The following is a 284,880-nucleotide window of genomic DNA, read 5'->3' as shown; positions in this document are numbered from 1 at the left end:
GATATTGTGCCCTGTTACATCACGGCCCCTCTGGGGCCACCCCTGCTCATCACGGTGATGGGAGGGGTGGGGCCGAGGGGAATGAAGGGCCTTTATAAAGGGGACAATGGCAAATCCTCAATTTGTGCACAAGTCCCTTTCACTGGAGCCTGAAAGGCCACGGCGGGGTGGGCAGGGTGAATGGGGTAGAGGGGTGAGGACCCTCTCGCTGTGGCCCCATTGAAAGTCCATAGGCCCGGCAGCAATGAAAGGAAGTGAGTTAAAGAGGCGAGTGAGGGCTGTGCTGGGGCTTGGCAATCGCTCCCAGACACCAGGCGAGACCGGAGGGCTCAGGCCGTGTGCACAGCCAGGCAGGCAGGGCTGCCCAGCACGGCCGCGGGACAGGCAGCGGGTGGTTTGCCGGTCCTCAGTGGAGCGCTCTTCTTCCTTGATGTAAAGCCCCATTTTTTTTTATAAAATTTTTTTTCTTTATTGATTTTTAGAGAGAGAGAAGGGAGAGGGAGAGAGAAATAGAAACATCGATGAGCGAGAACATTGACTGCGGCCTCCTGCATGTCCCCCACAGGGGATCGGGCCCACAACTTGGGAATTGAACCAGTGACCTCTTGGTGCCTGGGTCAGCGCTGAACCACTGAGCCACACCGGCCGGGCTTGATGTGAAGCCCGATTTTTAACATATGTCCCCTCAAGAGGGGATTGGGGTGGGATTTACGGCTGGGACACAGGATCTTTCTGGAAAGGCCAGTGTTGGTGGTAAGGTGGAAGGGTGGGTGGGTTATCGCCTGCTTGACTGCAGGTGTCAGAGCAGACCATTCAGCCAAAATGCCCTGTCAGGACAGCCCCCAACCAACCACTCGGTCCCACAGCTGGTCACCATAGACAAACAGCCAGCCAGATCCTCCAACAATGGGTCAGTTTAGACAAACAACAGGTCAGTCCAACCAAAACAGTTCAGCTCAGTTATAAAAATGGTCAGGGGGGAAAAGAACAACAGAAAAACAACAACAATACCAGTCCAGCTTTTAAAAAATAATCATGCAACTTCCTTGGCTATTATGTAAGGAAACAACCAATCAGTTTGCCGACACAACCACTCAGCGTTGTCCCGACGCTTGATGACTTGACAGGTCTGACGTGGGGAAACTGAGCAATGTTCCTTTGGTCTGGCAAGGTTGTGACCAGGGACTTCCCACTGTCCTGCCCTGACCGAGACCCACCGGACATTCCCGAGCAGGGGGGAAATTCTGGGTCCTTCTGGAGGGCTGCCTGAGGGGACCCGAAGCCTCCATGGACATTTCCTGGTGGCTCCACTACCTTCCTGGGCCCACTCGTATTAACTGCATTAAAAACAAATATTCCAGCAAAACAAAATCAAACAAAAACTACTCAATCTATAAACAACATTTCTCAGTTAACTGGCTAGGTAGAAAAGTGGACGTGCTAACTTTCCGTCTTAGAGGAAGTAAAGAAAGAAAGGAAAAATCAAAAGGAGCACGGAGAGGGGGCCCAGTCGGGGCTCAGCTGGTCGAAGCATTGTCCCTTACACCACAATGTTGCAGGTGTGATCCCCAGTTGGGGCACATATGAGGCACAACTGATCGATATTTCTCTGTCTCGCATCAATGTTTCTCTCTTTCTCTCTCCCTCTAAAAATCAGTGAAAACATATCCTTGGGTGAGGATTAAAAATGGGGGCACAAGGGAGGAGAAGAAAGGAGGAAGGAATAGGGAAGGAATAATGGAAATAATAAATCCGCTTTACACATGTGGTATTAGAGCACTTTACAGTTAGAACATACCATACAGTGCATTTTGAATCTGTTTAATTCATAACTACCTTTTGATAATTATGCCCATTTTAGAGATGGGAAGACCAAGGTCCAGAGCAGCAAAGTAACTTTGCCCATGTTTCCACAGTCAGTGGATGGTGGAGCTGGATAAAGCGTGGGTCTCCCAACCCTTGTCGCCCTTGTCTGTCTCCCAGTTACAACATTGTTAGAACTGCTGGGAGCAGGACGTGGAAATCATGTCGTCCCATCACAGGAGTGGCAAAAGGAAGCTCAGACAGAAGAGTCCAGAGTCCTTACCAAGAGAGCACAGTACTTCAGAAGATTCTGCTTTCTCTGAGCTGAGTGTCCCTTGGTGGCAGAAAGTTCTTCTTTGTGTCTAACTACTCTCTCTCTTGCTGCTGGGCCAAGCTGGATTGATACTCCTCCTTGTGGCCAGTTTCTGGAGGTGAGCATGTGAGGTATGCGGAGTCTGAGAGTGGGCTGGAAGCCCCTCTTCCCCTGAGGTGGCAGGGGGTCTGGATGGCGGGGGCGCGCCCAGAGGGCCCTCTCTCTGTTTGGTGAATAAACACTGGAGTCCAATTTCTGGCTTGTCACTCTGCAGCCTTTCAGTGAGTGGAGGCCAGGTGGGCAGGAGGGAGTTCCCGCAGGCGGCACATGAAGAGGCCCGGCCTGGGGGTCTGGGCCCAGGCAGGCCGGCTCCGGACAGCCAGCAGAGTCAGACTTCGCAGGCCACGGAACTTCACACCTTTGAAAGGCTCCAGAGTGACCCACAGAAAAAATAAACCGTTCCTCCCATCCGTGGCAGGCCGAGCATCCTCAGGGGCTCCACATCATGCACACGGAAAGCCTGTAAAAGAGCCCAGTGTTTCCTTTCCCACTCCTGGAAGGATGTGTGCCGAGCCCCGTGAGGACGCCGGCGTGGGCGAGAGTGCTTCATCCGCAGCCAGCCAGGCCTGCTTCCAGCCCCTCTGCCCCGGGCAAGCACCCTCTCTCGGAGCCTTGGTTTACACACCTGCAAGCAGGGATCCAGATCCCTCCCCTAGAGTTTTCTCTGAGTGTTTGATGGTGCAGGAAGACGTATGTGTGAGAGCACTTAGCGTATAGTAGATACTTTATCAGCGCCTCCTCTTTTACTGTCTACGTAACCGAGAGCAAGTCTGCGTTCCTGCCAGATCCCCAGTTTCCCCCTCTGTGAAGTGGGGTTACGGCCTGCATAGTCAGGGTGAGATGAGACAAAGGTAGCACATACCGGGCACCCAGAAGGTTCTCTGGTAGTAGCTTCCTTCTCTCTGCTTTCTTCCATCCCCCCCCCCCCCCCCCCGGGTCTCGGGTCTCGGGAGCATCATGTTGCAAAGGGAATGGGAACGCTGGTGGAGAACCTGAGATAAGTGTGATGCCACAGCCCGTGGTGAGCGGTGAGCATGGCAATGGCCAGACTGCGGGGAGGCTAGATCTCAAAGGCTTTGAAAATGAGCAGGAAGAACGCAAGGACTAGAGAGTCCTAGGGTTGCTATAACAAGCCTCACACTAGGGCAAGGCTTTGGTCCCGTCCAGTGACGGTTCAAGCAGGAACACGGAGCCGGAGGAGAAAGGGAGGCACCAAGGAGGGCTTCCTGGAGAAGTGCTCTAGCCAAAGCTGTGGAGCTTAGTCTTTCCATCCAGGTTTACTTTGTTGCAAATGCTTGAAGCGCAAACTACTGCTGGCTCCCAGCAAGTTGGGAGATGCCCCAGAAGTGCCTCTGTGCTCCCACCTGGGCTTTTCAGAGCTGCAGGAGGCAGAACTAGGACTAAGAGGCGGACGAACGCAAGAGCAGAACCAGTGTGAGCTCCCAGCAACAGAGCCAGCTGCCTCCAGAGTAGTGAGCTCCCTGCCACAGCAGTGTCCAGCAGCGGGAGCCCTGGGGCAGGTTCTAGGTGAGAAGTGGGACTGTCTGAGAGACGGGCTTGGGGGTCGGACACACCTGGGCCCAGTTCCAGTTTTGCAGTTCAACCCTGAGTGACCTTGGGTTGGTCTCCTAACCTTGGTAAAGTCCCAATTTCCTCAGATGTCAATTGGCAGTAATTCCTACTTCAAAGAGTTGTTTTGGAGATTAAATGAGATGATGCGTGTAAAGCATTTAGCACAGTGTCAGAAACACGTGGGCTCCCCCTGTCGTAGCCGAGAGCCTAGGATCTGACAGGCTGAAATCTGCAGGGGTTCAGATCCTACTTTGAGGATTCTGAAATTATAGGGGAGTGTGCACTCTTATTTAACAGAACCTTTACATAATGCTTGCCCTGTGCCAAATACTTTTCTAGGGCTTTACACAGTTACTCACTTAATCTTCACAACAACCCTATGAGATAGGTACTGTGATTGCCCCTGATTTATAGATGAAGAAACTGAGCCAGAGAGAAGGTTACGTAAGCCCCCCACAGTCACACGGCTGAAGAAGTTGCTGGAGCTGAGACTGGACTCTGTGCACATGAGACTCTAAGACCACGGGATTCTAAAACTGCTCCAGGTTCCTAGGAATCCAGATAATTTAATTTTATAAAACCTTCATTAACAGATGAGAAGGTTCTAGAACAGGAGTTGGCAAACTTTTGCTGTGAAGGGCCAGACAGTAAATCGTTAAACTATACAGCCATAGGTCTCTGTCACAATTACCCAACTCTGCTGTTATGGCTAAAAGCTAAGTGAATGGGCATGACTGTGTGCCAATAAAACTTTATTCACAGGTGGATTTGGCCAGAAGGCTGTAGTTTGTTGACCGCTGTTCTCGAGACACAGCTCAGGCATCTTCTGCTCTGCGGAGCACCTGCTGGGGGCTCCCTGCGGAGCTGAGCCTTAAAGGGGCCCTGCTTTGTCCCCCTTTGGAGAGGCAGAGGGGTCTGGGGTGGCCGGGCGGCTTCCCAGGGTGCAGTGCCTCTGAGTGGGGCTCTCTCTTTCTGTCCTAGAGAGGCTGTTGAAAAGCAGCAGAGCCTCATTACTCACCGGCTGAAAACCATGTTAATTGCCCCCAAGCGGGAAGCAGCTGCACTTGTGAGCCAGGGCTCATTTTGCTGCCTGAATATTCATGGCCTGTCCCTTAATTAAGCCCAGAAATAAAACTTACCCTGCTCACAGGGCCAGGGCAGGCTGCGAGGCAGCGACAGGAACCAGCCTCTTGTGCCTGTGGAGTGGGGTTGTCAACGAAACATTTGCGTCCAGTGCCACTTGGCCAGGGCCAGTGTCCACAGGAGTGGTGGGTGGGCGTTCCCTAGAAGGCCAAGCACCCCTGGTGTGGGCACATGCTGGTGTAGGGGGGCTCCTGAGTCACCTCGCCGAGCCCTGGTAGGTGGCTCTTGTCCCAGAGGCTATTGTCTCAGGCCTGCATGGGACGGCACAGAGGTGAGCTGAGGCCCAAGCCCTAGCAATAGTTTTCCCTGTAGTCGGAATGACTCCCGTGTCTCACGGCTGGGTTGCACAGGTCCCTCTAGTGGCAATGGCTTGGAGAAGGAGAGCCCCCGGCAGGGAGCTGGGTTTGAGTTCCCTCTGACACATCTGTTTGACCTGGGCTGGCCCAGCAGCTTTCTGAGCCTCATGTCCATCCTCACAGTGGAGGAAGCGCCAGCATCCCGGGGTCGTCACTAAGAATCATGGGAGGTGACAGAAGAGAAGCTCTCAGGGAATGGCTCCTACCACAGCTCTGGGGTTTCCGTACCTCCCGGCCCTCCTTCTCTTAAGCTGGGCGCTGAGGAAAGCTGGCTGTCAGCCCGTGACCTCGAGGGCTTCGGGAAACCATAAATCTTGGCTTTCCCTTGAGGGGTCCTATCTCCAGAGACCTGGTTGGGCCCTCATATCCTCTTCCGTGGAGCCATTAAACCAAGCAAACACCATAAAGCTCCTGACCCCGGCCTGAGTCCTGATGGTGGAGTCAGACCTGCAGCGAAGAGGCCGGGGTTTCAGAGCGCAGCCGTGAAGCTGAACATGAGTCGTCCCCGTTTCCCTTCCAGAATGGAACTTGCCTTTGATGCATGTCCTTTATTTTCCTCTTTAAATTTTTCACAGCACCTGAGAGGTCCATCCTGTGTGGGGTGGGACTGGGGAAGGAGGATGCTTTCCTAAGGTGGGTCCAGGTGTGTAACTGTCCCAGGGCCTTGGAATGAGCACACCTTGTAAACTGGAAAGTCAATAAGATGTGGACCTGGGGGAGACCCCAGGCTGGCGAGGAGGAAGTGGAGGGGAGTGAGGGTGGGTCAGTCGAGGGTGGGGGCTTCAGTGCCCTCTGGCTCCCCCGAGCTGGGCTGCCCCACCCCTGGGAGGCCCAGGACTTCCTGCTGTCTCACGTCCCACCCTCCATCCTGAGCTCAGGTCTGATCGTTTCAACAGCCCGATGGTCCAGACTCCAAAGGGGCCTCAGAGACCTTCCGTCTCATGCCCTCTGGCAGCAGACGGGGAGGCTGCGGTATGAGGAGGGCCTTGGCCAGGCCAGGGTCAGGGCAGGTGTACTGTAGTGACACTGGGCTGGGAGCAAGAGGTCAGGACTTTGGTTCTTGTCTTGGCTGAGCTCAGACCCTGGTCACACACTGAGCCCTAATTGAGTCCTGGTCCCCCTCACCACTGAGCTCTGACCCCCCCCCCCCCCACTGCAGACTGTTGCCTTACCTCCTAACCCACAGGGCCCCATGGAGGAGGGGAGATCACTGTTCCCCAGGGCCCTTCTCGACTGCAGGAGTGCTGTTCACCACCGACACTGAGGACCCCATCTGCAGGGGACCAGGGCGCTGCGCGTTTCCTGGTGCAGACGTTTGATGCAGGACACCTTCGCAGAGGTGGGACTTTGGGAACAGTCACTTTGTGTCTCCAGGCATCAGTTTCCTCATCGGGAAGTGGGGAATTCTAATACAGCCCTGCACAGCCCACCCCCTTGGCTTCTTAGGAGGGTTAAACGAGATACTGATCATGAAGCTGCATTGGCAGTGGAATGTGTTACACACAAGGGAATAAGTGTTGAAATGATTCCCATTGTTTTTGCCATTATTTGATGTTTATGCTCCTTCCTGACCAGCCAGGGGACCCGGTGTCCTCCAGAGACCTAGGCCCAGGAAGAATTCTGCCCCGTCAAAGGGGCCAGGCGCTCTGCTAGGGCTCCCGCAGGGCCCGGAGGACGGGGGAGCTGCAGAGTTAGAGCACCTTTATCCTGTGTAGGTCCAAGCCTGTTGGCTGGAACTGTGGCCCCCCCATAGCTGACACCTCCTTGGTGTGCCGTTTGGTGCTAAGATAGGCTCACAAGTGACCTCAAGGCGCCTGGGTGCCCAGGCTTGGGCCCTGCCTCTCCATGGTCCCAAACACCCCTACTCTCTGCCTGAGAGGCCCCCGAAGGTTCTGGTGGGTCCTGGACCCTCAGGTGCTTACCCCTAAATGCTCTCCCTTTGATTTCTACCAGCTCCCGGGTTTGGAGGGGGAATGTAACCACATACTTTAAATTCATTTGTGTTAAAGCCATCACAGAGTTTGCAGAGCCACGCCCTTTCGTCCTGTTGAGGAATCTCGGCCATCTCGGGTGTTTCGTCCGCTCAGGGTTCAGGAGATCGTCCTGCTCCGGGACAGCCCACTGAGCCCTCCCGCCCTGCCCGCCCCCCAGCCTCCTCGCAACTGGAGAGGAGAGTCCGGGTCAGTCCCCTCGGAGCTCAGCTAGCCCTGTGCCTGGCCATAATTTGCCCTCAGCTATCTTTTACTTTAATTAAAATGTTATGTTTTAATGACAGCTCACATTCAATGTTAATTTGTATTTGTTTCAGGTGTACAGCACCATGGTTAGACAGTCCTATGCTTCACAAAATGATCCCCTTGGTACCCACCTGACATCAGACATAGCTACTGCAGTATTACTGACTCTATGCTTTATGTTACATTTTACATCCTTGTGAACTATTTTGTAACTATTAATCTGTACTTCTCAATCCCTTCACCTTTTTCACCCAGTCCCTCAACCTCCCTCCCCTCTGCCAACCATCAGCCTTTTCTCTGTATCTATGAGTGTTTCCGTTATGTTTGTTCATTTATTTTGTTCTTTAGATTCCCCATATAAGTGAAATCACATGGTATTTGTCTTTCTCTGACTGGCTTATTGCACTTAGCATAATATCCTCTAGGCCTACCCATGCTGTTGCAAATGGTAAGACTTCATTCTTTTTCATGGCCAAGGAATATTCCACTGTATATATGTACCACAGTTTTTTTTATCCACTGTCCCACGCTATCTTGATAGCAGGCTTCCCCTGCATCGTCCCAGGTGGTGCAGAACCACTTGGCTGTGATTTCCTTACAGATTCTGTTCATGCTATTCCCTCTCCCTGACTACATTTCATACTCAGTGTTCCTGAAATTTTTCCCATTCTTTGAGGCCCAGCTCCAACCCACCCTCAGCCTTCCCTTGATTATCCCAAGTGAAGGAATTTACAGCTCAGGATTTGGTCCTGAGTGACGTGAGTGAATGTTCATTGACGCAATGAATAAACGCACGAATGGATGGAATGGGACGGATGACGTGGGCTCAGATAACTTATCTCTGCATTTTATTCTTTTCTATACCCCTTCTAACATGTGCCAGGCCCAGACTGTGGTGCATGCCGACGTCTGACAAAGCCCTGAAGGAATGAATGAGTCCGCAGTGAAGGGATGGATGCGGAATTCATTACAGAGCACGCACCTCGGGCCAGCCGTGGGCCAGACGCGGCGTCTGTGAAGAAGACACGGTGTCTGTCCTCAGGCTCCTACTTTGTAGCTGCGGAGTCAGGCTCACACAGAGTTGAGCGATCCATTGCCTATTTAAGTTACTCTTGTGATAAATGCTACGAGAGAGGAAAATGAGTCAATAAAGAAGTGAATAAGTGAGGAATGAGTGAAGACAAGAATAAGCAAACAGAATGAGGGAGGGAATAAATATATAAGTGAAAATTAGGAGAATAAAGGAAGGTATGAAGGAATGATGGATGAAGATTAATCAGTTACTAGGGAAAGCATCTGTGCAACATGACACAGTGTTTATGGACACAAGGCCTGTTGCCCAAAGCCAGCCCCTTTCCTGCTTCCCTGGGGACAGGGCAGCAGGCCGGGGGAAGAGGCTCCTGAGGCCAGGGCGCCGGGCCCTCTGCTCCCAAGGTCGGCACCATTGCCACTCTCTTGGTACCTCCAGAACCGGAAGCTAGTCTTAGAAAGGGTTGAAGGCTTTAACATGCAGAATCTCAGGGCCTGCAGGGTCTGATTTTTGCTCAGTGCAAGAATGAACCTCAAAGCTCTCACAGGCCCACCCAACACCACAAGTGCCCTCCGTGAGAAATCAGGCTCAGAGGCCCCCCCCCCACCCCCCCAGGGCACACCAGCAGGGCCCTGCCTTGAAGTGCCTTAGGGAATGTTTGCTGGGACAGACCAGGCCCATTATAACCCAGCCCCCTTTTCATCTCTGACCTCCTCTCCTGACCCTCTTCCCTGTGGGGCCTCCTCCAGCCTCCAGGCCTCCTTGTTCCTGGCCCGCGGGCACTCCGCACTTCCTTCCCTCTGCTGGGTGCGCCGCCCCCCCACCCCGCCCCTCAGCAGGGCTGGTCCTGTCACTTCCTTCAGAACTTTCCCCAAAAGTTGCCCTAAGGCCCTAAGATCATGTCTATAATCTCATCCCTGACTCTTCTCTCTAAATCCCTTCCTTTGCTTTGCCTTTTCTTTAGAACACATATCTCTATCTAACAGGCGATACATATGAGATACATATTTCTTGTTTATTTTGTTTCTTTTCAGTTTCTCCCACTAGGAAGCAAACTCCAAGAGGGCAGGGATTTTGTGTTGTTTTGTTCACTACGGTATCCTAGCAGCTAGAGGAAAGCCTGCCTGCAGATATCACCGAACGGTAGCCACCCGCGAAACATGTTTGAATGGTAGGTGCCCTCAGAGTACGCATTACATGGGTACATGGAACCAACTCAAACCCGATCTCTCCTTTCCATCTAAAAGCCACTACCGTCGCCTTTTCTTGCCTGGACACTGCAACAGCCTCCTCCCTGACCCCACCTCCTCTCTGACTCCAGTCTCTTCCTGAATACTCAGCCTCCTCCCTGACTCTCAGCCTCCTCCCTGACCCCCAGCCTCCTCCCTGACCCCACCTCCTCTCTGACTCCAGTCTCTTCCTGAATACTCAGCCTCCTCCCTGACTCTCAGCCTCCTCCCTGACCCCCAGCCTCCTCCCTGACCCTCAGCCTCCTCCCTGACCCTCAGCCTCCTCCCTGACCCTCAGCCTCCTCCCTGACCCAGCCTCCTCCCTGACCCTCAGCCTCCTCCCTGACCCCCAGCCTCCTCCCTGACCCTCAGCCTCCTCCCTGACCCCCAGCCTCCTCCCTGACCCCCAGCCTCCTCCCTGACCCTCAGCCTCCTCCCTGACCCAGCCTCCTCCCTGACCCTCAGCCTCCTCCCTGACCCCCAGCCTCCTCCCTGACCCCCAGCCTCCTCCCTGACCCAATTTCCTCCCTGACCCCCAGCCTCCTCCCTGACCCAGCCTCCTCCCTGACCCCCAGCCTCCTCCCTGACCCTCAGCCTCCTCCCTGACCCCCAGCCTCCTCCCTGACCCCCAGCTCCTCCCTGACCCCTCAGCCTCCTCCCTGACCCAGCCTCCTCCCTGACCCTCAGCCTCCTCCCTGACCCCCAGCCTCCTCCCTGACCCCCAGCCTCCTCCCTGACCCTCAGCCTCCTCCCTGACCCAGCCTCCTCTCTAACCCCAGCCTCCTCCCTGACCCAGTCTCTTCCTGAACCCAGTCTCCTGTCTGACCCAGAGTGCTCTTCCTCTATGATAAATATGACTATGTCACCCCCCTTCTGGAAACTCTTTACTGTTCACCTCTTTTCTTTCTCTTGAGTCTCTTTCCTGATGCTAAGACAAAGACCTAAAATAATATGTGAGAAGTGTCAGAAACATGGCACAGTTTAAGTGGTAGTTACAGTCATTCTTGAAGACATGGCATCCAGTTGGAAGGCGCAGTGAGCAGGGAGGGGACCATTTCACAGCGTGGTGGGTGTGTGAAGCAGCGGGGACACGCATATGGGGGTGGCAGCAGTGTGTCATGATGAGCCGAGGGACCAAGGGCAGGCCAGGCATGTGCCACCCTGACTTCAGCAGGAGAGTCCTGACCACTGGGTGGCAGAAGCAGCTGGATCAGATCCCAGAGGGTATCGAGTGCCCAACTGAGGCACTCTGCCTTGTCCTGCAGGCTGGAGGGAACCCGTGAGCTCCTTCCGCGACAGCAGCACCTCTGCAAGCACGGGGCAGGCGTCAGCTGCTGCGGTGGCCCTTCCATGTGCAGGCGCCGCGGAGTCTGACAATCCTCTGAAATCTGTATCACGGTCCCCATTTCACGTGTGGGGAGACCAACACCCAGAAAGGTTGAATAACTTTTCCAGAACTTTGAACCAACCCTAGGTGACCTAAAATCTTTGTATCCTTATGTCACCCAGAGGCCTAGCACCCATCAAGCGTTTGTTGATCGAATGCAAGATCTGCCAGAGAGCAACCCCAGCAGCCCGGAGGCTGTGATGGTGAACCCCAGCTGCAGCCCCTCCCTGGGTCCCGGAGCAGCCTCCCCGCTCCAAGCTGTGAATCGAGTCCTCACACAGCATTTCGTGCGCTTGGAAGTCAAGAAGAGAATTCACAGTACTTTGGAAAACACATTTTCTTTTAAGGAAGACTTTTTTGTTTTCATTTCAAACAGCCCTGGCTGGTGACGAGTGGCGAGGAGAGGTGCCCTGTTTTCCATCCCAACACCTATTTCCAGGTGGGGGCAGGGAAGGCTCCATCCCGAAATGTTATTTCAAAACCTTTCCGGGCCTTGCAGCTCCATTTCCAGGCCACATGCCGCAAAGAAAAGCACAATTTCCCATTACGTCGTGTTGCCCTTTCTGGTCTGAGCACCTTTCAAAGTGGGAAGACCCCCTTGCTCCAACACTCCCCCTCCTGTCTCCATAAATAAAGTCTCACCGCCTGATGTGGGGCTTAAATAAATAGCCTTGCCGGGCACCTGCCGGCCACACTCCTGATAGGCGAGGTTGCCAAGAATAGCAAACTGAGGCGGCCCCTCCCAGCCCCTCAAGAGATAGAAGACGGAACTGCTGCGACCCCACGCTCCCTGCCTGCTTTCTCCCATCTGAGGCACATTCAAGAAAGAAGCCAGCCAGCGAAGTCTTGTCATCTGACGGGGTGAGGACAGAGATGGATGACACACTCCCTGCCAGGGAAGGCCACATTCAGACACTCCCAGATAGCCAGCTGCCACTTTATTAACAGCAAATATCCCCGTCTGACCCAGGCTGGGAAAGAAAATATTTATGCTCGCCTGTCAGGAGAACCTTCATTTTTCTTCTGGGGGAGCCAGCCAGGGTGCTGGGCCAGGGCTGAAGGAGTGTGACCTGTCAGGGAGGCTGCTCCAGCCGAGGTGGATGAACACTCCTGAATACCACAGGACAGCTCTGGAAGGGCAGCGGGGCTTGGGGGCTTGGGGGTGGAGGTGGGGCCAGGAGAGGCGGGTGGGGCCTGTGCAACCAGAACAGGCCCCAGATGTTAAACTGTGAATGAGCGACTCTCTTGTGGGTGTGGCATCTACAGTTCGAGACTGTCCAAATGCACCATTAATTAATGTCATTATTAATTAAAAACACGTCACTGTATTAATCCGAGAAGTGACTTTGTACTGAGAATAAAATAACCTTGCACTGCCAGGAAATGCCTACCCTGGGCCTGAGCCTGTCATTTAAGCTAGGCATAGATCAAAATCAGTTTATGTCATTACTCTTATCATGGTCATTATTTGGAACAAAAATCACAAGCCAATTCTTTTTTTTGTTTTTGTTAATCTTCACCCGAGGCCATTTTCCATTGAGTTTTAGAGAGAGTGGGAGGGAAGGAGGGAGATCGATGTGAGAGAGTCACAGCGAGAGACACATTGATTGGTTGTCTCCTGCACAACACTGACTGGGGCCAGGGATCGAACCTGCAACCCAGGTATGTGCCCTTGACCGAGAATTGAACCCAAGACCCTTTAGTCCACAGCCGATACTCTAACCGCTGAGCCAAACCAGCCGGGCACAAGCCAATTCTTAAATGATTTCAGGGGTGCTGGTAGGACTGTAGCCTGGGAAGACAAGCCTTGCTCTCTAGGTAGGCTCTGGGAGACAGCTGTCCCCACTTACAGCAATTGCGTTATAAGGTGTGAGGCTGAATAAGTCAGGTGGCCCTAGGAAATGGAGGCTTTGGCCTTGTGGGCATAGCAGGGTTGTTCTTTTCTAACCCTAGTGAGGTTCCCTTTCCTCAACTCTAAGTGCTAGATCATTTATCATCCCTACAGCCCTTGCACGTGGGAGTCAGGGGGCCTGGGTTCCAATCCTGACTCTACCACTTAGCAATTGTGCAAACAACCCTGAGCACCTCATTCCAGATGTAATGTCTCTGGTAAAATGGAGCTAATAAATGTCTCCCCCTTGGGGCTGTCTTGAGAATAAAGTAAGGTAAAGTTTGAAACACTTGGCACAGAAATTCACGAGTGATAACCGGTAGTAACGGTAGGAATGGTACACACGACCGCATTCTCTCTCTTAGGAGTTGTCAATAATTTTTATTGATATGTAAATCGCTATTTGCAAATGCGTGCAAGTATAAGTCCTAGTTCATATCTGTATTAGTCTGCTTGGGCTGCTACAACAAAACACCATAGGCTAGGTGGCTTAAACAACAGACATTTATGTTCTCCGAGCTCTGAGGGGCTGAGAAGTCCGAGATCAAGGTGCTGGTGGGTTTGGTTCCTGGTGAGGGCCCTCTTCCTGGCTCGTAAATGGCTGCCTTCTCACTGTGTCCTCACATGGCAGAAAGAGAGAGCTCTGATCTCTCTTCTTCTCATAAGGACATTCATCCCATCATGTGGACCCCACCCTCATGACCTCACCTACCTAATCACCCCCCAAAGGCCCCAACTCCTAACACCATCACATTGAGGGATAGGGTTTCAACCTATGCATTTTGGGGAGATAAGAACATTCCATCCATACCAAAATCTGTATGTGATTATTTGTTTTTTGTTTTTTTATTTTTATTTATTGATTGATTTTAGAAAGAGAGGGAGAGGGAGAGATAGAAACATCGATGAGAGAGAACACTGATTGACAGCCTCCTGCATGCCCCCACTGGGGATCGGGCCCACAGCCTGGGCATGTGCCCTGACCAGGAATGGAACCAGTGACCTCTTGGTGCATGGGTTGATGCTCAACCACTGAGCTACACTGGCTGGGCTGTATGTAATTATTTGTATAAGTTCATGTCTGTGTCTCCTTGTGAACCTGTGTGCTGTGTTAATGTCTATTTATAACTTCAAACAGAACGATGATGGCATGGGGTTTACGTACTTTTGTGTGTGCCTGAGAGCATAGTTTGCCTGGAAGGGGACATGGAGCCTGTCCATGTCGTTGTGGGGAACTTTATGAACTCATCTTCATCCAGCATGGGACCCATCTTCACCTATTCAAATGGATCATTTACCTCATTTAGAGCCTTCCAAGTTTAAGCCCAAATGACATTTGCTTAGCAGTTGGCCTGTTTGAAAAAGCTGATATATTAGAAGCAAGGCAGGCGAATGCTGTACTGTCTTTCTGAGCTGGGGGCGCAGGGAGACAGGCTCATGGGAGAGGGTGGGGGGAGGTGGGGAGCATTCAGTTGGTCAAGGATCCCACGGAAACAGGCAAACACATTATCCACTCCAACACAGGCAATTTTTTCCCCAGGGTGGCTAATTAGCAGGCAGCTGCTGGGCTGTCTACTTGACTTGCAGAATTAGAATGCTCAGCACAGAGATCTGTGTTCATGCTCAAAACCTGTCCTCCCTCTTCCCCAACCCAGAGGGGTTCTGACTGCTAGCTCTGGAGCCTGGAGATGGCTCAACTGGCATTTCAGGGGCCTGGATGGGGCTCCTTCTCCATGGAAACTTCTGCCCCAGAAGTTGTTGAAGGCCTCAGAAAATGGCAGGCTCTTTAATGTAGGTACACAAGACATGTTCACATACAAGCACAAATATCTCCCCATTAGATAAATGTGACCCCAAGGCACAGCCACACAAATTTGCCCAGAGGTGTGGGCACCCACCCTCAGAGACACACAAATGCACAGAGAGGTACAGGCCCTCACACAAATACCCAGAGATAGCCTGAGACCTACATCCTCCCTCACATACACAAGGAAACACATGCTACACATGTGCATACACAGACACGTACCTAGACTTATATGCATACGAATAGGTGCACATTCATAGACTCCCAGGAACCAGTGTGTGAGAGCTCCCTCAGAGACAGAAAAGCTGCTTAAAGAAATCTACAGAAACAGAAATTCTCGGAATACAACCTCCATGATTCTCAATGAGAATCATTTATGAGAATCAGATATGGATCATATGAGGACATCTCAGATATCAGAATTCTCTTATCAGACTCACCAGGGAGCTTTGTATAAGTACTCATATTGGCTCCCCCAGAATCTGACAAGCCATAGGTGAAGCTTGTGAGATAGTGGTAGCCAGGAGAATTTTGAAAGGCTCCCTTGTATAATGAACACAGAACACTCTTATCATTAAAAATAAAATTAAATGGCTCACTGCTGACTATTAGGAGGGAGAACAATTTGGGGGAGAACCATTAGGATTTTTTAAAGTAGTGGCTTTTTTGTTTTGTTTTGTTGTTTCAGGAACATAGAATAACTCAGAACCAACTTTTTACTGGTTGGCTTCTTTATGTTATCATTAAGCAAAGAGAAACAACGGCAACAAATGCAACTTGTCCAGATTTTTAGTCAAACACAGATGTTTCAGACACCCTGTTTAAACTGGAAGGTCCCACCCCTTCCTGCTGCAGATAGGGAAACCGAGTCCCAGGTAGGGCAAGCCACTTTTCAAAGTCATACAGCTATTAGTGATTTCTGTGGGTTACACGTGGAGAGCACACAGTAGGGGCTCGATAAATGTTAGCTGCTATGATTATTGTTACTATTGGTCTTCTGATCATAAGTCATCACCCTTAGCAGAGAAGGCTGGGAATCCAGACCTTCCTCCCATGGGGTCTATGGACTCAGGTTCCTTCCCAGTTGAGAAGACACCGAGGGGCAGGAGCAGTCTGGGCACCAGCTCAGTCCCCTTTTCTTTAATTATGACCTGATGTTCTCCAATCCTTCCACCTCCAGGGAAAGGGGCAAAGGAGGGTTTCGGAGAGTGGTAAGGGAGGTAGCAAGATGAACTCTAGGGGAGGGGAGTTTCCTCTGACCAGGGGCTTCAAGGGACAGCAGTTGACTCCTGCTGCCTCAGAGGCTGCTTTCGGAGACAGTTTCTGATGGGCGCCGGGCCGGACAGAGCAGTGCAGGTACCAGACTGGAGCGCTTTCTGCATGCAGCTAGCTCCCCGGAGGGTCTCTTCAGGCCGAGGAAAGCTTTGTTCTAACCCTTTCTCCCTGAGCCAGGGCTGCTGGGTGGTCTAGGGGCAGGAGGGCAGAATGGAGGTGGGGCAGGGCAGGGCCAGAGGAAGTATGGGGTAGAAGACTGGGGTGTGTGTGTGTGTGAGGAGGGTGAAATCTGTGTGTGGAGGTGTGGAGGGCTGGTGCAGAAGTGTTGGGGTCAGCATAGGAAGGTTTGGAGGCACTGGGGGAGTAAGAGGGACCAGCAGATGCCAGCACAGCGGAAAGGGTCCAGGGAACCAGGTGGGAGTCTGCCAGGGTGAGGGTATAGACTAAGTGCCCTCCGCAGACCCTGCCATCCCAGGTGGCTAGTGGGAGGGGTCCATTGCGAGGCACTGAGCCCCCTACACTTTGTGTCTGGGGCTCCAGAACATGTGGCCGACACGCCCCCGCCCCCTCCCACCCCTGCCGAAGGGCTGCCATTTGGAACGCATTTGCAGACACATGGATTGTTTTTAAGTTAATGCTTTTTAATTCACTCTGTTTCCCAGTTGTCGTTTTTTATTGAAAAGGCAGATTCTGCTGGTGTGTGTTCCTTTGCGGGGGCGGCGGGGAGTGTTCTTCACGGGCAGAGATCCGACAAGAGGCAGAGACAAAGACACAGCGAGACACCGGGGAATAAGTAAACAGGATCAGAGAGCGAGAAACAGGGAGAGAGATGCACAGGAGCCTGACAGAGGGACACCGAGAACCCAGGAAGGCTAAGGGAGGGACTCAAGGCCCCAGGGGCAGAGTGAGTGTGCTGAGAAATCCTGCTCCGGGACCCTGGCGGATACCCCCACCCCCACCCCAACCAAGGTCTTGGGGCTGAGCTTGCTTTCCTTAGCTCTCGATTCCCTTCAGCATAGATGAGGCTGGACCGGCGTCAGGAAGGGGGCTGGAAGGACTTGGCGCGCAACGGACCGAGTACGCAGGACCAGGGTCGCCGAGGGCTAGGGAGTCCAGATCAGACCGAGAGCAGGACCTGGGAGTCGGAGGCGTTTCCTCCCTGGTCCCCGCACACCTTCGGTTTTTGAGCGGAGCCCGAACCCCGCGCTTCGGCTCTGGAGAGTGGCGCCCCTGGCCCGCTGTGGCGCCGAGGGCAAGCGCCCTGACCTTTCTGGGCCCTGGCTATGCCACCTGCAGGAGGGTAGTGCTGGTGGCCCGTCCAAACACGAGGTGGCTGAGGGGCCGGGAGACAGAGCTCGGTCTATGACACCTCGGCCTGGGGGTTGGTTACAGCAGAAATCCCAGGGATTTTCGGCCGGGCCGCTGCCCTGGGCTCCCGATTACGCAGGATTTGCGCGGACGGAGAGTTAGTGCTTCTTTCCTTCGCCGCTGAGAACCAGTTCATCCTCCCCTGCCCCGCGACCCCTCCTCTCCTCCTTTGTGCCAGGTTCTCCTGAACCTTCCCAGCGGCGAGTGTGGACACACCGCGAGGACACACAAAGATGTCCCCATGCCAGCACGCGGTGGTCGTGTAGACAGTCGGGCAGACACCGCAAGGTCCTGTGCACGCGGACAGAGCCTTCGCGGCCCTGGCGGGCGGAGAGGGCTTTGCGGAGGGGCAGCGGCTCCTCGGGCACGTTCACCCCGGGCAGCTCGCAGGCCCGAGTCGGCGAACAGAAAGCCCGGGATAATTAGAGCTAATTACATGTGTGCAAACAGCCGCAGCAGAGGCCGCGGGCGGCCCGCCCTACCCCCGCCGGACCCCCGCGATCTCGTCCCAGCAAAGGGGTTTTGCTGGCACAGCTGGGGCTCAGCGCGCGGGGAGGGCGCGCAGGCGGGTAGTCCCGGGGACCCAAGGGTTGCGGTGAGACCTCCGCCTTCAGAGCGGTCCCCGCAATTACACACTCTAGCGTGCGCTGCGGCCTGGGAAGCCCGGGGATGACCGTCGCCGCCAGATTAGGAACCAAGACCAGAACTTGGTTCGAACACCCCTTGGCCTGTGCTGAGCGGGCCCTGGGCGGCGTGGGCCAGAGCATTTGGGTCCTTAGGTTTCTGTTATCTTGGCCTCCAGAGCATCCCCATCTCTGCCGAAGATGGGAGGCGCTCTCCTTGGATCCTGCCACCCGGGGCCGGCGATCCCAGGGAGTGCTTGCCTGGAGCTGAGGCCACCGGACGAGGAGGGGACAGAGTCTGGTGCCTGGCTTAGGGCGATCAGTTCGTCTCTCGGATGAGCCACACAACCCCGAGAAGAATGACTTTCCGAGCTTTCGTTTGTGCCCTGCATACCTCCTCTGAGATGTGCCGTCCAAGGGAAGGAGAAAGGCGCGCATTCCTCACGTATGCACGAGGCTTTACACTGCGCCCTGCTAGCCCGAATCACAGATCCAATATTGTGGTTTCAGGAACCTTTGGCCGGCTGGGTTGGAGTGGCGGCGGGGTAGGGTTTTATATTTCTATGCTTATAGGTGAAGCTCAGAGAGGTCAACGTGTCATTGAGGTCACACAGCGGGGAGAGGCCGCTGGTTTTCCGGTCTTCTGGTTTCAAGTTTAGTCTCTGTTCAACTCTCCTTTACCCGCCCGGACGCCCCCGAAATCCCAGGCACCTCCCGGCGTTCCGCGAAGCCTGGGAGCTTCGGAGCAGGAGTGCAGATCGCGGAGGGCTGTTGCTGTTTGCGGGTGTCGCGGCACCGGCTCGCTGTGGGCCCATGGCGCCCCCTTGCGCTCATGGCCAGAGGCGCACCCTGCTCCTGGCCTGCCCCCCTCCCCCCCCCCCCGAGGTCTTGCTTGATTCATCTGCCTCAATTTGCGATTGTGCAGCAGACGGTTGATTAACTGCAGAAAGGGTGACAGGAGGTGACACAGGGATGCGCTTTGTACAGCGGGGTCTCAAGGGCACCTAGTGGTGACACAGTAGAAGGGCTGAGGGCAGGACACATATTTGGGGCAGGGTAATAAGAAGGTCAAGGACGCTCTGGCCGGTTGCTCAGTGGTTAGAGCTTCGGCCTGAGGACCAGGGAGTCGCAGGTTCGATTCTGATCAGGGGCACGTTCCTCAGTTGTGGTTCAGTCCCTGGCCCTGGTCGGGGTCATGTGGGAAGCAGCCAGTCTATGTGTCTCTCTCCCCACCCCCTCTAACTGAGGATAGATGGAAAGATGTCCTAGGTGAAGGATTAAAAGAAGAAGAAGAAGAAGTAGAAGAGGGCAAGGACTGTGGAACTGTAACCCCTCCCCCTCTGCAAGACTGGGCACCCAGGGCAGAAGCCCTTCAAGGTAAACCAAAACCAATGTGCCAAGCGGAGCTTCCTGAGATCTGACTGGGAAGATGGGTGCGCGGGTGCCGGTGCAGGGAGGTACAGAAGTTTGAGCCCAGTGGTTCTCAACGTCCTGGAGCATCAGAATGACCGGGAGGGCTTGCTAAAAAACAGATTGTTGCCCTGCCCTCTGGGGTTTCTGATTTAGGACTGGGGTTCCAGTGGGCATTTCTAATAAGTTCCCAGGTGCTGCTGATGCTGCTGGTCCAGGGACCAGACTTTCAGAATCACTGCTCTGACCCTTCAGAGAACTTCCCCTGAGGACAAGGCTTAACACCTCCACATTTACAGCGCACCTGTCTGAGTAAATCTTATTCTGAGCAGTTTCATTTCCTGGCTTTGTCCTCAACATCTGAGGTGCAATGTGGCTGGGCCCAAAGCTTCTTCCTCCTGGTCCTTTCACCCCAATGGCTCAAAGAAGAATAACTTCTCCACCTGCCAGAAGGGGCAGTCAGGCAGGCTTCCTAGAAGAGGTGGACTACACCTGAAGCACTGTTAGAGGGGAGTTAGGGGAACAGCTGGCCAGAAGCGAAAAGATGGAGACTGAGACAGAGTCAGACCATCGAATGGTTGTATGCAACATGGCAGGAACTTGGGGACTTGGGATTCTGCTCTAATACTCCCTCTGAAAAACACATAGCCCAGGGCTGGGAACAGGGGCAAAGGGGACTGAAAAAAAGCACCCAAATAAATAAACGTTGGGAGCTGGTGCGGCTGGGGCTGGCCCCGGTAGCTGCAGAGTCCTTCCGATGATGGTTCCAGCGGGGTCAGGGCGGGAGTGGCCTCAGTGGCTGCCCTTCCTGCCTTGGTTTCTCCATCTGAAGAATCTGTGTCATGTGTCTGCTGTTTCCTTGACCTTCCCAAGCTGCCAGCAGGATAATATATGGAAATTGCTTTGACCTCCTCAGAAAAGAGGGTCTCCAGGAATAGAAAGTTCAGTCACTAATCCCGTCCCCCCAGACTTCCCACTAATTCCTGCTTCCGATGTCAGCCTGGCAGGTTGAGTTTAGCAAAAGAAAGAACAACTTAGAGGGATGATGGTTTTTCTAATGGCCTCAGTTCTCCAAACAGATCCACACACAACACACACACACACACACACAGCCTGGCCACAGGCCTACCCTCACGCACGGCCCTTCCCCTACTCTCGCTCACACACATGCCTCCAGCGGAGCAGTCATAATTGTGGAGAATAATTAGAACTAACATTTGCACAGTGCCCTGCCATTGACAGAGCAGTTCCACCCTGCACTTTCTTTTAATCCTCACAACAGCCCCAGAGGCAAGGATTATTGCTATTATTAACTGAGGCTCAGAGAGGTTAAGTGACTTGCCCAAGGTCACTCAGCTAGTAAATGATAGGCATGGCTCTGAGTTGGGACTCCTGGCTCCAAATGCTATCCTCTTTCTGCTGGTCTATCTATCCTCCTTGCTCCATGCATTCATGCACATTCGTCTGTTCATTTAATCATCCATTCATTCACTCAACAAACCTATATTGTGTATCAGCCATGGGCCAGACTCTGTGCAAGGTGCTAGCTGCTTTATGGCATCTTCTCATCTCACGACAGACAAGAGCTGGGCACTTTACCCATCCCCAGTGTATAGTAGAGGAAATGAGAACAGAGAGACTAAGAGGCAGAGTTGAGATTCGAGCCCACAGCGGGACTTCCAGAGCTCTGGGACCTGTGCTATCCTGCTTCCAAAGACACTCACACCCAGAGCCATGCACAGCCCTCTGCCTGTGCACAGTCTGTGTGCACTCGTCCAGGCCCTATGCCCCGAGCAGGGCCTGGAGCAGCAAGGCACCTGCCCTGGCCCTGTGTATCAGAACCCCCAGCCTGTCCCTGTCACCCAGACATTTCAGCTGAACAGGCACAAAAAATCAAGGATAGGATTTTCTCCAAAATGCCATGGGCATCTCTGGGGACAGAGTCACATTTTCCTACTGATTACACAACATCGTAGCATTTACAATAGTCACTCTGTCCATCAATATCAGTCGGAGGCGGCAAGAAATGTGTATCCCCCGCCCCCACCTGTGCTGACCCAGGCTGAGAGCAGAGGTAGGATGCAGGGAAGAGGGGGCATTGCCTTGCCCTTCACAGAGCCCAGGGTGAAGGAGAGATTTGCCACCTCAGGGGTTGCCTGGGGGTTACTGTCACTAATGCTCATGGACCTAGTGTCACAAGACTTAGATTCTGATCCAGACTTTGCGCTCACTAGCTGAGTGACCTTGGGAAGTTCAGCTACTTCCTCTCTAGAAGCCTCAGTTTCCTTGTGTGAAAAATGGGGAAAAGTGACCCCTCCGTGGAAACTTTGTGTGTACAAACTGAAGGGGGCCCTATTCTGAACAGGGTGAGCAGGAAGACTATCAGGCTGATCAACTTGAGCTGAGACATAATCTGGGACCGCATCCTGTCCTCTCTTGGAAGGGCAAGCTGACTTCCAAATGGAATTGCCTGGTGCCCCCAAAGAGAGTCTGAGTGTAGGGAGATGATGAAGGAGGTTGATGTTTGGGCCAGGCATGTCTGGAAGCCTAAGTTCAGAGGCCTCGCCTCCCTTGACGGTCAGCCAGGGGGCCGGAAGAGCTTGGATCTATGACCTGATCCGGGCAACCTCAGGGAGCAGAGATAGGGTAAGACTTCAGAGACGTGGGACAAGGGGCCCATGTCACAAGGGCCGTGAGTGCACAGGCGCATATCTTTGTGGAAAGAACATGGGATTCTGAGGCTTGGGTTTCTTTCCTCATTTATTTAGTAAATGAGTATGTATATTGAGTAAATGTATACTGAACACCTACTATGGGCTAGGACTGTTCTAGATGCTGGGGCCACAGCCATGAACAAGATGAGCAAACCTCATGGAAGCTGGGTGCTGCGAGCCAAGACAAGGAGGTAGACGATGTCACGTAACAAAAACGAAACAACATCAACAAACATCCCAAGACAAAACCATGAATCCTAGCTCTGCTGTGTGCCTTTGGGCAAGCCACATAGCCTCTCTGAGCATGAATGTCTCCATCTGGGTTATTGCATAATGACTTCTGCTTCACAGTACAGTTCTGAGAGAATGTGTATAAACTGAAAATACATTGCAAACTGGAAAGCCTTGTGCTCATGTACATGACTGGTGTGTGCTTGCCAGCGCCCGTTTTCCTTGGCTCGGTGAACATAGCACCTGTGGGACTCCGGAACTGGTCCCAAATTCCATAAAATCCACAGCTCCTCCCATTAGAAATGTAGGGAGGAAACCATATGGCTCCGATATCCTGACTTTGGGTTTGGTTTTGCCCCGAGACAACACATCTTGCAAGTTTCTCTGCTTGGAACTTGTTTCCAAAGCCTCTTGTTCGAATAGGTTTCATTTTCAGGAGAGCAGAGGAGTTTGAGCTGAACGCTGAAATGCCCTAAACCTGGGGACAGGGCTGGCTTGGGCCCATCCCCGCTCATTCCAGCCCTCCCCACCTAGCTCAGTGGTGCGAGAGACTGGGGCCGGCTTGTTCAGTCTGTTCTTCTCTCCTGTTGTGCCTTTTTGTCCCACAGAGGCTGGAAAGTTAGAAACTATTTCCCAGACTGCCCTCTAGTTAGAGTTTTGATGTGATGATGTAGGTTTCACCAAATGCCATGCACTCATGCAAGGCAATTCATTCAGAAATGAATTAAATGGACAGAAGGTCAGGAATGAGCTCTTCATTCAAAGCAATACTTAAAAACAAACATGCACCCGTAGAGAACAGTGTGGTGGACCCTTATGTTCCCAATCACCCAGCTTCAACAAGTATTAGCATTTGTCGACTCTTGTATTATCTATCCAAAGAATTTCTTCATCACCTTTTCTTCTACTGAAGCCAGAACCTGTCTGTGCTCTCAGACTGAGGTGTGCACTGAGCTGGTGTGGACAGAGGAACATGTTTCTGGAGCTGGATGTTCGGCTGGCGGCTTCCTGATTTGGCAGCTGGCTTCCCGATGGCTGCAAAGGAGCAGCCGCCTTGGTGGTCCCCGTCTGCAGCACAGCTCTGGGGCTTGGGCCTGAAGATGCAGCCTACAATCTGTTTCTTCAGCTCTCCAAATATTTCTGTAAGCCATTAAATACCCATTCATACATTTATTTCTGTTTAAACTATCCAGGGTGGATTCTGCCTCTGCAACTAATCACTGGCCATTCCCCAACCTAACCTACCCTCAGCTCAATCCAACCTGCCCCAAACCAACCCAGCCCCAAACCATTCCAGCCCATCCAAGTCTGTTCAATCTAGCTTGACCCTAATCAATGTAGACCAGCTGGACCCAGCCCCAACCAACCTCTCCCCACCTCAGCCCATCTAAACTCCATGCAGCTCATCCCAACCCAGTCTATGCCAACTCTCTTAATCCAAACAGGACAACTCCACCTGAGTGATCCCATCCAGTGACTCTTAGTCCAACCCATTCTATGTGAATTGAGCAGCACAGCCCATTCAATTCCACACATATTTTCTGAGCATCTTTTGTATGTCACCACAAGGGAGGAAAGCAAACTTGAACTTCTTTACAGATGCAAGGCTGCTTTCTTTAGTTAGCTTTTCTTTTCTGCATCCCTCTTTCCTGCTTCTCCCCTACCACCCCGGCCCCCACCATAGACCCTGCCTCCTTGTCCACATCCATTCCCTTTGGCCACCCAATGCCCCTACAGTGCTTTCTGGGTGTTCAAGGCCCCAAAGGAAGTTATTCTCTATCCCAGTCCCCACTTCCTGGAGAGCACCCCTGGAACCTCCAAAGCCTCCCCCTCCAGAGATGCCCTGTTGTGATCCTGGGACTCGTGAATATGAGACATCACTGTGATTACACTATGCTGTGTGGTCCAGTTGACAGTAAGACAGGGAGGTTACCCTGGATTCGCTGGGTTTTAAAGGCAGCTTGCTCCAGCGGGGCAGAGGGCAGTCAGGGCAATGCAGTGAAGGTAAAGCTAAAGGTGTTGGAGGCACGAGGACTTCCCTCGCAGTTGCTGGCTTAGAGAATGGGGAAGACCACGTGGAAAGGAATGTGTCTGACATTCGGGCACGGACAGTCTGCAAGGACACAGGGGCCTTGGGCCGTGGCTGCAAGGAACTGGATCTAGCCAACACCCTGAGTTAATTTGGAGGTGCATTCTTCCAGAGACTCCCTGTAAGACCTCAGCAGGCTGGCACCTTGACTTCAGCTCTGTGAGATCCTGAGCAGAGGACCCAGATGTACCCACCTAGATTTCTGGTCTACAGACTGTGAGATGATGAGTAGGTGTTGCTTTTAGTTGCTAAATGTGTGGCAATTTGTTACATAGTGAGAGAAAACTGCTATTCCCACCCTATGCCCTCTCAGAATTTTCTGGATTCCCCCCCCCCCCCCAGTCAAGCCAAGGAATTAATTATGGTAGAATGGGAAGATTAGAATATTGGACACAGTACATCTGGGTTCCAATCCTGGCTGTCACCTACTAGCCATGTGACTTCAGTCAAGTTATGTAACCCTTCTGAGAACTTTATTCATCAATAAAATATGAAGATAATAACTCTCCTGGTCAGTTTCCTTGGAAGGTTAAATATAATACCCATTTACATGCCCGATACACAGTAGGAATAGGGGCTTAGCTATTTCTTTTATTTGTTTGGGGTAGCAGTGAGCTAATATTAAGTAGTCAGTTCAGAGACGCAGAGTCGGGGAAGCTGTCATTTTTCACCACCCTCAGTAACGGTGACCAGCTGAGTAGAAGACCATCGACTTAACCCAGAGGAGGAGCTAACCGTGGAATTGAGGGCTGTGCTGGGCAGAGTTCACCAGCTCTGCCCGCGTTGGAGCCTGGGTCTCAGATTAGTCGGCTGGAAGCACTAGGGGAGCAGGCCACGGCAGAAGGAAACGAGAAGTTAATAAGTGAACAAACTGTCTGGAGAGTGCACAAGAATGAGCAGCCTTCGCTCCAGAGAAAGAGATACGTAGGCCAACGTCAAAGCTCCACTGTGCTTGTAAAGGACCGTGAGTGCCTGACTGTGTGGCGAAGAAAGACCCTGCCTAATCTCTAAGAGGTCTCCAGGGTTCCACGTTTTGCCCATCCCCCTTTCTCCCTATGCCCACAGCCCCTCCCCCACCTCCGTGGTCCCTGGGGCATATAACACGGAAAGATCTCCAGGCTTGTTGGAGGGACTGGGCTCCAGCAGTGGTCTTGGGTCCTGGGAGCTGAGCAAGTATTTCTGTCCAGTTCCCTTACCCAGTGACATCACTTTGGTAGCTTGAAATTGGCAGCCATGGCGAGACTCTTTACACCACAGAAATTGACAAATGCTACAAATCAGGCTTTGTTCCATCCAAGAGCTGGTGTTAAACATTTACCAACACACCGATGCTTCTAGCTTTGGTGGTCTGAGATGGGGGGTGGGATTTCTACCCCTTTCTGGGCCTCAGTTTCCTCCTTAGTCAGATTTGGGCTACCTTAGCTACCCTCTAAAGGAATTTTTCTTTTCCTTAAAAAAAAAAGAAAAAGCTTATTAGACACCAAGGGATGACAAAATTACCGTTTTCATAGTGATACTTAAACAATAAAATTAGTGCTCATAATAATCACATTTAGAAAGATCTTTCTCGGTGCCAAGCACCACGCTATGAACTTCATCTCAGTCCTCTGCCTTACGTAAATCATGTGCACACCTTATTCAATCAGCCAGTGAGCTACTTAGGGCAGAAAACATTTCCCCTTGGCTCCGACTGACATAAATAGATGTCATATTTAAAAATGGATATAAATTTCCATTTTTATGGGTTCTCTCACGTTCTAAGGTACTTTGAGTAAGGTACTTAATTTCTCTGTTTCTTTACTGATCTGTAAAATGAGAATAAGAATAATAGCTTCTACTTCTTAGGGTTGTTGTGTTAAGTGAGAAAATCCATGTCAAGCGTTGAGGATAGTGCTAGTCACATAATAGCACTAAATAAATGTTAAGTATTATCATCCTTGTATCTGTAGAGCCCACTCACGCCTGGTCTATGGTAGGTGCCCGATAAATGTTTGTATAGGAAAAGAAGGGAGGATGATACATAAAAGATGACAGAGTAAAATACTTTATATTAATAATAACGAATCTTTTACGTTTACTTAACCTCAGTCTTCCTTGTTTACTTTTACTTACTCATTTCACTGTCAGCCTCACAGATGTTCTAGAGAGCACCGGGAATTCATTCATTTAGTCACTCAACAAACCTTCTGGTGCCAGGCCACGGCTAGATGCTCAGGAGTGGGCTCTGCGTTTGGCGCGTGCGTCATGAAACCCTCGGGGTGCCCAGGGAGAAAGCACACTGAGGAGGCTCGAGGGCCAGCGAGGGCCAGGAGCCACGAGCTTTGTCCTTGCTGGAAGAGGGGTGGCGCCGGTAAGGCCGGGATGGCCAGCTCCTGGAACTGTGCTGCTCCCGCTGCACCCTGCTGCTGGACCCGAAGGCCAGGCGGGCTTCTGTGTGAACCTTGGCTGTGCTGCTTCGGAGCTACACTTACGCTGCTTGTCCTTGCAGGGCCTTCTGCTAAGCCTGTTTTCTCACAAGTAAACCTCGGGCCAACCACCTGCTGTGCCAGGGCTGGTGGAAGGGGTGGGGGGGCTGGCACCCAGCACATGGGGGTGCCACCAGCGCACATTTCCTTTCTCTGGACCACGTTCTGAGGTAAGAAAAGGAAGCTCACATTCACTAAGCTCCTTCTATGAGCTACGAACTTTAATTATGTGAGAAGTGAATTTTTACAGTCATCTACCGGGTAGCTGCCCCATTTTGCAGATAAACTGAGGCCCAGAGAGGTGAAGAAACTTCCCAAGTCTCCAAACTTCCCCACTGCATGTGGTGTGGGAGCAGGATTCCAGCCCAGCTCTGGAGCCCACACTCTGCCCACGGTGCAGGGCCCCTGCCCAGGCTGGAAGGGAGGCCGCTGGGGCCCTCAGGCTGGAGGAGGCCACCAGCTCTGCACCGCCCAGGCGGGCACAGAGCAGGGGGGGGCAGGCCTGGCTGAGATTCAGCTAGTCACACACAAATACACCCAGGCAAGGGGCCGGCCTGGGCTTCACTGGGGAAGGCTCAGGGTAGGGCTTGAGTTTCACTTTCCACCCAGTTCGGATGGGGAGTGACAGGGCTGGGGGCTGCCTGAAGTTCAAAGAGGGGCTGTGGCTCAGAGGTCGCAGTTCAGCGGAGAAGTCGTTCCCAGCCCCCTCAGCTAGGAAAAAATGTGTTCAAGCTGTTCCCCCTTCTGGCATGCTCTCATCAGTCCCCCTTTCCCTGCCCCTTCCCTGCCCCTCCCACTACCTGCCGAAGAGGGAACCTGGGACCCCATGGGCCTGGCTCCAGTCCCTCTTCCTGCAGGAATTCTACCCTGAACATTCCTGCCCCACCAAGCTCTTCACTCCCTTCTAATTTCAGTGAGCACTTACTAGATGCCAGGTTCTATGCCAGGCACTGTGATTCCGAAATGGATGAAACACTGTCAGGGCTGGAAAGGAGAAATAGACAAGAACAAATCACGGCGGTACACGATGAGAGCTTGTCCAAGGGGAGAGCAAGGCATGCGTTTCCCAGAGAGGGACAGACTGGGTATCTTTCCTCTCCACCCCTGTGACCCTGTCACACTCATGCTGACGGCTGCCTTCCAGAACCAGAGCTCCCTCCTGTAGGCCACACACCACAGGCAGCCAGGACCAGGCAAACAGCACACTGCTGAGCCGATCAGGGGTTTCATCTCTGCTCTGAGGCTAACTCGCTGAACGCGCTGAGGCCACTTATTTTTCCTCTCCGAGCCCCAGTTTGCTCAGCTGCGACATGAGAAATAGATAGGATTTTGAAGGAGACCAGAATATCTGACCTAAGCAGCCAGGTGAGTGCACACGGCATTTCGCTCATGTCTACCTGTGAGGATCTGGCATTTTCTGTCACTGTCCCCAGAGTTACTCCTAGCAACAGCAGCAGGGTGCAGCAGGGACAGCGCAGTTTGAATATCCGTTCCTCCACTTGCTGAGATGTATGGTTTGGGGCAAGTTGTTCCCCCTTTCCGAGCCTCAGTTTCCTCATTTGTAACAAGAAGAGAAAAGAACAGGTGTGATAACGACTGTGATACCTTTGTCGTGCTGGGCATTTCCTGACACTCATTACATATTCACGAGGACAACCGTCCTCCAAGTGAGGGTGGAGCTGACATGAAAACAGCCAGGGATCTGCTGGGAGTGGTATGAGGTGCAGGCGCCTGGGGTAGAGCTCGCCACAGGACCCAGGGGCTTCCCAGCCAAACCACGCAGACTTTCTGCTTCCAGCACCTGGACACGCGTCATAGTCACACCTTGGGCACAGCCACCCCTGTGTCCATGCACCCACAAACACAGTGAGAACCCGTCCCTGCTGTCCAGGACCACTCCCACCCGCACCCCGTCAGTTTCAGGGAGGAGCCCGAATCCGAGGCTGAGGGGGGAAAGGGACTTGCCCCAGGAACCGGGGCATTGGCAGAACCAGAACGGCACTGGGCTCCTGCTTCCCGGACTGGCTGGCTCCAGCGTACCAGGGTGCCTGCTGTGGCCCACTCGGCTGTGCCAAGGGTGTGGGTGCACACCCCGCACCCTCGCACCCGGCGAGCGGACATGCATTCCAGCGGGGCTCTGGGGAGCAAAGGCCCAGGCACGGTGCACAATACACAATCCCGCCCAAAGTGCGCAGGAGCCCAGCTGCGGCACGGGGGACGCGGAGTCTGACAAGGACGCCAGGCACCGGGCCCGAGCACCCCCGACAGCCGCCGGCGCCCAGTCTCCCGCCCAGCCGCACTCCTCCCCCGTCGCCAGGGCGGCTCTCGGCCTCGCTAACCTGGGCGCGCGGGCCGCCAGGGCCGGGGCCATTATGCGGGCGCATGGCCGGCCGCGCCGGGGCGCAGAGCAAACTTAACCTTCATTTGGGAGCGCCCAGCGGCCGGAGCTCTCGGCGCAGGCATCGATCGCCGCTAATGGCCTCGTCTAAATGCGGAGCCGCTGCCTCCGCCCCCCGGGTCAGGGCTCCCCCGCCCTCGCCCTGCGCTCGGTGCAAAATGGTGTTTACCAAAGTCAATATTGGCCCCGGCGCCCGCCCGCCCGGGGCCCCGGGAGTCCCCGCTGGCCTCCCCTGCTAGGGCCGCATCAGGGCTGCCAAGGCCTCGTCCTTGGTGTCCCAACTGCTCCTGGCCCTAAGGAGGAAGGAGCTCGCGGGCCAGACCCAGGGGGGCCACGCAAGGTCGCCCAGGGCTCCGGGCAGCCTTGCGTTGGGAAGAGAAAACGAGAGGTCTGGCCTAGGAACATCTCAGGTTGACTCCTGGCTCCGGATCTCTCTATAAATTTGGGCAGATTCATTCACCAATCTGAGCCCTCAGGGTGGCGTTTTTAACGCGGTTCCCCAAGGGTTGTTGAAAGGATCACAGTAGAAATAGTTCAGGGCAGGTGCCCAGCGCAGCAGCCCAAGGGCGTTTTGGAGAGCGACTTTAAAGTGAGGTAGGGAGGAGTCTGCCCCACCTGTGCCCCTCACCCAGTCTGTCTGCTGCCTGGTTCTCTTCTTCAGGGCACTGCTGGGTCAGCTGCTGCCGCCATCAACTTGCCAGGGACAGGCACAGATCCTGCAAGGTTCTCCATCTGAATCCTGGCGTCACCACAGAAGAACCCGGGGCCAATCCTTGACCTCTCAGATTCTGTGCTTCGTCTGTAAACATGGCAATGTGATTGATCCCTGCCCTCCCAGAGGAATGGGTGTCTGGGCTGGGGGCACTGAGGATCACAGACAGGGCTCCAGATGGCACGGCAGGCACTGAGTGACCTTCATGAGAAGTGGGGAATGTGCTGACGCCCTGGGCATAGCCTCCCTGCTCCGGCTATGCCTTCCCAGGCTGCAGTCATCAAGTGTTTACATGGCATTATAGTAAGCTCATTGGGCAATAAAACCGGCTCCCTGCTGGGGTCCCCTTTCATTCTTGCATTGTTGATCTTTGGATTGATAAGGAAAACATAGTAATTGCAATTTCTCCTCCCTCCTCCTTCACTCTCTGTTCCCGTCAGAGAAAACTTCTAAATGGGATCTGCAGAGTGGACTTGGAGGCTGATCTCATGACCGAACTCTGGTCCAGCCGGGTAACCGAGGGACCGGCAACTCGAGCCCGCCATCTGGTGGCCATGGCTATGCAGAACGCCCTACTCCTAGAACAGAATGATTGGGAGTCCTAGTCTCTGGGAATTTAGACTGAGTTGACATCTGAAGAGTCACAAACTCTTAGAATCACAAGAAAGTATGCTCTTAGGATCAGATAACTTTAGATTCCTGAGATATTGTGTGCATGTAACTTTGGAACAGTAATAATAACTAACATTCCTTGAGAGCTTTCTGTGTGTGGGGAATTATAGTGAAGCTTTTTGGGAACTGTTTCTTTAATCCTCTCTGAAGTATCAGCACATGGCTACTGTTTCACCGCACTATGTAGGTTAGAAAACAGATTCTTGGGAAGCAATTTGTTTGCAACCACGCTATGGCAAGCAATGGGTTACAATGTGAACCCCAGTCTCCAGACTCTAGACCTGTGCTGTTAACCAGCATACTTGACTATAGAATCTTAAGATAGTGTAATTTAAAACTTCAAAATTTTAGTATTATATAATTGTAGGGCATTAGAATCTTAGAATTGGAGAATCTCAAGATTTCAAAATCATGAAATAGCAAGAAGAGGACATCTAGATGTATGGACTCAGGGGACATCAGTGGTTAGGACTGGGAGGGTCCTTGGGAATTCCTCATTTTGCACTTGAGGTCAGACAAAGCAGGCACCTGGCTGGATAGTGCAGGGAAGGGTGGGAAATCTTGGCTTCCTGTCCCCTGACCCAGCCTTCTTTCCACTGTGGGTTTCTCAATCAAGGCTTTCCAATCATGTTCTTTTATAGCCACTGCAATAAAGCTGTGGACTTTTGCTCCAGAACAGCACATAAAATATCCCATTATTTGCCTCTTAACCTGAGCTTCTGTTTTACATCTTAAGTCTGATGTGTAAGCCTCATAAAAGGTAATCATCTAAGGCCTGTTCAAAGAGAAGTCATAAATTGGCCATTTAGCCCAATCAGCCTTTATTACACTCTTACCGGCACCCAACCAGTGTGAGCCTGTGCCCCGTGGAGAGGACGGGGGAGCGTAAACCTCAGTCCCGGACTGTGAGCTGCTTAACTCTCCTCTGGGGAGGCGTGCGGAGATGCTGAGTCAATCTGAGAAACCTAAATGTCACAGGGGGTGTCACTGTGCTGCTAGATGCAGACTGAGGTGGGGGATCTGGGAAAGGCCAGTGTGGGCTATGAAAGAGTGAAGACAGAGGTGAGACATTTTTTTCTGCTACTAATTATTAAGTAGTTACTATGCATTAGACACTGTGCTAAGTATGTGATGATGTACATTGTCACAGAGAATCCCCACAGTAATTGTATGAGGTTGATATACGGGTGGACTGAGGCTCAGAGAGGTGAAGTGGTTCATCCAAAGTCCTAGCTAGTAACTTCTGGAGCTATGATTTGAACCTAGATCTATCCGACTTCAAAGCCTTTGCTTTTAATCAGTGTCACAGGAGTTTGGAGTTGGGCCTTACATGGCCACAGTGGCACTTTAAGAAGGCCATGTGGGGTCTGTGGGTGTGGGGGCTGGAAGGCAGAAGAAGGTTGGCTGAGTTAGAAAACCACACCCCAAGCAGGCTGGCCCTGCTCACTCCAGTCTCATTCCTAGCTTCAGTGCCCGAAAGTGATCAGGGATACAGGCCTTCCTCGGCCTGCAACCCAGCATGAACCCCAGCCTTAGGCTGTGTGGCTTGGCTTGGGTAGCCCAGGACCCTGCAAGCCATCTCTCGGGGGACTCCCCTCGCCTGCTGCCTTCCTCCTCTCCCACCACCTCCCTACTCCCTCCAAGTCCCACAAAGGTATATGAGAGCCTAGGAAAGGGTCCTGCTGCCCCTCCAACGGGGGAATGTGCCAGGGGAGGGCTTTGTCACCATCTCTCTGACCGTGTCTGCGACAGGCTCTGCCTGTGATTGTGGGGACTTCTGTCCCTGAGGCTCTTCCTGTCTCCAGTCTCTCCTTCACACAAAAGGTCCCCAGATCTCCCCCACCTTCCTCCTTCATTATTCCTCAGTCCCTGTCCCCCTTCACGTCTCTAAACCTCAGCCCTCGCTCAGACCTCGTCATTTACTGTCCAGGCTAGGGCACCAGTCCCCTCACTGGTCTCTAGGCCTTCACTCTGCCCTGTTTTACCCTCTGCACACAAATGTGGGCACTGCTCAGCTGAGAGCCCTCCAGGCCCCTTCTAGGGCCACAGGCCCCTCCTTCTCTGTAACTATTGACCTTTCTTTTGAATACAGGGTGTAGCCTGGATTAGAATTTTAGCCTCACTACTATGGGCAGTATGATCTTGGCCAAGTTACTCAACCTGGAAATCTATAACCTAGACATAAGAATAGAACATTCTGCATAGGGTTGCCACAAAGATCTGATAACCAAAAAAAAAAAAAGTAAAATGTAAAGTACATAACATTTCCTGGCACATAGTAAGCCTCAGTGACATGCTCATGGTTAACCTCATCATCAGCGTACACTGCAGTTCTCCTAAATCAACGCACGCTATTCGAACCCACTCGGCTGTCTCAGTCTCCGGCAAAAGGCTGTTTAATACGCAAGGTAGAGTCAGATGGCTTCGTGTTCTTTGGTCCTGCTTCTTTAAAGAGATGGGGTCTGTGTCCCTTCTCCTTAAATGTGGTGTGGCCTGGGACTGCTTTGACCAATAGAGCATGGCACAAGTGACACTCTGCCAGGGGCAGACCTGCCTTTAAAGGACAGGCAGGTTCTGCCTGGTCTCTGGGAGCCTTGACCCGCCATGGAGTGGTCTGACCGTCCCACCGGAGAGATGACCCAGGGCCCTGCGACCTCATGGCAGACCCCACCAAGACATGAGCACCAGAGTGAATGTGTCTGGCTCCTCCGTCCAGCCCAGTTGCCACCTGTAAACTACTGAGTGATGCAATCAACCCTCCAGGGAGCGCAAAGACTGCCCTGCCAAGCCCTGCCTCAGTTCCTGACCCACGATGTCGAGAGAGATAAGAAAATGATTGCTGGTCAAACCACCAAGTTTGGGGATAGTTTGTACATAGCATTAGATAACTGAAACAATGATCAAGGGCCATCTGGGCTTGCAGAGGAAGACCCACTATACTGGTATTTAAAAATATTTAAAAATACACCAAATAGCTCAAATATTTAAACATTATAAGCTTAAGAGTATTGCTTTGCATAATTTAAGTTGCAATGGCAAATTTTATTATATACTTTTGAATCCTTTAGACTCAAGAAAAAAAACAGATAAAATGTACACAAAACAGAGTTATTCAAACTTTTGACCATGTTCACATTTATACTTATCCTAAAAGCATCCGTTCCATGACTTAATTTATTTCTTTATTATTTTTATACCTAATTTTATACTTCTTAACTTCTTAGATATTTATTTTGATACCTAGCCAGGGTTGCAATAACTTTCCAAACTGAAAAAAAAAAAAAAATACTGACTCAGGCTGGGATTTGAGTTACCAATCATTTGATTCTTTTTTTAAAATGTTCTTTTAAATTGATTTTTTATTTTAGAGAGAGAGGAAGGGAGAGATAGAAACATCAATCAGCTGCCTCTTGCACGCCCCCTACTGGAGATCGAGCCCGAAACCCAGGCATGTGCGGTGATTGGGAATCCAACTGGGACCTCTCAGTCCATGGGACGGCGCTCAATCCACTGAGCCACACCAGCTGGGCCATCATTTGATCCTGGATTGGGCATGGAACACGGTTGCTTCTCCCAAGGGCTTCAAACAAGAGGCCCAGTCAACAGACTGGGCTGACTCTTTTTGGCTTAATCTTCACTTGTTACATCAGTAAAATTTGTAAGTCCTAGCCTTTCTTTCACACAGTATTCAGTTTATTGCCACCTAGTGTCTCTCCCCCAATTTTTATACATTGCAAGTCTTACTCAGTCATTGTTCCATACCCATTGTTCCGCCATTGCGTGACATATGCATCTGGTCTGTGAACATTATTTAGGACTTCTAGATGCCTTTTATTATCTTATAATTAATGAGGCCATCTAGAGGTTTAATAGGAGATGAGGGCTTGGGTCTGCATGTTTCATCTCCTCCCTGAGATATTCAGCAAATCCATCTGCTTGGTTGTTGGGTCCCCCGCACCTAAGGGCTGGCTCACCGTGGGGTTTGTCTTGTTTCTTAGCAGGACCAAGCCATTTGGGTTCTCAACACAATTCCTACCTTTTCTATAGCTTCTTTGCTTACTCGTGGTTCCCTGTGCTTTTCTTCCCTGTTTATGTAGCCAGAAATAGATACACGACAATGTTTTATAAACACATATTTACTAGAAAAAATAAAATATCCGTACTTGAACGCTCTCCAGCTAAGTGAAGTAATACAAATGAATAGATCTTATAGATCTCATTACCCTCACCTTTTAATTACAACCTCTTTTTTGTATACTTTATATTCATTTAAAAAAACTCTTTGGTCCTTTTTATTTATTTTTTATTTTTATTTATTTCTTTCTATCCTCACCCAAGGATATTTTTACATTTATCTCTAGATAGAGTGGGAAGGAGAGAAGGAAGAAGAGAGAGAGAAACATCGATGTGAGAGAGACACATCGAGTGGCTGCCACCCACACGACCTCAACCGGGGCGGGGACGAACTGCAACCGAGGTACATGCCCTTAGCAGGAATCGAAGCAGCGACTCTTTGGTCCACGGGCTGGTGCTCTAACCGCTGAGCCAAACTGGCCAGGGCTATATTGACTTTTTAAAGTGTCATGAAATCACAGCCTTTCATTAAGTCACCTTGTTTTAATAAACCACATATCTTCCTCTCACTTTTTATCTTCCTTCTTTTTGATGTTCAGGTGATCACGACTTTGCCAGCTTTAAGCTGCCCCCTTGTTTTGTTTTGTTTTTTAAGCCCGAGGATATTTTTCCATTTATCTTCAGATAAAGTGGACGGGCCCGGGTGCGGGGAGGGTGGGTGGGGGTGCGGCGGCAGAGAAACATCAATGTGAGAGAGACGCATCCACTGGTTGCCTCCTGAACGACCCAACCAGGGCTGGGGATCAAACTGCAACCGAGGTACGTGCCCTTGACTGGAATCAAACCTGTGACTCTGGTCCGTGGGCCGACACTCTAACTATTGAGCCAAACTGGCCAGGGTGACCCCTTGTCTTTTTAATGCCACACTGATGTCCTTTGAGGCAGCCTTGCTCTCTGGCAGCAGGGTGCCCCGTGACCACCCGTCCTCGGAAGCACACTACTTCTTTTCGGTGGACTATAGTGTCAGAGACCAGGGTGGGGCACCGGGGGCAGATGAGTGCTGGCACTGTGACTCCAGCTCTTCTGTGTGGGTCTCAGGTGATGCCGCCACATGGGGACCCAAGGGGCTGTGTTTCCGAGCCCAGTGCCCTCCCCTCCACCACACTGCCTAACCTTCCCTTCCCGTCCCAAGCAAAGTGGAGTGTCTATAATTTTCGATCGGAAGGTTCGGGGACAATGGAGGGGCATTCAGTAGAGATAAACATAATCTCTACTACGTGTGGCTTCCCTTAGAGCCTAAATCTAAATCCATTTTCAGATCACTGTCAAAGCATCCCCTGCAGGCCGCCCAGTCCGCCTGCCGTCCCTGCCCTTAGCCGGGACCCCCCAAGGGTGCGTCTACCTCAGAACTGTGGACCAGCCACCAGAAGGCCCGATGAGAAGAGGTTTCCTTTCATTCCAAGTGTAGGGGTTGCTCCTGCCAGTATCAGGATGGACGGCCGCCTGGATGGTGGACAATAAGAATGCCCCCCTCCCTCTCCTCACTCACAAGGATGAGGCCTAGTCCTAAGTGCTCCGATGACAACCGCATGAGAAAGCAACAACTGAACAACCATCAGCACTGCCTGGGTCACGCAGCTTCGCAGCCTGGGAGGACGTCCAAGCTGAGCCGGTGTGAGCGACACCAGCCCCTGCGGCTAACGGCTCCTGCTGGTCCTGCAGGTGCCACGCCTGTGCGCCTTTCCGGCGCTCCGGGTAGGCTACCGGGGGACTGTCACTAGAGAAGACTGCGCATGCACAAGCACAGAGACGTCTAGGTCAGACCGAGTAAGAAAATATTGATCGATTTTTCTCTTTTTGTTTGTTTGTTTTTAAGGGAGCAAAATGAAATCTACAGGAACGCAGCACTTATCACAACCCTATGTGACAATTTACGTGACCAAATATCTACTTCAAGCTATTTAGACGTTCTCCCAAACGGAATCTGGGGGGATGCTTGCATTAGGTGATGTCGCTAAATGGCCAGTTCTTGTGTTTTCCCAAAGGCAGAATCATATGCAGATTTTTAAAATGTGATGCATTCCCGTGGCTCCAACTTCAGGACTTACAAAAGGGTACACCACCCCGTCTCCTTCCCATCCCTAGCTCCAGCCACCCTGCCCCCTCTGCCCAGAGGATCCGGTGCCATGTTTCTTATGCCCCTTCGCAGAGATATTTTACACATTTGCAAATGAGCGTGCATGTATGACCTTCCCCACTCCTTTTGAAAACACGAATGAGCACACACTGCGCTGTTCTGCACCTCACCTTTTGACCTAACCATGTATCCTGCAGGTCATTCCATAATATCTTATAAAAACATTTTTATTCTTTTCCATCCCAGAGGAGAGCATTAATGAATATACCCCAGTATGTTTAACCATCCCCTATTGATTAACATTCAGTTTGTTTCTAGTTCTTTACTCTTACAAATGATGCTACAATTAATTCCTGTATGTACATGCATGTGTATAATTGCACCTGGAGAATAAACTCCTCGAGGTGGAGATGCTAGGACACAGGGCATGTGCAGATGGACTCGGATGTTGCCAAACTGCTATCGAGGGAGCTGAACCAATTTACACCCATCCTTCCCCCAGTAACGTGGGCAGTTGGCTTCCATGTATCTTTGCCAACAGAGTATGTTATCAACCTTTTTAATCAAGACCAGTCTGGTAGGTGAAAAAAAGATCTTAGGGAAGTTTTAATTTCAATTTCTTTTATTATAATTGTGAGTATTTTTTCATATGTTTAAGAGCTATTGCCCTGGCCAGTTTGGCTCAGCGGTTAGAACATTGGCCCACGGACCACAGAGACCCGGGTTCAGTTCCCGCTAAGGGCATGTACCTCGGTTGCAGTTTGTCCCCAGCCCCCATTGGGGTCATGTGGGTGGCAACCAGTTGATGTGTCTCTTTCCCATCAATGTTTCTCTCTCTCTCTTCCTCCCTCTCTCCCTCCTGCTCTATCTGAAGATAAATGCAAAAATATCTTCAGGAGAGGATAAAAAAAGAGCTATTTATATATTTCCTTTTCTTGGAATTATTTGTTTTATATCCATTACTCATTTTGGAGGGTGGTAGAGTGTTGATTTCTATACATGGTTTGCCGAACTTTTATTTTAAAGGAAATATACCTCTGCCTGTGATATGAGTTGAGTTGAAAGCATTTTTCCAGTTCATTATTTGCCCTTCAATATTATATTATAAATATTTTTGCATGCTTATTTTTCCATATGAACTATAGACTTTGTGTATTTTCAAAAAAAATCCTATTGATACATCTATTGAGTATTTTTGTATAGTAAAATGTATCAATTTCCTTTACTTGTGGCTTCTCAGTTTTTTCACATTTGGAAAGGTCATTCTTGTTCTGAGATTGTAAAATTATTCTCCTTCTATGAAATAAACCAATCAGAGATAGACAAATACCATACAATTTCACTCATATGTGGAATCTAATGAACAAAATAAACTAACAAAACAGAAACAGACTCATAGATCCAGAGAACATACTGACAGCTGTCAGAGGGACTGGGCTGGGGGGCTGGGGGGCTGGGGGGCTGGGTGAGAGAGGGGAGGGATTAAGCAAAATAAAAAAACCAACAAAACACAACAACTCCTCATAGACACAGACAACAGTATGGTGATTACTAGAGGGAAAGGGGGTGGGGGGGGTAGAAGAGGGTGAGTGGGGATAAATTATGATGGAAGGAGACTTGATTCAGGGTGGTGAACACACAATACAGTACACTACACAGATGATTTATTATAGAATTATACACCTGAAATCTATACAATTTTATTTAACCAATGTCACCCCAATAAATTCAATAAAAATTAAAAAATTTATTCTCTTTCTATGCTTCTTATAATACTTTAAGTTGTTACATTCAAATCTTTGTCCCATTTGGAATTTATCCTGGGATAACAGCTTCCACCCTCTGGCCTCCTGCGTCTGCCTTGTTCCCCAGTACACTGTGCTGCTCCACCGTGGCCCGTGGTGGAGATATGTGGTGTTTCGCACTGCTGAGCACTCAGGAGATACTCGCTGAGCCCATGACAATGGGCGTACTGGCTCGTGTTTCTCCACCTCAAACCTGGTGGACCTCGGAACCCTCTGTCTGTGGGGAAGAAATAGTCCAGAAGACTCCACAGTCTCTGATGAGGACTTTTTTCTTTCTTTTTATAGAACTTTTTAAAAATTTATTTTACAGAAAGGAAGGGTGAGAGAGGGGAGAAATATCAGTGTGAGAGAGAAATAGCAATCTGTTGCCTCCCGTCCACACCCCAACAGGGGATCAAACCTGCAACCTAGGTATGTGTCCTGATTAGGAATTGAACCCACAGCCTTTTGGTGTGTGGGACTATGCTCCAGCCAGCTGAGCCACATGGCTGGGGCTGATGAACAGTTTTATAGACTATTCAGAGAACTATTTTTATTTAGGGTTATTCTTTTTTTTCTTCTATTTTTCCTTTCTCTTAGATTATTTTGGGCTTTATTCTAGTACTTTATAATTTTTTAAAAAAGGTCTTTTCAAAGATTTTAGGAAGTAAAGAAAAGAGTAAAACACACACACACAAACAGCTCTGGTTGGTTTGGCTCAGTGGTTAGAGCGTCTGCCTGTGGATCAAAGAGTCATGGGTTTGATTCCAGTCAAGGGCACATACCTCGGTTGTGGTTCATCCCTGGCCCTGGTTGGGGTCCTGTGGAGGCAGCCAATTGATGTGTCTCTCTCACATGGATGTTTCTCTCTCTCTCTCCCTCCTTACCTCCCTCCCATTCTATCTAAAAAATCAATGAAAAAGTGTCCTTGGGTGATGATTAAAAAACAACAAACAAACCCCCCCCAAGAAATCTTCTAGAACAACCACTAAGAATATGTGAATCTTCTTTCATAATCTTTCCCCACATAGATCTGTATTTTACCCAGTTGAGATGATACTTCTACACAAGTGTAACCTATTTTTCTACCCCCAAATAGCTTACACTTATGCGCTCACATTATGATAAAGCATTGCTCTGCATTATTTTTAGGGCTGCAGACTGTTCAGACAAAAGGATGTGCTATAATTTGCTTAGCTGGCCTTCCACCGTTGGGCAGAAGAGTTGTTTCTCCATATTTGTTATACACAATGGTGCACCGAGAATCCTGTGCTCAGAGCTCTGTCTACATACATGATCAAGTTACTGGAACAAATTTTAAGAAACCTGGTCCAAACTTCCAAGCTAAAGCCCGTGTTTCTAGAGAAGGAGAAAAAGGAAAAAATGGTAGCTGAGAACAAATAAAAGTCTTGCTTTCATTCACATTGTTTCCTCGGTGTTACTACAAGTTCCTCCGAGAAGAATCCCGCGTGGGCCCTTAAGTACTGTTGTTGCTCATGAGCTCTTTGCAGTATTGTAGTATCAATGGAGAGAGAGCATAGCTAGCTGAGCAGAGAGAGAGACGGCTGGAGAGAGGGAGGGAAAGACTGTGAGATCAAACGCTGGGGAAAGATACCACTTTGGACCACACCCATAGTCTTCAGCATGCTGCAGTTTTCTGTCTTCAAGTCTCCACTAGGCACTTAGGTGTTGGAGAAGTGGCGATGTCTCAAAGCCAGGAAAATGAGATGTGAGGACTCAGACATGTGCCCAGAACACAGGGTAGAGCTGGCCACGGCCGGGTTGGGCTGGGCTGGACAGCGGTCAACTGCTCTAGGGTTGGCCTATCTCGAGGATGGACTCTAGGTGGCGCTGTGGATGCAAAAGTTTTGGGCTGAGGAATTTTGGCAAAGCTGTCAGGACTCTGGGAGGGAAAGAGAGAATGAGAGGGAGAGAGAGAACCAATGACAGAGAGAAATGGGAGGAGAGGTGCTTGGTCTGGAAGAGATGAAGTAAGCTCAGGGCGTATTCACTCACTCAGCAAGCATTTACCAAGGTCTACCCTGTGCCCGTTGCTGTAACAATGGCGATTAAAAGGTGGGCCGAGCAGCTTCATTGCCAAGGTCACGTCGCATGTGAAAAGTGAGAGCGACCAATATCAATGAACCCCAATGAGTAAATGTTGGCATGCTTGAGATAGGCCCTAAAGAAAGTAAGGAGCACCCGTGGAGGCCACGATCAAGGGGGCAACTTGGTTTCAGAGGAGGGAGCACAGAGGTAATTCCCCAGTGGAAGGTACTGAAGGTGAGGCTTGAAGGCAGCCAAGAGGGAACGAAGGAGGAGAGGAGGGAGAGGCCACTGTGGTCAGAAAGAACACATCGGGAGACGTGGGGAATAGCTGAAGAGCTGAAAGGAGAGTCAAGGCCAGAGCAGAGAGCGGGAAACGGGGCTGGAGAGGAAGCCGGAGGAGACGGGTCCTGTCCGTACAGCGCCTCATTCACATGGGAGACTGTGGTCTGTACCCAAGAGCTCGGAAAGGGGCTGAGGTGTGTAATACAAGGCAGGGGACATGCATTCTGAAGACCACTCTGGTTCAAGTGTGCAAAGAGACTGAGGGGTGGAATAGTTGCTGAGAAACGACACAGTAATGGATAGAGTTGCTCGGCTAGGCAGTGACGTAGGACTGGAGGGGAATACACCTGTTCAAATGCCGAGGGGTAAAGCTGAGAAACATGGTCAATGAGAAGGATAGTCTCTCCTGCTAGACTCTGACATGGGCACCTGCAGGGATGTTGGTGCCATCGTTGGGATTGTGCCTCTAGGAAGATGACCAAGATTGGGGAGGGAAGGCATGAGTTTGATTTTGGACACAACTGTAGGGACAACCATTCTGGCTCCCTGACGCTCCTGCCTCCACGGGGATAGGCACCCGCCCTTTCAGGAGAGCTGGGGGGAGAAGCGTCCTCCTTTTCTGCCTCCTCCCTCATCGGGAAGGAAGGTGACTTGTCTTTTGGTGAGAGTAAAACCACCGGGTGTGACTCTGCCACCTTCTCGTTCTTGTTGGACTCTGCCAGCCTCCGGAAACGGGAGGTTCTACTCTGTTCTTCCATGGAGAGCACATGGGGCAGGGTCCCACCTGCTTCTCGAGGTTATCTGGAGGCCGGACTCTCTGTCCCCAATATTGCAGCTCAGCAGCTGTAAAGATAAGATTCTGCAGAATAGTGTTTGCTTAGTTGGGTGGATCACCCCGAGGACTCGTGTTGGGGTAAGTTTCAGGAAGGATTGTGGCTACATTTTCCAGCAGAGTTTTCAGTTCAGATTCGCCAGTACTAAAGCTGCACCTATTTGATTCACATGCCTCTGTCTCAGCTGGTTCAGAATGGAAGGAAGGGGATGACTTGTTGACTTGGAGACATCTGACAGATCTGAAGCATGGAGAAGGGGTCTGGGCCAGAGAGATAAAGGTGCGTCAAGAGACAGGAATGGAAGAGAGAAGAGCCCCTTACTCTGAGTGTTGAGGAACTCCAGCATTTAAAGGCTGAAAGGAGAATGATCTTGCAAAGCGACGAAACAGAAGAATAGAAGGAAAGTCAGAGGAAGGTGGTGGCCCTACAGCCTAGAGAGAGCACTAGTGTTTCAAGGAGGGAGTGCCAACAGGAGAACGTGACTGTTATTTTTAGCGAGAGGAAGGCCGCTGGTGGATTCAGCAACGAGCCATGTTTGGGAGGGTGATGGGAGCTGTGTAAGCCAGATTGCAGTGGAGGAAGAGAGTGGGAGGTGGGACAGAGGTAGCTGGTGTAGACAGCTCTTTTGAGAAGTTGTGGGAGGTGTAGGCACAGACACCTGTTATTCCTCTTGGTTGCCGGGTAACGGCCTCACCTCTCTGTTCGGGGAATTCCCTACCTATGAATCGTGCAGAGCCCTCCTCCCACCAGCTATGAGGAAGGGGCCAGATAGCTGTCTCCGCAGCTGACCTCAGCTGGGATAAGCACAGGACAAGGCATGCCAATCAGAAGCATCATTTGAAATCAGAGGTCAGTGAAGCACAAGAGGAAGGACATGGAGGAATGTTTTCTGAGAGCAGTATTGGTTGTAAGAGGAAGAGTTCTTGAGCCAGCGGGGCTGGTGATGGTGCTGTGAGGGGGGCCGACCGTGGCACCAAAGGGAAGGCTAGTATTTGTGGTGGTCACAGAAGCATACCCCAACTTACCTCTCCATCTGCCTGGCAGTGCTGTAAGCCAACCAAATATCTGTCTATTTGTCTGTCTGTCTGTCTATGTATCTATCTATGTATCTGTGAATCTATCTATCTATCTATCTATCTATCTATCTATCTATCTATCTATCTATCTATCATAATCTATCCATCATCTAGCACCCATCCAACTATATCACCTCTATCTTTCTCTATCTCTATCTTTCTATCTATCTACATATCTGTAACTTTGAAAATCAACTTTAGGTACAGTCTAGGTACTCAAAATGAACTTGAGGTACTGTTCAATGAGAAGATGTGTATGCTTCTGCAGCCACTATTCCAGTCAAGGTACAGGACATGCTAGTCACCCAGAAGGTTTCCTTGGGCCCCCTTGTGCTCCAGCACCTCTGGTCTCAAGGAACCATTTACTAGTTTCTATGTCTATAGATTAGCTTTATCTGTTCTAGAATTTTCTATCAATTCAATCAGTATTTTTGGGGTCTGGCTTCTTTCCTTCAGCTTGATATTTTTCATACGTATCCACGTTGACGAGTGTTTATCAGCAGTTCATTCCTTTTTGCTGCTGAGTAGTGTTCTACTCCACTTACTATACCACCACGTGCTCAGCCGCACACCTGCTGGGGAGTGAAAGCTGTGTCCGCTTTCTGGCTACTGTGAACATGACTACTGTGGACATTTGCATACAGGTTCTTTGTGGACATATGTTTTAATATTTGCTTAATCAGTTCCACTTTTTAGAAAATCAGCAAGACTGGTTTCTGTTACTAGCTAAGAAATCTGAATACGACAGAAGGGAAGAAGGAAAATTGGCCAGAAGGAGATGTTGGGTGAAGGCAAGGATTTCATTTTTAAGCTGCAAAAGATTCAAGCAGGCTTATGCATCCGTGCTCCTGATCTGGTTGGGAGGGCACTATCGAGAGGAAAGAAAGGTGAGTTTCTGCGAAGGCAGGAGGGAGAGGCTCTGCAGTCCAGGTGCAGGGTCAGCTTAGGTGGGGCAAGGCAGAGCTGCAAGGGGAGCGTAGGACTGAGGGGAGGATGGGAGAGGTGAACATGCAGGTGTGGGAGCAGGGAGTTGAGGGAGCTCCCATCTGAGGGCTTCAGATGGGGCCAGAAAGGAGGTACCTTTTTTTTTTTTTATCCTCACCCTAGGATTTTTTTTTTTTTTTGCATTTATCTTCATATAGAGCGAGAAGGAGAGAGGGAGGAAGAGAGACAGAGAAACATCGACATGAGAGAGACATATTGAGTGGTTACCACCCACACAACCCCAACCGGGGCCAGGGACAAACTGCAACCGAAGTACGTGCCCTTAGCGGGAACCAAACCTGGGACTCTCTGGTCTGCGGGCTGACGCTCTAACCACTGAGCAAACCAGCCAGGGCGAAAGGAGGTCCTTTACTTCAGATGCCAGCCATATTCTGAGGAGCACGTATCCTTTATCTGCAGTTCCGCAGGGCCCAGCTGGGGCTGCTGACCCTCCTCTGAGATCTGGCCCGGGGTCAGTCCTTGAGCTGGGACCTGGGGGCCAGGCCTCCAGATTGCCTGCAATTATGCACATCTTGTTAAAATATGTAACCTTAATTCACCACAAACAGTACTTTCCAACATTCACACCACGGCTGTGTTTTGCGAGTGGCAGCGGGCAGGTCAGCGACGCGCAGGGAGGTGGGCGGCGGGGAGCTGCGTCCGGGCTAGTGCCGCTGGAGAGAGCAGACCGGGCACAGGAAGAGATCTGCCATAGGCTGTCAGGGAGTCAGTAGTGAGAGGGAGAGAACCGATGTGGGGTAAAGGACAGAGAGAGTCCTGGGGCAGTATTTCATATGCGATGACCAGGGAAGGCCTCTGAAAAGGTGACATTTAAGGAGACAAGTGAAGAGGGTGCGAGGGAGTCAGTAACATCTAGGGGAAGAGCCTTCTGGGCAGAAGGAACAGAAAGTGCAAAGTCCTAATACTTAAAGACACTAGGGATGCTAGAGGCCGATATGGTGGCGTAGAGTTAGCAAGGAGAAGAGGGTAGGGAATGAGTCAGAGGCACCCGGGCAGGAGGGGAGGGCCCCGTTGGCAACGGTGGCTTCCTTCTAAGTCTGATGGGAAAGCAGGGCTGGGGGAGCATCTGAGCAGGGGACTGCGTGATCTGATTTACATTTGAAAGGATCAGGTGATCTATGGAGTACAGACTGGGTTTGTAGCAACAGGGAGGCTGGAAGATGAGGGTGGTCCAGCCCAGGGTAGGGGCAGTGGGGCTGGAGGGGTTCCTGTTTGCACAGATCCCCATGGCAGAAGTCACAGGACGGGAAGGACGCAGGAGGCGAGGGAGGACGATCGAGATCGGCTCCATGTGTCCGCCCTGAGGGACCAGGTGTTGAATGCGCTGACTCGGAAGTGCTGTCTGACATTCAAGTGCAGAGGTCCTGGGGTTCAGGTAGCAGCTGGGTGTCAGGACAGAGGCAGGGCTGGTGGAAAGCTTTGGGGCTCATCACAGAGCATTGGGAGCCATGTGACTGGCCAAGGTCACCAAGAGCGTGTGTGTGGACACAAAGAGGCCTGGACTGAGAGAGCCACTAGGAACTCTCTGGCTGCCTATCAATGAGCCTGTAGAAAGCAGGCTGAGTGAGCTGAAGTGGGCAGGAGGTGTCGTGTGATGGGGTCTCAGGAGCAGGAGGATTCTGCCTGGCAACCCTGGGGCTTCCCAGAAACCTGGAGTCAGGCTGGGCGCTGGGAGTAAGTAGATCTGGACAGGGCAGGTCCTACGCCCCAAAAGGCAGGGGCCAGGGCTGGGGCAGCCTCTGGCTTACAGTAGTTGAAAAGCACAGATTTAGTCTTATGAACCTAGTTCTTATTCTTGCATCCGCTTCCTAGCTATGAGTCCAGGAAAGGCCCCTCGCTTTCAAACCTCGTGTCTGTGTCTATAAAACAAGGCCAATCCTCTGACTTCCTGGAAATGCCAGGAAAACCAGGGTCCCGAGACAGGGGGTGCTGATGGCTGGCTGATACTGGCCTTTTCCATGTGACCACCGGGTTCTCTCCAGACTCCAGACTCTGGACCCCGATGGTCTACCCAGTTCAGGATTATCCACACAACAAAACCTTGGGCTTTCATGTTGGGAGTGTTTGAGCCAAAGCCTGGAATGAAATTATGCTCAGCTTACTGTGCTGTTAACACATCATAAATAGATTGAATGGTTCTGCAGCTCCCCGTGAGTGACTTCCGAGATGGGTCCCCCACGCCCCTACAAATGAACTGGGAAAACAATGACCAGGGCGATGGCGCAGGATCCTCGTGACGCTCTGCGCTGGCTTCTTTCTCGCCTCGTCCTGCCCGATGCCGCGTGTGTGGCCGACTCCGCTGGCCTGGCTTCCGATGTAACCTTCTGATGAATCTGGTTGGATTCAGTGGAGTGCAAAGAAGACACGACTTTTTCTCCCCCCCCCAACCACTCCGGTCAACTGACTATGTGGTCCCTCCCCATCTCTGATGACCTCTTGTGTAGATCCGATAGCTTTCCCTGTCGCTATCAGGAATTGAAGAGTCTCCTTTTCACGTATTAAAACCTCTCATCTGGGGAGGTGAGATGAGGGAAAGGAGACACCGGTGCTCTGACTGTGGCAGCTGTCCAAATGCTGCCTCTTTCTCTGGCTGAGAACTTACAAGAGTTCTTATTTTTTTCCAGAGCCATTGAGTCTGTCCCTGAGGTGGCAAAGCCCTCTGTGACGCACCTCCCCTCTCTCCCGCTGCTCCTGCTCTGAGCGTCCTCCTTGCCTCCCCTGAGGATCCTCCGGCCTCGTCCTCCCCCCGGGCCGGAGGGTTGGCGAGGGGTGGTGTGTGGGGTGCTGAGCCAGCGTAGCTATCCCTCAGCAAGTCCTGCAGGGTGGTCTGGCTTCCTTCTTCTGAATTAGGACACACTGTCTTTCGCTCTGGGGCCTCAGTTACGACTTGCAGACACCAGAAAAAGTTCCAAGTAACATTGTGTTACACTTCAGTTCCTGTGTCTCAGATGCTCAACTTTTACCTAAGTACAGAGAAGTGGGTGAGCGCGCGGGCTCTGGAGTTGGGCACCGGCTGGTGACCACGGGCCAGTGCTCTAGCGTCTCGGCACTGCGGCCTCCTCAACGGAAGGCAGGGGCGACGGTCTTCCGGCTCCAGGACGCTCGCTGTGGAGACTGCGTTGTTCTTTCTGTGTCTGGTGGCACAGAGCAACCCCTCGCGAAATGGAAGCAGCGGTCTGTGCATTTCTGAGGCAGCCTCACCTCCTCCAACCCAGACTGGAGTCCTGGTCTTGCTAACCCAGGAGTGGCTCTCTCCTGCCGCTCGCCTGGCCTACAGTGCTCTCTTTGATAGTAACACTTAGCATATCTTCTTATTATTTATTTACTTATTTATTTTTAGTATTTTTTTCTCTATTAAATTTTTAGAGAGAGAGGAAGGGAGAGGAAGAGAGAGATAGAAACATTGATGAGAGAGAACATTGATTGGCCACCCCCTGTGTGCCCCCACTGGGGATCAGGCCCACAACCCAGGCAAGTGCCCTGACTGGGAATCAAACCGGCGACCTCTTGGTGCATGGGTCCTCTTGGTGCACGGGTTGATGCTCAACCAGCGAGCCACACCAGCCAGGCTAAACACTTAGTATATCTTGAGCATCGTTACCTCATTTACAACTCACAGCAACCCTGCAGGATAGACATTGTTGTCATTCCCATTCATGGACAACAAAACTGAGACTCAGAGAAGTTGCTCTCTTGCACAGGGTCACATAAGTTGTAAATAGCAGAACTGGGATTTGACCCCATCTATCTGATGCCAAAGCCGGCACACAGCCTACCATTCGTTTTACTCCCCTAACCTGCTCTCTTTGTTCTCTCTGTTCCCTCCGTCAAGTGCTCTTCTGCACTCGGTGGACATAATAGAGCATCCCTTTGAGTGAAGTCACTTCCTGTTTGGAGTGAGCCCTGGAAATGCATCTCCCGCTGCTCTGTAGGATGACACTTCCTGAGCTGTGTCATAGCCAATCCTCATGGCAGCTGCTTAGAAATAATATGAACCCCATCCCCTCCCTGTCTACTATTATTTAAACTGTATGAAGTTTTGCATTTTTATGAAAGCATCCAGTTAGCAATGATTCAGCATCTACCTAGCATCCAGCACTGCATTAGTCATGAAGGGGAAGGTATTTTCTATCTTAAGCCTAGAATCTATATTGAGAGATAAGCTATATAGAAAAATTGCCAGCAATGCCAATATATATGTAGTAGACACCCATTGAGGGGGTCAGAAATTATACCCCAGGAGCTCAAAGGCAGAGCAGTCTGGTGGCTGGTTGGGTGGGGAGGTGTAAGGCCTGGGAGAGGAAGTCACAGAAGGCTGTCTGCAAAATCTGGGGTTGGTGCTGAGCCTGAGAGCTGGCAGAATTCGGACAGGTGAAGGCGAAGAAGGCGCGTTGGGTGTACTTGCAGCAAAGAGCAAGGCTGCGCACAGAGAGGCAGAAACCCAGCATGGGTGCAGGAATGCGTTCTTCCAGAGGAGCCTCTTTTACAACTAGGAGCCTCTTTGCTCCCTGCTTGGGGGATTTTTATGACCCCATCCATCTGTTTGCAGTCAGCCTCAGGTTTGCTTTGAAATTCAAAAGCTGAAAGGGAAACGCTATATTGGAGCCAGCGCAGCAGGCTGGGCAGCTGTCTCTGAAAGCAGCTCGCGGCCTCGTGGAGCAGAGACCACAGCAGGCAAGCCCCCCCTTCTCCTGGCCCGAGCCCTGCGAGCATGGACCAGGAGGGCTCGAGGGGCGGTGGGCCGTTAGTTCTAACTAGGATCTGAGCTGGCAACATGTGTGCCCACCAGCAGGTGGCCCATGAGGGTGTCGAGGTCCAGCATGGAGACCGGGGTCCTTCACCCAGGGCTCCATGCCCGACCTGGAGCCATCCTGCCTGTGTTTGTTGCTCTTTCCTGCTCTGGCAGACACGCCCAGGCCCGCTGTGGAGTTGGCTCGGCCCTCCGTGCCTCCTGAATTCCCTGGCCCGGCTACCATGGCCTGCATTCCTTACGAGCCTCGGTATCCCAGAGACACAAGATGCTTTTCCATCTTCTCAAGTAAAAGACTTTTAGTGACAGCCATTGATCAGATCTAAAATCCACAGTCTGGATTTCCAAGTCCTGCTCCAGACCACTTACTTCCCTCAGCCCGTGTCCCCTGAGATCACCTCCCAGTGAACGTCCTTGCCTGGCCCCAGACGCCTCCTCTAGCACGTCTCTGAGTCCTCCTTGCCTGACACTTACATCGTCTCCAGAAGTGCATGCCCACCTCTTCGGTGCGATCCTCCCGGTGTCTCCCTCTTCCCCATCCTTTCCACATCCCACACCTCCAAGGCTGCTCCTTCTGCCTCCCATTCCAAACGCCCCCCGAGCCTGTTCTCCATGCCACAACCAACCCTGGACCCCGAGGGTGCCTTTGGGCCGCTGCTTGGCGATGGGCTCTGCTTGACTGTGTTTGGGGCGCATCTACCGTGTCCCGGAGAAGTCAGCAGCCCCTCTAAAAGACAGTCAAGCTGCTGGGCTCAAGGTGCGCTTTAGCATTTGATGCAAACTAACTCCTGGGAGGGGGAAGCTGAGTTAAGAGTTTGGAGGGTAGAGAAAGAACTTGACATTCCAGCCTGTCAAAGCTAGAGGGCTCTTTAAAGATCATCTCTAATTCCCGCATTTTTTTTCTCCCCCAAATGGGAAACTGAATCTCAGAAAGGAGATGTCATTGACCTTTATTCGTAAAGTCAGTAGCAAAGCAGGACTGGAACCCAGTTTGAGGCTTGAGCTAGCCATGATGTTCCACTCACACTGTGTGGGGTCCCTGAGTGAAAGTTGGGGGATTGTGAAAATTTAAGGCACATGCTTCTTTATTCTTTCAACCACAACAATAATGTTTTGATGTTGACATCACAGATATGAAGCACGTTCTCTCTGTTGTCTCTGTTAATCTCCATTACAACCCATGAAGGAAGCATCCTTACCCGCATTTCCCGGGGGGGCAGACACGACTGAGGTTCGGTGGCATGCCCAAGGAACGGTGGCCAGTGCACAGCTGAGAGCCTCGGGCCTAGTCTATGCTCTTTGCGACATATCACATAACCTCCTGCTCCCTCGAAGTGGGCTACTCTCTTTTGCAAAATCATCCAGAAAAGGCTGGGATAGATGATAGGAAAAGGGAAAATCGTCCAGAAAAGGCTGGGATAGAAGACAGGATAAAAGGGGACTTTGCTCCAGATCATAGGGACTGGTACAACATCTCAGGACTTTTCACTTCTCATAACTGAGAGGCGTGTAGAGCAGAGACTCTCAACCTTTCTGGTCCAGGGTCCCATTGTTTACAACTGTTCACAACGCCCCTTTCTGTGCAGAGATGAAATTGATGGGTACTCTAACATACCTGCAGCCCTGGCCGGTTTGGCTCAGCAATTAGAGCTTCGGCCTGCGGTCCAGAGAGACCCGGGTTCGGTTCCCGCTAGGGGCATGTACCTCGGTTGCAGTTTGTCCCTGGCCCTGGTTGGGTCGTGCAAGTTGAAACCACTTGATGTGTCCCTTTCACGTCGATGTTTCTTTCTCTCTCTCTCCCTCCCACTCTATCTGAACAAAATATGGAAAAGTGTCCTCGGGTGAGGATAAAAAAATAATAATAATAATAAAATACCTGCATAGATGGTCTAAAAAAATTAATTTAATGCCTTGACTGCAAGGAAAAAGAGGAAGACAAGGGAAATAGTTGATAGGACGACATACGATTCTGGGTGACGGTGATGGCAAACACAGGGCAGCAGCGGGGAGCTGGCGCCTGCCTGCTGAGCCACCGCGGGCGCACCCCGAGGGTCCCGGCGCCTGCCTGCTGAGCCACCGCGGGCGCACCCCGAGGGTCCCGGCGCCTGCCTGCTGAGCCACCACGGGCGCACCCCGAGGGTCCTGGTGCGCAGTGTGGTCCGCAAGGTGGCTCCCGGAAGTGATGAATAAGCTCCTGGTCACATTTGGCACAAAACAAAGTATGTTCTTCTTTTAATGAACGTGGCGCCTGTAACATGCAGTATGTATTGAAACTCTGCAAAAATAAACAAAAAGAAAAGAAAAGAAAACAAACAAACTTGGTGTTTACATAAACTGGTTCTAGGCTCAGATAGTTACCCATTTTTCTCCCCTAATGGATGTCTGGCAAGACATGCAAAACGTGTGCAGGATGGAGGCTTATTCTTTGTGTGGGACTCTTTTTCTTTCGTCTTCAAAAGTATTTTTTCTTTATTGATTTTTAGAGACAGAGGAAGGGTGAGGGAGAGAGAGAAAAACATCGATGAGAGAGAACATCGATTGACCGCCTCCTGCATGCCCCCCACTGGGGATCAGGCCCACAACCTGGGCATGTGCCCTGGCTGGGAATCAAACCAGAGACCTCTTGGTGCATGGGTCGATGCCCAACCACTGAGCCACACCGGCCGGGCTGTGTGGGACTCCTAACATCCTTCACCCATGATTGTGCCCCCTTCCAACAAATGTATGAATGCTACCCCCCCGCCCCAGATTTCCAAGACACCCTGTGGATGGTTGCCCTACCCCTGCTGAAAAACATGGATTTGGAGGTTTTCTCTGAGAAACTATATGTACAAGAGGGAAGGCTCACACTGTGTCGTACCCAGAGGAACGAAATTTAATACTAATCTTGGACAATGTGTAGTCTTCAAACGTAAAGTTAATGAACTAGGTATCAGTCACATGACCTCTATTTAAAGACTCTGCTCACTCATGGGATGCAATGATGAGCAAGACCTGGCCTCTGCATACGTGGCCTTTTTTTGACGGTGATAAGACATACCACACCCCCGTATTCCCAATGACTACGTGTGGATGCAGAAGTTGAGCAGTGAAGAAAGCTGATAAAAAATGGATTTATTTGAAATATGGAGCTCTACAGATCCCTGGACCCCCAGGAAGATGAATGAGCGGCTCGTCGAGCACATTAAGGCTGAAGCATCACTGAAGGCGGAAAGGATAAAACTGAAGGTGTCCTGCTTCAGCCACATCATGAGAAGGCAGGGTCCCCCGGGGGAGATCGAAGGCCGCAGGGAGGGAGGGAGACCACTTACGAGGGAGCGACTGTGGGAGAAGCCACAGGAGCTGGCAGGGATGTCGAGGGCAGGACGCTGTGGACATCCCTCACCCACAGGCTCGCCAGGATTCAGAGCCAGCTCACTGCCCGGCACGCACAGGACGGACAAAGCACAGCCTCGGCTGCACACGTGGAGTGTGGCCGGGGCCGCAGGAGCCGGGCAAGGTGTGGGCTGGGCGCCAGGGCGGCTTCCGTGAGGAGTAGGATTAAACTAGGCCTCGGAGAACAGAAAGATAATTTTCAGGTGAAACAGGGAGAAGAAGCAATCGGAGGGGATAGTGGGGGCTGCTAACTGAAGTCAGTAAACTGGGGGTCTGTGTAGGGGACCCTGAGTAGCTCTCTGTGGCTGGAGCATGGGCTTTGGGGACCGAAGGGGACAGGTGGCAGGAGAGATGGCTGGGCGGACTGCAGAGGCCCTGGGCAGTAGGACTGACAGCTACTTGAGGGAGGCCCGGCCGCCGACAGGAGCCGTCACACACTGTACTGCTGCTCGGGGCCTGGCCCCCCACGGAGCAGCAGGCTGGGGACAAAGGGAGGACTCAGCTCTCTGGGTGGGAGCTCAGTGCGGGCACAGTCATTTTGTGTTGAATGAATGAATTTTTTAAACAAATCTATACATGTCCTGTTCTGAGCATAAGGCCTGGCTCCCCGCCCAGGTTTGGGGAGGGGAAGGTTTTGGAAACTGAGGTGAACTGGACTCTGGCCCTGTGCCCTGGTCCCGGTGAGCCACAGTGAGCTGAATCAGGGACCCAGGGCTCTGCCAAGATGCCTCCGGGCAGTTTGCCCTTGGTGGTCCCCTGTCTAATCCATGAGGGGCGGAGCCCCAGGCGAGTCAGGTCCCCCCCCCCCCCCCCCCCCCCCCCCGGCTCCCATGTCAAGCCTGCCTCCTTCAAGTCACCTGTTTGAAGCCTGAGGTCGCAGCCTGAGCAGCACTGCCCGCTGGGGGCAGCTGCCAGATGGCCTCCTCCAAGTCCAAACCCCTGCCGAGGTGGAGGGTGGGGGTGCTTCTGGTGCGTGTGCCTTGGGTCTGGGGCTCAGGTAGGCGCCCCACAGAGTGGGGAAGGAGAACTTTGCAATCACCTGTGGTCAGGGCCTCTCGGTGGTGCTGCCCATGCCCACCCACTCCCAACCATCGCCACGGCGAAAGTCCTGGGACCATGTGACTTCACATCACATGGCATGGCTTGGGGGTGGGGCTGGCTCCTTATTGTCTGCATTATCATCATCGCCGCTGCAAAGGACTCAGAGCACGTAGGTCTGCAAAGCACAGACATACCCTCTATCCCGTCTTCTGTGGGGTCGGGCTGTCCTCTCCCGTTTTGCCGACGGGAACACGGAGACTCAGCGGGAGGAAGAGATCGGGCTCGCACATTAGGCATTTCCACACTGTCCTGCCACTCTGCCCTGAAGCTGCCTGCGGCTCCCTCTCCCCAACCCCTGCTCAGCCTCCCCCACCCTCCCAGCGTCTCGGGGAGGAGGCGCGGTGGGAACCAGGGAAGGACCTCCTGGGAAGCCTGGGAGTCTCCAATCCTTGCCGGGGAGCTGTGTCTTCAGGTTGGAAATTTTATCATTCCTCTTTCGTGACTGATCGGGGAGCAAGTGGAAAATACAAAAAAAGAAAACACAGGAGCTGTTTTGCAAGCCCAGAACTGACGTAAAACAGGGTATTATGAATATTTTCTGAAAATGATTTCTTTTTATGATGCTGTAACAGTGGCCAGCCCCGTCTGGCTGGTTTGCTGGCTGCCGTGAGCAGTGGCTGGAGGGCCCCCACCCCCACCCCACCAGCCTGCCCCAGCCTGGATCCTGCCACTCAGCCAGGCCAGGGCGCTTCCTTTGCTGTGGCAGCCCTGGGAGGCAGTGACCGCGGGGCGGGGGGGGGGGGGGGGTCCTGCAGACTTCGTGAGCTCTGGAGGTCCCGTATCCCTTGGCTCACGGAAGCCAGCAAGAATTAGCGTATCTCTGTCCACCTGCAACTCAGATGGTCAGGACGTTCCTGCTCCAACATACCTGACTGAGGTCATCTTGGACACCCAGCTCCACGTCTGGGGTCCAAGCTCTCCCAGAGTTCGTGATCCCCTGAGGCTTACACTCATGATTTTCTTGTCTTGTCATTGAACTCGACACCTCTGCTTCACCCCATGTGAACCTGACCATGAAAATCAGTGCCTGCCACCCTGGCCAGATGGCCCAGATGGTTGGAGTGTCGTGGGGTACACCAAGAGGCTGCGGGTTTGATTCCTGGTCAGGGCACATGCCTAGTTTGTGGGTTCGATCCCCCATTGGGGTGCGTACGGGAAGCAACCGATTGCTGTTTCTCTCTCACATCAATGTTCTTGCTCTCTCTAAAAAATAATCAATAACAACATATCCTTGGGTGACGATTTAAAAAATCAGCCCCTTCCACGGTCACCCCTTGTTCCAAATTGTCACAAGCGATGGAGGCTACTGGCAACAGGGAGGGCGGGCGGGCGAGGTTTCCCCAGCACCCGGCTGATGATTGACCCAGGCCCGCAGAGCGGGGATTGTGCACCCCTCCCTCAGTGTCTCTCCATCCTCCTAGCTTCTCACTTCTTTCCTTCTCTTGATTTTTTTCTTTCTCTTGCCCTCCTTTTCAGGAACAAAATGACAAAATTCCTCCCCATGGTCATAAAGAGTATGTGCCCTCCGCCTCCTCTGAGGGAGGAGGCGGATTTCTTCTCACCTCAAGCCCGGTGCAGGTAGTCTTCCACCGCAGATGCTGCTCCTTTTCGAGGGGATTGTAATGAATGTAATTTGTCCCACCTCCTTTCAGGCAAATAAGGAGACTGAGGTCAGAGAGGGGCAGAGGGCGGAAGTGTGAGGGATCAACCAGAGAGAAGGAACCGGAGATGGCCAGCCAGCCAGCCCGCCTCTGCCCTGGGAGGGTAACCCCTTCTCCTCTAGAGCTCCTGTTACACACCTCCCATGCCGGGGAGCTCACTCCTTTCTTGGCAGTGTGTGCTGGTTCTGGGAGGCTCTTCCCCACCTCCCTGGAGCTTCCCTGAACGGCCCAGCTTAGAGGGTTGCAGCCCCACAGAGATTTGGGGCTGAGATGAGGTCCCCCTGAATCTAATGATCTAACAATGTCAGACGGGGCCTCTGGTTTCTCCACAGAAGAGCCTGTCAGAGGAGCCAGCTCAGCGCTCATGTTAGGAGGGGTCGGCCAGGGCTCCCGGGCGGGAGGGCAGACACACGAGTGGACTCGGTACAGAGGTACAAGCACCTGAGTGCCCCCCTTGCCACCCATGCTCTGAGGAGTCCCTGGTCCCCTCAGCCACCCATTCATTCCATCATGTTTGGCCCCATTCCTGGGCCACAGCTTCTCTGGGGGGCACTTGAATTGAGGACAACTTACCCCAAGAAGGACCAGGTCTCACTCTGCCACTTGCAAGTGGGAGGACGACAGAAGCCTCCTTTCCTGAGGACAGCTGGTGTGTGAGGGACGGAGAACACAGGGCTCGCCGGCCACAACAGGAGTCCTCACACCACTGCCGCCCACCCTAACGGCCATCCTGGCTGGCTCCCTGCAGCCCTTCCGTCAGGAGCTGGTGGGTATGACAATGGTCTGGAGGCTCCAGGACATGGGAGAGGCCTGCTGCCCGGACCTCAGGGGTTCCTGACCTCACCCACTGGCCTGTGAGATGGGCATGCGACGCCTCCCTGCCCACTTTACCGGCCACAGCCCACACAGAACAGCACAGGACAGCTGAGTTCGCGTTAAGAGAACAGGTGTGGCCTTGACTACCGAGAGTCCAGTGTTAGCTGCAGCATTTACAAGCTGTGTGATCTGGTCAAGTTATTTACCTCCCTGTGTCTCAGTTACTTTATCTATAAAATAGAGATAGCAAGAGTAGGTGTGAGAATGAAATGATGTAAGACATGAATGCTTAGAACACTGCTACGTAATAAATGCTCAGGAGGTGTTAGCTTCGGGTTGCACTATTACCTCTATCCGGGGGGCCCACCCGCGTAGCCCGCGCTCCTCCTAGTGGGAGCCAGCAGGACGCACGGACCAGGGCTCTGTGGTTTCAGAACGCAGACACCTGGCCCACTTCAGATTTTTCAGTGACCTGCCCCTCCCCACAAGTCCCATGGAAGGCGACCATCGCCGGGCTTCTCAGAGCTGCCTCTACCCTCTTCATTCGGGTTTTAAAAGCAAGGGAAGTATGTGGTCATTTCTGCGGTTTATGGAGCTCACTTAGGTGGCAGAGGGGAGCGTGGCCAGAGGGACATGGCTGTGGGTTCGAGAAAGGTGAGGAGGTCTGGGCGGAAGCCATGGGGATGGAGAGAGGAAATGGAGAATAGAGAAGAATCAGTAGGTCTTGGGGTGTGGGGGAGTTAGAGAAGGGAGGCCCTAAGAGTGAACCCCAGGTTTGAGATCTGCGGCTCAGGGGATCCCTTCTTTCCCGTGGGCAGCTCGCTCTGGCTGGAGAGGGCTACGCGGACCCCGCTCGGCGTGAAGCCTCTCGAGTCCTGGGACCCTTGCCCAAACCACCCTCCCAGAGCCTGCCTGAGTTTCTGCAAGGCCAGCGGGCCCGCCCCAGCCCCTCCAGCCGCGGCCGCAGGTCTTGGCCCTCCCAACAAAGGCGATTTCCCCAAACGCGCTCTGGCAGGAGGAGCGGAGTCGGCAGCACAGAGACGCCATCCTGTTGAATTCATAATGTCTTTTATTAATATATTATGCTACAAAAATATTTTTGGCAAAATAACATTAATAGCATCTTTCTTTGTCTTCTATTATATTCTTAAAGAACTCTTCATGATAATTCACAGAGGCGGGGGAAGAGGTGATTGAAAGAACAGCATCACGGATACTTTCAAATACATTAAGATCTGAAGTGTGTGTCACACAGTGAGAGTCAGGTGGGGACCTTCTGCAATCTCTGTGAGGCCCAGGAACGGGGCCGGGGCTCTGGCTTCCCCTGCTCTGGGCTAGACTCTCCCTTGGCCCAGAGTCAGGCCCTGCCACCCAGCGAGGGGGCCCAAGGTGTCCGGGAGCCCCACCAGGAACTTCTTAGACTCAGGTCCCTGCAAAGCGCACTTCCCCAGTGGGACTTGGGGTGGAGGGGCCCTTTGAAGTGTGCTACTCTGTCACCTCTCCTGCCTGCCACATGTTTGCAATCCCACGGTGACCTGTGTGTCCTGGAAGGAGGGCAGAGCGCTGGTCCCGGGGAGGGGTGGCGCCTCTCCGTCATGGAGCCCCAAGATTGCACACAGCATTTGCCTGTTCCTCCAGAACAGCCCAGGCAGGAAACTAGGTCTCCGTTTGACAGATGAGGAAATGGATGCTCAGAGAGGGGCAAGGACTTGCCCAAGGTCACCCAGCAAAGTGAAGGACTGTCCAGCGTATTTCCAGAAAGGAAGAGCCACGGTCAGAGAAAGCAGGGGGGAAGCTGAGGTGTGCTGATGCGCCAGGACAGGGCCAAGAATGGCTCAGTGGGTTCTTATGACCCCCCACTTCCCTCCCCAAGGGTCAGGGCAGGGAGGCAATGAGCTCTGGGCTGGGCCAGGGCCCTGGGGTCCAGTCCAGCTCTTCCCCACGGCCCAGAAGTCCCCCTGCCCCAGGGCAGCTGGCAAGCCTGCCAATTCCTGGCAGGCCCAGGGATGGGGGGGCCGTTGAAGAACTGTGGTGAGAGGCTGGACTGATTCCTGAACCTTATTGGTTTAGACAGCGAGCCGGGTGATTTTTTTTGGCTGCTTAAATGAATTTTTGGAAAAATAATAATGTTCAAAGAACCTGAGCATTACAGAGCCAGGAGGGACTCTCAATGTCATCCACCCCAGTCCCTTGCCAAGACTTCAATGCTCTACCATGTCTCTCCAGCCAGTGTGCCTACCACCCCTGCTCACACACCTCTCCTGACAGGGAACTCACCACCTGCAGGGGCACCTGTCCATCCTTGAATAACTTTGGCTTTGTAGCAACTATTCCACTAACAAAGCTAGCATCTGCCTCTCTCCTTCTTTCCTTCCTTCATCCCTTTCTCTCTCCTTCCGTTTCTACACAGCCATCGAGTGCCATCTTTGTGTCAGATGAAGACACAAATATGAGCTCATATGACCCTTGCCATGGAGGAGCTCACAGTTCGATAGGAGAGCAGATATGCAGTTCGACAGCCTTGGCGGGTGTTGTGATAGATGCTAAGAAAGCACCAAGAAATCACAGGGGGCTTCCTGAAGGAGTTGTCATCTGAGTTGATCTTCAAAAAATGAGCAGTTAGGGATAAGAGAAGGGAGTTTCCAGGCCTAGCCAGTGGCATGTGTGAAACATCCTATGTATTCTAGAAATGACAAATAGGTTCAGTCTGGTCAGGCCCAGAGTGAGAGATGAGAGATCGGCTGGCAAGGTCCGCAGGGACAGTTCGTGGACAGTGTGGAATGCCAGGCTGAGGGCTCTGGCTCTCATCCCATGCCACCGGAACACTATCACCCACTCCAGTTCTCTTCTCTGCACACACAGGATACCATCAAAGCTGCAATCCCAGATAGAACTTCTCTTGTCCTTCATGGTGTTTTTCATAAGTTTCCCTTTTGGCGGAAGACCTTGCCTTGGGCTCTGTTGTGACAATGGCACGAGACTGGAGACTGGGCAGGTAGGACAGGGCCTGAGCCTCCAGGTTTGCCCAAGTCTGCTGAGGCCAAGAAGTAGATGGCAGAGCGTCCAACGTGAGGAGCAAAGGCAAACTTGCTGCTCAGTACCAGTTTCCGTGTCCTGGACCCCAGCTCTGAATCTCAGAGAGGGAGGGGCCTGGTGGCCCTTTGCAGCCCCTGGCAGCCTGACCCCTGCATCTTCACACACCTTGCCTTTACCTGGCCGTGGGTGTCGGAGCCGCCTGGAGGGGACGAGAAGACACGGCCATGCTGACCAGCCCAGGAGGCTCCTTGGTCGTTGAGTCAGGTCCCCTGAGAGACAGGGCAGCTGGGGCCACCACTAACCTGTTGCCTAACCTTCGGCAGGTCACTTAACCTATCGAGTCTCAGTCCATCCATCTCTGCCTGCCTCAAGGTCAAATGTGGAAGCCCTAAGAGTGCACAATGCTCGCAGAACAACAGGGGCGTTTTATGAGGCTAAGCACATAGAACGTGCTGGAAAAATCGTCAGCAGTGGTGGGCATTTCCAAGTGTGTGATTGCCCAGGGAATGGAGGCTCTCTGGCCCAGCATGAGAGAATGCGTGTGCCCCAGCCATTCGATTTCCATAAATGTGCCTCAGGTCTTCTGGGATATAAACAAGTTCAGTTCATTTCAAACCCTGGCCAGTGGGTGGTCCTCAGAGATCAGGCACTTTGGCTGCAGATGTCTGACCCACGTCGGCTCTGGCTGTCCCGTCGGCACACGTCCACCCACTCCGTTAGGCCATCCATCTTCTTTAAACGCTTCAGTGCTTATTTGAGGGGGAGTTTGGAATCCCCCACTTTGCCCAGAGGAGGGATCTGGGGAAGACTAGGGCTGAATCTGCCGGGTCAGGGGACTGGACCGGATAACCTCTAGGAGCCTAGGACTGCGCTGTTGTCCCTCTCGGTACTGAGTTCCTGTAGGTCAGGAAAGGTGGCCAGATTCAGGCCCAACATGGAGACTGGCACTGTGTGTGCTTGATAATCACACACTGCATTGATTTACCTCTGGCCCCGTGCCTGGCACAGATCTGGGCACGCAGTCAGGTACCTGGACTGTTTACCAAATGCTTCATCTTTAATTAACCTCAAGTTCCATCTCAATACATCGCATGCCACCCTCTGCCCCGAACAGAGGGAAATCTGGCCTGTGTGTTTCTAATTCCTTTACACTTATCTCATCCACATAGTGTTCTGCACGATGTGTTTGATGTCCCCCAGCCGCGGAGCCTGCTGCGTTCGTCTGCTAAGCCCCTTCCTGCTCAGAAGCAGGAAGTCGCATTTCTGCCAAGGGTAAATCCTGGCTGGGGTCAAGTTCAGTTCACAGCACGGTGCCCATGGGGCTGGCTGGACCCCCTGAAGTAGACTCAGGGCTCCTGCCAGGTCTCAAGCTCAAACACATCCATCCGGGGCGGAGCTGAAAAGAATTCAGCTGCCTGCCAAGATGCCAGTGGGGCCTCTGGCCGTCCAATGAGCTGCCCTGAATTCTAAGGCCGAAGGGAGAGAGCTGCCCAGCCGGGCCGATGGTGCAGGGCTGGTCAGTCTGCCAGGCCTGCAGGGGAAGCACCGTGCGGTGACGCCGGACAGCACTGGCCTAGGGGCCAGCAGTCATCCAGCTGTGCATCTTGGGGAAATGCCCCCCTTTCCGGCCTTATTATTACTCTTACAGTTATTAGTATCTGTCAAACGAGGGGTTCTTTCTGCTCTCAGGTTCTAGGATCCTGTCATTGATGAGCCGATCCCCCAATGAGGGTTCGGGGCTGGAAGGCAGCCAAACTGGGTCCTCTGCCTTCTTGGCCACCACCCTGGGGGCAGAGGAGCTCGGTCTGCCTCTCCGAGTTGTAGTGGCCTGACTGCCCCCAATTTGGCTGCCTGCCTGCCTCCCCAGGCTTCCCACAGCTGCCCCCCCCCAGCCCCTAGCCTCTGATTTGGCAGAAAAGCCTCTCATTTGGCTTCAAGATAAGACAAGTCGGGGCACAGGACACGTGGCACACACAAAGAACCCTCTGGCAAGAGTGACCAACATGAGTAACTGTGGCCAAACAGTCTCTGGCAGGAGTGAGAGGCTCGTGCTGGCCCCTTGGGTGAGACCTCCATCCCTGGGGCTTCCCTGCGTAGAGAGAACATGGCAGAACATGATCCGGAGACACGCACCGCTTTGGAATCACACGGATCTGGGGCCATGTCCCGGCTGGGTGACCTTGAGAAAGTCCCTTTACCTCTGTAGGGGGCTGAGTTTCCTCATCTGTGAAATGGGAACAATTGCATCTCATAGAACTGGTGTGAGAATCAGTGATAACGTGAGTGTGCAAAGTGCCTGCCACACAGCAGGCTTTGGCCAAGTGGTGGCTCTCATTACGATTATTATGACCATGGACTCCTAGAGCCGCTGTCCCTAAAACTGCCCCTCTGTGCCCACTCCTGTCCTTCGGCCCAGCTCATTCCATTTGGCCCTGACTTTAGTAGCATCTCCCATTACCCAAGCTGAATTAATGTTATCAGGACAGAGAGGTCTGAATTCACATCCCGGATCTCCCACTTCTGTGGGACCTTGGGCAACCACCTTCCCCTCTTTGGATCTCAGTTTAACCATCAGTCACTTGGGGCTGGGAAGCCACCAGCCCCACATTCCTCCTCCACCCAGTGCTTTGGTCAGAACACTTACCAAGAGCTCCGGAGGCCCGTTCACAGACACCCAGGGTTTACAAAATAGCAGCATTCTCTTTCAGAAAGAATCCTCCCAGCCTGGGATGCACCCAGGGGAGGGAAGGACCATCAGCGTTCACATCTCTGGCTCCCAAATCCAGCTTCACAAAAGCTACACCTGTCTCCCGCCCCTCCCTCTGAGGTCCCCATGGTGAAAGAAGCCCGGAGCCCGGAGGCTTCTCGGACCCAGGAGCACGCCAGTCCAAAGCCACGTCCACACGAGGTCGCAGACGTCCTGACCACCTGGGTTCACCTCCTGGGGTGGCGCTGGGGCCAATTAAGGGGTTACTAATATAGGCCACATAAAAATAGTTTTATCGGTGGAATAAATACACTTTTCTTTTTTAATTGGACACGTATTTTACAAAAGAGCCCCATAGCACTATGGGAAATTAAGATCCTTCTACAAAAAAGAAGATGTAACTTGGGTACAATAAAGCTCTAGTGTTCTAACGGATCCCGTCTGGACTGCCCCTGAGGTGCCAGGCACCCCGGAGGAGGTGGGGTGTGGCCACAGACCCTGCTCCGGCTCCTCTGCTCTCCGCTGGGGCAGTCGCGGTCAGGAGGGCCGGAGGGCGTGCAGCAGGGCGGGGGCAGCGACGCTGACAGCCACCACGGCAGGGAGGAGGCCCCGGGCGGGCTGCGAGCGGGCAGGCGCTGAGCTGCTGGCGGACCCCAGCTCCCCCTGCTGCTGGAGCTGGTCGGAGAGCTGCGAGGGGGGCCCGGCCGTCCCGGAGCTGTGCGTGGGCTGGAGGGGCAGCGGGGCTGGCGAGGCGGTGGTGCTGGAGGAGGAAACACGAAACTGAGAGACCGCTCGGTAGCCCCGTCCTGGGCTATGGCCTTGGGGCTCAGACCTGACTTTATTGGATTATTATTTTTTTCATAAAACGGAGAAGGAAACGGAGGGCTCGGGCGGGGAAAGCGAGCAGCCCAGAAGCACACAGCAGGCCAGCCGAGCTCCCGAGGCCGCAGTCCCCGCCGCTACCGGGCTCGGGGGCCACAGGGCTCGAGTGTGACCACTCGAGGGAACGGGGTCCCAGGCAGAGAGAAATACAGTGTTCTGGAGGGAGCCATCTGGGGTCACAGCCCCCACACCTATGTACACAGACGCCCCGGCCCTCCTACTGCCTTCCCCTCCCCCATCTGAAAGAGACAGGAAATAAAACATACAAGTAACCCCGCCCCCATCTCATCATCCCAGCTGCTATTTATTGAGAGTATCTCACATCACCCCTTCACCAGGCGAGAAAACCGAGGCTCAGAGAGGCTACGAGGTGACCAGGTCCCAGAGGCAGTGGAGGAGCACCTCCATGGGGCAGGGGCCCTAGGGTCAGCATAGCCACAGGGAGTGCCGGTGACAGGTGCAGTCCTCCACGAACTTACAAAGATGGCATCCAGCCCTGGGCGGTGTTGCTCAGTGGTTAGAGCACCAGCACGAGCACCGCGGGGTCTTGGGTTTGATTCCCAGTCGAGGGTCCGTACCTGGGTTGCAGGTTCGATCCCCGGCCCCTGTTGGGGCTCATACAGGAGGCAACAAATTGATGTTCTTGCTCTCCCCCCATCCCTCCCTCTCTCTCTGAAAATCAATGAAAAAAGTATCCTTGGGTGAGTATTAAAAACAAAAGGATCCAGTTTTGGAGGTAATGGTTAAGGCCCTGGCTCAAGAAAGCATATGTGGACAAGAGGGAGGGAGAGAAATGGAGCAGAGGCAGGGAGCGAAGGAGGAAAAGTACAGAAGGGTTGTCCGGCCGAGGCCAGCACTTGGTGCTATCGGGACGCGGAGGGCAGGACGGGGCCAGGCAGGGTGCAGGACCACGACACCAGCTCAAGTCCTAGAAAGAGAGATAGGAAGCGATAACAGAGGGATGGGTGCTGAAGAGGGAGGGGACCTAGACAGAGCTTAAAGGCCACAGGCGGAGGGGGCTCCGGGATAAAGGAAAGGTCTGGGCCCTGGCGGCTATGGGCACGCTCACCCTGTGGAGCCCTGGGCAGCGGGAGGCAGAAGGACAGGCGGAGGACCCAACAAGCCCCATCACACCAGAGGGCCATGGATGGGAGGGAAAATCCAGGGGCAGGGGTCACAGAGGGGCCCCGACCAGCACGGGGCAAGACAGCCTCCCTGAAGAGCTGACCCTCCATGGAGGCATCTTGCACGTGGCTTGCACGTGGCTGAGGGTGCTTCCCTCAGGACGGACAGGCCCTGGCAGAGCAGTGCCCTCCACCCCTCATGACAACACCACGAGGCAGGTATGACTACTACCCCCATTTTACTTAGGAAGAAACCGAGGCCAAAGGGGGTAAGTAACTTGCTCCAGGACACAGGGCAGGGGGCACACAGTAGGTGCTCACTAACATTTGCAGGGTGGGCAGGAAGCTTGCTCCTCTCTGGTGTCTGCACTGTGGGTAGCCCCCTCCATGAGCCCCATTTTCCGGGACTCCCCCTCCCCCCAGACAGGCTGCTATTCCCTGGCCCGAGTTTCCACGTGCTGGGTACAAGGTCCCGACAATTAGCCATAACCACCTGAATGAGCTCTGTCATCGCCGCCACAGCCCAGCCCCACCGTCAGGTGGCTGGACGCCTCTTACACAGCCCGGTTCAGCCTCAGGCTGGGTGGGCAGGGGAGCCTGGGGTCACATGGGCCGGGACCTCTGATCTGGGGGTGGGGTCCAGACAGGTGCTCAAAGCAAAGCCCTCACTCCCTGCCTGGTCCCACCCTCTCTACTCTGCTGCTGGTCATGCTCCGAACACAAGAGCCCGCTGATCCTGCAGGAGGTTCTTCTCAACCCAGAGTCTACGCCCCTCAGTCTTTAGAAATCCCCAGAGGACCTATCAGGAGAGGGGGAGCAAACTCTGGTCAGGCACAGAGGACGGAGGGCACATGCTCCTGGATAGGGTGAGCATGGAACCAGAAGGGAGGGGCAGAGCCGGTGGCTTTGAATGCCCCTCATGACCCATAACATGCGGCCTGTTATGCCTCCCTCCCAGGCCTCAGGCCACTGGGGAGGTGTCACGGTCGGTCGGTCTGGTGCCAGCTGACCTCCCCTTTCCGGGCTCTCCCAGCACACTGACCTCCTCAGTCACATCTCGTGTCCTGTGGCCAGTTTCCCACTCACCATCCAGTGCTGTCCCAATGTCCCCTCGCCTACAGGCCCCTCTGTCCTCCACCCCCCAATCCACCTGGGGGAGTGCAGGCTTCCACAAAACCTTGCACATTGCTCACTGATGGCATCACGTCATGGGCATCCATCTTGGCACGCGAGTTTGAATGGGTTTCTGTGAAGAGCTCTGAAGGATGCCAGGCACAGGGCGCTACGCCGCGCCGGCTATTTTTATATCATTGTTAATATGTGTGCATGTGTCTCCCCACTAGTAACACCCCCTTTGTGGAGCGCTCCCTACATTCTGGCAGACACCGTGCTCGATGCCAGGATGTGCTGCTTGTTATTCCTCCCATTTCCAAGATGAGGAAACGGCTGGAGGAGTTAGGACAGATGTGTCCCGGGCAGTCTGGCTCCCCAGCGTGCCAGGGCCTGGGTGCCCACCTCACTGTGGGGGCACACGTGCGTGATGGCGGGCCCAGGGGCGGAGCCTCTGCTTCCTGCCAGGACCTCGAACACTCGCGCCCAGCAGGGTACCCACCTCGCCCCTTCCCTCCTTCCTTTTCTAATGAAAAGACCCCCACTCTTGCATACGACATGAAAGCCCATGAACGTTCCTTCTAGCTGCTGCCCCGTCCTTTTGGCCTGAGCAGCCGAAGGCTAGGAGGACTAGCCTGAGGAGGAGCCTGGGGTGCTGGGGGTGGGGGCCCCGCTGGCCACAGCCAGCCCCACGGGCCGTCAGAAGGACCACGTAGGAGTTAGGAAAACTGTGTCTCACAAGGCGCTTGAAGGCATTTGCTTTTACACTTTAAAACCGAAGATGCAACCACCCCACTTCCTGCTTGGAGCCTGAGTGGGGTTTATTGCTTGGAAGGCGTCCCAGGGAAATGGGGGGAGGTGGCAGGCGGGGGCAGAAAGCTCCCCACCCCCTTGCTCACAAAGTTTCTCCCCCAGCCCGACCCAGGCCAGGAGAAGTGTCTCATGGCAAAGCGGCCTCCAAGCCAAACCAGACGCTCGGAGTGTCCCAGGCCCGCCGACGGCTGGCGCTGAGAAGCCAGGTCTGCTGAGCCCACAGGGCCTGCAGTGGGGAAGGCCCTCGGCCGGAGGGGAAGGCAGAAGCCCAGGGCCAGCCTGCTACATGTTCCTGCTCGCTGCATGACTCTGCTCCTGTCCTCCGGCCTCAGTTTCCCCTGTGTACCGTGAAGGAGCAGGAACCGCCTGTGGATTTTAAAATATTTTCTAGCAGCAGAAGCCCAAAGCATAAAGGCAGCGTCAGCTCTCTGTCCCCGAGGCCCCTCCCAGGGCTCCCCGGAGCAGGGCCCAGTGGCTTCTGGGAGGCTCCGGGCTGTGGCTTTCCTGCCAACACAGGGCTGCTGGGCTGTGCCTGGTGGCTTCTGAGTGGGCTCCGAGGAGGAACGAGGAGCTGGAGCCGGGGGCAGCAGGGCCCGGGAGACGGCGGCCCTGTGCTGGGCTGGCGTTCTCGGTGATCCGGCTCTCGAGGAGACCCACTGTGTGCCAGCCCGGTCTCAGCCTCTCTGGGCCAGGCCGCCAGACACAGGCAGAGGTCTGGAGTGACTATAAAACTCCTAGAGGAAAACATAGGCAATACACTCTCTGACATTTCTCTTAGTAATACATACATATTTTTTCTGATATATCTCCTTGGGCAAGGGAAACAAAAGAAAGAACAAACAAATGAGACTACAAATTAAAGAGCTTTGCACAGCAAAGGAAATCATCAAAAAAAAAAAAAAAGAAAAGGCAACCCACGGAATGGGAGAATATATTTGCCAAGGATACATCTGATAAGGGGTTAATATCCAAAATTTATAAAGAACTCATAAAACTTGACACCAAAAAACCCCCAATCTAATTAAAAAACGGGCAGAGGACCTGAACAGACACTTCCCCAAAGAGGACATTCAGATGGCCAATAGACATATGAAAAGATGCTCAATGTCACTAATCGTCAGAGAAAATTAAAACCACAATGAGGTATCCCCTCACACCTGCCAGAATGGCCGTCATCATTAACTCAACAAATAACAAATGATGGCGAGGGCGTGGAGAAAAGGGAACCCAGTGCCCTGCTGGTGGGCATGCAGACTGGTGCAGCCACTGTGGAAAACAGTAGAGCTTCCTCAAAGAATTAAAAACAGAACTACCTATGACCCAACAATTCCAACTCTGGGTAATATCCGAAGACATCCAGAACCCTAGTTCTAAGAGATATACGCACCCCTGTGTCCATGCAGTGTTATTTACGACAGCCAAGGTGTGGAAGCAGCCCAAGTGGATAAAGAGGAGGTGGTGCATATATATAATGGAATTTACTCGGCCATAAAAAAGAGTGAAATCTTACCATTATGACAACATGGATGGACCTAGAGGGTATTATGTTAAGTGAAATAAGTCAGACAGAAAGAGACAAATACCATATGAGTTCACTTATATGTGAAATCTAAAGAAGAACATAAATAAACAAACAAACAGACTTGCAGATACAGAGAACAGACTGATAGTTGCCGGGGGGGCGGGGTGGATGGACTGGGTGCACAGGGTGAAGGGATTGAAAAGTACACGTTTGTAGTTACAAAACAGGCACAGGGATGTAGAGTACAGCGCAGGGGATATAGTCAGTGATATAATAACTATGCATGGTGCCAGGTGGGTACTAGAATTATCGAGGGATCACTTCGTAAATTACATAATTGTCTAACCACTGTGTGGTACACCTGAAACTAATATAAAGTCATATTGAATGTCAACTATAATCAAAAAATGAAAAAAAACCCCACAGTGATGGGTTTGCTTGCAGCTCAGCATCCTGGTATCTGAGGTCCACGGCTTTGGCAATGTGGTTTTCTCTGCTGGAAGTCCCTTCCCCCTCCCCCAGCCTCCAGGATGACCTCCGACCCCAGGGCCCTGCCCCCCAGCCCGCACACACTGAATCCCTCTGCAGACAGCCCAGGCGGACTGTGGCTTCAGGGCTCCTTCAGCTGCAACAGTGGCACTGTCCCTGCCCAGCCACGACCTGAGCCTCTTCCCACTCCGCTTCCCACCAGCACTTCGCACAGGCCTGGGCACCCGGTGTGCCAATGCGCTCCCGTTCAGTGGGGTGGAGGGAGATAGTTGGCAGCCCATGCCCGGTGGCTCCTTTAAGGCTGAGCCTGAGATGTGCTGAGGCCCACGAGCCGCTCCGGCTGTGTGTGTGGTGGGGGCACCTCAGACGGGACCCTGAGCGTCAGAGGGTCCCAGTCTGGCCACCAACCCTGAGGACAGCTGCTCCTGAGTGTCGCCAGTGGCCTGATGCTGGTGGCAGGGATCAGAATCCTCTGCTGCCTGAATTCGTCTGTGCTTCATGCACTGAGGGAGCCTGCTTCCCATTTCTCAAGGGGGCATCTTCTACCTTGAAACAGATGGGTTCCTGACCTCCCACAGACATGCCCACGCAGGGGACCCGGGGCCTGGCCCTGCTAGGAGGCAGGGGAGCTGGAGAGCCTCAGGAAAGGAAGGGTCAGCTGGCAGGGGGGGGGTGCAGAGCCGCCCAGAGCCCAGGGGCTGGAACGCTGAAGACGCGCTCGTCTTCAGTTCAGACTTCAGGGGCACTGAGGCGATGACCCCTGTCCTGCACCCCCTGCCCCTATATGGTGGCATCCACAAGACTCTGTGTCTATCACATCCCGAGGCCCCCCTCTGCGCCTTGCTTCGGGCCATGTCCAGGTCTCCCCTGCACGTGCCCCATCACGACTGTCCTTCCAATCCTGGCAGCCCAGCACGCTGCTCCCTTGTTCATCCACCCCTCCACCCCACCACGCACACTCACACACACGTGTGCACACCCTGTGGACGCGGAGAACAGAGTGGCACAACCTCCGAAGACCAGTCCAGGCCCTCACTGCACACAAAGGAGAAAATGAGGATGGCCGCAGGGCCTGCCTCACTGGGGCGGTCCCTGCCCGCTGCCCTCCTGGCCCTCAGATGTGGAGCCCTCTGCCGCCACCGTGCAGCCATCTGCGGACACAGGCCCGGCCCTTTCCGCGGGTCCCCATAAATCATCCTGCCACGGGCTGCTGCTTCTCTAAACTTCCTCCCCTGTGTTTACATTTCGGGTAATGAGGGGCAAGGGGGGCCAGGCTGCTCCAGGTGGTGTCCTGCCCAGGCGCTTGCAGCCTGCACCCCGATCTCTCCCTCCTTCTCTCAGTCCACACCCCCCGGGAGGCCTCCAGGGACCCACAGAGGTCCAGCCCAGATCTGGTCTCCAGGGGCTCGCGGCCTGAAGCACGAGAGGAACTGCAGTCGGAGAGCGATGGCAGGACAGGACGCCCAGGGGCAGCTGCATGGTGGGTGAACCACTGTGACCTTTGGCATTAGACAGACCTGAGTGAGGGTTCTGACTCCATACCTGACGTGCTGCGTGGTCTTGGGCAAGTTACTTGACCTCGCTGAGCCTCGGTTTCCTTGTTTGTCAAACAAGGGCTCCTGGTTGGACTGGGGAACAGAGCAGGAGCTCACAAAGGTCCCCTGGCACCCACCTCAGAAAGACAGAGGCAAAGACAGAAGTGGGGAGAGGGGCAGGCACGGCCTGCTGAGAGGCAGCCTGAGGCCTGGCAAGGACAGGGCCCCCATTATGCCTCGGGAGGAGGGGCGGGAGTAAGGCAGGAAAGGAGGCGACAGACACTGCACCCGGCAGAGTGGCAGAAGTTAACCTGGTGGTGGTGGGAGCGACGGGGAACCTGGAGCTGAGAGTGGGGACACCTGTTAGGGCCCTGCTCAGGACCCCGGTGGAGGAGAGCTGGCGAGGGGGCTGGGAGGAGGCGACGGCTCCAGGGGAATTTAGGGGGAAGAACAGGAGAAAACTCTGAATGGGATTAAAGCCCCAAAGATAATGCTTTAGTTGGCAGGGCTACAGATGGGCCCTAGGGTCTCCCCAGAGAGCTCTTCTCCGCCCCCTCTTGGAGAATTGGGAACTTGGGAACCTGAGGAGGGCAGAGTGAGAACCAGGAGCCACAGGCCCTATGCCGGCACCCAGGCCCCTCTGGAGCCGGGGCTGCTTCCTGAGAAGCGGTGGGGACTGTCAACAAACAGGCTCCTGTTGGTGGGAACGTCCTCCAGCCCAGCCAGATGGGAGAGCTACCCGACCTTAATTAACTGTTGGGATGGAGAAGGATTCCTTCCTGCCAAAGAAAAGCTGTTTTCTTCTCCTGAAACCAGGCTCTGTGTTTCAGAGCCATGTTGTGAAAAGGAAACTGTTTTGGAGTCATTTGCCCACATTTACCTTTCAGATATGGTTAGGGGTTGGGGTCTGTGGCTGCGGCTGACCGCCAGCCTCCTGTCACCCTGTGGGCTGGACCCGCCACCGCTGGGTCTCCCGGCCACCCGGCAGGTTGATCAGGGCCGAGTGACCTGCTGGATGGAAGCAGTTTGTGGGCGGCCGGCGCCTCGGGGCAGCCTGCGGCCCTCCCACTCCGCGCCCTCGCCCCGGGTCGGAAGGGGCGGCCACGCTGGGCACTGAGCCAAAGGCAGTGGTCAGTGTGGCTGCCGTGGTGTCTGCCTGGGGCCGGGCTGGCCGGGGCGCTGCAGACCCATTTCCCAGGAACCCAAGGCGGGCGCCCTAAGCCGGCACACAGCCGAAGGAACACGGACGGCACTTATTTGTGGGGTCTCTTTAAGGTCGCGCCCACCCTGCCCTCTGAGAGTGGACCGGAGAACCTTCTGTGGGCAACTCAGACACCGGCTGCAGGAAGGGCAAGCCCGAACACAAGGGCGGCTCCTGGCTTCTGTGCGGCCCTGACGAGCCCCCGCCGGGCCCCTCGACCTCTGTAAATGCAGAGTGGGGGCCTGCGCTTCCCAGCTCCCTGCTCACAGCACACGGCTCCGGGCCCCTGCAGGGCTGACCCAGGGGCTCTGCCCTGGCGTCTGGGAATTTGTCTAGCGAGTGCCCAGCGTGATTCTTCCTGGGGATGCTGAGGAAATCCCCGATGATCTGCAGGGCCAGATGCAGACTCTGTCTCCGAGGGCCCACTGCTGGGCTCCCACAGGGAGCCTGTCACCGAGGGTCACTTCCTGGGACATCTCAGGTGCTCTGGTGATGCTGCTCACCAAATACGGGGATTCTTGCCCCCAAGTGGAATCTAGGGAGACTGCTCTGTCCTGAGCCTGCAGCAGAGGTTTGGTGACAGCATGCTGGGTACCGCAGGAGCTTTGGTGACAGACAGGCGAGGAGGGGTGAGAGGCGCACAGGCGGAGGACAGGGAGGTATCAGCATAGTAGGGTGATGTCTGCACCTGCCCACTTTCAACAAGGTTCACCTGAACCCCCCCTCCCCTGCTGAGACCGAGCCCCCAGCATCAGGGCGTCAGGCGTCCTCTGCCACCTCTCTCCTGCCCAGCGGGGTCCCCTCTGCAGCCTCCCTGCAGGGTGTCAGCCACTCGGGCCTCCAGCACAGGGAGCGCAGCCCTTTGATGAAGCAGCCTGCTCCATCTTCCCTGCTCAGATGGCCTGCTCTGCACACCAGGTGCGTCCCAGCAAATTAAGGGCAAAGCAGACTTTTGTCCACGGCACTTGAAGGACGCTTCTATTCCCTCACCTTCAAAATGGAGAAAATTATACTTGCTCTCATTCTGAGAATAAAAATTAAAAATGAGAAGCGAGTGTGCTCTGTAAACCCTGGAAGATGAAGAGGAGGGTCCTCTGTGAATGGGGACACGCCAGCCCCGAGGTTTCTGCTGGCCACTCACCTGCCAGCTTCCTCAGAGCAGGGCTTGCAGAAGACAGAGTGCGCGTCCTGGGGGCCAAGCGAGGCGCCCGGGAGAGACGCCCGCTCCCGGAACTGCCCCCCGCCCAGCTCACCTGTCCTCGATGCGGACCCAGAGGTCATTGAACTGCCGTGGCCGCTGGTGCTTGTTCTGCCTCTTGTGCCACTTCTTCTGCCGCCCAAACTCCTCCAGCTGGCTCAGGCTGTCGGGCAGCAGGAGGTGTGGGGACAGGGCTGGGTCCTCCTCCTCGAGCGGCGTGGTGGGGGTCACCGAGGGCGCTGCGGGGATGGCAGCAGCTGGGGTCACTGGGGCTGGGCTCTCTGAGGTCCCCTTGGATGGGGGCGCGGGGCTCCTGGCGGCAGGGCTGCAAGGGTGACAGCTCGTGAGGCACACGTGTTGCAGCGTGTCAGTCATGGGCGACAGGGGTGCAATTCAGTGGGAGGGGTGTCGTGGCAAGAGAAGATGCCAGGGCGCCCCTGCTGGGTCCGGCGAGGGAAACCATTGTCTGGTGCTGATTTAGTGATTCGATAGATACTGAGCATCTCCCTTGCACCAGGCGCTGTTCTAGGAACTGGGCAGAAGCAGTGACCACAACGGAGTCCTGCCCTCTTAGGGCGCACAGTCTGAAGCAGAACATGCAGAGTAACGTACGGGATGTCAGAGGCATGACTCTGGGAGACAGGCAGAGACAGGAGAGGGCCGGGGGGTGGGGTGCTGGGCAGGAGAGTGGTCTGCTCACTGCTGCTGATGCGGGGGGCGGTCTGAGCTCAGCCGGCCGGGAGGTGAGGGAGTGAGCCCTGTCCCTGGTTCTGGGTCTCGTTCACGCAACAAGCTCTGGCTGAGGGACTTGGGATGGGTTACCAGCTTCGCTGTGCCCCTGTCTCCTGCACTGTGAAGTGGGATATTTTCAAGTGCTGTCCCTCGTAGGGGAATCATTAGGATTATGTCGGTTAACTTGGAACAGGGCCTGGCAAACAGCAAGCAGCTGAAACATTTTAGTAATTAATATTATTAATTAAATATTAACATTGCTGCTTGTGTCATTCAGCCAACTATCCATCCATGCATTTGACACACATTTACTGAGCACTCTGCAGGGAGGCGGGACAGTGTTCGGCAGACGAGGGATCGTGCTGGGCAGACGGTGCACACCTGGCTCTGCAGCCCACGGGCAGTGTGACGGAGGACAGGTGACACACCGTGCAGCAGCAGTTAGCTGTAAGACGGCAGTGATGCTCCTTCCTTCCCGCGATGGGGAGTGTCTGACACGTACAAGCCTCTCTGTAACGCTGGCCAGCAAGCAAACAGACCCGCTGTCCTGGAGCCAAAGTGCCCTTCCGGGTGTGTGTGTAATTCACCTTCCACACGGAAGTGTATGCAGACACCCCTTAGCCTGGGAACATCCTCTGCTCCTCTGCTTTTATCCTCTCCAGTCTGTGGCCCAAATGGAATTCCTTCGGGGCCATCGTCCCTGGGAGAAGGTTGGCTGTGGCTTTGGGAACACAAAGGTAAGGGGGCGCCCAAGGCAGCGCGGCCTGTACCTTCGCTGCACGCCCGCGGGCACAGGGGTGAGGGGAGAGAAGGCCATCAGCTCAGCCTATCCACCCCCAGCCCCCACGGCAGCTCCCGATTCCCAGGGTCCAGGAGATGCCGCAGATGTTGGGGAGATAATTCAAAACAGGCAGACAAAAAGATGGATCCAGGAAGCACCTGTGGCCAATGATGGCTTTTATTGTTGGGGCCTCCTCGGCATCCCTGCTCCCTCACTCCACCCGCAGGATGTCAGCCTGCACTCGGAGACTTGGGTGAGAGCCCTCGGAGCAGGGGGGGGGGGGGCTCTGGAGGAAGAGGAGCCAAGGCAGCCTCTCCAGCCTGCCTCCTCCCCACCCCACCCTGCCTGGGACAGACACAATGAGCTTCAGGTGAAGGTCCTTGGGGCTGCGCAGGGCAGCCCGAGGATGCTGTGTCCCCAAGGCCACCTTGTCCCTCCCTCAAACGCATGCAACCCCATGTGATCTGGGCGCGTTCAGACGTTCAGAGCAGCAGCCTTGTCAGGTTGGCTCAGATGAGAAGAGGGAGGAGTCTACTGAGACGGTCTCGAGTTCTCCCAGCAGGGCCACGGAGACAGGAACAAGGGCCCTGAGCGGGAGACCGAGGCTCCGCGCCCTGGGGAGCCCAGGCTCCCTCTCCCCAGAGCACAGAGCAGGCCGCGCCATCCCCCCTGGGCTCCCCCAGGCTCCCCGATCGGGCACAGGGATTGGTTAGGAGCCAAGGGAGGCCCTAGACCAACATTTACGTGAGCTGTGTGTCCTCTTGCAGGTGACGTGGCCTCTCTGGGCCTCAGGTTCCTCAATTTTAAGATGAGGGTACTCCACACGATTGTTGTGAGGGCTGCTAGTTAGAAGTGTGTGGAGCCTGGTGCACTGAGCGCTGTTACAGTATCAGTATGATGACTCGGGCTTCTTTCAGACTCTGGGTCTTGTAAGGTTAGGGACAGGGGCCCAGACCACACCGTGGTCGCCTGGTGGACTGGTGAGGACGGTTCTTCCACAAAGGCTGGGCAGAGCATGGGCTGTGGGGACCCGCCCTGAGTCCGAGGCCCCTGTGAGTGGCCCCTGGAGCTGCCGACACGCAGACACCTCTGCTGTTCCAGGCCTGGTGCTGGCACCATGGGCCACACATGGGCTCCGCTGCCCCTGCCCCCGGCAGCTCCAGGAGGGGCCCCCACAGGAGAGGCCGGCCGTCGCGTGGCTCGCTGAGCAGAGTGGGTGGCTCGAGCTGCACAGTCGAGGGGGAGAGGCCCGGCCAGGAGGCAGCAGTGGGGAAAGTGATCAGGGGAAGGTGAGGACCAGCTGTGGTGGGGCTGGGACACTGCGCAGAGGCCAGGCCACGACTCATCCTGACTTGGCCCCATCTCAGTTCAGGGCCCCAGCATCCCCCAGACCTCTAGGCAGCCACCCAGGAGTCCGCAGATCACCAGACTCTAAACCCTCATCCGCTCTCAAAACAGCTCTGCCCCCGCCCCCACCAGGGCCCGGCCACCCTCGCCTCCTGCAGCACTGTGCTCAGCCTCCCCGCCTCCAGCCTCCCTCCTCGCTTGGGGGTCTGGCCAAGGCTGGTCCCCGCGAGGCCCCAGCTCACCAGAGGCCCTTCACAGCCCTCGCCCCAGGCGTGAGCAGGAGGCCGGGCGGACCAGCCGTGCAGCCCGCGGTCAGGCCGGCCCGTCCGCAGACACCCCGGCTGCTCACCTGGGTATGGCCTGCCCTGCGGGCGTGTGTTCCACCTCCAGCCCCGCCTGCCGAAGGACGTCAATGACTGTATTGTTCCCCAGAAAGTGACCTGGAACACAAGAGACAAAGTAGGCTCAGCCACATGCCAGGACACCGGCAGCTGGGGACAGCCCCAGGCCAGCGACCTGCTCCAGAGCTGAGCCCCCAGCCGTGAGCTGCACTGGTGCCACCTGCCCGGGTCCAGGTCCTGGCTCTGCTGCTCACTGGCTGTGCCCTCCGTGCCTCAGTTTCCCCTGTCAAGTGGGAATGACTGTAACAGCCCCTCCAGAGTGGCTGTGAGGACCGCGGGAACAGGGCTGGCACGCCGCGAAGGCTCCGTGCTTCCTGTGGCGTCCTGTGCCGTGTACCACGGTGCCACCTGCCGTGAGGCCGGCCCGCCTGACCGCCCAGGGGGGACAGCCTTCGGCACTCCGTCAGTGGGGGACCTTGTGAGGCACCCGCTCTGTGGGCAGCCTGGTGTTAGACACGAAGAACACAGGCACGCAGCATGTAACCCACCGCCCCGATGCCAGCGGGAACCCTCCTCGGGGGTGCAGGCTGAGCTCAGACGCAGGGAAGGCTCCCGCAGAGGAGGTGAGAACGGGTCTTCTGGAGGCAAGTGACCGTGGAGACAGTGGCTGCTGGGAGCCACACCCTGTCGAGCCCCTCCTGCCCCCTGGGCCCAGTCTCCCCACCTGGTCGGGATGGGCAGAGTGGCGGTGGCCCCTGACACCCCCTCACCCATGTGCCTGCCCTGGGGCCCACCCCCATGGGTGGCTCCCTCCTGCTCACCAATCTCTCCAGAACCTGGGGGAAATCCCTGCAGTTATTGTAATTGTCTGTGACGGGTGGTGACAGGTGGGAAGCCGGAAGGTCAGCATGTTGACAGCCCCAGGGAGGTCTGAGCACAGGGAGTGGACAGGCTGTTGGGGAATGGAGACTCCGGCACAGGGGAAGCCCGGCTGGGGTGGAGGAGAGGGCGAAACCCACAGCCCGTCACCGGCCAGCCCTGCACACGCCCCTCTGGCTTCACCAGTCCCCTGCAGCCTGCCGCCGTCCCTGAAACCCACCTCTGGCTCACTGCATACGATCACTGGGCTGGGAGCAGGAGACAGGTTCGAGTCCTGGTCACACCACACTGGAGACCTTGGGCAAACCCATGATGCTGGAATGCCCTGCTTCTCTCGTACAAGGGTGTGGGCTGCACAATGTCCATGGGCTCTCCATGGCGGGGGCTTTGTTTGACTTCAGAGACTTTCACGGAAAGGTGTTCTCCCTCCCTATCTCCGCCCATCCAGCTGACAGACACGGAGGGAGTGCATCCCTGCGCTGGGCAGTGTGAGCAGGCAGGGCCTGTGCCAGGCACTCACAGTCTCGAGAATCAGGCTCTTTGGATCCAGGCACTACTGCTATGCTGAAGGAAGCACACAGGAGGCATCAATCCAGCCTGGGACCGGGGCAGACTTCCTGGAGGTGGCGTTACTAGCTGAAGGATGGGACAAGAGCCAGCTCGGTGAGGATGAAGCGGGGTGGCGCCGAGGAAAGGGTGCTCCAGGGAGGCGGCGGGGCACGTGCACAGACCAGTAGGTCAGCGAGGCACTTGTGGGGAGCCAGCTGCCGAATGGTGTGAGCCCTCCCGGGCTCTGGCCCTGACCAGTGCTGTTGAGGACAGAAGACCCAGGTCCCTGTCAAGGCGGGCGAGTCTCCACTCTGCAACCCTGAGCCAGTGGCTCCTCTGTCCCCAGCCTCCCCCAGCACGCCGCCCTTTGGACCACCATGAGGGCAGCTACAAAGCCCCAGGGAGGCAGGAGGAGTGAATGTTCTTCGGAAAAGCCCAGCCTGAACTCCTGACTGATGGGCCAAGCCGGCCCCTGGCTGAGGCCGCAGAGTCACCCTCAGTCTTGTGTGTCCCTGAGCGTGACTGGGCGGGAAGGGGACCGGGCATGAGCCTGCAGTGCACAGGCTGCAGCTCCTGCCAGAGCCTTGGAATCCGTTCCTGGCAGCAAAGCCCATTCCTTCCCTGCCACCATGGAGACCCGTTCAGAGACGAGGGCTTCTAGGCCCAACAGTGGTCTGCCCAGAGGATTCCCAGCGTCGCCAGGACAAACAGCGCCTCAGGCTGCACAGGGGCCGCCGTGAGCATTCACCGGGGGCCTTGTGGCCGCTCCGAAGGGCATTCCTGGGGCTGCGCAGGGAGGTTCGCAGGCTGGGTCCTACAGGGCGCCACTGGATGCTGAGCATTTCCCGGTGACGATTCAGTGGCGGGTCAGGGCCCTGTCCATTCCCTCCACCTCAGCGATCTCAGGCCCTTATGGTGCAGTTTAAGACCCTAAACAGAAGACTTCAGATATTCTGAGGTGTTGGAAGCAACCAGGAAAGATGTTTTCAAATTGCCATCCCTCCTTCTCTACGCTACCTTCACTGTCACCCGCTTCCCTCCAGGACAGGGGACAGTGCCCTTGGCCCCCCTGCCCGAGGCTGCCCCTCCCACAGCTCCAGGAGGCCCTCCCCACGCAGGCCACGCCCCAGACCGCGTGCGCAAGCCAACACTCCTGAGCCCGCGCTCCCGGCACCCGGCACCCTCTCTGGGACCACACGACACCATTCAGACCTGGTTCACGCTCCTCTCACTACCCCGTCCTCCTCCTGCTCCGTAAAGGTAGGGCCCTGGAACGCTGTCCGCAGCCCTCATTTCTCCTCACTCCACACAGCGTGTGGACAAATAAATCATCTACCACGCGGCTTCAGTTACCATACCGTGCTGACCACTCTGGAGCTGCAGCCCCGGCTCAGACCCATCTGTCAGTGGCCTGCTGGACATCTGCACCTAATGCCCCCAGCGCCCACTCGACCCAGCCCGTCTCCCCTCCTAGGATGGGCCTCATGAGCTCTGCTCCCAGTCGGATGGGCCGTGTTGACTCTTTTCTCTCCTTCCTCCTCCTCATCCATTCAGTCATCAGAATCCCCCTCATTTTACCTCCTAACCATGCACGATGCTGGCCCAGGTCACCACACCTTCTGCTAAAATCGCTGCCAATGCCATCTGCCCTTGTGCCCTGCAGGTCACCTTCCCACACCCCAGGGCTGCCTGCGCCGGAGCATGTTCCCAACAAGCCGGTCGATGGGAGACTGAGCTTCTCAAGGACTGGGGACAAGCCTGATCCCTCTTTGACCCAGGGCCGAGCCCCAGTCTGGCGCACAGTGGTGGCTTCAGGATTGTTGAATGAATGAGTGACAAAGCTACTACATATCCTCTTCATGATCTCACCCAATCCAAGGAGGCCTGAGCTTAGGCCCGCCCCCTCACCCCCACCATTCGCATTGCTCATGCAGATCCCACCGATCCCAGGAGCTGGCTCTGGACCTGCCTCTGAGCCGGCACCCAGCCATGTTGCCCGGGGGCTGGCACGTGGGGCCTGCGCTGGCCTCCGAGAGCGAGAGCGAGATGGGCAATCCTGCGACGGGGCCACACCCATCCTGGAGCCTGCAGGAAGGTGTGGGAAGTTTCCAAAGGGGCCCCAGGGTTGGGGTTCCGCCTGCGTGGCTTGCCCGGGCTCCCAGGGTCTCCTGGCCACCGCTCAGCGGCTCCTTCCAGCACTGACAGCTGCGCTCTGGCCAGCTCTCTGCAGGAAGGCACGTTCCCCTCCATCTGCTGAGGCCGCAGGGATGAGGAGAGGGGGGGAGGGCCCACCGCGGGGGGCGGGGGGGGCGCGCACAGAGAGGCAGGGCACAGGAACCTCCAGGACAGAGCATGGACAGCAGGAGAGAGGGCCAGACACCGGCAGCGAGAGACACACAGCGCACGGCGACGACAGGGAGAGGAGAGACAGAGACAGAGACGAGGGAGGGCGTGAGATACAGACAGAGAGGAAAGGAGAGAAAGGGCGAAGGAGGAGAGAGGAGGAAGAGAACTTCGAAATGGAAACCCGGGGCATGGCGGGGGGGGGGGAGACCGAGCCTTTGAGGACATCAGGGGTGGCTTCCTGGAGGAGGGGCCCATCAGCCAGGACTCCCAGGATGGGCAGGGCGCAGAGGGAGAGGTAAGGGTCAAGGGCCTGGAGGAAGAGGACGGGTCTTGAGAACGGCGGGGCTGGCATGGTGTCGCCTCCCCTGACCCTGGAAGCCGGGGTTCCACCTCCGGGCATTCCGTACCAACAGGAGGGCGTCCGCGGGGCCAGCACCCCTCCCCCAGCTTCCGTGCCGAGAACAGGGCTCCTCTTCTGGGCCCGAGCAGGGCTGTGCCAGGGCACAAGGCTCAGTGAACAGAGCCAGGCCGGGCACAGCCCCACAGCCCCGTTCAGCCTCCAGCACAGAAAGGCAGGATGGGACAGGCAGAGTCCCACCCTGGGGTTAGGCAGAAAGCCTGGCTCAGTAGCCACGGGCTGTGTGGCCTCCGGCAGCTTTCTTGCCTGCGGTGCCTCCGTTTCCCTATATGGTCCGGAGGTCCTCCCACCTCTCTGACTTTGTCACCTGATAACTGGAACACAAATTCCTATTTCGTGAGCCTTCGGGGTACAGGAGGCTTTCCCAGTGTTATTTCCCTCCGCCCTCAGCTCAGGAGGGGACGGGGCTCAGGGAGGGGACGGCACTCGCCCAGGCCACAGCCGGTGAGGGGTGAGGGCGAAGAGAAGCCTCACTCCCGCGCCCTGCACGCCCACTGGGGCTCTGGCGGCTGCGCGGGATCCTGAGCGCGTGTTCTGGGGGCAGGACATTGTCAGAAACATGTGTACCTTCCAAGGTTCACCAGATTGGAGGGAAAGCTCGGGAGTGCTTAGCAAGAACAACCTGCCAATTAACAGGGTAATTTCAAGACGGTGTTGGGGGGCCGGTGGAGGGGAGGACGGGAGGACCAGATGTTCCCACAAAAGCTCCAAAGTAGCAGGGGCTCCCCTCGGCCAGCACACGTTTCCTCTCCTGTGAGTCCTGGTTTCCAGTGTTCTCCTCCTGGAAGAGGGACCCCAAGCCCATATTTATGTTCCGTCTGAAATTAATGCAAGGGGAACTTTCAAATGCTAATCTGGCTGCCAGGAGCAGCAGCCAGATATCAAGCGACAGGGGTGTTTGTTTTCGTGAGGAAGTGTGACAGGAGGGCTGCCGGAGAGACGGAGAGACGGAGAGACGGAGGGACGGCAGATGGGGGAGGGACGGCCGATGGGGGAGGGACAGGCGTGGGGAGTTCCCAGGGAGCTTCTCATCCAGCTGGGCCCCCTGGCTCCTCCTCTGCGGGCCAGCCCGGGCGGCTGGGGGCCTGGGTGAGGGGATGCCTCCTGCACCCAGCCTTGTGCCAGGACCTGAGACACAGGTCCCCGCTGGGAGGACATCACAGGACGGAGAGGAGACAGGCAACATGAACATGCAGTGAGAGGGACGCCAGGGGCCACGTGCTACAGGGGAAGGGGCAGGACCCAGCCTGGGGGTCAGCGAGGAGGGGCCGAGGTGGGTGGAAGGAAGGGGAGAAGGAAAGGCCCAAAGGGGGCAGGGGCCCCAGCGAGGTTCTGGGCTGTTGGAACAGAAGTGAGAGGGCAGGAGGGTGATGGCCAGGTTGGGGCAGGAGCCCCGAGACTTCAGCTGGTCAGCGCAGCTCTCCCCTTCGGGGTGCAGAGATGGATACAAACACGGGCAAAGCAACCCCACCTCCATTTTCCTAGCACTTGGATTGCACCCAACGCTTTGATTCACTTGCTCACTCGATCTCACGACAGCTGCACTGAAGCCAGCAGACTGGCTCCGGGTCACGAGGGCAGACAGGGCCGAGCCGGGCTGGCCGAGGCCCGTGCACACAGAGTGTCCATTTAGAGGCACTCCTTGGAGGCCGCTGCCGAGGCCGGGGCTCCCTGGGCACAGGGTGGGCTCCCTCTCGGGGCTGGAGCTGCTTCTGGCTTTTGACACCTGACAGTTGCCCAGACTGGGGGTTCCCTTCAGGACCTCTCCAGTAGTGTACTCCCTCTTAAATGGATGCTCCCCCCAAGCCCGCCCTCCAAGCCAATACTCTTGGTTCCTCTAAAATCCTCAGGGTTTGAGCCTTTCATTGCCTTTGGACCAGGTCCTCTCCACCAGTATTGGGTGTGGAGGTGAGGACGTAGGCCCTGGGGGTTGTGACCAGCCTGTGCCCAGGGCCAGCGCTGCCTTCTCCTTTCTCCACAAGCCTTTATGGGGACCTCGATGCCAGGCACGTCCCAGGTCCCGGGAACCCTGAGATGGGTCCGGCATGGTGTCTAGGACAGCTCCAGACCTAGGCCATGACTGTGCAAAGCGATTTGAGGCAGCACGGTGCACTGGGGAGAGCCCGAGGCCGAGTCCGCGACGGGTCTGTGACCTGCAGTGGGCAGTGCCCAGCCCAGGCTCATGCTGGCCACGGCAATGCTGCGGCAGTCAGAGGCTCCCCTTCCGCAGCACCCAGGACCCCAGGAGCCCTCCCTGTGACCAACCACGTGGGCGGGGATGTCGCCTGCCCGCTCCTGCGCCTCACTCACTGGGAACTGAGACCTGGCTCATGGGCTTTCCCTGCAAGTGTCCCAGCGGAGTCCCCAGAGGACACAGCACTTGGCCTGCTCTCTCCTGTGCGGGTCTGTCCGTGCAGGAAGGTGGGCCCGGAGGGGCCAGCACCCTGAAGTAACGACAACACCAGAGCTCACACTGGCCCGGCGGGGGTTCCGCCCCAGGCCCTGAGCGCAGGGGGCCAGCCCATGCCTCCCAGGCTCGAGTTGCGGAGGGGAAATCCGCAGCCGAGAGGAGCCGGACTGGCCAGGCTACTTCCCCAAGGTGCCGGGTTTCCAACTCGGGCAGCCCGCGCTGAAGCCCACGCTTTCATCCAGGATCCTGCGTCTCCCCCTGCCTTCCCCGCACTGGCAGCGAGCACGCTGGGCCTGCAGCTGACTTACACTCATCCTGCTCTCTGAGGGGAGCCCAGGCTCCGGCCTCCTTCTAGACCCCCTGTTCCAGAGGGCAGGGCAGGCTCCCGTTAGGACAGACCAGCAGAAGGATGTTCCTCTGGCTGGCGGGATGCTCTGAAACGGGGAAGTGACTCTGGCCAAGGACTGCAGCCCAGAGCAGGCGTGCCAGCCGCCAGATGGGGGGGGGGAGGGCAGCGGGGCTCTGAAGCACGTCCGCCCCTGGCCTCGTGCTCCTGCACGGGGAACCGGGCTGGCCATGGCGTCCGCCGGGGAGAGGACAGCAGCTGGCTGTGGCCGCCTGTTCGCGGGGCCTCCTGTTTCTGTTTGAGAAGGCCCAACCTGGGCCAAGGCTGCTCTTCTGTGCCCATCATGAGCTCTGGGGGACTTTTCTGTTCCTGAAGCCACTGAGCGGAGAACGAGGCAGGGACGCGAGTGGGTGTGAGTCCTGTTCTGAGGACTGTGGGATGATGAGGGAAATCACAAGCTGCTAGACCTGCATCTGGGAAATCTCAGCTGGTCTCACCTCCTCCAGGAAGCCCTCTCTCACTCACTCTGCCTCCTTCCAGAGCCAGCACGCACACCTGTCAGCATGCACGGAGCAGTCGGAGGCTGGGGCCAGCAGGGACGTTAGCCCTCACCCTGTCTGAGCCCCTCTGCACGCAGCCGAGGGAGAAGAGTCTCTGGGCAATAAGGACAGTCACAGACTGCAACAGTGTCAACACAGCTTGCTCCCCTCCGCCCTCGGGTCCTTGGCGGCACTCTCCCCTGCCCTCCTCTCCCTCCTCGCTGACCCCTCCTGAGCAGCTTGCTGCTTCCCTGCTGACGCTCTCCCCCCGTGCAGCACCAAACACCCTCCTCCTCCTGCCTGACTGCACGGCTGGACCGACACCTGGGACTCCATTTCTAGTTAGTTCCGTCAGCCTCACCTTCCAAAGGGCAGGTGTGAAACTGCTGAGCCCCTGGGTTTCCCCCTGTGGTGGCAGATGTGGGCTCTCGTCCAGGTTTTGCGGCCGGTAACACAGGGCAGGGGCCCTTCTTCTCTTGGGCCTCAAGGTGGCGGGCTCGTTTGTTTGTTCGTTCATTCGCTCATTCATTCATTCAATAAGTGGATACTGAGGGCCTCCCCAGTGCTCAGGGAGTGGGCAGCCCGATTGGGAGATGCAAATGCGCTTGGCGTGAGCTGGGCTGTGGCGGGAATCGAGGAACTGTGGGAGCCCAGGGCGGAGGTCATGGAAGGCCCAGACAGGAGCCGGCAGGGCATTCCCAGGATATCAGCGGGCCACAGCAGCTGGATGACCCCTTTCAGGGAGGCTGGCCAGCAGGAGCAATGGCCTAGTCCGTGCTGACCATCATTCCTCTCCAGGGCAAGAATTCTTTTCCTTCCCATCTGCTCCTTGATTTACCCATCTGCCAAGTGGAATAATAAATACCGTCCCGTCTCCCTCCAGGGGGGACTGAAGACCTGGAGGTCATGTGTCCCGATGGGTCTGGGTAGGCTGAGGCAGGGCGGTGCCCACTCCCAGGCAGTGGTTGCTGCTGTCATCAATAAAAAGGCTGTGTCCCCGGCAGCGGGTCTGCTGCTCAGGCACACTGTCCTGGGGGTGCCAGTGGTGCCCCTCTGAGCCCTGCCCCAATTACAGATTCATAACAAATAAATAAAGTGGTTGTTGGTTTAAGCTTAAAAAAAATAAAAGATGTTAGAGGAGTTCGGTGTGTTGGATTCGGTCTTCACGCCAGGGGCCCGTGTCCCAGCCCTACAGGCGTGTTTCTGCTGGTGGGTCTGCGGCACTTGGGCTGGTGTAAGCGAGAGGCTGGTGCCGGCCTGCGGGCTGGCGGTGCTGGCTGAGGGGTGCTCGGGGTAACAGCTGCAGCCCCGCTGTCTCATGCTCACACAGCCTGACTTCCGTCCCGCTTTCTGCCTGGACCTCTGCTTCTTGTGGGACAGCTGGCAGCAGCCCTGCCTGAGGGCCGGAGGCAGACGGGCCAGAAGGTTTGAATGCTGTGAGGATGGCTATCGGGAGACCAGAACCACACGAGCCTAAAATAGGATGTGCGGGTCAAATGACTTTGCAACGTCAGAAGTTGGAACCATTCTCAGATAATAGCACGTGAGGGTTATAGAATGTGTGAAGCCCTGTGGTAACCCCTGGCTCTCCGGGTTTGAAATGAGTGGCCCTAGAGGTCTCTCCTTGAGTCTGGCTACGTCTCAACCCGGCGCTGCCAGTTCCTACACTACTCATTCTATTCCGGGCTGCAGGGTAGCTGAACGAGTACACATATCCCGAGAAAGCCCCAGTCCCCGGACCCAGGGACGAAACTGTCCTTTTCTCCTGGTGCCTGGGACCGAGACACCCGCCCCCACCACCTGAGGCCTGGGGTCCAGGAGATGCCCCACGACTGAATGGGAGGAACGTGATTTGGTGATTGGGTCCAGGCTGTCTTTACAGAACGTGCTGGCAGTTCCGAGGAGGTGTGTGCCTGCCCTGGGGAGTGCACACCCAGGGGATGCTCACTGAGCAGGGGGACTGGGATAAAATCAGGAAAAGGCCTGGAGGGCAGCATGTACATTTGCACCCTAGCTGTGGAGCGTTGCTGTCGGAAATCTTACAGCCCGTGTCTAGAGACCACTGCAGATTCATGGGCCTCGCTGCCAGTCAGCAAGCCTGTGCGCCCGGCAGAAGCAGGCATCGCCGGTGTGCCCTAACCTGACCCACAGCAGACGTGACTGATCAGTCGGGATCCCTGCCTGCCGAGCTGGGAGATGGTATTATCACCCTCTGCCATCCCACGGCAGGCGGCCACGACCAATCAATCACGTGATATGAAACCCCTTTAACTTCCTGTCCACGTCAGCTCCTGTGGCCAGTCTCTCTTGATTTAGGTCAAATGTTCTCTTCTCTTCACACGACAAACCTTCCCACCTTCCCCCTTGTTCTCTGCAGACAACCTCACATTCTACTTTGCAGAGTGGAGCTCTTGCTAGGACTCTCTTGCCTTCCCGCCACCAAAGTATGTGCCTGCTGGCCTCCTCCCTCCTTCCCTTGGAGGAGAAGATGCCATCCCCCACCCAAGGCCAACCCTCCACTGGCCCCTTCCTGCCTTCTCGGACGCTGGGCGAATGATCTGCCCCTCCCGTGTGGCTGTCCCTCCGCTGGAGTCTTTCCATCCTGTGTTAAGCATGCTCAGTTCTCTCCTATGGTGGGTGGAACAGTACAGTTACCAACTTTTTATTTTGCCAAGTTAAGAGCTTTAAGAGCCCCATTTGTCTTATATCACCATTATTTTTTAAAGGATATTTAACTTCAAACACAGTAGAAAGAAGATAATTTCAAACTGAAAGATAAGCCAGCACATTGCATAAAATTAGCTAATAAAAAATTCTCCACCTTGTATTTATCCTTTTTTCAGTTGTTTGTAGATCAGAGGAAATCCAAAGACCCACATAAGATTTCAGGGGCCCTTCAGGGTCAGCCTGTCCGTCTGCACGATCCTGGCTTGGGGAGTCAGGCCTCCCCTCCCCAGGGCTGGCTCGCTCCTCCACGGCAGTGCCTGGTTCCTTCCAGAACGGAGGTCTGCACACTGGCCACAGCTACCTCCCAGAGAGGCAGGGCTTCCATCCAGGCCCCCAGATGCTACCCAGGCCTGCTCAGATTTTCACACGTCCGCACCCCAACCGTCCCTGAACCTCCTGCAGGGTTCTGCGGGCCTCCAGGGAAGGCCAAACCGCCCTCCTGCAGAAACATCGCAGACACTAGGAGAGTCTTTTGTGAGATGTACCAGCTAAAAAAACAACCTCCCCACCAAACTGTCGTTTCTGGAAGTACACAGCAAGGGCACCGTGCAAGGGTCCCGGACCGAGAGGCCAGGACTCCACGGTCGGCCCGCACGGCCTGCGGAAGACAGTCACCCTCTCCAGACCTTGGTCTTCATCTGGGAAACGTGTGTTAACACTCATCTTGTGGCGTGACTGTGAAGATCAGAAGTACTGTAATCCAGAGGCTGGCACATGATAGGGTTTTTGTCTTAAGGATCCTCCCTCCACGCTGGTGGAGAGTTTTAACCCTATGACCTAAAACGAGAGTATCTAGCACAACCGATGAGGCAGGTACATTGTCCCCACTTTATGGAGGAGAGGCTGAGGCCCCTGGGGGTGAGATGGCCTTCCCAGGCTCACTTAGCCGACAGTGGTGGAGCCACACTGGTCACCAGGCATCCTGGCTCCAAAGCTGTGACCCTTTGCCCCAAGCCCCACTGCGGAGCAGAACAGAGGAGGGGCCGGTCTGCCACCAGCACTGGAAATCCCAGCCTCTGCCTGTGGGCTTCCAGGGCAGGGTTCTGGTGTCAGAGTGGGCTGGGAAGGGTCTGGATAGGCACTGAGGGGCAGGGCCAGCAGGTGGAGGCACGGACGCGCGCTCGCGCGCGCGCTCTCTCTCTCTCTCTCTCTCTCTCTCTCCTCTCCCCTTCCTTGGCTGGCACCGCCCCTCTCCAGTGCTTTAGGGACATGGAGCCTTCAGGGCCGTTGCTGGCTTCTAAGGCTGGCAGGATGGCAGGGGCTCAGCAGGGGCCCTGCTCAGACACCCGGCAAGGCTGAGCTGGGGGTGGCTGGGTGTCTTAAATTATGCTTCTGTTTCCCGAGCTATTTCCTGGGGACACCCAGTGGAACTGGGCCAGAGAGACCTCTGCGGGAGCACACACACCTGGCGGGTGGCCAGGCATATGTCCAGTGGCATAGGTCCTCCCGCCCTCCCACAGGCCTGGGGCCCTGTGCCTTCTTTGAGGACAGGACAGGGGATGGGCAACAATACACAGACTGACTCAGGTCCCCAGGGCCCAGTGGCCGGCATGGAACTGCAGGGGCACCCAGACAGAGCTCGTGGTCGAGTGGGTGTGTGTGCAGGTTGCACCCCACGGAAGTGGTTTGTCTGGCCCTGCACACAGACCCTCAGCCTGTCACGGGATGTGGGACCTGGGGTTACATGGCCAGAAGATCGCAATGAGGGGGGTGTAGCCGTCTCTTGCCATGGGCTGTGTGGACGCATGTCATGCCCACACATGGACTGCCATGGGTCTGTCCAGCTGGCTCCCTGCCTGCACAGAAGAACAAAGCCCTGGACCATCGCTCCCAGGCTGGGGTCCTGTCTTGGCTTTGTCCTTGACTCGCCATGAGCTTTGCCCATGTCCTGGCCACGGGGAGTGGGCAGGCTCACCAGGTCTGACGCTGCCGGTCGGGGGTACATGTGCACACAGTGGGCCATCTGCGGCAGGCACGGCTGAGCCAGAAGGGGCGCTGTCAGCAAGATCTGCACAGGGCCCGGGCCTGCAGCTCCTGCAGGGCAGGTGTCAGAGCCGAGGGGGTGCACACCGCCCTGGCTTTACACGGACCTATCTGTTCGCTGGCCTCACCGGGCCCAGAGGCAGGAGGGAGGGTCTGTTCATTCCCTCGCTCATTCATTCTTTCTCACACTACCAAGCTCGAAACCTATTGTACGCTGCTCTGAACACAGGGATGACAAGGTGGAGCCTGCCCTCCTGGAGCTGAAGGCGGCGGGAGGCAGACTCAGCACACGCCCAGGTCACAGTGCAGGGAGCGTGTGGAGGTGCGAGAGCACGAGGCTGGGCTGATGAAGGCCTGGCCCGGGGCAGCGGCAGTGGAGAGGGATGAGGAGGCAGACTCAGCACACGCCCAGGTCACAGTGCAGGGAGCGTGTGGAGGTGCGAGAGCACGAGGCTGGGCTGATGAAGGCCTGGCCCGGGGCAGCGGCAGTGGAGAGGGATGAGGAGGCAGACTCAGCACACGCCCAGGTCACAGTGCAGGGAGCGTGTGGAGGTGCGAGAGCACGAGGCTGGGCTGATGAAGGCCTGGCCCGGGGCAGCGGCAGTGGAGAGGGATGAGGAGGCAGACTCAGCACACGCCCAGGTCACAGTGCAGGGAGCGTGTGGAGGTGCGAGAGCACGAGGCTGGGCTGATGAAGGCCTGGCCCGGGGCAGCGGCAGTGGAGAGGGATGAGGAGGCAGACTCAGCACATGCCCAGGTCACAGTGCAGGGAGCGTGTGGAGGTGCGAGAGCGCGAGGCTGGGCTGATGAAGGCCTGGCCCGGGGCAGCGGCAGTGGAGAGGGATGAGGAGGCAGACTCAGCACACGCCCAGGTCACAGTGCAGGGAGCGTGTGGAGGTGCGAGAGCACGAGGCTGGGCTGATGAAGGCCTGGCCCGGGGCAGCGGCAGTGGAGAGGGATGAGGAGGCAGACTCAGCACACGCCCAGGTCACAGTGCAGGGAGCGTGTGGAGGTGCGAGAGCACGAGGCTGGGCTGATGAAGGCCTGGCCCGGGCAGCGGCAGTGGAGAGGGATGAGGAGGCAGACTCAGCACACGCCCAGGTCACAGTGCAGGGAGCGTGTGGAGGTGCGAGAGCACGAGGCTGGGCTGATGAAGGCCTGGCCCGGGCAGCGGCAGTGGAGAGGGATGAGGAGGCAGGTGCGAGTGTTCTTGGTGGTCTGTCAACAGCACCCACAGGGAGCAGCTGGACTGCAGAGAAGGGGAAGGGCCTGGAGTTGGACATGCTGCCTGCATGCCGGCCTGGTGCCTGAGTGGACATCTGTGACCCCGCACAAGAACCTGGGTTTCGGGAAAGGAGGCCCATGTCCAGGGCTGCCCACCCTGCTGTGACTTTAATGTCTAGGCTCTCCTCTTTCCTCGTCCACAGAAAAGGATTGGTGTCAGCTACCCCCAGGCCCTGGGCGACCCCGGTTCTGAGCCCTGGGGCAGGTGGGACAGGAAGGTCCTGCCGCTCCAGCGGGCATGTAGAATGCTGACTCGCGTACTGGCCAACTCCAATGTCTAGTTCACTGGGGGCTGTTCGTGGCCCAGGGAGGAGCCTGAAGGCTGGCTGAGGTCAGAGCAGCTCCCTGTGTGGTCAGCAGGGGGCCATTCCAGAGCAAGATGCCCGTCCAGGTGCCCATGGGCGGGAAGCTGGGGGGCAGCTGCATGGTGTGAGGGGGACTTCCCTGCAGTTCCCGAAGCTGCCCTGACTCATGCCAGGGCCCCAGCAGGTGTCCTGCAGCTGGGGAGTGGCCTCGCTTTCGCCATTTGAATGCTCATAGGTGGCCCAGGTGAGTTCTGGCTCCTTCTGCTCAGATGAGCGAGCCGAGGCTGCGAGGGGCAGGGACTTGCCGTAGGCCACAGCAGGCTGTGACCCAGCTCCCCTGACAGCCCAGAGCTCCTCTGCCCAGGGCAGGTGTGGCCTCACAGAGGTGCCCAGAGGCCCTGTGTTTCTGAGGCCACCCGCGTGCCTCCCCCGTGCGGAGGGCTGCAGAGGGAAGACAGGCACAGGCAGACGGACTCTGGCTCTTGCCCTTGGACATGTGGCTGAACGGCAGGGAGAAGGGGCAGGGAGGGTTGGGGGGTGGGAGGCAGACCTCATACAGTGACATGTCCCTTAATGAAATTAGGACACTTCCAGGTTAGACCGACTGCTCGATCTGATGTGACTCAGCCTGACCCGGCAGACTGAGCGGGAACAGGCAGGGAGGGAGGAGTGGGGGCAGAGGCCGTGAGCACCCCCAGGCTGAGCCCGTCCCCCTCGCTTAGCTCTCGGAACAGGAGGCAGATTCAGTCAACCCGCCTTGAGGTGACGTGAGAGAGAAACGTGTTTGCTGTTTGCTCTGGAGCAAAAGCTGACTAATGAAGGAGGCAAATGCAAAACCTGGTCCCAACGCGGACATCATGCCATCGGCAGTGCCAGCCACAGAGACAGGAGGAAGGAACTCCGAGGAGAAGGGGGAGGGGAAGGACAGGGAGAGACGCTCGGCGAGCCCTGCACCGGGACGCGTGGACTTCCCTTTGCACGAAGAGGCCGGAGCCCCCACGAGAGGCACCAAGGTCATGTCCACACTGGGACGTCAAAACTTGTGTTAATTGTCACGATGGTGGTAGCCACCACGGTGAGTTCTTACCAGAGGGTGGGTTATTGTCATGTTGTCACTAATCTCTACAACTCTTGTCCGAGGTAGGTATTTTCAGTTCATCAAATAGTTATTGCTATACTTCACAGAAGAGGGACTTGAGCCTTTGAGAAGGTGCCACCCAGAGGTCACGAAGCTTAGATGGGGTTGGGGCTGAGAGCTGGAGGCAGGACTGTGGGACGTCGGAGCCTCTTTGTGCCCCCTGGGTCACAGGGCCCTGGCTCTGCTGGAGGTGGGGCCCCAGGCTGGGCTGGGTAAGGCGCTGGTTCAGGTCTGGGCTCCCAACCTGGCCTCCTGGGGCAGGAAGGGGCCACAGAAGTCGTCCTGGCCTTGGCACGGGTCACTCCCTGTGCCCGTGGGGACCGCTGTGAAGGGACTCTCGATTGGACGCGGGACACCTGCTTTGGGTCCCAGTTCCAGGGGGTGCTCTGTGGCTTTGCCTGCCCCATTCTGGGCCTCAGCCTTCCCCTTTAGGAAGCAGAAGCCAGGAAAGGGTTTAGCAAACCTCCCAGCCCTTAGGAATTCTGCATATAATCCCTTCCCCACTCCGGTCCAAACCTGCTCCGAAGGCGAAGAAGCAGATCTTGTCCTCATTCTCCCGAAGAAGCGCCATGACCCTCTTCCCCATCCGCTCGTTCCTCTTGTAGATGAGCTCCTGGCGGAAGTAGCTGTCGATCTCCTGGGCCGTCACCTGCTCGTGCGGAGGGAGGGTGGTGTTGATAAAGTTGGGCAGCTGTAAGGTAAGACAGAGGCTGCCTTCAGTTCCTTCTGGAGCAAGGTGGGCTCAAGTAAACACACACAGCCCGGGGGGCGAGCCACTTACCTTTCTATGTCCCCACAGTGGCTATGTGTTTTGTACGTGTTTCTCATCAATTCCAAAACCCTTTGAGAGGAGTGTTGTTATTCCAGTTTTGTAAGTGAGAGAATGAGAGTGGAAAGGCCCAGAACCACGTGTGAAGTCACACAGCTAAGAGGCCAAGCCGGGAGGACGGCCCGGGACCGCGGCACTCCCGTGGCAGCCCTCCGTGGCCCCCGTTGCTGAGCCCCAGCGTCCAGACACCCAGGCCCTGGGAGGCGGACAGAGCAGTGGTCTGCGGCTCTCACGTCAGCAGCCTGGCACCGGCGGTACAAGGAACTCTGCTCGGCGAGCAGGTGTGGACGGTCCGCGGAGCTGCCGGGGCAGCAGGAGGCACAGGGTCTGGGCTCAGGCTGACCCGGGCTCCAGGCCCCGTTCTGACACCGTGTGACTTTGGCCAAGTCACTCAACTTTTCTGAACCTCGGTGTCCCGGTTGTAAGATGGGGCTGACATTACTGTTTAGGGAGAGTTATTGAGATGGAGGGTGGTGTCATGAGCTGCATCCAGCCCACTCCACCTACGGAGGTGAGAGCAGGGTCCTGACCCTGGGTTTTCCTGACGCCTGAGCCTGCTGGCCACCATCTGTTACCCCACTGCCTTTCCATCCCCACCTCCACCACTGCCCAGGACACAACCCAACTCCTCCATCCTTCTCAGAAATTTCAATTCCAAGACCATGGCTTCCTCCCGTGACGACGGCTGGTTCAGCAAACTGTCCAGATTTCTCAGCTCTGGGCCTTCGGTCCACTCCCGGCCCTGTGACCTGGGGCCAGCATCAGACATGCTCTTGAACCAGGCAGAGGGCAACTTGAGTCCAGGGACAGAGCCTTTCTCGGTGCCTGGAACAGAAAGGGTCCGGCGAGGGTTTCTGGAACTTTGAACATGGAGGTGGTGTCCTTCCTCACCACACTGCCTGCTCCTGGGTCCTTCCATTCACGGCACATTCCTGCCGGCCTGGCGGGCGGGTCCAGGTGGCTGGCACCATGTGGGTGTGGTCTCAGAGGAAGCCAAGGGCCTTGGAGGAGAGAGAACAGACGTTTCCCTTCCCTGCCCCGGTCAGAGTGACCCCAACCTGCCAGCTCTGGGGTGCAGGGTGTCTTCCTTCTGTGACCCTGCGCCCAGGTCTCTGTCGTCACCGACGCGGCCGAGCACCGCCACGAGGCAGCTGACTGCGGACTCCCTGGATGGAGAGTCTGCGTGTGGAGACGCCCCTGCAGGTTTCAGCCCCAGAAGTGTCCCGCGGCTCCGCCATCTGGCTCCTGGAGCCACTGACGGGCTGTCCACACTCTTTCCGAGGAAAATGAAGGCGTCCGTGGAGGCTGAGCCCCGAGGGACTTGGCGAAGGCCGGACATCTGTGTCTGATGCCTGCTGGCCGAGGACCAGTGCGCTCCCCGGGGTGAGAGGGGCGGGCTGCTCTGCCAGGAAGGCCTGACTCGCTGCTCTGGGCCGTGACCGCCTCCTCGTCCGCGCAGCGCCCTGTGCAGCTGTGCGCGCAGCCTCCAGCGCCGGCAGGGGCAGAGCCGGCGGGGCGGCTGGCAGAGGGGTGGACGAAGGGAGATCTTCTCCCTCCCCAGCCCTGCAGGGGATGGTCGCCGCCCTGACAACGCAGGCCACACTGCAATCTGGTGCAGCTTCCGAGTGCAGGGGACACAGAAAGCAAGCCGGGGCCCAGAAGGGTCACGTCTGGAAACGTGGCCCTACAGGCTCCTTTCTTTCCTTGAACATGGGAAAGAGCGTCAGACAATGTTTACCAACAAGTACATATTTGTTCAGCCCGGGACCGAGGGATGAACGCGGAGCGAGAGGCAGCGGGGTTGGCCTGTGTCCCCGACGCGGAGGGCAGCCCCGCGCTGCGCCGCCTCTTCCAGCAGCTGGGTGGTCTCCGCAGGGACCGAGTGGCTCAGGTAGACACGGGTGACGGAGGCAATGTGTTTATTTCTATACTCTGACACTTTCGAGAGTGAGAGCTGGACAATGTCCGGGGCAAACCAAGACATGTGCACCCTGTGAGGTGCCTCCTCTGGCTCCCCAGTCCCTCGGCGCCTCCTCAGAGCACGGATCCCAGTGCGGTCGTGTGCAAGTCTGACTCCCGCTGGGCTTCAGGGTCAGTCATGGCAGCAGACCCGCCTGAGGGTCTCCGTGGCCACCCCACTCGAAGCAGGGTTGGGCCAGCGGGAGTGCTCAGAGGGTGTCCGTGGGCTGGAGAAAGGGTGAGGCCACTGAGGGGGACCCGTGAGGACTAAGCACTTAACTGCCAGGCCTGACCCCGTCCTGGTCGTGACTCAGGGGAGCCCACGCTGAGGTCACAGCCCACGGAGGTCACAGTCCACGGAGGTCACAGCCCATGGAGGTCACAGTCCACGGAGATCATAGCCCACAGAGGTCATAGCCCACGGAGGTCACAGTCCACGGAGGTCACAGCCCAGGGAGGTCACAGCCCACAGCACCCTTTCAGCTGCCCAGCCTGTCTCCTTGTTGCCTCATCTCAGACCCATCGCTCCAGGGCCCTGGGGACCTGATGCGTCCTCTTTAAAATCTTATCGTGTATCCTGCCCTTAAACTTGTGACAGAAGAATTAAGGCTGCCAAAAAGTCCAGTGACATCATTAATTAGCTCCCATCCCCACCTGGGCCCAAACCCAGGCCCCGGCCCTGGCATGAAGTGAAGGCCCCTCCGCATGAACGGCAGAGAATGGCGGCCAGCCACTGGGCAGCCCAGGGACCCGAGTGTCTAGCCCAACTCCTCTGCAGCTTGGATGTTAAACTTCCTGGTTCTTGTCTTTGTTAAAATTTGTTTAGCTTCCTAAGGAATGAGCGGAGACTCATCTTCCCACAAATGCACACTCCCGGGCAGGAAGCAGAGGAGGGAGGCCTCCGCCTGCCCCGTCCGCAGAGGGGGAGGAGCAGAATGCGCCTGAGGCTCTGATGCCTGAACACCACCGCTGCCATCTCCTTCTCTGCCCGAGGCCCCTCCCCAGATGCCCTGCATCCCCGGGGCAGGGTGAGGAGCTGCTCTGGCCCCAGCCATGCACACAGCCCGCGTTCGGTTGAGAGGACTTTGTACCGCGCACTGCACTCTGCGCTCTCCCAACTGATCTCACTGAATCCCCACAGCACACCCGGTCCGCCTGCCAGGGACAGATCAGCGGTGTGGACACAGGCTCAGAGGAAGTCAGCTCGCCCTGCCCTGAGGCCACCCCACTCCTCCTAGTGTCAGCTACAGCCTGGCAGGGCCTGTCCTGCACACCCCTTCCCGCAGCCTGGCCACACCACGACGGACATCTCCAGGGCTGACCAGGCCCCTCTGCAGCTCAGCTCAGCCTCCCCCAGATGACCCAGGGCAGGGCTCTGTCGCAAAGCGCAGGGCTGGTGAAGGGCCCACAAGCCTCCTGCTGCCGGACTCCCCTGCCCCTCCCTCCAGGGAGTCAGAGCTCTCAGAATCCTGAGCGGGTGGCTGGGCCGCGGGACCCTTCCTCCTTCACTCTCTACACAACCATGCACAGTGCGCACCTGCCACATCGGCCACGCACAGCGCTCACTGCTGCGTGCTCTGTGCCGGGCCCTGTGTGGGTGCCGACACCAAGAGATGAGCACACACCCTTGCCCTGTGGGGTGGCCCGCGGACACAGCAACTTGACTCGGCCTCCAACCCCAACTCTGGCCCTCCGCCTCCTCTCGCCCCCAGCTGTTCACACGCAGTTCCTCTGCGGGAACATTCCTCCTCGCGTCTGAGGCCGTTCAGGTTCTTCCCTGACCTCTCATCTGGCAGGTGTCGTCCCTTCTTCCTCCAGCCCCAGCATCCACCCCAAGCCCGTCTAATTCCTGCTCCTGTCAAAGGCTCCCACGCGTCCTCCACGCTCCCTCAGAGCGAGGATCACACCTCGGCGCAACTGCCGGTGGAATCCCCCTCTCCCGAGCCGGCCACCCACCCGGCAGCCCTCGGGCTTCCCCACGGCCGTTCATAACTGTCCCGTCCTGCTCTGTGCCAGGCCCTGCTCTGGCCAGCTGGGATACGTCGATGAATAACACAGATCCACGCTGCCCTCAGGGAGCTGCTGCTCTCGTGGGAAGGACAGACAATAACTAACCACTAATGAGTGAGTCGAGGTGCGTAGGTGGGAGAGAAAATGATAAAGGCCACGAGGGACAGCAGAGAATGAGAAAGGGCCTGTGACATGGGAGGGAGGGGCAGGCTGCAATTCCAGGTGGGGCGCTGGGGCCCGCCTCGCTGAGGTGGTGATGTTCGAACTAAGTCCTGCAGGCAGAGCGGGGTGAGCCACAGTGACCCCGGGAAGGGCGTTCCTGGCAGAGGGGACAGCCAGTGCAGGGCGCAGCAGGCCGGCTGGGCCATGGGGCAGCGCAGTGGCAGGTGTGAGGGGCGGGAGAGGACGTGGGGTCCGGGGACACACAGGCCAGTGTAGCAGCTCTGGTTTTCCCCTGAGGAGGTTGGGGAGGGGAGCCCCTGCAGTGCCCTGGGAGAGAAGTAGCCTGTTCTGACGAATTCAACTGCTTCCCAAAGGAATGGGGACCAAGCCCCATGTCACCGAAAGCACAGCAGGCTTGGAGTTGCCCGGGAGCAGACCAAACTCCATCCAGGGGTCCGGGAGGGTTTCTCAGAGGAGGCGACACGTGACCAGGTGGGAGGAGCCGGACGTGGGCAGAGCGGTCTGGAAGGGCAAGCTGCCCTGGGGAGAGCAGCATGTGGTCCCGGCCCGGAGGACAAGCTGTGGGGTGGGGACCTGGGCTCTGGCACGGTCAGCACAGGGCAGGACACGGGGCCACAGATGCTGGGCAAGGTGGCTTGGAATTTATCCAAAGGACAATGGGAGTCCTGATGGAGCCATGCTCAGCGTCTCGGGGTCCCGCCCACTGTCTGCGCGTCTGCGAGGGTTTTTCCTCTAGGCCTCAAATCGGGGCTGAGCACCCTGGGCTCCAGCCCGAGCTCTGTGTAACTGCAGGCTTTCCCTTTCCTGCGCTCTACTTTCACCAGGTGCTGAACGGAGCCTGCCAGGGGAAGCCCTGTTCTTCCAGGCGAAGCTTCTAGAGTCTCCACACATCAGGCTCAAATACTGCTCTGGATATCTGGATAACCTAACAGCCAACGAGTGGTGTGGTTTTGGGCAAGTTTCTTCCCTCTCTGATCCTCAGTTTCCCCATCTGTAAAATGGGGATCCTAAGAGCTCCAGCTTACTATGTCTGGACAGAAGAATGCCTGTGATTGGCCCACACTGGGCGTCGAATAAATGCCAGGTGGGTTCACGTGGGCCTGGCCTGGGGAGTGAGTGACCCCGAGCCTGTCCGGGCCAGGGAGGGGCGCCTCACCTGTGACGTGTCGTGGTTGAAGATGACGGCGTTGAGGTCCCCACAGTTGTAGTGCTTGATGAGGTCCTCCGTGGTGTAGGGCGCCTGCAGGCTCCCGGCCCGCACGCTCTCGTGCTGCAGCAGGGTCTGGTTCAGGGCGAACAGTACCTGGGCAGAGGGAAGAAAGGGAAACAGGGGCTGTGCTCAGGGCTGGCGGAGATCCCTGACACCCCCAGGACTGGCCCTCCTCCCTCCGACGTCGGGGCAGCAGGCCCAGGAACGGAGGTGTGAGGGGCCGGCACCGGCTGGCGCAGTCTGAGCGTCTCACGCTGCCCGCTCCCTGCTCGCTGGCCTGACGTGTGCAGCCCGCTCATCTCCAGCCTCCGTCCGCGGGTCCCCACTCCCGCTCCGAGCATCAGCACCTCATCTAATGCTGGGCCGAAAGCAGAACCCCAGTTGTGTCTGGGTTTCGGAGGGATGGGTAAGTTTCTCTCTGGACTCCTTTCTTTCCTGTGTTTAGGAAGTTCTAGAATGAGCCCAGACTCACTTTGTCATCAACAGCACCCCCAAACAAAGCCAACAAACAAATGACCCAAACAAGCTTACACGTTAAGGCCTAGCCCAAATGCCACCGGCTCCAGAAGCCGTCCTCACACAGGCGAAGGCCAGGCGCTGGCCCTGCGGCACGCCACGCTGACATCCGGCCCGTTTCCTCAGGGCCTTGGTGCTCTGGGCCACAGCGCTGGGCCGGGGCACGGCTGTGTCCCGGGAGACCTGGCAGGCGAGGGGATCACGCCAAGTGCTACACAGAAGACCAGATGCCGGGTCCCACCCCTGGGCCCGGGATCTCTGAGGTGGAGCCCAGGGTGTGTACTTTATCAGGTCCCTGGAAACTTCGCTGCAGCCTGACCGCTTCTGCTTTGAGGTCCAGGGGTCCAGTGGAACACGTCCTGCCCGAGGCATGAGACCTTAGGGGTGATCTCAAAGGTTCCACTGTGGCTGGGAAACGGAGGCCCACGAGGGGCAGAGACTTGCTCAGTTTCACACAGCGACTGTTTCCCAGACTCCCTTGGCCAACACAGAGGAGCAGGGTGTTCCTTGAGTTATTTAGCACAGAGAGAGGGGAAACTTGCTGTGATTCCTGAGCAAAACGTTAGAAGGGGCCCCAGGCAACCTGTCCAGTCAGTCCTCAGGCCCCTTATTCTGTTTGCACACAGTCATGGATGACAGTCCCCCAGCCTCCTCTTGGTCCATCCGACTGAGGCCCAAGCCTCTCTCCCGGGCCCACTGCACGAGCCCCTCCCATGCCTTCCCTACAGAACGCCTCCCTCCCCCCATCCCGTATTCTTCCGCCATCGCCGTCTTTTAGAAGCACAATTCTAATGGTTTCTTTCTCTTTTTTGCTCAAAACTTCCTTGGGTGCCTCCTGTCCTCAGGATAAAGGCCCATCTCTTCAAGAGAGTCTGCAAGACAGTGACCTGGACCCTGCTGTGGTCAATGACCTCATTTCCTACCCAGCCCTTTGTCCCCAGATGCTCAACTATGCAGCAACTCTGTGCTTCGTACATGCTGTTCCCTGTGCTCCCCACCTCCGTTCTCCACTTGCAGGCTTGGACTTGGCCGTCCAGGCTCAGCTCAGATGTGTCCTCTGCTGAACTCCTCTGACCCTCCGTAAGACTCCCCAGGTGTCCCTGTATTCATGCCCTTGGCCACGGGCCTCGGTGGCTCCCTCCTGTTCTGATTCTGGACTCGCTTAATGGCTGATGGGATGTGAGTAACCACTTCGAATAGCGGCCTACAAAGCTCCATGTGCTGCCGCTTCTCGAACCTCCACCACGGCCTGAAGGCAGGCAGGCAGGCAGCCTGCTGGGGGGGGGGGGGACAGCTGGGACAGGGGTCCCGCCACGGCCATCCCATCCAGCCAGCAGCTTCCAGACATGCAAAGAGCCCAGCAGAGCCCACTTGCAACTGGGCCCAGACAGCTGAACAAACGCACACCTCTGTCGCCGCACAGCACAACTGGGGTGACAGGTCCCTCCATCACGGCACGGACACTCGATTGTAGCTGCTGTTGGCTACCTGTCTCTCTCTCGAGGCTCCGAGCTGCTTGAGCACAGGAGTGCCCCTTGCTCATCTTGTACTTGCAATACTCGGCATGGGAGCCTGGAACGACAGCCTGGAACCCCTTCCGTTCCTTAGCTCTTGGACACCTGCTGTGGTCACGTCATTGTTCAAGGCTGCCTGGCAATCTCTCAGACTGCCCCTAGAATTCCGCTACTCTGCATTTGGGGCACACCACCACCACCACATGGCAGAAGTTCCCACCCAGTGCTGGCAGCCACATGGTTTCAGAACACATGATCTGAACAGAAGAGCTCACACAACAGGTACACAAAATCTGGCCAAAAATACCGTCATGGGCATTGGGGCCAAGCTGTGCTTGTTAGATCAGCTCCACCCGTCTCCTCCCACTGCTGTTTCTGGCGGTCAGGAGAGCCGGATCGAGCCGGGTGCAGCAGCCCAGGCTGCTCCCCTTGATGAGCTGGCTGGAGATGAGGTCAGACCCCACCACCCCACCTCTGGGCCTTCTCCAGGCTCTGGCCACTACCCCTGAAATCCGATCTGCAGCCACCTGGTGCAGGGTGTTGATGGCAGTGTGGTGGCTGGGGATGGATCACAGGAGGCAGTGGACCTGTTGTTGAGGACATTGCTAAGGCAACAGGCACTTCCTCCCACATGGCACATGCCTTGGATGAAAGCATCCGTGTCAAGTTGGAACGCTCTGCTTCCCTCCTCGGGGGGCTGAGACGCACAGACCTCCCGTAACCACACCCTGCTGCTGCACACACCTGCCCTGATGCGTCTCAGAGTAGGCCCGGCCGAGCACCACCTGGCCTGGGATGAGGTCATCTGCCCAGGCACCCAGAAGTCACGCCTGGAGGAGAAATGGCTCCCTTGGACCTTCTTAGCCCCACAGTCATTTCCTCAGTCATGCAGCCCTCGTGGAGCGGGGACGTGTCCTGGTGAACTGAGCACTGACAATCTGTAGGGTGCGCAGAACAAGTCTGGCATGTAGCAAGTGCTGGATAAACGTTCGCTGAACAACACTTGGAAGAAAATAGTTAGACCTTTACTTTTCTCGATTGGAGCCAGAAGGGCCCCTGGAGGTCACTCGGTCCCGTGGTTTTTCAAACCCCTTTAGCCATGGAATCTTTTCTTTGTTGTTATTGTTTTCCGGAGGAATCTTATTTGGAATTCAAAACGTGGAGCAGATAAAAATGGAAACTTTCCTGATTGACATAAGGGAGGCAGGCTGGAGCCTGAAGTCCCGCTAGTTCAATGTCCCCTGCAAGAGGGGCTCCCAGAGGTTCTCCGTGGAGCTCATAGTACCCTGGAGCCCAGTTTGAGAACCACTGATCTCATCCCGTGCCCTCGACACATAGAAGAGAAGAGGAGACGGGGCTCAGAGTGAGCACGACAGGGCTCCCCCGAGGCCCCGCTGTGAGCTAGGGGTAGGGTGGGCTCACACCATATCTCCTGACACCCAGCCCGGGAAGCTGTGCGTGCCCTGGGCCTCTGGGGCTGGATTTCCGGCTGTCCACTGGCACAGTCCACGTCCATCCCACACACGGGGCCACGCCCACTTTCTTTCTGGAGCCCTGTGAAAGAGCCAGAAATGGCCAGGCAGTATTTATTATTAGCTTGTTACAGATAGAAAACTGAGGCCGCATCACTGAAGAGGCATCCCCGATGTGCACAGCAGAGTATGGTGGGCTGGCTGGCACTGAACCCCAACTGTCACCCGGAGCTCCCCTGCCTCCCACAGATCCCGGTGCTTCCCTTGGTCTTGGCTCTTAGCTCCCTGAACTGTAATTTCAGATAACTCCCTGTGTTCGTCTCTCTAGACTGGTTCTCAAACTTCCTAATGCCGCGACCCTTTAATACAGTTCCTCATGTTGTATGTGGGCAGACCCGCCTGGAGACGGACAGAGGAGCCGTGTCTCAGTTCCTAAGACCATCGGAAACATGTGTTTTCCGATGGTCTTAGGCGACCCCTGGGAAAGGGTCATTCAACCCCCAAAGGGGTTGTGAGTCACAGTTTGAGAACCGCTGCTCTAGACTGAGACTCGGCAAGGGCAGGAAGTCGGCCTCTCTGTTCACTGGTGAACCACAGACATTCAGGAACTGCGTCCAAAAGAAGGAGGCTGACCCTGAACCACGGGCCCCTCCCCCACACCTCCACCCTGAATCCATCCTCTGGAATTTAAGAAGCCGTCACCCAGTCAGTACTAGGGTCACCATGTTTATTGAGCACGTACTATGTGCCAGGAACCCTGGAAGCTCATATTAACTTAGTTAAGTTTTACTCTGGGACAGGTCTCGTATTAGCCCTATTTAATAGACTGAAAACAAATCACAGACATTAACTTCTCCAAGGTGACAAAACTAGAGGGGTTGGAATTGTACCTGAACGCCGCAGTCCAGCCGTGGAACCATCCTCGTGGTTCACCCCTGCTCCCCGGACCTTCCCTCTGCCCCCCTGGGAGACGGCAGCACAGATCATGTCCCCAGTACAAACGGGAACCAGAGAAGCAGAGGTGAGGACAGGCCCAAGACCACATGGCTGGCAAAGGACAGGGCTGGGGTTTCAATCATGTCTGTCTGGCTCCAGAACCGGTGCCCACGACCAGGACTTCAAAGTAAAATGTGCTCCGTCATGAGCATTCTTGGTGCTGCGAGCGGACATAGGGACGCTGCGCTCATTCATTCATTTGACACACATTCACCAGTGGACATAGGGACGCTGCGCTCATTCATTCATTCGACACACATTCACTTTCTGTCGACTCTCTGCAGGGATCGGGGGCTGGTGGATTAACGGGGCCTGGTTCCGTCCCCACGTGCTCATTTTAGAGGCAGGTCTGCCAGCTGGCCGTGACAGTGGACGGGTTACGTGGAGCCTCTGGGTCCTGTGCAGAAGCACCGTGCCCTGCCTGCTGCCCCCCGCCACCCCAAATTCCCAAGCCTGCACTGCTCAGACTCCGGGCCCTTGCCTCTGCTCCCGGCCTCTTCAGCACAGCACGCTCCCCGCCGACGGCCTCAGTGGCCCACTCTAGGATAATGTTTATGGTAGGGCTCTGACATGGAATAACAAACACCAGGTGAAGGCTAGAGCCGCCTCCCCCCCGGACGTCTGTGTGTGAAGGCCCTGCCACCAAGAGCCCCTGAACATCCCGGTGGCCCCCTCCCCAGAGCGCACTGGCCGGGAGCTGGCCTGCGGCGTCTGCTGAATGTAGGCCCGGAATTTAAACACATCTTCAAACGCGGGCCTAGGATGGAGCGAGGCAGGCGCCAGGCGGGTGCGGGCAGGTTTATTGTTCCAGATTAGTCTAGTAAACAGTCCTCAAAGGGCTGAGCGGTGAACACTGAGGCCTTGTGTGCGCTCGACGGCTCAGCAATGTCACCAAGAGAGGAAGGCAGCTCTGGCGGGAAGGATGCTGGGCCCCGGGCGCTGTGGACAGGCCGGGCTCTCTGGCTGGGCGCTGAGGTGGGTGCTGAGCACTCACAGGAAATCCCATCAAAGGCCCCACCCCCTCAGCGATGCTTACTGAGCACCTGCCAGGTGCCGGGCCCTGCTCTAGATGCTGGGGATTGAGTCAGGGACCAAACAGACCCAAAGCCTGTTCTCATCGAGCTTACCTGCTTGGGGGGGGGGGGGAGGGGATAGAGAATAAATGAAACAATTAGTAAAACATTAGTATTTTGAATGTTAGTGACACACAATGATGCCGTCGGGCTGGAAGTGAAGCCTGCCCCCTGGTCATCTTGGGGTCCTCACGCGTGTGTGTCACAGACAGGAAGGGAGTCACTGTGCCGGCCGGTGACGTCCTGACTATAAGGGGAGCTGCACTGCCACCCTCGATGGAGGCCAGGAAGGGAAGTGGGGGTACAGCAGACCCCTCAGGGCACCTCTTAGCATCACCACACCCTGTGCTTGACTAACGTCAGTGGAAAACTACAACTCAGTCCAGGAAGAACCTACCGATGGCCCAGAAGCTTCAGGAATGGAGGGGGGGTCACCTGCCAGGTGAAGAGCCACAGCAGCTGAGGTGGCCGCAGAGGCGGGGGGACACGGTGGCGGTGATGGCAGAAGGTAGTCACGGACACCAGCTCCCGCCAGTAGCCGGTACGGAAACAAGGACACTCGTCGGACTATTTCCTCCTTCTGTTGTCAGGAGTGTGTGTGTGTGTGTGTGTGTGTGTGTGTGTGTGCGCACACTTTTGTTTTCTTCTCTCTCTTCTTTTTCTGTTCTTCTGCCCCATCATGTAACACAGACATATTGACTTCATATCAAGTATTTAAGTACTATTAACTTTACACCGTGTATACTTAAGTGATGGGATAGCAAGGGGAAGAGGAAACATCACACAGGTGTTCCGGGGAAGGGTTAGTGCGTTTCGGTCGTGTGTAGGGTACTTACATCAGGTTAGGTAGAATTAGGACCTTGTTATTATCGTCCTTTTTGGAGATTAACTATGGTTTAAGGAAATACATACGGGTGCCAAGTTGACAAAGGTGGACTTGTGATGTTCATTTTATTTGTCAACTTGGCTAGGCCATGGTACCCAGATATCTGGTCAAACATTGTTCTAGATGTTTCTGTGAAGATACTTTTGAGATGAAATTAACATTTAAATCAGGACAGTTTGAGTAAAGCAGATTATGCTCCATAATAAGTGAACGAGGGTGGGCCTCAGCTAGTCCATCGAAGGTCTTAATAGAAAAAGACCAGCTTCCCTTGAGGAGGGAATTCTGCCTGGAGACAACTTCGGACTGGACCTGGGCAGCGACTCCTCTCCCCTGGGCTTCTAGCCTGCCCTGCAGACCTCAGAGTTTAGACTTGCCAGCTTCCGCAACGTGTGAGCCAATTCCTTAAAATAAACGCGTATTTAATATCTATCTATCTACCCCTTTCTATCCATCCACCCATCCTACTGGTTCTGCTTCTCTGGGGAACCTGACAGATATAGTGCTTATATGCCACAGAGCAAACGAGGCAGGAAAGGGGTGGGGAGCGGGGAGGGGAGGGAACGGCACGTGCAAAGGCCCCAGGCAGACTGAGGAGCAGAGGCCAGGGTGTCTGGGGTTCAGGAAATAAGGAGGTGAGTAATGGGAGATGAGGTCAGCTGATCAGCATACCAGGTTCCAGGGGCCAATGTGAGGATGTTGAAAAGAACGTCCCACCTCATAATCCTTCTGGAAAAGGGATTGTTAAATTGAGGCCCTGAGAGGGTAAAGTTACTCGCACAAGGTCTCACATTAAAGAACAAGGGCAGCGGTTCGAACACAGGTCCAGCTGACAGGCCTGGGTTCTTTTTGATCCCCCAGGCGCAACCCGCCAAGCCACCTCCACCCAACCACTGGTAGGAAGGACAGACACACAGAAAGCAGGGGCCAGTGCGTGGGGCCCAAATTCTGGGCGGTTAGCTGGGAAGAAGGGGTGCGAGAACCTCCCCCTGGGCCTGGTCAGAGCTGAGGACGAGGAGAGGAAAGAGGTCACCCTTGCCGGGGTAACCGCACCTGAAACATGGCCCCCACCGCTCTCACTCTTTGCCCTGATGGAACCTGGTTCAGACCCTCATTTGTGCCGAGCTCGTCTTCCCAGCCTCAGGACTTCCTGCTCCCCCTCTGCCTGGGGTCTCCTCCCCCCCGGTTCACACTCCATTTCCCCTGCTGCAGGCTCCTTCCTCAGGAGGCCTCCCCTGGGCCACGGACCGGGCAGATCCCTGCTCAGTGCCCCCCGAGCCCTGACATTTCCAGAGCCCCCTGCATCTCGACCGCCAGTGCTCACGCTCCGGCCCGAGGGCGACGCCGAAGGGCAGGCACATCCTGTGTCCTTGCTGCGACGTCTCCAGCAGAGAGCACGGTGCCTGACCTCCATGTAAAGGCTTTCAAACTACATTCAGAGTGAAGACATGAGTTTGATCAACGAATGAATGAAAAGCCGGATGAGTCGCCATTCCCAAATCCCATCCCAAGCGGTTCCCTAGGGAGCCGGTGCCCCTAGGGCACAAAGCTGGGAGAGCAGAGTCCCCTGGATCTTGGGTCCCACCAGTCTGTCAGCGCCCTGGGTCAGAGCGGAGGGCAGAAAGCCTTCCCCAGCTGGGGGGCATTTCCTCCAAAGTCAGAGCCCACCAGGCTCTGGCTGAGCTCTATTTATTTATTCTCTCTGTCCCATCGGCGGCACCAAAGCAGTGCTGACAACTTCTCTGCTTCCTGCTCAGCATCCTGAGTCTCTGGGGCCTGTGGCATGGAATCCTGTCTCCGGATACTGCGCTACCAAGTAGCAGGCATTCAAGTAAACACACGTTTCCTGAGCTTGGACTGGCTCTGGACTGGGAGGCAAAACCAGGATCTAGTCTGGATCTCCACTAGGAAGCCCTGGCCAGTCACTTCTTCCCCACGCCTTGCTTTACCCACAAAAGGGATCACTTCACACACCCGTGGAACAAATGTTTACGGAGCATTTGGGTAGCAGATACTGTTCCAGGCCTTGGAGGCACAGCAGTACACACAACAAATAGGGATCCCTGCCACAGGAACTTCCGTTGCAATAGCACGAAGGCGGCAATAAACAAAAACAACCAGTAAAACATCTATGTTAGAGAAGACCATTGCTAAGGAGGAAATAAGGCAAGGAGTATAGTGTGTGTGTGTGTGTGTGTGTGTGTGTGTGTGTGTTGGGGGTTGGCATTTTAGGTACGATGTCCAGGAAAGGCACAGTGAGAAGTGACATTGGAGAAGACATCCGATGAAGATGAAAGAGGTGGTCTTGTGGGTATCTGAGAGAAGAGTGTTCTGGGCGGAGGGTACAGCACATGCAAAGGCACTGAGGCCGAGCAGGCCTGCTGGGTGCGAGGAGCAGGAAGGAGGCCAGTGTGGCTGGATAGAAGCGAGCGAAGGGGAGCTGGTAGATGAGGTCTGTCTCAGGCAGGAGCCAACAGAAAACAGATGGTGCATTGCCAGTGAAGTGAGTTCCAATGAAGTAACTTCAGCTGAAAGGGTAATTGAAGCGTGTTGAATGATGGGAATATTCACAAGAGCTGTGGACAGGGGTGGGGGAGCACGAGGAGCAGCAGCAGCAGGAAGCTTTCCTGCCTCTAAGCCTTAAAGGGAAAGGGGTGGGTGGTCAGGGACCTGAACCCGACCAGAGCCACAGCCTCAGAGGCCGCAGAGCTCAGCTCCCTGGCCTGGACCCGGCCTGCCGGGGGAGGGGCGGGGCGGGGCGGGGCGGGGCGGGGCGTGGTATGTCCTAACTTCCCTGCACTCCTGCCGGTATCTCCACTGGAATCCGGACAAGGGAGCCCAGGTGATGTCACATCAGCTTGGGGGTCAGCGGGGCCATCTGGAGAGGCAAAGGGGGATTGCCGGGACACGGTCAGAAAGGCATGGGGGGTGGGCCGTGGGGCACATCCCAGAGGGCCGGTGGGCTTGAGGGCCTTTGGCTTCACCCCGAGTGAGATGGGGAGTCCGGGAGAGTGTGAGCGGGGCCTGCCGTGGTAGCTGCGTTGCCAGGAGAGAAGCAAGGAGGTCAGGCTGAAGATGAGGTGGCTCTGTCTTCCTCCCAGAGGGGGAGGAACCCAGCACGCCCCACCCCAAACTCCAGCCACAGCCCCGAGAACCACTGGCTTGGCCTCTAGCACAGATGCTCCCTGCTCCTGGATGCCCACCCGCTGGACCGGGGGTGCCGGCCACATCCTCCCTGCCCTGCAGTGCGGGCTGGCTGGGCCCTCGGTGCCCTCCTGGGCGGGCAGGGCGGCTGACTCACCCTAGCTTTCTTTCCTTCTTTTCTCTGAATGCTTAGTTTCTCCACCCAAAGACCACCCTTAAAGATCCAGCGTTCCTCTTCTGTCCTTCAAGTCATGCCAGGAAACGCTCATAAATCCTGAGCCACCCACAGGAGGAGGTTATGCTGCTGGGTAGAGAGGCTGACAGCTGGGCGGGGCGGGGTGGGAGGGGCAGGCCCAGAAGCCGGCTCTCCAGGAAAGGAGTTTATGTGGAGTCTGCCCTGTGGAGATGTCCCTTGGTTTTCAGTTCTAGGTGAAAACCAAGAACCGAGCGAGGCTGGAGACGCAGATTCTGGTGCTGCAGGCTCTGAGCCAGTCCGGTTGAGACACCCACTCTCCAGGTCACAGGATGCCCCTGAAACTTGTGGATGAGACCACGTCTCAGCTCTGGAAGTCATGCGTTATGAGCCCAACATCTGACAGTGACGTCCCACCATCTCGCGAGTTAAACAGTCTATGGGCTAGGCGCTCTTTATAAGCACAACATTCCTGGCCCGTCTGCAGACAGGGAAACCTGGCTCAGAGAAGGAAGTGACATCCCGTGGTGGTCCACTGTCGGGCTCCATGGCCCAGGGCGTTAGCTCTGCCCAGCTTAATGCTCAGAGCCCTCCCGCCCTGGTGTCAGCGACTGACACCTACATGAATCTTTTCTGCTCCCCAGTAGCCACCTCTGATCTTCTAAACTGAATACACACTGGACAGGAGGGAAAAAGGACAACATGGATCAGAATGTTCCAGAGAATCATCTAGGGTGACCTGTTCTGTTATTAAGCCTCGAGGAACTTCAGGGTGGTGGAGATGGACAGAGAAACAGGTGAGTACAAAACCAAGTGCTCTGTTACTGATGAACGGAACAAGCCAGGGGCTTTGGGCCTCAGAGCGGTTTCTGACGCAGCCTGGGGGTCGGCGACGGAATTGGGCTTTAACTGGGCTGTGCAGGCTCCGTGGGCTGAGAGGGACGCATGAAGGTAAAGGGACAGGGAAGTGGGTGTCGTGTTTAAAGAGGTGTCGGAGTCAGGCCCGGAGCAGGTCCAGTGGTGAGGGGCCTTGGATCTCAGGCCACAGGCTCTGCACTCTCCGCAGCAGGTGTGCGTGGTCATCCTCTGTCCGCTCTCCAGACAGCAGGCTAGTCACCTGTGAGGCGGCTCGAGGTGGGGACCCACAGATAAGCAGACAGGGAGACCTACAGAAAGATGCTGTCCACACAGTAGGCCATCGGTCGGCTGTGGCCCCGGTTACCAACATCCTCATTGTTATTATGAAGTGGCCGCATCCATTGGCTGAAGGTGTGTCGTTTTATTTTTCCTTCTGTCTCAGACCTGCCTGCTGACACAGCTGCCTGGACTTCAAAAGGCAAGTCTCCATTTCCATTTGCAAAATCAGTATGAAATTCCTCGAGGGCCTGTCTAATTCCTTCTGGTCTGACCACACCGCAATTACCAATTTGCAGGGTGGAGGGGGAGTCTCACAGGCCCTCCAGCAGAGTGGGGACCTCTGCTCTGCCTGGGTCCTGGGCAGCAGCCAGGGAGGATGGGACTGGAGCACACACCTCCAGGTGGCCTGGGTGGGAAGTGGGGGGCTGGCTCTGTGTCTGTGAGCAAGAGCACTCCGTGCTGCTGAGTGAAAAAGTCTGTCTGCTGAGCCACAGGCTACTGATGCCGCAGAGACGAACAACAGCAACAGAGAGGGCGGGGCGCTGAGCCAGGTGATCCGGGCCCTGCGCGCGCAGGCTGGGTGAAGTTCCCGTGTGGATCTTTTGGTGACGTGCTGCTCTGACAACACGGGACAGGCCCCTCTGAGCCTCAGTTCACCCATCTACCAAGTGGGGAGAGGAATATCTGTCTTCCCTGCCGAGTGAGCGAGCATTCTAAAAATCTGGGAAAGCAGTCCCTCCCTCAGGGGGTTTAAGAAACGTCTGTTCCCCAAGCAGCAGTGGGGTGGCTCCGCGGGGCTGGCGTGTGTGGACCGGGTTCTCCATGCACTCCTCAGTGCTCAGTACGGATCAGTTCCAGGCCTCGTGCTGGGTGCTGGGGCCACGGAACCAAATCAGCACCGTTTCTATCCTCGAGGAGTTCAAGGCCAGGGATGGAGTGGAGACAGGGAGGAGATACCCCAGGAAGGCTTGCAACAAGATGCTGACGTCACTCACGCCACTTGTCACTCACACCTGTCACACAGCAGAGGACAGGTTTGTGCTGCCAGGGGAGGACGCACGGAGCAGCCCTGGAGGGGGTGGTTCTTCCGCAGGACCCCCGGTAGGAGCATGCACGCGTCATGCCGGAGAGCAAGGAGAGGACTCCAGGGGTGTCAGCACCCGTGCGAAGGCTGGCCGGAGCTGGCAAGTTCTGGGAAATGAGGTGCCTCCCACGGGCTGGAGGGCATGAGGTGGGACTGGAGCACAGAACAGAGGCGGGATGCAGAGCTCAGACTTGACCTGAGGGGGCACAGGAAGCCACTGACGCCAGGAAGCAGAGACGGATCAGTTGGGCCTTTGGTTCAGAAGCTGCCCTCTGGCTGTACACGGAGACAGGGTCCGAGGGGCAGAGCCTGTGGGCAGGAGGCAGTGTTAGCTCTCTCCCAGCCAGGAGAGGGGAGCAGGCCCCACCGGGGCCTGGGGCTTGGGGGATGCACAGACGAAGTGAAGGCAAGCTAAAATTCCAAATCCTTCCTGGCTTGGATGTTCTAGAACCCTCTAACTCAGGGCTCCGAGTCGCTCTCCTCACACACACTGCCCCCTCTCCATGCCCTGAATTTCAGGGCTGGGCCCTTACCCTCGTTTCCTCCACTTCAGGGAGCCTTGAACCCCCTCTCCCCCAGGGGAGCAGCTGCACAGGGGAGGGGCAGGTCAGGAGCAGGAGGAAGGATGCTCTTGCTGGCACGTCAAGAGAGACAGCTGCACAGAACTTGGCCTCACCGACAAGACTGGAATGCAGTCCCAACTTCTCCCGCTCTCTGCTGGTCACAGTCAGAGGAGAGCTTCCTGGCAGCAGGACCGGAGAGTTGGAGGCTTTGCCTCTGCTAGAAGGTTCGGTGGGGGAGGGTCCTTAGAGGACAGTGAGGCCCAGAGAGGGCAGGAAGGTGCCCACCGCCACACAGCAAGCTTGGGGATGCAGACTAAGGCAGGGATGAGGCATTTGTCTACTCTACTTGGGCAGCTCGGGTCTCCTGTGCCCTCCTATCCCTTCCGTACCCCCACCACAGAAAGAGAAAATGTTTTCAGACCTGAGGTAAAAGAATGTGGAGCTGAAATCTGAGCTTGGGGTCTTGGGAAAAGAACACAGAGAAGTTAGACACATTCTGGATGAGCCAAGAGCTGCTTACAATGCAGGTGGGGAATACTCGGGGCTGTCCCGACCTCCTTGTTGTGCAGGTCTGACCCGGGAGGCAGGGCGAGCAGGAGCCCATGGGAGCAGAGAGGGATCTCCAACAGCGCTGGCTAAAGGGCCGGTCTGCTGCTGGGCTCCATCGGGGCAGAGGGAGGGCTGCTCCAGCCTCTCGCCTGCCCACGCCCTTCTCACGGAGCCTCAGGCCTACGCCGGCCTCCCACTGCCCTGCCTGGACTTGCCACCAGGGCCCTGCCAGATCGGGGGCAGTGTCCTTGCCGGCCCCCACTGGTCCACACCCACACATCCATCCTGCCCTGGCTGGAAGCTCCCCTCCCCAAGAGGGCCTCCCTCACTCCAGTCTGGGTTTGTCTCCTCGTGTGAACTTCTGCAATCCGCACAGCCGATGTTCAAAACCAGTAGGCGTGCTTTTTCACAAGCGGATGGAAGGGCCACTGTGGAAGCCCAGGTGCCAGGCACGGGGGTGGGGGGTGTGGGGGGTGTGTGTGTGCTCAGAGACTGTGCCGTCCGCAGCTTCTCCGCTGAGGCGGTTCCGCCCCAGGTCCCCTGCAGTCCAGGTCCCCCCACAGCTCCCTGGGGGCGTGCCGTGGTTCCAGGGGAGGGGCTGCTGGTGCAGCTCACCCCTGCCTGGCAGGCCGTGCCATAGTGGCATAGTGGGCCCAGATGTGGACTACGGCAAGGGACTTCTCTCCTGATGTCTGCTCCGGAAGCGCATCTCCGCTCGAAGAGCCAGCCTGTGTCTGACGCGGGCATCTGCTCCTCTGGGACGAGGGCCCAGGCCTTCACAGGACATGTGGGCGCCCCTCGCCACCTTCCCCCTCGGTCACACCCAGGCCCAAGCAGCCGGAGACTGGCCCTGGGAGGTTAGCAAGCCTGGGAGGCTCCCCCTCAACTCGTCAGCCCCCCTTTGAAGGGGATCAGGTTCCCCCACAAACATAATTGAACAAAAATATGAGAGAGAAAAGGTCTTTGTTCTCCCATTTACAGCGTCAGAAAATATGTAACAAATTAGCCGTTTATGAGGTAAGAGAACGGGGCTGTGCGCTGCGGCCGGGAGGCAGGGCTGCCCTGACAAGGGGGTCTTTCAGGCTCCGAGCGTGGGGGGCAGCCCAGCCGGCAAGGACGGGCTCTGCCCCAGGCCTGCATCCCGGCAAGGCGGCCTGGCACGGCGGGCGGAGGGAGGCCCCATCTGACCCCCTCGCTTGGACTGGGCGAAGCTTGGCCAATGGAAATATGGCACCGACCAGCCAATGAATACAGCTCTTGGAAGGGCCTGGGGGCTGGCGAGCGGGAGCAGGGACCTGAGGCCTGGCTTCCAACCCGCCTCTGACGGTTCCCTGGAGTGACCCTGAAGGGTTCCTTCTCCTCCGGGGACCTGCTTCTCCACCTCGAACAGGGGACGTTGTTCGCAGGGATCGCAGGCTCCTCGGACGCCTGTCTCACGGCAGGAAGGCCTTCCCGGGTCCCTGTGATTTTGCTGAAACTTAGGAGTGGGGAGGCGGTTCTTGGCAGTGCACAGGCTAGTCTCTCAAATACCTTTGATTTTTCTTCCAGGGTTTGACAAAAATATTCCAGCTAAAGCATCAAACACAGGATGTCGTTAAGGCCGAGGGGAGGGGGCACGTGGAACCAGGGGGGGTGGCTGGGAGCAGAAGGGAGAGCACAGGCCCTTCGACCGGCCCTGGCCTCTCCTTACTCCTCCACGTGCCCAGGAGAGCAAGGGGTGGGGCTGGGGGCGTCGAGAGATTCCCTGGTTATCCAGCTGGGTGCCTCTCAGAGCTGGGACTGAATGCCCTGACTGGACCTATGACCTTGGCCACTGACGAGTCCACCCCTTGCATTCGATGGCCTTGGCATCTCACAATTTGGAATGTCCGATGCCTGGTTAGACCCTGCCTTTCTAGGGCCTGTGCTTCTGCAGCATTAGCACAGGGCAGGCCAGTAAGGGCTGCAGACCTGCAGGGTGGGATTCTGCCCGCAGCCATGGTGTGGACTCTCCTCCCACTCAGCCGGCTCCAGCCCGGCCCGCGCTCTCCTCTCCAGCCGCACAGGGGCAGGAGGCTCCCAGCGGCCCCGCCTCCGAGAGCAGATGCTGGTGAGATCACGGCCCGTGCCAGTCTGGTGTAAGGAATCCCCGAGAAAACGGGGTGCTGGGCTTCAGCATGAATATCCTGAGTGTTTCGTCTGCAGTCACAAACACATCGCTTTCCTGGATCTGATTTTATTTATTTTGATTGGATCTTAACAGTTCTTTACAAGGCTGAAACTGAAGCCGCCTGGGGTCCCCGGGAGACTTGCTAAAACTTCAACTGCACCCAGTTTAGCAGAGCGACTTGAAAGTCAATCAGCGGCGAGGGACAATTCGCCTCATTATTTCCAGGCCTGGAATTTGGCAGCAGATGGAATTGTGGGCCTGGTGCGGACGCGGCGCTGGGCGAGGAACACAGCAGGGTCTGTCGCCCGGGTCTGTCCGCGTAGGTCTGGGGCTGGTCGGGCTGATACTCCCGGTGAGGGTCGGTGGTGCCCCGAAGAATTTCCCGCTAAGGGCGACAAGTGTGACAAGACCCTGGACCCCAGGTTCAAGGCTGCTCCTCCAGACCTGTGTGGGTCAGTCCTTTAGACACAGGGTTCCAATCACCCACGCGGTCGACCCCGGCTGGGTTCTGGGAAGCAGAGGTGAAACGGAGGGTAGTTGGCCCCCCGAGAAAGCAGACCAGGGACAGATACGTTCTCAACAGGAGGGAGCCAGGGCCTGGGAGCACACAGGAGGGAGCACCCGAGGCCGGTGCCTTCTCCATGAAGCCCACTTTCTCGGTGAGGTCCACTCCGACCCTCTGACTCAAAATGGTAACTCCCCACCCTGGGCACCCCGTCCCCATGGACTCTGCTGTACTCTTCTCCAGTCTCCACCTCCTAACACACCCTGTCGGTCACTCAGGGGTCCCATCTCCGCCCACTAGAAGGTAAGGCACTCCATAAAGGCAGTGTGGTTTGTCCCACGAATGAATGAATGAATGAATGAATGAATGAATGAATGAATGGCATTCTGTTACCAATTCCTATTCCCGGCTCCCCGAGGCCCTTCTTTCAGCAGCAGGGAGCTGGTGCTTGGGGAGAGGGGATGGTGGTACTGACCTACCGCCAGGTCAACTGCTCACTGCGCAGAGGGTGGGGGTTGCCCAAGGTCACGCAGCACAGGAGCACATGCTTGGACAGACCCCAAGGGCGTGACTGTGGCTCTGTTGCCCCCAGAGGAACACTCCACGCTCGCTGGGCACCAGGAAGCCCTGTAGGGAAGGGGGACCGGGAACTCTGAGCCCCGCGTGGTGGGCATGGCTGGGACCCTGGCTGCTGGGCCATCTCGCCCACCTTGTTCCTGCCCACCCCATCCTACCCTGCTGGCCTCATCCTCCCTCCCCACGTAGGAGTAAAAATAAGTCAATAGACGGCACTTCTTACATACTGAGAACTTTGGACATGCACACTCACTAAACCTCATGCAGTCTTCCCCAAATTCTATGGTAATTACGAGCATTTCAGTTTGACAAATGACAGAACAGGCTCAGGGAGGCTGCGTCACGAAGGGGACGTTTTGATCTCAGCGTGTTCTCCTTCCTCTGGCGTCTCCGTGCGCCCAACCCCGGGGTCTGTGCTGCGTGCTGCGTGGTGCCTGCCGGGCACGCCTCCCCTCCCCCAGCACCCCCTCTGTGCAGAGCCCCCAACGAGCACAGGGTCTCGCCCTCACACAGGTGCTACTGGAGGCAGTCAACTGTCCCCTGAAAACGGGTCCAAGGAATCCCAGCGCTGGCGTCACGGGGCCGGAGGAGCCTGCCTCAGCTCCAGCACGGCCTTCGGAGCAGGAATCACAGCTCCAGGTCTCGGGGCTGGAAGGCACCTGCCTGTTTCCCAGGGCCAGCGGTACCTGGCCATGTCCTTGCCTGGCTGGCACTCGGGGCTGTGCCACGCTCCTGAGCAGCACGCCTACCGCTCCAACGTCTAGAATGTGCTGTCACACAGAACTGGCCCGGCCGCTGCCTCAGGTCACCCACTGGCCCCAGGGTGCGTCTGTGCTCTGGGATCCTGGAAGGGCTACAGAAGTTTGGGCAGGAGCCGTCCCTGGGGGTCAGCCCTTCTTCAGGTGGACGCCGCCTCGAGAGCCAGTTGTCTCCGCACCCGCGTGGATCCCAGACCCTGGTCACTCTCTCTGCACACCCCTCAGGCTGTCATCATCCCTCTCCAAAGGCAGATGCAGACATCGGAGAAGGGGAACATTCTGAGGGGCTGGAACAAGGAGGTGCCGCTGATTAACTCTGAGCCAACAGAAAATGCAATTAGCCTCCCTGCTCAACGCCCAGCACTGGGGTGCTCTCTCAGCCCTCCCCACCAGACGCACGCTCACTCGAACACCGCTGAGGTTCCGCCGTCCCAGTAGACACACACCTACAGGGGCTCAGATCCCCAGGCGCACACACATGCACTCACACCCAGACGCAGAGTCACGCTCACTGTGACACACACCCGCGGACACACTAGCGGGCACTCACAGTCACAGGCGCGCACACGCACACCCCCCTCCAGGGGAGAGCCCAGCTACCCCGCAGGGCTCCAGGCTCCTCTGCCCCACACGGTGGGCTCGCCCTGCACCTTTCCTCTCTCGGCCTCCACAAATCCCAGCCCCAGGCGGCTGCTCAGCTTTTCAGTTCTGGTGTGAAGGGCAGACCCCATCTCAGCATCCTGGGCTCACACAGGCCCCCCTCAGCACCCCCCCAGGGAGCTCCCTCACCACAGGCGTGGGGATGGGCCCAGACGGAGAATTGGGATGTGCAACCCAGTGCTACTCACTCAGGAACCCTGGGGTCCCTGGTCTCTCCAGGCTATTTCCTCATCTGTAAAAGGGGAACATCTTTCTTGCAGGGTTACTGAGAAAGTCAGAAATAACATATGCACTATGCTTTTCATTTTTAACTCTTTTAATCCCCGTAACAACCTTACAAGAAGGTTGCTATTATTATTACCATTTTGAAGATGAAACTGAGGCAAGTAGGCGTCGAGTAGCAAACACGGCCGTGGTCATTATCGGAGTGTTGCCCCTCCCAACAGGCCTTCACAGGTTTATTCCAGACCTGAGGGTCAGGACACCAATACTAAGACACCCTCGTAAGCACAATTTATTCCTGATCCAGGTGGTCCTGTAGGAGGGGTGGGCCCCACTGAGCAGGACACACAGAGAGCACCACCTGGGCCACACCCTGGGTCCTGGAGTCAGCCCACCTGACTCCTGGTCCCCCGGTGAGCTGGTATGCGGGGCCCGTGAGGGATCAGGCTGGGTCTGGTGGTGGACAAGCAACCCCGATGTCGCCAGGGGCTGTGCCGGCAGCATCTTGTCTTGGCGGTCCCGGTGAAGCCAGCCCTGGGGCACAGGACGCCTGTGATTTCAGAGCCTGGGGCTGGGGTGCCTGGTCCTCCCTAAGCATCTCCAGGGCATCATCTGCTCCGCATCCCAGGGCTGGACTCCTCCATCTTAAAGGAACAGTGATGGAGGGGACGTGATACGGGCCAGGCTTTTAGGAGTCGAGTATGAGGGGGCTGGCTGGGCACAGCCATGGGTGTGATGAGGCCTTGTGTTGCTCGTGTGTCCCTGGGCTGCTAGGGTTCTCCTGGGACTGCTCTCTGGGGACCCGGTGCAGGCCTGGAGGGCAGGAGTACTGGACACACAGCAGACGGCAGAGCGCCGGCCCCTGGTGTAGCGTCAGTAAGCTTTGGAGCAAATGCTTTGAAAGTCCCGTCCTCCAACTTCACTTCCAAGTGGGAACTAGGGCCTCGGTGCTCCAGCAGGGTGTGCCCCGGTCACTGCCTGGGGCTGGAGGCTTGGGGTAGGGGGAGCCCTTGGGGGCCCCTCCTGAGCTCCCTGACTTGGAGCACGGGCCTCTGCTTGCACCCCGTGGTGGGGGCCCACAGACCCAAGGCTTTGGGGAAGGCCGCCCTCCGGTAGGCAGGCCTGGCTGGAGAATGGGAGTGTCTGCGGGCGCAGGGGCGCAGGGGCGCTGCTGGGCTGGGAGGAGAGAGACCAGGGCGGTAGGAGACAGGCCTTCAGCTCAGCTGGGCAGGCCGGCAGAGACTCCGCGGGAGATCGGTGTGAAGGCAGCAGAGCCCGTGAGGGTCCTTCTAGTCCAGCCCTCTGGGCCTTCACAAGGAGGGACCGAGGCCTAGACCCGAAGCCTGCGAGTCCCTGTCAGAGTTCCTTCTGCTGGAAACTTGTGAGGGGTGGTATTTGAGGGGCTCCAGGAATCCCCCCACTGGCAGGAGGGCTCCCCGGGGCTCTGACTGATGGGCACAGGGCTCCCTCTCTGAGGACTGCAGGTGTCTGCTGATTTGAGCAGCTCCCTGGGCTCCACACGCACCCCCTGGGGGGCATGTCCTGTCCTGGGGGCTAGTCCCTGCTGCTGGCCCTGGGAGGGCTGTTGGCAACTCTCCCTCCTTCCTGCGCCTGGATTTCCTGTCTGCCCCCTAGCATCACTGTAAGGGTCAGGGGCACAGGGCTTCCCCGGGCACAGGGACTGACATGCACAGGGCTCAGGCTAGGACCCCTCCCCCACCGGGCGTGGATCAAGGACTGCGAGGGAGTGTGCAGCCCCACCGGTCTGCTGCAGTGGGGAGACATGGGACTCCAGGCCCGTCAGCCCAGGGCCACACACCACTGCTTGTCCTCTCCCCTCGAGCCTCCTTTCCACCTGCCCGGCTGGCCCGCCCCTTCAGCAGCACAGCTGTGCCAGGGACAGGGCTGGGGGCGGGGGACCCTTCAGCACTGAGAGTTATCAGCTCCTCCTCCATGGTCCACAAATTCAATGCTGGACTCTGGGGACCACCTCCCGACACCCACTTTGTGGTCCTCCCCATTTCACAGATGAGGCCATGAAGGTGCAGCCACGTGCCCAGGCGCACCCACCACCCAGGAGGCGGAGCAAGTGGCACTTCATCCCGGGCCGCCCGCCATGTCCACGCCCCGTTCAGGGCCCTTCTCACGCCTGCTGGAAGCCGCGGACGCGGCAGAGCAGGCCGTGTGGGAGAGAGTCCTGACGCTAAGACAGGTGTAAGTGACAGGATGACTTACTGAGGGTCACACGAGGGCTCCTGGACCTTTAATAGTTTCTTTCCTTCCACTTTGCTCCATTGTTCCCAGGCCCCGGAGCCTGTGGAGCAGCCAATCGTGGGCAGTTACCGCAGTGGCACATCATAAACAGTCTGTAAAAGGCCCAGGGAGCTCAGCTAGCGCTGCACAGAGCCAGACAGTACCCCCCACGTACACGTGCATCTACACATGGACATGCACACACGGACACACAAACATGTGCACAACCACATGCAGGCACACGTGTACACAGTCACACAGGCACATGTGCAGACACGTGCATTCACAAGCTGCCCAGCGGAGGAAGCAGAGCCCTGCGACGGCCACGTCTTCATCCCAGTCACAAGCCCCCTGAGGGAGATGCGTGGCTGGCCCAGCTTTCCTGCTGGGGGACCACGAGCTCCGAGAAAGGGGACTTTCCCAAGGTCACAGGGCAGGCTATGGGTGGAGCAGGGGCAGGATGTCTTGGTTTCGAAGAACAACAGGAGCGGGAATGAAGGCTGACCCTGCTGTATTCCCAGAGCACTTCCAAAGCCGCGTCAGCATGGATCCTCACGGCAGCTGTCTTGGAAATGCAGAGTGAGGCTCAGAGGACAGAAAGCCACAGTCTCTCACCAGCCTCAGCGCGGCACACCAAGAATCCGTCCTACAGCCAAACCCTGTCCACTCCGCCGCTCCGAGGGCCACTGTGGCTCCCACTGCCCTTGCCCTCACGCCCGATCCCCCCTTTTTAGGTGTCCCTCTTACATTCGCTCCCACATTCAGGTTCCAAAAGTCAACAAACTATTCAGGAGTCCCCCATGCTTTGCTTAGGGGCTGCCCTTTCACTGGAAGGTGCTCCTGCCTCTCCCCCAGCTGGGTGAGCAGCCATTCCGCAGGGTTTGCACGGAGGAATCGCTGGATCTCTGGGACTGGATGCTAAGCTCGGCAGGGGCAAGAACACAGCACCCAGCACCCAGCCTGGTGCAGAGTAGGTTCCCAGAAAGACTCATTTATCTGAGCGTGATCCATCCTTGCAGGAGTCCCCCCCTGTGAACCCCGATGAGAGGGATTCCTATGGCTCAGTGAGCCGGGGGGGGGCACTAAGTGGGAGGAGGCTGCTGAGTCCCCAGCACGTAGCTTCCACCCTTCAAGGGAGCCACTCTCCCAGGCTGTAACAGTGTGTGAGGCCTTGGCTGGGAGTCAGGAGCCTGTTTCTCGTTCTGCCTCCACCATTGACTTGCTGTGTGGCACTGGGCAAGTGCCCACCCTCACTGGGTCTTGGTTTCCTCATCTGCTCAATGAGCAGAGGTTGGAGGCCAGAAGCGAACAGACCAGGTCTGCGTGCTCGTCAGCACACACGCGGTGCCCGGCAGGTGGCAGGCGCTCAGCACACACTGGTTAGCGCCCCGCAGTGGGGAATGGGGTGTCAGACCCCTGCAGGGGCGTGGCTGGAAGGCTGCCTGCACTCTGAAAATAAAGTAGCCCCCCTGGCTTGAAGCAGCCAATGGTGGGCTCCCCTGTCACACACGGGCCAGGGCTGAAGGGTGGGTGGAGCTGAGCCCACAGACTTCACTGTGGTTGAAGGAGAAATACATTTCTAATCTTACCATAGCTTTTGGTTGTGGTTTAACTCATGACATGTAATTTTCCTTAATATAAAATATATTTAAGTCATGATATCTAATGTATTTAACATATGTAATTTATTTCAAAATACATATTTATGTTGAATAAATAAAAGATGGTCTGAGATGTTCTTGTTGAGTTAGAAGGAGCCATGGTGTCCAAATACAGAGAGCGGAGAGACACCGGCCTGGGCGAAGGGGTGCTTTGAGGAAGACGTTCTAGGGGAGACGGAGTTGTTTCTGTAATGGTCCACTACATGCTAGGAGGGCCTGGGGCCCCATGTCCTGCTCTCTCATGGGTCCAAGGTCCATGCAGGATCCGGGGAGACAAGCGTGTGACTGCAGCATGAGTGAGAGGGGGAGGTGCTCAGAGTCCGCCCAGGTTGTCCCCTTAACCCCGTCTACCCCAGCAGGCTCCCAGCCTCTGCCTCCGCCCTTGAGAAGGGGAGGCATGTGGTGGAGGAGGTGGCCAGAGAATCCCTCAGCCCACTGGCTCGGGCTCCCGGGAACTCGAGTGATCAAGACGATCTGCAAGCAGGTGGTTTGGTTTCTCAAATCAACAGGTGCGTACAGAGCTTCTGCACGAGCTCTGCAGCCAGGCCTCCGGGTTCCAACGCCCATTACCTCCTCTGCCCGTGCGGCCTGTGGCAAGTCCCTGGATGCTCTGCTCTGCATGTGTGTGGCCCTCAAACTGCCGGGAAGCCTGGGGTGGACCATGCCCAGGGGCTCCCAGATTCCAGAGGCACCTGACTTGCCTGGTGGTAGTGAGGTCAAGGCCTCGCAGCCAGCGGCAAACAAAGGGCAGACTGAGAAGGGGCTCATTAGGGAAAACCATCCCAGCAGCCACTTAGCACTGCTCAGAATGGGCGCTGAGGCCGCTCTGGCTCACAGTGAGATCCCTGCATTTTAACAGGAGGCATAAACAAGTCATTTACTCCACAGGGCTGTTACCACCTGGGGACAGCCACTTCAAAGGCTGGTGCGAGAGCGAGAGCGGAATGCTGGGGCATCAGAAGGTGGGAGCCCCAGCGGGTCAGAAGGTGCAGGGACCCCAGGCCAGGGACCCCAGGCCCCGAACCCTGGCCCTCAGGCTTGCAGCTCAGGGTCACACAATGTCGGGACCCCAAATGGTAGATGCTCATCCCTCCTTTCTCCAAGCCTCAGCCCCCACCTGGGTCCCCATCCCAGTGGGGTCGCACGTTCCCCCTTGCCAGCTGGTTCCTGGGAATTCTGAAGTCTTCCAAAGTTCCCTCCTTCCTCACAAACGGACCCCTAAACTGAAAATTCCCCCACCGAGGCTGGCTGGTCTCTGAAGCTGTCCGTTGGCCCCCACATCAAGGCAGGGGCCATGCAGGCAGGAGGGTGGGCCAAATCGCTGTCCCTCCTGTCCTCTCACCCCTGTGGGGGAGGGTCACTGTGGGTGGAAGGAACAGCAGGGCCACCGGCCCGGAGCTGCTGCAGCCTTGGAGGGGACCTGTGGCCTCAGTTCACTGAACCAGTGACAAAGGACATGCACAGAATGGCTCCCTTCTGTGGACAAGCTTGCAGAGGCCAGAGACGCAAGCCTCCTTCACCAGGGCCTCTTTCTAGGTGGCCTCGTGCCAGGCTGTGGGATCCTGTCCTCAGACCTCCCAGAAGCTGCCTGTGTCTCCTGTTCCAGATGGGCTGGACGGAACCAAGGACAAAGTGAGTTTCCTCATCGAGAACTTGTGTCCTAGAAAGTGAGGACCGTACGAGTCGGGCAGTTGCGGCCCCTCGTGTGACAGGTGTGGTCTGGGTGGTCTCCCAGCACACAGGCCGCAAGGCAGGGCCAGGGCGCTGCCGCCCGCATCGCCTCGCCTCGCCGGACGGGCCGCCCTCACTCTGCCCGCTGTGCGTCTTGGCGGTGACAGGCCGTCAACATGACAGCGGTGCTGGTGGGAACTGTGGCGAAGACGATGCTCTCATCTGACGCCAACCCAGGACAGGGAGGTCATTACAGCCCAGAAATGAGGCCCGAGAGGAGAGTGACCGGGCCAAGATGACCCAGAGAGGGCCTGTGTCAGCCTGTCTCTCATGCTTAGACATCAAGGGCTGGCCGGGGCTTTTCAAATTCTTCTACAGAGCTAATTTTAAATATCCCAGGGGCAGGACACAAAGAATGCGCTGGCTTCTCAGACCTCGAGGCTGCCCACAGAACCCTGGGCATCACTCCTCATCCCCCGGGAGAGCCGCTCAGATTGGGCAACATGGAAGGGAAATGAGAAAACCCCGGAGCTTGAGGGATTGGGGTTGGAATCCAACTCCTGCACCGACTCAGCGTGTAGGGGATGCTGGCGTATCACGCCGCTGTGCCTCAGTTTCCTCAGCTGTCACATAGGGCTTACCATTCTAATTCACCCGCAGAAGTAGATGCCCTGGTCTGGGGTAGGCCTGGACTCCAGGCTCCTGGTCCTCAAGCCCCCCTCCCAGCTGGTCGACCCACCAGCTCTCCGCCCCACGCTCCTGCTCAGGCCACCTCTCTAGTCCTCCCTCCCGCATCCATGTCGCCTTCACTCCATTCTCCATCAGTCCCAAGATCCAAAGCAAAACACAAGCCCCCACGGCACATTCAGTGACTATCCCGTGGACCCTCCTGGAAAACTGACGACCAAAAGCCTTGGGGTGCGCCCAGCTGCTCTCAGGACACACTGGTGGTTACCCAGCGTCAGGGCTCCTGGCCCTCCCTTCTGGTCTCTCGCCACCGCTCATCCATGGTTATGCCCTGGCTGCTTCTCCAAAATGCCAGCCCCCTCTGGCCTCGGGGCCTTGGACCTGCTTCCCTCTCACACCCCCTCTGCCTAACTTCTGTCCATCCTCGGAAATCCCAGGTGAGTATCACTCCTGAGGCCCCTGCCTGCCGGGTCGGGGGTCTCCCTGTGCTCCTGGCACTCAGACAGGTCTTTCTAGGGTCTCTCTGCTCTGCCTGGGGCTGGCCCTCTCCCCAGGACCTCCCCAAGGGCAGCAGAACACCACCCTTATTCACCCCGGCCTCGTTCCCAGCCCTAAGGACGGGCCTGGCCCAGAGGAAGTCCTCGACACATCTCAGGTGAACAATTGAAACACAGATCAGCCCTGGCCGGTTTGGCTCAGCGGTTAGAGCGTCGGCCTGCGGTACAGAGAGACCCGGGTTCGGTTCCCGCTAAGGGCACGTACCTCGGTTGCAGTTTGTCCCCGGCCCTGGTTGGTCGTGCGGGTGGCAGCCACTCGATGTGTCCCTTCACGTCGATGTTTCTCTCTCTCTCTCCCTTCCTCTCTCTCCCTCCCACTCTATCTGTACAAAAAATGGAAAAATAGCCTCGGGTGAGGATTAAAAAAAAAAAAAAAAAAGAAACACAGATCACCTGCAGTGACATCGAACACTAGTCCCCTGGGGGACAGTCGGGACAGAGGGAGCGTTTGCTATACACCAGACGTCTACTACTGAGAACGAAGTCACTTAATACAACCACTTGAATGAGAAAATCCTCAGGCAACGAGAAGGAGCTGGGTTCCAGTCCCAGCTCGGCCTCAAAGCCATCCCACCCTTTTCCAGGGCCTCAGTTCCCCTCCTCATAAAAGGGACATGACCCCACTTTGCACGTCTTTGAGGATCAGACAAGATAACGGTGGTGAAAGGGGCTTTGAGAAGTACAAAGCTCTAGCGAGACGTATAGGATGACAGATATTATTCAGGCACAAAGAGAGGTTTCTCCGGGGCCTGTTATCTCTTCTTTATTTTCTTTCAAGGAAATGGCTCGGCCCAGCCCGCCTGCATTATTGTTGGCACCGCGCGCCAGGGGCTGAGGGAGGCAGAGAGGGAGAAGGAATCTTTAAGAGAGACTCTCTGGGGGACACTAATATTTTTAATAGTTTGTGGGTTATGAAGCAAATCTCTGTTCTCCGTATTATATATCTCGGCTGAGCCTGAAGAATGTTTCCAGAGTCTTTAATGAAACTGAAGCAGTTACCCAGCAGAGAGAGAGAAAGGAAGAAAGAGGAGATTTATTTGCAGAGATGTTTGCTCAGAGAGAGGAGAAAGCGGCCAGAGGCAGGGGGCCTGACTCAGCCACATTCCCCGGGCCATCGCGTGCCCTGATCCTGTCCTTGGTCACATGGGACCACCTGTCCTCACCTTTGAAGAGCATAGGCGTGTGCAGGGCCTCCTCTCCCCCCGGCTGGGGGATGCCTGTGCTTTCTCCTCGAATTGTCTGGAGAGGAGGGTGAACTCGCCAGCAGTGTGGGGACTGGCTTTTATAGCACGTAAGAGAGCCGGCTGCAGCCCAGAGCCTCGGTGGGAGAGCGGAATTATTAATAGGTCCTACGGAGGCCTCGGGAAAAATGCAGGACTGCGTGGAGTTTAAAAGGTCAGCGTGAATAACAAAAACAGACTTTCTGGGGAGTCAGAATGGATTTAAAATACACTCAGAGGAGCCTGGGGCTCCTTTGCTGTGGTGGGCGCAGCGTGAGCGTCTTTGTGTGCTTGTGGGCGTGTGTGCACACCTCTGGGTTCTCGGGACATTTGTCAGCTCCCAGGGAGCTTTGCTGGGGATTGCAGCCTCACAGGATGTGTGCTTGGGGCAACTTCTGAGTGCCAAGCGTGGAGCTCAGTGGCTGCACGGCCGTGTGCCAGGACAATCACTCACCCACTCTCTCTATAAAGCCAGGAGAGTGAATTAGCTGGTCTGAGAACATTTCCAAAGCTGTGGAGGATGGGAAGGACCTGGCCCCAGCATGCACCGACCTGGGTTCCAGTCCTCAGCTGGTCATGTAACAGGGTAGGCGGCTTCTGGCAAGTTGGTTCCTTCCCCTTGGCCTTGGGTGTAGCTCCCACCCTATCGGGCTGCTGTGGGGACGGAGTAAGCAGTGTCTGGGACATGCCTGGCACACGAGGTGTTCGAGACACGTGGTTCCTTTCTCCTCGTGCCAGGCGATTTCTCTCAGACACTCTTCGCTCATCCTCTACCTGCATTTTAGAAGATGCATTCGCTCAATTAGACCAATATTTATTGCACACCTACTATGTGCCAGGTGCTGTTCTAGGCTCTGGGATACAGTAAAAACAAACAAAAAAAACCAAACTCCTGACCTGCGGAGTTCACATTTTATGATCATTGGCATTGCCTGTCCTGGGGTCAGGTGAGTCAGATGCTAAAAGAAGAGGCTGGAGGTGGGAGCAGAGACTGGAAGCCCCAAATGTTGAGTCCAGTCAGACTGACATTTACCATGACCGTGGAAGAGGCACCTCATCTCTCTGAACCTTGGTTTCCCAATCTGCAAAATGGGGTAACAATAGCAATCCTTTTTTGGTGGTGGTGGGGGGAATGATTAAGTGCACAATATTAGTAGGTGTTTAATAAATATTTGCTAGTGAATGATTAGTAAGTGTAAAAACATTTGTAAACTTTAAAGGGCTGTAATCCTTCCCTCTCTCCCTGCATAGTCTTCTGCGCATATATTAAGGCTTCATGTGGATGGGGGTAGAGACTGTCAGAAACCCTAGCAAGTCCCAAGGACTTTACAGTGCGAACTATTATTTGAGCACCTGCTCTATATTGGGCTGGTGCTGGGTGCTGGAGGCATGGAGGTGAAGATTCCTTGTCCTTCTCATATTGTGTGGGTGAGGAGACACAGCTGAAAACAGGCGCCAACTATTTATGGTTATTTGTGGGGGACAGAGGGAGGCACTGGAGCTCATGGGAACCCAGAGAGAAATTTGGTCTACTTTGGGGATCTGGGAAGACATGGTGACTTCTTTAAAAAATGACCCCTGCCTAACTGTCATAGTCATAGGCTCCTAGTCTCAAAGCGTTTTTAAGCACCGCCCCTGCCCCCCCGCCCTTGTTTTACAGGTTTAGAAATTAGGACCATATATATCCGGGTCTTAGGGCATCCATATGGTAAGTGGCAGAATCTACCAGGTGTGACTTCCAGGTTAGTAACCCTTCAGAAGTTGCATTTCAGGAAATCTGAATTTATTTAAATACAAATGTCTGGATAAGGCAATGGTTTGGTGATGATGGTGGAGTTCCAGGCACTGTGGGAGATGGTGGCAGAGAGGTTCTAAGACCAGGAGTCCTGCTCTAAGTTCAGATTTACCTCTTCCTGGGCCCAGGTCGCCAGGGAAAAGGACACAGATGAGGAAGCCTGGTGCCAGGTTTTAAGATAAAGTCTCAGGCCCTACCTGGTTGAGCAGGTCAAAAGGTACAGCCTAGAAAGCCAGCAGCCTGGCAGCCACTAGAGGGTACAAAACGGCCTAGGAAGCTCCTTTAAACCCTCTCTGATAGAACTGTCCTTCTATGACCTGTCTGGTGATTCTCCGCCAGACCTTAACTTTCAAAGCTGGCTGCATTTGACCTAACGTGCGGCTCCTTAGTGCTAATAGCCTTTCCTCAGGGGTGTTTGTTGAGAAACAATCAGAGGTAATTGTTTAAACAGCCTGAGGCAGTGGATACCAGTTGGGGCAAACAATAGATCACTAGGTGACATTAAGTGAACTGAACAGAGTCTTTAGTGACCACACATGACAAAGAATACACACTTCACAGAACTGGTGCAGGAAAGTCACTAAGCAAACAGTGATGACAACAACAGGAAACAACATACCCCAACCCGAGGAGGAGGAAGAACCTGATTGCTAGAGTTGTCGTAGCGCATGGTTTTCAATACCCAGTTTTCAACAAAAAAGTGATAAGACATGCATAGAAACAAGAAATGATGGCCCATAAACAAGAAAAGCAGAGCAGTCAACAGAAAGTGTCCCAGAGGAAGTCCAGAAGCTGTACTTACTAATAGACAAAGACTTTAAATCATCTATTTTAAATATGTTCAAAGAACTAAGAGAATTGTGTCTAAAGGACTAAAGGAAACTATAAGAATGGTGTCTCATCAAATACAGACTATCAAAAAGACATAGAAAGTATTTTTTAAAAGAACCAAATAGACATTCGCATATTGTATAGATAAAAGTACAATAAATAAAATTTAAAAATTCAATGGTGTGGCTCAATGGCCCATCTGAGCAGGCCACAGAAAGAACCTGCAAACTTGAAGATAGGTCGATTGAGATTAGTCAGTCTGAAAAACAACAAGAAAGAAAAAATAAAGAAACCATGAACAGAGATCTGTGGGACACCATTACGTGTATGAACACATTCATAATGGGAGTCCCAGAAGACAAGAAGACAGAGAAATGGGCAGAGAGAATATTGAAGAAGTAATGGCTGAAAACGTCCCATATTTGATGAAAACTCATTAATTTACACATCCAAGAAGTTCAAGGAGGATAAATTAAAAATGATTAAAACTTAGACATATCATATTCAAATTGTTGAAAGCCAAAGATAGAGACCTTGAAAGAAGCAAGAAAGAAATGACTCAGTACATTTCTGAATAAGATTAATAACTGACTTCTTATTAGAAATCAGAGGCCAGAAGGCAGTTGGATAACATATTCAAAATGCTGAAGGAACAGAATGTCAATGAAGAATTCTATATGCAGTAAAACTATCCTTTAAAAATAAAGGAGAAATTAAACATTCTCAGATAAACAAAAACTAAGAGAATTTGTTGCCGGCAGACTTGCCCTACAAGAAATTCTAAAGGGAGTCCTTCAGGCTGAAATGAAAGGACACTAGACAGTAACTTGAATCCACACGACGAAATCCAGGTGAATATAAAAGACAATATAAATAATACTTTTTTGGTTTGTAACTTTTTTTCCTACTGATTTAAAAGGCAACCGTACAAAGCAATGACTATAAATCTGTGTTGATGAGCTTTACGACACCCAAGGACGTAATTTGTAAGACAACCATACAAAAGAGGAGGAGGAGAAAAGAAAGCTTTGTAAGAGCAAAGTTTTATATATTATTGTAACTGAATTCATATTAATCTAAATCAGACTATTAAAAATTAAGATGTTAATTATAATCCCCAGGGAAACAACTAAGAAAATAACTACAGATGCAAGTAGTCATAGACCTGGAGTCACATGACAGGGTTGTCATTTCACTGTGGGATGACCTCGGGCAAGCTGCGTCCAATTTTTGAGTCTTAGTTTCCTTATCAGAAAAATAGCTATAATTAATCCACAGGTTGGTCCATTCCCCAAGAAGGGGTGCCTGCGCTGTGCCTGTTGATGGGGGACACTGGTCCTTCCCACTGGACGGTGGCAGGCCAGACCGGTACCTGGCTATGGATCTTGCCTTCTTAGTTGTGTGACATTGGGCAAGTTATTCAACCTCTCAGTCTTATTTCCTTCTGTACAGTGACAAAACCATGGTCCATGTGGAACTAAACGGGGCCATGTGCCTGTCTTTGTTTGGCAGAGTATACACTGTAGGTATCCAATACATGTCGGTGATTATCCTTGACTGTGAGCAACCCAAGGACAAGGATAACCCTTAACCATTCCTGGGTCCCCAGAGCCTGGCACAGAGCAGCTGCCCAGTAGATGGAATGTTGGTTAAACTGAACTGAAATTTGCTATCCCTTTTGTCATCCAGATGAAGCCTAAGACTCTGTGAAAGTTCCCACCACAGGGGAGAAGCCTGGGGCTCAGGAGGCCAGGGCTGGAGTTAGGAGAGAAAGGTCACTGGTGGGATCTATCTCTGTCCCCTACTGGGCCTGGGAGTCCCCAGCCAGGCCCAGCCACACAGTGGGTGAACTCCTTAGAAGCAAATGTCATAACCTCAGCACCAAGAGGGGACGGGTTTGCGTGTTTCCCACATTAGGACATCTTGCTAAGAATGAGTTCCTGGCCTGGAAAGATATTTGGGGTTCAAGGGTGACCAGGCCCGTTTCAGATCTCTTAAAGGGACCACACATCCTCCCTTGGCCCTGCACCACCCTCCTCTCCGTTAAGCCTACCTTCCTGACAGTCCCCACTCCCCACCTCTGCCCCTGCCCACTCTGTCTTCCTCCACGCGATGGCTCTGGCTGGAGTCACCCAGAGCCTCCCGGAAATGAACCCAAGCCCAGCACCTGGCCGACCGCATCGCCTGTGCCATCAGCATGGCAGGGCCAGGAGCGAGGCCAGCTGGGTTTCTGGGGATGCCCCTTGCATGGCCCGGCCCCGCTGAGAGCTCTAAGAGCGATGATTTAAAAATAACCCCAGAAGGCGATCACCACCAAGACGTGCGCTGTGGGCAGACGGGCGGCAAGCGGGGACCATGCTGCTCACGGGGGCCAGGCCTTTCCCGGGCGCTGGCCATGGGTTGCTCCATTTAGTCCTCATGGCTGCCTTGAGCGGTGGACAGGATCACGACCCCCACTTCATCCCATGAGGAAACTGAGGCACAGGCGGTTACAGCATGTGCTCCGGTCACAGAGTGAGGGTGCAGCCGGGACCGGCACCCAGCGGTGAAGGGCAAGGTCCCGCTCTGCACAGAACCCTCGTAGCCTCTCGAGGTGGGACATCGGCCCGCCCAGGCAGGGAGGGAGGGCAGCAGAGCCCTGCCTTTGCTTAGATTGGGGCCGATGTCAGAACGCGGGGTTGGATTTCAGGACAACAAGCAGCATCAATGAAAGCAGCGTCAGGAGAAAGCAGAGCGAGAGAGGAGGAGAGGGTGTAATTTGTTTGCAATCAGACTTGGCCACGGTCCCCCCTTCCCACCCTGCCTCCCGCCAGGGAGGCCGGTTTCCCTTGTCAGACATCCGCGGCGGGGTTCTGAGCCAAGCTAATCTTTCTAGAAGTCATTCTCCCAGAGACCTGGAGATGCCCTAGAAAGAATGTAAACTGTCCTTGGATGATGGGCAAGTGCAGGGACGCTGCGCCTCTGAGGGCCTCACAGCATCGGGATGGGCTCTCCAAGGAGGGGCCGAGCACCCCTACGTCACAAGGCTGCAGACGACCTCTGGGGCTGCTGCTGGCTACCTGAATCTGAGTTGGCCTTCAGCTTGCTGAACGTCCCTGCCATTTCGCTCACCTTTCTGAACCTCCCGCTTCCTGTTCGCTGACGCAGGGTGCTGAATGACACGTTCTAGGGTCAGTTATGGCAGACAGGCTCAGGCATTCACCCCCGAGTCACCCCCTGCGGAAGACTGAACCCCCCTGGTGGCACTTTTAAAGAGAGGCAGGGTGAACCAGACCACGGGAGCTGCTGCAAACCACGACCGCAGACAGACGCAGGCCGGCAGGACAAGGGCCTACGTGAGGCCACGCCGCCGATTCACACGCTGGGGCCCTGAGCCAGTGGGCGAGGCGGCGGAGGAATGAGTTCTCGGTCAGGGGGCCAAGAGGACCCTCAATTATGCCCAAAGGGAAACGAGGGAGGTCTCAAACCAGGGGCTGCAGTTGGACGTGCCCGCAGCCCGCTGCCAGGGCAGGTGTGGGCCCAGTGCTCTGACGGCCTCCTGTGGGGGAGGACGGCCAAGCATGGAGACAGCGGCCCTCACCCTCCGCCCGGGGACCACCCTGGGCTTCGGCCCCACACAGCCGTCTGGGAGCGTGTGCTCACAGCCTGGTGTGGGGGTTAAGTGAGATCACAGAGGCCAAGTGCCCTAATGACAGGACGAGCTGCACAATGTCACAGGTGTTACCTGGGCGGCACGGCCCCGCCAGTCAGTTCCAGAAGGAGAGCCAGTGTAGAGAACAGGACTCCGACAGACGCAGCATGTCCCAGCTGGCAGGGGCACATGGCGTCAGCTTCCCTCCGACTCCCCACTTCCAGTGCCAGGAGCCGGTCCCTCCTGTCATCCCAGCCCTCGATCCCCTTCACACGCGGATGCACACACACTGCACTCAGGCACACACACCTGCTCATACGCACAATCACACACTCACATACCCACGGGCACACACGCTCACTCACACCTAATGTCTCCCAGTCAGGCTGAACCTGCCCCCTAAGTCTCCAAACACCGCAGCTTTCTCTTTCCCGAGCCGACGCCACCTGCCTTTGGACCTCAATGTCCTCCGCCTGGACTGGCCTCACTGGAGTCCTGCAGCCCCTGCCCAGCCAGAGGGAACTGTATGACGTGCAAGCCAGCTCTGAGGGAAGGGAAGAGAGCGAACGAGGGGCGTTCAGACAGCTCTAGACCAGGCCTGGCTCCGGACTGAAGCGCTTGGTGACGGGGTAATGCTGACAGTGTCTCCCCCGCCCACACCCCCTCGTTACCACAACTGCCAGCAACGGGACAATTTACCGAGCGGAGTCAAAGGGCCATATGCTGAACACGTGTTGCATCACTGACTCTGCGAGGCCTGCGCGGCTGGAAGCGAGCCCGTCTACCTGGCGGAGTCAAGGCGAGGACCAGCCGCACGCAGGCGCTGGAGGAGGGTCTGCTGCTCCCTCGCCGGCTGAGCGTGTTGCTGTCACTGTGGTCACCCTTGCTGTAAAGCGCGTTGGTGTGGGCACCCCGTGAGCTGAGAGCTCCTGGAGGGGTCACCTCCTCGGAGGCAGTTCTGGGCCCTGGGGTGCATGCAGCTCAGGACCTGAGCCAAGTGTCAGTTTGCTGAGTGATCGATTTGACCATCTTGTCTGAGTCTCTGTCAGCTCCTAAGAGCTTCAAGGGGCAGAAAGAGAGCAGAGCGCAGGGTTGGCAAGTCCACGCACGTCACAGCTGGTCAAAGTGAGGCTGGGATCAATGTTAGGACCAGGGTGTGCTTCGCCCAGCGGTGGATCCCGCAGGGAGGGGCTGCTTGCTTTCCTGTATCCGGGCGCTGCCTCTGTGGGGATGGGGAAGCAGGCATGCCGGCTCCAGGGCTGTCCTTTCATTCGGTCACCATGGGAATGGCACCCACCCTGAGCCCTTTCACCCAAATGGTCTCAGTCAGTCCTCAACACATCCTCTCCATTTTCGGAAGAGGAGACTGACACTCTGAGGGTTTCAGTGACATGCTCAAGGTCACACCAGTCACACTTGTAAATGGTAGAGCCCAGGCCCCGAGCCTAACATTCCTTCCTCTGCTCAGACAGACTGCAGGCCCAGCACCCTGGCTCCCTGAAGCCAGGCGAGGTCTAAAGCAGGCCCCAGACTTGGTCCCCGGCACTGCCCAGACCACTCACGTTTGAAACAGAACTTGGCAGACCCACGGGGATTAATTAATTACAGGCCTATCTTCGGGGTGGCCCCGCCGGCTATCGTGGTGGCTGCATACCTGTTGATTGCATAATCCATAAATACATTTGACATCTTTAATTGGAATCAGGCCCCCAGCCCTGCCCACAGTTGAGTTACGAGCTTCAAACTCCCTGTTGGCAGTCCTGAGCTTCTGCCTGAATCGGGGCCCAGGGAGGAGAAATGTACTTGGGGCTCAATGACATTTCTCCAGGATTATAAAAGAGGCAAAAAAAAAAATCCTTGCTCCACTGTAAGGGGGGGACCACCTCTCCATCCCACCTCCCCCAGTCTAATGACGGGAAACAGCCGTACTGGGTTCGACAAGTGAGCTTTTGGGGCTCATCCCACAGTCTGACTCTCACCCATCTCCTCTCCCAAGGTAGGCCCGGCCCCTCCCCAGCCCAGCTCACAGACCAAAGGCCGCAGCAACGAGACAAGAAGTCCACTTGCCCGGACGCTGCAGGGGCACCCGGGCCAGCGTCTGAATCCCCGAACCGCTGCCTGCTTGGCTAACCCCTTGCGCCAGCCCCACAGCCCACCTGGTCTTCGTGCCCCCGCAGGCCCCACCCACGCAGCATCCCTGGGGCAGACCGCTAGCCAGGCTCGCGGAGGTTCTGGCTGCAGGCGTGGGGGGCTGTGGCTGCCGAGGACTCCTGTGCGCCCAGAGGGAAAGTGTGGACCGAGGGGCCAAGGGAGGCACAGGCCAGGGAGCGATTTTTTTTGGCTGGTGGAGGGAAAGGTGGAGCAAGGGGGTTCTTCCGGGTCTTGGATCTGAGCTGAGCCAGTCTCCTGGACAGATCCCGCAGGGTCACCTCCCACCCCTCTCCTCTGCCTGTTTGATAGCACAGCGGGTTGTTGTAAGAATTTACACAAAAAGCCCGTAGAAAGCGCCTGGCACAAAGCAGCTCTTTGATATTAGTTCTGTTTCCAAGCCTTTCCCTTCTAGATGCGTGTGGAAAATTACAATATTGGTAGGGCACACTGGGATAAATCACAGGGGCTCCGGTCGCCGCTGACCTTGTGCGGCCACCCCTAGGGCCCGGGGGTCATAGCCTGGCCCACCTCAGGGAACTCCGCTCACACCCCGGGCGGCCTGGAGAAGCCGCTGCCCTCCCTAGGAGATCTCTCAACCTCCCGTCTCACTTCCCGACCTGCCTGGCCCCCACCGGGGCTGTGACTGTCCTGCACACCTTCCCTTCCTCCCCTCAGCACCCGTCCCTGCGGAAAGCTCCCAGGGGACACAGTTTGGGAAACAAACTCCAGGAAGGACACGTCGGCAGCCAGCTCGGCCACGTGCTTGCTGTGGACTCTGGGCAAGGGGCTTACGGGTCTGAGCTCCGTTCTCCTCTACGGCCCTTATGGAATGGTAACTGAGGGGTGCATTCACGTGACCGTGTCTGCTCCATTCAGAAGCTGCTGTAGATTCCGGGGATACGGCAGCAGCTACACCAGCTCCCCGGCACGTGGTGACTGTTCCAGGGGAAGAGACGGAGTTAACAACTGGGCACATACACTGTGTCCTGAGTGCTGGCAACCACTAGGAGAGACACAGGCTGGGTAAGGGAGATCAGAGGGTGACAGATGGGTGCTATTTTATTTAGTGAGGTCAAGGAGGGCTTCACTCAAAAGGGGACATTTGGACACAATCTGAAGGGGGTGTGAGAGCAGCCATGGGGGCTATCGAAGACCGTTTTATTTATTTATTTATTTTTTTGTTCAGGTAGAGTGGGAGGGAGAGAGAGGAACAGAGAGTGAGAGAGAAACATCGATGTGAAAGGAACACATCGAGTGGCTGCCACCGCACGACCGACCAGGGCCGGGGACAAACTGCAACCGAGGTACGCGCCCTTAGCGGGAACCGAACCCGGGTCTCTCAGGACCGCAGGTCGACGCTCTAACCGCTGAGCCAAACCGGCCAGGGCTATCGAAGACCGTTTTAGACAGGACATCTGCAACCTGAGGAGGGAGCATGTGGCCCCGTCTGAGGAACAGCAAGGGGGCCAGGGGGGCTGACGCAGTGAGAGGGTGGGGGGAAGAGAGGGTGTTGGGTGGGGATGGGTGGGGTGATCATCACCCAGGACCTTAGGCTTTTCTTCAGTGCTGGGGGAGCCACTGGAGATCCTTAGAGCCAAGGACAATGGCAGGTATTTTCGAAGCTGACCCTGGCTGCTATGTGCAAAGTGGAATGCAAGAGGACGAGGGGGGGAGCAGGGAGCCCAGAAGAGCGGCTGCCTCACTAATGGGGAGACAGGGTGGGCTTGGGCCCAGGGGATAGAGGAGAGACGGCGAAGCGTGGATGCCTCGGACCCAGCATGACACAGAGCCCACAGGATGTGGGGATGAACCGGACACAGAGATGAAGGAAAGAGAAGAGTTGAGAATACGGCCAGTCGTCTGGGCCTGAGCACCTGTTGGGGTGCAGGCTCCCTTTCCTGAGACCAGGAGTGGGTACGGCGTAGCAGGAGGCTCCAAGTATGGTTTGAGGTGTGCTAATTTTGAGGCACCCGCTAGACGCAGAGAGACGCTGGGAGACAAATGGACACAGGAGTTTGGGACTTAGGCGAGAAATTCAGGATGGAAATAGATATCTGAGAGATGACTTTAAAGATGAGTCATGATGGAGAAGAGAAGGGGCTTGTGGATGGAGCCCCAGAGCTCTACGTTTAGAAGTCAGGGCCATGAGGAGCAGCCAGCCAGGATGCTGCAAAGGAGCAGCCAGCCAGGCAAAGGGAGAGAAAGAGGCGTGGCCCGAATTCAAGCAAACATTGTTTTACGAAGAAGAATATACCAACCGAGTCAAAGGCTGTTGACAATTGGACTTCCTTGCAGGAGAAAACAGATGAGGTGTGTGTGGAACCTGAACAGGGGAGGGAGCCAAACGCAAGATCATGGGCCTCCCTCTCCCGAGATGCCACCTCCGAATGGGCCTTTTTGGAAACGGAATGGCCAGGGCTGTCGACTCTCTCTAGGTGGACTCCCCGCCGCTGGGCTGTAACCTGCGGAGAAAGCCCCAACAGGGGCCGACGCTAGCCCTAACTCCTGGAATGTCTTTGAACCCCACGAGGAAAAGTGGGAGCTCGGAAGCAGGTAATTTCAGCCAAGTGCACTATGTTTGCTTAGAGTTTGGGTGCAGCAACCAGTTAATTACTGAAGTAAATCATGTCACCGTCCCCTGTAGCCGCAGTGCAATAACACCATGCTGACCACACTTTTAAGGGTGATATAAGCCTCTGAGTGCAAGCTAAGAGGTTTTATAGGCTGCCCTTTGAATGAGCCTCTTTCTCCCAGAGCCCACAGGAGTCGTGTGTACCCACACCCGCTCAGCGGTGGGCCGGGAGGGTGGCTCTGGAGGGTCACCTTCTTAGACAAGGTCCATATGACTTGGGACCCGTCCAGGGCTGGTTGGCGCCCAGCCGGGAGGCGGGAGAAGTCCATCTTTTGTGTCTTCTGCGCATGTCATTGTGACATGTTTCACTGTCCAGACGCGGCCCAGCTCACATCCGCATCAGTTTCACACGTCTACGGGCCTGGCCCGAGCGGAGCGCTAGGACCCAGGTGTGCCGAAGGACTGCCGCCAGGCATTGAGCCGGGCGGGACTCACTCCCGGAGTGAGCAGGATGGACCGAGCGCTTCCCGGGACAAAGGCACAGTGACGTGAGCACCCAGGAAGGATGATGGATTCTGGAACATCTGTTCCTACAAGGCTTACGAGGATAATATTTCACTAGATGGGATTCAGGGATCAAGAAGGGCCAGGCAGGGAGAGAGCATAAAGAAAGGCCCAGGGACTTGCTGTAGTCCACAGCTGGACACTCGCAGGAGCTTAGACTCCTTGACTCAGGCACTTAGAGTCAGACTCTCAGGTTGCTGGGATCCTAGAATGCAAGAATTTCGGCTCATTGAGCAACACAGAGGTGCACCTGGTCAGATCTCTCCCCCCAGGGCAGAAGATCCTGCCACCAGTCACCAACAGGTGACACCTTCCAAGACGGGTGGAGACCCGGACGAGGATTCCATCCCGCGCAGGCATCCGCTCAGCATCGCTGTCCACATCCATCAACCTGCAGACACTGGCCAGGTGCGCACTGTGACCAGCTTTGTTTCACTGTGTTCGAGTGCTTCTGTCTGTCCCTTCCTCCTGAGAGCCGGGCTCCCCTCCCAGCAGGGCTGGGGCTTCTGCGCGGGGTCAGGGACAGCGTGGGGTCCATTAGTGCGCTTGTGATTGATAACAGCCTAGGTTCTTGCTTATAGGAGCTCAGACTCTGGCCTAATCCTACCCTAACATATTTTACCTCCCTAAGCCCCCGTTTCCTCCTCTTTAATATCAGGATAACATCAATGATAGTGAGCAATTATTTTGCTCTTACTAAGAGTCTGGCCTGGGTGAAGAGCTTTATAGGTATGATCTCTGCTAAACAATCTATGACACAGGCACTATTATTCTTCTCCCTCATATTGGGAGACCCAGGCACAGAGAGGTAAATTAATTTGCCCACGATCAACCAGCTGGCAAATGGGAGCTGGGACATGGACCAAGAAGTCTTACTCTAGAGCCTGCTATTAATGACGACGATGATAATAACAATAAACAACTATCTTTTCCTGGGAGTGTGTGCAGCAATTGTACTGTATCGCGGTGTTTAAAGGCTGTCTTTAGGGACTCTGGATGTCCAACGAATAAGTATATGGCCCGAGTGTGGCTGCTGAGAAATTGCGATTTTTTTATAGTGAGGAATATATTTTTATAATCTGAGCAATTTCCTTTGAATGAGTTTAGTTCTCATTTAAAACTGTGCCCTTCTTCCGGGTTATGAACATGGGTTCTTCCACTTGAAATCCCCAGAATAATGCCTAGCACACAGTAGGTGCTGGTGGGTGCTTGCCAAACGAACTGAACGTCCTCCCAGCCTCACAGTAGGCCTCCTTTCCCCAGGGCCGACCTGCAGACTGGGCACGTCAGACGTGGAGCCGTGAACCTGCCTCAGGCATCTGCAAAGGGGTCTAGGTGAGTGCCAGGCATGTGAACGCCCGTGCCTGGCTCCATGGCCATCTTAACATCTGCTGTGCAAAGACCTCTAAAGCCTCTCAAAGCAGAAGCTTCAGGAAAAAAAAAGAGAGCCAATATACAGCTAAGATGTGGTTAATACATTCAGCATGCTTCTCCCTCCAGTTAATTAGAAAACTTTATTACAGGAAAGTCAAAGTGGCTTTTCTTTCCAAGGGAAACGTACCAACTTCTGAGAAGTGGGAACGACGGATTCCAAGAGCTGCTCCCGCATCCTTCCCACCCGCTCTTTCGGGGTCTGCTGATGTCTGCCCAGTGCGGGTCCAGTCGAGCTCACCTGTGAACCGGTTCGGCCTGCACCTGGGCCGCGAGAAGCTGACGGGTAGAAATGACGTGTGCCCCCCGGAAACCAGAAGGCCCGAGTTCCGAGCCCCTTCCTCCAATTTGCTGCATGACCACAGCAGGAGACGCAATGGCTCTGGGCTTGGCTTCCTCACCTATTGAAGGACTGGTAGCTGCCCCGATCTCTGAGGCGCCTGGCAGGCTGGGTGGGTCTCAGGAACACCAGTACATCTGGTCAGTTCAGGGAAAAAAGAGAAAAAAATCCCTGTAGGGGCTCATCAGGTCCTACAGACCAAGCATCTGTGGGCTCCCTGAGATTTCTGTAGTTCAAACCACACCGAGCTGGTACACGGACCATGGGTGACCATATGGGGCCGCAATGCCTGCCGAGACCGGGAGTGATTCACATCCTGTAAGACATTCTGACTTAACATAATGCAGGCCAGGTTAGGTCAAAGCACACACACTCACTCAAAAATGAGGGCTGGCTGCCCTCTGACCCTCGGTTCAATAGCTACCTCCCGGGCAGTGATCCGAGGAGATAGGAGTGTCCACATCAAAGGACAGGGAAGCGGGAGATTTATGGGTGTGCAGGGGCTCCTCCCAGGTGTTTCTGCTCCAACCCTCCCCACTGCAGCATCTGGAGAGGAGGCATTGGCCTTGGGAAGGCAGAAAGAGCAGGGTCTTTCCTGCGGCCAGGCCCCTCCGGACTGCCTGGCGGAGGGAAGCCGCCCGCTGCCCCCGCGCCAGCTGGCCTTGCAGGGAGCGTCGCCGCAGCTGACAAAGTCCGAACCGGGTCCTTCCTGGCCAGGCAAAATGACTCCTCCTTCACGGCGCTCTTTGCAAGCGCCTTCCCCGGAAGCCTCCCCTGGTTCCCTCAGAAAGGGCTGGCCGCCTCTGTGCTCCCAAACGTGCAATGTCTTCCCTAGCTCCCCGCCCGGAGGGAGGGCCGTATGTAATTCACCCTGCAACGCCTTAACACGGGCCCGACGCAGGGCAGTTGTGCAGGAAGGAAGTGTGACATTGTCATGACGGGCATCGTTCTCGACATTATTATGTCGACGGGTCTAAACCGTGCCCTCTCATCGGGAAGATGGGGAAACTGAGGCCCAGGCGTGCCTGAGGTGGCTGCCGGGAGCCAGCAGCCCATGCAGGACGGAGTTCGGAGCCGCCCCGCCCACGGCAGCGCCCGCCGGCTGGCTCCTGCCTGCTGATCTGGGCTTCGGAAGAAAGTTCTCCCTCCCTGTCCTGCCCTAATCCACTGACGAGGCTGTGCACAGCCCAGCCAGGAGGGGGAAATAGCCACATTACAAAAATCATATGAAAGAAATTATGGATGGAAAAATCATTACCTTATAAATCGACCGAGCTGTTCAGAACTTGTAGGAAACAGGGCATATAAAATTCATATGGCACGTTGGGGCTTTGATAGCGCCTCATTATAGCTCTCAGACTCCAGTGAAAAATGTCCTCACCCAGAGAGGGCTAATTTTCCTTTATTAATGACATGGGGTGGGGCCGATACCATAAATTCCAGCTACCTGAGGGCCCTGAAGCTTGGGATAAACTCCTTTGAGTGACATATCTCTCAAGGCTGCACTGTCCCTCCCCCTTGGCTCCCCACCAACCGCTGCACCCACAGGAAGCACGACAGGGGAAGGTGAGCACCCCGGCCCCAGGCCCGGCCCACACCACGGTCATGCAGTTGGGGTGGGGTGCAGGCTGTCTTTCCTCTGAGGAGGGTCTGACCTGACACGTTTAATCAATCAACCCCATAGTGGGAGACAAAGTGCGGAGGGTAAGGGAATCATACACTGTCCCACAGTCAGGTGTCATTCTTGTCACGGGAGTGGTGTGCACTGTGCCGCTCACACCCCTCAGAGCCAGTCTGGGACCAGGACGAGGGCTCAGGTCTTCCAAGAAGGTGAGACTGGACCCTGGTCACAGGCCCGCAGAAGATCTAAGATGACAGAGGCACAGTCATACCAGAGAACAACTGGGCGAGCCTGGCCCTGGGGAGCACAGGGCTCCCAGCCTGCGGGTGGCCTTTGTCACAGCTGCAGCAGCACCGAGTTCCACCGCGTGGAGATCTGCTAGGCTGTGCTCTCCCTGTCCACGACACACGAGGACACCGACGTTCCCTGAGTGCCAGCACGGTGACCTGGAGGGCAGGGAAAGGGCCCCTGCCACCTGCCCCTCCCGAGGGTGATTTCTCAACTGCAGGATGAAATGATGGAAAATGATACTGGTCACAGCCGGCTCCTGGCTCTTCTGGACCACGTGCCCCCAAGAGAAAAGGAACAGGGAGAATCTGTCTGTCTTTCCAGAAAAGCAATGTCCCCAAACATCTCCCCGACGGCCACAGCTTCTTACAATGCCCAGCTGCCTTTGCCCCGAAGTCCCCATTAGCAGTCCTAACCTGAGGCCCCCAGCAGCCCCCAGCCAGGTTTCAGATGAGAAATGTGAGGGGCAGAGCAGCTGGGTGGTTATTATGGGCTGAACTGTGTCTCCTCGCTCCACATGTTAAAACTCGAACCCCAGTTCCTCATGACTGTACTTGGAGATAGGAGTAACTAAGTTAAAATGAGGCCTTTAGTGGGGGCCCCGATCCCACCCTACTGTTGCCTTTGTTACAAGGGGAGATCAGAGAGGCCCCGCACGCCTGTGCACAGAGACACGGCCAGGGGGACAGGCCTCGGGGGAAGCCAACCCTGCTGGCCCCCTGCTCTCGGACTTCCAGCCGCAGGACCATGCACAGATGTCTGTGGCCGAGGCCCCCGGTCTGTGAAATTTGTTATAGCAGCCGAGATAAGAAGTGGTTTACCCAAGATTTACCAAGATGAGACTTGAACCCAGGGCTTCTGACTCTCAGTTCTGATTCCTCCCTACAGACAAGTGGGCACCTCTCAAAGCCCCAGAGAGCCTGAGTGCACATCCAGACGTGACAGAAATGGCATCTCCGGTGCCTGGCACCTCTGTGAGTCCGCTGTTCCGCTGAACCGTGTGTGAGCTTAGGAGGTCAGTCTGCTGGGTGAGGGGGTGGACGGGGGACGGGAGAGAGGCTAGGGCATGCCCACCCCAAAGGCTAAGTTGGCCCCCAACGGGTGCTTTTGTCTTTGTGACAACTGAGGTCAGCACCCGGGGTTACACAACCGCTCTCGCTCTGTCCCCACGCCCTGCAGCTGAAAGTGGAATCCCCTGATGGGATATTTGGCACAACCTGGGGTTTCACAGGCCTGTTCCTTCCAGAAGAAGCTGCAGACCCGGCCAGCGCTGGCCCACAGAGTCACAAGAGAATTGCAAAACCAAGGCGTTCACCCCAGATCAAATCCCCCGCCTTGGGTCTGTGAGCTACTTGTTTATACAGAAGAAATCTATTTCCCACCCTCAGCAGGGAGGTGGCTGGACACGGACAACTGTGTCATTGGGGCACAGCACAGGAAGCGTGGCTTGGGAGGGCCTCTTCCACCAGTCGCCGGTCCCCAGAGGATGCTGCAGACTTCTCCCAGGGGCCGGCCCCGGCGCCCTCTGCCAGGGCAGCAGCAGAGGCCTGCACACGGGCGCAGGGGCACGGATGGCGGCAGAGGCCTGAATACGGGCGCAGGGGCATGAATGGCAGCAGAGGCCTGCACACGGGCGCAGGGGCACGGATGGCGGCAGGGACCTGCACACACGGGCGCAGGGGCACGGATGGCGGCAGGGGCCTGCACGGCGGCAGGGGCACGGATGGCGGCAGGGGCCTGCACACGGGCGCAGGGGCACGGATGGCGGCAGGGGCCTGCACACGGGCGCAGGGGCACGGATGGCGGCAGGGGCCTGCACACGGGCGCAGGGGCACGGATGGCGGCAGGGGCCTGCACACGGGCGCAGGGGCACGGATGGCGGCAGAGGCCTGCACACACGGGCGCAGGGGCACGGATGGCGGCAGAGGCCTGCACACATGGGCGCAGGGGCACGGATGGCGGCAGGGGCCTGCACACACGGGCGCAGGGGCACGGATGGCGGCAGAGGCCTGCACACATGGGCGCAGGGGCACGGATGGTGGCAGAGGCCTGCACACACGGGCGCAGGGGCACGGATGGCGGCAGAGGCCTGCACACATGGGCGCAGGGGCACGGATGGCGGCAGAGGCCTGCACACACGGGCGCAGGGGCATGGATGGCGGCAGAGGCCTGCACACATGGGCGCAGGGGCACAGATGGCAGCAGGGGCCTGCACACGGGCGCAGAGGCACGGATGGCGGCAAGGGCCTGCACACAGGGCGCAGAGGCACGGATGGCGGCAAGGGCCTGCACACGGGCGCAGGGGCACGGATGGCGGCAGAGGCCTGCACACGGGCGCAGAGGCACGGATGGCGGCAGAGGCCTGCACACGGGTGCAGGGGCACGGATGGCGGCAGAGGCCTGCACACGGGTGCAGGGGCACAGATGGCAGCAGGGGCCTGCACACGGGCGCAGGGGCATGGATGGCGGCAGGGGCCTGCACACGGGTGCAGGGGCACGGATGGCGGCAGAGGCCTGCACACATGGGCGCAGGGGCACAGATGGCAGCAGGGGCCTGCACACGGGCGCAGAGGCACGGATGGCGGCAAGGGCCTGCACACGGGCGCAGAGGCACGGATGGCGGCAAGGGCCTGCACACGGGCGCAGGGGCACGGATGGCGGCAGAGGCCTGCACACGGGCGCAGAGGCACGGATGGCGGCAGAGGCCTGCACACGGGTGCAGAGGCACGGATGGCGGCAGAGGCCTGCACACGGGTGCAGAGGCACAGATGGCAGCAGGGGCCTGCACACGGGCGCAGGGGCATGGATGGCGGCAGGGGCCTGCACACGGGTGCAGAGGCACAGATGGCAGCAGGGGCCTGCACACGGGCGCAGGGGCATGGATGGCGGCAGGGGCCTGCACACGGGTGCAGAGGCACGGATGGCGGCAGAGGCCTGCACACGGGTGCAGAGGCACAGATGGCAGCAGGGGCCTGCACACGGGCGCAGGGGCATGGATGGCGGCAGGGGCCTGCACACGGGTGCAGGGGCACGGATGGCGGCAGAGGCCTGCACACGGGTGCAGAGGCACAGATGGCGGCAGGGGCAGGCACACGGGCGCAGGGGCACGGATGGCGGCAGAGGCCTGCACACGGGCGCAGGGGCACGGATGGCGGCAGAGGCCTGCACACGGGTGCAGAGGCACAGATGGCGGCAGGGGCCTGCACACGGGCGCAGGGGCACGGATGGCGGCAGAGGCCTGCACACGGGCGCAGGGGCACGGATGGCGGCAGAGGCCTGCACACGGGCGCAGAGGCACAGATGGCGGCAGGGGCAGGCACACGGGCGCAGGGGCACGAATGGCGGCAGAGGCCTGCACACGGGCGCAGGGGCACGGATGGCGGCAGGGGCCTGCACACACGGGTGCAGAGGCACGGATGGCGGCAGAGGCCTGCACACACGCGCAGGGGCACGGATGGCCTTTGTCAGTCGGGGCACTCCGGACGGAGGGGCTGTCCCCAGCAGTGCTGAGCTCTCTGGCAGGAGCGGATCCGAGCTGCTGCTGGAAGTGGAGGAAAGGACCTAAGCATCGCATGGAGGGTTGGCCAAAATGACCCCCAAGGCCTCCTCCAGCCTGGGAAAGGTAGGAGTTTAGAATCCAGATTCGTCCATTCACTGAACATTCATTGAGGACTTACGAGCCCCGTGTCGTGACGAATGAGTCTCTGCCCGAAGGAGCTGGTGGGGAGAGGAGGAAAGGGACAACTCCAGCCCAGGACGTGTTCGCAGTGACAGCCGGAAGTGCAGGGTGCTCTGTGGCAGACACTGTCCATGCCCCCCCAAAGCCCCTCCCTTCCACACTCCTGGCCAATTTTCAATGAGCGGCAGCTGCGTTCCTTTGCCCGCGGCCTGCTCTGCCCACCGGGTCCCTGAGCAGGCCCGTGTCGCGGAACAGAGGCCGCCTCTGGACCCACCACGGACAGGAACGGCAGCATGGGAACCTCTGCTCCAGGCCTCAGGACGGATCATCGCCCTCATTTCCTGGTATCCGGGCCGCTCCCTCTGCCACGCCCACCTCTCACACCCTCTGGGGTCCAGGCCTCAGGACGGGATCATGGACCTCTTTTCCAGGTATCCGGGCCGCTCCCTCTGCCACGCCCACCTCTCACACCCTCTGGGCCAAGTCTCCAAAAACTACGTGTGCTTGAACACTTCACTCGGTCTACCTCTGGGGGACACAGTCTAAGGCGAATGGAGGCTATCCTGATCCCACAGAAAGTGGGGAGGGGGCTTCAACAATGGACATTTGATCCTTGGGCTCTGCACAGGGGAGAAGGGGGTTCTCCAGGTGGACTAAGGCAGCTGGCAGCAGTGTGCGGAGGACAGAAACTGCCCCGCCAGTGCGGGAGACAGGAGGGGACCCTGAGGCTGGCCAGTGTGGCCTCCCACCCAGCCAGCCTAGTGAAAGCTGCATGTCCCCAGGGGCCCACCCTCTCACCCCCCAAGGGCCCCTCCCTGTCTCTGCCTCCGGTCACACGCTCCTGCCCACAGCTACCCAGGTCTCAGCTCAGCTTCTCTTCCCTCCCTCGGGAAGCCTCCCTTGGCCACCTATCACCCTGCATTCTTCCTTTGTCCCTCCCTCGCTGTGCCCCTACACCCTGTGGGCACACCGCGTGGAAGCAGCAGAGCTGAGCTGCCATCCCAGGTCCCCCAGACCCCAGACCGAGCAGCCTTCCGCCATCTCTGTGCCCTGGTGCCTGAGCTGGAACTGAGTCAGACCAGGAGGTGAGTGGGTACAGGCTGACCCAGGGAGTAAGGAGCTGCAGGGGGGGGGGGGGGGGCGGGAGCAAAGACATCCTGCAGGCGGACCCTTGGTCCCTCTCAGTCCCTCAGTCTCCTCCAGCACATTCCATGTCCTCTGTGTGGACATCCTCCCAGGGGATGACAGAGGGGTCGGAGCACTGGGGACCCCCGGTCGGCAGATCCCGTTCTCTCGGTCTCAGGCTGCCTTGAGTCCTTTACTTCCTCTCCTTCTTCCTGCCTACAGCCTGCCGCCCCCCCCCCCCGCCCCCCGTCCTCAAGAACTGAAAAAATAATGAATCCTGGATCCTCAGCACGAGAACCTAGCCTCTGAAACACTGAGGCCTGTGGGTGATAACCGTGTCCCCAGCCTAAGCTGACTCACGGAACACCCCTGGACCCGCAGAACAGGGCCTGTGGTGGGGACCAGCGGAGGGGAACACAGGGCGAGAGAGAGGTGAGAGATACAAGAGAGAAGTTTATTTTGTACCATTATGTTCAGCAAGGAATCTAGGTTTTCTTTTGAGTTAAACTTAAGCTGAAGAAAAGTCAGACAGTTTTCTAGAGTCAGAAACTTCTGTTCAAATCCTTCTGTCACTTGCCAGAGGAGTGACTTTTAGGCTGTGGATCTCAGTATCCCCACCATGATGGCAGTGATGATCTCAACCTCACAGGGCCATGTGGGAATTAGACAGAGAGACAGAGAGAGACAGAGACAGAGACACACACACAAAGAGACACAGAGAGAGAGAGAGAGAGGCACACACACACACACAGAGACACAGAGAGAGAGACAGAGGGAGAGGTGCTGACTTACTAAGCACTAGACAAGGGCGAATCATTCCACCTACACCCTTTCTGGAATCTTCCCACTGACCCTACAAGGCAGGGCTATTGGTGTTACAATTTTACCGATAAAGGAGCTGAGGCTCAGAGAAGTCGGGTGAATATTCCCAAATAACTCAGCTAATATGTGGCAGAGGTGGGATTTGAACCCCGGCCACATGACTCCAGAATCTGTGCTCTTAATCAACACGGTTAACATAGCAGGTCCTTGAAATGACAAAGGAGCAGCCAGAAGGCAGCTCGAGCCAACGCAGGGGGGGCCGTCAAGAGCCACTCAGAGCTCTGCACTAGGGCTAAGCTGGGAAAGCAAAACATAAAGACAGAAACTGTCCAAAATACACCCCGAACCCAAACACCACAAGCCACAGTGTGGCCCCTGGCGCAGCTGGGCTCCCAAGAAACACCAGGCAGATGAGGTGCAGAGCTGCGGGGGGAGGCCTCAGGGCTCCCTGCCACGAGGATCCCCTCTCATGAGGACTCTGAGGGCTGTCTGTTGCTCTTGGAGACCAGAAATTCCAGGCCAAAGTCATCTAACCGACCATGAACACAACTGAGTTTCCGTCTGCCCCCACCTCCTGACCCAGGATTCACTTCACAATCCCCTTTGAATGGTGCCAGCTGGAGAGCCAGAGACAGGCCCCCCGTGGGCACGCAGCGCTGAGAATCCGAGCCTCCCTGCAGCCCACCAGGGCCACCGCAGCCAGACAGGTCCAGCCAGAACTTTCCGGGAATTGGTGAGCTCTCCGAGCAGCCGTGATGGCCCTGAGCTCCCACTGAGCCATCCGTTTCTGCCAACCCCGCACAGCTCGGCTCCGGACACTTGCACGTCACCTCCCTTCGTCCGGGAGGAGGAGGAGGTGTGATCGTCATGTCCACTCTGCAGAGGAGGAGATGGGCTGGGCAATGGGTCCAACTTCACTTTCCTACGCGTCTTTGACTCACAAGCTCTTAACAACCGTAATACCTGGCCCAAAGCGGAGTGACTCAAAGTGTATTTTTCTTGGCCATCTCTGAAATGGGGGTGATGGGGACTAACACCTCTCCAAAGGCCAGGCTGAGTTCTCTTTCTCTCTTTGATGTTTAAGAGTTTCACTCCCAGGGCTTCTCGAAAGCAGCCAGAACCTGGTGGGCAGGTAGGGGGAGGGGGAGAGCCCACCATACACCCTGGAAACAGGCCCCGCAGAGCAAAGCCTTCTCTAATGAATGCTGGCTAAGCAAGCGGCCCTGTGCAAACAGCCCGAACAGGCTTTGGTGCTGGGCCCCAGGGCCACTCACAGGGGAGTGGTCAAGCCGGGAAATGTCAAGCTTGGAGGATGAGCAAACAAATTCCTGTGGAGTCCGCATTCCTTGGCCGCAGCCTAGGGCCCGGACCCACCAGTGTGCCCTGGCATTGTCTGGCGGTGGCCCGATCTGGGCAAAGGGGCAGGATCAATATTTGCTGGTACATATTGGGTTCCACCTCCAGCAGCATCTGTGTTTGCACAACCCTGGCGCCTGCGACCCAGCATCTCTTTCCACTCGGAGCCCAGGGTTGGAGATGACTGGTGGGATTCCCCTGGGGTCCGACCTCTAACCTGTCACACACTTCCGAACTAGGAATCTGCGTAAGAAAGACCTCAGGGAGCCCAGCTCAGGGCCTGCTTGCTGACCAATTTAGTTAACGTGGGTAATTCTGGGAGTCATCCTGAATTCCTCGTCTCTCCTTCCAAATCCCACTGTCTGTCCGTCCGTCCACTTGTTCATCCATCCTTCCAATATTTGTTAGGCTCTAAATAGCTTTGAAAGTTTGTTTCTTCTCAGTGGTCACTGGCCTCGCCCAACCCCAAGCCCTCTTGCCTGGATAACTGACAGCTCCCTGGCCCCCTGGCCCCCTGCTGCCCACCTCTAGCCCTGCAATCTGGTTTACAGGCTGCAGCCAGAGGGGACTTTCTAAAAGACCGTCATGACCCCGTCTCTCCCGGCCTACCCCCTGCAATGGCTCCCACACCTGCAGGACCAAACCCAGCTCCTCAGACGTCTTGCAGAGACCTCAGTGATTTCATGACTGTCTCCTTCTGCCTCCGGCCTCATGCTGGCCTCTCCTCCATCTGGACTCAGAAGGACATGGCTCTCAGCTCGGCCCCTTACAGGCGATGTCCTTCCTGGCAAGTCACTTGAATGTCTGAGTCTCTGTAAAACGGAGGCGGGCTCTTGGGTATGAAACCAGGAAAACGTATTTCAAACCCTTAGCACAATGCCTACCGCCTGCAGAGTTGGCAAGATCAGTCATGTTACGACCCAGAGCACCTGCCGGGGCACCGAGGCGTGAGGGTGCCTCGGCCGGCTCTCTTCCCTCCTCTGGCGTCTCTACTCCGGAGAGTCCGGTTCGGTTTTGATTGGGGAAGGAAAGCATCGGGGATGATGCCTTGGGCGTCTGAACTAAGACTTCCTTTCTCTGAGGTCGTACAATCGAGATGCAGCCGGAGCAGCAATGTTTTATCCAGCCCGGGAAACCGAATCCTGCTCATTGCCTGGAATAAGCCCTGGTCCTCTACTGTTTGGTGGCGAGGGTCTCAGCTCTGAGTGTAAGGAGGCACTTTACCGAGTAGCACTAACCACACACAGAAGAGAGCCTCAGGCTCTGCTAAGGAGGCCACATCACAGTTTGCATTTTGCAGGGAGGGTAAGCGAAGCTCAGAGAGGGGAGTAATTCACCACAGGTCACAGCAAGAGGCAAGATTCAGGCTCTGCCCCCTCTCACCCATGAGTTGGTTTTCACTGTGGTTGGTTGTTTATATGTATGAGTTTATAATAATTTATTAAGAAAGGCAGCTGAGAGATGGAGGAGACAGCATGGCTTTGGGGTTACATACCCCAGAGTCTGAAGCTCAGATCTTCCACCTAATTAGCTGTGTGACTTTGGGCAAGTTGCTTGCCACCTCTGAGCCCATTTCCTCATTTGTGAAACAATAGTAATAACCCTCCTTCCGGAAATACTGGGAAGGTTAAATGTAAAAGGGTCTGTAGAGCACCTTGCTCAGGGCTGGGGCCTCACAGGCCCTCAGATTTGTGGTTCACGTGGGTTTTCGAGTCAGACTGTCTGGGTTTTGTTTAAACATCTTTACTTAGAGCGAACTATTTCAAACAGAAACGTACAGAGAAATCGAACAAATACCTATGTATTTTCCACTGTGATTTAACATTGATAATAGTTGCTTCACATATTTTTAAGAGAAATAAACTTATAGCATCAGAAGTCCGCTTGTCCTCTCCTCCATCTTACTTCTCTTCCCCTCTGGGGGTCACCACTTCTGATGCTGGGGTGTACCCTTGTGGTCTGCATTTTTATTCTTTTATTACACGCTTATGTGTGCATAAACAATACAGAATAGTATTCTATTTTTTAAACTTGCACATGTGGTAGAAGACTGCACACACGGTTCTATGATTTGCCTTTTTAACCCGACACTGTGTGAGGTTTACCCGTGTTGACACGTGGGTCTTTCATTCTGAGGGCCCTCTGCTCCATCACATGATGCTTTAAGCACTCACGTACGTAAGTACGTGACAAGTCCCCAGCCATGCTCGTGCTGTTCACTAAACAATCATAAAGAAGAGAGACAAGTGGGGGACCAGAAGCCACTTTCCCTGCAGGATGGACACGCTACTTTCCGTGCGGCTGGACTCAAATAAACAGAGGTCTCTGAGACGATCAACTGGGTGAGTGGTGCCAACACAGCCCAGTTTTTCCTCCCCTTGTACGCAGAGGCTGCTGCATTCTCTGCCAAGGGGAGAGAGAAGATGAGGCGGGATCCCTGCCGCTTCCACACACCCCCTCCACACACTCTCTGGAGTGCTCCCCGCCCCTGCTCTGTGGGCCTTTCCGCCTCCTTTGTTTGCCATGGACCCAGGCTCCACCCTCTGCTGCCCTGCTGCAAGCTTGGTGCTTGACACACAGTAAGTGCTCAGTTAAATGAGTGATGGATGCAGAAGAGAGAGAAGTAAAAATGAATGAGTTTGTGAATGATGAAAGGACTTAGTGGATGAATGCCGTTAGTTGTCCAGTGTCATTCTGGGCTTAGAGAGCTGCTCCCACAGCTCGGGAAGGCAGCTTGGAGCAGGCTGAGATTCCCATCCTTGGTTCTAGGCTCAGCTCTGCCGCTGACAGCCCAGGCTCCCCGTCATACACATGCTCAGAAGCTCCGGAGTCTCCCCAGAAGCCATGTCTGAGGTTCTGAGCGACGCTAAGGGCCGCCTCCCTGCTCCAGCACACCCGCCCCCGTGCCCGGGGTTGCACACTGTCCACACATGGCCTCTCATTTTTCAAGAGCACAGTCTGGGATGAATTCCTTGCTCACCACCTATGGTAAAGGAGATTTATTACCCCACGAACTCTTTTTATCCTCTTCCTTCCCAGAGACTTGGATGGATTTTATCTTGATAAACGATGAGGCCTGGCCCTGCGGCAGAGGGAGAGGTGGGCGGGGAGATGTGCGCCTGGAAAGGAGAAGGAAAAGGAAAAAACACCAGAGGCCGTGGACGAGCAGGAGGTGCTGTCACTCAGAGCTCCAAGGCTGGAGATGGCCCCTAAACAGGAGATTTGGGGCTGATTTCGGCAAAGCTCCAACAACTTGCCGGGTGACCACAGTGGTACTGCCTTCTTCATCTGTACCGTTTGGTGCTTTGGACTCAACCGTCATAAACGCACTTTCTGCATCGAATGGGTCAGTCTTGGTGCAAGGCAAGGATTTTCCTGCAGTGGCTTCTCCTTTCCTGCAGTGGCCCTTCGGAGGTGCTCCTTCATCAGGGACCTGCGTCCGGAGTCCGCCCCCTTCCGAAGCCGCTCCCAGAGGTCGCTGCCCCCGTGCCTGCCTTGGCCTGCAGACTTCGCAGGTGCCCTGCCGGGCCAGGCCCTGGGAGCTCGGGGCCAGACCAGAGCCGCAGCTTTGGCCCTGCCCAACCTGGCACCCTCCTACCAATCCTTCCACAGGGCCAAAACCCCTCCTTGGGAAAGTTTAAAGTCTCCTTCTCAGTATCTACCTCTGGGATCCCTCAAATTCCTCCAAAGACTCTGCCAGAGGCCTGACTGCTCACCTGTCTCTCTCTCCAGGTAACTTCCTGGGTCACTGGGTCTGCACATCAGTGTCCCAGGGCCCCGCGGGACCTGCACAGGGAAGGACTCCAATAATGAATAAAGGCGCTCACGGAGGGAGAGAACTCCCTGGGACCCTACCCCTACCTCGGAGGTCAGCTCCCTAGACACGGGGACTGTCCTTTACTTCTCTGAGGATTGTTTTTGCCGCACAGTAAATGCTCAATACATGGCAACTACTGTTCACAGTGTCTCTGTGCCAGGCACTGTGCCAAGCACTTTATATCCTATTTAATACATTTAATGACCTGCACAGTAAGATTTACTATCCCGAGTCAACAGTGAGGGTAGGCCTGAGAGGAGGGAAGTGACCTCAGGTTCACACAGCTTGGAAGCACGGAGTCGATCGGAACTCGCCGGGCCTGCCCCTGGAGGCCCTGTTCCCATCCGCCTCATGGCACCTGGTGGCAGCAGGCTGCGGCCTCTCGGAGCCGCCAGGCAGAAGGCTCGCCTGTGCCCCCTGGAGTGGCTACTCCTGCAGAAACCCCAAGAAGGGCTCAGGCTGGTGACCTGGAGGTGGTTGGAAGGGGGTCTGTGAGCTCCTGCCTCGGTTTGAGGACCACTGGTCAGGGCGCTGGCCCCGTGTGTTCCCTAAACCAACGCAGCCAAGCAAGCCACGCCCCCGCTCAGCGTGGAGAGGAGCAGCGCGGCTTCTGCTGGGGGCTCGCACAGCTTCGCGCAGGCGCGGCGGCTGTCGACAGCTGGCTCCGTGCTCCGTGCCAGCACGTCCTGGCTCTGCGGGCCCGACCCTTCGTTCCCCATCTTTTCTTTCTCTTCCCTCCTCCTGCCCTTTCTTCTCCATCTGGCCTGTCTCTCCCACCTCTGGATGTCCTCCGCCTGCCAATGCTGTGGTCCAGTGGTTACCCGAGCCAGCCACACAGGCCCGAGACGTGGATGTGGCTAACCAGGAGCCCGCCCGGCCAGCTGGCCCACGTGCACTCCACCGGACCCCAGCCCTGCATCCAGAACCAGCCCCTACCCCCCGCGACCCCCTCCACTTCAACAACTGTGTCTGGGCCTCGGTGCAGGAGCCCCCAGGCACTCCCCGCCTTGGTTTTGACCATGGAATTCAGAAGTCTTTCTGCAGCGACCCCTTTCTGGCTTGGCTAGGGGTCAGGGGAGGCTTCTGCACGCACCAGCAGAGCCCAGGTGGGGGCCGGCCTCAGCCGCTGCCCAGGTTGGTGAGAGAGGCAGGAATTGCGCCACCTGCCCAAATGGGGGAAGGCTCCGCCCAGCGGCCCCCTCCAGGGTGAAATCCTCAGCACCTTTCAGCCCTGGCACCTGTATCTCAGGGCTGATGTCATCCCACTTGGGATGATAACGATCGCTCCTCTCACCGGGCAACTCTCCACGGTTACCCAAACCCTCCGGCGCTCATGAGCTCACTCAGCCGTCGCCACAACCCCAGCCTGTTGACAGAGGTGGAAATGCAGCTCGGGGAGCTGAGGCCCAGATGGGGACGCCGTGGGAGGGAGATGCGCACCCTCCGGTCCGAGGACATCTCCGTGAATGCCTGCCGTGCGCCGGCTCGGTGCTGGGCCCTGACGGTGAGCAAGCCGGGCCCCGGGCCTCGACCCCTTGCCGCGTCCACGGTCCTGGAGAGCTCAGTGCTGGACCAGGCGGACGGACTCACGAAGCTGCTTCCACCCCTTCGTTCTTGCCCTTCTCTCTCCTTAAACGCTTCAAACTCCCCAAGGCCCAGCTTACATCTGCTTTCTCCCAGAAGTGTTTCCACAGAGACCCGCGCCCCACCATGGGCCAGGGAAGCTGCTCACAGCCGGCACGCAGCCGGCCCTGGGACCCACGGAGCTGAGCCTGCGGAACAGCCCTGACTCCTGCCCCAGTTTCCTAACCAGCGCCTCCCGGCAGCTGACACAGGGCAGGGCACCCAGAAAGAACGTCTTATACACTAGCCGGGGGATCAGGTCTGTGGGAAATGGGCCCAGCAGCCGAATCTTCGTTACGAAGGACACAGAACCCTGATGAGTCCTGCGTTCCTGAGTGGCAGCAGGCACCTTCCTTTTCTCCTCTGGACTCCAGAGTTTCATTAGTAAAACGACGGTCTCAGGGGCCAATGGGATCTACGCTTTGGTGAGCACCTCTTGCTGCAGGGAGGGGACAGGGTCCAGAGATGTTTGTTCGTTCCTGGCAGAACCGGGCCTGGCCTGGCCTGGCCTGGGTGACCTCAACAGTCCCTTCCAGGTTTAAATTCTTCAATCATCTGCAGCAGAGGCTCTAGGAGACACTCCGCAATGTCTGGGTGTTTCTGCTGTCACAGTGGGGAGGGGATGCTGCTGGCACCGAGTCCCTGGGGAGAGGCCAGGGGTGCTGTGAAATACCGTTCAGGGCACAGGCCAGCTCCCACAACGGGAGGACCCGGCCTAAACTGTCGACGGGCCAACCCCGAGAAGCCCTCGTCTGCACCAAGGAAAACGACATGATTTTCTCAGAAGGTTCGCGCTCTTTTCCTGCTGCCTTCACGCAGGGTCTGAAGTCGACCTCAAGAGCTTCGGGGGCAGCCGGTGTCCTCTGGGCTTTCCTCTTGGGCTGAATTTCCTGTGCCCTGGATCAGGCCTCCCAAGAGCCCCAGTCAAATCCTCACCGCAGTGTGTCCGAGGAGGGGTCTCCTGGCGATGTGCTCAGGGGACCTAGGCAGAGACACGATGGAGGGCGGGGACCCGCTGCCTGGAAATCTGGCACCAGTCTTCTGCTCCCTCCAGGGAGCCCTCAGGAAGGCAGGGGGAGCCCTGGACCTATGTTGACATCTTAGCTTTCCCTCTCCCAGCTGTGAGTCCTTGAACAAATCACCCATCTCCCCGAGCCCTGGCTTCCTCATCTGCAAGCTGGGGATGCTACCTTCGGCCACGTGGGGTTACTGTGAAGGTCAGGAGAGATGCTGGTGTGGAACGCCAGGCCAGGACTTGGCACACAGCAGTCTCCCCTGAGAGCTGTTGATCTCCGAGGCCCCCTCTGTCCTGACATCACCCCCACTCAACACCCCCAGGCTCTTCATCACCCCTTCGGTTCTCGGCCTGAATGAAGGCTTTGCAACAGGTGGGACCCAGGCATCATCGACATCTCTCCTTCCCCATCTCTGGCCAGTTCTGAGGATGTTTTTCTCAGAAAGGCTCTGTGGGGTTGGTCTCTCTGCCCACTGTCCCACCACCACTGTCCTGTCTGGGACGGATCACTGCCGCCCCGGGAGACTCTCCCTACAGATTTGATTGGCAGGTTGTCCTCCCCACCTCCGTGTAATTAGGCCACACCCGCAGGGTAGATTCATCTCTCGCAAACGGAGCCACCACCTGCTCTGTCAAGAGCCTTTGCTGGCTGGTCTCAGCGCCTGCAGGACAAAGTCCAGGGCTCTGCTTGGACCCGAGACCCTGCCCTTCTCATTTTGGTCTTGCTGGCCCTGCCCTGAGACACATGTGACGCAGCCACACTGCGTGTCCTGGCAATTCCGCCGCAGTGTGACCGGGCAGCACCCTGCCTGCCGCGCCCACCCCCTTCCCCGTGGCCAGGGGCCAGTCGGCTCACCCTCCCCTCCAGGCCCACTCAGTGCCCCATGGGCCTGGGCTGTGGGCTTCTCCAGGGCAAGGACTGTGCCCTGGCATGCTCGCAACCATCCGGAACACGGCAGAGAGCAGGCTGAGTGCCAGTTAGCGCGCGAGTGAGGAAGGGACGACGAGTTGCAGGACAAAGTGACTGGCTGTCAGCTGTCCTTCACCCTCATGAGAGTCCTGTGAGGGGTGCTGGCTCCAGAAACTGCACCGAGGGGGGGGGGGACTGGAGCCATACCCAGCGATCAGAAGTGCTGCTGTTTCTGTCTTATCAGAAGGACTCTGGAACAACGCCAGCCAGGAAGCCAAGGGGGCACCGAGGCCTGGCACCATCTAATCACAGCGACAGCCAGCGGCCCTGCTCTGAGCCAGGCACCGGCATCATCTCACAGACCCAGGGTGATCCTGGAAGGTGGGGATCACTGTCTCCATTTCACCAGGAAAGAAACTGGGCTCAGAGAGGGAGACGCGCCTGGGAGGACACAGCAAGTGGAACCGGCTCAAGGAGAACTGCCCTTCCCCTGGCCACCTGGCCACCTGCAGGCAGAGGAGGCCATGGACTTGCACCAAGGGGGCCTTTGCCGGAGTGGGGCGCGTTGCTATGGAGGAAGGTGTCTCTGCCTGGGACCCCTGCCCTCTCCTGCCTCTCCAAGGGCTGGATGGAAAAGTGAGGCCCAGGTACCCCGCAGCCTTCAGGCCTCCCCTTTCCTGTCAGATAGCCACTCCTGGACCTCACGCCAGATGTGCCGGTCTCTGACTGCCCTCTGCTCAGGCACCCCGCCTCAGGCTGGGCACCTGGCCGGGGTTCTGCGGCTCCCAGATTGCGGTGGGGCAGGCTGGGTCAGCAGGAAGGCCTGACTGCTGGTGGGAGAGGGGAGGGGTCCTGGGCACAAGCCTGGCAAACGGCTCCCTCCCAGGAAGCACCTCTCTTGAGCCACCCTCCTCGGTGCGTCCAGTCCGCCGTCAGCATCACATCTGTCCGGGCCTCCTGTCCGAGCTGCCAGCCCCTCGGGAAGCCAGACTGGGAAGGGAGGCCAGGCATCCTCCCCAGCGCCTCCGCCACTGCCTCTGCTCACGCGCTCTCCTCTATAAACCGACCGAAAGCCTTCCCGCCCTGAAGTCCAGGTTTGTGGGGACTGACCGTCCACCCAGACGTGCCAGCCAGGGCAGGCGATGGACTGTATTTACCTGGCGGAGGAATGCTCATGACAGAGACTGACCCAAGGTTTACCAGTTACATGGGATTTTGTAAGACATTTGATGGTCCACCTTTATGGAAAAGAATACAGTTTCCTGGCATGGGCAGTGTCCCCGAGAGTCCAGGAACCCTGATTGTGAAATTCAGAAGAAACGTCAAGACGCTGGTTCTCAGCCCAGCCCCGGTTCCCATCCTCTCTCTGGGCCTCATTTCTCATCTGTGAAGTAACGTTTGGACCAGTTGGTGTCTAATGACCCTTCAACCTTGCATCCCGGGCTCCTGTCACTTTCTGGGAATGGTGGTCGTAATCCTGGCCAGGCCAAAGCTTTGAGTTAAACGTGCAACTCAGTGAGAGAGGCGATGCTTCTGGGAGGCGGAAGGACACCACCGTGTGCACAGCAGATGGGCATCAGTCGGGCCTCGGGCCGAGGCTGGACTTACCCCTTTCTCACTGTCACCTGGACGGGGTCCCCGTTCCTCTGGGACATACTAAGGAGTGCTGTACAGACCACGAGTTAAAGGAAGTGTCAATGGAAAGGGCCTGGCACCGTGCACACGTTATTACTCTGATTGTTAATCATCACAGGCCAGGGGGCTCATCTGCACTGAGCTGGTGCCCGGTGCCAGCAGGAAGGTGAGCCCTGTCCCTGCGCTAGGGAGCTCCCAGTCCCGCGGGAGATCGGCCTCGGCACACAGGACATCAGGGACCAGGCAGGACTGTGCAGACTCAAGTTCTAACAGCGACATCAGTGGCGCTCTGTCCCTCAGAAGGTCCAGTCAGAGAGGTGGCCGCGGGCCAGCCCTCAGCTCGGGGCTGGGAAGACTGTCAAGAGCAAAGAGGACACATTTCTGGGTAAGTCCCAAACGGGGACCTTTAATTCTTGGGAGACGAGGGAAGTCTCAAGAGATATAATTTGACTCTGGAAGTGTTGACTGTTTTTCTACACCCCACTTCCTTCAGGGACACTAGGGAGGCAAGAGGGGGTCCATTCTGCCTGCTTCCCGAAGACAAGGGCCCACAGTCCGGGAGAGACATTGGCTCAGGCTCCTGGAGGCTTCTGAACCAGCAGTGGCCCAGCCAGGACAGCACTCCCGGCGTGCCAACCCCCCGAGCACCGGCGCAGACCGCCCACACCTGTCCTGGTCCAGGAGCCTTGGACGATTCCCAAGGCATGTGCTATGATGAAGGTGAAGGATAAGCCAGGCGGCCCCTTGGCCGTGTTCCTCCTGCGCTTTAGAACTTGGCTGTGCCCGTGATGCAATTCAATGGACCCCTCTCCACCTCACCCTTCCCGTCCAAGCCTGTTACTCCCTGACTTTCTAACAAGCGCCCAAATGAAGGCAGGCTGAAGGCCCGGGCCTCTGCGTCCAGGAATGGGCTATTAGTGCATTTCAAAGGCCCCGCTCTGCCTGCAAAGCTGCAGCCAGCTAGACCCTCATGCTCAGGCCGTCATGGCCAATCTGCCCCTCACCAGCTGGTAGGAGGTTTCCCTCCACTCGGCTCCACAGTCCAACATCAGAGCCACCTGCCCGTCTCCACAAGGAAGTCAAATGTGTAATGACAACTGCGTTTGCAGAGCTGCCCAGCTGCTCTGCAATCGTTCTTGGCTGTGCCGTGTGCAGTGGCACATCCGCTTACAAATGAGAAAACACGGTCTTTAGCAGAGAGGGAAGGCGAAGATGTCAGTCCTCCCTGGCTCGCACCCGCGCCCAGGCTTCCGGACCTGCATCCTTTTCTACACCGTGGGGGAGGTGTGGCCGCGGGGTGTGAAACGGGGCCGGTGGGGACCAGGAGCAAAGCAAGGAGCACACAGCACCAGGAAGGCAGCACCTGGGGGTACGTCCCCGCTGGGTGACCTGGGTCAAGTTCATCAGCCTGTCTGAGCTTCAGAGGGGTCTGTGAGGAGGATTAAATAAGATAATGTTTGTAAAGTCCTTAGCATTACATACGTTGGCCTCCTTCCATTTTTTCTGGGAAGAAAGAGAGAAGGAGGGAGGGAGTGAAGACAGAAAACGGTGATCTCTTCCAAGGACAGGCAAACATGCCCAGTGGACATCAGAAGTGTAAAACTGTGTTTTTGCAGGCTCCGGAATAACTTTCCTGTGACATTTTGGGTTTTAATGGATTCCAGAAACCTTACAATTTCTCTGTAGTCAGAACAGGATGTTTAACTTGCGTCCTTCGTGAAAAAAAAAACAAAAACGGTGCATTCACTAATCTCTTCATTCACTGGAAATATGTGGGAAACAATGAGAAATGGGCTAAAAAAAGCCAGTGTGAAGTATTCAGCTTTTAAATAGGAGCAACCAACAAGCGTGCAGCGAAATGTGGCTGGAATCAATAACAAAGCTTTTGGAGATGAACCACTGCAAGTGATACTTGATCGGGGGAAAGGGCTTGGGAGGCTCCAGGTTTGGAGCCTGAAGTGCCGCTTGGACTTCCTTCAGTGCCTCTGGGCGGGAGGAGGAAGTGCTTTCATCGCACGGGGAGGAGGTGAGCTGGCTCACCAAGAAACCCGCCTCCTTGCTCTCTCCTGAATTCCTTCCTCATGTGCAATGAGGAAAGGGAGCTATTTTACAGAAAACACCAATGTGGGGAAACTCTGCAGGACCCCAGCCCACGGGCGTCTGCCGTCTAGAGGGAGAGGGTATCATTCTTTAGTTTAAAACGACATGAATTCCTGAACGACCCGCTCAGTGATGCCCCGGCCTGTGGACCCTGCTTACACACGACTGTTCCCACTTCTGAGGGAAGGGAGGAGGGACAGAGGGAAGGAGAACTGCATGAGGTCATGGGTGGGACTCCGCTGCGTTCACTCGGAAGCGCGGTCCAACTTGGGGACGTTACTCTGCTCAGCTGCAGTCAGCCTGGGAACAGCTGGGGATCCTGAACTGTGAGGCCTCACCTTCCCCAGCTTGGCAGATGTCCTCAGTCATTTTTGTGAAAATAGAGATGTCTGTCCTCATTCCTTGGCAAGCAGGGGTCTCTGAATCCCAACCACGCCTCCCTGCTGAGGCCTTGCTCTGGACCCTGCCCATGAGCATCACTCACGAGTCAGGGAATGGAGCCATGCCCCTCTGAAGACTCTCCAACCGGCCCTTCTTCCTCTCCCTCCTCTCCTTCCCCCAGGGGAGCTAGGGTCCATCCTCTGTCTGTGCTTCCCCAAAAGAACCCCACAGCACGGACTGCCTCCCAAAGGGTCCATGTCTCCCACCTTGAGGACAGGAGCTGTTTTATCCACATTCATGTCTCCATTGCCTAGAATTCAGTTGGGTCTCAATAAAAGTTCACTGAATGAGTGGGCAAATATTGGTATAAGGGGCAGGAGAAAGAAAAGAAAAATGTTCCAGGCTTTTTGCACATAAAACACATCAAGATACATTCTGATTGTGAGCCACAGGCCCACTGTGCCCTGGACGGCATGCTCATCATAACCACGGGACCGTGTCCGCCTGCTGAGGCAGAAGTGCGCCACCCTGGTCTCCGGAGGAAGTGACGCTGTGAAGGTGCGCACCCTTGTCTCCATTCTGGTGTCCCCAGCCTCCCGGACTCAGATACCCAGGAAGGGGTGGCAAGAACCCTGTTGCCAAGCCTTGGGGCTGTGGAGCTGACTGGTTCTGGGTGAGGGCTGCTTCCTCTTTGTCAAGGGAGAGGCAGGTAGAGGGTGGGAAGAGAAGGCTAGAAGAACACGTTTCCGAGGCTCAAAGGCCATCAGATATCACGTTGCCTGGAGCACAGGGGAGCTGAATCAGAAGCACATGGCACACATTCCCTCCCAGTCACACATGGTTTGAAAAATCCAGGCAGACCAAAGAGCCTTTGGAGGCGGCGAGGCCACCAGAACGGGCTCCCAGAGGTCGTTCCAGGGAAGGAGGGCAGGGTGTGCGGGGGGGAGGTTCTTTTTAGACCTACTCGATCGTACCAACAAGGAACGGGGGGCGCTAGTGCATCCATCAGGATCTAATCAGTAGAGAGAAACTATGTGAATGAAAGTTTGTGTCCCCCCAAAATCATATGTTGAAACCTAATCCCTGATGTGATGCTGTTTGGAGTTGGGGCCTTTTGGAGGTAACTAGGTCGTGAGGGCAGAGCCCACATGATTGGGATTAGTGCCCTTATGAAAGAGACCCCAGAGAGCTCCCCTTTCCCTCCCCCCTACGCGAGGACTCAGAGAGGGGACTGCTGAGCACGAACCAGGAAGCAGGCCCTCAGCAGACACCGAATCTGCCAGAGCCTTGAGCTTGGACTTCCAGAACTGCGCGAAACACATTTTTGTTGATTACAGGACACCCGTCTACAGCAGTTTGTCAAAGCATCCCATCTGACTATGACAGAAGGCACAGTCATCTGAGCAGGTGACAACCGGCACACCCGTGGGGGTTCTGTACTGGTGTCTGCAGAACAATTTTCACCTTTAAGGCACTTTCATAAATAACTATCCCACAGCCTCACCTCATCTTCCTCAGATCCCACCTCTGCCCTCCCAGCCTCAAGCAGGAGGAACCCCGCTCCTGAGTACCCACTCTTCCAGTCCCCTGTGTGCTCATCGTCACCATGCACCGGCTCTGCCTGTGTCCTCCCTCTTCCAGCTTAAGGAGAGACATGAGCCCAGCTTCATCCCCTGCCCCAGGCTGTGCCTCCATCAGGGACACAGCGATAACGGACTCCCTTACGGTCCCTGGTGTCTGCCCTCAAGTAGCTCCGAGTCTAGTCGGGGAGACAGACGTGCAACGGGAGAAAGCAGCAGACAGCATGATATACACTAAGTGTGATGCAAGTGCAACAGGAAACACTATCAACTAGGCCGCTAAGGTGTCAGAGGTGACGGGTCAGCCTGAACTGGACCTTGAGATGAGCATGGGTTTTCTCGGCAGAGAACAGCCTAGGAGAGACGTGGAGGAGGCACTGAATTTCAGAGGGCACCAGGGTGTGCCTCGGGCTGGAGCACACGGCGGTCACGGGAACGACCGCGCCACACTCACCAGTTCCCACGCGCCAGGCAGGGCTCTAAGTCTTTACGTGTGTTCACTCTTTCCACCCCCCAGAGCAAGTCTACGGCGTGGCACTATTATTTCCATTTTACAGTTCAGAAAACTGAGGCACAGTTGCTTGCCCAAGGACACACCAATGGTAAGAAGCTGAGAGTCACTGGGGCTGAAGCTAGAGAGGTGGAGAGGATTGGGGGTGGGGTGGGGTGAAACTGGAAGGACCTGGGGAGCCCCTGCCCACTGGCTGGTCAGAAGGGCTCCTCCCAGCCCCCTGCCCATTCTCCCTGCTCTCACCAGGACCAGGTCAGGATCGGGTTTGAAATCTGATAAGAGGCAAGAAGGCTTGGAGTCAGCAAGGAAATGCATTCACTTCCAAGAAAACTATTGTTGTTTAAAAAGAAAAAGGAAAGAAAAACTCCCCCTACTCTCACTGAGTAACTTGGAGTCCTGGGTGGACTCGCTGGCCTCCCATGATGGGCCCTTTCACCTTGTGGCCTGGTCCCAAAGGGCTCACAGGTGCTGCTCAGACACTCGGAGGGAGACGGTCAGGATGGGTGGAAAAACGTGTCAGAGGGGCCAGTCCCACCCCCTCGCTCACTGCTCCTAGATGGGGAGAGCAAGGCCCGGGGAAGGTGGGAGCTCCCCGTGGGCCTGCGCAGGTCAGTGGCAGAGCCTGTGCAAGGGTCCTGGTCCTCCGACCTCCAGTCCATGCTGTCTCACCTCGTCCATTTCCTCCCAGCTCCCTGGAGGGCATTAGCTCTAGTCACCAGCAAGTCTTGGATCCACAAACAAATAAAGGGGAAAAGGCCTCTGCAGCGATCAGGGGCTTCTCTGAGGAGGGGAGGGACCAAGAGGGCCGACGGGTGCCGGTGCCGCTGCATGGCTCTGCTCCCAGGGACATGGGGGACATGAGGCATTCCGCCTTTGCCCCTGTGGGAACAGGCTCTCCTCTTCACCCTCTGGACTGTGGACTCCTAGAAGAGAAGGCGGCTCTGTGTTCAGGGGCGTGTTACACTGTGACACACCAGGAGGGTCAGCCCAATGCACCCTGAAGTTACAGTCACCCTGGGAGAGCAGCCCATAGAGGTCACAGTAGTGTTGTTCCATCCTGTCTGGGGAGCCCTATCTCCATCTGCTCATGTCTCTTTTGCCACAAGTTTTCTAGCTAGTTTAGTCCCTTGGACCTACATCTGGTCTCCTGGGATGACGTCCCACTCCCTTTCCAGGTGGGACGTGACTAGGGCTGCTGCAGTTCCAGAAAAGCTTGACCAGTCACTGCATCCCTTGGATTCCTAGATACGGCCTGCCACCTCCCTGCCACCGTGGGAAGATTTGGGAAGAATTACAGATGAAGGAATGGATGGGTGGGTGAGTGGATGGATGGATGCGTGGATGGATGGATGAATGGATGGGTGGATGGGTGGATGGGTGGGTGGATGGATGGATGGATGGATGGGTGGATGGATGGGTGGATGGGTGGATGGATGGGTGGATGGGTAGATGGATGGGTAGAAGGGTAGATGGATGGGTGGATGGATGGGTGGATGGGTAGATGGATGGGTAGAAGGGTGGATAGGTGGGTGGATGGGTGGGTGGATGGATGGATGGATGGATGGATGGATGGATGGATGGATGGGTGGTTGGATGGGTGGATGGGTAGATGGATGAATGAATGGATGGGTGGATGGATGAATGGGTGAATGGGTGGATAGATGGATGGATGGGTGGATGGGTGGGTGGGTGGATGGATGGGTGGATGGGTGGTTGGATGGGTGGATGGGTGGATGGATGGGTGGATGGTTAGATGGATGGGTAGAAGGGTGGATAAAAGGGTGGATGGATGGGTGGATGGGTGGATGGGTGGATGGGTGGATGGGTGGGTGGATGGGTGGATGGGTGGATGGATGGGTGGATGGGTGGATGAATGGGTGGGTGGATGGGTGGGTGGATGGGTGGATGGGTGGTTGGATGGGTGGATGGGTAGATGGATGAATGAATGGATGGGTGGATGGGTGGATGGATGAATGGGTGAATGGGTGGATAGATGGATGGATGGATGGGTGGATGGGTGGGTGGGTGGATGGATGGGTGGGTGGGTGGATGGATGGGTGGGTGGGTGGATGGGTGGGTGGGTGGGTAGATGGATGGGTGGATGGGTGGTTGGATGGGTGGATGGGTGGATGGATGGGTGGATGGTTAGATGGATGGGTAGAAGGGTGGATAGAAGGGTGGATGGGTGGGTGGATGGGTGAATGGATGGGTGGATGGGTGTATGGATGGGTGGGTGGATGGGTGGGTGGATGGGTAGATGGATGGGTAGAAGGGTGGATAGAAGGGTGGATGGGTGGGTGGATGGATGGATGGGTGGATGGGTGGATGGATGGGTGGATGGGTGGATGAATGGGTGGGTGGATGGGTGGATGGGTGGGTGGATGGGTGGATGGGTAGATGGATGGGTAGAAGGGTGGAGAGAAGGGTGGATGGGTGGGTGGATGGATGGATGGATGGATGGATGGATGGGTGGTTGGATGGGTGGATGGGTAGCTGAATGAATGAATGGATGGGTGGATGGGTGGATGGATGAATGGGTGAATGGGTGGATAGATGGATGGATGGGTAGATGGGTGGGTGGGTGGATGGGTGGATGGGTGGGTGGGTGGGTGGATGGGTGGGTGGGTGGGTGGGTGGATGGATGGACGGGTGGGTGGGTGGATGGATGGACGGGTGGATGGGTAGATGGATGGGTGGAAGGGTAGATGGATGGGTGGATGGGTGGGTGGATGGGTGGATGGGTGGATGGATGAATGGGTGAATGGGTGGGTGGGTGGATGGATGGATGGATGGATGGATGGGTGGATGGATGGATGGATAGATGGATGAATGGATGGGTGGATGGGTGGATAGATGGATGGATGGGTGGGTGGATGGATGGATGGATGGATGGATGGCTGGATGGGTGGATGGATGGGTGGATGGATGGGTGAATGGGTGGGTGGATGGTTGGATGCGTGGGTGGATGGGTAGATGGATGGGTAGAGGGTGGATGGATGGGTGGATAGGTGGGTGGATGGGTAGATGGGTGGATGGGTGGGTGGATGGATGGATGTGTAGATGGGTGGATGAATGGGTGGATGGGTGGATGGGTGGATGGGTGGATGGATGGGTGGATGGGTAGATGGATGGGTAGAAGGGTGGATGGGTGGGTGGATGGAGGGATGGGTGGGTGGATGGGTAGATGGATGGGTAGAAGGGTGGATGGATGAGTGGATAGGTGGGTGGATGGGTGGATGGATGGGTGGATGGATGGATGGATGGGTGGATGGATGGGTGGATGGGTAGATGGGTGGATGGGTGGGTGGATGGATGGATGTGTAGATGGGTGGATGAATGGGTGGATGGGTGGATGGGTGGATGGATGGGTGGATGGGTAGATGGATGGGTAGAAGGGTGGATGGGTGGGTGGATGGGTAGATGGATGGGTAGAAGGGTGGATGGATGAGTGGATAGGTGGGTGGATGGGTGGATGGATGGGTGGATGGATGGATGGATGGGTAGAGGGATGGGTAGAGGGGTAGATGGGTGGGTGGATGGGTGGGTGGATGGGTGGGTGGATGGGTGGGTGGATAGATGGGTGGATGGATGGATGGGTGGATGGGTGGATGGGTGGATGGGTGGGTGGATAAATGGGTGGATGGGTGGATGAAGAGAGGAATGGCAAGCCCAAGGTCCCAGTAGGAGCAGAGCAGACAGGACTAGAACCCAAGGATCCTGACTCCCAGCCCAGGTACTTACTTCCACCTCCATGTGCTCCAGGAGGCAGCCGAGCAGGTGGGGTGAGGGATGGACAGTGAGCTGCGGGAAAGTCAGAGAAGGGCTGCACATTCTTGGTCAAGCCATTTGGCCTGACATTAATATCTGACTCAGTAGCCAGACTGCCCAGATTCACTTACTAGCTGGTGATTTGCAAGCTACTTGAACTCTGGGTGGCTCCACTCATTTGTAAATTCACTACCTTCCATATGGGGTTTTAATGAGGTTAACTGTGTTGATACATTTTATTTTATTTTTTAAATTAATTAATTTTTTAAATCCTCACTAGAGGACATTTTTGCATTTATCTTCAGATAGAGCGGGAGAGAGAGAGGAAGGAAGAGAGAGAGAGAGAGAAACATCGATGTGAGAGAGACACATAGAGTGGTTGCCACCCACACAACCCCAAACAGGGCCAGGGACAAATTGCAACCGAGATACGTGCCCTTAGCGGGAACCGAATCCAGGACTCTGCGGTCCATGGACTGACACTAACTGCTGAGCCAAACCGGCCAGGGCACGTTGATATATTTTAAGGTACCTAAGACAGAGCTGAGCATCATGGCATAGGAGAGGCACCGAAGGGGGCGAATACAGAAGATCCCAGCCCAGAGCTGTTACTCCGATGTGCTGACCATGTCTCACCCACCACCCCAGCCTTGCCTTTCCCAGTAACCTGCCCTACGGACTGCTCTCAGAAATGACCACACCAGCTTGGTGTAGCACCCCTGGCATGCATCCCGGGAGCCCTGGCCGTGTTTAGGCTGCCCACACCCGTCTACTCTGGCATTCATGTTGCAACACTGCAGCCAGGTGCAGTCCTCACTCCACTTCCCAGCTCCATGAGGGGGCGGGACATGCGTCACTGCACAGAAGACACTGAGGCTCTGAGCGGTCAGACAGCCGGTGAGGGCAGCGGAGCCTGAGGGCCCCGTGGAGAGTGTGGGTCTTTTAGTGTGGGTTTGAGGGGCCCAGGAAGACATCACAGAAGAGGTCCCATGCAGACCCACCCTTAGAAGTTGTTTTAATACCAAAAGAAAAAGCTGAGCCTGGGGAAATCTGGCTCCTGCAGGGGACAGAGAAACCCTTGAGGAGCCTGGAGACTGGAGAGAGGAAGATCACAGGAGGGGGTGGAGGGCTGGGGGTCTGAGGCATCCAGGCTGGGAGGCTGCTCCCCGTGGGGCCCCTTAGGGGCTCCTGTACCTGCCAGACTGGGGTGCATCCCACGTGTGAACCCAGAACCCAGGAAGGGGAAGAGGGCAGTGTGTGGCTTCCCAAATGTCACCAAGGGAGCTTTCCAGAAGTGTCTGTGACGTTGTTACCAGGCCCAGTCTTTATTTGCTCCTTTTCACCAGATTTATTGAGTGGACACATTCACTTCTGGCTCACTATCTAAAGAGCTGCAAACACACACTCTTTACAACCCGAAGGGCCGGGGCGGCAGTCTGCGTGTGGCGGGGGCGCGGGGACTGCTACATGGAGCAAGCCCACGGGGCCAGAGCAATGAAGGAAGCAGAGTGTCGGCTGTGATGCGAAACACAGCATCGCCTTCCAGATGTGTCTACACCACCAGATTTTCCTGTCTAGACTCTGGGGCTGATTTCCCACTCCCAGTGGAGAACTGTGAAGAAGGCCTGAATGTGTTTCGAACAATGCGAGGCCAAAGCCCTAGAGAATGCTACACCAAACCCCTACTGTGTGCCCTGCCCTGGGGGCTGGAACACAGTCTGGCACATTGTTTTCCTCGGTCAGCAATTAACGCAAAGGGCGGAACTCTGGGCAGCGTGCTTGAGGGCCATTTTGTCACTAAACAAAGTTGGTCTTTGCATTTTTTCCTTTTAAAGGCAAAACCTGGCTGTCTACCTAAGAACATGAGCTATAAGAGGATGCTGGTGCTAAGGGGGACATGTGATAGGGGAACTGGCTGTCACATACCGCGGAGCAGGCCATGGCCACGCTGTGACCTTGTCTTGGAGAAAGAAGGCTGCCTGTCTCAGAGGTCAGGACAGTGCACCACTTGTAAAACTGGAAACTTGCCCAGGGAGCCCCAGTGTAGTGCTGGAGCAGGGGGTACTGGGTGAATTCCCACCAGGCAAAGTGGGTAATGAGTGAGCAACTCAGCAACTCATCCAGTTGAAGGAGGTCAGAGGAAGTGGACTTCTGAACCAGACTTTAAAAGAGAAGAGGAATTTGCCAGCAGATAAGGAGGTGGAGGGGGTAGGCTGTTTGCAAATCGGCATGCTCGTGGCTGAGAACCTACGGGCTTGATGCTCGGCTGGTCTGAGACAAAACCACAGAGTTTCTCAGCTGGCACCCGCCTTCTGGATGCTTCAGACGGGCACCCACGGAGGCTGGCAGAGGGCAGAGTGCAGGGATGGTCAGGAGGCCAGGCACCAAGCCCAGCTGTGTTCAAGGAGCTGCGCGGTCTAGTGCAGAACCTCGGTTTTCCCAACCACAAGTTGGAATAAAAGTTCTGTCCTTCAGCCCTCATCACTCCTACACAGTAAACACAGCTCCTAAGGGTCTTTTGCTGAAAAAGTAGGAGTAGACAGAAACACCACGGGACAATGGGAGACCATGGCACTACTTCCGCTTGCCCGGGTCAGGGAAGCATGGGGTAACGGAGAAACGGAGCTGGAAGGGACATCTGGGAGAAAGTAAGCTCCGTCCCCTTCACCCTTCCATTTTGGAGATTAGCACACTGAGGTCCAGAAGTGAGAAGTGGTTGTTCTTGGCTCCCCACTCACTGCTTCTGAACCCAGGAGCTAGCTCCTCAATCTAGCGTCTCCTCACACACCTGCTCCCTCTGACTTGCAGGTCCCGAGGGGTTCTGGTGACACCTTCAGGGCTGTTACCCAGGGCTCGGCAGGCTGCCGCGGCTCACGGACTCCAGCGGAGAGGTTTACAATGTATCTCTAGGGTGGGCTGAACCTTAGGTGTTAAATGGAGATCAGCCCCTCCCAGACAGGAAACAGCCTCTGCTCCAAGCTGTTAAAAGCATGTTAGCACTCCATGGAGACTTCTTCCCGAGCCCATGAATCCTGAGGCGTTCCTCCTACGGTGACGAGGGGGAGAGTTCCGTAGTGCTCGCTCTCGCTCTCGCACTCACACTCACACTCACGCACGCGGCTCTGAAATGCTGCCCATTACACCCAGAGTTTATAGCTAAGTTACCACCAGGTTTTTCTCTTCAGCTAAGGACAGTACAACTGATTCCGCCCCTGGGGAGGTCACTGTGCTTCCTCAGTGTCCCAGCTGAGATGTGCTCCCAGTCACAGACCAGCGGTGACTCTGGCCAGTCTTGGCCTCCATACACTCAGGTCTGTTCCTGTCTGTTTCCCATAGATCCTTCTCCCGTGCTGTGCACTCAGGACCTATCTACCCAATGAAGATCTGAGAACACTGGCACAGATCAAATTCCGGACAGACACGCTTTCTACAACTGATGGACACCCAAAGGGAACGAGGTTGCCTCCAAGGAACAGTGGCCCCTGCCTCCCAGAGGTCAGCTGGACCTCAGTCCATCCACTTCACCCCTACAGCGCAGTAATGAAGAGGGATCTGCAGGAAGACAAGCCTGTTTTGTCCCATAGTACTGTGTACCCCGAACAAGTCAGCTGCCCTCCCTGCGCCTCAAGTAGAAAGAACAGCCCTGAGATGTTCAGGCTGCTAAAAAAAAAAAAAAATCAAATAGAGTGACTCTCGGGGAGCCGTGTGAACCTGACTCAGAACAATGTGAAGTCATCATTGCCACGTACGAGCGCACAAAGCCTAGATCCAGTGAGGGGACCCCAGTCCGGCGACCTTGGAGCCATAACTATTCCCGAGTCCTGACCCACGGCACAGGCTCCTCTGTCTCGAACCACCCAGTCATCAAGCAGAGGGTCGAGAGGCCCCTGCGTGGGAGACAGGCTGACTGCACGGAGGCCGTGTGTGTGTAGGCAGCGGGCATGGGGACACCTGTATCCCCAGAATTCAGGCTCTCTGGGGAAGGAGCCACAGGCTCATGCAGCAGGAAGCCCAGTCCTGTTTCCCAGAAACCCAAGTGTGCACATGCCAGAGACACCCTGCCAGCTCCGGGCCCCAGCGTCCAGCAGGTGGGCGGTGGGGGTCAGTGAGCGCTGCCTCCCCCCCGAGATGCAGACTGCGGCAGTGGGCCATCCTTCTGCTTCCTCATCAAGTACGCACACACGAAGTGCCCACGATGTGCGGCCCTTGGCTACACACTAGGTCGTCCACTCGTCCATCCATCACTCCTTCAATAACAAGTTCTGTGCTTCAAGGACTCACAGCTGTAAACCCCTTCCCCCACCTGTATGTTACAGATTGTGGTGGTATCACAAAGGGATCAAACTGAGGACAGACACTAGTAGCGGCGGCAGGCAAGAGGCACTGACCCAGACAACCGGAAAGAACTCCGCTGAGATGTGAACTTGCAGCAAAGGCCCAAAGGCCTGGAAGAACTCGGCTCAGTGTGCGTTGTGGCAGTCGTGGTGGGGTGGGGGCGGGAGAGTTCCAACCGGAGGAAAGAAACACCGCGAAGGCGCTCAGAAGACGGCTTGGCATGCTGAGCGGAGGCCAGTGTGGCTGACAGGGAGGGCAGGGGGACCGGGCAGAGCAGGGGCAGTGGCCTGCGGTCATCGCTCCGCTCTCAGGCATGTCCAGGGCCCTTCGAAAGACACAGCTGCAAGTGTACCTCCCTCCCTTCCCACCCCCTTTCTAGTAAATGATGGTATTTGGTGTTGGCAGGCGCTGTGACAACAGGGATTACAGGAACTGTCTAGAGAGCATCTTGCCCTCCCTATCAAAGCCCTTCGAATGCGCGTGCTGCTCGGACCAGCACTTCACAGCTCCGAGCTCTGCCTGAGCAAACACCTGGGGGCACGCGGAGGGCCATCCAGGTAGCAGCCTTCCTAACGACACCTGATGACAAGTCAACGACGGAGAAGTGATACAAAGGTGCCGTCTTCCCTAAAGGGCCTCATACCGCTACTAAGGACATCTCTGGCAAATGCTTTAGGGGAGCAGGTTACAATGAAATGACCAAAGGTGCAGACGGAGGAGAAGAGGCCACACTGGTACAGCCGTACGGGGCAGCGACAGACACGGCAGCACGCAGGGGAGCCGCGTCCACAGACACGCCAGGGGGTGCTGAGAGGATTCAGTCTTAAAGGTACATGCACAGCATCTTCCCCCCGTCTTTATTCATTCCTCACCTGAGGATATTTTTCCACTGATTTCTTTTTTTTTTTTTTTTTCAGATAGAGTGAAAGAGAGGGAGGGAGAGAGAGGAAAACATCCATGTGAGAGAGACACATCTATTGACTGACTCCGGAATGACCCCGACCAGGACTCGGGACTGAACCTGAAACCGAGGTATGTGCCCTTGACCAGAAATCGAACCTGCAACTCCTTGGTCTTTGGGCTAATGCTCTAACTGCTAAGCCAAACCAGCCAGAGCACATCTTTCCCTTTTTAATGAGTTTTTAAAAAGAAAAATATCAAACAATACATAGCATATATATGATACAGATGTATTTTTTTAATTAAAGGAATGAGAAATAAAACAATTTAGGTGTGAGCTCTCCCTGGGGAGACGAGCCAGGAGAAAGGGAGCACATAGATGGATAGGAGTGACTAATAATAATTTAAGTTTTTGGGTTAAGTGGTAGGTTCACAGTTGTTTATTACGTTATTTATACATAAAACGAAAACCAGAAACAATAAGATCATGTATAGGCCAGTGATGATAGTGTGATGTATAGCAAGCATTACGATAAAAAAATAATAGTATGTGGCTGTATATCAGTCTTATTAAAAAATACACATACTTGAGAGATACACAGTTGAGCCTTGAACAACACGGGGGTCAGGGCGCCAACCCCTGTGCAGCCTCAGATCCGAGTCTAACTAGAGTCAGGCAGGCCTCCCCGTGGAGGGGACCCCTGAACAACATGGGTTTGAACTACGCAGGTCCTTGAAAAAAATCCGCATGTCAGGGGACCTGCGCAGTTCAAACCCGTATCTGTCAGGGGTGAAATGTACACCCACTGGAAATGGATGGAAAGCAATACATCACTATGGTAGTTTCAGAATAATGTTTATAGGATCTGTACTTTTCCATGTCTACAGTACACTTGTATTTTGTAACTGACTTTAAGGAGAGATGGGCAATTCAAAAGCTGGCTATCGCTTCTCAGGGAGCCCAACCCGCAGTCCAGAAGGGTGATGTGGGGTGGGGCTGTGCCTGACAGGTGGACAGAACCAGGGGAGGCACCCGGCTCCAGGCCGAGCCCCGTTCTTGCGCTCTTCACCTCCCTTTCAGGCGTCAGTGTCCGGCTGTCTCGCTCCCTCACCTCCCGAGCATCCAGACGACAAGCCTCCTTACAGATGGGAATAAAGAAATAAACGGATCTATCCCTACTGATCGATCAGGAAATTCCTTTCAAGTGAAGGTTTTCATTTTTCAGCCGGTAAGCAATAATTACACAGACACTGTGAGATGTCAGTGTTGTGTCCGGCCACAAAGGGGTGGCTGTCCTGTGACGCAGCATGGGACACCGTGCAAGGCCAGAACCGGGGCCACGGAGGGCACGGGGGCAGTGCCTGGGGAAGGGACCTGGGGAACAGCATGTACGCAAGTTCTCTGGCCTGCATGGGGGCGCCCGTCCCCTCCAGCACTGTGCGAACTGTGGTGCAGTATGGCGCATTCTGGGACCCGTCAGAAGGCCTCCTCGCCCTCCCAATCAGCTAGGAGCTGCAACGTGCGCTTTCTCAGCAATAAAGGTGCTATTTGGCCCCCACCTGCCACCACTTCCTTTCATTTCTCAGTTGCTTAGAACTTAAGAGGCACTGTTTTTTGGGAGCACCCTTGAAACACAGGGGGACGCAATGGAGGAAGAGGGAGGCAGAGAGAGTGTGGAAGTGCACGAAGTTCAGGCTCAGGAGGTTGGATCTTAGCCTGCAGATCATGGGGAACCACAGGAGGGTGTGTGTGTTAGCGGCTGGAAACCACACCTCACAGCATGTGCCTCCGCTCTGCTTGGTTTGGTCATATGCCTGCAACCAGCTTGGGTCTACACGTGGGCGGCTAGGCAGGTTTGTTTGAGAGCCCCAGTGGGTAAGGACCTGCGTTCCCTCTATGTCCCCGTGGTTGGGTCCAGGCGTGTCTGTGGGTCTGAAGATACTTGTGTCCCACACACGTGCGTCCGTGACCGGTGAGGGCGTTACAGCAAGCGAGGCCGGCTAGTGTCCAGTGACCACCAGAGCTCTGCTGAGAGCTGCACGTCCTCGAACTCGTCCCACGAGACTGGCGCGATTACCGCCCCACTCCACCGCTGAGAACACAGGCACAAAGAGGTCACGAAACAAACCTAAGGTCACACTTCTAGCAAAAGGTACCTCCAGGAGCTGGCTGAGGAGTTCTGATTCTGAAGCCACGTCCACGGGTCCCAGTGGGTCTGGGGGGGTGTGACCATGTGCCATGGGTCCTGAGTGGCACATATGCCAGGCTTCTCTGCATACATGTGACCAGACTATGCTTGTTTCTCTGTCCCACAAGCACCCACATGTCCATGTGTGCTCCTGGCATCTGTGTGTCCATGTGTGTCCGTGAACACGGTGTGTGTCCCAGTGGTCCACGTGTGTTTCTGTGTGCCCCTGGCTGTCTGAGCCCACGCGTCAGCACACCCATGGGGCGCCAGGCAGGCTCAGAGCCACATGTGACAGTGGCAGTCGCACTAATCCTGGTGGTGGGAGCACGGCACCCCTGCCCTGTGAAGCCGGGGGGGGGAGCCGACAGATGCCCGCTCCACAGCAGCAAGACAGGCAGGCGGGCACGCTGCTGGGGGCCTGGCTGGGTTTATTTTCAGCAACCGAGGAGGCCCTGCAGCATTTAATTAATTCCACTCCTATGTAAACACCAGCACACACACGGTTCCAAAGGCGGAAGCATGTCCCGCCTCGCACCCCCTGGGGCTGCTACCGCGCAGGGACGTCACTGTGGGGACCGCCCAAGTGTGCTTGCGTGCCCGCCAGAACCATCGCGTCCATTCTGCCATCGCACCTCCCGCGATCTGCTGCCAAGTCAGCCTCCTCACACCCTCCTCCACCCTACGGCATCTCCCCTGGCTCACGCCTCACCAGCTCTCTGCTGCACCCCTGCAAAAGTCTCGGGGGATAAGGGGGGCCTCTGACCTCAGCTCCCTCTAGTAGCTGACCCTCCTCACAGGGACCAAGCTTTTAGAAGGTTGGCACGTCCGATGTTTGGTTTAGACAGAGCAGTCTGTTGACAGGCAGGCACAGGGGTGTCTGCTGAGTGACAGCCACCTCGGGTGCAACACAGAGAGCACCTACAGGAGGAGAAGTGCCGAGACCCTGGGTCCCAGTGCCGGCGTCAGAGGACGAGCCCTGTGAGCACCAGCCCCTGAGCAATCAATGCAAGGAGTGTGGGGAGTCGCGCAGACCGTCACATCCGGTCATGTGGGAACAGCCACAGTGGTAGTGCCAGACGGTGGCTGCTCGGACTTCCCCAGCAGGTTTGTGACAGTCATGTAGCAGAGCTGAGAAATTAACCTTTGTTGTTTGAGGTTACTCAAGAGTTTTAGGGTTGCTCGCTGCTGCAGCAAACCCTGCCTGTCCTGACTCCAACCTCCCACAGCCTACGCACCTGCTGGCGGCCCGCAGAGGCTCCGTGTGAAGACATCTCCTCCATCCCAACCCCCTACTGGTGTCCACTCTGTCCCTGCTGTCCACGCTCCACACGGCAGCCACCGTCATCTTCTAAAGCCACAAAGCTGATCACAGCAGGGCCCTCAACCTCCAGACCACCTGAACCCCTGAACAAGACAAAGTTCAAGGACTTCATGGCCTGGCCCCAGCTCAGCTCCTGCCACCTCTTCATGCTCAAAGCCGTTCCGCTCTTTCAGAGGTGCCATGCTTTCTCTCACCCCCGGGGCTTCGCACATGCTGTTCCCTATACCTAAAGCACTCTTCTCTGTCCCCCTCATTTAACTAACTCCTACATATCCATCCTCTGGGCCTCAGCTTAGCTCTCACCTCCTCCAGGAAGGCCTCCCTGACTCCCAAGCTAGGCTAGATGTCTCCTCCACTCTTACAGTTGGTATCACTGTATATTGCCTACTTACTTGCAGACTCTCTTCGGGCTGTGGACTCATTGAAAGCAAGGGCCGTGTTTTGTGCCCATTATAGTGTCAGCCACTTGGTAGCTACTGAATGAATGGACGATTAGTCCCTCCACACAGGTCCTCTAATTGTGGGAGGTGTGAGCGGTTTAATGAAGCAGGGGGTGCTTCCATACACACCTCCCCCTGAACCTCTGGCTTCAAGGGAGAAGTCAGGGAGTCCGTGGTGATAAATGGAGACCTTCCGAGTGGCTCAGTGGCCGGGACACTTGGAGGGCAGCAGCCTGGGGCCTCCTGGGGAGTTAATGGTTTTCAGGAGCAGTTTGGAAACAAGTCCCACAACCAGCCAAAACAAAACATAACCTTTCCAGGCCCCTCTGTCCCAAGTGCTCAGCTCAGAGAGAGCTCAAAGGGGCTTAATGAATTATTATGTCCACATTTCTTGCTGATAAATGACAGTCTCATGCTCCATTACCAAGTACTGGTTGTAATATTTAATCAAAGTCTAGTTTCATGCATCAGTTGGTTTTGGAAGTAATATTTATGGGTCTGGAATGCCTTCAACCTTCAGGCATATGGCCGAAGAGAATCATTGTTTTGTAACTACTGGTCAAGAATACAGGAAACGAGATAAAGAAACGCTGAAGTTCATGGTTGCCTGCTCAACGCCAGGTCCTTTACTAGATGTCAGAGACGCCAGGATGGATGCAAACTAGTTCCTTCAAGCCCAGGACCAGTCTTCAGGTCCAAACCTTTGCTCTCTGGTGCTTCTATCTCCCAAATCCGTTTCATCATCTAACCCATCAGTTCAAGTCCCGCCTCCTCCAGAAAGCCCGCTGTGATCAACCCAGCCCCTACGGAGGTCCTGTTTGCTAAGCTCAGCTTGCTCCCTGCCCAGCACACATGCAGGTGCCATGACGGCCGAGTGGCACCTTGCAAGTGGGGCCATCCCACACCGCTGTGGCTCCCCTGGGTTTGCTTACTGTCCCTCTCCACCTCTCCTCATTGTTGGACACCTACTGGTGCTAGTGAATGTCCATTTGATGGGACAGAATTAAATTTATAGCCTTTGGTTCTTGCACACAAAGGAAGTTTAAAAGTTATCTCATTCTATTATAAATCACTCCCTGAATTTTGCTCTTTTCCCTGTGTTTCCATTCCAGTGAATATGCCAAGCCAGACGCCTGGAAGTCATTTGCAAGCCCTCCTTCTGCTTCTTTCATTCATCCATCCATCCATCCATCCATCCATCCATCCTTCTATTCCTTCAACAATTATCCCCCTACCCTTAAATGGAGGTATTATCTGCTTACAGACTGCCAGGCATGTGCTAGGAGCTGGGGCCGAACTGTGGTGAATTAGCCAGGAATGGTCTAGTGGGATTTTGCCTTCTATGTGTTCAAATGGCTTTTCTTATTTACATTCCCAAGGCTACTACCTTGATCTGAACCTCTTTATCTCTAACAGGCTTCTAACCAGTGCCCTGCCTCCAGCCTTCTGTACCTCCACAGCTGTATCACCACACCTGGTCAACAGCTCTGAGGACACGGACGTGGTGGGGCTGGGTGGACAAAGCACCGAGGGCACTCACGGGGGCTGGCTTCTAGCTCCCAGTGTGCACTTGGCTAACTCTTTCCCTCTTGAAGCTTCAGTTTAATCTCCTGGGAAGTGGGTTAATAATCCACACCTTCCGTGGGTCTACCTGGAGGCAGATCTGGAAGAAGTAACAGAAACTATGTACTGAACAGATCAGGCACATTGCACATACTAACTCAATCCTCCCAACAATCAGAGGCGGGCAGCAGTTCCCATTATTACTCTTCCCCTTTTGCAACATGGAAAATGAGGCTCAGAGAAGTGATGTAGCTTGGCCGAGGTCACACAGCTCTAAGCGGAAGAACTGGGACTCCATACACAGCACTGTTTACCCCAGAGCCCCAGATCTGAACTTGGAGATTTCGCTAGCGCTCTCCGTCTGTGAGGGTACCCTTACTATGGCTAACGGTTTTATCTGCGGCTTGGAGTAGGGTGGGCTCGTGAGTCATGACTCAGTTTCCCCTAAAGAGGGAGGGAACGAGAGTCTCCTGTCTTAGGAGACAACTACACTTAAATCTATGTTTTGTCAAAACGTTTTCAGGTGCTTCATCATCAGTGAAAGCTGTGGAAGCCCCAGGGGGGTGATTACAGGCTAAAGCCAATAAAACAGTCTTCATCTGAGCAAAGCAGGTGGATGCTGCCAAGGGCCAGAAGTGCCAGACGGTGGTGTCACTGCAGACGGGAGCTCGCGGGGGAACAGGGTCCTGCTTCATCTCAGGCTGGAGCATGGTGCAGAAAGGGTCAATCAGGAGGGAGGGGGCAGGTTCTTGTCTCCCAGAACTGCCTTCCAGTTTCTCCCCCGAAACCAGTCCTGGGTGCTCCCCACTACCCCAGAAGCTTCCCCTCTCATTAGGATTTCTCTGACAACCCCAAGGATTTACAACGTGAAATGTTTCCATTTCCCTGACATGATGTCTCGGCTTCAAAGCGCCCGCGCCTGCCCTCCAGAGCCCGGGATGGCGGTGATTTTGAGAAGGAGACAAATGAATCAAGGGGCTGACACCCATCCCTTTCTTTTCCCCCCATCATACATCTGTTTATTATTGAACGGGGGCTCGCATGGTTCTGTGATGAATTGTCTTCTCATCCGTAGCTGTGTCCCCAGACGGCTGGGCAGGCTGAAGAGCCTTCCAGGAGCATCTGCTTTTGATCTCTGGTCCTTTTAAATCTCGGGTTAAAATCTTTAGCCTGACGGGTCTGAAAGGCAGTTTCTAGCGGCAAAGCAGCCTTAAAGCTCTCGGAGAGGATCATCTGGGTTCTCTCCAGAGAGCCCCGCAGGACCCCCTTGGACAGGCTGAACCTAGAGGGGCCTTTCTGCCCAGAAGCAGCCCCTGCTTGGGGCCTGAAGGTGCCATTCTCAGCTGTAGGTATTGCACCCCCTGGGACGCTGGGAGAGTGGGACTTGGGATGTTCCCTCTACCCCCTGGGCTGGGTGCTCCCTGGACACTGGTCGAGCCGGTCCCTGGTCTCCTCTGAATGGGCACTTCTCTAGGGAAGCTGCTCTTGACTAGCTCCAAACTGGGCCACCTGCTCTCCAAACCCAGGCCCTCTCCTTCCCGGTACTGGCTACACTGCCGCTCAGCCTCCCTTACAGGTGGGCAAGGCAATGCAACCGATTGTGGCCACTTGCAGGCCTGGCCCTAACCTCGCCCCCTGTGTGATCTCTGTTGTCCCTTCCCACAAGTGCTGCCTGGTGTCCCCGTCCCAGGCAGAGCCCCTGTCCACCTGTGTCCATGCGTTTTCCCTTGGCCCCCCATGAATACTCACATCGGGGCTGTAAAACCATTGAAATATTGTCATGACCATTAGTATTGCTTTAGGTTTGGTCCCTGAGGTATTAAAATCCCCCCTAACCCCCAACCCAGCCCTTGTGCTTCTTGGTGGTGCTCAGCACCTTGATATTTCATTCTCCGGAGAACTTGTGTGATTTCTGCATCTCCCACTAGACAGTGATCGTGGAGACTTGTCTCTCCTCCTCAATGGAGATGTGGGCTCAACACAGCACCGGGCACATAGCAAGATCCCCGTGAACAGCGTAGGGTGCCGACTGACGGGGTAGGGCAATGCTTCTGAGACCCACAACACTCCTTGGTACTGAAATGGAAGTATCGGTGGAGGATGCCCAGAACATAAAGCCAGGAGCCCTTAGAGCCCAGCCCGTCATGCAGGAGCTGAGAATCTAGTCATCTCGTGCCACTGCTCTAAGCCTCAGTTTTCCTTATCTGTTAACTGGGTACAGGTGGGACAGAATAAAGGCTGGAGAGGGTGTGGAACTGCCAAGCACAATGTGTGGCTCAAATCACATCAGCAGCAGGGACCTGAGTCTTAGAATGCCAGGGGTGGGGGGGCCCAGGCCACGACAAACTGCACAGAGGGTAAGGCAGATGTTATCAGCAGGCAATCAAAATAAGACTCAGAGAGGCCTAGATAGCAGGTCAAAGGTCAGCGGCTGCTGAGCATCAGCGACCATCAGATCAGTGGGAGAATTACTACGAAGGTCTTGGGAATCCTGGACCAGGGAGCACCCTGCCACTGAGCAGCTGGCCACCTTGGCACCACCTTTACCCTCTCTGAGCCTCGGCTTCCCTGTGTTAGCCACGGGACAGATGACAGCCACATCTCAAAGCTGTTGTGTAGAGTAAGTGGGTTAGAATTTGCGAATGTGCCTGGCACCATGTCGGACCTGGAGGAAGCCCTCCAAAAATTCCCTTCTCAGCTCTCTCTGTCGCTAAGCGTTTTACACCGGGAAGGCATTGTCTAAGTTGCTGAATGTCTGCCTGAGTCTCCTTGACCTCCTCTGCACGTCGCCCTGCCAACCTCGCCCACCTGCTGCTACCACAACGCAGGCCTGGCGCCGCTCTGCGCGCCCCTACGCTGCGGTCACCCACAGCTACCGTCAGCGGTAACGACAGCAGCAGCTGTGGCCGGGCATGGTAGAAGTAACCGGAGCAGAGCGGGGTCACAGGACCGAGGTCAGGTGGCCCAGCAGCAGTGGTTGTGAGGATGGAACCACAGCACGGGGCAGAAAGAGGGGCTCGGGTCATGAGGGCCCCAGAAGTGGCAGCAGCAGTGGTTGACATGCGGCAGGTGGCTGCGCGGCCGCTGTGTCCTGGGGGTCGTGGCAGTGGTCAAGGAGGTCAGCGGTCACGCTGGAAGTGGCAGCAGTACAGGCTAGAGGCAGAAGAGGTGGCAGAGGTGTCACTGTGCTCAGCCACGCTGGCCTCCTTTCTGTTACTGGGCCCCTCAGAGCCTGCTCCCCTGGGAGATGCCTGTGTCACGTGGCTCTCCCGAGTCAGCCATCTGCAGTGTGACCAGGGAGTGACAGGCCATTTTCTTCAGGCTCCTGCTGCTGGGGGAGCCAAGTGTCCATAGGTGGCTGGGCACCAACAGGCGGCCATCTAAGTGGAGATCTATCAGCTGGTCGGTAAGTGCATTCAGGGAGTTCCTGTGAACGGCGAATTCGAGCTGAAGCTATGAACGTAGACCTCGGCGTAGAAATAAAAATGAGGGTGTGCGGATAACGTGGGGAAGACCGAGCGCTGAGGACCGAGCCCTGGGACCTCCAAAGGCAGGTCGGGAGACGAGGAGCCAGCGGACCAAGAAGGAGCATCCTGCGGGGTGGGACAGCCAAGGGGGGAATGTTCTGGAAAGCAAGTGTCTCAGGAAGGAAGGTGCGGTGCGCCGATAGGTCGAGCAAGGTAAGGGCCGAAGGGTGACCACTGTTGATCAGGGTGAGCGCGCGGCCAGGAGGCGCTCACCGCCGGGGGTACTGGCTGTGGGAGGAAGCAGAAGCCACCGTGGGAACGCGGGCCTTCTCCGCGGCTCCTGGAGGGCCAGCGCAGGGACGCCGGTACGAGCCGGGCTCCGCCTCAGGGCCTGCGAACTGCAATCCGACATGCAGAACTTTTGGAATTTTATGAGGGCCTCCAGAGGAGGAGGAAGGGGGAGAGGGTAAGCTGGTGGGGGCTGATTCACGCTCACTGTGGAACCCCCTGCACAAGCCACTGAGGCTGGCGGGGAACCCTTCCCGCGGAGCCCACAGGGAGTGCTGTCGCCGAGCCAGATGGCTCCTCGGCCAGCGGACACGTGTCATCTCCCCAGGGTTACCAAGAGGAGTGGAGACCGTGGCTGACTTCTTTGTTATTTTTTGTTTCACAATTCAATTCAGTTGATCATAGATACAATTTTCAAAGAGCTAAGCAAGATTTGTTTTCTAGGAACTGCCCTCCTCATCCCAACTCCCGGCTTCACACAGGACGGGCTGCTTTCCGAGGGCCAGGCGGAGGGGCGGCCCGCACGGAGCCAGCGTCAGGGTGCATTCCCTCTCCGCCGCTCACTGGCTGGTGGGCCCGTGACTGAGCCTTGCTGAACTCGTTTCCTGGTGTCACCTTCTCAGGCCGTGCCCCTTCCCGCCTGCTCCCATCCCTGCCGTTTGAGGACAGTTTGCCTGTAGGAGCTGGCTGACGGACGGACGTAAGCTCCTTGAGGGGGTCACTGCCTACACTGTGCACAGAAGTCACACAGCTGCTGAACGAGCGACGGCTGTGACCTTCCCAGGGTCATTCCAGGGACTGAAGGACAAGAGGTCTGAAGTCCCCGTGACAGAGCCGGGGCTTGGAAAGCGTGAGCCGCCGGGTTCATCGGGAGGGGCTCTCGGGTTCTGTGAGGCGCCACTGCTCTGGTTGCCCCAGGATCCTGGCTTTGGTGAGGGGCCCCTGAAAGGGATTTTGGCCTGGTACCATCTTCAGAGTTGAGGACAGGTCCCTCACACCCCAACCCTCCCAAAGAACCCGCTGTGGGTTCACCCTCCGAGAGTTGGTAGAGCTCCTCCTTGGAGCTGCTTCATCCTCAGCCTGTATTCGTTCGTTCGTTCATTCACACGCTCTCTTTCCTTCAGTAACTGAAACACTCCCAGTGAGTGCCAGGCAGTGCGGTGCGAGGGCTGTGGACATACACAGCAAGAACCCTCCGGACTCCACCACCCGGAAGCAAACCGCTGGGTCCGCACCCTGGCTCTGACATTCAGTAGCGCGGCCTCGGGCAAGCTCCTGAGCCTCTGTGCCTCCACTTCCACATCTGTATAGTGGACAGAGAGGGCGCTGACCTCAGTGGGCTTGGGAGGGTCAGCGCCTGACACACAGCACGTGCTCAGCGCCGCGGCCAGTGTCACAGCAGTGAACACGACGGAGTCCCTGTCCTCACGGAGCTCATTCAAAGGGGGACAGACAACGGGCACACCGCTCAGAGCCGCATAACACCCGGTAGCAACAAAGAGCGACGGGGCAGGACGAGGGAACCAAACGTCCCAGGTGTGTGCTACCGGAGAGGCGGTGGTCGGGAGGCTGCTGGAACGAGGCTTCCAGGCAGAGGAGCAGGGCGCAGAGGCCGGCATCCGGCCCGAGCCTGTCCACGGGGAGCACGCCTTTCTTTCATTTCCCTGCGCTTGCTTTCTCCAGCTGTGCAGAGCCTGGTGTGGTGGCTGGGATTTCAGAAACACCTGTTATTCCAGCTCACCTCGTCCTCGTCCTCTCGGCGCTCTGCTCCTCCCCAAGCCCAGGATCTGCCGGTGGGCAGGGCAGAGTGCTGAAGGCAGGATCCAGGCCGTGTTTATCCCACCTGTGAAGTGAGCGGGCGCTTGGTCCCGTGACCTCAGGGTGGTCCTGGGAGCAGGCACAGGAGACTCTCCAGCACAAGGAGTGGACCCCATGAAGGGCGTGTCCTCACGGTTGCCCTTCCACACAGTCCTGGCCAGGAGGAAGCAATGGAGAGGGCTTCCCAGCCCCCCTCACTGGCCACACCACCGGGCAGAGCTCACGCGGAGGGGCAGGCTCTGGGCACGCACTGCAGCACGGAGAGCCCCACAGTCAAGGAGCCTGGGGACAGCTGCTACAGGTATTCCCCGAGCACCTGACTGTGCGGGAGTGCCAGGGCTGCTGGGGCCTCTGTCGCGTCTCTGCAGGGAAGGCGGGACTGCAAGGCCCCGAGTCGAGTCGGGATCCCAGCCCCTGGTCGTGGCACCGCCCTCCCTGGGCCCGCTGGTTCCATCGGAAAAACAGGAGCAATGACAATCCCTGCTCATCCAGCCTCAAGGAGCGGAGGGCTGACCAGTCATCACGATGAGAGCGGCACTGTCTGTTCACATGGGCCGCAAACATGAAGCCCCATGCCAACCTCAAAGGACCCACCTGGACAGGTGAGCACTCTTGCATAAAACGACGCTAGGGTCAAGAACCTCGGTTCCAGAGCCAGCCCACCATCTGCTGGCTGTGTGTCCTTGGTCGTTCACATCTGAGTCTGAATTTTAGCACCTGCAACTTGGGCCTTGGGGCTGCTGGACAGAGTAACTGAGAAGTGTGTGGGAAGGGAACTAGATCACTGAGCCCCACCAGGGGCCAAAGGGGCCGCTCCCTTCGTGGGAGGCTGAGATCTGGGTGCTACCAACACAGCACAGTGCCTGTGGGGTGTGGGGAATCCCCCCTTACGAATTAGGCTCTGGCGGCACCTGGCACTGGGAATGTTTGAAGTTCGGTGTCACACTGGTTCTGCACCAGACGTGTGACTAATTCTGCGCCACAGACAAGGGGCTCCCGGGCACGCGGAAGGAGCCTGAGGCTGCTGGCCGCCGTCTCGGACACGCGGCTTCTGCAGGAAGGGACGGGAGGATGTGGCAAATTTTTTTTAAAAAGGGCAGGGCTGCCCTGGCCGGTTTGGCTCAGTGGTTAGAGCGTCGGCCTGCGGTCCTGAGAGACCCGGGTTCGGTTCCCGCTAAGGGCAAGTGCCTCGGTTGCAGTTTGTCCCCGGCCCTGGTCAGTTGTGTGGGTGGCAGCCACTCGATGTGTTCCTTTCACATCGATGTTTCTCTCTCTCTCTCTGTTCCTCTCTCTCCCTCCCACTCTACCTGAACAAAAAATGGAAAAATGTCCTCGGGTGAGGATAAAAAAAATAAAATAAAATAAAAAGGGCAGGGCTGCTGCACTGTCCTCAAGTAACCAGCTCCCATTCAGGGTCAGGGCAAGCTCAGCCTCCGTGTATTTATTATTTGGGGTGTCTCTCTTAAGTCTGTCACTTTTAAAACATTTTACTGACACAGACAATACGTAAAATTACGCCGATGTCGTAAGTTACAGCTGGATGATGACATCAAACCAGTCAGTGCCCAGATCAAGATGCAGAACAGGATCAGTCCCGCGTCTGCCCAAGCGGAACCACTACGCTGACTTCCAAAGCCATCGATCAACTTCTCCTGTCTTTAAACTTTGGAATTACGCAGTGGATATTCTTTTGTATTTGGCGTCTCTTGAAAAACACTCAATACTATGTTTGTGGTTATATTATTGCATGTAACTGTGGTTCATTCATTCTCATTGTGTCATACTCACTGTGAAAATACACCATCACTTATTTATCCATTCCACTACTGGGGGGCACTGCAGAGTTTCCATTATTAGCTGTTAAGCATAGTGGTGTTAAGAATATTCATGTATGATCTTTTGGTGAATATATATAAGTGTTTGTTTTCCACCGGGGAGTGGAGATCCCAGATTGGGGGGTACACCTAGCTCAGCTGCAGTAGATCCTGCCCAGCAGCTGCACCCACCCACAGAACCTAAGAGTTCCGGTTGCAAAGGAGGACCATTCCAGCAAGGGAAAGAACAAGCCAGGAGACAAGGATGTGGAACTGAGCACATGTCACTGTTCTGCAAAGAATTGGGGGCACTGCCTGGGCATGTGCCCTGTGATGTGTGCTAAGGGCGCAGACATGGTGGGATGTGCCCCAGGGCGGGGCGATGGCCAGGCTTGACCACACAGAACCAGAACACCGGGTAGGAAGGCCTGAGGGAGAAGAGTGGAATCAACGGGAAGACTGGAACAAGGCTCTCGACCTCCCGCCTTGCCAACCACCACCCCGCTCTAGTTCCGGTTTGCCTCGCCTTGGGAGGTTTCTAAAACTGCTTCTTAGAGGCTGGCTGATACCGAAAGAGCTCTCAGGACAAAATCAGCTCCTGTAGCCTTTGCCCCATCCCAGGATGCAGAGTGGACACTCTCCAGGGACATCTCGGGAGGGGGAGATTGGAGCGTCAATGCACAGCACTCGTTACAGCTTGAGCCCTGCACCCAGACTCGGAGGGTGAGCCTGGGGAGAGCACAGCCAGTGTCTGGTCACTCCAGGAGAGCACTGCGCTGAGCTGCGGGGGCTCTGTGGAGCAGAGGCAAGCACACACATTCTCAGGCTCAGTCACCTCGCTGCCTGGTAGGGGTGCCCTGGGGCTGCCCAGCCTGGACCCTGCCACCCCTCCCGCCACAGTCAGAGAAAGGCTCCTTGTTGAGGAGAGGGGCTGGTAAGGCTGCCTCCACGGCTCACTCCCCCAAGACCAGGTGTTTTGCTCGGCAGCAAACCAGAGCTGTCCTGGAGCCAACCCTGTTCAGACTTCGTCACCCCGTCCATCACCCTGGCGTGGTGCTGGGCCCAAGGTGCCAGGAGCCGCAGCTCGCTCCTCGTTTATTTCCAGCGTTCTCCTCTGGGAAGGCTGCAGAAAAAGTCTCTTGGAATGACAGTGCCAGGAGCCCTTGGGTGCTCTTCTTTGCGGGTGGGGACCCAGAGGGCAAAGACGTCCTCAGGTCCCACTGTGGGGAGGGTGGGCAGGGACGGAGCTGGAGAAGAGCCCGTGCTCCCCCCTCCTTCCAGCCCGCCTGATGGTACCCCATTGGCCTTTCTCCTGAGGCCGGCCCATCTCCCCGTCCCTGGGACCGGTGTAGCAGCCCAGGCGGCAGGACCGCTCCAGCCATGGCTGTGGGGCACGGTGCCCAGCGCTGGGCTGCAGAGGGGTCCGTTGTGATCTCCAGCCCCAGACCGCAGGCTGTCCCTGCCTCTGTTAAGTGTGATCGCTCCTGGGCCCCTGCCGGCCCCTCCAAACAAGCTATCTTTATGAAATGAAATGACTACCCTTCATATATTAAAATAACACCTCCCCAGGAGAGACCGCGTCAGGGCTGCCGCACAAAGGGACATTCACAGGCTGGCAGAGGGAAGCTGGTGGGAGCTTGGCCCAGGGCCTGCAGGGAAGAGAGGACGGGGAGCTTGGGGCTCTGGGGTTACAGACAGGAGGGTGGGTTCAGGGGAGGCAGAGATGGGGGCTGCGGAGGCCCCTCCGAGTGCAATCCTGGGCACAGCTGCTTCTAGCCTGGTCCTTAATGCCATGCTCTGCACTGCCCAAATGTCCCCCCTGGAATGCACGTGGGGACTGCGGTGGGGTGGTGGGGGTGGAAGACATCTCAGAGGCCAGGACCCGCTTCCCGGAGACCCTGTAGGAAGAGTGGGCATAGAAGGGCACCTGTGGGTCTGCAGAAGTCAAGCGGGCGTGGGAGCCTGGGCTGGCGGGCCCGTCTGCGTCCTGCCCGTGGGCTCAGCTCACCCTCTCTGAGGCCCTCCTCCCCTCCGCCCGGGGAATGCAGCTCTAGGTTCAGCTCGACCAGGGTTCTGATCCTGCTACCACCTCTCCTGGGGCAGGAGACCCCACCTGCCTCGGAAACGTGAGGACCACGGCCACTAGTTCAAGCGACTTGCCATGACGGTTACACAAGAGTGTGGGTCCGTGAATGCAGTGCGCGTAGCCGGCTCTCGGTGTTGGTTTCCTCCCCTCGTGCTCTACCACGTACCAGGATTTTAAAATAAGCTCTAACAGTTAACTCAGCTTCCAGAGCTCCCAGCCTGGAGCTGGGCGGCAAGCTAGTTAGCAAACGAGTTAGCAAGGTTGGAGAGAAAATGTAAAAGGTACACATCTCATTGCCAGCACAGAGGGGGGAGGCACTAAGTTTCTGAGGTGTCAGGAAAGGTATCACGTTAATTTAACAAACACACACTGAGTCTCTACCACGTGCTCTGGGTATTCATTACAAAACAGAACAAAATCCCCGCTGTCCCGCACCTACAGGCCATTGTGCGTCAGGGGTGAGACCAAGAGTGAACACGAGACGTGATGCGTAAATTACAGACCATGTTAGAAGGGGGCGTCCTGTGGAAACAGGAAAACTGGAGCAGGAATGGGGGGATCGGAGCAGAGGGGCTGCAGTTTTGAACAGAGTGGTCTCTGCGCAGGTGACATTTGCATAAAGACATGCAGGAGGTGCCGCTTTCCGAGCGCAGTGCCTTAGAAGCCCAGGGACCAGAGTGACGAGAAACAGCACGGAAGCCTGAAGGGGAGCCAGACCAGGGGGAGAGGTGGGAGACGATCAGAGGAAGAGTGGGGGCAGCTGAGCATGTCGCTGTAGGTCACCGCACAGCTGACTCTTAGGTCACCAGAGAGGAGTGACAGCCCTCAAAGGAGGAGGAGGAGTTCCCTGAGCCAGGTAGCAGGAAGCCTGAGGTGTGTCCAGAGAACACCCTCTTCCACCGTGGAAGTCCCTGGAGGGAGGCTGGCGGGACGGAGGGTTTTTGATGCTCATTTTGGTTAAGGGCAAATTGCATCTGAGGAAGAAACAGTCCTTTCTTTGCCGGCGAGGGGGGCTCGCCCTATCTCAGACCCTGCATTCACTCGCTACTTGTCTTCCCAGGTACACGCCTTCACAGGACTGTCGGTGAGGGTTAAAAGAACGCTTACAAACATGCCTTGCAAACCACAGTACCCGACACCAATGCAAGTGTTAGGTGTTGATCTAACACAAGGGAAAAGAACTGAAATTAATTTTATCCCAAGAGGATTTCCTTCCATATCTATGCTGCCCCCAATTCACTGAATAACCACAACACCGGACGTGCTGGCCCAGAGTACATGCTCAGAACGTTTTTGTTGAATGAACGAATGAACGAACGAATAGCACAGGAAGGAAAGAAAGGATCCATGTGTGAAAGCGCGCAGGCCCTACTTTGGACGGCGAGTACTGGAGAGGGATGTGGAAAGGCAAGTCCTCAGTCAGGGACTGTGACAGTGCTGGAGCCCTGAGCCCTGAGGATGGCAGGAACATAGGGGTGACCCCCCACCCCCAGAGAGGGTGGCTCCCAGTCCCTGAGTTGGGGCTGCTCTGGCTCTCCGTCTGATAAAACCCCCCCCACACACACACACCTAGCAGGTGCCATTAGAAACCAATGATGTGATCAGACCTGATCTGAGACTCCCATTTCACTGACCTCAGCACGGCAGAGGTTTGCCCTGGAGGCAGAGACAGGGAGCTAAGGCCCAGCTCAAGGCCAAGGGAGCCAGGGAGGCCTGGCAGCACGGTCACGGTGAGGCAGGTGCCCTGCATCCTCAGGGGACGGCGGCCAGAGGACCTGGCCAGTAAGACAGCCCTCACTCGCCTGCTGGCAGTTCTGGAATCCAAAGGGCTCCGGAGAACCACAGGTCTTCGGTAACTCGATCTGAACCTACACGAGGCTGGTCTTTTCTTTTGAAGCAAAATTATTGCATGTTTAATTAAATATGTACAAAGCCATAATGCTGTCACCACAGAGCTTTGATCTGTTCCTCTCTTTGTGAGTGTGCCTGTTTTATTACACCACTACTAATGTGTGTGAGCACGGGTGCCCCAGGGGAGTGTGAAATGATAGGTGGATATGCACCGTATTTTATGCTCTCAAATCTAAAAGCAAAAAAAGATCTGAAACAAATGTGGCTTCTAGGGTTTGGGTGAGGGACTGGGGATCTGCTCTGCTCAGCTGCAATTTCTTCAGTTGCTTGTCCATTCATTCGTGCATTCCTTCACCCAGCAAGTCTTCACTGACTTCCCCATGTGCTTTTGCTGTTAGAGAAGAAGGTCCTGACCATGCACTTACTCAGTGGCAAGCACCCACCGAACCGTGCTGCACGGGAGGCCCTGAGCTAGTCCTCTGCCTCCGTCTAACTCCCACTCCAGTCCAGGGTTCTTAGGTGTGCAGCGGAATCTTCCACTCTGCCCAACAGAACACGGCATGCACATGGATCTCAGCAAGCCAGGTGCCCGCACGGACCTCCTGCAGACATGGAGAAGGCCCAGGCCCTGCTCACAAAGGCACCCTGCACACCTGGAGAAGCGGGTCACCCAGAATGGGGCCTGGAGGAATCACAGACCAGGAGGGAAGAAAGGGCCAGCACTTCTGGTCCAGCCCCTTCCAGTGCTTCGGTCCCCTCAGTCATGGCTGTGCCAAGGTCACCGGGACACCCGAGCCCCACTCCATTACACACAAGGTCAGTTACAAAATACTTTGCTACTGGGTAAGAGGAAATCCTCTTTCCTGGCATTCTACCCATGAACCTCAGGGGCAGTGAGAGACGCAATCTGTTCTAATGAGGGGGAATCAAGGAAGGCTTTCCGGAGGAAGTAATACTACCAAACTTTGAAGAAGAGATTTTGATAAGCCCCACGTACTTGTGCAATGGTCCTGTGTGTGTGTCGTGCATGTCTGTGTGGTGTGTGTGTGTGTGTGTGTGTGTGGTGGGTAGATGCAGTGTTATAAGGGAGGCACTTGGGAACCATGCACGTCCTGGCTGTGGAGGACAGGGCGATGCAGCCCCCAAATGCTGCTTCAGGGAAGAACTGGTTGCCCCAGTTTCTGGAAGTGCCACTCTCAGAACACAGCCTTCAACTGTCAGCCACTCGAGCCTGTCTCTGCCGCAGGTCCAGGCCCTGCCCTTCCTGGAGCACCACACCCGGTGACGGATGGGGACAGGTGCAGAAGCCTCCGCTTCCCCACGGAAAGGCGTTCACACCTGCATCTCTTGTGCCTGTTATGATTCCTCCCCAATCCCTTTCCCAGACAAATGTATTGATCCCAAGGGCCTCTTTCATAAACTCTGGGCACACAAAACTGTCTCAGAATCTGCTTCCCAGAGACCTCAACCTGTGACACTGGGAATTTCAAAAGAAGGGGCATGCTGTTGGAACACATAGGCACATGCCCTTCAAATGATAGGACCTGGCCAGCCCCAAGGCCCCCTCTCCCAGCAGACAGGGTCCTTAGCACAGGGCCAGCTGGTGCCCGCAGAGGGTCAGGGCCCGTGCTGAAGCTGTGAGCTGGCATTAGCTGAGCACGTGCCCCTTCAGGGCCGCACACCTGTATTTAACAGGATCTTCACAACAGCTCCGCTAGCAGGTATTATAACTCCTTGTTCTTAACAGATGGAGAAACTGAACACTGGAGGGGTCCAGCAACTGCCCAAGCCGTGCAGCTCGGAAGTGGCCGCGCCGGGAACGGAACGCACTCTGCCTCCAAAGTGTTTCCCCAGCGGTGGCCTCCGCCCACCGCACCGCAAAAGCACCGCGCTCCCTGGGCCCACACCTGGCCGAGTCCGTGTTCTCCACATGGAGGAGGCGAAAGCCTAGTTTTCTTCCTGCTAAGAGCTCGGCGACGGCCAGGGTCAAGGCTGAGGCTGGGGCTGGGGTCAGGTGTGCGGGGGAGTCTGGGTTCGGTCTGAGACTCTCCGCCAGCACTTTTGTCTCTGTGAAATTAACTAACCATGACCCTACTGGAGCCATCCTGCTCTCTCAACCCAAACACCATCTTTTAAGAGAGAAAGAAAGCAGAAAGGGGTGGGAGTGGGCACCACAGAGCACAGAGACGGAGCTGAAGGGGTCCCATTCAACCTTTTATCCATCATCAAAACCCTCTGTCATTAGGATCGCTGTGCCCGTCTGTCCCATAACATTTACAGACAATCATAAAAGGGAGGGTAATGACCGCAATTACAACTGAAGGACTGCTTTAATGAATATTAAACAGCTTTGAACATCAAAGTATTGACTGAAGTGGAAACCTAATATCTCTCCTCCCAGCCCCTTCCACCGGGAGAAAGGGCAGGGCAGATGGCCTGGCCTTCTGCGGGGCTGTCAGGAACAATTTGCACGAGTCACCAAGTGGCACTTTGAACAAGCCCTTCTGCCTAGAGGCCGGCCCAAGAAATAAAGGGATCTGCCATTATGTTCTCTGCAGCAGTCAATCAGCAGGGAAGGGGAGGGGCCGTCGCACAGGGGAATCTGGAGCCCATGAGAAGCAGAGAGGGTGTCCCCTCCCAGGGCGTCTGCTCAGGTCTGACCAGAGAAGATTGTGCTGCCCCAGTGCTGCTCAGCAGCAGGGAGTGGGGGCCACCCCACCTGGCCAGCCTCCTCTCACTCCCCCGCCGTCTGGGCCCTCCCTGGCCTGTCTGCCCGCCAGCGCTCGGCCGTAGGACAGCCCATCCTTCCCGCTTCACTCATTCGTAGATACTTAGGGAGCTGGACGAGATAGCCCCTGCACTCGGGGAGTCACAGTCTAACGGTGGAGTCAGAGGTGCAAACAGGTCATTCTGATGCACAGGGAGAACCGTGTGGGCAGACTCCTGGAGAAGAGGGGACCGTGATTCAGGCCAGGGGCAGAGTGTAAGTAAGGCAGACCCGGGCCCTCAGAGCGCCCGGAGCGGAGTTAGGGAAGTGGACATGTTGGCAGTCTGCGGGACAAGAGCCATGTGAAAATCCAGGAGGAGGGGCAGTTGGGGCTCCTTGACCAATCAGGGAAGGCTTCAGAGAGGAGGTGACCTCGGAGCTGGGCATGGAAGAGGGAGACACTGATTTGTGGGGCGAGGAGGCCTAGGGCGCCTCAGGAACAGGCAGCCACTCTCCCGTGCTCAGCCTCCTCCCTGCTGATTGCCCCACCCCCTCTCCTCCCCCAGCACGCCCTTCTCTTCACCAGCTCCCTGCGTTGGCCCTGGTGCCTGTCCACAAGCTGCCAGACAACTCAGACCAAGCTTCCCACCGCTGCATCTTCCCAAGGTGGCCCTGGCCAGCCTTTAGCAAATGTCGGCTGGGGTGGGCATGGTGTGACGGAAGGCGTTATGCTCGCTGCTTTCTCAGAGGACCCTGTGATGTAGCCGTGGCATGAGCGGCATCAGAACCTTCTCCAGAGCCCAGGTCCTCAGGCGTGTGCGTCTTTGTAAACCAGGGGCAGGAGGCACAGAATGAGCGTTCCTTAGATGGCTGTGGAATGAAAGAGCTGACACCCTCCCTCCTCAGGAAGGAGCCCAGAGTCCCTCACAGGTCACTCAAGACCCTTCGCAGCCTCTCTCCTGTGACCCTGCAGGCTCTTTGCTGTGGGTCCCCATGCGCCTCCACTCTAGGTCCAGTGCTGGCAGTGCCACTTCCTCTGATGATGGAAATTCTAGAATCCATCTGCACCACTCACCACACCGACTGCACAACAGAGAAATTGAATTCTAATTCGGTCCAATTTTAACAAATTTAAATTTAAATAGGCACATGTTGCTGGTGGCCACAAATTCACCATGCTCTCTCAAACGTGCCAAATTTTTTCCATTCCTCTGGGCCTGGGTGTATATTGCTCCCTCTGCCTCAAATGTCATTTCGTTCTTCCCTGTCTAGTTTCACCACACAGCTCGCTATCACCTTGGAGAAAGTGTCCCAGGGTGAGCGACAGGCCCCTGCTACTTCCCACAGCCCCTGAGCATCCTCTGGTCACAGCACCCACTGGGTAGTGCTGCCTGTTTATCTGTCCATCTCAGCTTCTAGCCCGTGATGTCTGCGGGAGTGCCCTCCGAGGGTGTGCACGTGTGGTCGGGGCCTCTGCACACCTACACCTGGGGCGTCTGAGCTTTTTGCAGCCCTACTCCTAAGGCTTCTGCACACTCCCTATCGCGCCCTTCCCTGCGGCCTGGCTGTGCCTCCCCTCCTCCCCAGGTGAGCCTCAAGGCCCTGGTGGCCCAGCTGTGTGAAGTGCTGGGCAACAAAACAGCCGGGGATCCCGCGTCAGGGCAGGAATGTGTAATGAGGGGGCTCCGGAGAGAAGGAGCTGGGTCTGTTTCATGACAGAGCCATGCACAGCGATGGATAAAGGGTTCTGTGAGGACTGGTGAGGGGAGGGGGGACTAGGAGCTACCTGGGGTGAGTCAGGACTTGAGAGCCCAAGAAAATTATTAGAAGTCGAAGGTCCACCTCCATGGGGTTTCCCGGAGCTTCTGGGCAGAGCAGTTCGATGCTGGTGGGGGAGGGGCTCTGAAACTGGTCTGAAGGCAGGCAGAGAGAGTTACCTCCCCAAATACCCCAGGGTGGCACATGCCTCCCATTACCATAAATGAGAATGGCCGCTAAATCCCACATTAGGCTAAAAACTTAACACCCAGTAAATATTATTAATCACATGTACCTCTAATGAACCTCCACTGCCGCAGAGGTTCCAGCGGGCCAGGCTACAGGATCTGCCCGGCCCCTCGGGTTGCACTCCCTTTCCCGCGCTCGCCGCACATGCTCTCTGGGCCAGGCCCTGTGTGAGGAACCCACAACTCTGAGCTCCCGCGGGAGCTCACATGGGGAAGAAGAGAGATGGGTATATTCTTCCAAAAGCTAACTCGGGCATAAAATAGCATGAAGCATGCAGAAGCAGCTGCAAGGAGGCAGTGAAGGCAGATGGATGTTTGCCATGGGGAAAGGAGGGAAGGCTTCCTGGAGGAGGAGGATCTGAGCCTGACCTTGAAGAATGGGGAGCAGGATGCACTAATGGGTCAGGACCAGGGAAGCCATTACAAGAGGAGGGGTAGGGCGACCACGGGCTGGGGTGGGGCAAGCACAGGGCGCGAGAAGCAGCAAGGGGTTAGGAAGCCTGGGCAGCAGGGAAAGGGACAGGCGGAAACGGGGTGGTACAGTTAGCAGGGTCCCCTTTGGAGACACCTGGCAGAGGAGTTCAGATTTTATTCTGTCGGTGGAGACACTGCCTTACCGAGTCCTTTCCCATTCTGGGCCAGCTCTTATCGGAGTAATTCCCAACCTCTGTAGGAAACTGTGTTACTGTGGTTACAGCAACGGAGCAGAAAATGCTGCCGCCTCTACAGTCGTCCCGCCAAGTGCCTACAGTATGCCATCCCCTCTCTCTCCTCCACGACAGCCCAGCATAGGAGGGAGGAGGTCCCAGAAAGTCGTGTCAACCCACAGCCCACGGAGGACTCTCTCCAGCACGCAGCACTGCCCTGCCCTCCTGCCAGAATGCCGCACCCATCGCCCCACCATGAACCCGCCATGGGTGCCTTCCTCCCACCTGAGTTAGGCACTGCCCTCCCAACATTATACACTCTGTGTTCAAAATATTAATTCCTCCCTCCGCTCTCCCAATATAACTGACTCCTAATGCTGCAAATCACATAGACTGCATTTCAGTCAGCTTTCCTTCAGGTTAGATGGAATTCAATAGAATTTAGTTCAACAGAAACCAGTCAACATTCTGAAGCTGCAGTCTGGGGCTCGGAGGACACAAAGATGGGGCACGTCTTCCAGCAGCTCCCCATCAAGTGGGGGAGGGACAGGGGCACAGATAACAAGGGGCGCTTGAAAGACCAAGTTAAGTGAGGCAACACATGTATAAGTGCCTGGCTCGTGCTGGGAGGGTCGCAGTAAATGGTTGCTACTTTTAGACTCCACTCCTTCATTTTTCTCAAAGGACTGACGTCTGGGGGCCACTACGGTGGGGGAGCAAAGAGAACCAACTTCCCGGAGAAGCGGCTGGCCAGGGCGTGGGCAGCTGGGCGGGGGAAGGGGTGCTAGCTGGGTGTCTGAACAGGAAGCCGCCTTCAGTCCCATGACTCAGCCTCCCTCTCTGGGCCTGTTTCTGGTTGGTGTTCTCTGGGAGTCAGTGTGGCCACCTCCCCAGCCCAGGCAGCAGGAATGAACTGCTCCCCTGCGTCCACCTGGCCCCCCGCCCCCCCTGGCTGCGCTCCCACTGCAGCTGGAAACCTGTCCGTTCGCATCCTTCAGGGCTGAGCCCACCTCTGTTGCTTTATATAAACCCTCATCCTTTTCTCTCTCTGCATGTCTACCTCGACCTCCCTCCCTCCGTCTCCCCTTTCTCTTGTCCCTCTTCTCTTTACCTCTTTCCCCCTCCCCCCAGCCCTCCCCAGTCTCTCCGGCATGTGTGTAGGAACATGCTGACATGCATGCTGACGCACCTCTTCAACACGGAACCCGTTTCAGAGGGAAAGAGAAGGGGGCAAGGAAGGCTTGCGTTCTGGGGAAGGCCTGCCCACTGGCTGTCACACCTGCCTTGCCAGCCCGACCCCCACGCCGCTCGAGACCCGGGCACTGAGTTTTCACTGAGTTCAGAGGCCTTCAGAACTCTGTTGCCACCTCTCAATTTTCTGTGCTCAGAAATGGTTAGGGATGGCTCAGAGAGTGGTGCCGAGCTGACCACGGCCATACTATACTACAGGCCGCAGCAGAGCCGGGATCAGAAGCCAGGTCTCCCGACGCCAGCTCTGAGCGCTCCCCACTCCCTGCTCCACCTGCAGCACTGAGGCCGTGAACGAGAAATAACCGCTACCTCTGCGGCGCCGGCCATGTACCAGGCGCTGGGCTCAGTGGTTGCATGACTCATCAAAGAAACTCATAACTCATTTCATCCTGAAAACATGTCTATGAGATGGTTACTAGTATTTTCCCCATTTCCAGATGAGGGGATTGAGGCTCAGAGAGGTGAAGGAACTTGCTGAAGGTCAACAGTGGTCGAGCTGGACTGGGCCCAGGCCACCTAGCGCCAAGCTCCGTGCCTCTGGTCCCGGTGCACTAATTGCCGCTTTTATAAGGACCCAGGTGTTCTGACCGCAGTCCTGAGCGTGCCCGTTCCCTGCTCTCAGGCTGTTCTCCCGACTGGGTGTGAGCACGGCGGGGCTCCGGCAAACCTCCCGTAGACTCCAAGTCTAGACCTGCTGGGCTGCAACCGGGCTTTGGGGGCAGCCTGGCGGGGGGCTCTCAACCACCCCACAGGGAAAGCGGGATTTCTGCACAGCCGCCCCGCAGGTCAAAGGAGAAGAGGCCCAGACCTTAGCGAGGAGGGCTTATATTATGATAGGTCTGGGAACCTTAAAAGCAGAAGACTGCTTGATAATGCAGGGGGAAGAAAGCAGGTCCCTTGGCCTGGCTCTGGAGGGCAGCCAGGAGCTTAGTGGCCCTGCCAGTCCAATCCCTTGTGCTGCCTGTCCCCCTCTGGCAACAGGCACGATGTGCCCTGGAGACACACAGTGCCTGCCCGCGTTCAGCCCCTTCCATGGACAATTAGGGCCTGTCCCTGAATAGGCTTGGAAATCTCCTGCCTGCACATGACAGGCAGCCCATGTGAGCCCCGGCCGCGCTGATCTGGGGAGGAGGTGGGGCGTCTGGCTCCAATAACACACATGTTCCAGGCACCCAATGTGGCTATTCAGGCAGGGAGGCCATAACCTCCAGCAGCTGGGGCTGCAGGGCCCAGGCTGCCTTGGCAGAGACACTTTCATACTTACTGGAAACACTTTCTTCCATGATGAGGGATCTGTTCATTCGTCGTCTGGGCCGCTAACACGCCTTTTTACAAGCGAGTCTGTGGTCAGCGGGTTCTGATTGCTAAGCTCCCCTCAGCCACTGTTGAATAAAGGGGATATTTAACCTAGAACGGGTAGGCCTACCTCTCAAAGAGAAGTATGAGAATAGAAATGAATATAATTTCAAAACGTATTTGTTGACACCGTTCTGTTTGTTGTCAGATGCCCACCAGCCACCCTTCACATCCCCTGCATGCTTTCTACTCAGCGGATGAGGAAACGGGGGCTCAGATACGGATCAGGGCTTGAGGTTGCCCCGTGAGTGTGGGAGGAAGCGGGATAGGAACCTGACTTCCGGGCCTGATGCTTGTTTACTATGCTTAGGGATGAGGAAAGGGGCTGGTTGGCATTGTTGCTGCCTCTTTCACTTCAAGTTTCCTGGATTTCTTCTTGGGAAGTCACCCTGAGAAGTGCTCTCTCCCCTGTGACTATGGGAAGTCGAGAGTGACCTAAATGTGCTCTGTGACCACGAGAAATGACCCCATGACCACATCTTCCCTGCAGTGAGTGGGAAGAGGTTCACGAGCCCTTGCGAACTGAATGAAGGATGGCATGGTCAGTGATGAGCCCGTTTTTATAAATATGCATTCATCTCATGGATTCGCGTGGGGAAGTGTCTAGATGCTTCTATGTCAAATGCTAACAGCGTTGTTCTGCCAGAGGGCGGAATTTTGTAATTTTTTTGTTTATGTCTTTTGTGAAGATTGCGTACCCTATAGTAATACGTATTAGTCTGATTTTCAGAGTAGAAAGAGGACACTTTGGAATCAGATCCCTAATTGGGTGAACTCACGCAAGTCGCAAAGTTCTCTGAGCCTCAGCCTCCTCATCTGAAATGGGGTGCACACCCAGCGCCGCCAGGGTTGCTGCTATTAGACAGATAAGCTAATGGGTGCTCAGTCTGTCCTGGCTCCTGCTCTTGGGCTCCTGGCCTCTCTGTCTCCCATTTCCATTCTCTCACCGCTTACCTAGTCCCTCTTGCCCCCTCCATCCTGCCTGTAGCTCTCACTCCTCCAAACCTCTCTGGCCTTTGCTCCAACCCATGCTGGCCGTGAGCCAGGTCAGCCGCACGAAATCCACCAATTTCCCAGCTGGGCTGCAGCAGGTCCTGCGCGGTCACCGCAATCCTCCCTTCACTTACCGGGAGAGTTGGGGGGTGGGGACATTCCCAGCATTCTGGAGCACCTGCTCTTGCTGCCCTTGTCTATGCCTGCTCTGCAACAAGGCCAACCCACCGCCAGCCCCCTGATGGCTGCAGAACTCACGGGGCCCGGTGGGAATGAAGTGATGCAGAATTTCACAATGGTGAGAGCAGAGCATTAAATCAAGCATGGGGCCTGTGTGACCACGTGGCCTCTCACGGATGGAGCTGGCCTGCCCCATTCAGCGCCCAGCCCCATGCCTTGCACACAGTAGGCAGGCAGGCAGCGGGCCCAGGTTTATGGAAGTGGGTAGAATCTGTGTGGATCATGCAACCCCCAGCACTCTGGCCTCCTCATCAAAGCAGTTGGGCTGGAGGTGGTTTTGTTTTTCTTTTCTCCAGTCTCAATCCTTCACATCTCTTGGAGGAGGGGGCTGAGGGAAGCACGGGGTCAGGGGCTAGAGGCCACACAGAAAACACACTTCCCTGGATGAGTGAGTGGGCAGGAGCGAGCAACAGGCATTTCTGAGCTGTTCCCCTTCTTGTTTCTTGCCACAAGATATAAACTAATCTATTTAGTTAGAAAAACATGGTTTATTGCAATCTAAGTAATTTGTATTTCTTTTTCTACCACAAGATGTAAACTAATCTAGTTAGCTAGAGCAAGTTGGTCTAACTGAATTCAGAGTAATTACCCTCCAAAGCAAAGCGATGTGTGTGTTTTTGCTGGGCTTTTTTTTTTTTTTTCCTTTCCAGTATTCAAAGGTTGAGACGTATGTGCACTTATGATTAAATGAAACCCAGCCGTCTTTTGGTTTGCCGGGGCCTTGGCCTTTCTGGAGGGTCTCAGCCCCCATCACTACCACCTGGGATTTCCCGAAAATGTGCTGGAGGTGGCATGGAAAATCCAGTATGTGCTCTGGTGGAAAAGCAATTTGTAGCAACATTTCCTGGAGCAGTGGAGCTCCAACTCATTGGGAGGGTATTTACATATGCAGGGAGGGCTGGCAGGGCAGCCCGGGCCTGGGGAGATGGGCACGGGGCTCCTGGGGTCGCTTCAGGCTGCAGGGGCTCTGCAAGGTAGCCCCCGGTGCGCTCGGCTCTGCCAGACAGACTCCCTCCTCCCAGGCCTGCCATGTCCTGGGCGGGTCAGGATGCATTTCGCACTCCTTAGCCACGACTCTCCCCACGGGCCCGGGGAGGTCTGGGGTCTCAGAGGGAACAAGTGGCCTGTCTGCGGCCTCCACGCTAGGAAGGGCCCAGGCTGACCAGGCAGCGCGCCCGGCCCACGGACACGGCCTCTGCAGCAGGATGCTGACTGATGCCCCGAGGGGCCGGGCAGCTGGACTCTGAGAAAGTCCTGTCCACCTCAGCAGTTCTGCTCCCCCACCAGGCCTGGCTTGGTCTTCTGCGAACAGTCTTTTCCCTGTGATATTTGGGGAAGCGACTTCCACCTCCCCGAGTGCCTCCTCGCGCTGACCCCCGGTTCCTTCAGGTCCTCGTAGCCCCCCCACTTCACTCCCACCACCTCCTCCAGACACAGACCCCTCTGTCCTCAGCATCCGCGAGCACGGGGGAGCACAGCCTTTCATCCACCCGCCCTGTGGGCGGGAGACAGGACTGGCTGGAGGCAGCCAGGGTGGCTTCCCGTGGTTGTCTCACGGGGAGAGGGGCACCTCAGGGTGACCCAGACGATACCACGTGCAATGGCAGAGAGACACTCGATTCTGGCAGATCCCACTGGTGGCTCACCCGGTGTCTATTCTGCCCTTCGTCCTTAGAACAGGTGTCCACCCCTCCTCACCAGACCCGAATAGATGATACTCTGTCCCTTGTGGCCCCAGCATCCCATGAATGTGAACACCCATCCAAGGGGAGAGTCCCCACTTCCTCTCTTCCTTCCTTTTCTACCTGCCCCACCCCCTGGCATCGGGAGAAGAGCAGACACGTCATTTTGACTGGGAACATCAGAAAGGCAGTAAATAACCAAGGGACTTACGGCGAGGAGGAACGAACTCCTGTGCGCCGACACAGGCAAGTATCATCTCTTCATCTTCTCAGGAACGCTAACGGGTATTACGTGCTGCCATTTGTGGACGAGGAAACGAGGCATGGTGGTGCTCAAGTCCAGCAGCCAAGACCCCCAAAGGTAGACCCAGCCCTGCCCATCTCCACACCCCGCGTCACACCCACGCCCTGACAGCTGAGGCTGTGAGCCCCGGACCCTGCGGTGTCCCTCAAGGCCAGGCCAGAGACCACAAACACCTTCCCTCTCAGTCACCTTGGCAAAGTGACCTCCGGCTCAGCCCTCGGAGGCCAGAACCAGCCCGACGATGCGAGCGCGAGGCAGACACCAGAGCATCAGGAAGAGGGTGGGGTCTGACCTGGAACCTCTCTCACTGTTTTTCTTAGGGGATTTCTTCTCCTCGGCCCTTCCTCTCGGGTCCGTCCCGGTGACCTGCACAGATCCTGCCGAGGCTGCGATGGGGCGGGCGGGCCTCCCGGAGAGGGCGGCGGAGCTGGGCGCAGGTGAGGGACTGTTGGAATTAATGCAGGAAGGGGCCCGAGCCAGCTCGCCTGCCCACGGCAGTTCTAGCAGCAGTGTGCGACTGGGTAATTGAAATCAGGGCTGAGTGCTGGTATGCAAGGAGCCGCTTCCAACGCAAACACCGAAGACGGCTCCGGCACCCACTGGTCTCTTTGCCTCCACCATCAACCCTCCCAGAGTGTCTGGGTCCAGCCCCCCGCGGGGAGAAAGAGCCAAAGCACTGGCACCGCCGCCGACGTGCAGTCAGCAGAGTTGGGAACTGGCCATGAGCTGGAATCCCCTGCTAGCGGGTCCCGGGCTGGATGCAGAGACGCGGCCCTCTGTGCCCAGAGCTCTGGGTCCTGGCCTGGTTACGTTACCATGGCAATCAGCTAGTTGTTACTACTAGGAAAGGAGCAAAAGGAGGGCCGGACATTACAGGCATGGCCATTTGGGCAGCTTCACCGGGGAGCTTCCGTTTTACACTCCCCAGGGGACCCCGGTCCATTCCTCGCAGATCACAGGGGAAGGGACTGGATAGAGGGGAAGACGGGTGCATGCGCAGTGAGTCGGGGTGACGTCAGAAAGGTGCTTGCTGCCAGTCAAACCTGGGAACACAGATCATTGGCCGGAGGGGGTGAGGCCACTGCAAGCCCATGAAAATTTGGGAATACATAATCCCCCAAACAAAGTAGTTAGCTCTCTCTCTCTCGGCTCTCGGGTTCCTTTGGCTTTGCTCCTGTCCCTGTTCCCTCCACGTGGCCCCATGGACCCCACGCGCCATGGACGGGTGACTGCAGTGGGGACACAGACTAAGCTAGCCGGCTGCCAGGTTGGACTGTGTCCCAACACGGAATGGAAACGGCAACGGCTCTGGTCCTCGATATGCTGAAAGCACAGTGGGACTTCTCTGGAGAGACAAAGGGAAACGGGACCCTGCAAACTCAGGGGTGTAATTCCACAGAAATAAAGTTTTCTATAATATCTCATCCTCCCGTGCAAGTCTCAGAAAATTCCTTTTCTCGGGACATCGGAAGAAGCCCACTCCCACCAGCAATGTGTGGAGGCCAGGAGAGCTCCCTCCAGGAACAGTTAGACAGGTCCCTGCCCTCCGGGAGCTCAGTCATGGGGAGACAGACGCTGAAACAGCCCGCTCGAGTACAACGAGGTAAATCCACAAGCAGATTGGCAGGGAACAGGGGCACCTGGGGGCAGGAGGGGCCAACAGGGCTCGTCTACCTAGGCCGTCCGAGTACTTCCATGGTGCCTGGCACACAGTACGTGCTCAGTGAGCACGTCTGCGACCGAAAAGAGTGAGACAACTGGGGAGAGGCATTCCCGGCCGAGAACTTCGCACATCAGCGTTGGGGGGAGCAAGAGACGGGGTGACCTGTGTGGAAGATCAGAAGCAGCTCCCTAGAACGGGACCTCCGGGGGTCAGGGAGCAGGGGGAGGCTCTGGCCCCTTCCAAAAGGCCCCTGGAAGTTGAAGATATGAACTCAAGGTCGCGCAGCCCCTCGGTGATGCATTCCAGAGCCGGGGGCACGGGGGCTCACATTAATAAGTGCAGATCGTACCCCAGACCCTATGCGGGTCACTTACACACGCGCGTGTACAAGCCGCCCCACCCAGGCACATCCCACGACCCACTGAAAGAGTGTTCATGGACTCATCTTACAGATGAGCACAGTAAGACTCCAAGAGGAAACCGCACCTGAGCTCACACAGCTCTCCAGGTGCTCGCGACCCAGGGCAGAAAGTGAGTGATGGGAACACCGGCCTTCACTCCCCAGCTGAGCAACGTCCGACAGTGGGCAGGGAAGAGGGCGGCCTCTGTCCACGCCCAGCTGCTCCGAGGGCTGGCCCCAGTGAGGGCCCCGCCAGAACCAGGGAACCTGGCTCCTCTGGCCGGGGAGGGGGGTGTCCTGTCAGTTCACAGCCTCTGCAACAGGGCATGAGGTGGCTGCCGTACCCGGTTCCAGACCCTGGGAGCTGAACACTTGGGGTGAGCCCTGCTGTGCCCCCACCCCTCCCCTGCCCTGAGGTGGTGACCCCCAGCTGCCTCACAGTTGTGGCTGACAGGTCTCTGGGAGACACCTGTTTTTCATTGCAAGCCCCTGTGGCTCTCTGGCAGCGGCTGTATTTGCTTTGGGGGTGGTGCAGGGTGGGAGAGGAAGGCTGTCTCTGCAGGTCTGCTAGGACCTCGGGTTCCTGAGGCCGCAGGCAGCCCTGAAGGAAAGGAGACCCCTGCTGCAGCACCTACGCCGGCCTGGCTCCTGCCCTCACTCAAGGAGGAGCAGCGGACTTTGGGGTGTGGGGAATGTGGTAAGCGACAGAGGGAGAACAAACCACTGAGGGCAGGCCCTTAAGTAAGCCTCCCTGCTTCACTGTCTGCCCTCACAGCTGCTCATTCATTTGTTTGTGCATGCATGCGTGCATGCAATCATTCAAACAGTCACTGAGTGCTGGGGCCACAAAGATGACTCAAACAGTCCCCTTCCCCCCCGCCTCAAGAGGCTCCCCCTCTGGTGGGGGGATGACTCCCCAAACAGACCAGGCTTGTGATGAGCGCTGTGACGGAGGGCAACGGCAGGGGCTGGAGAGGCATGCAGGATGGAGGAGCTAACTCCTAGGCACAGGGTCAGTCAAGGAGGGCTTTCAGGAGGAGGGGGCACTTTACAGATCTTAAAGGTGGGAAAGGGGAAATGACATCTCACACAGGGTGAGGAGCAATGGCTGAGGGAATGGAAGTGAAGAATTTTACATGATGGCAAAAAAGTCCATATGGCTGACAAGACGTCTCGGGGGGACAGCCAGACTTGGGCTGGGGCCAGGAAGGGGGCAGGTTCAGAGGCTTTGCATCCCCTCCGTCATTGCCCTCCCATCTGTCCTCTTCTCCTCCCAGCAGAGACACTTCCCTGTCATCTTCTCTCATCCTCACTTTCAGTCCTCTCCCTGGCCGCTATCCCGGCGGTGGCCACAAGAGGCACACCTGGAAAAGGCCCTACTATGCCTCAGGTGCTGGCTATAGCGCTTTATAGTTTAATGTTTGCACTTAAAAGGTTTTATAAAGTGCACACTATGTTCCCATTTTACAGATGACGAAACAAGCTCTACCAGGTGAAGCGAGGTGATCAGATCACCTCACAGCTCCCGTGGAGAAGGGCCAGGCGTTGCTTCCGGACGCCACCGGTCAGGTGTCAGGGCCTGACTCCCGCATGCAGCAGGCCAACCCCAAAGACGGCCCTGGAAGGCTGTGGGCCACGGACGTGAGAGGAGAGCTCGACGGGCCCCGGGTCTGCTCCTGTGTCCAGCACTTTGTGGGCCACACGGGAGAAGACCCAGGGACAATGCTTCCCAAGCATGCCCACTCCCTGGAAAGGAAAAGGGGGCCCCAAACAGTGCATGGTCCAGGCAAGACGGCCAGAGCCTGAGCCCCCAGGAGGAGCTCTGAGAAGGGGTTGGGAAGGTCAGGGAGGCAGGGGCCCAGGGGCTGGCAGTCCAGATAGGGCAGGGATTCCAAAAACCACCAGACGGTGAGGCTGAGATGCTAGCTGTGTATGTCCAGGATGCTTCTGAGATTCTAGCCCATCTTTCCCGCCACAGTGAAAATCTACACTCTCCCGTCTGGGGGAGCGTGGGGAGCAGAAGGGCAATGGGGGAGAGGAACTGCTGCCTCCATCAGTACAGGACAGTCTTCCCAAGCTCTTCGGGCTGAGCCTCCTGGCCTTCTCCCGGGCAAGTCCTCCCGGATTCCTGTCGTGACCTGCGCCCTGCAGGCTGGCGTGGGCGGGTGCCGGGGGAAGCGCGGGAGTCAGGATGCCGGGCGGGGCCTCGTGTGCGGGGTGAAGAGGAGCTCTTCACCGTTACAAAGCCTGTCGCCTTGTCCTGCCGTGTCCTCACAACAGTTATCATCATGCCCGTTTTGCAGTCAGAAGAACTGAGAGTCAGAATGAGGTCTTAGCAGCCACAGGTGCTGCTTGGACACAGAAAAAACCTCCCACGTATTCAGCTTTCAAGTGCCAGTTGGAACCCCACCGTCCCTCTCCAGCTCTCTGGGGCTTCTCGGGGGCCCCAGGCGGACCTCAGACCAGGCTCTGCCGCACCAGGATCACCTGTCTCCCTGCAGCGGGCTGTCGATGCTTCATTCACCTGGGTCGCCAGCCCCTCTCGGGCAGTCTAACCCAGGAAGAGCTCGACAGGCACACAGCAAGGGGATGTGTAATAACACATCAGCCACCGTATTTCGAGAATCCATGATGTCTCAGAGTTGGTCCTGTACGTTAAATGCTGTTACACTTTATAGAGAAGCAAACAGGCCCAAAGGGACATGGCCAAGGTCACCTAGCTAGTAAGTGGCAGAATGTGAATCCAGGTCTGTCTGATTCCAGCCACAGCGGCCCTGCTATCCTGCGGGATAAAGACATTTCTGTTGACTTGACTAATCCTCTCTCCCTCCCCTCCCTTTCTTCCTCTCCTCAGAGGCAAGCAGCAGTGGCAGAGGCCACGTGGCAGCATGCACCCCAGATAATCATCTGGGAGACTGGCCAGAAGCCAAGATGGGGCTGAAAGAGATCAAGCTCTTCGCGCCCAGCCAGACTCCCTGCCTCCTGCACCCCGTGCTGCCTGGGGACAACCGGTGACCACAGCCACAGAGTCGGGGGGAGAAGCAGGTCTGAGCTTGCGTCCCCCCGCCCAGGCTGGCGGCGGCAGGGGGCTGTGGGCGCCGCAGGGCTAAGTGGCCCCGGAGAACCTCATCAGGCCCTGAGGGACATTCCGTCCTCCTCTCTCCCTGGAGAACTCCTGCTCATCCTTGCAGGTCCATTTGGATGCCACCTCTGCTGGGGCGTCTCCTTGGAGCCCACTGTTTGATTATCAGTCTCTCCAATTAGCACCCACCTAGTGCTCTGTGTTTGCGTGCTAAGTGAATGGGGGCAATAAACCAGTAAGTGGGCCAGTAAACAAGTGAGTAAATAAATGATTAAGTAAACGAGTGAAAAATGAAGTAAATGAATACACAGATGAGTGAGAGAATGAAGGAGTGTGTCGCTGGCTGGGTGAGGAAGGACGGCGTGCCCTCGGCCCACGCAGTAGCCAGCTCTCCAGGAGACGGACATCTGTCTGCTCAGGGAGCTCCAGAAATCGACGGTGACCCAGCAGCAAAGGCTCCCGAGGGCTCCTGAGGCTGCAGTCCTGCCGCCGGGCAGCAGCAGGCAGAGAGTTGGGGGGAGCGGCTGGGCTGCGTACACTCTGCCTCACCTGCCAGGTGACCTCGGGGAAACCAGTGCCTCTGCGTGGGCCTCAGGCTCCTCCTCTGTAGCCGAGAGGACTGGACTGCCCTAGACGGTTCCTCGGGGCCTGCTAGTGGGACACTGCACAAGGAAGGAACTCTAGAGAGGACTCCACCCACGGGGACAGAGCTCACACTTCCGAGTCAGCCCCTGTGCCTGCACTGGGTCACTCTCCAGGTCAGCCCCTGTGCCCGCACTGGGTCACTCCTCCAGGTCAGCCCGTGTCATTAGTCCTTCCAATAGGGCACACCAAGTGCACAGCAGGTGTCACTGTGTGCAAATGTCTCGAGAGGTGGTGGAGCTCAGAAGGGCTTCTTGCAGGAGGGGTGCTGGTGCTGGGCCAGGAAGGACAGGAGGGTTTAAAACAGGTGAAGAGGTACTGAGGAGGCTCCTAGGTGAGGTCAAGGCTGGAGGAAGAACGCTCCCCAAGAGAATGGGGATGAAGGGATGGCCAGGCACCCGGGGACAGACAGGCCTCAGCTCCTGAACAGCCCTTTCACAGAAAGCTCCCAAACCTGAGACACTGGCCTGCTATTCCTCCTTGGGTAGAGAGTTTGGTGTCTTCGCAGTAAAATGGGAATGGCCCCGGTGCCTATCTCAAAGGGTTTTCCTGAGAACAAGAGGAGATGACGCATGCCCAGGCCCGGGCACCCAGTGAGAGCTCAGCATCTCCAGGCGGCGGTGTTATTACCCTTCTGCACAGCGAAGGCTATGAGAGCCAGAGAGGGGAAGTGATGTGCCCAAGGTCACACAGCAAGTCAGCTCTAGGTATCTGGATTTTCTGCCCCTGGGGCCAATCCCCAGAAAATCAGAGGTCAAGGGTGCCATAGGTTTAAGACATCAGACCCCTCTGTCTGCAGAATGATGCATGATCTAGACCATGTGACTGAATCAGAGCATTTTTATTCCAAATGGTGCTGCCTACCAGCCCTGCCTCTTTGGAAGCCGATTTGAAAGCTGAAGGCATTCCTCACGGTTGCTCTAAAGAGGGTAAACCTTGCTTTTGTAAGTCTTATTACTGGAAGCAGCCAAGTCTCTTGTTGTCAAAGCTTGGAGAGAAATGGAATTTGGCCACACTGTGCCCTGCGCGGAGTTCCCGAGCAGTGCCTGACCCTGTCCTGGGTTGTTCTGCAGTGCTGAGCACAGGGCTGTGTGTAACAGGTGCTTCAGAATGAATGAATGAATGAACAAATGAATGAAGGAATGACATCGTGGGAGGTCTGGGGGACTTCCTAGTCCTCTCTTCTCTCTCTTTTATGATGGTCCAGCAGAGGAATGGGGCTTTCCCAGCCACCCAGAGGCAGTGGTGCACGCAGAACCGTGATGCACCCTCTCAGACTCCAAGTACAAAGCCTCTTACACGGCGGCGCTCGTCCTGACTACGGAGACTCCTCGTTTTATTACAGGATCTAGCAGCGCCTTTGAGGTCTGCACCCTCAGCACACTGCACCACATTTGGCCAGCCACACGCTCACTCAGTGTTTGTCAAACCAGACCTCCGCGTTTCCTCTGTGCTTGGAGCTTGCGAAACCTCTCCCTTGGTGGGTCTCTCCCTGTCTTCAGATCCCCCAGGTATGACAGATCAGGGTGGTCCAATGGCTGGACTGGGCTGACCTGTGACTTTCCAGAAGTGGAGGCATTTCTGGGCTGGAGATGCTGCAGACACTCACATTCCCTCTGACGCCAGGGCAGGCGGTCTAGGAAAACCAGCCAGTGGTGGGGCTGGCGTGCTGAGCAGAAGCTTCCTAAGCCCTTCCTGGACGACTCCCAGCACTCTCCAGTCTGACACACACAGCCTCATCACAAGGGAGAAAACACAGAGTCACTGTCTCCCTCCGGGCGCCCGAGGCTGACATCTCAGTGCTGGGAGCTCCATCTCCCCGGTCCACCTATAGAGCGGTATCTCTGCGCCATTTTAAACCTGACTGGATTTTTGTTGTGTGTTGCAAAGATGCTTGGAGAACCCTGACATGTGGGGCTCAGCAAAGCCAGCTGTCTCCGAAACACTCTTTGGCCCCGTGACCGTTTATTTGCAAAGCATCTACTGTGTGCAAGAAGTCTGCTAGAAATACTGATGCTGCCTGTCAGCTCTGTATCCCTAGCGTCTAATAAAGGACCTCACATCCATTTACAGAGTAGTTGCTCAATAAATGACTATGAAGAAAGTTAAAGGATCTGATATTTACTGAGTATCTACTATATGCTAGATTCTGTACAAATAATATCTCTAATCCATACCTTAACTGTGATCCCCAGGTGACAGTAAGGAAACATGTTCAGAGAGGCTAGGCAAGCTGCCCATGGCCACACAGCTAACAGATGGCAGAGCTGGAGTTCAGCATGGGCCTGTCCATCTGCAAAGCCACATGTTTTCCGCTGTCTCTGCTGCTGCAGCCCTTCGGGTCTCCATTTAGCCAGTGGGATGACGAGCATCTACATTCTTCTTGTTCTCTGGATAAGCAGCAAGATGGGCTGGCCAGAAGCTGGGCCCAGGTGCAGGTGGCCTGTGCCTAGCCTACAGCCAGGCCCAGAGCAGCTGCTGGGGGGACTCCACCGGAGGCCAGGAGCAGAACCGAGTGGGTGACCGGGTCAGGGCCTGGTCTAGGGCCAGGTGGAAATTGCTCAGTCCTTGGCTGGGGCCAGGGCTTCATCCCAGTGGGTGGCCTCCCCTGCACCAGAGCACTGTCCCTCCCGAGAGCACTTGTCCTGGGACAAGGATCAAAGCAGAATGTGGCACAGCAGTGCTTTGTGAGCTGACAGGCTCTTCACCCCAGCCGACACCCCCGTTCAGAATGTGGACTCCTGCCCTGGGCCGCTGAGGAGAAAAGAAAATCCCGTCCATCGGGACCGATGCCTCCAGCCCTTCCATCCTCCCTCCGATCCCCACCTTCATCTGCTTGACCCCCAGTTGGAGCGGGTGCTACCGGAACCCAGATGGGCTGCCGGACAAAGGGGGTCGTGTTTTCAAAGCAGTAGTGTTGCCTGCACCTAGCCAGAGAGAGGAACAGAAGAGACCAAGTACAGAATACATCAACTCCGACCCTCCGGCCCTGCGCGGGCTTCGCAGCTGCTTCCCTTGACAAGAAGGTTCTCTGGGCCGTGGCAGAGGGCCAGCGCTCCACGGCGGGGGCAGGGGGGTGGGAGCCATCCCCCCTTGTGAGTCATGCTCCCTTAGTGACTAAGAAGCTGCAGGTGTGAAAAGGGCAAGGCTCTCTGCCTGTGACCGGAGACGGCCAGTCAGTGTCAGGACGTGACCGCAGCCCACGTGATTCCCGAGAGGTCCTCCAGCCCAGAGACTAACCGAGTCATTCCCCTAAGGTTTCTAGCCAGCGGACCCTGCCTTTCTGAAACCCAGTGCGGACATTTCAGCTTCTTTACGTCGTAAGGTGGGGCAGAACCCTCTCGGGATTCCAGTGTTTTTTTTATCCTCAGCCAAGGATATTTTTTCATTTTTTGTTCAGCTAGAGTGGAAGGGAGAGAGAGGAAGAGAGAGAGAAACATCAACGTGAAAGGGACACATCGAGTGGCTGCCACCCGCATGACCAACCAGGGCTGGGGACAAACTGCAACCAAGGTACATGCCCTTGGTGGGAACCGAACGCAGGTCTCTCTGGACCGCAGGCCGATGCTCTAACCACTGAGCCAGGGCGGGATTCCAGTTTTTATGAGCCCTACCTCCAGTCCCTTCTCATCATTTTCCCTCAAAGCATCCCCGTCCCACCCTCTGGTCTCCTCACACATGTCATGAGGATGGTACTGAAAGCAGACCGTAAAGACATGTTAGCACATCACAGAGCCTTTTTTCCTTTTTAAATGATGAGGAATTGAAAAGGCACCAGAAAATTAAATTGAAAAAATAAGAATGAGAAGGAGCAGGGGTTTGATAGAAAAATGTTTCTGTTTTATATTGGGGATAACTCTGGTTACCATTTCACTCCATGAGATTTAAGTGGCAGCAGCAACTAACAGCTACTGAGCGCTAACAATGTATCCGGTTCCATTTATACCCACGCTCCTCCATTCACTCCTCACTGCACGCAGCTCAGACAGGCGTCGCTGTACCTGGTGCGCAGAGTGCTGGCGCCTCTTGCCTGGTTTGGTTTAGATGCCACCTCAGCCATTCAGTGTGCTCCATCTCTGATCTTTGCTGGGGCTGTCAGAGAGGAAGCCCACACTTCTTTGAGCATTTACAACATGCCAAGCACATGCTACGCTGTTGGCGAGCATTATTTAGTCTAATCTTGAATCTAGTTATGTGAAAAGTGTGACTGTCCTTTCTTATAGGGAGGAGAAGCAGCGTCCCCCGAACCTGAGCTTGCCAGGTACACAGATGAGGGACTGACGAGGAGCTGCGTCTCTGCCCTCGCAGCTCACCATGTTCCAGGACGAGGCACCAGGCCCAGGATGGCACTGGGGGGTAACAGTTCGGGCCACAGAGCAGCACGGTGCCGAGAGTGCCTTCGCCCCCCTCTGCGGTTCTGCCCTGTCCCAAGGCCCTGGGGCTGCTGCGTGTGAAGAGGTGTTCCTACTGGAGAGGAGCACAGGCTGCTACCAAGGGGCTCTGGCTCCCAGGAAGAGATGCTTGGCTTTGCCCCAGCTTGATCCGTCAGGGCTCTCCTGCTGCGCAGAACGGTGGGTCCCAGCAGCTCCAGGCCAGCCTGTCATTCTAGAACCCGCCCTTGGCACACCACCCAGACCATCCCGGATCCGCCACGATGCTGCTGGCTGTGCGGAGAGCTGGGTGGCAAGCCCCAGGAGTGGGCGAGCCCCAGGCCCTTTCTGGTTGAGAGGGGCAGCCACTGCGACCCAATGGCCACGTGCACAGAGGGGCTGGGAAGATGGGAGCGTGGAGGGTAGACGGATCTTCCAAACGTTTTCATCGAGGAAGGAGGCGGAGACCTCCCCGGGGCATGCAGCAGCACAGGCTGGGGCAAACCTCTCAGCCCACCCTCCCGCCCCAGCTCCTGTGCTTCAGGGCCCATCCTAACCACCTTTCCTCAGTGCCGACCGCAGATTCACCTGCGAGTGTATAAGTCCTAGTTCCAGGTTCCAGAAGGGATGGAAACCCAGATCTGCCCACGAACAAGTCCCTGCAGCCCGGCACACACTCCTGGGGATTGCATGACGCCGGCCGAGTTCACAGAATGGAGAGATGAGGTGGGGCTAAGTCCCCTCGCAGGGCCTCGGGAGGCTGGAAGAGGTGAAACTGAGAACTGCAAGAAGCTAGAAGGCATGTTTGCGAGAGGGGTCAGCATGCGCTAAGGCGAAGGCGAAGGCCTGGCGCACAGGATGGTGGCCCTGAGGGCTGGGTGGGCTCAGACTACCAGAGGTGCCGGTGTTGCCTTCCTGCTCTGAGTGACAGTCCTGGAGTCCTGCTTCCCTGACAATATGGGTAGATACGAGGCCTGCACATCCATCCACAAACATCCACTGTTCCGGCACCTTGTCCCTTCCAAGTTAACAAGCCCAAAGCCATCCTGCAGCGAGCGTGGCAGTGCCAAGCCCTGCGGAGCCAATGTGGACGCGAGGACAGGCCTCCTCCTGAGCCCTCCGTCCCGAGAGCCATGCCCTTCCAGGTCAAGGGGGCTGCAGGGGAGGAGCAGGCCAATGCGCCAGGCACCACAGAGGATGCTGCTCCTTCATCAGGAGGGGCCTCCCCATTAGGAAAAACGCGGGGCCACCCATGATGAGAGGTGCCTATTGAAGACGCTGGCCTGGCGTGCCAAGAAGGAGGCTGCTGAAGGGAGAAGACCTCCCAAACGATACTGGCGAGGCGTCGCCAGCAGTGGGCAAGCCCCAGGCCCTCTCTGAGCTTCTGGTTCTTCTCCCAGAACCGGGAGACATCCTCCTCGCCCTGACCTCTTCCCAGACGCTGAGTGAAGTGGAAAGAAATTGCAAGAAAGTTCTTGGCTTGAGTAGTGTCTCCGCTCCTCTCCCCCGCCAGAGTCTGTCTTCATGGCTAGGTGGGCGCTTGGAGGGGGTCCAGCCCTTGCGACATAAAGGTGATCCACGGACCAGAAGCTCAGCAGCACCTGGGAGCTTGTCAGAAAGGCTGACTCTCGGGCCCACCGCAGACCTTCTGAATCAGAGTCTGCATTTGAACAGGAGCCCCAGCGGAGCATGGGCACAGTAAAGCTGAGAAGCAGTGTTCTGGTCGACCGAGTCCAACCAGCCCCTGCGTAGCACAGTGAAGAAACTGAGGCTCAGGGGGGGTAAGTCATTTGCATGAGGTCACAAAGTCAATATGCGGTAGATCTGGGCCCAGTAGCAGTGGGGTGCAGAGGACGCATTACAGGCCCCAAACAGAGCAACCTGGGTTCAAGTCGGCCTCTGCTATAAAGTGCTCTGTGACCTGGGCAGAAGCTAGCTAATTCTTCTGAGCACTAGTTTTGCCATCTGTAAAGTGGATATAATACACTACCTTTTATGATTATGGTGAGGGTTCAAATGAATGACGTACCAGGGGCCCTGCACAGAGTATGCCTTATACCTGGTTCACAAGTTTCGCCTTTACACCCCACTGCCCCTGAATTCCACGCCCAGGACCCCTGGTCCCAGGAGTCTGTGCAAAGGCTGCGTTTCGACCTCCAACAATGCAGACACAGGGGCTGAACTAAGAGGGAAAGGATGGGCGGGGGCAGCAAGGGATAGGTGTAGATCATCTAACCCTTAAATTCCGAAAGGCTCCCAACTGAATCCTCTGGCAAACGTCAGTTTGCAAACGGGTGCTCCTTCGTTAGTGAGACCCAGCACACAGCACACGCTTAGTCAGTGTGACGAGAGTCTGACTGAGGGGTCTCCAGGCCCTCACTGAGCTTGGGCACCCCCACTTCCATGTGACTCTACTCACCCTTCAGGGCCCAACCCAAACATCATCTGCTCCAATAAGTCCATACTGATTCCCCGTAGAATGATCTCCATGGCAAAACCCAAACTGCTTTAGCATAACGTACAGAGCTCTGTCTAACTCTCAACTTCACATTTGACCTTCTCTGGCTACACCAGACGACTTACAGGTCCCTGAGTGCAGGTACTTCTGGCCTCAGGGCCTTTGCACATGCTGTTCCCTTTGCCAGGAATCTTCTTCCCACAAATCCCCCTCTTCATCTAATTCCTACTCAACCTTTACGACTCAGCCTACATGTTAGCACAGACACAAGGGCTAGGACTAAGGTGAGGCAAGCGAGGTCTCTACAGCACAAAGTTTATGGAGGCCCTGGCTCTCAGGAGCCGACCCTGCACCTGCATGACCCTGAGGGAATGCATCTCCCTAAATTCTGAGTCTTAGCGGCCTCCCTCACCTCATCCTAGTCCCCTCGCTGTTTGCCCCAACCCCCAGCTGTTTCCAAGCTCCCACTCTGTGCTATCCCCACCTCCCAAGCCCTTTCCTGAATAGTGTGGTCCTTGCCTGGGTGTTTATCAGCCCTCTGAACTCAAGCTCCAGAGCCAGGGCACTTTGGCTTGCTCACCACTCGATTCCCAGCGCCGGGCCCACAGTGAGCACTGAATCAGCTTGCTGAATGGATCTGGGGACCTGGTCTCCCTCCTGTCCTCTCACATCCCACCGGGGGCACCAGTGCCACCACCTCCAGCCCCTCTGCCTCCCGCTTCTCTGGCAGCACTCGGACCACTGGACAGCACTCCCTGGGGCCAGTCCTCACCTCCGTGCGCCCAGCACCCGGCACAGGGCCTGCCTGCCACACAGCGGTGCCCATGCATGCTGACAGGATGGCTGTGCTATTGCCACGACGCTTCACTGGGGCACCCGGACACTGAGCAGCTGGGGCTGCACACAGTCTGGACAACCCCAGAGTGTCCACACCTGCCTCCTCACCTCGGCTCCCTGCCCGGCTCTTCTCCAGCAGGAGGGTCCCCTGAAACACGTATCCGTCTGCAGCTCCCTGCTGCTTACAACTTTGCAACAAATTTCCAGTTGCTTGAGTGCAAACTCCTTAAAGCATCCCAGGCCCTCATGAGGCCTTCCTCTCCACACTCGCCTCCGCTACTTCCTGCCAGGCCACCTTCGCCCTGGCTTGCCAACCCTGAACTGCCTGCCCTTTCTGCTCCTTGCCCCCCCACTCCCTTCCCCTCCCCACACACCTGTGGCATTTCACACACACGTGCATTTGCCCACTTGATCCTTCCGGCTGGAAGGCCCTCTCCGCAGGCCTCCCTTTCAGACTCCCCGTGGGTACCTTCTCTCCCAGGGAGCCTTCCTGGCACTCCTCTTCTGCCTCTGCGCGTTCGCATCTGCTGTTCCCTCCACCTACATACCCTTCCTGCTGCCTTTCAAACCTGTCTCATCCTTCAGTGTCTCTGGGTCACGAGCCCTCTCGCAGGACCCCACTGCACTGGCTCCTGTATGAACACAGCTGGTGACAGCGTGGGCCTCACTCCCCACGAGACCACCTTCATCTCTCCACATCTCACTGACTGGGCACTGCAGGGTCCGGGGGACCACGCCCTCGTCTCCGCTCCCCGGCGCCCAGCCAGGCGGCGCTCAGGTGTGGCGTGGAGGCTGCTTGAACTGCTTGAACTGCATACCCTCCCCATTCCCTGGAAATCACGTCCCGACTCCCCACCCAGAAGGCAGATCCTGAGTCACGGTCAGCAGAGGTTTAGGGTTCGATTTCCTGAATGGCTTTTGGTGTCTGACAGAAGACGCTAAAGAAGAGAAAGACCAGGAGGCCGGGTGATGTACGAGGGGAGCTGGGCTCTGACGGTCTGAGCTCCGGGGATTGGGGCAGGCAGGCGCGCGGCCCTTCCTGAGGCGGGGGTTTCTCTGGGTATCTTCACCTCGATCCCCTCGGATCACCGCTGAGCTCCTGGCTGATTCCAGCAATCCCGCAGGTGCACATGTGGAGACAGAACAAGGACTGGCAGTTTGCAAAGTCACAAAGAAGGGACAGAGGGGACCCGGACCAGCTCTGTGACGGGACACGCCTATCTGCCTTTGCTTGTAAGTCGGCAGCGTACAGATGGACACGAACGTCCATTCAGCCCCTGGGCCCCTCCCAGAATCCTTTATTCTCAGAAGAAAAACAACAAAAAACAAAAAACTCACACATCTTGAGGCTTCAAGTGGTCTCTCCCTCCTAGCAGCCCTCCTCTCCAGGGCCCTAGGGGGTCAGACTGTGCTCTAGGGTCAAACTCCTCACTTTACAGATGGGAAACCTGAGGCCCCGAGTGGAAGAGGGACAACCCAGGCCCCACAGCAGCTAGGGACCAGAGCTGGGGCCAGATTTTACATCTGTGACTTGTTCCCCAAGATCACACCTTAAGGGTCTTCTCAGGACCATCCAGATGGAGGGAAGAAGAGGTGGGGTGTGGCTGCCCCTGGGGGAAGACAAAGGTCTGGCCACGCCTCCAGGGGCTGAGCCCCTCCTGCTCCAGAACACTGAGGACTCCACAGGAAGAAGGCGAGGCGAGAACCACCATCTCCCTTTCAAACGAGAGCTCAGAAACTGCACAGGAGAAGTGCCTTGCTCCACACACGCCCATTCATTCACCCACTCGCCCACCTGTCCACCCGCCAACTGTTCTGATCCCTCCTCAGTGCCGGGGGGGCACCGTTTTCGGTGCTGGGGACGCAGCAGTGAGGAAGACAGAACAGGGCTCGGCGCTCACAGAGCCGCATGGTGAGTGACAGGCTGAGTGAAACGACTCAGGTGAATACAGGCTAGACTGTCACTGCTGCACACTGAAGGTGGCCACCAAGTCTCTGACGTCCTCCCACTGACAGGTGAGGTCTGTGTCCCGCTCCCTGACTCCTGGTGGGTTCTGTGACGGTCTGACTAAGCCCTGGGTGGAAGGGATGCGGTGCCCGTCTTCTGGCCCAGGCCTCAAGGACACGCAGTTTCCACTGCGGACTCCTGGATTACTCGTTCTGGGTGTTCAGAGCCACCACGTGAGAAGTGCAACTGTACTTCCGGAGACACCACTTGGTGAGCCCGAGACTACATGGAGAGAGAGGGTGAGCGCCCCGCGGAGCCCAGGCTTCTGCTGCACCTGCCTTCTAACGGGGAACCTTCCTGAACCCTCCACACCAGCCCAGCGGCCTCTATCGCTCTGCCCAGAATGCCATCCTCCACGTTGCATCCTTCACACATCAGCTCAGGCATTCTGCCTCCAGAACACCTCCTCTGACTCTCTCTGGGCCTGGGAGGTCCCATCCTCTGGGCCTAGCATCCTGGCATTTCTCCTACTGTTTGCCCACCACCGTTGCTGGACTGCGTGCTCGGGGCAGAACGGAGTCAGTCGTCTTTGCAACCCCATGGCCTGGCCCAGGGAGTGTGTGCTGGACCAAACTCCTCCAGGTAGCAGCTGAATCGGGGGCCGGTCGGTCCAACTTCCTGCGCGATGGGCATGTTCTGGACCTGTGCTGCCCGGGATAGTGACCACTCAACACGTGTGGTTATGGAGCACTTGAAATGTGCTGGTGCAATTGAGAAACTGAAATTTTAATTTAATTGAGTTTAAATTAAATTTAAAGAGTCACAGATGGCTAATGACTCTCTATTGGACAGCACAGACAAAGGGGAGAAGCAAGGCGGGGGCAGGACTGGCGTTATGAAGCACTCGGCACATGCCAAGCTTTTCGCGGTTTAACGTGCTGGTCTTCACGACGATCCTGCGGGAGGGGAAGCACTGCCGGTCCCCTTTCCCAGGTGAGGACAGCGAGCCTTGGGGAGAGGCGGTGACTTCCTGTGGTCCTTCAGCTAGACTCCTGCACACAGGTCTCCTGGTCCTCACATCTCGGGTTCTTCCCAGCACACGAGGCTGACCCTACACCTGTCCAGGGTCTGGCCCTGCAGCTGCTTCAGTGGAGACCCTTCCCCACTCCGACACCCTCCTCCCTCAGTCCGCAGGGTGCACACGCATCAGGCGGGGCTGCTGTAGCGGCTCGGAGATGTCTGGGGACGCCGGGCCCCTGGCTGCCGGGGGGAGGGCAGGAGGCCCGAGCCTGCCAGCTTTGGATTCCCGCTTGCATGAGCAGCTTTGGGGAGTTCTCTCGTGCTGTGGTAATTTATTGTTTCTGCTCTAATGATTGCTCCATGTCTGATTATAAATGCCTTCTGGACAGGGGCCCAGATTCAGAAAATTCCCATGATCTGCTTCCAAAGTTGATGGAACCACAGACGGCACCCATGTTCCCTTTTCGTCACCGGCCACATCTGCAAGGTAGGTGGGGGTGGGGGCGTTCGCGCCGGACACAGGCCTCAGGGTGGGGCTGTCAGAAGGGACTCTGGTGGCCTGAGATCCCTGCAAGAGTTACAGCACAGTATCTCCTGCGTCCTGATGACCCTCTGAGGTGGCACCTGAAGGAGCCTGCTCCTCTCCTCTCGGAACGGAGGCAGAGGCTGAGTCAGACGCGGCAGACGGTGCAGCTCACTGTGAAAGGGGCCTCCGGACAACAGGCCTGCCTGGGCCTTCTCCTCAGCCCCGGCCCAACCCCTCCTCCGCCCTCAGCCGGTTGCTGGGCCGCCACCTCCTGCAAGAGGCCATCCCGGAAGGCGGCAGTGCCTCCGCCTGGACCCTCCTCTGACTTACGTGGGACAGTGAGAGGCAGGCCCGCTGAGCCACCCACCCCGCCTGGCCCTGCCGGGACGCACTGCCTCTGTTCAGTTCACAGACGAGGGGGCAAACGCTCGGGGAGGGTGAGTGACTTGCGTAAGGTCAGAGAGCTGTCAGATAATGGAGCTGGATGTGAAGCCAGAGGTTCGAGCTCAAAACGTAACCTCGCAGCATGCGCTTTCGTACCCGTCGGCACAGCAATGCGACGATGGGCTCCACGGCTCACTTCGCTGGGAGGGGCTTCGGGGCTGGGGGCAGGGGTGGCCCCACGGGAGAGGGGTGCTCAGAAATGGACGCTGTCAAGACCGCCCCACTGCACAAAGCAGGCAGCAGAATGAGGGTTGTCCCTCGTCACTGGCAGGGTGTGTAAGTAGCCTCAGAGCAGCAGCGAACCAACGCTGAACGAGCAAGACATGACCGCAGAGACGCTTGCTCCATCTCGACAGGCACTGCCGGCCGCGTTTTCTGGGTTAGTCCTCATTTCTAATATCACATCCCACTAGCTGCGTAGGTCATGGAACGGCCTAGAAATACCAACACTTAGCTGTCTCACCTGTGTCCCCACATGATCTCCCGTGCCCGGAAGAGGCAATCCCAAAGCTCCCACCATGTCTGTGATTTTCAGTTTGGGAAATAAAGCCACAGAAGAACATCGACTTTGCAGGCAGGCAGAGCTACGTGCAAATCCACTTTTGCCACTCATTAGCTATGCCTGGGACAAGTTACTTCCCTTCTCTGAGCCTCGAATGCAAGAACGGGGCTACGAGCCGCTGCCTTGCAGGGCTGTTAGGAGTAGTAGCCAGGAGAACGTGTGGGCAAGCACACAGGACGGTGCCTGGCACCCAGGGGGGCCACAGGAACTAGGGGTCTCTCCCTTTCTCTCAGGTGAAGTCAGGGAAGAGAGCCATTCGTAACAACAGACCCAGCCGCATGCAGAGGGCGCGGGGCTCTGGTAGACCAAGGATCGGAGAGAACACTGGCTGGCCTGGGGCTGAGATCCTGAACTGGATGCGTGGCTATTAATAGACTCACAAAGAATGGGGGTCAAACAGTCTAGTCTAAGACCAGCCTGACACGGGGCAGAGGGAGGGGCAAGGTGGGCAAAACCCCGCCCCTCCCAGCCACGAGCCCGCAGTGTGCTGGGGAGAAAACACAGAAAGAAAGGAGGGCAGGGCCCAGCAGGTAGGGGGGCAAAGGACAGAGGGACAATGTGGGGACCCAGACGAGGACCTCTGCCAGGCCCAGGGAGCCAGGGGAGGCTGGTGGAAGAGCTGTCTTAAGAATGGCGTCTCCAGTTACGGAGGGGTACCACACACAAAGGAGAAACCATGAAAACAGAGAAGAAATTCTAAAAAGTAGATTGCCACTATGTTTTAGACTTGGAAAGGAGCTCTGAGAACTCCACGGCCCTCCTTGTTGCCAGAGGTATTCTGTACCTCCCGTTGCTGAGCGGTGTGATCGCGCCGAGTTAATGACTCAACGCCTCGGTTTTCTCATCTGTAGAGAGGGGGTGATCACAGCACCTTCTACATGGAATGTTCCAAGGAGTGAGTAGGTGGAGACCATTTACAACATATTGAAGAGTAAATAAGGATAATCATTGTCATCACCATCATCATTGCCGTCACCATCATCATCACCCTTATTACAGATGAGGAAACAGGCCCAGAAGAGGGATTTGTCCAGGGTGGCTCAGACAGAGAATTGGAGGCAGGCCCCGACACCTTTATTTTTCTAAAAAGGACAGGGTTTTTTAAAACAAGCTTCCCCTGACAAGAGGGCGCTCGGAGAACCCTGATAAGGGAGGCTGAGAAGCCCGGTACTTACACACAGTCATCTTCTCTCAGGTGAGCCTTTCCACCTTCTGCCCTACTGATGCCAACTGTCCTCCAGCCGGGCTCTCGCCATCTGCAGCTGACGATGACCGAGGGCAACATCCCAAACCCAGACAGCAGGGAGAGGAAGCAAAGGCCCCAGACTCAGGGCAGGGCTAGGGTTTGGCGGGGGGCGCGCATCTGACTTCCCTGTTCCAAGAGGAAACGGGAACCCCCAGCTCCCAGCCCGTTCCCACAGCGGTCTCCAACAACATTATCATTCTCCAGCTCCACTCCTCATTATATATTTTGCCAGCCGCAAACGGGGCCTAAATTACATATCACAGCTACCCAACATCGGGCACAGGCCCACAGAGTGAGGCTAGGGGGGAACTGGTGAGACCAAAGGAACTCAGGCCTGGAAGAGGCTCGGAGCCAAACAGAAGGGGATGAGCAGCCCACTCACAGGACCTCTCTCTTTGGGGCGAGAGGGGTTCAGGCTGCAGTGGGGAGCGGGCAGGGCAGGAGGAAGAGGGTGCAGAGGGGCCGAGGGAGAGAGAACGCCGGACTAGAGACTCACACAGCCTCTGGGCTGTCCTGGTCCCAGCTCTGTCTGTCTGCAACACGGCCTTCCACAAGCCCTTCCATGTTCCCGTCTGTGTGTCTGAAAACTAGGCCCCCATCTGTCTCAAGTCCTGGGCTAAACATAAGTGGTGGGCTGGGGGGCGGGGTGCACGAAGACATGTCTTCTCTGCAACCACTGGGAACGACGTCTTTCCCTCCTGCCTTGAGTAGCGTGTTTTCTGGGGCTTTAGTTGAGAAACAGTGTGTTTTCTGCGGCTTTGGCACACTAACAGCTGGGGGGTCCCAGCGAAGGGAGCAGAGGAATCTTTTCAGTGGGACCCTGTCTCCTGCCTGGGAAATGATGGAGTTAGGCTGGATTCCATTCAACTCAAGCACAAAGCACACGGCACTCAAGACACGTAGGGTGGAGGCGACGCACACAGCCAGAGACAAGCCCTGGCTACTCCACAGAGGACTTATGCCCGACAAGCAGGCCCGGGGAGAGTGCGGGGACAAGGTCCACCCCTGGAGGCAGAGATCCGAGAGGGCTGCTGGAAGAAGTGGGTGCGAGGCTGACCTGGACGGGTCTGGAATCCCACAGAAAAGGAAGAGTGTGCACCTGTGTGTATGTGAGAGAGAGAGGGAGAGAGACAGGCAGACAGACAGGTCAGGAGGAAGAAAACGTGTAGACAAGCGCCAGGGGCAGGGAACAGCTGGGCAGCCTCAGTGCCTGGGTAACAGCGCGAGGAAGAGGACGGAGACCCCGAGATCACACTGTGAGAGCCCTGAATTCCTAATGCCCACCAGGGGTCTGTAAGCACTGTTAATTAGTTAACCGGTTCCACTTTGGACAGGGATTGGCGTGGAAAGATGGGACTGGAGGAGTCGGCAGTAATTTTTTAAAGTTTTGTAAGTCGAAGTCCAATAAAAGCCAGTGTGACAATGAAGAGAAGACATTGGGCAGCCCAGGGCACAGTGGACAGGCTGCAAGGACAGACATGGTAATTGAGCTATTTAGACATTTTGTTATGAAATAGTAAGGAAAGATTGCAAATGCTGGTGGTGATCACAATAAATAAGATAGCAACGAGCAACAACCATGAGACATTACAGTCACGTAGGGTTCCCACCTGCTAGGCGCTGTGCTGTGTTCTGTCTGGGTCTCTTCATCCTTTCAACCACCCTTTGAAGCAGGTACTCCTGTTAACCCCCGTGGGGATAAAAGTCACAGTGGCTGTGACAGGTTAACTCACCCAAAGTCACCCAACTAATGAGAAGCCGGACTGGGGGTCTAACTCTGATATTAATCACTGTGTCACTATTACAGAGAAAAAGCCAAAGCCCCCAGAGGATAAGTAAATAACTCAAGATCACACAGCAAATCTGTCACCTCTTCCCCAGTCATCCATTCGAACATCTACACAGAGCTTCCTCTGCCTCAGAGCCTGCTCAAGCCCGGGCCTTTGGGATCCGTCTTCTGGATCATTCCACAGCCTCCGCCCTGGCCGGCCTGCCTCCAGCCTCTGCTGGCGAGTCCACCCTCCACACTGCACCCAGAGTGGTCCTTCTGAGATGCAAGCAAATCAAAAACCTTGCAGGGCTTTGATGCCCCAGTAAAAGCTCTGTCACTGAAGGTCCCTCACAATCGGGCCCCGACTTGACTTTGCAGCCTGTTGTCCACACCAGCTTCATCTCGGCAGCATCAGCCTTTTCCTGGCCCCAAGCACCATGCACTTCCTCCGGGGTGACTCTGCTCCCATCTCCGCTCTTCTGCTTCCTACGCCCGCAGACCTCCTCTCTGTCTGTCAACTCTGACCCTTCAAGGAGCGAGCCTGGGGACTCTCTCCTGGCTCCCAGGTGCCTGCCAGCCCCTCGCAGACTGGTGCAGCAGGACCCCGCTCACCCTGTTTCACGAGCTGCCTCCAACAGCAGACTGTGAGCATCTCAAAGACAATGAAAAAGATGACGAACTGTGTCGAGGGTTATTATGGACAGGCACTATTATCACCCATTTGTGATCTCATTACTATTCCTGTTCCTGTTACCATCTCAGGTCCCATTCCTTGGGAAGGGCTGAGCTGGGGCTGACCGTGACGATCTGATACAGAGGCTACACGCCAGCCTGTGTCACCACCGTCTCCAGAGTGACGACACTACACATGCCCAGTGAACTGGCGAGCAGCGGCGCCAGCCCGGAAGCCTCCCACGCCCCGCTCCTCAGCTCTGCCGCCACCTCCAGGCTGGCTTCCTGGGCGGACCTGCTGCCCAGCCGTGAACCGAGTCACATCGCCCCAGTCACATGTTCCTGGCGCGCGGACACGGACAGCAACACGACCTGAGCCTGCTCCTCTGTGTGGGAGCGAGGACAGCGGCGGTGTGAGGGTACAGACAGACGGGCTTCGGTCGGAGGGAAAATGAAGTGAGCAGTGTGGGCCGGAGCTCGGGGAGGGGCACGGCGGTCCAGGAATCCGGAGGGAAAATGCCCATAATGGCATATTTTCCAGCAGTGAAAAACATTAAGACCCACTTTAAAAATGTAGTTCTCACCGCAGCTATTCCTGGACACCAGCCCAGAAGAGCAGTTGGGCGTGTGAATGACGCTCTGCCCACACGTACCCACTCAGCGCTCTGTCTCCGTCCTGAACATCTCGCTCCACACACCTCCTCTCTGCTCACTGAGGTCCCTCAGCCGCAGAACGACAGACAAGGACAGGACCTCGGACGCTCTCTTTGCCACCCCTCACCCCACTGCAGAGGCTCAGGAGACGGAAGGACCTAATCAAGGTCCTAGGACCTCAGTGGCAGAGCCATGATGCACACCCAGGTCTTTCGATTAAAACCCCTCAGAGTTTCCACCAGCCCCATAGTGTCTCAGCACCCTCCCCAACCCGCCTGACCCCTCCACACACACACACAACATGTATGCACGTACACCTGTGCACACACATGTGCGTGGATACCTGTGCGCACACATGTGCACACAGACATGCATACCTGTGAGCACACACAAACACACATGCAGATATTAGTGCACATATACATGCAAACATAGTATAGACACACATGCAGCCCAGTGTAAAATATACTAAATGACTACATTTAGAGCCAGGAAACCTGTATTCCAATTTAATCTGGCCACTGCCTTGCTGTGTGAACCTGGCCATGTCATTTCCCAGCTCTAGTTCTCTCACTTACAAACCAGGTTAATAATCCTTGCCTACCTTGCAGGGTTGCTATGAGGCTGAGACAGCAGGAGAGGTGCTAATGAACTGAGTGACCTGCCCTCATCTCTGGAGAGGCTGAGATGTGGCAGCGCCGAAGCCCAGCTGCTTGGATTTGAGTCCCTTCCTTGCTGCATCAGCTGAGTGACCCTGGGCAAGTCACTCATCTCTCTGTATCTCAGTTTCCTCATCTAAAAAACAGGCGTAATCCTAGACATGCCCACCAGGTTTTAATGTGATTAAGTGAACCAGCAGCTGTGAAGTTCTTAGAACAATGCCTGGAATTTTACGTTAGCCAACAGAATACCATGGTCAAATCAACACGCAGGTGGTTTAGCAACACGGGAGCTCAGGAAATGTTTGTCCAGTGAATGAATGAACATGCCGGGGGAGGGGACCGACGCCGTCAGAGTGAGTCCCACCTGGTGTTGAGAACTGCTCTGAAATGTCTTCTGGCCCTCTGGTTCTTAGATCCCGACTCATGGGGATGTCATTGCTGTTGTCACGTTCTCCACCTACCGGGGAGCACAAGCCTCCTGCTCTCCCAGAGAATAAGCAGAGCAGTTCCTGGGCTCATCAGCCCAGAGCACTTAAGCCTTTAAGACAGAGCAGGGCCACGGCTGGGAGCAGGTAGGGTTGGGTGAAGGGCCCAGAGCACGGCGAGTCAGTATCTCCATAGCTGGCGTGTTTGTTTACATCTGTTCAGGGTTCAGCTCCAGCAACCAGAAAGCAAGTACTCTAGGAAGCCATCATCTCCCAGGCCAAGTAGGGCTCGCGAGCTGTGTTCCTCTCCATGAGGACAGGGGCTGGATGGCAGCCTAGCAGCTACAATGACATTCCCCAAAAGGACATCCCTTGCTGCCTACCTAGTGCCCTCCACAACAGCAGAGCCTGCCAGATCCCAGGCTTGGATAAAAAGAATACACCATGACAACAATAATAATAATAATGTTAAGGAGAATCATTCCTATCACTTATTGCATATTTACTAGGTGCTGGGCGGGGACTACTTTAAGCTTTCTATGCGTATTAACTGATTCGATGTGTGTAACAACCTAGGAGGTAGGTACTATTATTATACCCATTTTATAGATGAAGAAATGGAAGCAGAGGGGGTTGAGAAACTTGCTCAAGACCGCAAGACTAGTAGGGGGCAGAGCTGGGATTTAAACTAGGCTGGCTACTTAAGAGCACATGCTTCTTACTTTCTGTGCCCAAGCCTCCACTGACTTGTCACTTCTAAATGGTTTAGAGTCTTTCGTTGCTTTTTTTTTTTATCCTCACCTGAGGACATTCTTGCACTTATCCTCAGATAGAACAGGAGGGAGAGAGAGAGGAAGGAAGAGAGGGAGAGACACATCGAGGGGTTGCCACCCACATGACCCCAACTGGGGCCCAGGACAAACTGCAACCAAGGTACGTGCCCTTAGCGGGAACCGAACCCAGGTCTCTCTGGTCCATGGGCCGACGCTTTAACCGCTGAGCCAAACAGGCCAGGGCTGTTTTTTTAAACACATCCACGTTTTTTTCTATCGGTTCTGGACCACAGCTCAGAATCGTAGTTCTGTAAGGATTATGGGATCGGAGCCTGATTGTCTATTACAGTGGGCAAAACTGAGGCCCAGGGGAAAGAAGGTCACATAACAAGGCATTGGCACAGCCGCCAGCCCAGCACTTCTGCCTCCTGACTCCGGCCTGGTGCCACCCCACGAGGCACGTGTCTCCTGTGTCCTGTGTCTAAGGAAAGAAATAACACAATGTAGAAGGTGTCACCTTCTCTCTCTTTCCCAACTGTACATGTGATGCATCAACAAAAAATTAAAATAAAAACACATGGAATCCAACAGAAGGAAACATCGGCTCCGATCTGTGAGACAGGCCCTCAAGGGGAACTTCCTGGAAATCGACTCTGAGTATTCACCATGCTCCCACCGCCTGCCCGGCCGCATGCCTGTTGCTTTACCCACATGATCTCTTCTAATCAACCCTGACAACAGTCCTGTGAAAGTCACGCAGCTTGTCGTTTCTGCACCCTGAAGCCGGCTGTGCACTGTGGTGAGCAGTCATCAAGCCAGGTGCCAGCCCCTGAGACTTGTAGAAGGCCTGAAAGGAGGAAGCTAACGAGGGAATAAAAGATGGCACTGCCAGACCCAGGAAAGCATCTGCCCGGGAATGGAGGAGCCACAGGGCGTGGAGTTCCTGTGTGTGTTGGGCAAAGACAACTAAGTCAGATCCAGCTGGGTGCAGTGAGGACAACTACTCTGACACTGAGCTGCGGATGGCGGGCACTGTGAATGGCGGGTCTGGTAAACGAATGAATAAATGCATGAATTAAGAGCCAGGGGAGGAAGAAGTGAAGACGAAGGGGAGAAAAAGGAATAACCAATGAGACGTTCTTCTTCTGGAAGCAGAAACCAGACAGAGCTGGATGCGGAAGCCCTTTGCTGGGGGCGATGCCTGAGCTAGGTCGGGGGACGGGGAGCAGAGCAGGGCAAGTTTTCAGACTGTGGTGATGGCCAGAGGTTCTGGAAACTTAAGAGGAAGTATGCAACTTGGTTGAGAAGACAGGAAAAAAGGATGCTGGCATTTTTGGAACAGGGAACAGCCCCACAAAGGCCCTGAGGTGGGACCGAGTCTGACTTCAACAGCAAATACAAAGTAGTTCAGTATTCCTGGAACGTAGGAGGGGCTGGGGAAGTCGTGGTGGGCTATGAAATGGACGCAGACCTCGTAGCACAGGCAACAGGGAGCCTTGGAAAGGGGGGGCTGTGTGCGCATTTCTGTTTCTGATCTGTGGGATGGCAGAGCAGGGGCCAGAAGGCAGGTAGGCAGAGGGAGCAATGAGGAGGCTGTTGCCATGTTTCAGGGCGATGACAGGCCTCCTGGGTAAGGCTCGGACTGGACAGGGATGAAGCAGTAGCTCCCACACTAGTCTGAGAGACTAGTCTGTAGTTTTGCCTTTTCAAGAATGTCATATAAGTGAATCATACAGTATGTGGGCTTTTGAGTCTGGTTTCTTCCACTTAGCATAATGCATTTGCAGTTCGGCTGGTGGCGTCTGTCTCTCTCTCTCTCTCTCTCTCTCTTGCTGAGCAGTATTCCATTGTACGAACATATCATAATTTATCTATTTCCCAGTTTAGGGACATTTGGGTTGTTTGCAGTGTTGGGTGATTACAAATAAAGCCACCACAAACATTTATGTACCGTGTCTGTGTGAAAATAGGCTTTTACGTCACATGGGTAAATACCTAAGAGTGGGGTTTCCGGGTATGCTGAGTGTGTGTTTAACTTTATAATAAACGGCAACACTGTTTGTGATGTACAGAGTGGCTGTCCCACTTTGCTGCACTGTGGAGGGTGGAGTTGCTCCACAATCTTGCCAACACTTGGTATTGTCAGTTTTGATTGTAGCAATTCTAATAACATAGCAGTCCCAATCATTCCCATGGAGGTCTAATTTTGCACCTTCCTAATGACTAAACATAGTAAGCAGTTTAATGTGTTTATTTGCCATCCATCTATCTTGTTTTGAGAAATGTTCAAACCTTGTGTTCTTTATAAAATTGCATTAGTTTTCTTATTATTGAGCTTTGAGGGCTCTTTATATAAAGGTGGGCAAAAGTAGGTTTACAGTTGTTCGTATGGAAAATAACACAATAATTAATAAATACTACTACAAGAATAAACTCTGCTTCACAAAGTCACCATTATAAACCTGCTTTGTCCACTCCTGTATATTCTGGGTCCAAGTCCTTTATGAAGTAGGGGATTTGTTTTGTTCTGATCTTAGGGGGACATATTTAATTTCACTATTATGTTTGATGTTAATTGCAGGTTTTTTGTAGATGTCCTTTATCAGATCAAGAAAGTTCCCTTCTAATCCTAGTTTATTGAGTTTTTTTGTTTTTTTGTTTTTTTTATGGACAGTGTTCAATTGTGGCTAAGGCTTTTTCTGTATTTTTTTTTTAATTTTTTGTTTCTACTGATTTTAGAGAGAGAGGAAGGGAGAAAGAGAGATAGAAACATCAATGTGAGAGAGACCATCGATTGGCCACCTCCTGCATGCCCCTCACTGGGGATTTGGCCCACAACCTAGGTATGTGCCATCACTGGGAATAACCTCTTGGTGCATGGGTTAATGCTCAATCCCTGAGCCACACTGGCTGAGCCTTTTTCTGTATTTAATGAGATGGTCATATGGGTGCCATCAACATAATAAATTACATTATTGATTTCTGAGCATTAAACCAGCCTTGTATTCCCATAATGGCCTTTTGGTCATGACATATTATCCTTTTCACATATTGCTGTATCTGATTGGCTAATATTTTGTTGAGAAATTTTGCATCCATCCACATTCATGACACAGGACTATTATGTGTCTGCAGTTTCTTTCCTGTAATGTCTCTTCTGGTTTCGGTGCTGGGGTAACGCTGACCTCATGAAGCTGGGAAGTGAGTTGGGGAGTGCTCCCCGCTGCAGCCTCTCAGAGTTTTCTATGACCTCTTTCACTATTTTGTAGTTTCTCCCATCAGCATTATCAGTGTTGCTAATTCTATTGACTTCACAGACTGAGTTGTGCCACATACAATAGCCCAGGGGGTGCAAAAAGATACCCAAGACTAGGTTTCATTTCACGAGGAAGTAAAGATAAATAATAATAACAAGAACCTGCTCTTTTCTGTGCATTATAGTATTATCAGCACCACACCTTCCTGTGGTCCTGTTATGCCAGTGTGAAGGGTCTTTAGGACGTGAAAGTGGAGGCCCCGGAGAGGTCGGCAGACTGCACAGTCACACAGTTCTCGTGCAGCAGAGGTGTGGTTTGAACCCACGCTCTTCCCACCTTGGTTGTCATTTCTCCTAAGTGCAAGCTACTTTGAATGCTTTAAGGCTAGTATTCTGTTCACTGTTAACCACTGCGCCTTTCTGAGGTATGTGTTACTTTCCCCGCGTTAATGGCGAGGAAATTAAGATGCAGAAAGGCCAGGGCTCCCCCAAGGTCAGTCAGTGGTGCTAGACACCACAGACTCACAGTGACAGGGCACAGGAGGGAATGAGCATTATGACATAATCAACACATTCATATGTAACCTGTATACAAAGCAGCTTTGTGGAGTGCTAGAATCGAGGCACAAACGGAGGGGTGAGGCGGGGAGGAATTCATTGTGACTCGGCACTCCTGGAAAATGCACAGGAGAGCCGGTAAACAGTGAAACCAGACGAGAGGGCTGGAGGAGCCGGGAAGTGGATTGAGTTAAAAATCTGGGCAAACAGCAAAGGGTGGACACGGCCCATGGAGCAAACGAAAGCCAAGACAAGCAGGGCACGTAGCTGGATTTTCCAGTGTCACGATGCTGACGCTGAGCAGGGCTGACAGGAATAGCTCACATCTGGGCAGCACTTTCCTTTCCAACAGCCTCTTCGCCGTCCTCACAAGCACCCTCTGGGTTGTGATCTGAATCTCAGAGGTGAGGAAACTGAGGCCCTGCCAGGCGCAGGCTGCTGGTGATCCAACCGGCCTCCCAGAAGCCCCGGACCCGGCCTCAGTCCCGGGTCCAGGACTCTGCCAGGGGCAGAGCGGACACGACAGCATGGATGTGAAGTCAGATAAGCGCCCGGAAAGGTTCTGGGACTTTGCTGACGTGGCTCTAAGACCCGAGGCAACCCAAAAATCTGGAATTTGAGGGCCATGGGCTTTGCGATCTTGAGGTAGAAAGTTCTGAAATCTTGACACAGGCTCTACAACTGTAGGGTCAAAGACTATGAAATAGTGGGATGGGCTCTGGGCGAGTGGGGACGAGGGTCCTGTGATCCTCAGCGCATCACCTGAGGTAGCAGGCAGACAGCTAAAGGCTCCTAAGAAAAATGGAATCCTCAAAGATAAAAGGGGGTACGTCCAAAATCAACCTTTCAAATCTGTCACCCCAGCCAACACCATTAATGTTTCACTTCCTGATGCCCCAGACCCCAAGGCAAAGAGACAAGAGTTGATCACAAAGGACGGCCTTCAGATTTAACCCCCAAAATGTGCTGCTCTCCACTCCTTGGATTTAAGGACAATATCTGTATTTTCAGGAGGGTGATGGAGAAGAAACCCAGCTCAAAGATCTTACCCTGATTCTTTTCCTGGCACTTGGCTTGTTGGGAAGTGGACTGTGAAATCCTTATTCGTCCACCAGGCTCCAGACCCTCCCCAGTGACAGAATAAGATGGCCTTTCTCTCTCCTCTGCTTGTTGGCACCTTACTCTGGATTTATCCCTCGAAATTCCAAGATGTTTCCAGTCTCTTCATTTATGCTCTTCATTTTTCTGCCTCTGAATCACCTGCTCTGGCTGGCCCCGCCCCACCTCCAGCCAAGCCTCCTCCCCCTGCCCCACACCCTGAGTCTCCCTCCTCTGTCCACAGGTCTTCAGCTCCCATGACTTTGCGAAGCATGTGATGTGATTTTTCAATCCCATCTGTATGGGACTAGTGTACTACCAATAGCCACAGGTGAGGAAACTGAGGTTCAGGGAGGTTACACGGCCAACATAAGAAACCTGGGTGGTAAATGTCAGAGCTGAAATAATAACTGTACTATTACTACTAATAATAGTAAAAATCATTAATAAGTAATAATACTAATAACAGTAATCATAGATAATACTAATGTAGTGCTTACTATAGGCCAGGCATTATTCTAAGTGCTTTTTATCTGTTAACTCACTTAACTCATCAAAACAATCCTTGGGGAAAATACTATTATTATTCCCATTTTATGAATGAGTAAACCAAGGCACAATGAGCTAAGAACAATGCCCACGGTCCCACAATATGCCTGACCACCCAGCTTCTCTGACTAATTCTGCCGGCGCCTTCTCATCAGAAAGCTATGACTATAACTTTCTAGGCCATGATTCTTCAGCTCTCTGTCCTCAAAGTCCCGGAAACTTACTAGAGGAAACAATTAAATATTCTGAGAAAAAGTCCCTGAAAATCAAGACATAACATTTCAGATTTCATTCGTTCAAAACCTGCACACATGTACCAAGCTCCTAGGATGTAAGGAGATTGCATCCTAGCGGAGGAGACAGAAATACAGTGCAGGAGCATATAAGCACCATGATTTCAGGAAGTGACACATGATGCAAAGCAAAAGAGAGAAGTAAGGAGCTGAAGAGAGTGAGTGAGAGGAGACATGTAAATCAAGTGGCCCCTATGGGTCAGGGACCAGCCAACGCCAGGGGAAAAGAGCCCCAGGTGGTACGCTGTAAGTGCAAAGGCCCGAGACAGAAATGAGGTTGGTGTACCACAGAAACAGCAACAGCAGAATGAGACTGGAGAAGGGGAAGGAAAGGGGCCATATTTGGTGAAGCTGGAGAGGCAGACGGGGATCACTAGGGACCCCGCTACGACGCTGATTCTACTGTGCACGTGACGAGAGGCTTGGCCAGGTTACAGGAGCACTGAGAAGAGGAGGCTGCAGGCAAGCAGGCAGGGGCCCCGACGTCACCTGCAGAGGCTGCCTTGATCACCTTCCGCTGGTCCACTACCTTCGACTCCACCCAGAGTGGTAGGAGGATAGGCCCCCAGATCTCAGCTACCAATAACTCACTGTGTGAACTTGGCAAGTGGCTCATCTCCTTAGAGCCTCCATTAGTCTGTCTGCAAAATGGCAATAACACAGCTAGCCGCAGTGGGAGGGATACAAGGGCTCACCTGAGACCCGAACCCTGGCCTCACTCCAGGAGGGAGGACAGCTTCACTTCTGTGGGCACAGCGCCTGGCACAGCGCAGGCCCTCAACACATTTCTATGGAGTCAGGCTCCAAGCAGAGAGATCTGGGGGCCACAGGGGTGGGACGGCCCCAGAAGCCCTGCAGGGCCTGGGAGGCCGGGCTGGACGGAGCAGCCAAGACCTCAGGCGTCTCCTTCTCTTCCTTCCCAGCAGCCAAGTGAAGCGGGCAGTGGCAGGCCCGTGGACCAAGGGCAGACAGGCAGGCGGGGGCGAGCCGGCGGGCACCGGGAGAAAGAAGGGCATTGTCTGCCAAAACCCAACCAAGGGGCCAGGGCCACAATGCAGGGGATTCTTTCGGGAGAAACAGACATGCCTTTCTTTCCACCAACTGCTGCTAAAACAGCCCATTGGATTTGATTCTCTCCTATTTCACCCCAAACAAATGATAAATAAATAAACCTTGGTGAGCTCAGAGTGCCGGAGCCAGGACCCTGGGCCCATAGCAGACTGGACTCGTCCGCCCCCGGCGAGCAGGCTCCAGGGCCAGGTGGGCCTGCCTGCTGCCTGCTGCCAGGTGTGTGGGTGTCCGCAGGCTCCAGGCCACGTGGCCCCAGGAAGTCCTTCCATGTGTAGGGTGGAGCTGCTCAGGCTGCGCGGTCCTCACACCCAGGGGGCAAGTGGCGGCGAGGGCGGGAGGCTTGTCGGAGACGGGCCGGGCTGCAGGAGCGAAGGCCGGCAGTCCCGCAGGCGCCCGGTCCAAAAGGTCCCAGTGTCTCCTGACCCCTCCAGGCTGTCTGGAAGTTGGCTCTGGAGTGGTGTCACCGCACATCTGCCCAGTCCCCCCACAGCTCAGTGAGGTGACAGAGCAGTGCTGCTTCACCCCCACTTCATGCACTGGGCCGTGTCTCAGAAGTGCCGGGCCTTGCTCAAGGTCACCAGGCAAGGTGATCACAGGATGCCAGAGGTCTCCTCCAACGTCCTTGTTTTCCAGGTGGTCACACTGAGGCATGAAGTGGAAAAGGATGCTGCCTGATGCCATGGGAGCCACTGACTCACACTCGGTGTCCTCAGTGACCGGACGAGGGACAGGCCACTCCTTCTGCAAGGGCCTTCTCTGGACTCAGATTCCTCCCCGGGGCTCACTGCCTCAGAGAAGAGCTATAGTCTCATCCGAAGGTGCCAGACATTGTGCCATGCACCACTGCAAGGCCCCTCAGGCTGGGGCCCCTCCATGTCAAGTTCCCATCTAGCCCCCATCTAGGGGAAGCCTTCCCTGCTTTCCTTCCTACTTGTCCTAACTCTCCTTCCTTGAGGCCACAGGTATACCTCCTCCTCCAGGAAGCCTCCCTAACTCACTCCTGCCTCCACTGACCTAGGCCACCTTATAGCTTCTGCTGGCTGTCCTGGCACCTAGGTTCTACTGAGATGCCAGGCAAAGGCATCCAGCAACCCTTAGGTAGGGTCTGGAGGGCAGCCAAGCCAACGCCCACCCCACACCAGGAGCGTGCCAGGGTGCTGCCGGCCTCTGTTCCCACCACCGGCTGTTGTTTCCTGTATCTAAGACCCTTCACTGCTCTGCTCCTTATCTCAAACTCCTCCTCCTCTTCAGCTCCTTCCCCAACACCCAAGCCCCTGGTGCAGCATGCCGTCTCGGCACCTGTCACCCAGTCCGAAACGGACATGTGTGAGCCTGTCACTCCCACTACACGGTGACCCCCGGGGCACACGCACAGTGCGGAGAGGGGAGCCGCCCCACGGCACCTGCTGGGCACCTATCTCCACTCATCCGGCATGTGCTGGGCTCCAAGTGAGGAGGAGAAATTACCCTGCTCTTACATAACTGCTCTCCCACGTGACCTGTCTCCTGCCTGGGGACACTGTGACCTTCCCAAGGGCACGTCCAGTCTTTCCCTTCTAGGCCTTTCCTACGGTCAGCTCCCGCGGGGAAGGGCTGGGTTTCCCCGCACCAGCTCATTCTGCTGCGACAGCAGGGGGACGCTGCCTGGCCCCCACGTCCTGCCCCAGGTCCCAGCTCAGTCTGCAGGCCACTCAGGTCGGGGGAATGCTTTCTTTGTTCGAATTCTCTTAGCTCTCGACAGCACGTGATTGGAAAATGCCACAGAGGACAGCCCAAATGCCCCCAAAACGGGGCCTGTGGACTTGTCCCAGTGCAGATGAGGCACAGGGGCCTGGACCAGCTCCGAGGAAGAACCCGCGGCTTTTTGAGAGAAACCGGGACAGCTGAAAATTAAACACATACGTACGTGCAAAGGCCTAATTCCTCGCTTGGAGCTTTGGAGAGACACTTTCATAGTTTTTCATGACATCATGTCAAATGTTTCCAGGCATCCCAGACAGAGTTTGGCCCTAAACACTGTGTATTCAAGTCACACGGTCCTGTGCTCTTAGAATCAGCAGGACATACGACGTCAACCTCCCTCCCGCCTCCCTGCCCCTTCTCACACAAAAGGAAACCTCTGACGTCCAAAGGCCTGCAGGCTGGGGACCGCCAGGCGTCAGAGAGGGGTGCAGCTCTGCCCTCGGGAGGGAACCATGCCATCGGCACCCTGCACCCTGCCAGCCGTCACCTGGGCTAGTCACCTCCCCTCTGAGTCGCCGACGTTCTCACATGAGACGAAGACAATGCGCCAGTCTATGAACCGGTATCCCAAGGTTGCGCTGTGGGTTCACGAGATAAGACGCTGAGAGGAAAAGCGCACACTCCACGCCTGGCGTCCAGGGCGCTGAGGAAGTGAGCTCCGCCCTCCCGCCCACAGCGGGGTCAGTGGCTGAGGCGGGAACTGCTCTGCCGCCCTCATAGGTGCTCAAACGACGTCAGAGGCCAGACACTCTGAACTCTGTTCTCCCCGAGTGGTGGTCCGTTTCTCTTCTTTCCACAGGTCTCACTTCACAGACGACTATGATTCACACAAGCATTTCCCCAGGGCCTACTATGTGCCCAGTTACAGGAGAGGTTCAGGTCACAGGGTCAAAGGGCTGCAGAAACGAGACATACCAAGTGACAAGGAAAGGCTGCTGAGGGCCACAGCCAGATCAAACTGGAGCCCAGGAGGACAGTAGGAACAGCAACTTGGAGGCGAGTGATTCCAGCCAGGTGGAACCAGGGGGGGTGTTCTCTCGACTGCGACCTTCCACACAGGCCGCAGCCTCCAAGGACCTGGCTGAACACCCAAGTGCGTTTCGAGCCTCCACGTGCCCCACCCCACTTTTCATTGAAATTCTCCCCAATCAGCTGACACCGTTCACTAAGCACTGTCCTGGGGTGCAGAATGTAGAGGGAGCCCTGCAAAGTCCAGTCTGGTGGGAGAACCTTCCGTACTACAGCTAACTGCAGTATTGCCTGATAAGTGCTGTGGAGCAGGGGGGGCGTGGGGGTGACAGGAGGGAATAACTAAAACGGTGGTTGGGGAACTGCCCAGAGTTTTCCAGAAGAGATCAAAGACTTGAGCTGAACACTGCCAAAGGTCAAGGGGTTGAGCCGTGGTGCTTGCATGCAAGGGGGACACGGATCTCAGCCGAGGGCCAGCCTGGGCAAAGACTCAGCAGCTCCTGGAGGCTGGGCGCAGCGGGCAGCTACGCTCTTCTGTTTGCTCCCCAGTCTCTGGCCACCGTGACCCCTGTAATGCTGCTAGATCTGCTCTCCCTCCTCTTGGCCCCAGGATGACTGTCCCACCTGCTATTGGTCTCCTCTCTTCTCTCTGTGCTCCATCCCTTCCCCACGCCTGGCTTCGGTCCCGCCCCAAGGCCTCCAGAATCCTCGTCTCTAGCCCAGAACCCACTCCCTGGGGCCCCACTGCCTGACAGACAGCCTGTCCACTGGGGCCCTTGAATCCATCTCCCCTCCGAAACAGGCCCCAGGCCCATACCTGTCTCCTGTATCTCATCGGCCACTAGGCCCCAGGGCTTCTTCCTTTGGATATTTATTTCTCCTGGCTCGGCTCTCCTCCCCTCCCCTTCCCACTGCTCCACCTAGGCCTCTGCACGTTCCAGGCTGCTGACTGCAACCCAGAAACTGCTCCGGCGGCCTCTGGCCATCACCTCCCTAGTCTCTCGCTCCTCTCTCCACCCCACCTGAGTCCTGCCTCTCCTCTATGACCCCACTGTGTGCCGTCACGCATACAGAACAATGCAGACTCCAGGCCACCATCTGATTCTTTTCACAGTCTCCTCAAAAAGTGGCCAGTGGTTCTGCATCCCTGGCCTGGCCTTCAAGGCTCGCTTGCCCTGGCCTTCCATCCTCGTCCAATCCAGGCTTCTCCCCGACATGCACAGGCCACATCGCTCTGCTCCAGGCACACAACTTCAGAACCTCTGGGTCTCATCATGCAAACTCCCACCTGAATCTTCCCTCGATTCTCTCCCTCCATGTCCTGACCATCCTCCCATCTCAAATCAAGGCCTCCATGAAACCCCTCTTCCCCAACTCATTAGCTTCTGATGTCTCCAGGCCCCTTGTCCACCTCCCTTCTGTCCAGGACAAGGCTCACTGCTCACGCCGCTCCTGCGGGCCTCAGGCTAAGCCCCACAGGCCAGGAGTCCACTGATCAGCAACACCAGTGGCAGGGACTTATGGTCCGCCTGTCGCAGACCCGACTTCAGTTATGCCTGCGAAGAACTCTGGGTAACCTGTACCCATTAGGCTTCTGCCTCAGTTTCCCCCTAGGCAATCAGATAAACTGCTGGCCTACTAGTTGGCTCTGGACCACCTACCTGATCTTGCCTGTTTCCTGGCTGGATGCTGTTTATTAAACTCCCTGCCATGAGTGATTGCGTGTGTGTGTAGGGGTGTGTGTGTGTGTGCATGTAGGTGTGTGCGTGTGTGTGCATGTGTGTAGGTGTGTGTGTGCCTGTAGGTGTGTGTGCGTGTGTGTGTAGGTGTGTGTGTGGGGGGGGGGGTGTCGGCTGCTCAGAACCAAGAGAAAGCCGCGGCCTCCTGATTTCACCTACGACCTCCTGCCTCTGCCCCTGTGGAAACCCTCCCACCAGGTAAGGCCTGAGGGTTACAGAGAGCTAGTTACAGTTTCAGAAACTCAACTCATACTGACCACAGCCCACCGATCAGTCTACCTCAGCTCTGCCTCCTCCCAGCCCTTCACCCCCTAGAAACGAAGTTCCCCGAACCCTCAGATCCTGATACCTGGCCCTTCCCCATAACAACAACAATGTAAAGAAGGTCTGATACGTAATTAGAACTGGCTACGTGCCAGGCACTGCTCCAAACACTTACAGAGAGTGATTCATGTCGGCCCTTTGCAGCAGGCTCCGCATTACCCACCTCATAGGTGAGCAGACGGACACGCCAGCACTAGGAACCCAAGCACTCCAGCTTCAGTGGGCTCCTCACCCGCCTTTCTCCCCATGTCTCGGCCCACCCGGCAGGGCCGCCACACGCTGGTGCACTCTGCCCCGGCCCAGGGCAGCCAGGCACCGGGCGTCTGCTTCTCCGTCACAACGGGCACCACAGTGCAGGACGGCCTGCTGCCCCGACGAGAAACAAGCTAGGCCTGGCGGCTGGTCTACCTATGAGTTGCAGACTCACTGCTATAATTCTGGTACCTATTCATTCATTCAGTACATATTGATTGTATGCCCGCCACTGCGAGGCGCTCGCTGTGTCCGTCCAGGGCAACGAGCATAAACTGACTTAAACATTCACAGGCACGGGTCTGACGGACCTGCTCCCAAATAGGAACCAGCAGGTTCCTGAGAGCAGGGACCACCTCAGACAGGTGCCCGGCCACACGCGTTCACTGGGTATTCCAGACGTGCTTGTTGAAGGTAGTGCTAAACTGTGAGCGACACCTGGACGAGGCCTGGCTGTCCTCTACCGCCCCAGGTGACAGGTGGTAAACAGACCAGAAGGATGGGGACCAGAACCCATCCCTCCTGACTCTCTGCTGCCTGGGGCTGCCTTTGGGGGAAAGGAAAGTTAACTCCCCGCCAAAGCCCTTCAGAGAAAAAGACCAGGCCGTTCTTTAAAGAGGGGCAGGAAGAGCCAGGAGAGCGACTTCGGTCGCCCGAGTGTGGGAACAACGCGGACAGTCAGAGGAATGCACAAGGTAAGTCAAGGGAAGAAGTTGCTTTTAGCAGTGGAGATAAACTGAGCCGATAACCAGCCTTTGAACACTTGGGTTATTTATTTGCATCCAGTTCTGGTGCGGTTGTTAATTCGAGCTGAAACTCCCCTCGCCCTGCTCACGTGTGGGGCACATTCTGTACCCGTCTGGCAGGAAAACAGACACCTCCCCTGGCAACTGTGCTCTGAAGTTCCAAACACACGTCCGTGTTTGCATCCCAACAACACCCGGAGTGCACGGTGCCGCTTCTCGCTGGCGGGGCCGCTAGTGAACGATGTCTTGTCTGCAGCAGGAGTTCAACAAGCAAGTGGGCTGGGGCCAGGCCCAAAGCGGGGCGCACGGAAACGCTTCGTGAAGCGAAATGGATGAGGGAGAGTCCGAGAGAGATGAGGGCCGTGGTAACCAGGAGGCTGCCGTCTGAGGTCCCCTTTGCAAGATGAAGATAATTTGTTCTGGTAATTTTTTTTCACATTCCCTCTGCTTAAACAAACCCTGCCAAAAAGAACTCCTGCTCTGATTGTCCATGGAAAGGTTCCCTGGAATGTTGGACCCAGTCTCTGGAATGTATGGATTTAACGAGCCAATTTGGAAATTAACGGAGATGAAAAGGGAGCGTTCTGGTTACATTACACACAGAATCACTACCTGAGTGAGCGAGGGGTGTGGGGTGGGTACCTGGAGCTCCCCGCGAGCAGGCTTAGCACTTCCCTGACCCGAAGCCTTGGCCACCCTGCAATTTAGGGTTGGAAACGTCGGTAAAGATCACTCATAGTCTTGTTGGGGGGAGGTCATGACCTTCATTAAGAATTCTGAAATGCTGAAAACATGGTTTCCGAACTTTTCACTGAGCAGAGACCTTCCCACCCAAGGCCTGTTGAGAGTCATGTTCAGAAATATTTTCCCTTACACACGGCATCCCTGTCCCAAATGGTTCTGTCAGAATGCCAGCCCAGGCTTCTGATCAGCGGGAGATCACAGAGCTCGAGCCTCGGATACCGATGTACTCGGGGGCTAAACACTTGCCATTTACGTTATCTTTGCAGCTTTGCTTCCAATAAACACAACAGTCCTCTTGTTGCTTGTGTGTTTAATACTGAACAGCCCTGGATTTCAACAAGTGCTTTCTACCTGGCCGCGGGCTCCTCGCACGCTGCAGATGGGGGTGGACGTGTGGGGAAGGAAGACAACACACCCAGCAGGTGCCCGCAGGCAGGCAGGGTGCTGCCCAGCATGCAGATGCCATCGCTCCTCATCCCAGGCCCCACCTCACTCTGCAGAGCCTCTTCCCTCCATTCAGGGCCCTGAGCCAGCTGACTGGGTCTCCAAAAACAAATCGTTTTTGTTTCGAGATGTAGTCGGGGACTTCAAGCATCGCATGTGATGCTTCCTCAATCGCCTTTGACTTTTCTTCCAGGACTTGATCAAGTGGGTTCAACTCCAGCATCAAGGCCAGACAGCCTGTCAGCTCCAAGTCCCTGGGAAAGGGGGTGCCCGTCCGGTGGGAGATTGGAAGGGTTTCCCACCAGGACACAATTCTGACTTTCCTGGGAACTTGACGGCTGCCCCTTCTGCATTACAAAGGGATGGGAGTATCTGGCAGGGTCCAGGACCCGGTGACAGACCCAAACTTGCAAAGAAGCATTCTCCTCCTTGTAAAAACCGATTTAGGGCCAGAGTCTAGTGAACTCCTGTGGAGGACGTCGGGGCAGAGGGAGAACCAACAAGATGTCCCCTGGCTCACCTGGGTCATATCTAACATCTGATTGCTCCCTCCCTCCTGCGTCCGGAGGATGGCCGCCCAGCTGCCCCCTCCCCAACCCAGGAAAGGACCTGACCTCTGGAGAGTCTGTTTCGGCAGGGCCTCTGCCAAGGAACCCGCGATCTAAAAATGACTTCACACCCCCTCCTACTTGAGTTCATGGGGAAAGGCACACTGTGGTCTGGGGCTGGCCTGACAGCGCGAGTCCGCCCCCTCTGACCGCTGAGCACTCTGGGTCACAGAGAGCCCAGGTGCTCCAACAGGATCTGGAAACTTGCGGCAGCCCCTGAGCCACGAATGGGCAGGCAGGAAGGACCCCCTCTCCACCCTCCCTGTCCAGCCAAGGAGACAAGAAGATGACTTTGCAGGCAGACACTCCTCACTGTTTACAGAGGGGGGAATAAACCCAAACAAATAAAAAGCCCAGGCCACACTCAGCATCCCAGCCGCACGAAGTGGTATGTGTCACGTGGACCACTGTTTGGCGCGGTTTACAGAGAGGCCTATTAAACAGCAGGGAGGTGGCAGGCCTGCACATCTGCACATCTGGAAGGACCCGCCAGGCCCTGGGAACCCAGGAGGCCGCTCCCCAGTGTGGACACGTGCAGCCCAGAGCCTGCCACATGCCTACAGCTGGGCTCTTCACTGGCCCGGCTGTCATCTGACACCGAAGGGGATGCCACCCGTTTCCAGTGGTGTCAGATGAAGGTCTCACCTTAGCCAGGGAGGGACACAAGGACACTCAGCTTTCAGTGTGAATGACAGAAGGTGGTCCCTCCTAGGCTGCCTGACGAGCACGACAGAAACCTCAGGAACGGAGACCGACCTGGAAGAGGGTGCTGTCAGAGCCTGGGCTGCCCAACAACACGTCACAGCCTGGGAGCTGGAGCCCGAGATCAGCGTGCCAGCGAGGCTGGGTTCTGGCGGGGCCCCTCTTCCCGCTTGCAGATGGCGTCCTCACAGGGCGAGGGGCCCGCACAGGCTCGCTGGTGTCCCTTGGTATAGGGACACTAATCTCATCACGAGGATTCCACCCTCGTGACCTCATCGAACCCTAATGACCTCCCACCCGCCCTTTCTCTAAACACCATCACATTGGGGATTAAGGATCTTCAACCCGTGGATTTGGGAGGACACATCCGGTCCGCCACGGTGGCTTCACCTGAACCGCTGGGTGCAGTGGGCTGCAGGCTGATATTCCGATCACATGGCTTTGCCCAATCTTCGGAACAGACTTTAAAAACCAATCAGGTCAATACTTGAAATACATACCGTTTACATCAAGTATACATCAATTATACTTTAATAATGCTGACAAAATTTCAAAAATTTAAAACCCCGGTCAATCACTTGACAGATGCTTAAATGCCCTCAAGCACGGACTTGTGGGCACCGCTGGTCACCGGCCCTCTTGAGGGGAGCTCCTGTGGGAAGTCACGGCCCCTCAAGGCAGATCCACCACTGGACCTCTCCAACTCTTAGCTGGTTCTTTCCCTACTGAGCTGAGACCGGCCTCCTGGGAGCTTTTAGCCACTAACCTGGCCCATAAAGAATGCACTGGTTCTGGTGCCGAGAGAGCGCTGTTCAGAAATGGAATTAACTGGATTACCAAACCTCACACCCCGTGGCTTATGAGTATATGTGAATAAACATGAACACACACATATACACGTGCGTGTGCACACACACACACACAGTAACACTCCACGTACCCAGAAGTCCCAAAGCTAGTAACTTCCCATGTCCAGAACACACGTCCAAACAGCAAAGTTGACGCTATACTGTAGTCCTGCCCTTGCTCCTAGAAGAATCCTCAGCGTCTTCCTCTGAAATGACTTAGTTGAGCTTTGGACTCACTTTTAGTAAACCTGGTTCTCCGGCTTCCTTGCTCACAAAGGAGTAAAAGCAGCCGACATACTGCCAGGGATACTGGCTCCATCCAGTAAGAAGCCTGAGTCTGATGGGGAGATGGAGACAGTCACCAAGACTCCCAGAAACTAGAGAATGACAGCAGGGCAGGGTCATCTGGAGAAAAGGGAACCCCTATTGCACACCTCTTCGTGCGTGTGGGGCCCTGGGAATGACCCAAGTCTCCAAGGAAAAGGCAGATAGACCAATGGAAGAGTTTGCTGTTGTGTGTGACAAACATACTTTTCAAAACTTCCCATCTGAAGTCCTATGTCAGCGAACATCGTGACACCGACGGGTTGTGATTTTATTATCTAGATAATTCACTTTTGGTGGAAGTGCTCACTCTACACGGATGTTGCCTAAATGAAGGGCTGCTGTGTGTTATCTCACAGGGAGCAATGTGCCTTTCAAACAAATCCTGCCGATGATTACAACGCACGGTGCGGTGGTGGCACGCGGTGGGCACCACCCTGGCTGACGGATTCCCATGGTTACGGGAGCAAGGCAAGAAAGTACTGCCTAGCAGAGATACTTACATTACCTGCTTTCATAGTGATAAGAACTGCTGGAATTAGCATATTAATATTTGATTCAAAACAAATAACTCCTCTGCCTTGTGATAACTAGGCGTTCCTGACCCAGATGCACATTTCCTCATGAATATTTATTTTCCATTCTAATTTGCTCAGTAAATCCTTTTCCTAGAGCCCAGGAAGGTAAACTGCAGGCTGCTCCTTCCTCTGATGATAATTGTGGATTTTCTCCCTCCACTACCCAAGGTCCCAAGCTTCCAAGTGAGTTGCCAGAAGGTCAGGACCTTGGACATGAGTGGCCCAGAGGGGACAATAACTCTTAGTTATCTGGGCAGCTGGAGGAAGTACAGCTAATGCTAAAAAATGGTTACTCCAAAGTCATTCGTCTTGGGTTCAGAAACACAGGATCACACCCAGGTGTGCACACGCACATGTGTGCACACGTGCACATACACACACACACACGTGCATGCGCGCGCGCGCGCACACACACACACACACACCAAGACAACACCACCCCCTGGAATCACCTCAACTGCTCAGCATGTATAAGCCCCGAGGGCGAGGCATCAGCAATAGTTAGGAGTCATATGCACTCTCTATTAGACAACACTCTCTCTGGAGGGCAGGACGGGGGTACTTCAGGGCCTCTGTACTCTGTCCTATTTCTGTTCTCATTGCACACATTACCTTCCAGCCCACTCTTTGATTTACTTCTTACGTTTATTATCCGCTGCCTGCGGGCCCCTGCTAAAATGTACGATACACGGAGTTGCGATCTCGGCACTCAGGACACTCCCCCATAGAGCAGTGCTCAGCAGTAATGTGTGGAATGAGGGGCGAACGCATGGGTGGCTGCTCCTGCAACCTGAAGAACACTATCGGCCCCGGCAAGCACCAGGCACAGATGTGCCACCAGCAGGTTCTCCTGTGTCCACCATTAACTCATTACAGCCTTGTGTCCCAGTCAGTCCAATGGAGCCTCAGAATCATTCTCAACCCAAGATTTGGGGGGGAGGGAGGTGACATCTCCTGACCTGGAGCAGGTTCAAATAAAGGCCCCTATGCGAGTCTGCTCACACAGGCAGGGTCTCCGTCCGGAACGCGGCTCGAGATGCCCGTCTCATCTGTGCCAGGCGGCTACTGCCGTGTTACAAACCACCGCGAGGCTTCGTGACTTAAAGCAGTAATTCACTTATTTTTACTGTGGGTCGGCTGATCTGGGTTGGCTGGGTTTAAGCTGTGTGCCCATCACAGCCTGGCTCTTCATTGTGGGCTGGGCTCCGGTCTGCGGTGTTCACTCTGGAACCGAGGCCAGAATGGCAGCCGCTCATGGGGCATCTTCTTCTCGTGGTGGTGGCAGAAGCCCACGAGGGTGAGCAAAACATTAGAGTTCTGCTCCCTGCACGTCTCATTGGTCAAAGCATGTCACGTGACAGAGCCCCAAGTCCAGGAGCCAGGAAGTAACTTTGTCCAACATAACACCAAAGTAAGTAATAACAACAAATTGATGTTTCTCTTTCTCTCTCTCCTTCCCTTCCTCTCTCTCTCCTTCCCTTCCTCTCTCTCTCTCTCTCCAAAATCAATAAACAGAAATTAAAAAAAGAAAAGCCAGCCCTGCCCAGGTGGCTCAGTTGGTTAGAGTGTCATCCCATACACCAAAAAGGCTGTGGGTTAGATTTCCGGTCAGGGCACATACCTAGGTTTCGGGTTCGATCCCAGTCAGGGCATGTGTGGGAGGCAACCAATGGCATCTCTCGCAGCTCTCTCCCCCCTCCCCCACACTTCCTCTCTCTGAAATCAATAACAAACATATCCTTGGGTGAGGATTTTAAAAAAGCCAAAGTGAGTCACACGGCCAAACCCTACCTCACTGCAGGCCCAGGGAAGGGCAGGGAGCAAATGTTTTCGAGCAGTGATCTAATCTGATACTCTGTCGCTGCCATAATGAAATTGGGTGGTACGACAGAGAAATCCGGTGTTGGAAGTGGGAGGCCTGGGTCTGTACCGTGGCTACCTATCCTACACATTTCTGAGGGCCTCCAAACACAGCATACTCCTAAAACACTCCCCGTCCTCAGTACCGGCCCTGAGCACCTGCTATGGCAGGGATGCGGCAGCCCCTGAGCGGACTGGGGAATGAATGGGGCATGGCTCTGCTCTCCGGTGGTATGAATGAACCTTTAACCCTCTGAGTGCCAGCTCTCTCACCCACAAAGTGCAGAGAAACCACCTCACAACACACGAGGAAACCACGGGAAGCTGACCGGCCTGCACGCAGTTATGTGGAGAAAGGCCTTCATCAAACACCACTTCTTCCATGGTGCCCAGGCTCGTGAATCCTGTCGGAAGCGATCTCTCACCAACCTGAATCCTAAAACAATCCGTTGTCATGTGGTGAAAGGTGCGCCTGATCAGTGAGAACTTACTGAGGTCCCGTGCGCCAGGCAGCCCTGCCCCGCCCCAGTCCCTGCCTCCCAGGCCCACGGTCCAGCGGGGAGGCCAGGTGCCGTCCCCAGCCCACTCCACGCCCGCAGTAGGTGCTCCAGAACCCCCAGACCCTCCTCAATCGCTTTTCCCACTCTTTCCTGGAAACTGACTCCATGACAGAGATTTCCACCAAAGCCTTCCCATTCACCCAGAAAGAAAAATGCAGTTAATCAAAGCAATGTGGACTTTTCTTTCCTTTCCCACCACCCCTCCACCCCCACCCCGGAGTGAAACCTCCCTCAGTGATTAAATGTTACAGTGAGGATCCGGCACATTCACCTTGTCCAAGTCTGTGCTTCTGTGGTACCTCATAGGACACAGACTGAAGAGCCGACAGTGAGACGGACTAAAGGCAGAGACCAACAGGGAAGAAAACAACAAACCTGCAGCTAAAAAGGCCCTCTGGGCCTCCGACAGTCACCTCCAGTCACACTCAGACGGGGCCGTGCCTGTGATTCACGGTGGCTTTCCAGCGAAAAGAACGCTCATTAGGTAGTTATAAAGATTGTTGTTATTATTAGCAGTGTCGTTATTACAATAAGTTAAATACTGGCTAGAAATTCAAAAGTCGTCCTTCAGATCTGGTGCCTTCAACTTTTCCCAGCCAGCGGTTCACTTGGCGGGGGCTCTTCACCGAGCACTGCCCACGGGAGACCCTGGCCTGGCATCCTCGCGTCCGAGGCCCTCCAGGCAGCGTTACCAACTTACCTTCCGATCACTCACTCTTCAGCAAATAGTTTTTGAGCACCTATCCTAACCCTGTGCCGGTCTAGGGACCATGATTTCACCTCTCCAACCCTTTCTCTAATTCCCTAAAAGAAACCCTGGCCACGTGGCCCACTGCCCTCAATACCCTTCAAGTTTACGGCTGTTTCCAGCTCCTCCAGGTGGAGGCCTCGCAGATGCGTCCAGGCATCCTGAGGGACACGAGCTCTCTCCCTTGTGGCCAACTGCGCATGTGTGAGCTTGCTACCCAGGCTCTGTCCTCACCCGCCTAGACAGAGACCATGACCCATGCCCAAGACAGCATTACACAGTAGTGGGTGCTCCGTAAATACTTGCTGACCGACTTTCCTATAGACATAACTCAACACAAGCCAATATATGCTTACTCAATGGCAACTGGGACAGAAAAAAATCCATTCCTCTGGGCTTGGCACTGGGCGACGCAGGAAGGTATCCCGCTCAGTGCCTGGCCAGGCCCCTTAATAACTGGTCTGCTCTTCACATCCGTGTCGCCTGCCATGGGCATCTGCCATGGCATCTCATACTTCAAAAGTGTGAACTACTGAGGAGCAGGTGGCATTTGAATCAACGAACAGAACACTATTCCAGTCCTTCCAGGTATGTGACGGGTCCCAAAGGGGCTGCCAAGGACGGTGCCAACAAAAGAGATTTGGGTGGTTTTGTATTGAACCTATTTTTACCTTTTAAACTTGCTCCTATCTCAGCCTCCCCTGATTTCACCCAATGGCACCACCGTGTCGGTGCTAGATCTCTCTGCAAGCGCAAGCGACTCGGCAGATGCATGGTCAGCTCTGCCTCCAAAACCCACCCACCTCCACCTGCTCCTCCCAGGCCCAAGCCACCTGATCCTTCACCTGGACTATCGCAGCAGCATCCGCACTGGTCTCCCGGTTTCCTCTGCTCTTGCCCCCAGGGAGCCCATTCTGCACACTGCAGCCAAAGCCATCTTTTATATATAAAAGCAAATCAGATCTTCCCCTGTTTAAACCAATGGCTTCCACTATTAGAGTAAAATCCAAATGCCTTCCTGTCATCTGTTGGCCTGGCAAGATCTCGCCCTACCTCCTCTCTGCTCCATCTCCGGACACTGTCCTGTGCCCGCCAGGCTCTGATCACTACATTCTTTCTGTTCCTTAAACGGGCCTCGGGGCCTTGGCATCTGCAGTTCCTCCACCCAGGTTGTGCTTTCCCGGGGTGGGGGGTGCTCACGGCCAGCCCCTCCACATTCAGCTGGAAAGGCACCTTCTCCTAAAAGCTCTCCCCGCCCCAGCGCCCTGGTCCCTCTCCAGCCTGTTGCCTTCTCTTCTTTATATCCTTTATTGTGCTTTAAAATTATGTACTTACTTATTCACGCAAAGCACATTGACTGTGGGGAACACCGCTCCCCACTTCTCACACGTGGGCCACTCACGGTGACACCTCTCCAAAAGGTACACAGCGCGGAACGATGGAAAAAGGGAACTCTCCTGCAGAGAAACCTGACAATGCTTCAGCCTGCGATCAGGGTTAATAGCAACAGCGATAAGACATGTTGGTAGCAGGTGCCGTGGACAGAGTATGAGAAGGACACTTCACCTGTAATCGTCCTCCCCCAAACACGTAATCCCAGTCTAATCATAAGAAAAATACCAGACAAATCCCAAATAAGGGACAAATATCTGATCAGGACTTAATGCCAAGGTGATCAAATCCAAGGAAAGTCAGAAAAACTGTCACAGCCAAGAGGAGTCAAAGGAGAGATGGCAAGTATATACAACATGGCATCCTGGAACATAAAAAGAACATTTCGAGGGCAATGGGGAAACCAGAACCAGGTAAGGATTTTAGTTAATAACAATGGATCAGTATCGGTTCATTCACTGTGACAAGTGCACCATATTAATATAGGTGCCAACGTAGGGGGAGTTAGGTCAAAGATAAAAATAACAAGCCCTAGCCTCTTTGAGGAAGAATCACATTTTCCCACATGCTCTTAAGTCCATCCAGCTACTAGCACTGCTGAGGACCTGCTGTGCACCCAAGCCTAAGTTGGGCTTAGCAGCTAGCCCCTGTCCTAGATGGGGGTTCGAGTCTCATCCACAGTGAAGCTAGTCCAACATAAGACCCTCTCCCAAGGGGTCAAACGGAGCAGTACAGACTACACATGGCACAGATGTTCAGAGAAGACCGATCAGAGGAGCTGGCGCAACCATGGAAGCCTTCCTGCAGGAAGGGCCAGGCTGGATCCGGGCTGGAAACAGGGTTTAGAGAAAGAAGGGGGAGGAGCTCTAGAGGTACTGCAGGCAAAGGGCACAGGAGGAGCAGAACCAGGGAGTCCGAGACTAGAGCAGCAGCATTGCCTGGGGGGCTGTGGAAGGGCAGGCTGAGCCGGGGCCAGACCAGAGCTGGCCTTGAGATCCTGCCAGAATCATGAGGCCAAGAACCAACACCTGCTCCATGGAGGCTTCCCCGAATGCCCCGGCCACAAGTGAGCCCTCCCTTCCCTGGGTCCTTCCCCAGCGCTTTGACTTAGCTCACGTCTGGCAGTTTGCATCCTTGTCCCATCTCTCTCACCAAGTGAGCCTCCCTTCCCTGGGTCCTTCCCCAGCACTTTGACTTAGCTCACGTCTGGCAGTTTGCATCCTTGTCCCATCTCTCTCACCAAGTGAGCCTCCCTTCCCTGGGTCCTTCCCCAGCACTTTGACTTAGCTCACGTCTGGCTGTTTGCATCCTTGTCCCATCTCTCTCACCCACCTGTAAGCCCCCTGGGAGCAAGATCCTTCCCCAAAAGTAACGGCTCAAAGGAACATCTGGTGAATGGGTAAAGGGAAGGGGACATTGAGCGCACTCAGACTAAGAAGCCAGGACTTCACCCCTCACACAACAGGGAGGCCTGCAAGGTTTTCAGAAAAATCTAGGCTTGCTCGAGATGATAGTATTTCCTCGCCATCACACCAACCCCTTCCCCGGCTTTGTCTTCCTTCAGCACTTACCCACCCTGACTTGTTTCTTGTCTGTCCTCTCTCAGTCATTCAACAAACATTAGCCGAAAGCTTACTGTGTGCCAGGCAGGTTCGAGGGGCTTAGGGTCCAGATAACAGAGACAAACTCTACACTCTCACGAAGCTGACATTCTAGTAATGGGGTCAAGGGCAATGAACAAAATAAGTACAGTATATGGAATGCCACTTGGTGACAGGTGCTATGGGGCAAGGGTGGAAGGGAGTGCTTGCGACTTCAGACAGGGTGGCCGTGGGGGGAGACCACCTCTGAGCAAAGCCCGGGGGGAGGCTGGGGCAGGAACGTCCTTCCCTGGCGTCCACTGAGGCGCGCTAGTGCCTCGAGCAGTGCCCGGCACGCAGCTGCACAGAAGAATGAGTGTGTTGGGAAGGTTAATTAATTTTTCTAATTAAACTTTTTATTTTGAGATAATTCTCGATTTCAATGCGGTTGTAAGAAAGAACACTCTTCCCCCAGCATCCCCCACAGGTGACCTCTTACATAACTGTAGTACAATAAAATCGAAACCAGGAAATGGACACTGGTACAGCCCACTGACGTGATGCAGAGTTCACGGTTTACACGTGCTCACCTGTGCACGTGGGCAGGGCATGTTTCGTTTTATGCCACTTTAAGGGCTAATCCGTTTCTAACTAGGAGGCCACTTAGCAGGCTGGACGTGTTCACATCTGGGAATGCCATCAGTCCTTGCCGCCACCCCAAGAAGGCAGGCCTTCGCCCCGGTTTACATTTGTGAGACGGCGGGGTCAGAGTCGGGCCTTGGGAGCCACACAGTCGACAGGCAGAGAAACCAGAACCCCGGCACTGTGGCTGTCTGCTTCCTTCCCTGGGGCTCTTTCCTGAACACAAGAATGGCCTGAAGAAAAGAAAGTAAAATAAAATAAAATAAAATAAAATAAAATAAAATAAAATAAAATAAAATAGGAGAAAGCAGGGCCCCAGAGGAAGGCCAGGCTCCAGGAGACATTGGAAGGGAGAGGAAATGAGGGAGGAGTGGATGAGAATGTCTCTGGGTTCTGAGGCGGGGAGAACAGAAGTACCATTCACCGAAAGAGGAATGAAACCTGGAGGTTCTACAGGAGAGAAGGCTCAGCCCAGATCTGACGTGTGATCTCGGTCAAAATGACTGACACCTGGGGATCCATAATCCTCATGGACAGGGGCGAGACCCATTCCACTTGCTCTAAGACCAAAGACGGATGTAAAAGTAGCCCTTTGCAAAGCAAAAGTGACGAAACCAGAAAGAAGGAACCCAACCCAGAGGCCCAGACTGCCTGTGGTCTCCCAAATAAAATGACTGGCTGGCTTTCCCAAAGATGAAAACGCAGAATTTAGGTCAGCACACACAGAGAATCTCGCTTTGTTTACAAGAGGCAGAGAGTGGGTGTTCCTCTGAAATGCCTTTGAATCCCAGCGATGATGAGAGACCCAAGGCTGTTTACCACTCCGGGTATTTACTTTTCTCATATACAAATCAGCTCCAGGGCCATCAGCACTGACGCCACCTCACAACCAGGCCCTCTGACGTCCCTGCGCTTCCCCAGTGCCCACACATGGTTTGAATTTATTGGTTTTAGCAGCTTTCATTTATATTGTGTGTGGATCACGGAATGACCAGCAAACAGAAGCTCTGATCCGTGCCCTGGAAAAAAACACAGAAGTGTGAGGAAGACGGTCCAGGAGGAGGGCTGGGACGACGCCTTCAATCCTAGGAGAAGTGGCTTCCACCCACAGTGGGGCCCAGTGGGGGCCCTTCAGGCCCCTGTGGGAGAGAACGATGAGCAGGGGACCACAGCTCCACCGGGAGGCGGTCAGAGCAGGAGGGAGGGAGGGCAGGCACTCAATGGTCTCAACCACGAAAACCAAAACCTGGGTCCTCAGTGGTCACAGCCACCAGAGCTAAACATCTGGAAACCTGGGAAGAGAGCAGAGGTGCGGTTGGGGACCTTCTGTTTCCCACCCAGATGCTCCTGTGATGATGTGTAGATACAGCCAGTCCCTGGGCAGCTGCCCCCAGCACCTGAGTGTGTGCGGGCCAGGCCCCAGGCAAGCCCAGTGCCTTAGACGAGGTTCCTGCCCTTAAGGAACGCCACGCGACCCGGAAGGCAGACACGTAAACATATACAAGACAATAAAATAAAAAATGCCCTTTTCCAGTAAGGTCAGAACCAACCGAGAGTGGTTTCGCAGCAGTGGGGTGCGGTTTCTGGTTTACCAAGCTCTCTCGCACCCGCGAAGGGGCTCAGAGATGGGAGGAACCTGCCGGGTCCATGCAGCTGACTCCAATCAGTGCATCATTTACGACCATTCCCGACCACAGGTCCTCCCGCCCCACCTCCGCCGGGGGACTGTTCAGGAACAACCGGCCCCACCCCGTTCCCACTCCGAACAGGTGGAATCCCCCAAATCTGCCATCAAATGGGCCACGTGAAATGCAGGGACATGGTCTCCTTCCTTCAGTAGCTGTTTCAGAAACGGTGATCAGGGTCTCCGGCTCCCTCACAGGAGGCCCTGTAATATATTTAACTACAGCTGTTCTCGTTCGACCAGAAGACCACTTTTATGATCTAGTTTTTAAGAGACCCCCCACCCAGCTCCTGCTCAGGAAGTGGAGCATCGTCTCCCCTGGCCCAGCAGCGCGAGCACCGTGGTCTGACGACAGGGAGACGCTCCGCAGCAGCTCCTTCCTGCAGCCCAGGCAGGCCTGGCGAGACGCTCAGCTTGATGAATGACTGTCTTACAGAACACAGGACTGGGCCCCCGATGCACCCAGGATCAAGCTCAAACTTCTTAGCATGGCTTATGAGGCTTCCTCCATGTGGCCCAATCCTACAGTCTCCCATGCCTTCTCCACTGTGGGTTAAGGACAGTCCCTCCACCTGGATCAGTATCACCATGCACCCCACCCCCATACATGGTGCTCCTCTGAACCCAGGGCAGCTCTCTATCCCTCAGTACTGAGCTCAGCTGGCATTATACTGCCAAGTATACTGGGAGTACCTACCCCAGCCAGCCACTCATAAGGAGGGGACATCTGCCTATTGTATAGGAACTGAGCACCTCCAGCAGAGAGAACTCCTGCACAGCAAGGATGCAGTCTCATCCATCCTGCCAGCTCCGTACGGCCTCCAGAGGACCGGCTGAGGCCCTGCATAGCCCCAGCCGCCGTGGGGTGGGGTCTCAGGGTCAGAGTTCAACAATGACAGGTGGGAACGATGCACTGTCCAGCTACTATGGAAAATTGAACAGAGACTCCTTGGGGCTGGTGGGCTGGGAGTGGCTCTCTGTCACCTTTCCCCACTCCTGTACCCCATAGAGAGCTCTGTGGAGAAGCACCCCAGCCATCCAGACCGGTGCTGTTCCAAACTGACAGCCTCCACCTCTGTTGGGCCCTCAGCCTGCCACCCCTGCGCCTCCAAGGTCGGCTTCAGCTCTCCATCCCCACCACAGCCTCTCTCTTCATACCCGTCCTCACCTAAGGTCAGCAATCAGACCGCCTCGGTCCTGCCTTCCCAGAGTGGCAGCCTTCCTCGGGAGGGAACGTCAGAAGCCTGGCACCTCCTGCCCTCCCGACCCTTCACACTTCGTCTCGGAAGAAGAGCTGCCCTGCTTGCCCCAACTACCAGGCCCCAGTCCCTCTTCATCAGACACAGGAGGCTGAGAGCACAGGCCCTGCAGCCGGACTTCCAGGGTCTGAATTCTAGCGCCTCCACTCCTGGCTGTGTGGCCTCAGGTGAGTGAATCGACCTCTCTGTGCCTCTGTTTTCTCGCCTGTAAAATGGGGTTGAATAATAGTATGTACCTGAGAGATTGTGGTGAGGATTAAGTGGGGGCAGGGCATATCACTCTTCAGCCCTCCTCTTTTTCTTTTTCTTTTTTATTGATTTTAAGGAAAGAGAGAGAAACATCGATTTGTTGTTCCACTTATTTATGCATTCATTGGTTGTTTCTTATATATATATACCCTGACCAGGGATAAACCCACAGCCTTATTGTATCAGGATGATGCTCTGATCTACCCCTCCAGGGCAAATCACCCCTATTCTTGGCACTCTACTGTGAAGCACCTCTCTCCGGGGTCCCTTCAACCTCTTCCTTCCTCACCGGCCCATGTTCATGACCTGGTACTAAGCCCTGCACAGTGTAGTTCCCAACACTGCTTGTTAACAAATGGAGGGATGAATGAATGAACAGCTTCATCATAACACATTCAATTCCCTAAGTATTTCCATTTGGGAGAAAAGCAAAGGAAAACCACCTGCACACCCAGCACTGAGAGCACAGAGCACCCGAGACCGAATAAAGTCCTCCCCAGGCTTCATCCTTCCCTTCTCCCCGTAACTCTGCGTCACTGCTGTTGACACCCACCCACCTGTGCAGAAGAAAAGGACCCTCATAGAGGGGTCGCACCAGGTTATGTCAGCCCTGGAAGAGCTGGGCCTCAAACCAGGTCTCCAGCCTAAATGTTGATCCCCCCTTTTGATGTGTCCTCACACCAGACAGCAGTGGGGGAGCACAGGAAAGCTGGACCAGAACGAACAGGACCCAACATTACACACTGCAGATGGTCAGAAAAAACTGACCAGGCTCCCAGTCATCAGACTACATGGTTCCCATCAGGACAACCAGCCACCGTCCCTGCTCTGGATGAGGCTCAGTGTGTGAGCCACTGAAGGGTCCAGAACTGTCTTCCCTCTGGGATGGGCTTCACCTCAAGTCACAGACAGTGTGAAAATGAGCTAACAACGATAATTAAAATAACCATGACTTAAACCCCCACAACTACCATCCGCCACCTTTACGGAGTGCCAGGCACCCAGCTCGGGGGCTTCTATGCGTTACCTCGTTCCCTGCCTACCACACACCCGGGGGCAAAGACTGCTGTGAGCCACACTCTTTGGGTGCGGACACAGGCCACGGTCACAGCCACAGTGGTGAAGCTGGAATTCCAACTCTACCCCAGTCTCTCTCCTCCGGCATCAGAAGATCCCAGGAGGAACCCTGGCTCCGTCATGTTGCACAAAGTACTCAGCCTCAATTTCCTCAAAATGGGGAAAATAATACTTACCTCTCAAGATTGTCTTAGGAATTTACTATGATAACCCTGTAGCCCAGAACAGGCACGAACCAGCAATGGCTCTCTTGGGAAAGGAAAGAACAAACCCAGTGGAAGGAGACGTGGAACACACTCTGTTCGGCACACCCTCTGCGTTTCCCCATCCGGGCACGTCTGCTGAACAGTCTCCTTTCCTCCGCGCTCGGCCCTTCCCACTGCCATCTCCGGGGCCCCGTCCTCTTCAGCCCCAAGGTCTCCATCAAGAGCCCTGCTTTCCTTTCTCAGCCCCCCTCCACAAAACTATGATGATGGAAGCAGAATAATATAAAATCACCTGCAGGCTGTGGCGTGAAGATTATGTAGTCCTGGGTCAACTAATCATCCCTGTCAAGGTCAAGCAAAGTGACCCAGTATTATTACCACCGAGGACCCAAGAGGTCTTAATTCACTCACTCCGGAACCGATCCGCTGCTCTCCAAGCTGCGTCTCAGCCCCACAGAGGGTCTGGTGCTCAAAAATGTCCCACAGTCCATAGATGCTACAGCCACTAAACTGGAGAAATCCGCGAGGACCACTGGGAATCTGAACACTCGGGGACCAGCTGTGGTGGAGGACTGGTCTCGCCCTTTCTAGGTGTCCCCACAGGGTGGAGGGGGCGGCACTGCATGTGAAAGACTGAAAATTACAAACCAAGATGCCAATGGTTGGGATCATCATTGCCAATTAGGCTTTTGTCTCTTCTCCAAGTCAGAGCTGAGCAGTTAAGAAAGGGAAGCCTTGGGAACAAAGGCTAAAGGATGAGCCAGAGAGATTTCCAAAGGCTTTTTCCTCCGGAATCTTCCTTTCTATAAAGGGCTTTCAAATGGGGCCTGAGGCTTAATCTGTGAACCGCCTAGAAGGCGCATTAAGTCCCCAGGAGATAAAACTGGCTGGAAAACTTGAAACAACCTTAACAGGAAGGAAACAGGTAAGCCCTTTAAACTGAGGAAGGGGAGAAAGGGGCCTGGCCTTTCATCTTTGCGCTGTACCTCCCCAGGTCTGGGTTGGGCCCACCTGTGAGGTCCCCGCGAGGTCCCCGGCCGAGGGGTGGGCAGGGAGGCACGCTGCTCTTTCAGGAAAGGAGCACGGGGGCCTGTGGAACCCAGTCCAATCCGGGGAGGGGGAGCCGGGCCACATGGCCTGCGCAAAGCAGAGCCAGCGGGGTAACAGGCGTGGCACATCTCCGCGCTCCGCCCGCAAGGGCGCTGGGCAGAGGCAGAGATGCGCAGACAGGCACAGGGGGCTTCAGCCTCGGCTTGCCGCAGCCCAGGCAGACGGGCCAGGCTGGACTCAGGCAGTCCGAACCACCCCGTCCCGGCTCTGCTGCAGGCACCTCTGGGTTCCTGGGCCTAGAACCCCTCAGCCTTGGTCTAAGGGTCACTCCTGCAGTTCTCGGTTCCACCTGAGCTTCCTCCAGAGGACCCCCTAGGTCTCCCCCAGCTGAGTCAGCACACACTGTGTATGCTTTTTGACTAGTTCTTGGTTCAAAGGTAGAATTGACCAGGATGTTCCTCTGAATGGAGGGCCTGGGGTGGGAGCTTTATGCAGACAACACAGGTTCAGAAGGTAAGAGCAACTGAGAAGTAGATGTTAATGCTTCTGCCCTTCCTGACCCGATGGGAAAAGGGAGAACCCAAAGAGAAAAGGTGCCGGTGTCAGCAGGGAACATTGGCACTGCCTGCCGCGGAGGACAGTGGTGGTCAGGTCCTGGTCTGAAAGCCTGCAGGGTCCCCCAAGGGACTCCAGCCTCAGGTACCCCTGCAGAGACTGCACATGTCCTGAGGCCCCAGGCTGTCGTCCAGAGATGGCCTCAAGGCTCTGACTTATAAGGACCTTGTCTGGTGACCTGGCTCTTTCCAAGGGTAGTCAGGCATTCAGGGGGACCCTGGTACAAGTCACCCACTGCTGTGGACTGAATGTTTGTGCCTCACCCACTCATATGTTGAAGCCCCAACCTCCGCTAGGATGCTATTCAGAGATGGAGACTTGCTGAGGTGATTACATTTAGAAGAGATCATGAAGGTGGGGCTCTCGTGATGGGATTAGTGCCCTTATCAGTGAGTTGACTCTCTCAATCTCAACTCATGCCTCTACACCTCTCTCTCCCTCTCTCTCTCTCCACCCTTCCCACCCCTGCCATGTATGGACACAGTGGGAAGACAGCTGTCTGCAGGCCGAGCCCTCACCAGAACCCAGCCAAGCTGGCACCGTACCGCTGTCTTCTAGCCTTCAGAACTGGGAGAAAGTCCGTGCCTGTTGTTTAAGCCACGATGGTATTTTGTCATGGCAGTCAAGCAGACTAAGACACTCACCAATCCTTTTACAACACAATGCCACCTGGCAAAATACACACATATGTAGTCATTACGTTGTACATCTGAAACTAATATGTCAATTATGCTACAATAAAAAATTTAAGAAATAAAAGGAGAAAACCCACAGTGCTAAAAGCCAATCCCATCATTGCACCTAAACCCAAACTGTAGAGTTATGATCAAGTAGCATCAGCCCTGGGGACAGTGCAATCTCGTGACCAGGAATAAAAGTCTGGCCATAAAGGGCATTTGTTGGAAGAGTCTGGACTTTTAGAGTGTACTGCCTTCGGAAACCCTGGCCGCGTCAGAGGTGTAAGAGTCGGCCAGACAACACTGGGAAGGCAGAGGGAACACAGAAGCAAACGCACGCAGGCATGACCAAGGTTTGTGTGTGAGAGGCAGGGACGGAGGGGGACTAGAACAGGTCAGCGCCACTGCAGCCCTAAAGCAAAGTAGCAATGAGTCAAGTGAAGCATTTTAGAATGAAAACAAAGTGGGAGTACGGGGGTGAGCCTAGAGAGGTTCATGTGTGCTCTGGGGAGTAAAGAGGAGAAAAAAAGAGAACTTTGTTTGCAAGTAAGAGGTGAGGAAGCGGAAACAATAAAACGTTCCAGTCTAGAGAGAGCTCAATCCAACAGGGACTTATGGATGCTACAGAGTCCTGACCAAACGGGCCAACATCAGTACAGACGCCTCTACACGGCTCAGGTGGAAGTCTCAAGGCTTTCTATGCATATGGAGGCCAAGATGCAGTCCATTTTCAGCATCTAAAACTGCCAACCCCCAACCACAGAATGCACCGCAGAGCCCCGACTCAGACCCAGAGCTCCTTCAGTCTACTTGTGTAGTCAACTGTGAGCTTGTTTTATTTTTATTATTATTTTTTAATATTTTTTCTTTATTGATTTTAGAGAGAGAGGGAGATAGAAGCATCGATGAGAGAGAACATCGATTGGCTGCCTCCTGCATGCCCCCCACTGGGGATCGGGCCCACAACCTGGGCATGTGCCCTGATTGAGAATCAAACCATCGACCTCTTAGTGCATGGGTCGACGCTCAACCACTGAGCCACACCGGCTGGGCTGTGAACATGTTTTAAACTAGATTTCGAATCTGGGTCTATTAGGAAAGAAAAGACTGCCTCAGTAATCATTATAACAGAAAGTAAAATATATAAACGCTGAAGGAATATCATAAAAAAAAAATTCCACCCAGGGGAAGAATAGATGTGGCTGGGGCATCCAGCGAAGCTTTGGATTAAGTCCTCCCAAGAAGATTGGATTTAGGAGCATTCTGGGAAGACTTCCTGGAGGAGGTACAGCTTTGTACTGAGCCTTGAAAATCTCATAGGATTCAGAAGTGGAAGAGAAAAGGAGGAAATTCCTGGAGAAGGAGGGGCCCCAGCTCAGGCAACGAACGGTGCTTCCAAGCTCGGGGCAACAGTGTTGTGTTCCAGAGGCTACACGGCACAGATTTAAAAGCCTGCGGATCCTGGAGGAGCTGCTCGGCGAGACGGCTTGGCAGCCGCCAAGCAGAGCTGAAGGCTGGGCCACCGGCTGCCTGTGGATTAAGTGGGCGGACAGAGAGCCAGTGATGGGAGATAAAAGGGAGTGAAGTGGATAATATTTAGAAGCAAACTTGAGGGGGAAAGAACGTCGGCAGCTTGGCTGGCGGGCTGGGGCGCTCGTCACATTCTTCAGTTTCCTCCCTCAGCAAGCTGCATTACCAGGCGACCTCTTCCTGGCTTTCAGAGATGTCCAAATGGGAACTATTAACAAAGGCACGCTCCCATTTTTATCTCCATCACAAAATGCTTCACCGCTCGGGCTCTCTGTCTTGGGCCTGGGATTGGCTGGCGAGTGTGTTGCGGGAAGGAGATCAATGGGTTTTCGGATGGGGCTTCTTGGAATTCTTGAGGACTGGTCCCTTCCAACTTCTAAAATTTTAGAAGTCTGTCTATGAGCTGAAAATTCTTCAAAGCGAGAGGCTAGGATTTCATAACGTGAAGATTCTTCGAGTCCAAAAATGCCTCCAAGCCTCACGTTCTACGATTTCACCATTCTTAGATTCCCCGAGCCTCCGCGTCCCAGCTTCGGATTCAGAAATTCTGTCATTCTGAAAGATGTCATCCCGTAAACGTCTAATTTTGAGATGAGGATATTTCGGGACATCTTGGTCACCTCTAGCTTTCTCGCTCTCCTTCAACAGAGAGAAGTACTCAGGAGCCATCCTCAGTATCTGTTCCTGAGTTTGTTCCCACCGCCCCACCCACAGTGTGCTAATATACTAAGGTCCGAGGGAACAGGTCAGAGAGAGAGGGCAGAGCCTGCCACGCCAGCGGGGGAGCTTTGCAAACAGCTCTCTGCACAGAAAGAACCTGAGAATACACACGCCTACAGGTAAATGCCAGCGGGTCCCCCGAGGGACTTCCGCACTGTGATGGACACTTGCTGACGGGCTCCGTGGGGAGACACGCTGGGTGTGGCCAGCTTCGGGCGTAGGGTGGAGAGGGGGCTGGAAGAAGCCTGTTTCCCAGGCCCGGCACTGGAGTTACCGACGCCCAGCAGGCCAGCCTGTGTTTTGACCCTACACTGACTGAGGGGCTCTCACTCTGTAGGTGACTGCTGGGGAGAAAAGGACTCGGCATGGTCCGAGGGGTGCCCAGCTGCCTTGGGGAGGTTCTGATCCCTCTCAGGAGGACACACAGGTCTGATGGGGAACCGCCAGCGGGGTCTAGCGCTGTGGACTCAAGGGACCTCTGGTCAGTGCTGCTCTACCTGCCATGGAGGCTCAGAGAAGACGGAGGACGCGGGAATGGCTATTCTTGGAGGACGGGAAATGAGAGACAGGTTCTGAAAGATGGGAACATGGCAGGAAGGGAAAGGGAGACGGGGTCTCTGAGGGGTAGAGAACCAGCACACGGGAGAGCCTGATGTACACAAGGACTAACGATACCCACTCTCCCTAGCCGGTTGGTGAGCTCTCTGCAGGAAAAACTAGGCTGTTCCCAGGCCTCTGCTGCCAGCACTACACGGGCCTGACACTGAGGTGCTCTGGGTGAATGGGTGGGAAGTGTCGGAGAGGAGTCCTGATGAAGGAGAAGGCTCCAAGGCTGGGCAGGTGTCCAGCAGACGGGGCTGCGACAGGCTGGGCGCCTCTGCTCTGCAGGCTGCAGGGAGACGCAGCAGGATCACCCACCAGAACCAACAGGCCGGACAAGCGTATGAGCAGCAGCCCACCAAAGACTACCAGCCCCTCCCAGCTTCGGAGAAGTCAGGCTCAATAGCTCATGGTGGCTCAGGGTCTCCAAGATACGGGGGCCAAAGATGGGCACCGCAGAAGTCAGAACTGGGCCAGCCTTGGAAATCATCTCGCCCACGCTCTCTTGGGACAGAGGGGCCCAGAAAGGGAAAGTAACTAGCCCAGACTCACAGGTAAGGTAGGAATGGGGTCTGGGCTGGAGCCTGCTTTGTATGTGAACAACCCACTTGATGATTTTCACATTTTGTGTCCTTGTAGGAAGGCATGGAACTGTTAAAGTTCAAGGAGGGGGCTCCTCACTTACAGTCTCTTCATTCATTCATTCATTCATTCATTCATTCATTCATTCTTCAGTAATGCGGACGTGGAAGGAAGGCGAGCAGGAACAGGCATGCCATGGTTTGGGACTGTTCATTCCTCCACGCTCTGAATACTTACTAAGCACCTACTAATCTGTGTTGGCCCCACCAGGTGCAGATATAGGAGCTCTGACTATAACCAAGGGGGCGCTCCTTTATTTAACCTGCCTGTTTAGCCTGTGTTAGGGATGCCATCTTCACAATGGTCCCTTGGAAAGTTGGAGATGTCTTTGAGAATTCTAATTTTAGAGTCACCTTTAGATTCAATTTGTAAGCCAGGAGAAAATCAGTATGAACACTTTTTAATTCTCCCTCTCTCTCTCTCTCTCTATATATATATATATATACACACACACACACACACACACACATATATATTTAGCAAGATACGACAACCTCCCACACTTACGTCACCAGATAGTGCCTTATGACTATTAAAAACAAAAATCACGTCAGCTCTCACATGCCTAAGAAGCACGGACTCTGGCATCAGACACACCCGAGTCTGAGCCCTGTGTCCTCTTGGCCTGGTTTGTGATCACAGCCAAATGACTTAACCTTTTTAAGCCTCAATTTATTGTCTGTGAAAGCGAGACGATATGTTTGGTCACATCTCTGTGAGGTTTAGAGATGATATACTTACAAGGTCTAATGTAGGGCCCTGTACAGAGCTAGAGCTCAATAAATGATGATTTTATGGTTTTTAACTCCCTAGCGAGGGGGCTGTGGAATTTCACAAACATTTTGGATAACCTTGGCAGCCATGCCCCTGTTTAGGCTCTGCACACACTGGATGGGGACTTCCCATGCTTGTTAAAACAAGCAAACTATAGCCCAGCAGGTGTGGCTCAGTGGATTGAGCATTGGCCCATGGACTGAGAGGTCCCCGGTTCGATTCCCAGTCAGGGCACATGCCCGGGTTGCAGGTTTGAACCCCTGTAGGGGGTGCACAGGAGACAGCTGATCAATGTATCTCTCTCACATCAATGTTTCTATCTCTCTCTCTTCCTCTCTAAAAAAATCAATAAAAACATATTTTAAAAAAAACAAGCAAAGTACAGGATAGTGGGTCCTTGTTTTCTCATTATGCCTCAGGGAACCACACGACTTATAGGTCTTCTCATCAGCTCCTCCACCTGCAGGTGGGGAAGGACTGAGGCCCCCTGGAGGGAGGAGGTCTCCTAATCAGCCCGACAAGTTAGTGGCACCTGGTACCGGTCCCTGGAGGCAGCTGACACCGCTGATTGAAATCTGCAGGTCTCAAGACTGTCACAAGATCTGGATTCAAGGTTCAGTAGCTCCAGGCCCCTGAGGGCAGTGGGCATGGCCGCTGGGAAAAAGTGCTAACAAGGCAGGAATGAGGCTTCCCTTCTCCTTCTGTCTCGGTCCTGGAGCCGACACAGACTCTTCCTCCATCTAAGCAGCCATTTTCCCTCTCAATAACCGACCTCATGTCGTGTCTTCTCATGTCTTCCCCAGGTCAGCTCCACTGTGAAAGGCCGGCCCACTGCCCCACTTGACAGGTAGGAACACTGAAGTTATACGCAAGTCATTGGCTTCAGAGCCAGAGCCGGGACTGAAATGTAGAGGCAAATCTCCTCTCTCTCACCCCACCAAGCTCAGCTGCCTGTAACACGTCAGGGAAATCTTCGGAGGACCTGCCTTCACCATCCCCACTTCAGCCCCATGGCCAAAGGCAATAATTTCTCGATAGGTATACATTTTCTAGAAAGTAAACTTTTTTTTTTATCCTCACCAGAGGACATTTTTGCATTTATCTTCAGATAGAGCAGGAGGGAGAGAGAGGGGAAGAGAGAGAGAGAAACATCGATGTGAGAGAGACACATGGACTGGTTGCCACCCACACAACCTCAACTGGAGCTGGGGACAAACTGCAACTGAGGTACATGCCCTTAGCGGGAACCGAACCCGGGACTCTGGTCTGCAGCCCGGCGCTCTAACCGCTGAGCCAAACTGGCCAGGGTAGGAAGTAAACTTTTTAATATTATTTTTTCTTTTTTTAATTGATTTCAGAGAAAGAGGAAGGGAGAGGGAGAGAGAGAGAGAGAAACATCGATGAGAGAGAACATCAACTAGCCACCTCCTGCATGCCCCCCACTGGGAATTTGGCCTACAACTTGGGCATGAACCCTGACCGGGAATTGAACTGGCAGCCTCTTGGTGCATGCGTCAACACTCAACCGCTGAGCCACACCGGCTGGGCCTTAGAAGTAAAGTTTTAAGTCCTCAAATCCTAAAGGGGGAGAAAGAAACAGAAGAAAGGACTACAGGATGGATTACAAGATGACACCAAGTACCTGATCACAGGGGTGGCAGGAAGGCGCATCCTTCATTGAGACTCAGGAGGACTGGTTCTGTTCATATTAGCCATGTGACCTTGGGCAAGTCACCCAACCTTTCTGACTGCCCACCTTAGAAAGCCACAGGGTTGTGTGAATCCAACAAAATGGAAAAGCATACAGAGCTTCCTGTAGAGTGCCAGGCACGCAGAACTGATTAGAACCGTCCCACGGAATGTCAGGGCTGGAAGGGACTTGGATGATGACCTAACCCTGGTGCCTCATTTCACAGACAGGAACTTCAAGGCCCAGAGAGGGGAACTGACTTGCCCAAGGTCACACAGCAAACTCATGGTGACTTGGGATTAGCACACTCAGTTTATATTAAAATCACAGACTCGGCCAGTGAGCCCCATCTTCCAAGCTGTGCAAAGGTGGAGGAAACTTTTTCAGTGGTCCCCCAACCCATGGAGTTCCAAAATGTAAGCTTGCTTTCTCCTTCAGCAAGAAAAAATGTGGTATTTGTGCCCAGAAGAAAATATAAAAATTTGAGAAATACTCAAATTAAAACTAAAATCCTAGGTCTTAACAAAAAGGCACTCTCTTTTAAGGCTTCTATTTCCCGCCTTCCTCTCTCATTGCCCCCCCCCCCAAATATTTTGCAATAACAGTAATGCTGAGAGGAAAGAAAAAATAAAAATCTGATGCACTTAACAGATATTTTGGTACAATAATGCATCACAGATGTTCATATCAAACTGTGCACGCGCGCACACAACTTTACTGAGAAGGCCGTTGTATTTCTGACTTTGGGGTGGGGGATCCCTAACAACTCCATCCACCCAAGCTCTGGAATCCCTTCCTTCCCAGTTAGCCCACGGCAGCCCATGGGGATTGAGGAGAGATTTCATCACCTTGCTCCAAAATGATAACAGGACAAATTGGCGAGGGTCGGACCCTCTGGCAGGTGGTGAAGGGTATGGAGATTAGGGAACCAAGAGGAGACCTGTTTTCTTTTGTTTGGGACCTGCTTCCTGCAGCCCTCTTGATGCGCTGGACCCAAGGACAATTTTAAGAGCTGGCCCAGGCTGGTGATGAGGTGGGTGCGTTTGTGAAACCAGAGATTTGAGTCTGTTTGATCTTCAGACGTGGGCTTTGGAGACTGTCAGCGGGCTCCTTGCTGGCCGATGAATGGCTCTCGGGAACTTTTCCTAAAACATAACCTCACACGCTTTCCAGCAAATGTTTTCAACCTACCAAAGCCATCATTCGGTTGAACAGCAGTCCTTCCAGACCCCGAAGAAAGATAGTTTTGTTGTTTTAAGGGAGACAGATTAAAGCCAGGGACTGTTTAGCCAGAGAGTTTGTGTGCTCCCTTCAGCTCTGTGGATTCCTCTGTGGTTGGTACAAAGAGGGTGTTGAGAGTGATGGTGGATCCCCCACCTCCCCAGCCTAAAAGAGATATCGAGGCCAGACGTGAGGCCTCTGAACAGAGAGGCCTCCCACAAGCCTGCCTCCAAAATGAGATGGGCGGTGAGCGCTGGGGAGCCCGGCACAGATAATATCAGCTCTCTGGAGGCTGGCAAGGGAAAGTCACTTCAGAGGGAGCAAGCCGGTATGTTCAGAGAAACCAGCGCTGGGCCAGAGAATGCACAGGGTTTTCCCCCGTGGAGAAGGAGTCAGGCGTAGTCAGAACCCTGCGGGGCGTGACTAACTGCCCCAATATTCCTGCCACCGGGCCCTCTGGGTAAGGACTCCACAATTATGGGAGAGCCAGCAGGAGGACCGACAAACCCGCCTTTCATTTGGCCGGCAAATCAATCTGGCTTCTTACCTCCCTGGGGACAATATTGCATTTCCCCTGGAAAACAAAGGCCAGAGATCTCTGAAGAGGGATCAGTTTCTGCTGCTGTTTCCCTGGTGAAGAGCTTGCAACATCTCGGGAGCAGCAAGCCGTTCTGGTCCCAGTGGTAGTTTCTGGCCCGGCCAATTTATGAGGCTGTCTCCATAACAGAGGAGCATGTCTCGGGGGCCATGCCTCACTCCTCACTGGGCCATCGGCCCAAGCCCCATCGGGGGGCCTCCGAGCAGGAGCCACCAGCCGTGATGTGAGCCCCCATCCCAGACAGACAGCCTGTTCTCAAGGCACAGATGTGATCTCATTGTTCCCAGGACCTCAGAGTTGAGTTTGGGGCCAGTGAGTTGCGAGTGACCTCTGCCCATGGAGACAGGGCTTTTGATGACATTTTGCTGGATCCGGTCTCTGGCAGCCAGAGACTTTAAACCTCCTAAGCAACCCCCTTCTCCCTGCCCCCACTCCTAGGTTCAGAAATCAGAACTGTCAACCTTTAAGTGAACACATTTCTCTGAAATTATTAACCCCAAAACTATCCTGGCTGGCTTTCTCCCAGCCTAGGGAGGCAGTCCGAGGGTCGTCTGGGAAATTCGACAGAGCTTAACATCAAACAGCAAGCCACAGACACCAAGTCCATTCAGTACACCTGCCCTGCCCCCAGGCCCAGGCACCGGTTCCCTCTCTGGGTCCTCTGTTCACTCGCTGCTGCTGCGTGCGCACACACGGCAGCCTCAGCACGGCCTCCTGATCTTGAGATCCAGGGCCTCGAATGCAAACTTCCAGCTCCCTTTTTGTTTTTCATTACTCTGATGTTCCCAGGGAAATTCTTTCTGCTCAAGCAAGCGCGGCAGGTGGGGAGTGTATATCCCCGACAGGTAACACCATTGAGAGGGAAGCAAACACCCAAACACCCCAATTCCAGCACAGACCAGTTTGCCCTCCTACCACCCCCAAAGCAGCTGGAGAGCCGCTCCACAGCCCAAAAGGAGGCCAGAGAAGGGAGATAATCAAAGAGGACAAAGGCGTGCAGGGGCTGCCCAGCTCAGGGGGCCGGGCGCCATGTGCCTACCTGCGAGAAGTTGAGCCCATTGAGTGGGTGGCACTGCTCCTCCACCCGCTCCACGGCCCCCGTGCTCTTCTTCATCTTCTCGGCCTGCTGGGCCAGGTAGAGGTCAAGCACGGGCACGCCCCGGGAACGCACGTCAGTCTCCGTGAGCGAGTTCACCATCAGCATCACCCACACGGGTCTCTTGCGCTCCCAGTTGCCCGCGATGGCGTTGAACAGGTAGTCCGCGTAGAGCCCCTTGCCCCGCTGCGCGGGCGTCATCCAGGAGGGCATCATCAGCTTCACGTAGTCCAGGTGGCGCTTCAGGCGCCAGTAGAGTTCTCGGGGCAGCACGTCCTGCAGGTTCTCCCCGTGGGGCAGCAGCTGGCAGCTGGCCAGCGCCGAGATGGTGTAGGGGTCTGTCAGGTCCAGCTCAAAGTAGACTCGGGCACTGGCCTGGAAGGCTGCCTTGGAGTTGTCCGGGATGAAGTCCCAGACGCGGGTGTAGGGGACGTGGATGGTGCCGAACAGGTAGGCTGGGGGGTCTCGCCGAACAGTCCACAGGAAGGAGTTGAGGTCCCTTTGCTGCAGGGGCAGAGGAGAAGGAAGGCAGTGAAGCCGATGGCCACAGAGTAAACCAAGGTTAACTCAGAGGGGACAGGAGCAGGTACGAATGGAAGGCAGATACCTACATGGGGCCACGGGGAAGAAAGAGCAAGGGCTTTGGAAGCTGAAACACCCACAAGCAAATCTTTGTTGCACACTGTCTTAGCTGTATGATCTTGAGCACATCGTTCTACTTCCACAGACTCAGTTTCCCTATCTGTAAAATGGGGGGTGAGAGCAGCTACCTCAGGGGTTAATGGGAGAATAAAAACGCACAATATATCTAAATAAACCCTAACAGCAGTGCCAGGCACAGAGGAAGGGGCGATGAAGGAAGCTCTCATTATGATTAGCTTTCGCTGTTTGTGCCAAGGTCTGCCACACCACCTGAGAACATTCATGCTTGGCCAAGCCAAACCTTCACCAGTGGTGTTTCACAGGGAGAATGGCGAGGGGGGGAGCAAGAGTACTGCTCTGGTAAGAAGGGAGGAAGTCATATAACTGAAATCCAACCATTAGATGATACTTGCCAAGAGCACTTTGAAAGCAGAACACCTATTAAAAATAGCACACCTATTTAAACAGCGACTTCCCATTCATCAGGGTGGATACAGTTTTCTTTTGGGAGGGCAGATCTGGGTGTCAGCTACTCTGCTCAACCAGCTGAAACCACAGATGAAAAAGTGCTTTAATAGCTGCAAGCTAAGTGAAGTCTCAGGCCCTGGCTTGGGAGAGGAGGATGCCATAGAATCAGTCCCAAGAAATGCGCATATTCTGGGCGCTTTCCAGGCTGCTCCCCTAAATAAGGTGCACCTGGTCTCCAACTCCGATGCTCTGTCATCTGCGACCAAGACTTTGACAAGGGTGTGTGCAGGAGTGAACACAGAGGGGCACAGAAACAGGGGTCATTTCTCCAGATCCAGTTTAAGGTCAGGAGTTAGGAGCCATGAGAAAGAAACTGTCATTTCTCACAGGCCAAATCATTTTCCATCCAGGGAAACCCTGGACTGTCTGTCCACGTAGCACCTGCAAGCTTTAGGTCAGCTCATGACATTTCTCTCCCTGATTTTAGCACAGTGAAAAGCATGTTTCAGGATGGTTGGAAGGAGTGGTACCTTACATGACTAACAACCAACAACTGTAAATCCCAGCATGCTGGAGATCAAGGCTGCCTCTGAGCGCCCAGCAGGCAAGAGTCGGACGCTGGAGGTGCACCTTGTTCAAGGTCAACAACTACCTCTCTGCTAACAAGGCAGTGAGTGCAGACCCTACAAAGTCATCTCCTGGTCTCCTCACCTCCAATTCAGGGTTACTTTCAATGTTTTAATTTACATTTTGAGGGGGTACACTGAGGGAAATCAAGAGAGTCCTTCGTTGGAAGGAGAATTAGGAGAACCTATTACTCGACCCCAAGGAAATAGTAGGGCAGCATGTATTTCCTGGCACTGCGTGTTCTCTCCTCCGGACGCTTCCCCCTTTTTGTGAAATAGGGGCATTTGGAAGAGTGGGTGCTGGGGCCTGGGTTGGAGAGGGAGAGAGAGTGGGGAACTGCACTAGGGGAAAGTTTGTCTTAGGTCAGAGTGGGAGGGCAGGGGAGCCAGGAAGCGTGGGAGGGGGCGCGTGTGAATGGGAGAAGGGTCTGGTGGAAATCAGAGAAAAGCGAGCATGGGGTAGTAGAAACTGAGTCACAGTGGGCAGAGCGAAGGCGGGAAGGCAAAGACAGGGTAACAGCAAGAAAGTGGCGTGTCATAGGGGTACAGAGAGGAGCCTCCGAGCAGGACCGAAAGTTGCAGAGCGAGAGCGGCAGCGTGTGCTGAAGGAGCAGCCAGGGAGCACCCAGACCGCTCGCTCGGACCTGGAGCCTGGGCGGCAGGAGCGAGGGAAGGCGCCCGAGGCAGCACCTGGCGGGAGGAGGTGGGTGCTGAAGGCAGGACCCCAGACCAGCATCCCCACGGGGCTGCCGTGGCCGGGCAGGCGCTCGCTCACCGATCCGGGCGGCCGGCACTGTCCTCCGTCCGGGAGCTGCGGGCGGGCGCGGGCGGTGGCGAGAAGGGCGGCGAGCAGCGGCCCCGCCAGGGCGGCGTGCATCCTGCCGGGGCCCGCGGGGCGCGGGGGACCCTCCTGGGCGGCGCCCCCTCAGCGGGGCTGGGAGCCCCCAGCTGGGCACCGAGGTTCCTCTGGAGCGCGGGGCTCGTTGCGGGATGCTGGGAGCCCTCTGGGGCGTGGCTGGATGTCCCTGCCGAACCTGGGGGTCCCTCGGGGGCGGGGCGCCGTCAGTGGAAAGAGGGGTGCCCGCTGGGGCGGGGCCCCTCGCCAGGGTGCGCAGCCCCGTCGGCCGAGCCCCGGGGTTCTGGGGGTGCCGGGGCTGCGTCGCGGTCCAGGGGCGCGCGGGGCTCCTGGGGCAGTACTGGGATCCCGCGGCGCGCGGGGTCCCGGGGTTATGCTGGGGACCCGGGGCGCGCAAGGTCCCAGGGGTGCGCCGCGCTCCGGGGGCGCGCAGTGGGACAAGTGCGGCGGCGGGCGCGGCGGGGCCGGGGGTCGGAGCTGTGTGCCCAGCTGCCCCCGAGCCGGGCTCAGAGGGGCGGCGGACGGCCGCGCGGCCGCTGCCCGGGCTCCGCCATGCTGCTCCGCGGCCGGGAGGGAGGGAGAGAGGAGGGCGGGAGAGCAGCGCGGAGCCGGGCCGGGCGGGGGGCTGGGGCCGCCGGGGCGGGGGGAGGGGAGGACCCGGCGCGGGACGCGGGGGGCGGGGGGCCGCGCCGGGCCGGGCCGGGCCGCAGGGAGTCCGGGCGAGCTCCGCGCCCGGGCGCGGCGAGGCGGGGTCTGATGGGCATGGCAGGCGCTCGCTCGCTCCTCTCTTGCTCCCTCGCTCTCTCCCTCACACACGCGCGGAGGGAGGCGAAGCCCGCAGCAGCCACTTCCCAACTTTCCAAACTTCCCAGCGCAACTTTTTCCTCTCCTCCCCTGCCCGCGCCTCCTCCTCCCCCATCCTCCCCCTTCCCCTCGCCTGCTCCCGGCCGGGCCGTCGCTTCTGCACGCGGCCGCCAGAGGGCGCCCGGACCGAGGTCCCTCTCTGCCAACCTCGGTGGGCTCGGAGGTGGATGCGGGCTGGGCGGGCAGCGACAGGTTTGAGGACCTGGACGGTGTATCCCTAGGCATCTGATATGCAGATCCTGGCGGGAGTGAGCTGCGGGAGGGTCAGGAGTGGGCAGCACTGCCAGACTGCCTGGGAAGGCATCGCTTAAAAGAATCCAGGGAAGCTGGTATGTACAACTATGTATGCCGCCACTTTTCTGACTGTGGCATGCGCTTAGGGGGTGCTGAATTAAAACAACAAAATAATCTTCCTCAAAATTCCTTGGAACTTTCCATTTAGATAATCCTGTCCCATCAGTTTCTTTGGACCCACACGGGATCCTGTGAGGGGCCTGGGAGGTAAGGATTCATAGGGCAGTTCCTTAGACCACAAGAATTGCAAGGGTCCTTAAAACCAGACCCCTTCTGCCCAAGCCCCCAGGCATTTCCAGCAGGTGGGGAAACTGAGGCACGGTCTCTACTGCTTAGTTCTGTCAAATGAGACTTGGCTGACTCTTTTTATGCTGACAAACGAGACAAGTGTGAATTAGGTAGAATTGTGAGGAGCCCACAGGCTTGAGAGGGAGACACACAAAGAGATGATTAAAATACAAATGATGAATGCCAGCAGAGACAGAAACATAGGTAAATGGAAACAGAGAGGAAGGGCTCCTAACAGCCCTGAGGCTCAGGGAAGTCTCCTGGGAGTGATCTGATCTTGAAGGATGTCACAGGTAGCTGAATGAAGGAGGCGCACAGATTCTTCCAGGCAAAGAGGTGGGCGAGCACAGGTACCTGCAGGGGTCTGCAAGCAGTTAGGCATGGCTGGAGCAGAGAGCCAGGAGCTGAGGATGTGTCTCCTGGCCAGGCTGCACAGTTAGTACTTTGTATGCACTAGGTAATGGGGAGTCTTTGCAAGATCTGAAGTAGAGTGTGGCTGGAGCAGATCTGGGCTTTTAGGAGACATCCATGGGAGGGGGAGGGGGAGAAAGGGGACCTGTGGGGAGATGGGCAGGGAGTGCAGGAGAGGGCTCCTGACTCCCAGCCCAGTGCTCTCACACTGCTCCCGCTCACGCCTTTGGGCGGAAGAGTGAGCAGCTGGAGAAAAGCAACTTGAGAAGGTTAGCAGAGGAAGACTGGCCGGGATGGAGGGACAAGCTTCCAGGGCACAAGATCTGGGCCTTTGACAGGAACACAGAGGGACACCAGAGACTGGCGGTTTGAACCACATGAGACTGCCATTTCCGTAGATGAGAAATTAATAAGTGTTGACAATTGCATAGAGTTCAACCTGCGAGGTATCCAGAGCAACTTCAGTCCTCAGCCGCGCGCACATCTGGTGACAGACGCAGCGCAGGCCTGAGTGCCCAGTGTGGCTCGTGTTCCCCACCCTCAGGGCTCGGAGGGCTGCAGCTGTGACAAAAGCGAACCCTTTAAAGAGCCTCCACTCACCTCCAAAACTCCCTCAGTGTGAGCACTCCATGCAGTGAGGACGGGATGAAACCGTTGGGAAGTGGGAGGAGAACTGAGTTCCACCGAGAGAATGTGATGGTCTCCATGGGAGACACAAGACAGATGACAAAAAAGGACCAAAGTTAAAAACTGATCCATATAATTAAAGTGATGGTACATTCGAATAGGCGTGTGATTTTTAAAATGTTCCAGGGCTTTTCCCCTAAAATTATAAAAGTTTTGTTGGCTAATTTTCATGAGTTCCAGCTATGATATCTCCTCTTTGGCCCTATCCTATGGCTGTGTGACCAGAGCCAAAATAATTAACCTCTCTGTGTCTCTCTCCATCCAGCTTCCTGCTGTCCTCACTATTCTCTGAGTCATTGTGTGCAATAATGCTTTAGGATGTCCACTGGTATTGTTACTGAAATTGTTAATAAGATGCAAGAACGAACAGATTTTTCTACTCCTAGGGACATACTCGAGTATTGAAAACACCTGTCCATACAAAACTGTGCACAGATATTGATAGCAGCATTATTCAAAATATCTAAAAGGGAGAAACAACCCAAAGTCCTTCAACTAATGAATATACAAAATGTGGCAATTTCATATAGTGGAATATTATTTGACCATAAAAAGGAATGAAGTACTGATTCAATATGGATCAATCTCAAAAACATTATGCTAAATATAAGGAGCAAGTCACCAAAGGACATATAATATGATTCCATGTATATGGAATGTCCAGAATTGGCAAATGTGTAGAGGCAGAGAGTAGATTAGTGGTACCTTAGGGGTAGGAGGAAAGGGGGAGATTAGGGGACCATAGCTAAAGGGTACTGCATCTCTTTGGGAAATAATGAAATCTTCTAAAATTGATTGCCAGGATGGTTGCACAACTCTGCAGGTATATTGAAATCATTGACTTGTACATTTTGAAAGGGTGAATGATATGGTATGTGAATTATATTTCCATAAAGCTGTTACTTAAAAAGAACAAGTACGTTTGGGGCCTCAGGAGAGAGTACTCCCCAAGGACAAGGGTCTAGTGTTTTCAAACAATTCTTTCTCCCACCTGGTTCATGAGAGAAGCACTGGACAGTCGGAAGTCCTAGAGACTTATTGTCCTTCTTCAAATGATGCACCGAACAGCTTTGGGTGGCTCGGTTGTCCTTGGTGGGCCTCAGTTTCCCTATCATCAGTATGAACAAGCTCACAGAGTAGATAACCTTTAAGAGTTTCCGTATCCGACTCCGGAGTCCAGATTCCCGTGGCCACTGCCTGCCCAGCGGCCTCCAGGCAGGATGGGAAGGGCACAGGGCTCAGAAAGCAGGCCGTGGACTCAGACGCCTGCCTCCTCTCCCCGGGCACATCTGGCCCACTTTCCTTTTATTGCATTTTAATTAAGTTGTTCAATCAGATGAGTACCAGCAATCTGTAGGCTGTAACAGCTCAGGCAGGAGCAGAAGCCTTGTAGCGGAACTAAAGCAACAAAGTCTGCCTCCTGAGCAGATCCAGGAGCCCCAGGCCCTGCCGAAGGGCGCCTCTCGGGGAGGGCATGAGGGGCTCTCCTGCTCCTCCCACTCAGAGGAGAAGCTTTGCTCTGGGTCTGTGGGCGGCCCCCTTGGCTAGCAGTTGCCTGACCCTCTGACCACACTGGTGCTTTCAAATGGATCAGGCCTGGCCTGACTTCTGGCTCCAACTCCTATCCCATCCCAGGGCCCAACCCCCCCCCCCCACCCCCCCCCCAACCCCCCGGCTCTGCCTTCACCTCAGCTTTAGTTGGTAGGAAGTTAGTCCTAGACTGAAAGACATGAGTGCCTTGGGGGTGGGGAGCAGGGAGGTAGAGTCCCCGAGCGGGCAGAGGTGCGCAGTGCTGAAGAGAGTCTGCAGTGATGGAGGGAGCCAGGGAAAGGGAGACACTGGGCTGATTCCGGAATGGGCACTCCCTTACAGGAGTGGGAAATGGATTCATGGTCACTGAAGCACAACGAGTATTAGAGTTGCTATACAAGGTGGAAGTCATTAAAACAAAAAGCCCAACCAGGGTCCAGCCCAGTGAGGGAAGGGCCAGCACAGAGGAATCAACCCCAGGTTTTGTCCTCAGGGAGCTTGCAGCCCAGCAAGGGAGACAGAGATGCAAACAAACAGGGTGCTTTGGGGGCGGAGCAACCTGAGGAGAGAAGACAAGTTTAGGAAGGAGTAGATCAGCAGAGGTCTTTGCCAAGGAGGTGATGTTTGGGTTGATCTCTAAGGGTGAGCAGGGTTTGGGCAGGGAGAAGGAGGAAAGGAAGGTCGTTTCAGACAGTGGGAACAGCACATATAAAGGCATGGAAGTGTAAATGTTTGGTGTATTTGGGGAATTGTAAATGGTGATGGGGAGAGCCAGAATTCAAGAACTATGGAGGGTCAGAAGTAAGATGCAGCAGGCAGGCCTTGCATGATCTTGGAAAGAGCTCCATCTTGATGTTCAGAGGATAGAACCTTAGCTTGCTCCACATAAATTGTGGCTGCTGCTTGAGGGTAGCTGCATGTCAGGGTCCAGACGAGACGTGCTCACGTCTGGTGTGCAGCCGTCGGGACGGAACCGCAGTGATACGCACTGACTCTGTTAACTCACAAGCAGCTGTTGGGTCCCTGTGTGTGCCGTAGTGTTTAGGCATGAAGGAATATAGTCCTGACCTCTGACGACTCGCAACTTTTCTACAAGACAAAAATATTTCGTTAAAATGCATTTAAGTACCACGTGAGTGACACAGTCCAGGAGTCCGCGAGAGGTGGAGGGTCCCGGATATCTGGGAGCAGTGGGGTTCGAACGAGGCCATGAAGGAAAAGTGCGACTTAAGAAGAGGGAAGGAGCCTCGGTGCCTCGGGGTAAGGAGAACGGTGAGGGCGAAGGGGCAGGGTGGGGCAGGAACAGAAGGTTCTGGCTGGAGAAGAGGGGCTATCGAGAGTGGGCTGGCGTGGAGGCTGGGGTGGCATGGTTGGGGCATCAGCAACGGAAGAAGCTAAAGGCACTGGGGTTACTGTAGACCGATTCTGTGCCAGACCCTTATTGGAAAGGATCTCATCAACACCGTGAGACTGAAATGTTTACCCCCACTTCAAAGAAGGGAAAACTGAGTCTCAGAGGAGACACATGACATATTCAAGCTACACGGCTGATAACCAGAAGGCTTGGTCTGTCTAGTTCTTTCTACTGAACCACTTGCTTCATTTAAGACACCAATGGCAATGCAGTACCGGTTGCAGGGGCCTGGCTGGGTGTGGCTGGTGAACACACACACACACACACACACACAGACACTGGGGACACATGTACAGCGCACATGGCACATACTGGGCTGTTTCTCCCGATCTCATTCGGACAGCGGGACGATTGTCCTTTGGGAGACTTCTGCCTTTCTCTGTATCCCAAGTTGTGCGGGGCGCCTCTCCTCTACGCAGGATTCAACAGACGTATGGAAAGGGAAGAAAGAAATGTGATGCTTGAAACAGAATACCCCATCGAGCTGACCACTAAATAGCACTTAGACCCCAAGTATACACACAGCTGCTTTATGTAATGAAGGCTGTGGACCATGTTCCTGGATATAAAATAACAAACCACATATAACGTTTTACATTGCTGTGTAATTAGCACGCATCTGTGAGTGTGCGAGCCGACCGGGGAGCGAGGGGGGCTCGGGCCTCGAGCGCAGCGGGCTGTGGACAAGCGAGCATGTGCTGCGGGGCCAGGAGGGTGGCACTTTGGATCTTTGCTCCCCCAAACTGTACCCTTGGACAAATGATTTAAACTCTGTGAACTTCCAAATTCATATCTGTCTATAGGAGTAAAAGTGTATGCCTTCTCGCAAGTGGTTTTGCCCTTCCTGCCCCCACAGGGACATTTGGCAATATCCAAAGGCATTTTTGGTTATTGTAACTGGCCTCTGGTGGGTAGAGGCCAGGATGCTGTTAAACATCCTACATGCTTAGGATCATGCGACCCAAAATACCCATCGTCCTGAGATCGAGAAGTCCTGTGTTATAGAGGTGCTCTTTTCAAGGATATAATCATTATTAACTTTTATTGAACATTCACTATGTTTGATCACTTCAGTTAAATGTGTTAACTCTTAATTCTCTGGATAAGGGAGGTACTGTTATTATTTTCATCTTATCGTTGAGGAAACTGAGCCCAGAATCTTGCCCAAAGTCGCACAGTCATTAGTGGTGGAATCGAGGTCTGAAGCCAGGGTCTGAACCCAGGCAGTGTGGCTCCGGAGACCGTCACGTGCCACAAGCTCATGCTTAGCACGTGCCTTCAGTGTGTGGCACGTGGTAGTGATGGTGACTTCTGTAAAGAGGGGGAGAGGATTCATCGCTCACTCACTCATTCATTCATTCATTCATTCATGCACATGTGCATTCAGAGTCTAGTCATTGGTTGGTGCTAAAGAATTGGTGGACAGAGTAGGTAGAGTCTTTGCTCACACAGACCTTACTTTCCAGTTAATGAAGAAAAATAAGAAAGAAGTGACCAGTACCAGTGGAGACCCTGGAAGTGACGAAGAGTGTCTGGTGGGTGATGAAAGGGTCTGCAGTAGAAGGGAGGAGGCACCAGCCTGGGCAAAGCTTAGGGAGAGCGTGTTCAGGAAACAGAAGTCTAGCAACGCCAGATACACTGGACACCGGGAAGAAAAATCTAAGAGATCGAAGTAGGGAGATGGGAGAGAAAGTAAGACTTTGTAGGTCAAAGTAGCGAGCTGGAATTCCCGCCTTCCTGAGAAGCTAGGGGAAGGTTTTAAAGAAGAATCAGATGCTCGGACGCACGCTTTTAAAACACGGTTCAGACTTTGGCGTGGAGGTTGGTGAGGTGGCCGGTGAGTCTTCCGGGGTCCACGGGGGCCGTAGGCGAGGTGAGGAACTGGAGGCGAGAAGACGGGGTGACTTGTCCAGGACCCTCCAGCTCCCAAGCTGTCCTCTGGCTCCAGATCGTGCTTGTTCACTCACCACAGCGGCCTCCTCTAGAAGTCCTGGCCTTGGAATCCAGTCAGCCTCCCAAGTGGCAGGAGCTCCCCCACTGAAGTCGAAGTTTGCCTCTGAGCTTTTCCTGAGTCTGCCCAGGGCGTCCGGCAGCCTCATCGCGGTCTTGCCCTCTCAGGTCACCGGATCTTGCACTCGGGTAGCCGCGCCAATGCCAACCGTCTCCTCAGGGCTCTCGAGACTTGGCGGACGCGCTGCAGCTGCCGCACAGAGCCCGAGCACAGGACTAGGGAAAGGAGTTCTCAAGAGAGTGAATTCAGAGGACGTCACACATCCAGGGAAAGACCCTGGTCAGACAGAAGCAGCTTGGTGAGGGTAAACCTGCCCAAGGTTTTCCTTTAACACTGTGCTTTGGCTAGTGGATACCACTGGAGCACTCCTGGTCAGGCAGAGTGGTGAGAGTCCAGTTAGGACCTTATCAACACTTGGTCCTGTCTATTTCTGACATCATAGTTGTCCCTCGGTACCTGCAGGACATTGGTTCCAGAGCCCCTGTAAATGTCAAAATCCACGAATGCTCAAGTCCCTTATACGAAGCAGTATAGTATTTGCATTGATCTATGCACCTCCTCCCATATACTTTAACATTTTATTGATTGATTGATTTTCAGATTGAGAGGAAGAGGGGTGGAGAGAGAGAGAGAGAGAGAGAGAGAGAGAGAGAGAGAGAGAGAAACATTGATTTGTTGTTCCACTTCTTTATGCATTCACTGGTTGATTCTTGTATGTGCCCTGACTGGGGACCAAACCTACAACCTTGGGGTATTGAGGCAAGACTCGAACCAACTGAGCTACCCGGCTACGGCCTCCCATATACTTAAATCATCTGTAGAGTACTTATGACATCCAATACAATGTAAATGCTAAGAAAATCATTGTTGTGCTGTATTGTTTATGGAATAATGACAAGAAAAAAATGTCTGTGCATGTTCAATACAGATGCAACCTGTGTAGGCCTAACTGCATAGTACATGTCAGCAAAAATGTGACTTTTTTCCCTCAAATATTTTCTATCAGTAATTGTTAAATTCGTGGACGTGGAAGCCTCTGATAAGAGGTGATTTCGGTCATCTTTGGGGATGTGAAGCAGTATCTCATTGTGATTTTGATTTGCATTTCTCTAATGACTCATGTTAAGTACCTTTTCACGTGCTTATTTGACATTCTTGTATCTTCTTTAGTGAAACCTTTGTTCAGATCTTTTGCTCATTTATGCTGGGTTGTTTGGCTTTTTACTGGGTTGGGATAGTTCTTTAAAATTCTGTTTACAACTCTTTTGTCAAACAGTTTTGCAAATATTTTTTCCCAGTACATGGCTTGTATTTTCATTTCCTTAACCAATTCTTTTGAAGAGCAAATGTTTTCATTTTGAAGAAATCCAATTTATCATTTTTTTTGTTTGTTTTACAATTTGGTTTTTTTGTGCCTTATTTAAGAAATCTTGTCCTAATTCATGGTCACTTAGGTTTTCTCTCCTTAGTTTTCTTTTGTAAGTTTTATAGTATTAGGTTTAACACTTAGTTCAGTAATCCTATTTTAGTTAAATTTTGTATGATGTGTGAGGTAAGAATCAAGGGCTTCTCTCTCCCTCCCTCCCTCCCTCTCTCCCTTCCTTCCTCCCATCCTCCCTTCCTCCTTTCCTTCCTTCCTATTTTGGAAATGTATATCCATTGTCCCAGCACCATTTGTTGAAAAGATTATCCTTTTTGTATAGGATTGACTTAGTACCCTTATCAGAAATCAGTGGTTATTTATGTGTGGGCCCGTGTTTGGACTCTACATTTTTGGACTCTACATTTGATTGTGTTGATATACACATCTGTATTTACCGCAACACCATGCTGTCTTTATTGCTATAGCTTTACCATTAGTCATGAAACTAGCCATGTGTCTTCCAACTTTGTTCTTTATTTTCAAATTTGTTTGGCTACCTTAAATCATTTGCATTTTTAAACAAATTTTAGAATAAATCTGTCAATTTTTTTCACAATTCCTGCTGAGATTTTGATTGAGATCACAATGAATCTCCAAATCAATCGGGAGAATTTACATCTTAATAATATTGTCTTATGATCCATAATTATGGCTTCTCTCTCCTTAGATTTTTCTTAACTTTCCCCCTGGCAAGATTTTGAGGTTTTCAGTGTATATAATCTGTACATGTTTTATAAAATTTATCCCATAAATTATGTCATAACTTCTGATACTTTTATAAATAACATTAAAATTTTTTCAATTTATGACTGTACTTGGCAAGTATATCCAATACAATTAAATTTTGTATATTGTTCTTGTTTTCCACAACCATGCATTTTTTTTTTTTTTATCCTCACCCGAGGATATTTTTCCATTTTTTGTACAGATAGAGTGGGAGGGAGAGAGAGGAAGGGAGAGAGAGAAAGAAACATCGATGTGAAAGGGACACATCGAGTGGCTGCCACCAGCACGACCAACCAGGGCCGGGGACAAACTGCAACCGAAGTACGTGCCCTTAGTGGGAACCGAACCCGGGTCTCTCCGGACCGCAGGCCGACGCTCTAACCGCTGAGCCAAACGGGCCAGGGCTACCATGCATTTTTGTATCTATTGAGATGACCATATGGATCTGTAATGATAGCCCCTTTTTCATTCTTATTAGTAATTTAATGTGTGTTTTTTGTTTGCATATGTTCTTGCAAACATATATTGTTAGGTATTTTTAATTTATATAAGTGATATTGTGTTATTGATCTGATTCTGTTCTTACTTTTTGCACCAAAGAGTATGTTCTTACAATCCATTTATATTTCTTCTGACTGCTGCATAATGTACAGTGGTGGTCTCCCATGCATCTACCTGTGCATTCTCTGACAGATAATCTTCCCGATGCCTCCACCTCCCTGACTCCACAAATAATGCTACGGTGAACATCCTTGTCCATATTCTCTTATAAATCTGGATTTGCTTTTTGGGGAATGTATACCCAGTCACTCAATAGTTGAATTATAAAATATGCACATACTTAATTTGGCTCAGTGATAGGGAATGTTCTCCAGATTGGCTCTGCCACTTCCCAATCCTACCAGCCCAAGCAGTATAGGGAATCCTATGTCCCCGCAAACATAGAGTGGGGTAGAGTAGGCTTACAGTTGTGAGTATGCAAAATGCAGTTTATTCTTGTATTATTATTTATTAATGATTGTATTATTTTTCTTATGAACAACTGTAACCCACTTTTGCCCCACCCTGTGTTGTCATTATCCAGCTTCCTAATTTTTATTGGTGTAAATTATTTAAGGTGATATCCCACTGTGTTTTAACTTGAATTTCTCTGATTACTCTCCATATGTTTTTTGTCTTCTTTGGGTTTCTTCTTCTGAAAATTGCCTATGTGTATCCTTTGCTCGCTTTTCTCTTATTCTTACTGATTTGCAGAAGCTCCTTGTATCTTCTAGATGTCTGTCCTTTGTCAGTTTAGACATTGTGAATATCTCCTCTCCTGCCCTTTACTTATTTATTTTCTCCCCAGTGCCCTTCACTGAACAGAAATCTTATTTTATAATGGAATCAAATTTATTTTTTTCTCTTATTACGTGTATTTTTATTATTATTTTTTTAATTTTTACCAGAGGGTATTTTTCCATTTACCTTCAGGTAGAGTGGGAGGGAGGGAGAGAGAGAAACATCGATGTGAGAGGGACACATTGATTGGTTGCCTCCCGCGGGACCCTGACCAGAGCCAGGAACAAACTGCAACCGAGGTACGTGCCCTTGACCAGAATCGAACCTGAGACTCATTGGTCCACAGGCCAATGCTCTACCTGATGAGCCAAACTGGCCAGGGCAGTTTGCTTGTATTTTTAAAAAATGTGTTGAGAAATTCTTTCCCATTTCTAAGTCATAAAGATATTCTTCTACCTTTCTTACTAACTTTATATTTTTGCATTCTTCTATTAACTTTATTATTCTATTAACTTTATCTTTTTATCTTTCACATTTGTCCTTTTGAGCTACACAATATCACCTGTGTGTGGCATTTAGCAATGAGTTCAACATTCTTCTTCCACATATGAGAAGCTCGTTTTCTAAACACAACTTACTAACAATCTATATTAAATTGATCTATCAAGTTACTTCTATTGTAAGTTAAGTTTGTACACACATAATCTACCCACCTACCTACCTACCTACCTACCTACCTCCCTACCTCTGAGCGGCCTAGCGGAAAACAGAATGCAAGCCCAAGTGGAGTGAGTGAGGAGCGCTCAGTGAGGGACCAGCAGGTGAAGGAAACCAACAGGGCTGGTGGGGCACTCAGGCAGCAACAGTGGGGAAGCTCTGACCCTTCACTCCCCACCCCCACCCCCAGGCAGGAAGGGGCAGGGGAAGAGAGTGACTACCTAAACCCAGAGAAAGCTGTCACTGGTGTTCTGGTCTTTGGAAGAGGAATGCAGCCTGGACCTGCCTGCACCCTGGCAGGGAGAGAGCTAGGGCATAACTATCCCCTGCAGCCTCCCTCCAGTATCTCTGAAGAGCCAAACTCAGCCAGCACTCACAGGGCAGGGGAGCGTGGTTAACGCAGCGCAGGGAGGCCAGGCTTTCGGACAAGAGTCGAGTCGAGAAGGGTGGAGAAAGGATCTGGAAGGGCAAGCAGAGAGCAGTATCCAGCACAACAGATGTGTGAATGTGACTGGATGTGTCTCTGAGCTCTCTGCTCTATACCAACGGCATGCTGGTCTATCTGTTCTCGTGCCAGAACTGCAGTGTGTTTATTACCGTGGTTTTGTAGCATGTCAGTATCTGGAAAGGTGAGTTCTCATCTCTTCATCTTTCTTTTGTAATGTCCCAAGTTTTTAGGTTAAATGCATTTGTAAATCTCCATGTATATTTTAGAGTCAGTGTACTGAGTTCTCAAAAAAAAAAAAAAATCAACTGGAATTTTGATTGGCCTTTTATTAAATGTTTATATTGATTTCAGAGAAGGGACATGTTTTTAATATTAAGTCAGCCCATCCATGAGCGGGGATCTCTCTCTCTACTTATTCAGATCATCTTCTATGTCCTTATAGTGTTGTATTCTTTTATAGAGAAGTCTGTTGCATTCTTTCTTTAATTGATTCCTAGATACTTTCTGTGTCGTTGGCACTAGGAAGGCGCAGGCCCTGTGTTCAGAGCTAGGAATACAGTAGTGAACATGGCCCGGTCCCCGGTCGCACAGAGCTGACACAGCAAAGACAGACATGTAAACAGACAAATATATGGCCACACATTGTGAAGAGTGTGCTGAAGCAGAGGCCCAGCTTTCCGCCCTGGCCCTCTGCCTTCCCTGTGTCATTTCTCAGAGCTCTGTGTCACCACTCCTATGGAGATCCTGACCAGATGTCAGGAAACCAGCATTGCCAGTCCTAGATGTCATTCCATCCAGCCAGCTTGTTCCTCTTAAGGAAGGGTCGGCTGAACACTGCTCTCGGGCTCCTCCAGCACCGCCCATCTTCCTTTGTCCCTGCCTTCCTCCTCTCTCCCTCTCTTTCCTCTTCCTCTCCTCCTCCCCCTCTCTCTTCCTTCCTCCCCCTTCCTCTTCCTCCCTCCCCCCTCTCTTCCTCCCTCCCCCTTCCTCTTCCTCCCTCCCCCTTCCTCTTCCTCCCTCCCCCTTCCTCTTCCTCCCTCCCTCCCTTCCTTCCTCCTTTCCCTCCTCCCTTCCCTCCTGCCCTCCCTCCTCCTTTCTTTCCCTTCTTTCCCTCCTCCTGTCTCTCCTTTCTCCAGGAGTGACTTGCAAGGACGAACAGTGCTGCCCGAGGAAGAGAACCTGCTCTGCTAGTTTGAGGTGTGGGGCTCGTCGGGCCACGCGTGGCTCTCAGAGAAGAGTTTGTGCTGGCGATGGACACTGGAGGGAGACACTTCAGGTCGCCGGTGTGAATGAGACCACTGGAAAAGAGTGTATAACATAAGAATAGAGCCCGAGGACTGAGCCACTCAAAGTACAGTTAGAGAGAGCACAAGGCACTTCAGAGGAAACTGTCGCAGGTTAGTTTATAAGGCAAAGGTTTTTCATCTCCTAGGAAGGCACTTTGGGAAGAAGTTTAATTAATGATTGATAATCCATCTTTTAGAATCCTTTTTTATATCATCCTCACTCTGGAATAAAACTGGTCAAATTGATGACCTTCTATGATTTCAGAAGTAAAGCACAGACTTGTAATGACCTTTGTTAACAAGGTATTGGAGCAAGGCACTTTATTTCCCATTGCCTCAGTTTACCCTCTGTAAAATGGGCATCATAAAGCCTATTTGATAAGGCTATGATTAAACATGAAATTCAATTCTAGAAAAGTAAGACACTTCTATAGAATTAGGATATCTTCGTGTTATCATTCTTTATAATAATACCAAGAGTTAAATTTGTTTTTTGCCTTTGACCACTTTTTCCTCCATCCAGTGACTAACTATTTTTGTAAACAAGCGTTCATTCCATTCTCACATCTCTCTCCCTTCTGTCTCAGCTCCGCTGGCCGGGTTCCCCACGCCCAGCAGTGGGGAGATCAGAAAGACACCATCTGCTGATGAATAAACAGACATGTATTCATTTATAAGTTGATTGGATCAGTGTGTCTCCTGATGTCCCTGCTCTGAGTTTTCATACATTCCACCACATAGTCACTTATCTAAGGTCACACAAGAGGCTCTGTGGCTGGGATGAATCACATATGAGCTGACCACTTTTTCCCGGAACTCTTGGGCTGCCACATATGTGAGTTTAGCCAAAGGGGCCACCTGGCCACCTACTCAGAACAGGACTGGCTTCTGGTGATCACATCTTTACAGAGTCCACATGGGGCCTGTTCATTGAGGGCTGAGGATCATGAATGGAACTCCTATCGAGCACCTTCGGCATGTCGGTACTGGGGCGTATGTGCAGGTGGTGGATTCGAGTAAGTCGGGAGACCTGGGTCCTAGCTCCTTGGAAGGAAAGAGGACAGCAGGGGGTGATGACAGGTTTGTGACAGAAACATAAGGCATTTCATGGGCAGCTCATTATTTATCTAGATCAGATTGGGATCTAGCAACCCAAAACCTCCCCCACGTGAACTAATTCTCTACCTAAAGATCCAAAAACGTCTCAAGTCCCTCTGAGCTGATTGGCTTCTGCGGGCTCCCCTCACTGTGAAGCTGGCTCGTTCTCTGGGAGCTGCAGGCTCTCGTGTCCGCAGGGCCGGGCCTCCTCCGAGGTGCAGAGCTGCAGATGGGTCTGGGCTCCACAGCCCCTTCCCTGCACTCCTTATCCCCCTGCTGGTGTCCCGGGACATTCATACAGGGGAGCGTTTGCTTTTCTAAAAGATGTGGAAGAAACAGAATGAAGCACAACGCCAAGAGGAATCAGTCGTCCTACTGCCGGAAAGTTTACAGAAGCGAAGCTTCCTATCGCGAGGAGGGGCACTGATCAGACTGCACGGTGCTTCCACTCTCCAGAAGGGATGCTCAGGCCCCAAATTTACAGGCACTTGTCCAAAGTCTTGTAGAAAGTCAATGACAGAATTGGAGTTGAAATCCATGTGTTCTTTTTTCCAGTCTGAGCCCAGGACAGAGCCTGGCGCCTGAGGCCGCCTCTGCAGGACCTGCATGTCACTCACCAGGCGTCCGGGCCAGTCCCCTTGCTTTCTGTTTTAGTTCCTTCTCCTAGAAGGCCGGGCTTTCCAGAAGTACTGCTGTCAACGTGAGGCGGTGATCTGGAGTGACCACCAGTGGCCGCCTCTGTCGACGGTCAGCTCTGCAGGCCAGCTCTGAGCTGCGCGCCGTCACTACAGCACTCTGAGCGCCAGTGGGGGTGAGTGGGCGCGGGTGCTGTGGGTGGAACGCGGACTGCAGAGTCGGACAGATCTCAATCCAGACCCCAGTTCTCTCGATCTTAGTTGCGCCAGCTCACACAAGCTACTTTCTGAGCCTCAGTTTCTGAGTTTGTTCACACCCGTCCCTGTGAAGAAGGCATATTAAAACAAAGAGGTAGCATGACTGCCTCTTTGTGATGCTAAATCCCGAGAGGGAGGGGAAGGTCATGGTGGATTTGGCCCTCATCACGTGCCAGGCTCTGTGCGTGGATCCTCATGCCGGCAGAGAGGGCGGCGCCGTGCTAGTCCCAGTCTGTGGAGGAGGAAACTGAGGCTTGAAGAGAGTGGGCACTTTTTTTGAGATCTCAAATGCTCTTCGTGTGCTTCCTGAGACAGGCAAGAACCCCCCCTCTTTATAGGGGAGAAGTCCAGGTGTAGGAAGGACGATAAACTGTGTGCCCAGGGTCACCCCGCGAGGAGTTGGTGGAGGAGCTGGGTCTGAGTGCAGGCCTCCTGGCTCCCAGCGCGGGGTTCTTACCGCCTACACGCATGGGGCCCCGCCAAGCCCTGGGGAGGGCACTCTGCCCTGGAGTGGTGCTCTCCCAGGCCCGCCTCACCCCTCTGGCCCAGGAAGGACTGCCCTTACCCCTGCCAGAAAGGCCTTGTTGCCCAACTCGTGGGAAGGAGCCAAGCCTGGCAGCCTTTGGTGGGCATCCAAGTCGAGTTGCTCTTTCCTGCGCCGAGCTTAGCACGCAGCATGGCTTCATCATCCAAGTATGTCCTGCCAGACAGGCCTCAGCTGCTGGCCGGCGGGGCACTTGGCGGCCAGAGAGAGCTTGGCGCTAATTGGGCCCAGCCGACATAAATCATGGCTCTTGTTAAGAGGAAGTCCAGCCGTTCTCTGGCAGACGAGGGGTGAGAGGTGGGGAAGGATGGCAGAGTAGGAGCCTCCCCCTAAAAGGGGTTGCGTCCTGCAAGGGCCCAGTGACCTCAGCAGTGTCTCATCGCTCTGGCCCTCTCCATCCATGTGAAGAGTGGAAAGGCTGTCTCTGATGATCTCTGGTAGTTCATGCCAAACTATAGAGCTTCCTGTTGCATGCGTGTGCGTGTGTGTATGTGTATGTGAGAGAGAGATGTTTTCCTTTCTGCTTGGAGCATCATCAGGGAAAAATGTCTATACCCTATGATGTGGGGGGCTGAGGCTCTATCACCGGATTGGGGGAAGTAAGAGAAAGTCCTCCCATTGAACAAATAATCTCCCAAGGGCGGCTTTGATGACTAGAACCTTTGTAGCAGAAGGCTTGGGACAGAGCAAGGCCCTCCAAGAGGGGAGGGCTGCCCAGCTAAGCTGAGTCACTCACTTATAGGCAGGTAGGAGGTTGCTTGTCAGGGTCTGTCCTACAAACAGACTTGAGCTATAATCAGTGGTCTGCTGTGCTTAGATGAACTTGGAGAACGTTGTGTCAGTCTGAAGACAAATTGTAACAACCTTACAACCTCTGACTTGGCCAGGATGCGCCCAAACACCCATGCATTCACTAGGACATTCACTCACATGTGCTTTTGAAGCACTAGCCGTACGCTGAGTTCTGTGCTGGGCACTAGGAATATCAATGGATCTGACTCCATTGTTGCCTTATTCAAAGTCATGGTCTATGGAGAAGGACAAGCCATGGAAACGTTGATGACAAGACAGTGTGATAAACCCTTTCCGAAGATACGTGCAAGACCCTCTGAGTGCAGAATACGAAGCTGGGGGCTCTGACTTGGGCGGGGTGGAGGGTGAAGGGGCAGGCAGGCTTCTCAGAGAAGGCTGTGGCATTAGCAGGACCTCGGAGAATGAGCTGAAGTCCTGGAGAGGACAGAGTAGAAAGGAGAGCGTGAGCGACGGCTGAACGGAAGTGCAACATGGATGCCACGGTCAGAGGGCAGCAGACTTCTCTGCAGCGTGAGGGATGATGGGGGCTAGAATAAAGGCCAGAGCTGAGGCTGAGGCTTGGGCGGGGAACTTTAGTTTGTTCTGGTGGTTTTTCATAGCAGTTCCCAACCCTGCCTGTGCATCAGAAACACCTGGAGAGATTTTATAAAATGCAAATAGTCCCCACTCCTGAGATTCTGATTTAGCTGGCCTCCTGGGAGCTAGGTATCTGCATTTTTAAACCGGCTCCCTAGGTAAGTCCAGGGTAGCTAGCTGACAGCCTAATATTTCTTAAAAATGTAAGATGCTGATAAATGCACTGAGACAAATAAAGTGGAAGAAGGGGGCAGAGAATGCTGAGGGAGGAGGGTGGCATGACTTTAAATAGTGTGGTCAGAAAAGAGAAGACTTGAGGAGTGAAGGAGGGAGCCGCGGGGAAGTCTGGAGAAACACGATTCCAAATGCCAAAGATAGCAGGTGCAAAGGCCCTGAGGCCGGGCAGACTGATGTCTTAAAAGAAGAACAAGGAGAGCAGTGCTCCTGGAATATGAGACCAAGTCAGAGAGGCAACGGAGTTATGTAGGGTTTATACCCCGGCTTTTTTGAACCATTGATTTAGTCCAACTCACCCACCATCCAGGGAGGAAACAGGCCTGGAGAAGGGACACTTGAGTAGCTATGTCTATTCTGTGTCCCTCTTCTGCACAGGGTTCTGAACACGGCTGTGTGGCTGGGTGGAGTAGAGGAGCATAGAGATGAGTAGGCTATAGGCTTTGTTTCCCCACGGATCTCAATCTGGAGGGAGAGGCCCAGGCTCATGCAGTCCTTTCCAAAAGAAAGCAGGCTGCAGTCCACGCTACTACCCTGGTTCCAACTCTAACAGAAAGGGAAGGCCGTCTGAGGGCGCCGTGGAAAGAGGTCAGCACGGGACAGCAGACTGGACCCGAGTAGCGCCTGGAAGGGCGGGGAGGCCCTCAGCGGGCACCGCAGGAAGCACTTGCCGGATGAAGCAGCAGGTGCATGGCTGAGATGAGGCTGAGTGGACGTCTGTGGTTTGGGGGAGGCGGCATGAGAATGTGGGGGCAGCAAGTCTTGGGTTTCAAATCTGGCTCAGCCTTGAAATTTGAGACCAACCAGAGGCACTTGACTTGACCTCTTTGAGCCTCTCTGGTATCATTTCTCCCATCTTTTCCAGGGGGTTAATCTCTCTGAATATTGACTGTGAAAATTAATAAAGCCGCGTGTGTGGACGTGTCTAATAGCCCGGGGCTTGGTGTGGACCCTGTGCTTAGGACGTGGGTCTTGCGTTGCCCCTGGTAATGGGTCGAGCCAGGCTGCTCCCATCAGCTCCAAGAAGAGGAAGAACGCCGGGGGGAAGGGCAGGGAAGTGAGGTTGGTCTGCTTCTCGCTCCATACAACGCTTGCTGGCGTGACGGGAGCCTTTATGGACAGGGGCCACCCAAGAGTTCTCCATAAGGACGGCCTAGCTGCAGCCTAACACCCACTGGCTATTGTGCTCTCTATGTCAGCTACACTCTGCAGGTGGCATCGTTATTGTCACCCCATGTCACGGGGTGGAGACATGCAGCAGTGTCAGTAGAGGGCCAGGACTTCTCTGTGTTTTCCTTTCCACCACGCTCGTCCGAGGACATGCAGGCCTCTGAGGACCCAGCACACCAAGGTGGGCTTGGAGCCGCTGAGCAGGCTGGGGAGCTGGGGTGTTTCCCCCCTGCCATGTGGAGTCCCCGGAGACAGTAGTCACGTGGCCCTGCACCGTCTGCCCTCCGAGTGCCCGCTTGCCTGCCCCAGCCCTGCCTCCTGGGCTCAGTGGAGCCTGGGTCCCCCCTGGTTTGATGTAGGGTGCTGGGGAGGTGGCAGGGCTGAGGAGGGCTGGGCTCACACAGACAGCTTGGCACTTTGTCTGCCAGGGAAGGAGCATTTCGAAGGCAGTTTGGTTAGATGCAAGTTCATTTGCTCCACACGCCCTTCCTTAGGCCCCTTGGGCACCGTTCCCCAAGTCTGTACCCCCAGCACCAGCACTGGGGGTAAAGAAGCCGACCTGGTCCCTGCCCTGGACGTGCTCATCATGTCCCCCATAGTCATGGCTTTGCTGAAGGACTTGAGGAAGACACAAAGCCCTGGGGGTGCAGGGAGCAAGAGATGAATTCAAGCCCAAGAAATAACACGTTCCCTCTCGGTCAAAATGGTCATTCATTCATTTGTTCACTCAGCCTGGGCCCAGGGGAGACAGGAATGACTGGGACTGTTTCTGAGAAGCTCAGAACTGGTTGCGGGTGGGGCTGGTCAGGCCCACATTCAACTCTGAAATAAGCATTAGGAGCTCGTGGCAGGGAACGAAGGGTGTGGGGGCAGGAGGCAGCTCCCTGGAGGTGGGGGCATTGCATTTCATGTAGGCCTTGAAGAGGGAAGGCCTTTGACTATTGGAAGATACAAAGATGTGCTCTGGGTGTCCTGGGATGGTTCTCACTTAAACTCTGGGTCTTATTTGAACTGAAATATCAATTATGAGCTAACCTTTGTACTTATTTTTATGTAATATTCTTTCTACTAAAGGTTATATATCCTCACAAACTTCCTATGATTTGATTGCTTTGATCAAACTTTTCAGAGAAATAAATTCATCTACTAAGAATAGATCATATTTTTAGACCCCATGTCTTGATTTCTGGTTCAGAAATATCATTTCTGTGCTTATACTCACTCAGCTGGGGTCTATTTGACCCTTTAACCCGACCACAGTGTGTCCTCAAAGGGGTTCTGCTCTCAGTCACCCCGCCTGAAGTAGAGTGGGGTGGTGATGGGGAGAAGGGTAAGAAGGGATGAGAGGTCCCAGGCCCCTCACCAGGTGGGAGGGTGGGGCGGGATTAGCATTCTCAACTTGCAGTTACCCAGGCCCCCCGGGAAGAAGTTCAAGGATCAGGAAAGTTTGGCAATATTGGTGGTTACGATCAAAACAAAGGCCTTTGATTCAGCTACAGCTGGATTTGATCCTCTGCTCAGGCCCAGGTGTCCTTGGACAAGTCATTGAACTAGCATGGCTGTACCTTGTGCATTTTCTGTAGGACTGCGGAAGCATTTTATGAGATCATGTTAAACACGCAGCCCCATCTTTGGCATTTCGCGAGGACCCCAGGAAAGGCGGCTGATGACGTAGCCGTCAGTTACAGCACCGAGGGCCTGCGGTGATTATGACTTTTGGGACTACAACTCACAGCCCCCGAAATGTTGTTACCAGCAGGACTGTCACCCAGGCCTCCCTCACCACTTCCAAGCCACACACCTGAGCAGGTGCAGAGGCCTGAAGCAGAAAGCCTCAAAACTCATAAAAAATGAGAACGAAGACCATGTCAGACGGAGGGTTACCACTGTGGGAATGGGAGCACCCCCACCTGCCCCCAAAGCCAGCAGAGGAGACCCAGAGCTCTGCCTCCAGCCAGGGGCCCTGCCCCTTGCAAAGGCCCTTTCTTCTCATCTTCACTCTGCTGGTTCTGTCCATTACCCCTGAATGGAAGTGGAAGCTTCATTCTTCTGCTTGAAGCTCTTCACACTCTGGGCTCTTGACAGGAAGCACAGCTCAGCTTTAATTAGCCACAGCAAGCGCCCTGCACGAGCTGCTAGCAGCTGGGCACTTCAAAGATAAAGGCTTCTCCACTCTCTCTAATCACAGCTATTAATGAGCCAATTAGGCTTTCTCTGGGCCGAGGCAAGCAACTCTCTTACTGCCTTGGGCACCCTGTTCTGCCCGCCTGCCTGCCAGGAAGCTTGGGAATGGCTGGGGTTGGGAGCCCCCGCCCTGCAGCTTATCCGCTGTGAGTCCTAGCAGGGAGCGCATGTCCTCTCGGAGCCACTGTCCGCAACAGGGGGATCAACGCCATTCCTCCTGCGGAGCAATTACCCCAACAGGAATAACTCCAGGTCAGTGGTTCTCAAACTTGAGCATGCTTCAGAATCACCAGGCCTTGTTAAAAGGCTTGCCTGGGCCCCACCAAGTTTCTGACTCAGCTGGCCTGGGAGGGCGGCGGGCGGAATTTGGATTTCTGACTTGTTCCAGGGTGACACTGATTCCGCTGGTTTGGGGACCTCGTTTGGAAGCACACCCCTGTGGACAAGTGTGAGACCGTACCTGAGGATTTTGATGGCACTCCCGTCTAGAAATGCCGCCACCCACCTCTTTTCTTCACCTGGCTCATTTGACAGTTTCCAGGAGCCTCCCCTCTGGGCTACTGGGACACAGCTGTTTGTCGCTGTGCAGTGGCACCTCAGTGTATCACTCCAAGAGCTCAGTCTGGGGCAGAATTCGGCAGGACCACGTCTTTGCCTCATCTCTGTACTGAGATTCCAGGTCCTGATGCTGTTATCTTAAGTCTCCAGCATCTCCTTTGGGAGGCGAAACAGCCTGGGACTTCCCGATTCCAGCGGAGGCGGGGAGCATGGGGTCTTCAGGCTTGACAAGTACACCGCACGGTGGAGGCCGGAAAGGCGATGTGCAGAAGGGGGTGGTTGCAGGGCGAGGATCATGAGCAGGGGAGGTGGTAGGGTACTGCAGGTGGTTTATGGGGGACTGCGTAGACCCCTCTACTGATGGCCTAACTAACGTCTCACTGAAGTGCCTCCTTTCCTTAGGCAACAGCAACACGTTCATTTCAACTGCCTCCTGCCTGCAGTGCCCGGCAGCATGACTAGAATCACTCTGTGCTTCTGGCTTTAAGGACAGACAATTGTGGTCAAAGATGTTTACAGTTCAGGCACTTGGATAGGACGTCAAGTTTCTGCTGGGGCTGTTGCCTTCCTGTCCAGACCCCTCATCACGCTTGCCCCCACCACCTCTGACCTTCTTCCTGCCCCCTCTCATTCATATCGGACTCAGCCTCATGGCCACCGCAAGTTCTCTGGTGATGTTAGTGCTAGAGAGCATATCCCAAAGTGCATGCCCAGGGGCTTTGGGGGTGTCAGCAGCTCTCATGTGACAGGTGTCTGCTGGGGAGTGCTGGACTCAGTGGGTCAGGAATCTCTGCAGGACCTCTCAGAGCCTTGACTATACTACTGAGGCTGGGGGACTCGAGGCATGCTCAACATGCAGCATTTTCCAAACTGACTTCAGCACAGACTGTGTATGTCTTCCCACGAGGGTCTTGCTTTGAGACAAAGGCTCTCAATAAGCTCCAGAGGCCAGCAGGTTAAGGTTCCAACCCTGGGACTTGCATTTCTCCGAGCCTCGGGCTCGTCATCTGTAAGGTGGAGATGGTGGTCCTTACCTTGGAGGCTATGCAAGGTTTCAGTGAGGTGACCTCTGAGTGCGGGCGAGGTGCACGGGGCTCAGTAAACGTGCATTTCTCCTCTCCCTCTTGCCTTTTCTGGTGGAAGCTTCCAATCTGACTCAGGAGTTCCTCTACCAAACAGAGCGTGCTGCGAAGAGATGGCAGGTCCTCGAGTAACGTCTTTTTCTCCACAGTCGTTTTGTCGTAACGTTGGTAGAAAAATAACTGATTCCCAGCCGGGGCCACTGCCTGCACCTTCTCCCCACGTCTGCGGGGTTTTCTCCAGGTTCTCCTGGTTTCCTCCCACATCCCACACAGGTGCACGTTGGGTGAGCTGGCCTAAGTTGTCCCCGGGCCTGTGGGGTGGCCCTTCGATAGCAGGGTGTCCTGTCCAGGGAGGGCTCCGGCCTTGTGCCCTGAGCTGCTGGGATGGGCTCCGCAACCCTCGACACTGAACTAGAGTGAGCGGGTCAGAAAAGAACCTTCTTACTTGCTTTTATTAATCTTTCTTACATGTATGGATAACTCACATGTATTTCAATGTTTACCATTAGAAGTGTTGTGGGTCTTTATTTATTTAGCAGTTGGGTGATGTTTTTGAGATCAGAAAGGGGATATGGAAACTTAACTCTTGTTTATATCGATTAGCCTGTGGTAAAATTGGTTTTGTCATACATTGTTGTGCTTCACGTCACAGTGTCTAAGAACCCGTCGGTGGAGTTCAGCGAGGACTGTACTTGGCGTGTGAGGGGGAAGCCACGCTCAGACACACAGGTTGGAGGCATGAGACTTCGCCAGGGGCCGACCAAGCAGGCTCCCTGGAGGAAGCAAGCCCTTGCTAGGTCAGATCCTGAAGCTAGATCTCCAGCAACAACCTGGGCAGGGCGAGAGCAGGGAGGCTTGGAGGCCTGCCGCTCTCCGCGAGCGAGCTGCAGCAGGAAGCCGCCTCCTTCTCCCTTTCCACCCCGAGGCCCACTTCCCCGGCGAAGCCAGCCGACACCCCGCTCGCCTTCCCTTCCCACGGCCTGAACTTGGCCAACATCTCCAGTTCCAGGGGCGTGAGCCTCCAGGTGGGGCCCTCCTGGCTGGTGGGAATTCACTGGGCCCCAGAAGCCTGCTGTCTGTACTGACACCTCAGGGAGCCCGGGGCAAACGGCCACCAGGACCTGGGCGCTGGCCCAGACCCGACCTGCCCCGCCCTGGGGAGGAAGCCATACTGGAGGCTTTCTCTCCCAGACTCCTCATCCCTACCCCCGCCCTCCCAAACAGCCCGTTCAGGAGACCCCACTTTGAACCAGGCGCATTTTCTCCTTCGCTCACTTCCCATTTTACTGATGAGAAACAAAGCCCGAGTGAGCTTGAAACCAAGCCCATCTGGTCCAAAATGCAGGCTCTTCGAGCTGGTGCTGCAGAGCCATTTAGCGCCCTTAGCATGTCACCACCTCCAGGGAGCCTTCCGAGTCCTCACCTGAGGCCAGGCTCGTCTCCCCTTCTCCTGAGTGTGTACAGTCAGAACCACGGTGCCGTGTCCAGTTAGTCCATGTTTCTGGGAAAGGAAGAACCGGGTCCATGCCCCACATGGTGCCCCTGGTGCCTGGCACAGCGCACACGCTGATCTCTGTTGGGAGAAGGGATAAAGGATGATCATGACTACACGAACGTGTCAGATGCTGTGCATCCCGTTAGTCCTGCGTCACTGTCTTCTCGCGCCCCTGTAATTCTTCACCCTGCACAGGGCTGGCCTCACAGACACTCCCTGGCTCGACGCTCCAGTGCGACATCTATTCTGTCCTCCTGTGCCTCAGCTGACTTCCTAGATTTC

At 55.2% G+C, this 284,880-nt stretch overlaps 1 protein-coding gene across 1 annotated transcript; it reads right to left on the bottom strand.

Moving 5' to 3' along the window:
- Positions 1–62,008: 62,008 nt before the first annotated feature.
- TRABD2B (TraB domain containing 2B) lies at positions 62,009–260,592 on the bottom strand. Its single transcript, XM_036257170.1, has 7 exons — positions 260,491–260,592; positions 257,923–258,483; positions 95,608–95,754; positions 89,987–90,161; positions 74,555–74,645; positions 71,401–71,670; positions 62,009–62,231 (listed from the first exon to the last, which is right to left on the bottom strand). Exons 1-7 carry the CDS (start codon positions 260,590–260,592, stop codon positions 62,009–62,011), a joined length of 1,569 nt encoding a protein of 522 aa, XP_036113063.1.
- Positions 260,593–284,880: the final 24,288 nt, after the last annotated feature.

The sequence above is a fragment of the Molossus molossus genome, unplaced genomic scaffold (assembly GCF_014108415.1).
Source record: "Molossus molossus isolate mMolMol1 unplaced genomic scaffold, mMolMol1.p scaffold_m16_p_12, whole genome shotgun sequence".
Taxonomy (NCBI): Eukaryota; Metazoa; Chordata; class Mammalia; order Chiroptera; family Molossidae; genus Molossus; species Molossus molossus.
Note: the sequence above shows the minus strand (reverse complement) of the source record. Positions and strands in the feature narration are given on the sequence as shown.

Bases quoted from the DNA above. Each gene is read 5' to 3' on its own strand.
- TRABD2B (XM_036257170.1), bottom strand. From the start codon at position 260,592: ATGCACGCCGCCCTGGCGGGGCCGCTGCTCGCCGCCCTTCTCGCCACC. The intron at 258,484-260,490 runs GTGAGCGAGCGC...CTGCCCCTGCAG, and splicing joins AGTGCCGGCCGCCCGGATCG to CAAAGGGACCTCAACTCCTT. The intron at 71,671-74,554 runs GTGAGCAGCCGG...TCACCCTTGCAG, and splicing joins GCAGGGCAGGCCATACCCAG to CCCTGCCGCCAGGAGCCCCG.